Source organism: Trichoderma citrinoviride, assembly GCF_003025115.1.
Source record: "Trichoderma citrinoviride strain TUCIM 6016 unplaced genomic scaffold BBK36scaffold_21, whole genome shotgun sequence".
Taxonomy (NCBI): Eukaryota; Fungi; Ascomycota; class Sordariomycetes; order Hypocreales; family Hypocreaceae; genus Trichoderma; species Trichoderma citrinoviride.
In genome coordinates, this window is record NW_020194729.1 from 11,855 (window position 1) to 251,241 (window position 239,387).

The 239,387-nt window shown below is 50.4% G+C and overlaps 78 protein-coding genes and 1 non-coding gene across 79 annotated transcripts; 38 read left to right on the top strand and 41 right to left on the bottom strand.

Moving 5' to 3' along the window:
- Nucleotides 1-3,852: 3,852 nt before the first annotated feature.
- On the top strand, nucleotides 3,853-6,434 carry BBK36DRAFT_1136694 (Creatinase/aminopeptidase). The gene is made up of 6 exons (XM_024893072.1): nucleotides 3,853-4,050; nucleotides 4,116-5,214; nucleotides 5,300-5,561; nucleotides 5,617-6,048; nucleotides 6,131-6,287; nucleotides 6,356-6,434. Exons 1-4 carry the CDS (start codon nucleotides 3,879-3,881, stop codon nucleotides 6,043-6,045), a joined length of 1,962 nt encoding a protein of 653 aa, XP_024745139.1. The 5' UTR covers nucleotides 3,853-3,878; the 3' UTR covers nucleotides 6,046-6,048; nucleotides 6,131-6,287; nucleotides 6,356-6,434.
- BBK36DRAFT_1173060 (hypothetical protein) lies at nucleotides 6,133-6,724 on the bottom strand (the record flags this gene model as incomplete). Its single annotated transcript, XM_024895822.1, has 3 exons — nucleotides 6,133-6,288; nucleotides 6,357-6,436; nucleotides 6,508-6,724. 3 exons carry the CDS (start codon nucleotides 6,722-6,724, stop codon nucleotides 6,133-6,135), a joined length of 453 nt encoding a protein of 150 aa, XP_024745140.1.
- A 1,043-nt stretch (nucleotides 6,725-7,767) lies between these two features.
- Nucleotides 7,768-8,489, top strand: BBK36DRAFT_1145290 (Acireductone dioxygenase; the record flags this gene model as incomplete). Its single annotated transcript, XM_024893744.1, has 3 exons — nucleotides 7,768-7,797; nucleotides 7,878-8,249; nucleotides 8,373-8,489. The coding sequence occupies 3 exons, from the start codon at nucleotides 7,768-7,770 to the stop codon at nucleotides 8,487-8,489; spliced, it is 519 nt and encodes a 172-aa protein (XP_024745141.1).
- A 588-nt stretch (nucleotides 8,490-9,077) lies between these two features.
- On the top strand, nucleotides 9,078-10,150 carry BBK36DRAFT_1163538 (NAD(P)-binding protein; the record flags this gene model as incomplete). The annotated part of the gene is made up of 2 exons (XM_024894548.1): nucleotides 9,078-9,188; nucleotides 9,254-10,150. The coding sequence occupies 2 exons, from the start codon at nucleotides 9,078-9,080 to the stop codon at nucleotides 10,148-10,150; spliced, it is 1,008 nt and encodes a 335-aa protein (XP_024745142.1).
- A 487-nt stretch (nucleotides 10,151-10,637) lies between these two features.
- On the top strand, nucleotides 10,638-12,066 carry BBK36DRAFT_1163539 (tryptophanyl-tRNA synthetase; the record flags this gene model as incomplete). Its single annotated transcript, XM_024894549.1, has 5 exons — nucleotides 10,638-10,940; nucleotides 11,029-11,109; nucleotides 11,190-11,305; nucleotides 11,419-11,537; nucleotides 11,615-12,066. 5 exons carry the CDS (start codon nucleotides 10,638-10,640, stop codon nucleotides 12,064-12,066), a joined length of 1,071 nt encoding a protein of 356 aa, XP_024745143.1.
- A 231-nt stretch (nucleotides 12,067-12,297) lies between these two features.
- BBK36DRAFT_1130653 (ARM repeat-containing protein) lies at nucleotides 12,298-15,710 on the bottom strand (the record flags this gene model as incomplete). Its single annotated transcript, XM_024891862.1, has 8 exons — nucleotides 12,298-12,382; nucleotides 12,434-12,714; nucleotides 12,784-12,968; nucleotides 13,036-14,782; nucleotides 14,849-14,969; nucleotides 15,026-15,367; nucleotides 15,417-15,598; nucleotides 15,666-15,710. 8 exons carry the CDS (start codon nucleotides 15,708-15,710, stop codon nucleotides 12,298-12,300), a joined length of 2,988 nt encoding a protein of 995 aa, XP_024745144.1.
- A 612-nt stretch (nucleotides 15,711-16,322) lies between these two features.
- Nucleotides 16,323-17,121, bottom strand: BBK36DRAFT_1189971 (ER membrane protein; the record flags this gene model as incomplete). The annotated part of the gene is made up of 2 exons (XM_024896646.1): nucleotides 16,323-16,883; nucleotides 16,945-17,121. The coding sequence occupies 2 exons, from the start codon at nucleotides 17,119-17,121 to the stop codon at nucleotides 16,323-16,325; spliced, it is 738 nt and encodes a 245-aa protein (XP_024745145.1).
- Nucleotides 17,122-17,904: 783 nt separating this feature from the next.
- On the top strand, nucleotides 17,905-20,421 carry BBK36DRAFT_1189974 (hypothetical protein; the record flags this gene model as incomplete). The annotated part of the gene is made up of 2 exons (XM_024896647.1): nucleotides 17,905-19,113; nucleotides 19,324-20,421. Exons 1-2 carry the CDS (start codon nucleotides 17,920-17,922, stop codon nucleotides 20,419-20,421), a joined length of 2,292 nt encoding a protein of 763 aa, XP_024745146.1. The 5' UTR covers nucleotides 17,905-17,919.
- A 400-nt stretch (nucleotides 20,422-20,821) lies between these two features.
- BBK36DRAFT_1189984 (hypothetical protein) lies at nucleotides 20,822-23,477 on the bottom strand (the record flags this gene model as incomplete). Its single annotated transcript, XM_024896648.1, has 12 exons — nucleotides 23,025-23,477; nucleotides 22,750-22,960; nucleotides 22,456-22,694; nucleotides 21,876-22,394; nucleotides 21,694-21,815; nucleotides 21,603-21,633; nucleotides 21,531-21,548; nucleotides 21,441-21,469; nucleotides 21,337-21,380; nucleotides 21,201-21,280; nucleotides 21,023-21,137; nucleotides 20,822-20,967 (listed from the first exon to the last, which is right to left on the bottom strand). Exons 1-12 carry the CDS (start codon nucleotides 23,454-23,456, stop codon nucleotides 20,822-20,824), a joined length of 1,986 nt encoding a protein of 661 aa, XP_024745147.1. The 5' UTR covers nucleotides 23,457-23,477.
- A 1,022-nt stretch (nucleotides 23,478-24,499) lies between these two features.
- BBK36DRAFT_1130746 (hypothetical protein) lies at nucleotides 24,500-26,164 on the bottom strand (the record flags this gene model as incomplete). The annotated part of the gene is made up of 2 exons (XM_024891872.1): nucleotides 24,500-24,614; nucleotides 24,765-26,164. The coding sequence occupies 2 exons, from the start codon at nucleotides 26,162-26,164 to the stop codon at nucleotides 24,500-24,502; spliced, it is 1,515 nt and encodes a 504-aa protein (XP_024745148.1).
- A 2,395-nt stretch (nucleotides 26,165-28,559) lies between these two features.
- Nucleotides 28,560-29,606, top strand: BBK36DRAFT_1130688 (mitochondrial carrier; the record flags this gene model as incomplete). The annotated part of the gene is made up of 3 exons (XM_024891869.1): nucleotides 28,560-28,657; nucleotides 28,732-29,297; nucleotides 29,365-29,606. 3 exons carry the CDS (start codon nucleotides 28,560-28,562, stop codon nucleotides 29,604-29,606), a joined length of 906 nt encoding a protein of 301 aa, XP_024745149.1.
- A 428-nt stretch (nucleotides 29,607-30,034) lies between these two features.
- On the bottom strand, nucleotides 30,035-32,632 carry BBK36DRAFT_1130795 (cysteine proteinase; the record flags this gene model as incomplete). The annotated part of the gene is made up of 4 exons (XM_024891881.1): nucleotides 30,035-31,667; nucleotides 31,726-32,039; nucleotides 32,100-32,313; nucleotides 32,385-32,632. 4 exons carry the CDS (start codon nucleotides 32,630-32,632, stop codon nucleotides 30,035-30,037), a joined length of 2,409 nt encoding a protein of 802 aa, XP_024745150.1.
- A 1,122-nt stretch (nucleotides 32,633-33,754) lies between these two features.
- On the bottom strand, nucleotides 33,755-34,804 carry BBK36DRAFT_1084307 (hypothetical protein; the record flags this gene model as incomplete). The annotated part of the gene is made up of 1 exon (XM_024888944.1): nucleotides 33,755-34,804. A coding segment is annotated over one exon (1,050 nt), but the record flags the coding sequence as incomplete, so codon positions are not given.
- A 1,151-nt stretch (nucleotides 34,805-35,955) lies between these two features.
- BBK36DRAFT_1190019 (hypothetical protein) lies at nucleotides 35,956-40,017 on the top strand (the record flags this gene model as incomplete). Its single annotated transcript, XM_024896649.1, has 3 exons — nucleotides 35,956-36,010; nucleotides 36,242-36,300; nucleotides 36,361-40,017. 3 exons carry the CDS (start codon nucleotides 35,956-35,958, stop codon nucleotides 40,015-40,017), a joined length of 3,771 nt encoding a protein of 1,256 aa, XP_024745152.1.
- A 768-nt stretch (nucleotides 40,018-40,785) lies between these two features.
- Nucleotides 40,786-42,922, bottom strand: BBK36DRAFT_62232 (hypothetical protein; the record flags this gene model as incomplete). Its single annotated transcript, XM_024898381.1, has 4 exons — nucleotides 40,786-40,867; nucleotides 40,962-41,761; nucleotides 41,831-42,694; nucleotides 42,737-42,922. 4 exons carry the CDS (start codon nucleotides 42,920-42,922, stop codon nucleotides 40,786-40,788), a joined length of 1,932 nt encoding a protein of 643 aa, XP_024745153.1.
- Nucleotides 42,923-44,175: 1,253 nt separating this feature from the next.
- BBK36DRAFT_1136698 (Poly(A) polymerase) lies at nucleotides 44,176-47,072 on the top strand. The gene is given in 9 exon segments (XM_024893073.1): nucleotides 44,176-44,287; nucleotides 44,380-44,609; nucleotides 44,696-45,412; nucleotides 45,497-46,202; nucleotides 46,305-46,425; nucleotides 46,490-46,589; nucleotides 46,686-46,892; nucleotides 46,909-46,932; nucleotides 46,985-47,072. The coding sequence occupies 6 exon segments, from the start codon at nucleotides 44,463-44,465 to the stop codon at nucleotides 46,737-46,739; spliced, it is 1,845 nt and encodes a 614-aa protein (XP_024745154.1). The 5' UTR covers nucleotides 44,176-44,287; nucleotides 44,380-44,462; the 3' UTR covers nucleotides 46,740-46,892; nucleotides 46,909-46,932; nucleotides 46,985-47,072.
- A 496-nt stretch (nucleotides 47,073-47,568) lies between these two features.
- On the bottom strand, nucleotides 47,569-49,374 carry BBK36DRAFT_1130763 (tubulin nucleotide-binding domain-like protein; the record flags this gene model as incomplete). The annotated part of the gene is made up of 3 exons (XM_024891874.1): nucleotides 47,569-47,836; nucleotides 47,949-48,917; nucleotides 49,097-49,374. 3 exons carry the CDS (start codon nucleotides 49,372-49,374, stop codon nucleotides 47,569-47,571), a joined length of 1,515 nt encoding a protein of 504 aa, XP_024745155.1.
- A 668-nt stretch (nucleotides 49,375-50,042) lies between these two features.
- On the bottom strand, nucleotides 50,043-52,022 carry BBK36DRAFT_1136700 (hypothetical protein; the record flags this gene model as incomplete). Its single annotated transcript, XM_024893074.1, has 3 exons — nucleotides 51,398-52,022; nucleotides 50,944-51,333; nucleotides 50,043-50,875 (listed from the first exon to the last, which is right to left on the bottom strand). The coding sequence occupies exons 1-3, from the start codon at nucleotides 51,912-51,914 to the stop codon at nucleotides 50,046-50,048; spliced, it is 1,737 nt and encodes a 578-aa protein (XP_024745156.1). The 5' UTR covers nucleotides 51,915-52,022.
- Nucleotides 52,023-52,832: 810 nt separating this feature from the next.
- Nucleotides 52,833-53,889, top strand: BBK36DRAFT_1163551 (Pkinase-domain-containing protein; the record flags this gene model as incomplete). The annotated part of the gene is made up of 2 exons (XM_024894550.1): nucleotides 52,833-52,901; nucleotides 52,963-53,889. The coding sequence occupies 2 exons, from the start codon at nucleotides 52,833-52,835 to the stop codon at nucleotides 53,887-53,889; spliced, it is 996 nt and encodes a 331-aa protein (XP_024745157.1).
- A 459-nt stretch (nucleotides 53,890-54,348) lies between these two features.
- On the bottom strand, nucleotides 54,349-55,452 carry BBK36DRAFT_1173077 (hypothetical protein; the record flags this gene model as incomplete). Its single annotated transcript, XM_024895823.1, has 2 exons — nucleotides 54,349-55,168; nucleotides 55,238-55,452. The coding sequence occupies 2 exons, from the start codon at nucleotides 55,450-55,452 to the stop codon at nucleotides 54,349-54,351; spliced, it is 1,035 nt and encodes a 344-aa protein (XP_024745158.1).
- A 669-nt stretch (nucleotides 55,453-56,121) lies between these two features.
- On the top strand, nucleotides 56,122-57,305 carry BBK36DRAFT_1173078 (hypothetical protein; the record flags this gene model as incomplete). The annotated part of the gene is made up of 2 exons (XM_024895824.1): nucleotides 56,122-56,131; nucleotides 56,203-57,305. 2 exons carry the CDS (start codon nucleotides 56,122-56,124, stop codon nucleotides 57,303-57,305), a joined length of 1,113 nt encoding a protein of 370 aa, XP_024745159.1.
- Nucleotides 57,306-58,542: 1,237 nt separating this feature from the next.
- On the bottom strand, nucleotides 58,543-60,055 carry BBK36DRAFT_1190057 (SCA7-domain-containing protein; the record flags this gene model as incomplete). The annotated part of the gene is made up of 5 exons (XM_024896650.1): nucleotides 58,543-58,950; nucleotides 59,014-59,190; nucleotides 59,268-59,759; nucleotides 59,845-59,967; nucleotides 60,028-60,055. The coding sequence occupies 5 exons, from the start codon at nucleotides 60,053-60,055 to the stop codon at nucleotides 58,544-58,546; spliced, it is 1,227 nt and encodes a 408-aa protein (XP_024745160.1).
- An 826-nt stretch (nucleotides 60,056-60,881) lies between these two features.
- Nucleotides 60,882-62,821, bottom strand: BBK36DRAFT_1190066 (SGNH hydrolase; the record flags this gene model as incomplete). The annotated part of the gene is made up of 4 exons (XM_024896651.1): nucleotides 62,726-62,821; nucleotides 62,210-62,343; nucleotides 61,048-62,150; nucleotides 60,882-60,956 (listed from the first exon to the last, which is right to left on the bottom strand). The coding sequence occupies exons 1-4, from the start codon at nucleotides 62,785-62,787 to the stop codon at nucleotides 60,882-60,884; spliced, it is 1,374 nt and encodes a 457-aa protein (XP_024745161.1). The 5' UTR covers nucleotides 62,788-62,821.
- A 1,376-nt stretch (nucleotides 62,822-64,197) lies between these two features.
- On the top strand, nucleotides 64,198-65,290 carry BBK36DRAFT_1145311 (hypothetical protein; the record flags this gene model as incomplete). The annotated part of the gene is made up of 3 exons (XM_024893745.1): nucleotides 64,198-64,348; nucleotides 64,426-65,031; nucleotides 65,142-65,290. The coding sequence occupies 3 exons, from the start codon at nucleotides 64,198-64,200 to the stop codon at nucleotides 65,288-65,290; spliced, it is 906 nt and encodes a 301-aa protein (XP_024745162.1).
- Nucleotides 65,291-66,716: 1,426 nt separating this feature from the next.
- BBK36DRAFT_1130636 (RasGEF protein) lies at nucleotides 66,717-70,473 on the bottom strand (the record flags this gene model as incomplete). Its single annotated transcript, XM_024891860.1, has 5 exons — nucleotides 66,717-66,744; nucleotides 66,842-67,112; nucleotides 67,172-67,388; nucleotides 67,453-69,738; nucleotides 69,820-70,473. 5 exons carry the CDS (start codon nucleotides 70,471-70,473, stop codon nucleotides 66,717-66,719), a joined length of 3,456 nt encoding a protein of 1,151 aa, XP_024745163.1.
- A 9,459-nt stretch (nucleotides 70,474-79,932) lies between these two features.
- On the top strand, nucleotides 79,933-82,563 carry BBK36DRAFT_1130829 (hypothetical protein; the record flags this gene model as incomplete). Its single annotated transcript, XM_024891887.1, has 3 exons — nucleotides 79,933-80,086; nucleotides 80,261-82,361; nucleotides 82,428-82,563. The coding sequence occupies 3 exons, from the start codon at nucleotides 79,933-79,935 to the stop codon at nucleotides 82,561-82,563; spliced, it is 2,391 nt and encodes a 796-aa protein (XP_024745164.1).
- A 2,521-nt stretch (nucleotides 82,564-85,084) lies between these two features.
- BBK36DRAFT_1130768 (glycoside hydrolase family 16 protein) lies at nucleotides 85,085-86,326 on the top strand (the record flags this gene model as incomplete). Its single annotated transcript, XM_024891876.1, has 2 exons — nucleotides 85,085-85,588; nucleotides 85,655-86,326. 2 exons carry the CDS (start codon nucleotides 85,085-85,087, stop codon nucleotides 86,324-86,326), a joined length of 1,176 nt encoding a protein of 391 aa, XP_024745165.1.
- Nucleotides 86,327-87,122: 796 nt separating this feature from the next.
- BBK36DRAFT_1130833 (glycoside hydrolase family 64 protein) lies at nucleotides 87,123-88,271 on the top strand (the record flags this gene model as incomplete). The annotated part of the gene is made up of 1 exon (XM_024891888.1): nucleotides 87,123-88,271. One exon carries the CDS (start codon nucleotides 87,123-87,125, stop codon nucleotides 88,269-88,271), a length of 1,149 nt encoding a protein of 382 aa, XP_024745166.1.
- A 2,294-nt stretch (nucleotides 88,272-90,565) lies between these two features.
- BBK36DRAFT_1190090 (hypothetical protein) lies at nucleotides 90,566-92,895 on the top strand (the record flags this gene model as incomplete). The annotated part of the gene is made up of 3 exons (XM_024896652.1): nucleotides 90,566-90,652; nucleotides 90,829-91,181; nucleotides 91,347-92,895. The coding sequence occupies exons 1-3, from the start codon at nucleotides 90,593-90,595 to the stop codon at nucleotides 92,893-92,895; spliced, it is 1,962 nt and encodes a 653-aa protein (XP_024745167.1). The 5' UTR covers nucleotides 90,566-90,592.
- A 603-nt stretch (nucleotides 92,896-93,498) lies between these two features.
- BBK36DRAFT_1136706 (cyclophilin-like protein) lies at nucleotides 93,499-95,164 on the bottom strand (the record flags this gene model as incomplete). The annotated part of the gene is made up of 3 exons (XM_024893075.1): nucleotides 95,135-95,164; nucleotides 93,911-94,811; nucleotides 93,499-93,836 (listed from the first exon to the last, which is right to left on the bottom strand). A coding segment is annotated over exon 2 (901 nt), but the record flags the coding sequence as incomplete, so codon positions are not given.
- Nucleotides 95,165-96,085: 921 nt separating this feature from the next.
- BBK36DRAFT_1190095 (hypothetical protein) lies at nucleotides 96,086-98,127 on the top strand (the record flags this gene model as incomplete). The annotated part of the gene is made up of 7 exons (XM_024896653.1): nucleotides 96,086-96,157; nucleotides 96,231-96,264; nucleotides 96,321-96,487; nucleotides 96,561-96,924; nucleotides 97,006-97,056; nucleotides 97,114-97,359; nucleotides 97,421-98,127. The coding sequence occupies 7 exons, from the start codon at nucleotides 96,086-96,088 to the stop codon at nucleotides 98,125-98,127; spliced, it is 1,641 nt and encodes a 546-aa protein (XP_024745169.1).
- A 416-nt stretch (nucleotides 98,128-98,543) lies between these two features.
- Nucleotides 98,544-100,386, bottom strand: BBK36DRAFT_1173089 (DUF185-domain-containing protein; the record flags this gene model as incomplete). The annotated part of the gene is made up of 5 exons (XM_024895825.1): nucleotides 98,544-99,433; nucleotides 99,519-99,723; nucleotides 99,786-100,055; nucleotides 100,150-100,215; nucleotides 100,321-100,386. 5 exons carry the CDS (start codon nucleotides 100,384-100,386, stop codon nucleotides 98,544-98,546), a joined length of 1,497 nt encoding a protein of 498 aa, XP_024745170.1.
- A 2,688-nt stretch (nucleotides 100,387-103,074) lies between these two features.
- On the top strand, nucleotides 103,075-103,999 carry BBK36DRAFT_1173090 (hypothetical protein; the record flags this gene model as incomplete). Its single annotated transcript, XM_024895826.1, has 2 exons — nucleotides 103,075-103,195; nucleotides 103,266-103,999. The coding sequence occupies 2 exons, from the start codon at nucleotides 103,075-103,077 to the stop codon at nucleotides 103,997-103,999; spliced, it is 855 nt and encodes a 284-aa protein (XP_024745171.1).
- A 610-nt stretch (nucleotides 104,000-104,609) lies between these two features.
- Nucleotides 104,610-106,163, bottom strand: BBK36DRAFT_1190108 (protein kinase; the record flags this gene model as incomplete). Its single annotated transcript, XM_024896654.1, has 3 exons — nucleotides 105,943-106,163; nucleotides 105,539-105,885; nucleotides 104,610-105,462 (listed from the first exon to the last, which is right to left on the bottom strand). The coding sequence occupies exons 1-3, from the start codon at nucleotides 106,150-106,152 to the stop codon at nucleotides 104,610-104,612; spliced, it is 1,410 nt and encodes a 469-aa protein (XP_024745172.1). The 5' UTR covers nucleotides 106,153-106,163.
- Nucleotides 106,164-106,595: 432 nt separating this feature from the next.
- On the bottom strand, nucleotides 106,596-107,390 carry BBK36DRAFT_1130772 (hypothetical protein; the record flags this gene model as incomplete). Its single annotated transcript, XM_024891877.1, has 1 exon — nucleotides 106,596-107,390. One exon carries the CDS (start codon nucleotides 107,388-107,390, stop codon nucleotides 106,596-106,598), a length of 795 nt encoding a protein of 264 aa, XP_024745173.1.
- A 789-nt stretch (nucleotides 107,391-108,179) lies between these two features.
- BBK36DRAFT_1173093 (hypothetical protein) lies at nucleotides 108,180-108,875 on the bottom strand (the record flags this gene model as incomplete). The annotated part of the gene is made up of 2 exons (XM_024895827.1): nucleotides 108,180-108,445; nucleotides 108,476-108,875. 2 exons carry the CDS (start codon nucleotides 108,873-108,875, stop codon nucleotides 108,180-108,182), a joined length of 666 nt encoding a protein of 221 aa, XP_024745174.1.
- Nucleotides 108,876-110,886: 2,011 nt separating this feature from the next.
- On the top strand, nucleotides 110,887-112,999 carry BBK36DRAFT_1173095 (hypothetical protein; the record flags this gene model as incomplete). The annotated part of the gene is made up of 6 exons (XM_024895828.1): nucleotides 110,887-110,997; nucleotides 111,086-111,436; nucleotides 111,527-111,630; nucleotides 111,703-111,818; nucleotides 111,933-111,946; nucleotides 112,067-112,999. 6 exons carry the CDS (start codon nucleotides 110,887-110,889, stop codon nucleotides 112,997-112,999), a joined length of 1,629 nt encoding a protein of 542 aa, XP_024745175.1.
- Nucleotides 113,000-113,232: 233 nt separating this feature from the next.
- On the bottom strand, nucleotides 113,233-115,068 carry BBK36DRAFT_1130663 (hypothetical protein; the record flags this gene model as incomplete). The annotated part of the gene is made up of 5 exons (XM_024891864.1): nucleotides 113,233-113,965; nucleotides 114,036-114,157; nucleotides 114,217-114,464; nucleotides 114,540-114,678; nucleotides 114,874-115,068. The coding sequence occupies 5 exons, from the start codon at nucleotides 115,066-115,068 to the stop codon at nucleotides 113,233-113,235; spliced, it is 1,437 nt and encodes a 478-aa protein (XP_024745176.1).
- Nucleotides 115,069-116,248: 1,180 nt separating this feature from the next.
- On the top strand, nucleotides 116,249-117,102 carry BBK36DRAFT_1130851 (NAD(P)-binding protein; the record flags this gene model as incomplete). The annotated part of the gene is made up of 2 exons (XM_024891889.1): nucleotides 116,249-116,353; nucleotides 116,443-117,102. 2 exons carry the CDS (start codon nucleotides 116,249-116,251, stop codon nucleotides 117,100-117,102), a joined length of 765 nt encoding a protein of 254 aa, XP_024745177.1.
- Nucleotides 117,103-118,136: 1,034 nt separating this feature from the next.
- BBK36DRAFT_1173098 (lysophospholipase) lies at nucleotides 118,137-120,221 on the top strand (the record flags this gene model as incomplete). Its single annotated transcript, XM_024895829.1, has 4 exons — nucleotides 118,137-118,200; nucleotides 118,257-118,805; nucleotides 118,864-119,013; nucleotides 119,071-120,221. The coding sequence occupies 4 exons, from the start codon at nucleotides 118,137-118,139 to the stop codon at nucleotides 120,219-120,221; spliced, it is 1,914 nt and encodes a 637-aa protein (XP_024745178.1).
- Nucleotides 120,222-121,097: 876 nt separating this feature from the next.
- On the top strand, nucleotides 121,098-121,559 carry BBK36DRAFT_1133818 (hypothetical protein; the record flags this gene model as incomplete). The annotated part of the gene is made up of 1 exon (XM_024892118.1): nucleotides 121,098-121,559. The coding sequence occupies one exon, from the start codon at nucleotides 121,098-121,100 to the stop codon at nucleotides 121,557-121,559; it is 462 nt and encodes a 153-aa protein (XP_024745179.1).
- Nucleotides 121,560-123,839: 2,280 nt separating this feature from the next.
- Nucleotides 123,840-126,074, top strand: BBK36DRAFT_62205 (hypothetical protein; the record flags this gene model as incomplete). Its single annotated transcript, XM_024898380.1, has 4 exons — nucleotides 123,840-124,450; nucleotides 124,607-124,768; nucleotides 124,824-124,868; nucleotides 124,937-126,074. 4 exons carry the CDS (start codon nucleotides 123,840-123,842, stop codon nucleotides 126,072-126,074), a joined length of 1,956 nt encoding a protein of 651 aa, XP_024745180.1.
- Nucleotides 126,075-126,233: 159 nt separating this feature from the next.
- Nucleotides 126,234-127,564, bottom strand: BBK36DRAFT_1130787 (putative 7 alpha-cephem-methoxylase; the record flags this gene model as incomplete). The annotated part of the gene is made up of 5 exons (XM_024891879.1): nucleotides 126,234-126,331; nucleotides 126,425-126,663; nucleotides 126,777-126,867; nucleotides 126,971-127,073; nucleotides 127,169-127,564. 5 exons carry the CDS (start codon nucleotides 127,562-127,564, stop codon nucleotides 126,234-126,236), a joined length of 927 nt encoding a protein of 308 aa, XP_024745181.1.
- Nucleotides 127,565-129,850: 2,286 nt separating this feature from the next.
- Nucleotides 129,851-133,172, bottom strand: BBK36DRAFT_62238 (hypothetical protein; the record flags this gene model as incomplete). The annotated part of the gene is made up of 6 exons (XM_024898382.1): nucleotides 129,851-130,172; nucleotides 130,299-131,934; nucleotides 132,002-132,430; nucleotides 132,624-132,822; nucleotides 132,914-132,943; nucleotides 133,032-133,172. The coding sequence occupies 6 exons, from the start codon at nucleotides 133,170-133,172 to the stop codon at nucleotides 129,851-129,853; spliced, it is 2,757 nt and encodes a 918-aa protein (XP_024745182.1).
- A 1,795-nt stretch (nucleotides 133,173-134,967) lies between these two features.
- BBK36DRAFT_42380 (beta-lactamase/transpeptidase-like protein) lies at nucleotides 134,968-136,485 on the top strand (the record flags this gene model as incomplete). Its single annotated transcript, XM_024898069.1, has 1 exon — nucleotides 134,968-136,485. A coding segment is annotated over one exon (1,518 nt), but the record flags the coding sequence as incomplete, so codon positions are not given.
- An 887-nt stretch (nucleotides 136,486-137,372) lies between these two features.
- BBK36DRAFT_1130801 (NAD(P)-binding protein) lies at nucleotides 137,373-138,290 on the top strand (the record flags this gene model as incomplete). Its single annotated transcript, XM_024891882.1, has 1 exon — nucleotides 137,373-138,290. One exon carries the CDS (start codon nucleotides 137,373-137,375, stop codon nucleotides 138,288-138,290), a length of 918 nt encoding a protein of 305 aa, XP_024745184.1.
- A 3,034-nt stretch (nucleotides 138,291-141,324) lies between these two features.
- Nucleotides 141,325-142,179, bottom strand: BBK36DRAFT_1173102 (S-adenosyl-L-methionine-dependent methyltransferase; the record flags this gene model as incomplete). The annotated part of the gene is made up of 1 exon (XM_024895830.1): nucleotides 141,325-142,179. One exon carries the CDS (start codon nucleotides 142,177-142,179, stop codon nucleotides 141,325-141,327), a length of 855 nt encoding a protein of 284 aa, XP_024745185.1.
- A 357-nt stretch (nucleotides 142,180-142,536) lies between these two features.
- BBK36DRAFT_1190142 (hypothetical protein) lies at nucleotides 142,537-144,671 on the bottom strand (the record flags this gene model as incomplete). The annotated part of the gene is made up of 3 exons (XM_024896655.1): nucleotides 144,336-144,671; nucleotides 143,692-144,036; nucleotides 142,537-143,628 (listed from the first exon to the last, which is right to left on the bottom strand). The coding sequence occupies exons 1-3, from the start codon at nucleotides 144,657-144,659 to the stop codon at nucleotides 142,537-142,539; spliced, it is 1,761 nt and encodes a 586-aa protein (XP_024745186.1). The 5' UTR covers nucleotides 144,660-144,671.
- Nucleotides 144,672-145,044: 373 nt separating this feature from the next.
- BBK36DRAFT_1130661 (hypothetical protein) lies at nucleotides 145,045-146,419 on the bottom strand (the record flags this gene model as incomplete). The annotated part of the gene is made up of 4 exons (XM_024891863.1): nucleotides 145,045-145,512; nucleotides 145,572-145,758; nucleotides 145,835-146,044; nucleotides 146,205-146,419. The coding sequence occupies 4 exons, from the start codon at nucleotides 146,417-146,419 to the stop codon at nucleotides 145,045-145,047; spliced, it is 1,080 nt and encodes a 359-aa protein (XP_024745187.1).
- Nucleotides 146,420-148,653: 2,234 nt separating this feature from the next.
- BBK36DRAFT_1173105 (hypothetical protein) lies at nucleotides 148,654-150,933 on the bottom strand (the record flags this gene model as incomplete). Its single annotated transcript, XM_024895831.1, has 3 exons — nucleotides 148,654-149,322; nucleotides 149,497-150,801; nucleotides 150,865-150,933. 3 exons carry the CDS (start codon nucleotides 150,931-150,933, stop codon nucleotides 148,654-148,656), a joined length of 2,043 nt encoding a protein of 680 aa, XP_024745188.1.
- Nucleotides 150,934-154,177: 3,244 nt separating this feature from the next.
- On the top strand, nucleotides 154,178-155,306 carry BBK36DRAFT_1190157 (hypothetical protein; the record flags this gene model as incomplete). The annotated part of the gene is made up of 3 exons (XM_024896656.1): nucleotides 154,178-154,195; nucleotides 154,262-154,393; nucleotides 154,467-155,306. 3 exons carry the CDS (start codon nucleotides 154,178-154,180, stop codon nucleotides 155,304-155,306), a joined length of 990 nt encoding a protein of 329 aa, XP_024745189.1.
- A 164-nt stretch (nucleotides 155,307-155,470) lies between these two features.
- On the bottom strand, nucleotides 155,471-159,330 carry BBK36DRAFT_24120 (acetyl-CoA synthetase-like protein; the record flags this gene model as incomplete). Its single annotated transcript, XM_024897978.1, has 4 exons — nucleotides 155,471-157,111; nucleotides 157,176-158,163; nucleotides 158,222-158,618; nucleotides 158,673-159,330. 4 exons carry the CDS (start codon nucleotides 159,328-159,330, stop codon nucleotides 155,471-155,473), a joined length of 3,684 nt encoding a protein of 1,227 aa, XP_024745190.1.
- A 576-nt stretch (nucleotides 159,331-159,906) lies between these two features.
- Nucleotides 159,907-161,546, top strand: BBK36DRAFT_1145341 (MFS general substrate transporter; the record flags this gene model as incomplete). The annotated part of the gene is made up of 3 exons (XM_024893746.1): nucleotides 159,907-160,107; nucleotides 160,187-161,207; nucleotides 161,254-161,546. The coding sequence occupies 3 exons, from the start codon at nucleotides 159,907-159,909 to the stop codon at nucleotides 161,544-161,546; spliced, it is 1,515 nt and encodes a 504-aa protein (XP_024745191.1).
- Nucleotides 161,547-162,171: 625 nt separating this feature from the next.
- Nucleotides 162,172-164,468, top strand: BBK36DRAFT_1130765 (hypothetical protein; the record flags this gene model as incomplete). The annotated part of the gene is made up of 3 exons (XM_024891875.1): nucleotides 162,172-163,499; nucleotides 163,562-164,333; nucleotides 164,385-164,468. The coding sequence occupies 3 exons, from the start codon at nucleotides 162,172-162,174 to the stop codon at nucleotides 164,466-164,468; spliced, it is 2,184 nt and encodes a 727-aa protein (XP_024745192.1).
- A 719-nt stretch (nucleotides 164,469-165,187) lies between these two features.
- Nucleotides 165,188-166,340, bottom strand: BBK36DRAFT_1130676 (Calcium/calmodulin dependent protein kinase; the record flags this gene model as incomplete). Its single annotated transcript, XM_024891866.1, has 4 exons — nucleotides 165,188-165,597; nucleotides 165,650-165,806; nucleotides 165,859-166,069; nucleotides 166,132-166,340. The coding sequence occupies 4 exons, from the start codon at nucleotides 166,338-166,340 to the stop codon at nucleotides 165,188-165,190; spliced, it is 987 nt and encodes a 328-aa protein (XP_024745193.1).
- A 4,194-nt stretch (nucleotides 166,341-170,534) lies between these two features.
- On the top strand, nucleotides 170,535-171,828 carry BBK36DRAFT_1130686 (subtilisin-like protein; the record flags this gene model as incomplete). The annotated part of the gene is made up of 3 exons (XM_024891868.1): nucleotides 170,535-170,743; nucleotides 170,810-171,179; nucleotides 171,250-171,828. The coding sequence occupies 3 exons, from the start codon at nucleotides 170,535-170,537 to the stop codon at nucleotides 171,826-171,828; spliced, it is 1,158 nt and encodes a 385-aa protein (XP_024745194.1).
- Nucleotides 171,829-172,091: 263 nt separating this feature from the next.
- BBK36DRAFT_1130706 (general substrate transporter) lies at nucleotides 172,092-173,781 on the bottom strand (the record flags this gene model as incomplete). Its single annotated transcript, XM_024891870.1, has 3 exons — nucleotides 172,092-172,386; nucleotides 172,444-173,443; nucleotides 173,517-173,781. The coding sequence occupies 3 exons, from the start codon at nucleotides 173,779-173,781 to the stop codon at nucleotides 172,092-172,094; spliced, it is 1,560 nt and encodes a 519-aa protein (XP_024745195.1).
- A 932-nt stretch (nucleotides 173,782-174,713) lies between these two features.
- Nucleotides 174,714-176,380, top strand: BBK36DRAFT_1130651 (hypothetical protein; the record flags this gene model as incomplete). Its single annotated transcript, XM_024891861.1, has 3 exons — nucleotides 174,714-175,492; nucleotides 175,569-176,004; nucleotides 176,075-176,380. The coding sequence occupies 3 exons, from the start codon at nucleotides 174,714-174,716 to the stop codon at nucleotides 176,378-176,380; spliced, it is 1,521 nt and encodes a 506-aa protein (XP_024745196.1).
- A 12-nt stretch (nucleotides 176,381-176,392) lies between these two features.
- BBK36DRAFT_1130803 (alkaline phosphatase-like protein) lies at nucleotides 176,393-177,823 on the bottom strand (the record flags this gene model as incomplete). Its single annotated transcript, XM_024891883.1, has 1 exon — nucleotides 176,393-177,823. The coding sequence occupies one exon, from the start codon at nucleotides 177,821-177,823 to the stop codon at nucleotides 176,393-176,395; it is 1,431 nt and encodes a 476-aa protein (XP_024745197.1).
- Nucleotides 177,824-178,543: 720 nt separating this feature from the next.
- BBK36DRAFT_t192 lies at nucleotides 178,544-178,623 on the top strand. Its single transcript has one exon. It is a non-coding gene; the product is annotated as a tRNA-Gly (tRNA).
- A 179-nt stretch (nucleotides 178,624-178,802) lies between these two features.
- BBK36DRAFT_1130754 (Cloroperoxidase) lies at nucleotides 178,803-179,675 on the bottom strand (the record flags this gene model as incomplete). The annotated part of the gene is made up of 2 exons (XM_024891873.1): nucleotides 178,803-179,469; nucleotides 179,536-179,675. The coding sequence occupies 2 exons, from the start codon at nucleotides 179,673-179,675 to the stop codon at nucleotides 178,803-178,805; spliced, it is 807 nt and encodes a 268-aa protein (XP_024745198.1).
- Nucleotides 179,676-180,536: 861 nt separating this feature from the next.
- On the bottom strand, nucleotides 180,537-182,115 carry BBK36DRAFT_1130852 (hypothetical protein; the record flags this gene model as incomplete). The annotated part of the gene is made up of 4 exons (XM_024891890.1): nucleotides 180,537-180,623; nucleotides 180,689-181,041; nucleotides 181,104-181,215; nucleotides 181,273-182,115. 4 exons carry the CDS (start codon nucleotides 182,113-182,115, stop codon nucleotides 180,537-180,539), a joined length of 1,395 nt encoding a protein of 464 aa, XP_024745199.1.
- Nucleotides 182,116-182,756: 641 nt separating this feature from the next.
- Nucleotides 182,757-184,538, bottom strand: BBK36DRAFT_1163591 (MFS general substrate transporter; the record flags this gene model as incomplete). Its single annotated transcript, XM_024894551.1, has 6 exons — nucleotides 182,757-183,626; nucleotides 183,696-184,013; nucleotides 184,067-184,181; nucleotides 184,234-184,296; nucleotides 184,358-184,446; nucleotides 184,503-184,538. 6 exons carry the CDS (start codon nucleotides 184,536-184,538, stop codon nucleotides 182,757-182,759), a joined length of 1,491 nt encoding a protein of 496 aa, XP_024745200.1.
- A 157-nt stretch (nucleotides 184,539-184,695) lies between these two features.
- BBK36DRAFT_1130788 (hypothetical protein) lies at nucleotides 184,696-188,033 on the top strand (the record flags this gene model as incomplete). The annotated part of the gene is made up of 6 exons (XM_024891880.1): nucleotides 184,696-184,933; nucleotides 185,224-185,499; nucleotides 185,560-186,238; nucleotides 186,299-186,908; nucleotides 186,985-187,370; nucleotides 187,430-188,033. 6 exons carry the CDS (start codon nucleotides 184,696-184,698, stop codon nucleotides 188,031-188,033), a joined length of 2,793 nt encoding a protein of 930 aa, XP_024745201.1.
- Nucleotides 188,034-188,757: 724 nt separating this feature from the next.
- On the top strand, nucleotides 188,758-189,387 carry BBK36DRAFT_1145351 (glycoside hydrolase family 16 protein; the record flags this gene model as incomplete). Its single annotated transcript, XM_024893747.1, has 1 exon — nucleotides 188,758-189,387. The coding sequence occupies one exon, from the start codon at nucleotides 188,758-188,760 to the stop codon at nucleotides 189,385-189,387; it is 630 nt and encodes a 209-aa protein (XP_024745202.1).
- Nucleotides 189,388-190,225: 838 nt separating this feature from the next.
- Nucleotides 190,226-191,760, top strand: BBK36DRAFT_1173120 (glycoside hydrolase family 39 protein; the record flags this gene model as incomplete). Its single annotated transcript, XM_024895832.1, has 4 exons — nucleotides 190,226-190,501; nucleotides 190,595-190,857; nucleotides 190,917-191,169; nucleotides 191,224-191,760. The coding sequence occupies 4 exons, from the start codon at nucleotides 190,226-190,228 to the stop codon at nucleotides 191,758-191,760; spliced, it is 1,329 nt and encodes a 442-aa protein (XP_024745203.1).
- Nucleotides 191,761-192,059: 299 nt separating this feature from the next.
- On the bottom strand, nucleotides 192,060-193,413 carry BBK36DRAFT_1130785 (alpha/beta-hydrolase; the record flags this gene model as incomplete). The annotated part of the gene is made up of 4 exons (XM_024891878.1): nucleotides 192,060-192,266; nucleotides 192,321-192,951; nucleotides 193,007-193,162; nucleotides 193,229-193,413. The coding sequence occupies 4 exons, from the start codon at nucleotides 193,411-193,413 to the stop codon at nucleotides 192,060-192,062; spliced, it is 1,179 nt and encodes a 392-aa protein (XP_024745204.1).
- Nucleotides 193,414-194,221: 808 nt separating this feature from the next.
- Nucleotides 194,222-195,525, bottom strand: BBK36DRAFT_1130679 (GPCR, PTH11-type; the record flags this gene model as incomplete). Its single annotated transcript, XM_024891867.1, has 3 exons — nucleotides 194,222-194,598; nucleotides 194,637-195,189; nucleotides 195,277-195,525. The coding sequence occupies 3 exons, from the start codon at nucleotides 195,523-195,525 to the stop codon at nucleotides 194,222-194,224; spliced, it is 1,179 nt and encodes a 392-aa protein (XP_024745205.1).
- A 3,088-nt stretch (nucleotides 195,526-198,613) lies between these two features.
- On the top strand, nucleotides 198,614-200,812 carry BBK36DRAFT_1173123 (hypothetical protein; the record flags this gene model as incomplete). The annotated part of the gene is made up of 3 exons (XM_024895833.1): nucleotides 198,614-198,625; nucleotides 199,347-199,547; nucleotides 199,598-200,812. The coding sequence occupies 3 exons, from the start codon at nucleotides 198,614-198,616 to the stop codon at nucleotides 200,810-200,812; spliced, it is 1,428 nt and encodes a 475-aa protein (XP_024745206.1).
- Nucleotides 200,813-201,111: 299 nt separating this feature from the next.
- On the bottom strand, nucleotides 201,112-201,865 carry BBK36DRAFT_152833 (glycoside hydrolase family 11 protein; the record flags this gene model as incomplete). Its single annotated transcript, XM_024897604.1, has 2 exons — nucleotides 201,112-201,521; nucleotides 201,576-201,865. The coding sequence occupies 2 exons, from the start codon at nucleotides 201,863-201,865 to the stop codon at nucleotides 201,122-201,124; spliced, it is 690 nt and encodes a 229-aa protein (XP_024745207.1). The 3' UTR covers nucleotides 201,112-201,121.
- A 4,409-nt stretch (nucleotides 201,866-206,274) lies between these two features.
- Nucleotides 206,275-207,656, top strand: BBK36DRAFT_1130809 (glycoside hydrolase family 28 protein; the record flags this gene model as incomplete). Its single annotated transcript, XM_024891885.1, has 5 exons — nucleotides 206,275-206,526; nucleotides 206,591-207,013; nucleotides 207,074-207,203; nucleotides 207,264-207,348; nucleotides 207,407-207,656. 5 exons carry the CDS (start codon nucleotides 206,275-206,277, stop codon nucleotides 207,654-207,656), a joined length of 1,140 nt encoding a protein of 379 aa, XP_024745208.1.
- A 2,741-nt stretch (nucleotides 207,657-210,397) lies between these two features.
- BBK36DRAFT_152836 (hypothetical protein) lies at nucleotides 210,398-211,080 on the top strand (the record flags this gene model as incomplete). Its single annotated transcript, XM_024897605.1, has 2 exons — nucleotides 210,398-210,784; nucleotides 210,862-211,080. The coding sequence occupies 2 exons, from the start codon at nucleotides 210,398-210,400 to the stop codon at nucleotides 211,078-211,080; spliced, it is 606 nt and encodes a 201-aa protein (XP_024745209.1).
- A 1,649-nt stretch (nucleotides 211,081-212,729) lies between these two features.
- On the bottom strand, nucleotides 212,730-214,799 carry BBK36DRAFT_1130722 (general substrate transporter; the record flags this gene model as incomplete). Its single annotated transcript, XM_024891871.1, has 8 exons — nucleotides 212,730-213,042; nucleotides 213,103-213,204; nucleotides 213,273-213,582; nucleotides 213,637-213,825; nucleotides 213,880-214,239; nucleotides 214,312-214,416; nucleotides 214,478-214,635; nucleotides 214,699-214,799. The coding sequence occupies 8 exons, from the start codon at nucleotides 214,797-214,799 to the stop codon at nucleotides 212,730-212,732; spliced, it is 1,638 nt and encodes a 545-aa protein (XP_024745210.1).
- A 956-nt stretch (nucleotides 214,800-215,755) lies between these two features.
- On the bottom strand, nucleotides 215,756-216,935 carry BBK36DRAFT_1130665 (aldolase; the record flags this gene model as incomplete). Its single annotated transcript, XM_024891865.1, has 4 exons — nucleotides 215,756-216,031; nucleotides 216,111-216,389; nucleotides 216,458-216,723; nucleotides 216,785-216,935. The coding sequence occupies 4 exons, from the start codon at nucleotides 216,933-216,935 to the stop codon at nucleotides 215,756-215,758; spliced, it is 972 nt and encodes a 323-aa protein (XP_024745211.1).
- Nucleotides 216,936-217,300: 365 nt separating this feature from the next.
- On the bottom strand, nucleotides 217,301-219,277 carry BBK36DRAFT_1173130 (hypothetical protein; the record flags this gene model as incomplete). The annotated part of the gene is made up of 3 exons (XM_024895834.1): nucleotides 217,301-218,593; nucleotides 218,790-219,117; nucleotides 219,201-219,277. 3 exons carry the CDS (start codon nucleotides 219,275-219,277, stop codon nucleotides 217,301-217,303), a joined length of 1,698 nt encoding a protein of 565 aa, XP_024745212.1.
- A 1,232-nt stretch (nucleotides 219,278-220,509) lies between these two features.
- BBK36DRAFT_1145362 (cyanamide hydratase) lies at nucleotides 220,510-221,297 on the top strand (the record flags this gene model as incomplete). The annotated part of the gene is made up of 2 exons (XM_024893748.1): nucleotides 220,510-220,729; nucleotides 220,780-221,297. 2 exons carry the CDS (start codon nucleotides 220,510-220,512, stop codon nucleotides 221,295-221,297), a joined length of 738 nt encoding a protein of 245 aa, XP_024745213.1.
- A 1,271-nt stretch (nucleotides 221,298-222,568) lies between these two features.
- Nucleotides 222,569-223,279, top strand: BBK36DRAFT_1145363 (hypothetical protein; the record flags this gene model as incomplete). The annotated part of the gene is made up of 3 exons (XM_024893749.1): nucleotides 222,569-222,713; nucleotides 222,791-222,927; nucleotides 222,986-223,279. 3 exons carry the CDS (start codon nucleotides 222,569-222,571, stop codon nucleotides 223,277-223,279), a joined length of 576 nt encoding a protein of 191 aa, XP_024745214.1.
- Nucleotides 223,280-229,346: 6,067 nt separating this feature from the next.
- Nucleotides 229,347-230,496, bottom strand: BBK36DRAFT_1130804 (Dehydroquinate synthase-like protein; the record flags this gene model as incomplete). The annotated part of the gene is made up of 2 exons (XM_024891884.1): nucleotides 229,347-229,894; nucleotides 229,971-230,496. 2 exons carry the CDS (start codon nucleotides 230,494-230,496, stop codon nucleotides 229,347-229,349), a joined length of 1,074 nt encoding a protein of 357 aa, XP_024745215.1.
- Nucleotides 230,497-232,190: 1,694 nt separating this feature from the next.
- On the bottom strand, nucleotides 232,191-233,649 carry BBK36DRAFT_1130822 (hypothetical protein; the record flags this gene model as incomplete). Its single annotated transcript, XM_024891886.1, has 4 exons — nucleotides 232,191-232,365; nucleotides 232,421-232,589; nucleotides 232,736-233,514; nucleotides 233,600-233,649. 4 exons carry the CDS (start codon nucleotides 233,647-233,649, stop codon nucleotides 232,191-232,193), a joined length of 1,173 nt encoding a protein of 390 aa, XP_024745216.1.
- Between the last annotated feature and the right edge of the window lie 5,738 nt (nucleotides 233,650-239,387).

A 239,387-nucleotide genomic window follows, 5' to 3' on the forward strand; every position in this document is an offset into this window, starting at 1 on the left:
AGTATTATTAATATAATAAATAAGTAAGTAATAAAAGATATTTTATTATATTTTATAAACTTTTAAAAAATTAAAGCTTTTTAAACTTTAGTTTAAAATCTTTATAAATATTATAATAAATAGCTATATATTATTAATAATTAAAAAATAAAAAAGAAATTTAAAATAAGTTTTATAATTATAAATATATATAAAGATATTATTTTAAAATCTTTATAAATAAAAGAATAAAAAGCTTTTATATTTATAATATAAAGTATTTTATTTTATAATATTATAACTATTTTAATATTATAAATAATAAAGCTATAATAAAACTTACTTTTTTTTAATAATCTTACTTATATAATAAATCTTAAATTAAATTAGATTTTTATAAAGACTTATTTACTTTTTTATAATAAAAAAACTATAAATACTTTATAAATATATTAATTATATATTATAAGATAAATATATTATTAAATTTATTAGCTTATATAAAGCTTTAGTTTTATTTATATTAAAAAAAAAAGTAAACTTAAACTTTATATTAATTATTAAGAATTTAACTAAATTATTAAGAAAAATATTATATTATTATTATTAATATATAAAATTCTAAATTAATTAAAAGATATTAAAATTTTTATAAAACTAAATCTTAAAAATATATATTATTATATTTAAATTTAATAAAGTAATAAAAAAAACTATATTTTAATATTACTATAAGCTTTTTTAATATTAAGTATTATTATTTAATTTTATTAATACTCTTATAATATAATAAACTTATATTAACTTTATTTTAAATAAATTAATTAATAATTTTTATATTATTTATTTAAATAATATCCTTATTTATAATTAAAATAAAGAAAAATATAAAAACTATATTTATTAAGTTTTTTAATAATTAAAATAATATAAGCTATATATTAATTTATAAAAGTATAAGTTTTATATAATTATTATATTATATTTAGGATTTATTATAAGTCTTAAAAGTATTTAAATAAAATAAAATTAAATTAAAGTTATTATAATATAACTTAAATTAATAAATATTAAAGTAATTCTTTATTTTTTTAAGTTTTATAATTATTATTATTATTTTATTAAAAATTATAATAAGATTATTATATTACTTATTAATTTAATTATAAAAAAAAATTATTTACCTTAATAAAAAAAGTAAAAAGTATTTTAATTATTTAAAAATAAATTTTAAAAATAACTTATCTTTATTTACTTTAATATTATAATACTTATTTATATTAAACTAAATACTTTTAAATATATTATTAAAGTAATTCTTTTAATACTTTTTTAAAGCTAATAGTATTTAATTATATTTTTTTTAAAAAAAACTAAACTTATTTAAGTAATCTTTTATTATTTTAAATATAAAAATACTTATTATTATTAAGGTATTTTATATATAATAATATTACTTTATTTTTTTTTTTTTTATTTTTTTTAAGTTATTATTAATTATTTAAATTATATTTATTTTATAAATAAGAAAAAACTTATAATAAAATAAGTATTTTAATTTTAAAAACTTACTTTATATAACTTTATAATTAAGTTTTATTTTAAAAAGCTTAATCTTATTAATATATTTATATATTAAGATAATATTTATATAAAAAAAGACTTAAAAAAGGTTATATATAGTTATTTTATCTTATTTCTTTTTTAATTTATTATTAATATTTTTAAAAGTAAAGGTTTAAAAAGAATTTATAACTTAAAGTTACTTTTAAAAATTAATTACTTAAATTTTAAGTTATTATTAAAGTTAGTTTTTTAAGCTAAAAGAGTTATATTAATAATATAAAGCTAATTTTAAAAAGAGTTAATAGCTAAATAGCTATTTTTATTATAATAATTTTATAATAATAAAAAAATATACTAAAAGACTTATTAAAGTATTAGTATAGCTATATAAAGGTATAAGTAGCTTTATATACTTTTATAATCTTATTAAAAAGGTAATTTATATAATATATAAGATATTATTTTTAAAGAATTTTATTTTAATTACTATATTTTAAAAATTAAAACTTTATTTAACTTATTATTAGTTTATTCTTTAAGTATAATATAATAAGGTATATTTTACTTTTATTATTATTAAATACTATTAAGGCTATATTAAAGTAGTTATTAAGGTTTTAAAAGTATACTTAATATTTACTTTAACTCTTTTTTATAAAAAAGGGTTTTATAAGTAAAATCTTTATAAAAATAAAATTATTAATTTATTTTTTTATTAAATATTTATTACTTTTTTTTTAATATAGTAAAGTTTAATTATAAGTTCTTTTTATATTTAGATTTTTTTATAAAGTTAGCTAGTTATTACTTTTTTTATACTTTAATTAATCCTTTTACTTACTTTTATAGCTTTTTTATTAATAACCTTAAAAGTTTTAAGATTATATTACTTATACTTTATTATAAAATTACTTTTATTTTAAGCTTATTTTAAGTTCTTTTTAAAAAGATATAAAGTTAGCTATAATAAAAAACTATAGCTTATAAAGTTTATTTAAGAATTATAAGTTATTATAAACTTATATTATTTTTTTTAATTAGTAAATTAAAGCTATAAGATTATAGTATTTATATTTTATTATATTTATTATTTTTTATATTTATTATTTTTTTTTAATAGTTTTTATTTTTTATAAAAAAGAAAGATAAACTTATTAAAGATATTTATAAGTAATATTAAAAAATAAAGAGAATTTAAATTATAAAAAGGTCTTAATAAAGTATAACTTTAATTATACTAACTAGGATAAGACTTTATATTAAATATAAAGGGAATTTTAAATATAAGAGTTAAAGGTTAATTATATTTATTTTTAAACTTTTTATAAAGGTATAGGTTATTTACTTTTTTATATTTATAAATATATTATAAAGCTATAATCCTTTTAGGCTAAAGCTATAAGCCCTTATTAATAATATTATATTAAGCTTATTTAATATTTATATCCTCTTTATACTAAGGTCTATAATAAAATATTATATTAATAAAAATTTATAATAATAAATTATAATACTTAATAAAATTAATTAATATAAGTAAATAATTATTATAGCTAAGAGTTATTATATTAAGTTATATAAGAAAGTATTATTAATTTATAAAAAGAAAAGTATTATTAAGTTATAAAAGAAGGTATTATTAAGTTATAAAGGAAAGTATTATTAAGTTATAAAAGAAGGTACTATTAAGTTATAAAAGAAGGTACTGTTAAGTTACGAAGGAAGGTACTGTTAAGTTGCGAAGGAAGGTGCTGTCTAGTTAAGGCGCCTGTTCACGTGCAAGTAAAATTTGCGCTCTGTACTATATAAGTGACATTAAACGGCTGTCTATCGCCTTCGGGCATTTGGTCAATTTATAACGATACAGGTATGTTTCGGCTCATCTTCGGAACCCCGAGAGGTCGTCTGTTCGAATCCGCTAATAGTTTAATAGAGAAGATTAGCATGGCCCCTGCACTAAGGATGACACGCTCAATCAAAGAGAAGCTAAACATTTTTTTTTGCGACCTCTTGATGCAATCCTTTTTTGTGTTTTGTCTCTTTATGAAGGATGTTTTGTAATGGAGTCATCTTCTACGTGTTGCGACAAATTCCCCCACCAGACGCTCGTAGAATTTCCCGTGAATGATGCATCGTCACAACCGTCCATATAGATTGTAATATCTTGCACGGTCATACACCAGGTTGGGTGTCTCTTGTAGTGTAGAAACCTCCTTCGCAAAGGTGGAACAATTCCCCAGTGGGCAGGTATTTGGCGGGGTCAAGAAGCCAACCCCTCTCGGCAGTCAGTCGTCGTCTCCGAAGCGTGAGGATCGACGCCGCCCTCACAACCGATGTATAGGCCTCTCGTAGCAGCTGCTCCAAGCCTTGCCTTCAGATTCCCGCGGAAGTTACCTGGTCAATTCATCAGCCGCCTCGCAACCGTAGCCATGGGGAGGGCAAACACAACGCAGAAGCTTGCTAAGCTCAGGGCGCTGATGAAGGAGCACAACGTCCAAGTATACGGTATAGGAGCTCGCCGTTCTACCTTATCCCTTCGCAACGCGCGACTAACGTTTGTGCCTCCACAGTCGTGCCCTCGGAAGACAGCCATAGCTCCGAGTACATTGCCGCATGCGACGCTCGGCGAGAGTTTATCAGCGGCTTCACGGGCTCTGCTGGTTGCGCAGTCATCACGGAAACTGCTGCGGCGCTTGCGACGGACGGCCGCTACTTCAACCAGGCTACTCAGCAGCTGGACGAGAACTGGACGCTGCTCAAGCAAGGGCTTCAGGACGTCCCGACATGGCAAGAGTGGGCAGCTGAGCAGTCGGCCGGGGGCAAGAAGGTTGCCGTGGACTCGACGTTGATCACGGCCTCCATAGCGAAAAAGCTCGCGGAGAAGATCCGCAAAAGCGGCGGCTCCGACTTGGTGCCCCTCGACGTCAACCTGGTAGACGCCGTCTGGGCCGAGGACAGGCCTGCGCGACCTCAGCAGCGTATCACTGTGCTGTCCGAGAAGTTCGCCGGCAAGTCCGTTCAGGCCAAGTTATCCGACGTCTTCTCCGAGCTTGAGAAGAAACGCTCGCCCGGGCTGTTCATTTCGATGCTTGATGAGGTGGCGTGGCTATTCAACCTGCGCGGCAACGACATTCCTTACAACCCAGTCTTCTTCTCTTACGCCGTGATCACGCCAAAGGGAGCGGCTCTGTACGTGGACGAGTCAAAGCTGGACGAGGAGTGCAGAGAGCACTTGAACAAGTGCAATGTGGCCATCAAACCATACGACAGCTTCTTTCGCGATGCGGAACTTCTTCACCAGCAGTTCGTTGCCTCCACCCAGAGTGCGGAGGGAGCAGCGAGCGCAGCAGGCAGCTTCCTCATGTCTAACAGGGGCTCCTGGGCGTTGAAGAGGGCACTGGGAGGAGAGGGCGCAGTCGAGGAGGTCCGCAGCCCTATTGGAGATGCCAAAGCAATCAAAAACGAGACGGAAATGGAGGGAATGCGGGCGTGCCATATCAGAGATGGCGCTGCCCTGATTGAGTACTTTGCCTGGCTTGAGGACCAGCTCATCAACAAAAAGACTGTGCTGGACGAAGTACAGGCTGCCGACAAACTGGAAGAACTGCGATCCAAGCATGAGCACTTTGTTGGATTGTCATTCCCTACCATTTCATCAACTGGTGCAAAGTTCGTTTTGACTACCTAAATCTCCCCCATGCCCCCCTTTCAGCCTGTCTTGGCCGCGTATGGTGTTACTGACGAGCGTTCACAGCGCGGCTGTCATCCACTACGGCCCCGAGCGCGGAAATTGCGCTACTATCGACCCCAAGGCCATATACTTGTGCGATTCAGGAGCACAGTATTTGGACGGCACCACGGATACGACACGGACGTTGCATTTCGGAGAGCCCTCGGAGGCCGAGAGAGAAGCTTATACGCTTGTTCTGAAAGGAAACATAGCCCTAGACGTGGCCGTTTTCCCAAAGGGGACGACTGGCTTTGCTCTCGATTCCCTGGCCAGGCAACATCTTTGGGTGAGTTTATGATAAAAGACTCTTGAGGCTTGTGCGCCCGGCTAAACCGCAGCAGCAAAACGGCTTGGACTACCGACATGGCACTGGCCACGGCGTTGGATCTTTCCTGAACGTCCATGAGGGCCCGATCGGCATCGGCACCCGAATCCAGTACACCGAGGTCCCCTTGGCGCCCGGCAACGTCATCTCGAATGAGCCGGGTTACTATGAAGATGGCCGCTTCGGCATTCGAATCGAGAACATCATCATGGTTAAGGAGGTGAAGACGAAATATGCCTTTGGGGACAAGCCATTCTTAGGATTTGAGCATGTGACCATGGTCCCCTATTGCAGGAACTTGATCAACGAGAGCATGCTTTCGGAGGCTGAAAAGGCTTGGCTGAACGCGTCGAACGCAGAGATACTGGAGAAGACCAAGGGATTCTTCGAGGGTGATGCTCTCACGATGGCATGGCTGACACGGGAGACTCGGCCCATTGAATGAGAGAGTAGTCACCTGGGAAAAAAAAAAGCAGCCAAACAAACAAACAAACAAACAAACAAACAAGGCAAAAAAGATGCATTTCCTGTCTTAGAGGCGGGCAAACGCTGCTAAGATGAAGGTCAAGCTGAAAGATGCTACAAACCAGCCATTGCCTGTGCCAACTTTTAGAAAAGGGAAATTGTCCGTGAGAAACTTGTGAGAAGAAACAATGCTCGGCAGGCCTGGCCCGTACGAGGAGGCGAGCTTGGTTTGAGTCGAGAAACGTCAGAAGAAGGGACAATTTGTAAGAACTGACAGGCGTATGCGCATACCTGGTAACAAGCCGCCAACACTCCGCCGATGAAGACAAGAGTGCGTGAGAAGATGGAAACGACAAGTCCGGTGCCGAATCCTAGAGGAGGGATCATGGTTAACTGGGAATTGCAAACACGTTTGAGTAGATGAATGTCCTGCTTGACTGACCGATGATGCTGCCTGCAGATACTTGCCGGATGATGCGAGGAGAGAGTCGTGGTTCCCGCGATGTGTCTGCAAGTTGCGCCGGCGTTGAAGGCGACTTTTGGCGCGAGTCGAATCGAACGGGATTAGAACTGGCCACAAAGGCCCCGTAACAGACGCCGGTTCCAATGCCCCCAAGGAGGAGCCTCCTGGAGTAGCGGATGACGGGGATATGCCTCATTGCTGCGTTGAGCGACTGCCGTGCCGTGTTAATTGAAGGTTTGGGGACTCTGTAGGTGAGAGGCATGAAGTAGGTCCTGCTGGTGGATCTATGATGTAGTGCGACAGGGAGCTGTTGACAGGGCTGGCGTGGGGTAATATTAGTTGGAGAAGATGCAGCGCCTATTGTATGTACAGTAGAACTGGCGGATTAGACAGACATTGCTCGTTCAAGGCACAGCATTGGCATATGTACGAGCTACTACTCAATTAAAACAACAGAGACGACGCAATTGATGCATCGCAGAAAAGCACATGCCGCTTGCACCGTTGCCACGTTATCAGATACAAGAGAAGACAAGGCAAGCCAAGGTACACAAGGTCGACCAGCAGCAGCAGAACCAATGGTAGGAAGCTCTTTGGTCATGCCCCTCCATGATGTACTCGTATGCACACACTCAAATGAAACGGAGAGGCACGCACACCCTGCCTTCTATTGTATCCGCCCCCCTGTCTGACCTTGAGCATGTAAATGATTAGTTGTTCAATTGTCCGAATCTGCTCCGGTGACGCTCGCCGGCCTGTGAAATGCATCAGCAGCGTGAATCGTGCAGCTCCCTAGGGCTTATTCTCGTCGCTCTCACAGCGTGAGCTGGTGGGGTCAAGAGTTGATGCCGGTCACATCAGGGAACGGGATGGCAAACCGGGCATTTTGTACGAAGCAAGATGGATGGCAGAAAACCACGGCCATTTCGCCGACAAGTGGCGGGACGGGAGGTGTGCGAATTACATGTAAGCCACCTCGTGCCGAAGCCAAAGCTCCAATCACGGCGTACAGTAAGCTCTCACTCATACTTCTAGCTAGTAGTCGAGGGGCGTTTGGCGGGGTGGGGCGCTGGGATTTCCATCTCACTTGATTGATCCCCGTCTTTGTTTAAGTTGTCCCTCCAGGACCACTATAAGTAGCAAGGCTCGCCATCACGTCTTCGCCATGGCGCCGCTCCCTCACCTCCCGCAGCCCCTCACAGCGTCCTGCAGACGACGAAGCAGCAGCAGCCGCTCAAGATGAAGGCATACATGTACGACAACCTGCCGGTAAGCCCCCCTACCAGCCGGCATGCCGACGGCACCAGCGTCAGAGTCGAATTGAGAAGTCCTAACGTGCAAACCGTCAGGGCGACCAGCGTCTGCCTCACGACTCGGGCCGCCAGGTGACGGCAGAGGACCTGGCCGGCCTGGGCGTACTGTACTACCGCTTCCCCGAGACGAGCGACGTCGATGCCCTGGCCGCCGAGCGCGGGTACCGGAACCGCGACGAAATTGTCGTGTCGCCCGAGAAGATGGGCGACGTCTACGAGGACAAGGTCAAGATGTTCTTCCACGAGCACCTGCACGAGGACGAGGAGATTCGCTACATCCGCGGCGGCCAGGGCTACTTTGACGTGCGCAACAAGGGCGACGAGTGGGTGCGCATCCAGCTGGAGAAGGACGATCTCATCATCCTGCCCGCGGGCATCTTCCACCGCTTCACCACGGACGAGTCCAACGTGAGTTTTCTTTCCTGTTGTGGCCTTGTTGCTCAAGGAGCTGTTCACTGCTTGATTTGATAAGTGATTTTGGAACTGAACAAAAGTCAACGACTGCGTGAACTGACTCATTTGGAAATCCAGTACGTGCATGCCATGAGACTCTTCAAGGATGAGCCAAAGTGGACGCCCTTGAACCGCGCTCCGGAGCTGGACAGCAACAACTTCCGCAAGGAATATGTCAGCCAGTACCTCAACTAAGAACCGCTCGGCATCGCGGAGTCGCAACAAAAAAAATAGTAAAATGGAAAGTCGTCCCAATAATCGTTCTCCTGTTTTCCCAGCTTAGAATAGCAATTATCTTAGATATTGGATATGAGGAACTTGTTAGCAATTGCTTGATTGTCCTGTCTTGCCTGTGCACTGAGATGCAGCTGCTATAAAACCCCCAACACGTGAACCTCTTCCCCCCATCAACCATCACCACCATGTCGCCAGTGGCAATAATGTCCAAAAAAGTCACCACCTGCATAAAGAGCAACAGAAAAAGCCGGGCAAAAAAGATGACAACGAACTCTGCAGCTAATCCGACAGTCTAGCCCACGGTCCTCTTCCTATTCAGGCGAGATGGCTGCATCTTCGCATCTCAGCCCGACCGCCTCGATCAATTCCACCGGCACTGGCATTGGACGCCTCATTCTCTTGGGAGGCGATATGGCAGAATAATTCACACGGTATTCCTGGAATCGTTTCACGCCCTTACCGATCGTCTGGCCTCGCGAGAGGCATACAGACTTCAACTCGCTCCGGCATCTCAACTCTGGTTTGTCGACGAATAATTGTAATCCAATGGAGACTCGCAGCGAGTCGAGCGAAGGGCCGCCGAGGCCGCGGTTGCATCTGCCCGCAAGCTGCGATCCGCCTGCGCCCAACGGGCCGACGAAGCAGCTGGTCTGGATTGTTCGTCTTGCCCTTGATCAACGTCCTTGACAGAGATGAGAATCCACACTGACGGCGCCCGGTAGATCTTTGGCGGCACCGGCCACATGGGCCGATCCCTCGTCAAGAGCGCCCTTTCCCACGGCGACCTCGTCGCCTCCGTCGGCCGCGTCTTCGAGACGCGGCTCGAGGACATGCAGGGCATCCACGACAACTGCCTGGGCCTGCTGTGCGACGTGCGCTCGCGCGACTCGGTCATCCGCGTCTTCCAGCAGGCCATGGACCGCTTCGGCCGCGTCGACGTGGTGGCCAACTGCTCGGGCTACGGCGTCATCGGCGCCTGCGAGGACCAGGACGAGCACGACATACGCAACCAGTTCGAGACCAACTTCATGGGCACGCTGCACATCATCCACGCCACGCTGCCCTACTTCCGCCGCCAGCAGGCCGGCCGCTACCTCATCTTCAGCTCGACCTCGGGCGCCCTGGGCGTCCCCGGCCTGGGCCCCTACTGCGCCTCCAAGTACGCCGTCGAGGGCCTCATCGAGGCGATGCTCTACGAGACGGACGCCTTCCACGTCAAGGCGACGCTCATCGAGCCCGGGCTGGTGCGCCGCGATGAGCCCGACTCGGACACCAACCCGCTGCCCACCTGGGGCCACTTCTTCATCAAGCCGCCCAGCGAGCACTACTCGACGGCAACGTCGCCGGCCCTCCACGCGAAGCGCATGGTGCAGTGGCTGGGCGACCGCCAGCCCACCAGCGCCGTCAAGTGCGCCGAGCTGGTCTGGCAGCTGGGCCACTGCTCGTACCCGCCGCTGCGGCTGCTGCTGGGCAGCTACGCCATTGAGAGCATCAGGGACCGCATGCGATCCGTCACGGAGGAGCTGGAGGATTGGAAGCATCTCAACTTTGCGTCGCTGCCCGATTCAGAGCAGGGCAACGACGAAATGGAAGTGAATGCCGATTCTGCGGCCGTGTAATCGTGGATCCATCCCTGATTTCTTGTCTCTGGTCCCTGGTCCTTGAGCTTTGCTTGATTGCATATTCGCTTTTGTCTTTGCCTCTTTCTGTCTTTGCCTCTATATGTAAAGATACCAGTCTGTCTATCTTGTGTATTTACTCCCCAAACGTTTGGACGAGCAGCGCCTACGTATGATGACGTGCCGCTTGTAATAGCAGGTGTAAATGGAAGCCAAAGAAAGAGGTCTCCAATTTTCCCAATCTTGGTACCTACCAGCTGTAAATAAACCACTAGCGCCAATAGCTGCTCCAAATCATGCGACGATGCCTCCAAACCAACTGTTCATCTCATCAATTTTCCCTTCCCAGTCACTCACTGCTAGAACAAAGATATAGAGCACCACTAACAGAGCAACAAAAAGCAGAGAGAAGAGGAGGAAGAGAGAGCTTCATCTTAAGGCAGGAAATTAGAGGAAGCTGAATTGAAAGCTTCTCGCTGAGCATAGAATGCAGCGCCTGGCCGCCGCCGTAGCAAAGCAGGCCGCCGTGCAGCCTCGCGTCGTCTTCTCCGGCATCCAGCCCACCGGCGTGCCGCACCTGGGCAACTACGTCGGCGCCCTGCGGCAGTGGGTGAGCCTCCAGCGCGACGAGCCGCCGTCGACGAGGCTCATCTACTCCATCGTGGACCTCCATGCCATCACCGTGCCGCAGCCGCCCGAGACGCTGAGGCAGCGCAAGAGGGAGGTCCTGGCTGCCCTGCTCGCCATTGGCCTCGATCCCGAGAGATGCACCATCTTCTACCAGTCCTCTGTGTGTTAACGCCCTTCCCCCCCCTGAGCTCTTGTTCTTCTTCCCTGCACAGCAAGTTTTCATGACTTTTTAACGCCTCCGCCTGTAGGTACCGGCTCACTCCGAGCTCATGTGGATTCTTGCCTGTACGGCCTCCGTAGGATATCTGTCGAGGATGACACAGTGGAAGGTTAGATTAGGCCGCTTTTGCAATCTCCAGCTGCTGGCACAGCAGACCGAGTTCGTTCCCATGTTGACATGCGCCCTCAGAGCAAGCTTAGTCTGGCCTCGTCCTCGTCGCTCGAGAACAAGTCTGTCGGCTCCAGGCTGAAGCTGGGCTTGTTCTCATACCCAGTGCTCCAAGCTGCTGATATCCTTGTCCACCGGTAAGCCTGGCCAAGGGTCCCTTTCTCTTAATATTGCAGCTGCTGCTATTCAACGAGCAGGCAAACAAACGAACAAGCAAGCGGATAGTGTGACTGATGATGTGTATTGCAAGGGCAACTCATGTACCTGTTGGACATGACCAGCAGCAGCATCTGGAGTTTGCGCGCGAATGCGTCACAAACTTCAACCATGCGTACGGGAGTCACCTCGTCCATCCCGAAACCATAGTCTGTATGCTTGCCATGTTGTTCCAACAACAAACCCCCTCACTTCTTCTAGCATCCGCAGTCAGCTCACTCATAGAACAGCCCCCGTCCAGCGCATCATGTCCCTGACGGAACCCACAAGTAAAATGTCCAAGTCTCACCCAGCGCCGCGGTCGAGGATTCTCATCACCGACACCCCGCAAGAGATCCGCTCCAAGATTGCCAGCGCCCTGACGGACTCAACGCCAGGCATCTCATATGATCCCGCCACGCGCCCAGGCATCTCCAACTTGTTGGAAATCTTCTCCGTCTTTGACTCAGAAAGACGCACCCCAGCCCAGCTAGCTCAAGAATATGCTGAAGCTTCGCCCAAGATCTTCAAGGAAGCCGTTGCGGACGCGCTGGTGACCGGGCTAGACGGCATCCGAGATCGGTATCTCGAGCTCAGTGCAAATGACTCGTACCTTGATACAATAGAGCAGCAGGGCGCACGAAAAGCTCAGCAGAGCGCAAAGGAAACCATGGATATCGTGAAGGCGGCGGTTGGTCTGTAGCGAGTATTTTGCGGAATTAGCGTCTTCAATTTTGACCTTGCGTGTAAGATCCTGGTAGAGGAGGCATATGTATGTTATGTGTATGAGTATGTGTATGATAGGAATTGCCAGCATTGGCCAGCCACTCTTCGGCAGACAACATTACTTGGGCAGCGTGCGGCTGCAGATCTATGCTATGGTGTATCTCCGTTTCCCTTCCGCTTCTTCTGATGGTATGCCAGGCATCGTTGACTATGAAGCGTATGCAAAGTTGGCACCTCTGGCGGATAGCCAGAATTCTCTGACTACCTGGTTTGTCGTTCGGGAACCCCTGAGACTGGGATGAATTAGTGTGGCTCTCGTGAAACAGCCTCATGATGGAGCGTACCTGATAATCTTCTTCACAAAGAGCGATTTCTGCTCTGCATCGACCTTCTGGCTTGGGAAGGAAGGATGGTCCAGCCCGGACTGGAGCCATTCCTTCGCCATTGGATATCTGCTCACGAGCTTCCTCAGCGGTTCGCATAACCGATCAAGCTCGCTACGTAGGGCATTGCCTCCAATGTTCCGGGCAAGGGACTGGGCCAGCAGCGGTCCGAGCATGTCCATGGCCCTCTTGAAGGTTTCTTGCAGCTCCGGCTCATCTGCCCGGGTTCCGACAAACGCAGTCTATCAGGCATGTTAGCTTAACTGCACAGATACCATCGTGATGCAAGGTAAGAGGCCACTATTCCGCACCCAGAATTCTGCAGCGGCCGCCTTGGGCAAAGGCTCCTTTCCATCCAGCACTTGGAGTGTGAAGAGGAAGAAGAACTCGATCGCGTCTGATGGCTCCAGCCCAATAAAGGTGCCCGGGCTTCTAGTCACCAGCCGGCTGACGAGATCGATACCGTTTTGCACGAGTTCCGGATCTGCTGCCGGTTCTGTTCTCACGTGTTAATGAGGGTTCCTGACATTCCAATCTCGACAGAGGGATATATAGTGCCTTACCAGGAAGCTGCTTCAACAACCCAATCAACCAGCCCAGTACATCAGAGAGTATCTTTCGATACTGTCCTAGCCTGTGAGGAGACAGGGAACTAACAAAGGAGCACGCCATGCTAACAATAACACCAATCCGGGGCGTGTCTTTTGAGTGTCCCACCAAAAAGCCTACTATATCCTCAGGAGTCAGGACAAACGGCCCCGGTTCGCTTTCAGAAAAGCCGCTGCGGAGCACGCTGCATATCAATTCCGTGACTTCCGAGCTGCCATTGAACGCGTTCTGAATCTCAATGATGATGCCTATCACTTGTTTCTGAAGCTCGACCAACTTGGGCGTTTGCTCCTTTGGGGGAGACGAAGCTTCGAGGTCAATGGCCAAGTCTGGAGGGGACTGCAGACCCTTTCCCATGCTTGCTAGACACCTCAATGCCCTGAGGCCCACGTGCAATCCAGCATGCTCTTCCGGTGTGATATCTGGGCAGGGATTATCCATCTGCTGTGGCAGTACTCCGTCGTTTGGAACATTGGCCAGCTCCAAAGATTTCCGCACGTCGTCTTGGATAAAAGCAAGCAATCCTGAGCACGCGTCATACCGCTCATCATCCCCTGGAATAGCTTGTGCAATGGCCGCAAGAGCGCCTATAATCTTCTCGCGAGATATGCAATCTAATGTCGCTGTAGCTACCAACTTTCGATACTCGGCGAGGAGGTTGTCCATCTCAGGATAGAGATGTGAGCGACAAGATGAGCAGAGTCGATGAATGGATTTCGATGCTGGTATGGCCATGGAGTGATCCGGAACCTCGTTGAACAAGAGACCAAGTGCGGTAGGAAGAAGGTGGGTATTCCTTTCAAAGTATTCTGTGTATTGTTCGATAAGGGTGAGGCAAGTCTGTCTTACTCGAGCCGGGACATGTTCCTGGCCGCTCTGAAGCACCGAGAACAGTGGCGACGAGAAAACAGCGGCAAGGGAGCCATCGCAGCGCGCGTCTTCCCGGCTGCAGTCAGCCAAGCCTCCCAGACAGAATATAGCTGCCTCCAGCTCGAGCCAGGCTGAGTTACTCAATGTGGTCAATATCAGTGAAGAAAAAGTCTCGACGAGCTTTGGTCCGATCAAGACATAGACGGCTTGTAGGAAATCCACTACATCTTTCCGTGCGTCGTTGAACCCAATGCGATCGCCAGAGTCCCAGGAGTGAAATTCCTCTGCCGGAGGGTAGATTATCTTCTTCCATGCGTGTGACGTAGCTTCAAAGATGAACTGAATCGTGAGCGCAGATTCCACATCCATATCCGAGACAGATTCGGTGAACGTCGACCAGAATTCGATGGCCGGGACGAATATCTTGTTCTCAGCAACGGGGTAGCCATCCGCCGCAAGGAGACCACATAGCCTTGATAGTATGCTCCGGTTTTGGTCGTTCTCATCTTGTATCAGGGCTTGCATCTTGGCTTCGCCGTATGCGAGAAGCACATACCCGAGCTGCGTCGATTCGAAATCAACGTCACCTTGAACCAGCAGGTCGTATCGATTCTGAAACCACGGCGTATCAAACAGGTTAGAAAGCATCATGTAGTGCTGCTCGGTTAACAAAGAAGGCCAGTTGAAGAGCACATCGATGAGTAGTTCCGCGGCTGCGTTGTACAGTTCTTCGACCATCAAGGCATTGATAGAGCCTCCGATAAGGGGCCGCAGCGAGTCTGCAATGTAGCTGTTTCGCGCGGATGTTTTTTGAGCAAAGGTGACCCAGGACTTGAGCGCACCCGTCAGCTTTTCTGCGCCGTCTGGAATGTCTGAGGTCACACGAAAGTCACTCACCTGAAGGCACCTCAGTGCATCTTGCTTGACCTCTGGAGAAGCGTCATCTCGGCTCATGCACATGGCTATGAGAGTGACTGAATCTGAAGTGTTGGCAAGAACTGAATCGTAGAGCCCAACGCTTGTTCGAGTTAGTGACACTGCAACATAGCTGCCATGGGAGAGGGCATCTCATACTTGCTTGCTGCGTTCAAGTCAATGCGAGTAACGTCTTCGAGAATGTTGCTGATAACCAGGATAGCCGCGTGTAGATGAACCCCAGAAAGTCTCTCAGAAATGGCGTTGAAGTCCACCGAGTCGTCGATTGCACCAGGCTGCCAGGCCCGGTTCGATGCGAGACAAACTAGGAGATGGAAGATGATGCGGCTACAAAGCCTGTGGAAGTAGACAAAGTACGTGGATAAGGCAGATGAAAGCTTCCGTACAACGAGCAACCCGGTCTTTTGCTGGAGAGAGCCCATGTACCACTCCAACAGCGAGACAAGGAGCTCTATGGCGTCGGCGTCGGAAAGAGATGCACTGGCCAATGTCAGAGCTCGGCGCATAGGCACGGTGATGGGGAACATACTTTTCGGTGTTGAGCTTCACGATGATGGTAAGGGCGCCGAAAAACTTGACCTTGTCATCTGGGCGCCCAAGCAGGTGGTGAGCAAGCGTCCATGCTTGTGGTGAGCTCTGGAGCCGTGACAGCGTTGACTGTGTTTTGGCGATTTGGCTAGGAGAGGCTGGTTCATAGAGAGAAAGAATCAGCTTCGTCACAATTAGCAGTGATGCTTTCAAGGGCCGTTGAGTCCCGTCGACTCTCGTGAGCACTAACCGATTCAACTTGCTCAACCTCCGAGGGAAGAAGCTCATCTTGCATCGTGGCGGCTTCTAACGGAGATTAGTTGCACGCGGTTCATCCGGTCAGAATTGGTCGTTAGTAGCATGGAGATATCATGGCAGCAGTGATGTGTTGGCCATGAATGTGAGAGAATCGACAGTATATCAGCTGGTGCGAGACCTGAACATGGTGTTTCGGCAAGAAACGAACTTGCTCGCTATCAGGAGCTCACTCCATCCATGAGCTCGTCGTCACATGTAGCCCAGTCAATATTTAGGTACCCATCTTCTCCACACAATCGATAAGGAACGATTACATAACTTCAAAGGTGGTATAGTAAGCTTGCTTCTTTGGCCCGAACACCTTAGTGTTGACAGTGACGATATTAGTCTTGACAGTACTATTTCTGCATCATTATAAATAAGTCGGTAGAACCCATAAATAGTTTCTTAAAACTCTAGTGTCTTTCGATCAGTTGTTATTTGTATTCATTTCTCATATGGATAGCTGCCGTATCCGTCATATATACCTCACTGCCTCAGTAGAGTACACCTTGTTATTCCTATATACATACAGGTAGGCTGCATTGCAACCCAGTGAGTTGCCTTGATAGACATGAGAGAAGGGAAAAAACACTCTTGTTATCGAATGCTACCACGCGTTGACTGCAGCGATGTCCCTTCCTGCTGCACCCACGATGTCGTTGACATCCGTGACGGAATCGTCCTCCGACCTGCGACCTTCGAACAATCGCCTCCACCAGCCTGGGGGGTCCAACGGCCTAGAGTTGTTGTGCAAGGGTGGATAGACGTCGTTGAAAAAGTACCAGATGTGGCCGATAACGACGCCCATGATCTCGTCCCTCGGTACGGTGCCGTGCATGAACAGACTGAAGGCCATCAGCACCCACGGCAGGTAGGGCGCCGTGAAGACCAGCAAACCAAGGAAGCTAAGCCTGGTGTCGGGGTTGCGGCGAGACCAAATGTAGACGAGGGTGGAAGACAGCGGATGGCCGAGGAATGGCATGGAAACCAGCGGCGACAGTACAATCAGACTGGCCATCGCATAGACGAGAAGCCAGGAAAAATATGCGGCCGATCTCCCCGAGGATTCCTCCAGTAGTCGTGCATAGCGTTGTAGGAAGTATATGTGAAAGAGGAGGTCGAGTGAGAAGGGGCCGAAGTAGAGAAACGTCGTCAACAGTCGCCAATACTAACCGAGCTCAGCTGTTAGCAATACCTTTCGAAGAAGCAATGGCGGAGGCTCAACCAACCTGTGACTTGATAAAGACGGCTCTGAAGCTATAGAATAGCTGGAATGGAGTCACCATGTGGCATTGGACGAGGGCGCTCGTCAGAACCGTCGCCGCCGTCCACCACCGCGTGCATGTGGGCATCTCCCAGAACCATGTTTCCAGCGGGAGGCGATCGCCGCCTATGACTTGATCCATCTAGGCAAGGCAACGGCTGCAAGGGATCATGCGCGTATGGGGAGAGGAAAAGACGGCCTCGATGGGTGCGGGAAGAATCGTTGGCGATGGGAAGACGTTTGGGTCGCAAAGTTGATAATCGCTGAGGTGGCCTTTCGCAGGCGACATAACATGTAAGCCGCCGGCAGGTGAATCGGAGTCGGGCTACCTTGCCTTACGTTTAATGTGTTACCTGTGCGCCGTATTTGGTACCTGCAATGCGATGTCATGCCATGCTGCACCATTGCCACTTCCGCATCGACCGCGCATTACTAAGACACGGGATCCATAATGATTTATTGCTTAGTTCGGTATCTGCGCAAGGCACGCTCCTGCCGAGCAACTCAAGGTCAACGCTGCTGTAACTGAATTCAGGTCGTCTGGAGGTTCCAGCTTAATATCACAAGTACCTAAACATCCTTCTAGGTATAATTGGCATGTGAATCCAGGCGCATAGCTTCGTGGAAAATAGGTAAAGGTAGTCAAAGGATTCCTAAATACCTGCTTCCCTACCAGTACTACCTACCTTCGTAAAAGGCTCCAGGGCTCCCTTGTCGCGAATGCACAGTACATAAGGTAGGTAGTGAATCAAGGACCAGCGTTGGCATGCCCCCAATAATGCGGAGAAGGCGCTTGTTCGTCAAAAGTACCGAAAATAGTACTTCGCAGGCCATAAAGTGCCCTATCATGTCCATTATTCTCTTCTAGTGACATGGCCACCTCTTTGCCTTGGACAACCGCCAAGGGCCCTTTTATCAATGACTTGCCATACAACTTACCATGATCCTCCCCTCGTGTATCTGGCACGGCGGTCTCCTTCTCCTTCTCCTGTCAAGCGACCTTGTGCAGGCTGACGTGAAGCCCTCCGCCCAGAGTGCGCCTGGCCAATGCGACGTACGCACCATCAACTACATTACACACTCGCTGCCGTCGCTCTGCTTCAAGAGCTCATGGACGGACTCAGTACCGACATCGACCGCGTCGTCGGCCACGAGAAGCGATGATGATGCTACACAGCATGTCACGCGATCCGCCGCAGAGGAGGAGCAGGCTTCCCCATCCGCTACAACACCCACGGACACGTTGGCAAAGACGCCCGCAAGCGATGCCTCGGCGACGCCGTTCATGTCATTCGAGGACTGGAAGGAGATGATGCTCAAGGAAACCGGGCAGGATCCCCAAGACCTGCATCTTCGGAACTCGAGCGGGCGCCAGAAAGGCGACAGGCCTTCTCCCGACGTGGAAGAGGCCTTGGGAGAGGAAGGGGAAATATCTCTGACGTTTGATTACGGCGAGGGCGACGGCGTTCGAACCGGAACCTATGCGGACTCTGCGAATTCGAACAGCGCCGACGATGCTGACGAGGCTTTGGTGCCCAAGGACGGCAAAGCACCCATCCACCGCAGCAAAGACGCAGGCAAGACCTGCAAGGAACGCTTCTCGTACTCCTCGTTCGACGCAGGCGCTACCATTCTCAAGGCAGGGCCGCAAGCCAAGAACGCGAAAGCGATTTTGGTGGAAAACAAGGATTCTTATATGCTCCTCGAATGTGCTGCGCAAAACAAGTATGTCATCGTCGAGCTGAGCGACGACATCCTCATCGACACCATCGTCATTGCCAACTTTGAGTTCTTCTCAAGTATGATTCGTCATTTCCGCGTCAGTGTCAGTGATCGATACCCCGTCAAGATAGACAAATGGAGAGAAATTGGGATATTTGAAGCTGCGAACTCGCGCGACATCCAGGCCTTTCTTGTACAGAACCCTCAGATCTGGGCCAAATATGTCAGGATTGAGTTCCTGACACACTACGGGAATGAGTACTACTGTCCCGTGTCTCTGCTCCGGGTCCATGGTTCGAGGATGCTTGATTCCTGGAAAGACAGTGAGACGGGCCGAGAAGATGAGGCCCTCGAGGAGGAAGAGGAGCAGCAGGAGGAGGCAGAGGAGATTGTTCCTATTCCTACGACCACTGTGACTCCACCACTCGCAGTAGTCGAAACCAACGCCTCACAGACAAGAGACGATGATGAGATTCCTCCAGCTCAGGCGCCTACCTCTCTACCGCCTCTAGACGAAGGTCCTTTTTACCATCTGTCAGCGACATGTGCTGCGTCCCCGGGCTCTGGTGTTGACGGCAGACCGGGGGATCCCAGCTCCAGCCCGACTGGCGAAGCAGTCCAGCGACAGAGTAAAGACGGTGCCTTGGGTCCAGATCCTGCGCCGTCAGAGCATCTGAGGTCAAACGTGACGCAAGCTCGCGATGCCTCTACTGCCCCGCCGGTGAAGCAGACGAACTCTACCAAACCCGCCGCTGATACTGCGCAAACCGCGGCAGACGCCTCAGACGCCTCAGGTACAGCCGCAGGGACAGGAAAGCCCCGAAGCAGCGGGACCGCAAGCGCCTCCGCCGCCACGCCAACCGTCCAAGCAAGCTTCTTCAACTCCATCACCAAGCGCCTGCAGCAGGTCGAAACCAATCTCACCTTGTCGCTCAAGTACGTCGAGGACCAGTCGCGGTTCATGCAGGATGCCCTGCAGAAGACGGAGCAGAAGCAAGTATCCAAGCTGACCCGCTTCTTGGGAGACCTCAATCATACCGTACTCGCCGAGATGCGCAATGTGCGCGAGCAGTATGAGCAGATATGGCAGTCGACCGTGCTCGCCCTCGAAAGTCAGCGAGAGCAGTCCGAGCGCGACATCGTAGCCTTGAGCACAAGGCTCAACCTGCTGGCCGACGAAGTTGTCTTCCAGAAGCGCATGGCCATCGTCCAGGCCATCCTTCTGCTCTCCTGCCTCTTTCTCGTCATCTTCTCCCGCGGAGTCCCCATCCCTTACCTCGCGGCCCTGCAGGAACAAGCTGCCGGGTTCTCCTATACCTCGCCGTCGCCGTATTCCGGCCATGGATCGCATGGCCTTTATAAACCGGATCCTGTCGTTCGACCAGATGAGCAACCGTTGCCAAACAATGTGCCAAGGGTCAATGTCTCCTCCTTTGAAGCCGGGCCAAACGTACCAAGTAGACGAATGGCGCACTCTTCACCAGGAACGACAGACTCCCACCAGACAATCCATGAAACAGGCTCAACGGAGCCTCCACGACGCCACTCCTCGCTTACCACATCAAGCTCCTACAGTGACGGCAAGCTCTCAGATATTCACTACCTAGACCAAGAGTCACGATTTCATTCCCTTCACCAACCGACTGCCGCCCATCTCACCTCGCCGCGAAAGCCTCTCCCTTCTCTTCCCGAACATTCGGCGGCAACACAGGACTCTTAGAATTCAGAATAGGCTCCAGTAGCAAGTACGAGCTGCCAAGCATGCAGTTAATTCTCCCATGAGCTCTTTGCTGCCGCTGCGGGAATACTAGATTGCAGCCTCATGGCATTGATACAAAAGCGTGTTTAGGAGTTTTGATTGAATGAAATGTATATTAAAGTGCAAACGGACGTGTCTGCTCCAGTTCAACTGTGCGTTTCTCATCTGACGTGTGAAAAATCATGGCTTTTCGAGCGGTATATAGCAAAGTGAGTTGACCATGATGAGGAAAAAAGAGAAAAAAGGAGAAAAGAAAAAGAAAAACAATCATCACAAATCAAATCAGTAACTTCAAGGATTTCGCAAAATAATCATGTCCTTTTGCCGACCAAGGGCAAGTTAGTCAAACCCTCACTCACTACTAAGCCGTGCTGCCGTAAAGGTGCTGTATGGCTGTCTCATAGTCGTACTCCTCAAGGGCCGCAAGGCGAGTGCCTCGGTCATATTGAGATCGTCGGCGTCGCTGCTCATCGCGAAAGTGCTGTCCGGCGTTGGGCGTGAAGAGTCCTGGAAAAGGTCAGCTCGACGCCATCTAGAAAGCAAGCGCACGTGTCTGACTCACCGACATGCTCGGCATTCTCGCAGCTTCGCTTCATCTTTGACTGATTGTCGGGCTCGGGAAACGGCTCTTCTTGTCCGGCAAGGTCTGGCATCGGGCCATTCGAAGTATAATACAGCTATTCAGTGTTAGTCACTGCCTCAAATAGATATGCAAAAGGTGAGATTCGGCAGATGCCTACCTTTGGGCGATAATGAGGTGCCTCTAGCATCACAGAGCTATTTCGAAACTTTTGCACTAGGCAGTCTTTTCCCTGAATGGCTGTATAGCTTCGTCAGCAGATGGGCGGCATAAAAGAAACGCCCAGCTCAACTTACTGGCATACGAAATCTCTGCCACCTTGTCGCTTTTGAAGCAGTTCCTAGATAAAAATGTTAGCATGTTGAACAATGAATGGGGGCAGCCGAATGACAGGGCATACCAGCGTTGGTTTCCGCGGGCGTTGACAAACTTGTGTGTTTGAGTCAGTATATGTTATTCCAAAGATTAAAGTGACCAGACTTGTACTGACATCGATTATATCCAGAGGCTGTATATAAAGTTAGTAATAGGGAATGTTGTATCTGGGAGAAGGGGGACTCACGTCTACAAAGTTGATGAATGCATATCCAACGCTGCCATGACCGTTAGTTGCTTGCGTGACGCTGAATGAACGACTAGCTGAATTCACTTACTTGCAGTCGTTGGCAAAATCGATGCGAAGGTACATGAAATCGTACTTTCCCCAACTGGACTCGTCAATAATTCTTTTGAGCATGGCTTGGTCTACTTTGTTGGGGATGTTTCGAAGCATAATCTGAATGAGAGAGAGAAGGGAGTCAGCAAGCACACAAGAATACATCGGGGCTGACCTCACCGTAGTGCGAACGTCGATGCCATCACGAATGCGGTTGATGTCAACATGATTATGATGAGTCGTGGTGCTGTGATAGGTGGATCGGCTGACCCGCATCGCATTCTGTCGACGGGCATCTGCTCTCTCAGCACCCGAAAAGTTCCTAGAGGGACTGTAGTTGTTCTGAGCTGTGAGAGCTGGGGAGGGTGGCGTCTGATACACAGTTCCAAAGATGGGGTACTGAGGAGTGAACGGCGTCAATGGGCTGCTAGAGCCTGTCTGGGCTGCCGGAAGGAAGGAATCCAGCATGTAGGGCACGGCAGGAGTGAACGGCGTCTGAAACATCAGCGGGTACATGGCAACAGGCGCGTTGTAGTGCTGGTCATTTTGTCCAGCCTGAGACGAGTTGGGGCTCACAGAGCCAAGACGCTGGTCGGCATCATCTGCTCTCTTGTTGACACTCAAGTCCTCCATTGCTTCGGTGATCCCCGAGGCAGAGAGACTGTCCAAGTGGTATGCTGATGCAAAGATTTGGACGCCCTAAGCAGATGAAAATGTTAACGTGAATACTGCTTGCGTAAGGTAGATGAGAACGACAAACCTCTGTGGAGACACCGCCGCTACAAGCTTGTATGACAGGAAAGGCAGCGGTAGTGTCACAAAACTCAGCAACAGCCCTGAAGGAGCCGTTGGGGAAGGTGGACAGCCGGACAAAGGCAAACAAGCGGCCGTGTGACTGCAAAAACCGATGAGCCACTCCCATAGTTTGGACTGGGTCGATGACAGCTCCTGGCGGGACCGCGGCAAAGATTTGGATTTGACCTGTGTGAGAAAGACCGACTACAGAAATCATGATCAGCGTCCGGTTCCATTCGACGGCGGAAATCAGGCTTACCTGCGCTGTGGCCCATGTCCAGGTGAGTGCCTTGAGTTTGGCCCACGCGTGTCGGGTTGGCAAAGGCAATCTTCCAGTCTTTGTCAACTTGGTGAAGCTTCGTCTGTGTGGCACAAGCGTCTCTGATGTCTGTAAAATACACAAACACACCGGCACTGTGAGTCTTGAGGCTCCTGGCGCCATAAGTAGGACTGCCATCTTGTCCCAGCTCCTGAAGCGCAACACATCATTCGTCAGTAATCGCCAAGTGAGTGAGGGATCTCGGGCATACATACCGTCAGAAGAGCCTCCACCTCGCGCGCGGAAACCTGAGCGGGCGAGGATATGAAGAGGATCCTCGACAAACCCATATCGGTGCTCAGGGCAGCGGAGATGGGACCGTCTCCCGTGGGCAAGCGTACGTAAGTGTTGCCGCCAAAAGGGCTGAACGCCGAGGCCGTGGGGGACAACCTCGTGCCGACGCCCTGGATGGAGGTGATGAAGGGGTCCTTGTCCAGGTGCGATACCGCATTGCGAAAGCTGCTGGTAGGAAGCCTCGCCGGCGACGTGGTGGCAGCAGCTGAGCGGGCAAAGCTTTTGAGCAGGCTAGACTTTGAGCCTTCGTCTGGGGTCAGCGAGGTCAGTCGAGTGTCGGGCGTTCCCTTGAAGGAATCGGCTCCTCCGCTCGACGACCGAGGGGACGACGGGTTGTCAGCTTGATGCGCCATCGCAGGGGATACTGAACCTGTGTGTGGTAGTGGTGGACGAAGTGCAGATGAGCTTGTGCGGCCTGGAAGTGAAGTAAGCCTCTCTGTGTCTGGAGTCGCAGAAGGGGGAAATCAGGTTAGTAGCTGTGCTTCTTCTTCGACTGATGGAAGTGCAGCGGTGAAGAGGGAGAACTTGAAGCAGCGTGCGCTGGCTACAGAAGAGAAGATGTATGGACTCAATAAGTTGCTCAGTGAGGGCGAGAGTCGCTCGGAAGGGAGCGTCTGAGAATGGGCTCACTTTCATGCACCTGGATAGTTACTGCCGTGCATGTTCAGAAGAAAAACCTGCGCATTGTTGCTCCTGCCTTCTCGTGCACTTGCCCTCTGCCTGGCCATCTGTTAGGCCTTAAAGGGAAGGGGCAGGCCGTCAAGGTTGAAAGTCGCCTGTTGCCATCTGGTGGCACTGCCGCTCCTCTCGCTCCTGCCTCCGGCTGGCGCTGGAGACGCTCGTCATTCTATCCACTCAAGGGCAGTTCCGTGCTCGTGTGATCGGCTGGGAAGCGATGCCGAGACGATGCAGCAGCGCGACTGCCCCCTTTTGACGAACGAAAGATGGCCTGCCAGCCGCGGTTTCCCTGAACCGAAGAGATACCAAATTGCCTATTAGGAGCTTCAGCTTGAGATTGGAGCTGATGATCAATCGAAGTTGAAGAGAACTTGGAAGAGAACATAACGAGAGAATACTTGTACCTCCCAGCAGATTCAGATACCGAACGCTTGTAGTGAATTCTTGGCTCATTGTCTGGAACCCGGTGTGCCATAGCCCGCGATTAATGTAGGTGATATTATCCCAAGAACTTCAATACTCATAACCACTACAGGACTCCATGCTTGCTTTCCTGTGACCCAAACTATAGGTATAACCAGTTCCATTCCTTTCCTGTATGCGCCAGTGATATCTCATGCAACGTATTCTTTTTGAAATCGGTTCAGTAACATCTGTCGAGTGAATTCCGTTACTCGGACGGTGCCGCAAGTTGGCATTGACCAGAGAGGCCTTGAGCCTAGACTTGCGCTCTCCTTCGTCGGCCTCTGCTTGGGCCGTCGGGCCGTTGTGCTAGGACGTCCCTCAATAAGGGGTCGTCTTTACTCTTGTCCACGTGGTGAACTCGGACGTGTCTGCAATGAACGGAGAGTCAATATCGGCCGCTCCATCTGACGCCATATCCCGCATGGTAGGTCTAGACGCAGGACGAAACGAATGACGCCCGCCCTGCCTATAAACCGGTATGGATACTTGCGACGCAAAGAAATGTGCGGGAGGCTTACCTTTGTAAGTTGTCCGGCCGGGGGTATTTGTGTTCTCTGTCCGCACAGAAAGGACAGACATATCCGGGAGAATCGTGGACCAAGCCATGCCGAATCATCTCATTCTTCCGTTTAAACCCCTTTCCCCCCTCAGCTCGAGGGCATCCTGGCACGGGGCAGTAGTGCGGACGGGCTGAAGAATGCACATTGGCGTGAGAATTGAGCAGGTACTGGGTTTGGAACGGCGGGGCGGTACACCCCTCGAAGGTGCAACTATAGCTGCCGACCTGAGGATTGGTAATTCCGTCGATGCTCATGCGATCCGCTACGGACGCTCCGGTAGCAGGAGAAGGTATGGTGTAGCCGGGCTGGAGGGCCTTGCTGGGGGCTTTGCTGTTTGCATAATCGACGGAGGAGCGATGTATGGAACCATTGGCGGCGAAATTGTCAGGACTGGAGGCAGGGAGGGAGTTGGGAGATGGAAAGCCGCGCTGATACGACTCGCTGGGAGAGATTGGGTGCGACGCATGGCTGCCGGCAGACATTGACGAGAAGCGCGGGACGCCTACGGTGGGAGACCGAGAAAACGTCCGCGCATCGCCGGTGTGACGTCTCGGCAGGTCTCGGTTGTCGCTGGGCGTCGGGATCTCGGTCGCGACATGGTGGTGGTTCCTATCGTTGAGAGTGTCGCCCAGGGTGGTTTGTATTGAGGGTAGGCTTGGCCCATTGGCGCCGTCGTGCTTGGGCGAGTCCAGCAAAGGGGGCAGCTCGCTGAAGCTGGGCGACAGCAAGGATCGCGATGCGCTGTCTGCCGCGCCGAGACGGCTGCCCAAGAGGGGTGGGGTTTTGACGTGGCGATTGGGGCTGGACACGACGTCGTCATGAATGGAAAGCTGGTAGGTAGAGGCTGACAGATCAACGCTGGGCTTATCCTCCCCGTGGAAGAGTCCGACGTCCCCGCCCGCGGCTAAGGCGTCGGCGGCAACGGCCCGCAGACTATTGTGATCGCCCGTAACAGCGGCAGCGACGGCCTGCGGGCGCTGGAGGATGTCGGCGCCGGCTGAGGGGTCGGCGGTGGCGTCTCGCGGCGGGCTCTTTTGCGGATAGACATCATCGTCAGAGAGTTCAAAGTTGTCGTCGCCGCCGGGCAATGCCACCCGGCCGGCAATCCGGGCTACGTCTTGGTGACGGCCGCCGCCAAGGTAAGTGACGAGGACTTCATCACCACCCACGGGCACGATCTTTGACCGATTAGACTTGGGCAATCCGTCGACGGGAGGAGGGCTGAAACTGACTTGAGCGCGTGGTATTTCCGGAGGAGGGCTCTCTGTGAGTTGGAGTCTGGGACGCACTGCTTTCATCTGAGGAGTGCCTGGTGAAGGAGCCTCATCTGGATCATAGGGGACGGAATCTAGCTGCATCGAGCGTTCCTGGCATTGACCTTGGTACGGGTTTTGTCGGTGCGGCGCCGTGTTCATAGTTTGGTTGTCCAAGCGGTCATCAGTCAGCTCTCCATGGCACCCTTGGACATGCGGGGGGCTGTGGTAACGCTGTGGTGTGGTCGAGAGAGAGAGAGACGCTCCTTTTTTCCTGTTGCTGCTCGGGAATTGAGCTGACGGCGTTGGAGCACACGAAGTCTGCCGCCCTCTCCTCTTCTCCCTCTCCTGCTCTCTGGTCCGACCTTTCTCCTTTCGTCTTGTCGTCTGCTCCTTTATCTCTTCCTCTCTTCCTCTTCTTTCGATTAATTCCTGGAAAAGGCCGCTTGGCTGGAACGATCGCGGGTCCGGGAGGCGGGCGGGCGGATTGAAGGGGGATCGCAACGATCCTCTAAAGTGTGTCTCTACGGATCCTTGGTCCCTTGGATTCCTTCCAGCCTTTCCCACTTGTGTCGTGTCGGGGACCTGCTACCCCCCCGGCGAGCAGCTTATGCGCGTTTTGTTCTTTGCGCAGAGGCACGTGAACCTGGCCGGGTATATCTCTTAACAGACACCAAGCTTGCCTCTTGTAGACAGGGTAGGTATTCAAGGCTATAGGTAGACTGGTTGACAAGACCACGGCAGATTGGGGGCGAGAGGACTCCAAAAAGGCGGATGGGGGACAATGCGGTGCAATAACCCAATATCAGACAGCCTCAGTAACATGCGACCGACGACACGCGAATGGGGGCTTCGCTCGAGCTGGATCGGTTCAAGCAAAAGGAGAGCAGCGAGCTGGTACTGTTGATGGGCAAAGTCTCAGCCGAGAGGGTTGGATGATGGCGGGGGATGGACAATTAGGCGGCAAGTGGGTTGTTAGCGCATACCGGCAGAGCAGAGAGAACTGCGAGGTCGCATTCGAGCAGGGCCTGGCGGATGGATACCCGTGACTGTCGTCGTCTGTGATCGATGGCTTGTGTGATGGCGAGACTGCGAGATGGCCCCCGCTGGCAGCCCGTGAGCTTGTCCAAAGGAGACGACTTTGATAGAGGAGAGGCAGAAGACGGAAGGGGGTTTGCTGTCAAAGTCAATTGAGAGCGAGCGCGTTGCTGGATGCAGTCAGAACGGCCATGTTCAGGTAGCAAAGGCACGGGATTCGCGAGGAGGGGGGAAAAGAACTTGTCGGACTTCTGCAGACAGCACAGCACTGGACTGGACAGCTGAGATGCCACTGACAGGACTGACAAGGACAGACAAGTCGATAAGCCGTGAGACCTGCTTGCTGCTGCTGCGCCATTGGTGCTGGTGCGACTCCGGGCCCCAGCACGGCTTCGACAGCTACCAGTCAGGTACACAGGTTTTTTGACAGAGAGGATGCCGGCGAGCTTCCGTCAGCTCATGGGTAGGTTAACAGGTAGAGGCGCGAATGTACAGCCACGACGAGAGCCGTGCCGCATAGACGACCAGGCCCAATCAGTCGTTAGTGCAAATCGACGCATCGAATGGCCGTGATAAGGTGTGGTGCCAAGGTGCCATGGTGCTTGTGCTATGTGAGGTAGAATATCCTCGACGATGCTGAGGACAGCTTCGGGGCCTGATGTAAGGCGTGGACGATGTGTGTACCTATACTACCAATGCCTGTGCCTGGGCCTGGGGTATTGCCCTGCTGAGCGAGAGCGGGCTTGAGATTGTGTGTTGATATTGTATGTATGTACAAGGCAAGGGAAGATGCTGGGGTCGATCGGTATGTATGTACATGGATGGAACAAGCGGCAAGACGCGGCGGGATCACGGGTGGGCTTTTGACGTTGATGTCAAAGAGTGGAAGACCAGGGGCTGGTTGGGTTGTTGTACCTTATGCGAAGTAGCGTGAACAGACACCATACGAGTACAAAAGGCACTTCTAAGCAATGGCAACCAGACACATGAAATCCGACTTCTAGTACTAATAGTAACCGATCTGAATGAACCGATAACCTGGATACAATTCATCAAAGTCGTATAGTATAATAAGAGACGCAGCCTCATACTACGACATGACTTCTGGAATTCCTCGTTAACCGTCTGCTGACCTCGGTTAGCAGCCCACGGATCCACGCCGGCGCGGTTCCGCATCGACGACTCGCGAGAAGATCCAGCAGCCGAGGTCTATCTAATCGTGGCATCCTGAACCGGAGTGACATAACCAAAAAACTTGGACTTGGCTTTTGCATAATCCTAGATTCCATTATCTCAGGAATAGCAACTCTTGCTGCTGGATTGCTTCATCTCTTTCTTGCCTCATTGCATGTCCAACTGAAGCTGTGGAACGATATCTGATCTCAGCACTCTGCTTCGCACGTGAAGGCAGGGAACAAGCACATGCTGCATCGAAATCTAATCTAATCGCCGCTCCTCGACAATGGCTCAGTCCAAGCCTGCCATTTCGCCCTGGGGAGGCGCCGTCGCCGGCGCAACGGGAGCCGTCATCGCAAACGCCCTGGTATATCCTCTCGACATGTAAGTCCCTCGAACCCGCAGCTCTTCACATGGAACCGCTTAATTGACGTGTGTGTGTGTGTTGTGCGAAACAGCGTAAAGACTCGCCTGCAAGTCCAGGTGCGCTCCTCCAGCGACAGCAAGACCGAGAGCCCAGGCGGCGGCGGCGGCGGCGCCGAACACTACACCTCGACATGGAACGCCATCTCGCGCATCGTGGCCGAGGAAGGCATCCAGGGCCTCTACGCCGGCATGAACGGCTCCCTCGTGGGCGTCGCGTCCACCAACTTTGCCTACTTCTACTGGTACACCGTCGCCAGGACCCTCTACACAAAGTCCGCCGGCCCCTCCGCGCCGCCGCCCTCGACGGCCGTCGAGCTCTCGCTGGGCGCCGCCGCCGGCGCGCTGGCGCAGCTCTTCACCATCCCCGTCGCCGTCGTCACGACGCGCCAGCAGACCGCCTCCAAGGCGGATAGGAAGGGCCTCCTCGCGACGGCCCAGGAAGTCATCGAGGGCCCGGACGGCGTCAGCGGACTTTGGAGGGGCCTCAAGGCCAGTCTTGTTCTCGTCGTGAACCCGGCCATCACATACGGTGCCTACGAGCGACTAAAGACCATCTTCTTCCCTGGAAAGTCGAAGCTGCAGCCCTGGGAGGCGTTCCGTAAGTCGCTATATGATCCGGCCACAGCCTCTAACTGCCGAACTGCATCTAACAATCCATTTTCCAGTTCTGGGCGCCATGTCCAAGGCCCTAGCAACCATAGCCACACAGCCCCTGATTGTTGCCAAAGTCGGCCTGCAGTCAAAGCCGCCTCCGGCACGGAACGGAAAGCCATTCAGCAGCTTCATCGAGGTGATGCGATTCATCATCCAGCATGAAGGTGTCCGTGGCCTCTTCAAGGGGATGGGACCTCAGATCTTGAAGGGTTTGCTCGTCCAGGGCATCTTAATGATGACAAAAGAAAAGTAAGACCCCCCTTTGATACTACTCTGCCCGTGATTTCACTCTCCTAACCTCTGCTCATTAGGGTCGAATTGCTATTTGTATTACTACTGCGTTACTTGAAGTCACTCAGCGTATCGAGGGCGCGAAGTGCCATCGCTGCATCATCAGCCGCAGGCCTGGCAACTAATGCAGCAAAGATAACGCCCCTCGTCAAAAGCTAAGAAAGGGCGTTGACACATGTGTAATCTTGTATAATGTAATATAACGAAACGCTCTTTTTGTTTATGCGGCTAGCTATATAGTACTGTATTTACATGGATTGCATGTACATTCACGGCTTGCCTTGTTAGCGAAAACTCATCATACAAGACATCCTCTCGTCTTCGCTGTCAGGGGACATCGCTGACCACGCTCCAACGGCGTCCAAATAGGACGGATCCAAGGCATTTGCTCTAGGCTTCCCAGTCGCCAATCTGGATGGGAGAGTCGCTAAAGACATCTCCAGAGAGCTCTTGAATCGTCCGATGCTCCCGCAAACTCTCTATAACAAGGTATCTGGGGCCGCCACCCGTACTGGAGGGCTCAATGTCAAATTCGGCAGTTCGAATGACTGGTCCGGAATCTCCCAAGCCCGCTCTCGACTCGGCTAGGATCCGGGACTCCGAACCCGAACCATCCGACATCGAGATTCGAACCATCACGCCCGGCGGCGAGCGCGTGTCGTGGTAAGAGGTCTCTGGCGGAGGTGCCACACTTCGGACGGAAACGAAAGCTCGGGTTACCCAGGACGCCCCGATGGAGGCCCTCCAACGCTGGCCTTCTCCGCCTAAAGTAAGAGGTGGCAGAGGTGTTCGTAATTTCCCCGCCGTATCGGCCGGTATAGGCTCCAGTGTAATTGGGGTCATGGAGCCAATTCGTAATGTGAACTCGGCCATTTGCTGCGCTTCAAAGGTCGAACAGACCAAGGTATAGTCTCCAGCCTCGAGCATAGCGAGTTCTGCAATGGCACAGCCACGGCGATACTCTCCCGAGGACACGACCAAGTCTTTCGCCTTGACGGTATTTACACGTTTGCCCCGCGCCCAAATCAGATCAACGTGTACATGAACGTCGCGGTTGCCTGTAGCCAGCAAGATGGACACGGGAGTGGCGCGAGGGACCGACAGCTTGTACTGGGGATTCAGAAAGTAAGTTGTGCATGACGGGTTTCCCCCGGCCGTCCGTCTGTTCCAAGCGCCTCGTTGTTCCGTAAAGTATGCCATCTTCTCTTCAGCCTCCTTGACGTGCACTAAGCCGTTTGAAAAAACGTAAAGCGAGAAGGTGTAGCTGGGTAAAGGCAGCGCCTGCTGGTCAACCACGACGGTGTATGCTTTACCAGGTCTGCTCTCGATTCGCGCGAGCGTCTGTGGAGAGTCGACGTATGGCCCGCGGTATGTCGATCCATCACCGAGCTGGACTCTTTGGCCCTGACGGTCAAAGACAAGAATACTCATGAAGCCTAGTTGACTGGACACGGCAGCCAAAGGACCAGCTGCGTTGCGGGCAATTTCGAGCTCGGCATCTTTGAAGTGACGGCTCAGCAAGATCCAAATCACTCCTCCTGTTGGCGAGGTGATTGAGAATTGCGGATTCCGCACCAATGACGCCGCAAAATCTGTCGTGGGGATCTCCCATGCAAAATGACGCTCTTGGCGATGAGTGAACAGCGCCGGATTCCAGTTGAGGTACATGGATTCGAAATGCTGAGCTATATCCTCACTGTCCAGCCAAAGTGTACCCCGGCAGGGTGATTCATCATCACAATCACTTGCCTCGGGTGACGAGCCCAGTTTGGCCCTGCCGGAGCCGTGAACAGCAGACCACTCTTGTCCTGTCCACGATTGGCCGCCCGACCAAGGATTCTTAACGAGGAACCTGCGATTCGAGGGATCCAGCTTCTGCACAGCATAATCATGCTCTCCTACGAGTCCCATGATAGTCTCCTCTTCTGTAGAGACAGGGCCTGTGCCAAGCGTGATAATGACATCCCCATTGCCGTAAGCTGTCTTGATCCTGTTCCAAGTCTCGTCCATGTCAAAGTCCTCCCTGTCTCATACCATGTGAGTAGATGGCCCTCTCCATTTCCAGAGGGGTAAAGCCATACCTTTGGAGGAATAATTGCTCGGGTATCCAGCCAGTGAGGACCCAGAGATCGGTTCCCGAGTTGCTGCCAGGAAAGTCATAACCACCACGTACTTTGAGGTAGGCCTTCTCGAGCAAAGCCGGCCATATCAACCGAGGATTATGTCGATCTGTGACAAAGAGAGCTCTATCGGTTCCCGAGGCGGGAAGCCTGTCGTCTATGGTAACTAGACGAGCACAACCGTTGAAGTTCAGCCGAAAGATGTACTTCCCGGAAGGAGAGAGCTTAGGCTGCCCTCTTGCGTGGTCGAACGGGTGCATTATTTTCGAAAGGACCTTTTGGCAATGTGTTAATTCTACAACGGATTGTTCCAGTACAATGCACGCTTGACCTACCGCATGTTTTCCAGTCCAGATCCTCGCGGCAGCAGAAAGACTAGCGACGACCGAACAGTCAGTAGTTATATCTTGCGCCAAGTCGAAGCGCGTGCCTTGGTTCATTAGAGCATCATCTTGGCCGGCGGCGAAGGGGCCGAACAGCTCGTGTGGTCTTTGCCATGCCGAAAAGTTGGCCAGTTGGGTCTCGGAAAGCGGGAATAGAGTGTCGTCGCTGGCCCTCGCGTTAGAATCTGATCGCCCATAACCGTCTCCATCTGTCTATGTAGGATCGTAGGAGCTCACACGTATGGCGCTAGATCGGGTCCCAGCTGGAACTGCGCGTCGGGAGGATCGTCACTCCAAGGGGGATAGTAGCTTCCGTGGAGCCGTGAAGCGCCACGCAGAATACTGAGGCCGTCGGTCGGTGGCGAGGCCGGCGAGGCTGTCAGCTGCACCTTGAGCTGTTCGGCGAATGCAATGAGCTGTTGGCATCTGCGGCGAAGGCGGGCTGCATCGTCTTTGCCAATCCCCCTCTCCGCAGCCGCTCGCATGTACAGCTCGGCCGCTTGTATGGCATAGTCCAAGGCTTTCTGGCCGGTTGATGTCGCGAGCAGAGACTCAACGTCCTGGAGACAAATCTATTGTCAGCCGACAACTGAACTCTTGTTACCTTGGGAGTCCTAGAAGGGAGCTTACCTTTGCTCTCCTCTCCATGCCTTAGGAAAGTGGCATCATGGCATCAATGACGAAGCCCGTTGACTGGTAGCAGTGACAACAAGCGGGACAGAGACGACAAGGCTCTGAGGGGGCTCGAGAGGGCATGCACCTAACGAATATGGCTGCTACCCTTGCACCACCAGTGTACTGTAGGCAAGTATGCAGCTGAGAGGTATAGATCCAAAGCTGAAATGAAGACCCGTCGATAATACGAAGTTACGAAATTCCTACCTAGTAGAGGCGCATCAACTCAGCTGTCTGTGCCCCATAGTATTAGACGGCCCATGACTAATAGTGCTCAGGACCCGACAGGACAAAACATCAATCGGGGCTTCTGTATTCCTACACAAATAGCGATGCGTCCTATTCTAAACCAGCTCGTCTATCTCGTCTCTATATTCCGCGTGAAGCTGAGATAAAATGTAGAAAGGCTTCATGGCCTTTGGCCGTCGCGCTGAGCTCTTGGAGAGCTCCAAACATCCAAGCGTGGCCTCGCAGCTAGTATCGGCACTGCTTATTGCCAATCTGCCTCGTCGGAAGCTCGCCATTTTGCTTTGCTTCTTCTCCATAGCAAAGGTTCCTACTTCTCGCCTTGTACGATGCGATATGATCCGGCCCGAGCCCCTTCTCTGAGAAATCAAGCTCACTTCGTCACTGGTCTCCGAGCAAGTCTCGTCTTCCGCATCGCTCTGCTTTGCGGGCGTGACCAATATCCCTTCACTTCGGTCAATCCTTTGCTTGGGACTGGGCAGCACCCATTCGCTGATTCCCTCCTCCCATCGCCATCCTGAGAAGATGGTGCTAAACTTTGCATTGCCCGGTGTGGTGCCAGAGAGACTCTCCGCAAAGGTCAGGTCCCGGAGATCCTCGGTTTTCTGAGCAAGCATAAAGGCGACATCTTTCTGCAGCCCGTGGCCGAACCACTCAGGCAGCTTTCGGCGATCCAGGTTCGAACAGACGTCGGAGAGTATTTCCTGACTCGAGGCTGCGCTGCTGCGCCGGCGGCATTGTATGACGGCACACAGCAGGATGGTTGTCTGTTGGTATTGGACGCCTTTGTTGGCAGCGGTGTCGATCCTATGAGCCATGATTTCAAACTCCTCTGAAACCCGTCTCTTGAAAGCCGGACTCGCCAGAGCGGAGTGCGCCACCGCAAGGTAGCGTGCAAAGACGAGCAGAAAGGAGGCAGTATCGGGTGGGCTTTTACGGCTCCTATACCGTGCAATAAGTGAGATACTGCGTTCAAGCACATGGACCAACCGCCTCCACGCTCCCTTTCTCTGCTCCCGCTCTTCGAGAATGATTTGGGCCTCCAAAGTCAACGCTGCGACTGCCAAACCAGCCGCAACGCGGATGAGAGTCTGCTCAATAGCACGGCAGTCACTGGCTTTGGGTCGGTTGCCCCGGGCAAGCGTCCATATAGCTATGCACATGAATTCCACCACGTGTGGCTTCGCGTTTCCGGAGGTTAAGCCTTCGAGGCTGGAGATCCAGAAACCAGAGAAAGCCCGTGTGGAAATCCAAGATGACGAGAGAAGTCCCTTGTTGATCAAGCCAGAGACGCATTCAAAAATGGGACCAGGTATCTTCTTCCCTTTGAGAGACTCCAACAGCACCCACAGCGTGGAGAGTTCCCTGCTCTCGCTGAGGTGAGTCGTCCTAAGTCGGAGCTCGGTAGATCGGCGTCTACTGATCGACGCCACCAGCAAAGCAGCCTCCTGATTGCCGTTCAAATGAACGCAGAGCCGCACGAGGAGATTGCAAAACTCTGGTCGGAAGAGTCCATCAGAAACGGCATTGGAGAGCAGGTGCACAGCTTGAGAACGAACCACAAGCCGTAATGGGCGCCATCCAGAACTCGGCGACCCCAGAGCTTCCAGCTGGTCAAACAGATCCGAAGCTGCATCAGAGATGCCCCATATCGATTTGACTCCGCTATCTTTTAACTGTTGCCGATCCCACGCGTCTATATCCGCGATGCATTCCGGAATCTTGCGCAAGCACATGGCAAGTAATGACTTGCCGCGAGCACGCTTCCCCGGGAGGGCCGTGGAGTGTAACAATCGGTTCAGCCAGTGGAATATTGCTTCGTATATGCGATATAAGTCGCTAGGGACATATCGACGGATGGAATTCAGCTCATCAACCAGCTCGGGAGGGACAGAGTCCAGAAACCCGTAGTCGATCTCGAGGTTCTTCGCCGGCGTGTCGATTTGGTCTCGGATCTTGCGCCAAACAGGCGTACGGAAGTCGATTGGATCGGATGTCGGAGACTGGTTTCCCAGCTTCATGGCTCCCAGGGTACGGACTGGCCGCGGGGGAGTTGTCGCCAGTTCCTCCTGCGCAGGAGCCGCTCTCTTCGTCCTCTGGCCGTACGTGCAGCGGACGCGCTTCACCGTCGAGTCTCGGCCATGGTCCGAAGCTCGTTTGGAACCGGTCGGCAGCGTGGCATCATCGTCTGATATCAGTCGTCGAAGGCTAGCCAAGCGAGACTGAAGCTGGCGAAGCAGTCGTTGGCATCGAGCGGCGGTCCATGGCTGTGAGCCGTCCAGATCCGTGCCTCTCGGGCCTAAGGATGATCGCGACTTGGTGCCGGGGCGTTGAGTTGAAGGCACAGCTTTCGCCACTTGCGCCGCCGGATCCATAAGGAAAAAAGATAAGCAGCACAATCCAAAAATGCTAATAGCTGCCAAATAAAATAAAGAAAAGAAAAGAAAAGAACCGCAAAGCAATCGGCTATCGCAGCATCTTGGACGTGTTCGTGCACCAGTGACGCTGACGATGCTGCGCAGAAGCGGATAACAAGCACAAGCCCTCTGTTTACTTTGTTCCCGTTTCGCTCTAGAGCCGAGCCGGGGCCAATGCTCGGGTCCATAACTTGTGGGGTACGAGCCCAAGCAGCCGCACCGCCTGTGAAAACCGTAGCCGAAGCATGTACTGCCCATGTACCCCGCAGCTCCGAATTGCCGGACCGGTGCCAAATTTTTTTCTTTTTTGTGCCGGCCGTCCTGGAGCGACTGACTCTTCCGCAAACCAATTCCTCAGGACGTCCCAGTCATTCCCGCTCAATTCTTAAATGACTGGTTTCTCTCTTCTCTCTCGAGTACCTCGTCGTTAACCGTGCCCGCTCTCTCGACCCCCTCCCTTTTGTATGACAATGGCGGCCGAAGCACAAGCAGCTGCGTCTCCCTCTCCAGGTAAAGAGGCCCCGAGTCTTACAGGGTCATGTCGACAAACCAACTGACGATGCACCGGCACATCCCTGTAGCTCAAGCTGTCGACGAGACTCACGACAACGCCATGTCTGCTCCCGAGAAGGCCGTGACCGAAGGGGAGGCCGAGGCCGAGGCAGATGCCGACGCTGCAGCTGAAGGTATAGGTTCTCTGCTGTCGAGGTGTCGGTTGGGTTGTGCTTTTTATCTGACATTGAGGTGCTGCTATAGCTATCTTGAACCTCACGATCGTCCTTCCCGATCCCGAGGCCGAAAAGCTGCATATCATGGTGGGCATTGGACCGTTTTGGCCGTCTCCAATCTGCACTTCCTATTAATACGGCTTGTAGGTATCGTCTCAAGAACAAGTTCACGAGGTTCGACAGTCCATCATCGACCTGCCGGCGGCCTTCCAGTACACGTGCTTCCACCTCGAGTTCCAAGGCCAGAAGATCAATGACTACATACCCTTGGCCGAGATCCCGGATCTTGGCACCGAGCCGGAATTTCGCTTGGTGCCGGACCCGTACACCGAGAAGGAGGCCCGTATCCATCTGGTCAGAATTCGTGAGCTCATCGGTGCCGCTGGCAACCGCGTCGATTCCGCACACGGCGTCCTGCCCGGACTGTCGCTGTACGAATCCGTGACCAAGAAGCTGTCGGTTGAAACCGAGGGCAGCGAGGAACAGTCCCCTGCCAAGGACTATGACTTCCAAGCTACTCCTTCGATTACCGGCCTCGTCCCTGAGCCCCTTGAGCCGGCTCCCAAGACTGTCAAGATGGTGGCTCTCTCATCATGGAACCCTCCGCCATGCCATTTGCAGCAGCGCGGGCACTTGCTCTACCTTGTCGTCACCACCAACGAAGGAGAGCAGTTCCAGATCACTGCGCACGTGTCTGGCTTCTTCGTCAACAAATCCTCCAACGCCAAGTTCGACCCCTTCCCGCGTCCCGCTCCCAAGGGACAGTCGTCTCATTCCCTGCTGAAGCTCATTGAGCTGCTCTCCCCCTCCTTCTCCAGCTCTTTCGAGAGCCTCCAGGAATACAACAGCAAAAGGGACCCGCTGGCGACGTTCCAGATCACTAACGCAATCCCCAACTCACCTTGGGCTGTGCCGCCCCCTACTTCGTCTCTTTGCACACACACTCCCGACGTCACGAGGCCGCAAGAGACCTACCTCCTTGCGGGCGTAGACAACACAGACACTCTGCGAGATTGGAATGAGGAGTTCCAGTCGGCAAAGGAGCTGCCGAAAGAGAGCGTACAAGACCGAGTCTTCCGTGAGCGCCTGACATCGAAGCTCTTTGCGGACTACAACGACGCTGCCGTCAAGGGCGCGGTGTTGATTGCCCACGGAGACATTGCGCCGCTCAACCCAACAGAGACTAGAGATGCGCAGATCTTCGTCTACAACAACATCTTCTACTCTTTTGGAGCCGACGGCGTCGGCACCTTCACCTCCGAAGGCGGCGACGAGGCCGCGCGGGTTGCTACCGGAAAGGATGTCGCGGGTGTGCAGCTGGTCAACCAACTGGACATTGACGGCCTCTTCACGCCAGCCACTGTGGTTGTTGACTACCTGGGCAAGCGTATTGTTGGCCAGAGCATCGTTCCAGGCATCTTCAAGCAGCGCGAGCCAGGAGAGCATCAGATCGACTATGGCGCGGTGGATGGAAAGGACGTTGTTGCGATTGACGACCGATTCACTTCTCCCTTCTCTCAGCTTTCCAAGGCTCTCAAGGTGAAGGCGCATCCTGTTTGGGACAAGGATGGCAAGAGATTCGACCTCGAGGCGAGCGTGGAAACGAAGGGCTTGATGGGCACAGACGGACGCAAATACGTCCTCGACCTCTACCGGATCACCCCCTTCGATATTGCTTGGCGGGAAGAGACTGCGGCTGCAGATGATCAGGCCGAAGCGGCCGAGTATCCTCACAGGATGACGGTGCTGCGACCGGAACTGGTCGAGTCTTTCGGTCGCTACCGGATGAAGCAGTGGATTGACGCCGAGCTGGCTCGCCGTGCCCCGCCCAAGTCAGGAGACGCTTCGGCCGAGACGTCCACCGAGGCCAAGGACGAGGCCCCCAAGGAGGAAGCCAAGGAGGAGGCCAAGGAGGAGGCCAAGGAAGAGGCCAAGGATGAATCCAAGGACGAGAAGACTGAGGCCGAAAAGACTGAGGCTGGCGAGGTCGAGAAGTCTCAGCCCAACCTCTCCGACTTCAAGTTCGCCCTCAACCCCGACGCATTCAGCGGCCAGGTTCCCATCACCGACGAGGAAAAGGCCGAGCTCGAAGCCGATGAGAAGGAGGTCAGGGCGGCAGGAGAATACCTGCGCGACCGAGTGATTCCGGAGTTCCTGCGCGAGCTCGTCGATTCGGACATCAGCTTCCCCATGGATGGCCAGTCCCTCGGCCGCATCCTGCACAAACGGGGTATCAACATCAGGTACCTTGGAAAGATTACCACGCTCGCTACCAACGACCGACTTCGCTGCCTGCGGGAGATTTGCATCCAGGACATGGTTGCCCGTGCGTTCAAGCACGTTGCCGCCAACTACCTGCGATCTCTCCCCATGCCATTTGCGCCTTCTTGCCTGTCTCATCTCCTGAACTGCCTGCTGGGCCATCGGTTCAACTCAAAGCCCACGGCCGATGTTGACCAGACCTTCCGGGAGCTGTACCCAGAGGCCGACCTCTCGTTCGAATCCGTCACACCCGAGACGCTTCGGGAGCAGATTGAGCAGCAGGTCTTGAAACGCTTCCGTTACCAGCTTGGCGCGGAGTGGTTCAACGAGGTTCGTCCTGTGCAGCTGCTCCGTGACATCTGCATCCGAGTGGGCGTTCAGGTCGTAGCCAAGGACTACGCCTTCGAGAGTGGTGCCGCTGCCGCCGCCCCTGCCAGCGCTGCCCAGCCAGAGCAGGTGAATGGCCAGGCGAACAGCGAGACCAAGAGCAAGAAGAAGAAGAACAAGGCGGCAAGAGAGAGCGCACCAACAACACCGCCGGTGTCCGCGCCTCCTACCACCTTCACTCCCGATGATGTGATCAACGTTGTGCCGGTGGTCAAGCATTCGTGCCCTCGAAGCTCGCTTGCGGAAGAAGCGCTCGAGGCTGGACGAATCTCCATCCTGCAGAACCAGAAGAAGCTCGGACAGGAGCTGTTGCTGGAATCCCTCTCTCTCCACGAGCAGATCTACGGCATCCTCCACCCAGAGGTCGCAAAGGTCTACAACAGCCTCTCGATGCTGTACTACCAGCTGGATGATAAGGAAGTCGCCGTTGAGCTGGCTCGAAAGGCCATCATCGTTTCCGAGCGCACGGGCGGCGTCGACTCGGCCGAGACGCTGCTCAACTACCTGAACCTCAGTCTCTTCCTGCACCAGATTGGTGACAGCAAGTCAGCCCTGGGTTACTCCATCCACGCGCTCAAGCTGTGGAAGATCATCTACGGACCCGGACACCCCGACTCCATCACGACCCTCAACAACGCGGCTGTGATGCTGCAGGGTGTCAAGGCTTACCACGAGTCTCGCCTCTGGTTCGAGGAGTCCCTGCGCGTGTGCGACTCCGTGTTTGGCCGGCAGTCCATCAACTCGGCCACTCTGCTGTTCCAGCTGGCGCAGGCCCTCGCGCTCGACCACGACTCCAAGGCGGCCGTCAACAGGATGCGCGAATCATACAACATCTTCCTTGCCGAGCTGGGCCCCGAGGACAAGAACACCAAGGAGGCCGAGAACTGGCTGGAGCAGCTGACCCAGAACGCCGTCTCGATCGCCAAGCACGCCAAAGATGTACAGGCCAGACGCCTGCGTTCAGGCATCCGATTCCCCGTGGCCACAGCCGCGCAATCCGCAGGCGCGGCACCGCAGCGCGGAGCGGCGTCCCAGATCGACTCCCGTAGCATTGACGAGCTCCTCAAGTTCATCGAGGGCAACGACGCGTCCAAGGCGGGATCGAAGAAGCGACCCGGGCGCGGAAACCCCAAGAGGCGAGGAGCGGCCAAATAAACGCTCCCAATGGAGCGAGCAGACATGAAAATAAAAGGAGTATTTTCCGCTCAAAATTGACGCGAAAATTATGTATCTAACGAGACGCCCATGGTTTTTCATGACCCGAGGGGGAATATCTTGATGAATGTATTATATAGTGTTCAGGAGCATCAAAAAAAGAAAGCGGAAAAAAGCAAGGGCCAAATGTACATTTACCACCATATATAGGTTGGCTTTCCGATCAGTGGGAAGCAGACGATGAAAGAATACCTCACTCATTCACGTATATGAAACTTGTTGGTCTCTCATGAGAGTTGCGATGATGTGGTGACTACGATATCAAGGGAGGTAGTGTCCAGCAACAGAAGGAATGAGAAAAGCCAAATAAAAACTCAATTCATCAGAGATTGGCCGCCTATGAACCAGGTATCACACACACAGACACCCCTTGACCCTTACCTTACCTTTGCCAGCCAGAACACCAAAAAAAGAAGAAGAAAACAGAAAAAAAGACAAGGCCATCAGGAACACAAAGAGCGGTTCCCCCCTTTTCGAGATTTTTTGCCCACCTTCATACGCCGCCACCCACTTTCCCGTTGTCCCAACCCCCTTTAGAAAAGCCATTCCTCGTAAAAGTACAGAGAGAATACAGAGATAGGAAAGATGATGGTAAAAGAAAACAAAAAAGGAGAAAAGAAAAGAATGGAATGGAATGACGGAATGACCAGACCAGCAGACCACACGCCAAAGGAGAGGACCTCGATGGGAAGACACCTCTCGAGTCTCTCATGAGCCGCCTTTCAAGGCTGCGCCGATAGGGACGCCTCGCTCCACTGGAGCGTGGTACGCGCCTATACTCTGAAAGCCCCTATAGAACGAGGAGAGGATCCTGTTAGCATGAATCCAGAAGGGGGGAGGGAAAAAAAAAAGGAGAAAGGGGGAGGCTAGTCTGGTAAGCATACTTCATCAAGTCAAATCCTTCCTCCTCAGGCTCGTCCGCAGCATCTGCAGACTCACGAAGGCCCGACTTTTGCGGCCGAGACGGGCTGCTTGGCGGCGACTTGCCGAGCGCAGGCGGGCTGCTGCTCCGGGGCGGCGCCTCTCCGGCGACCCTCGAAGGGCTGACTTCGTACGGCCCCAGCGGCTTCAGCGGCGTGCTGCCAATGTCGGCATACTTCCAGAACGGCGCCGGCGAGCTGGTCGGCATATGCTGGCTGGGCCGCTGGGCGGTGCTCGGAGGCGCAAGCTTGGGATGTACTCTCGGCGGCGCCGGCGTGACGAAGGACGCATTGTCGTCTTGCATGTACGACGACGTCAGGGTGGGCGACTGAGGCTGGAAGCCGGAAAAGGATGCGTCGGCCGCCGTGGATTTCCGCGCTCGGGGCAGCGGGCTGCCGTCCGCGGTCAGGCCCGAGCTTCGGTCCGCCTTCCGGCCGTATGCGCGATCCGGCGTCGACTGGAGGCCGCGCATGGCCGACTGAGGGGGCGGCGATACAAGCGGCGATCCTCGCCTCTTTTGCGCAGACGAGGGATCCCTGGCTAGGACGTCTTTAGGGCCGTGGGTAATGTAATTCAAGTGACTCGGTGACGACGGGACAGACGATCCCCTGTGGCCGCCGCGCCCGATTTTGTACGCATTCCGAACCATCTCATCGCGGGCCTCGGGCACGATGTGCCACTTCATGCCTTTGCCGGGTTCGTCGGTAGTGCGGGCGACCTTGTCGAACGACTTGTTGAGGGAGAGATTGTGGCGAATGGAATTCTAAGGCCCAAAGGTCAGCCGGCGTCATCGAAGCAAAGTAACGGTGCCCATGCGACTGAAGCTACTCACCTGCCAACCGGCTGCGTGCTGGTGGCGATAATACGAATACGTGCTCATGATGAAGTTATAGATGCCATTCAGGTTCAGCTTGCCGTCGGGCGCATTGAGGATGGCCTGCGTGATCATCTGGGCGTAGCTGTACTGGGGCTTTATATGCTGATTCTCGTCGAGGCTGAGGTCTACGCCGCTGGCACCAAGAAGACCCCCAGGAGTGCTGGCCGCAACAGGCGACTTGGCGACCGTCGCCGCGCTGTGGTCCTGAGACGACGTCGGCGTGCCCGGTCGCTTCACACCCGCCTTGGCCGGTGTGTCCAGAGCGTACTGGCGAGGCTGCGCAGCCTTTGGCGTATCGATGCTGCGTCCGCAGCGCTGCAGAAACATGGGATGGATGTGAAGCGCGCTGAGTTCCGAAGGGAGGACAAACATCATCTCGACGTTGCCAATCTCAATGACCTCGCCGCTCGTCAGCGGATGCGAGGTCTGGGGCTTGATGGGCTGGCCGTCGACCTTGGCGCCGTTGCGACCCTTGATGTAGAGCATCCAGATCTCGTCCTTGGAGTTGAAGGAGATGGTGGCATGCTCGCGCGACACCATCTTGCTGGGGCCGAGGTCAATGTGCACGGCGGGCTGGCCGCTGTCGCTACTGGCGGGCGCGCCATGGGAGGGTTCGGGCGAGCGGCCGATGTTGACGTTGAGCTTGGTGATGTAGTAGGTCCAGTCCTGCGCCGCCACCTTTGCGTATGCCTTGACGCCGTTGCCGTTGGCCTCGTGGATGGAGTTGGAGTGGTCCCTGCTGGCCTGGACGGGCTGGGAGCGCAGCTGCTGGGTGACCTGGGCCACGAGCAGGTCGTCCTGGGCCCTGGGCGAGTGCGACTGCGACTGCGACTGCGACTGCGACGACTCGGGCGCCTGCGAGTGCGAGGGAGCGCCGGGCGGGAGGCTGTCGGGGTGGTCGGGCGAGAGGGCCCTCTTGCGACGCTTTGCGGGCCGGCTGGGCGACGAGCTCTCGAGGTCTGCGGCGGCGACGTCCTTGTCCTTGTCGTCCTTGTCCTTGCGCAGGTCGCGCCGGCCGCGCTGGGCTCTCTTGGCCGATGCCGGCATCGTGGGTGGTGACGTTGCGTAGGGGAGTTGGTGTTTAGTATGACCTGGAGTTACCTTGGGTGAGGTTGCGGTATTCGATGCTGCGGAGATGCTTCTTAGCCGGCGCCGTGGAGGTAAGAAAACAAATATTTTTTTCCGTTGCCTAGTAGTACTACACTTTTTTTTTTCTCTCTCTCACAGCGTCACTTGATGCTGCTCCTCGCTTTGCACAACCACGCCCACAATCACAGCCAGCGTGTATCTGCACGGCAGTGTTATAACGAGGACAAGTGGCAGTCTTTTTTTCTTCCCTTGGGCGGCGCATCAGAGGCCACAGACTCGGAGCCTGCGGTCAGAGGTCGAGCGCCGCGGGCTGGCATTTAAAGAGTGAACCAGATCCATCCAGCGTTGCCGTAGTTTTCGGATGGCTTGCTCAAACACAATCGCGTTCGCGTCGGCGACCCACCACTTTAGATGTGGAAACCTTATTGTGGAGGGGGGGAGGGACCTGGGCAACCGGTACAGGGTACGCGCAGGGGTGGTATTTTTCGTTAGCCTGCGGCCCCCTCCAATGCAGGGCGCCCAGCGCGGAATGCCCCTCTGCCGTTACCGGAGATACCAGCCACGCGCTGTACCCGTCCAGCAAGAGTGACACCTTACACCAAGCCCAGCGCCATCAGATGATTCTTCCAGTCTTTTCTTTTGCATATTCTCTTCTGCATTTTCTTACGAGAGAGGGTGAATTTTGCTCATGGTCAGAGAAGGCTGGAGAACTGTTACATGTAATGTGTTTGCCCTCCCGTGAACCCTGTCGTATTATCGTTTCTCCCTCGAGAGCAAAGTACTCGGTACGTCTTTATCGACAAGACCCTGTGCCTCACACACGTACTAACTGGTAAAACACAAGGGCAGCACTGCGTCACACTCCAACCGGCAAACTCCTGCTCCTGTATGTATATCCAGGGATCTGCTTCTCGTCGACACCCTCGACAGGACTGGTGCTGTACTTGTGCTGTACTTGTACTTTCTTCATATGTTGTACTACGCACTCGTAAATACTGTAGGCAATGCCCTGCAGCCGGGCTGCTCGACATCTCACGTCGTAACACCTTGTCCTGGTCCTGCTTGTCTCAGCAACCTCGAGCATGTGCGCAGAACTTACATGCATATCATCCCTGCTGCTTTAGCGCCATGGCAAGGTCTGGGCCGGAAAATATATTCTTCCAGCCAGCCTCAAGCCGACCGGGTTAATCCACTTGCGGACTAGCCTCTGCCGTGCACGCACCCTGGCCGGCCTGAAGCCAAAGAGGTGGAATTTCGAATCTCAAACCCGCAAGCCAGTTCCGTAAATACCATCTTGACCGTGATTTCTGAGCGTCAGCAGAACAGCGAAAAGGAGACGAACTCGCATAGCACCACTACACGAATAGCCGCTACCCGACGCGATACAGAACACATTCATCAGCAGCACCGAGCGACGACGGCGCTCAAACGCCACCCCAGAGGCTCTCCTCGCGCTTGGGGATGCCCTTGAGCCCAACAGCTTCGACCGCGACAAACCATGGCTAGCGAGCAGAACTACGGCGTGACGCCGCCAATCTCAGTCACTCTGCCCACCGAGGCGGAGAATCGCGCCAGCGATGCCCTCCTCGAGGAGCTCCGGCGCCAGAAGACGTTCGAGAGCCCGTCAGATACCGAAAAGCGGCATGTCCCAACACCCTGCGCTGCACGCCTCGTGCTCGTCTTCACTAACCTGTTGAGTTGTACAGAATGGAAGTTCTCAGGTCGCTGCAGGAAATCTGCAACGAATTCGTCCGAAAAGTCGCCAGAGAAAGAGAACCCAAAAACGAGATCCTCATCAAGAACGCCAGGGGCAAAGTCTTCACCTACGGTAGTTTCCGCCTTGGTGTGTTCGGGCCGGGCTCGGATATCGACACGCTCATCGTCGCGCCGAAATACGTTACTCGCGAGGACTACTTCAACTACTTCCCCGACCTGCTCGTCTCAATGGCCCCTCCCGGCGCCATCACCGATCTGACGGTCGTCAAGGACGCCTTTGTGCCCATCATCAAGTTCGAATATTCCGGCATCAGCATTGATCTAATCTTTTCTAGAATCATACAGAAGCAGATAGCCCCCGATTTCCATAGTCTCAAAGACTCTAGCCTGTTGCGCGGTCTGGACGAGGCAGAGCTGCGATCCCTGAACGGCACCCGAGTGACAGACGAGATTCTCGAATTAGTACCCGAGAAGAGCACGTTCAAGCTTGCGCTGCGAGCCATCAAGCTATGGGCACAGCGCCGAGCCGTATACGCGAACATCATGGGCTTTCCCGGCGGTGTCGCCTGGGCGATGCTGGTGGCCCGCGTCTGCCAACTGTATCCCAAGGCTACCATGTCGGTTATCGTCAACAAGTTCTTCTTGGTCATCGGCCAATGGCGCTGGCCACAGCCCGTGCTGCTGAAGCCCATCGAGGGCGGGCCTCTCCCTGTTCGCGTCTGGAACCCCAAGGTACGTACGGGGAAGACTGTCACTGTCACCTTGGCGATCCTCCGTCATGTATTTCTGCTGACCCGATTGCTACTCGTCACCTAGGTCTACAAAGGCGATTCATTCCATCTCATGCCCGTCATTACCCCCGCCTACCCTTCAATGTGTGCGACATTCAACATCACTCGATCCTCGATGACCATTATCCAGCGCGAGCTCCGCCGCGGTCTGGAGATTTCCGAACAGATCATGGTGGGCAAGCGGCCGTGGAGCGACCTGTTTGTCAAGCACACCTTTTTCACCTCAGGCTACAGATACTACATCTCCGTAGTGTCTGCAAGCAAAGACAAGGAAGCGCACAAAGTGTGGTCGGGATACGTCGAGTCCAAGATCCGGATGCTCGTGCAGAAGCTGGAACAGCACCCCTCGATCGCACTTGCGCACGCCTTCAACAAAGGATACGATCGACGACACCTGTGCAGAAACGAACAGGAAATTGGGCAAGTGCAAGAGGGTAGTCTCGAGTTCATGATCAAGGACTGGGACGACAACAAGCTCAACGGGGCAGCCATCAAGCCAGAGAAAGTCGAGGGTGACAGCAAGCCTAATGGGGCAGACATCATCCAGCCGGAGAAAGTCGAGGGCGAAAGCAAGCTCAGCGACATACCCGTTAAACCAGAGATGGACGAGGCCGAGAGCAAGCTCAGCGAAGTAGCCATCAAGACAGAGACCAAGGACGGTTCTACAGAATCTGTTTTCCCAGTCGAGGTCTACACCACTACTCACTACATCGGCCTCGAGCTGGAAGAAGGTATGTTCTTTCCACCCCCCTCCCCCTCCTTTTTCCCCGTTTCCACTGTCTCTACTTTCGAGAACTTGGAGCCACCCGTGTTGTGTGATGCTGATTTTGCAGGCGCCAAATCTCTCGACCTATCGTATCAAGTAGATGAGTTCAAGGTACTGTGCACGTCGTGGAAAAAGTATCAGGAAGACTTAGAACACTTGGTGTCTTTGGGCGTGCAGCACGTTCGAAAGTAAGTCCTCGCGGGACCTCTCTCTCTGTCTACCACCAAGGATATGCACTGATGTTGTCCAAAGCTTCAACCTCCCAGACGACGTCTTCGAGCCCGGAGAACAGAAGCCTCAGAAGAAGTCGAGCGCTAAGAGCCTTGCAAACAAGAAACGAGGCGCGCCAGAGGTAATACTATCGCATCGACTCTGTTCCCCGCGCTGGGGGATGCGATACACAGCCCCAGCCCCCTGCGACCCGGACAGCGTACTGACCAGTTGACAGGACAATACTCCTCCGGCAAAGAGACAGCAAGCATCGGTTGCAGCCGCCGGCTGAGGAGAACAGATGCCATCCGTGTCGTATGATTCGAGCCTTGAAATCGTTTGGACACATGCTTTCCTGGATCTCAAGCTGACGTTAAGGAAGTGGGCGCCTCCGCTGCCCCCTACCCATGAAGTCGTAATCCTGGCTGGCTATCGACCGGCAGCTCAAGCGTTGCGATCTCGCCATACGATCTCGCCAGCATGATTTGCCTTTCCGGCTCTCTTGAGATATTCTAACCCTACCCCCTTGATCTTTCTTTTGCATTGTTCGTTCTTTCTTCTACCTTGTTCTTTTCTTATCTCTTTACGTATATCGCCATCTTCGAGGCAGACATTCGAGGTACATAAAAAACAAATGGCGCCTAATCTGATATTAGCAGGACGATGAGAGCTGTAACTCGCGACAGTACCGCCTCACACCGCATACTCTTTTACGATTCCGTAGCGATTTTCCTTCGGTCGTATGTACATTGACACAGAAGTCCTCTGGGATGATTCTTCGTTTATTCAGTCGCGTCTTCTAGTCATAATTTGCATTTAAATCCATCTGAGGGGGGTTACAATTTAGATAGATTTGGCTTGCTACGAATGCAATAAACTCGAGACATTAAGTCCTAGTCTTTGAACAATCCGTGAAGATGTGTGAGACAGTAGTGAGCTCCCGGCCTTTTCTCCCTTGATCACCATCAAGTAGTAATAGAGCACCGCTTCGAATTCGTACGCCCCAACGCCGGCTACTCCAGCCAATGACGAAGATGAAATGCCTCTTTTCTCGGTCCACGAGACAAAAGTCTCACACAGAGATCACGTCAGGTCAACATCAGATCAGACTCTTCCCCCCATCACAGGTCGTCATCCCCCGAATCACTCCCACTCGACCACTCATCCTCATACGCAGCCCCCAGCTCCGCCAGCCCGTTGACCAAGTTCTCCCGCTCCTCGAGCGAAATGGACGGCGCGACCTGGGTGCGCAGGTTCTTCATCTTGTGCACGATGGAGCCGTCCGAGGCCAGGGACGTGTGCACGGGGATGCTCTCGCGGCCGTGGAGGTCGTAGTTGTATATTGAGGGGAAGCTGTCGAGGAGGGGGTATAGAAGGGGGGTTTGGTGGCTGAAACGAGTGTTGCGAAGTTTTGTGTGTTAGCCAGTAGTGGACAAAAAGGTTATGCTGTTTTCTCTGTGGAAGTGAGTTGGTACATAAGGGGAGGGGAGGGTGGGCTTACTTTCGAATGATGGAGCTTCCTATGATGGGACGCTGGTCCGTCGTCGTCACATCCATGGACCCGTCTTCAACGCCCTCGGGCCTGCGAACAGACGACAGCCGGCCAAACGCCCGCTCACTGCCGTCGCCGCTCCTCCCCAGCCTACCGCCGTCCTTCAAGCTCCCAATCTGCGACAAGTCCAGCTCCGGCCGCTCCCCCGAGGAGGAGCAGTCCACGGCGTGCGGTCCGACGCCCATCCTCATGTTGGCAAGGGTCTGGCGGCCCGACACGTTCAGGCACTGCGCCATGTCAGCCAGCCCCAGCGGCCGCGACGAGGAGCCCCCGCCGAGCCGCAGCCGGGACTGCAGCGAGGCGCTCTCCGCCGCCGTGGCCAGCAGCGCGGAGACGTGCCACGCCGACGTGCTGTCCAGGGAAATGCTCGCGGGGACCCGCGCGTCAGGGACCCCCAGCGGCACCACCATGGACGCCTGCGCGCACGCCGAGTTGAGGCTCAGCGCCGTGTTGGCCAGCCTCATCCTCCGCTTCTCCCGCGCGACGCCCGCCACGGGGCTCTGCACGCCCCAGACCCAGATGGTCGTCTTCGGATGCTCGTCCCGCAGCCGTTCAATGTAGGAGCTCGCGAAGCCGCCCCAGGCGTCGTCCAGCGAGGCATACACCTGCACGCCCTGCATCTGGTCGCACTCCTCCACAAACGGCCGCCAGTCCCGGTCGACAATCTCGTCTTCCTTGTCCAGCGACTCAAACAACTCCGCGCCCGTCTCGAAGCGCTCAAACGGCATGATGCTCGAGTTGAGCTCAAAGTCGTACAGCTGCACGAGCGACTTGGGGTGGTAGTAGACGCGCGAGTAGTCGGACCAGTAGCGCACGTCCGAGGGCTGGAGGCGCCTTGGCTTGATGCCCGCGTCGAGGTCTCTCTGGTAGGTGTTTTGAGAGAGGGGCGTCTGCTTGTGAACCGCCGGTTTTCCTGGCCTATTCTCATCACTCAACATTAGCCGTGAGAAAGAACAAAGGTGGGTGAGCACCTTGACGGGCTTATACCAAAGAATTCAGCAAATTAAGCAAGCAAATTCTCCCTATGAAACCCCCCCATTTCTTCAGGAGACTCTTCTTTCAACTCTCATCCGACAAGGAAGAACTTGGAAACTCACCACAGAGCAGCCAGAGCAGGATCCTGCCCCGGCGCAGCCTCATACATGGGATTGACCTTTCTCAGCGGCCCAAACCCGCCCTTCAGATCATACACGACCGCCCGCGGCAGGAACGTCTCCGATCCATCCTCGCCGATGCCCGGCCGCCAGTGGATATTGTGGTCGACGAGCGAGGTCTCGTCCTCGGCGTATGTGAAGTAGGATTCTTGAGCGTTCCAGAAGTGCGTGGCGACGTAGTTGCTCAGATTGCCCAGCTGGAGGGTGACAATTTCCCGCATTGCGTTGAGCCTCTTTAGAATAGAGTATTCGAAGAAGAGATATATTAACGAACTGATAAAGATTTGAGGCAAAATGTCGTGAGGATCGATGTCGTCTTTTCCTTCTCACCTGAGCGTTACAGGGTATAAAGACCATATGAAAGTCATTTTATATGGGCATCAGTTTGGTGGTGAATATTAGTCAGCACTCTACGTTGAGCGGATATTGAACCAGTTTAGGTAGAGATGCTGTCTCTTGCAAGCTACTGTACCTTATGTAAACAACTACTTACTTCGAAATTTGTGATGAGAGAATGTTAAATCCCCCTTGTACCTATTCAATAGCCCTTCTGCTTTTAGGTATGCATATTGCTACGGCGGGATCAAACGCCTGGTGGGGAGAAACAACTTGGAATACTACTACTAGTATGGAGAGTTAATTACAATGTATATACGGTAGACACATATACCGTCCGCCTCTTTGACATTTCATGCAGAGTCATGACAATCGTCGAGGCATCTTTACAGCTCACATCATACCGCCTGCAACAAGTGAGCAAGGAATGTCCCTTTTGACAAGAGAAGGGAGTAAAAGGGGGTTGGGGACACACAGACTTGGACGTGAGCATGCTAAAGGAAAAGGAGCAAGGAAGTAATGAAGGAAAAGCCCCCGACATACAGCAACAGATTCATCACCTTGCAACCAGCCCGTCCGGTCGAACGAGCCATGATGTGAAATACCCAATCACGCCGATACTGCTGACAAGCTCGAGCGTAAGCCTGCTGTTGCACCTGATTTGACCAGCCAGCCCCAAAAGCCCCAGCGGGTCCTGGTGTTGAGACACTACTTCTTCACGCTTCGACTTCTTGTGCTTCTGGCGTCTGGACTTTTGGTTGACCCTGGCCAGTGGCATGTTCATCGCTATGCCGGGCCCGAACAGTTGCATCGGCGTCTCGTTCAGGCGTTCGGCCTCGAGGCTCAACCGCAAGCTCTCAGCCCAACTTGCCATCTCCAGGGGTCGATGGTACTGCTCGGGGAGGAACGGACGGCCCCAGGAAGGGGCGGAAAACGAGTACATCTCCATCGGCTGGCGGCAGATGAGAGCCGATTGCGATGAGGAGCTGATGGCCTTTTGTCGCCGCCACCGCACGCACTTGAGCGACGCCGAATGCCGGAGCCTTGCGCTTCCATCTGGTGACATGAGCTGCTCCACCAGCTTCTTGAGATCTGTGGAGACGAGCGGGCGCACATATTCCGAATTCATCAACACGCTGGCATCCATCACATCGTAGTCAGAGTCGGAGATGCTCGAGACGGCATAGACGTCAGAAGCTTCGGAGGGTACTCCGGGGGCACTAAACGAAAAGTAGGCAATGTTCTTGTCACGCAGGCTGTCATCGATGCTTTGCTTGGAAGCGAGAGCCTCGCGACTGTCAATCTCATCGGCGCGCGCCAACAGGGGGATCACGTTAGTTGTGTTTTGCAGCACTCTGATGGTCTCTATATCTGCAGGTTCAGGTCCTATATGCAAAGTGTTAGAGATGAATGTGATTTTGTTTTTGTGAGTATGGAGTAAGCGGCAGCCGTACCTGTATGGGGCAGCAGATACAGGACTGCGTCGACGATGGGCTCTGTCCCGTTGCTCAGAAGATTCCACAGGTCGCCGTCACTGATTGGCCGGTGCAGCAGTGGGAATAGCTGTGATTCGATATACCGGACAGCCGGATGCACGCCGTCGGAGTCTCGCTGCGGAGGGCAGTCCACGAAACAGAGGTTACGGTCAAGCATCTCGTCCATTGCCGAGCTCCTTCTCCTCGGGGCGAGGGAAGGGTCCAGCTCTGCTCTCCACCATGGGTAAGGGCGGGTGCTGGCATATACTTCGGACACCTGGCCCTTGTTCTGGTTGGTAACGGGGTCAACATGGACAATGTGCTCGCTGCTTTGCGCTATGGCTGTGATGAGAGTTGATTTCCCGATCCCTTTTCGTGTCTGGTTAGCATAGACAATTCCCCCCTCATCCCATCGCCACAATGGGAAACATACCCTCTGCGCCGGTCACCAAGACCTTGAGCTTCCCCAGCGACTTTCCCGTATCCGAAAAGGGCCGGCGCCGCGGAACCGTCAGGCTGGGCATGATGAGCTGTGGCGTGTGGCTCTCTGCAGCGCCATCCGTGGCATGTTGATAGAGCCCGATGCCGCCCTGGTGAGGGCTGACGAGGCTCAGCGACGAGCTGATGCGGCTGGCAGACATGGAGGCGACGGGCGAGCTCATGGGCGAGTCGGTCGAGCTGATGACGGACTCGGGACCGGAGTTGTTCAGGTTCACGGGGGTCATGGGCCGGGAGAGGTCGTGAGGCGTTTCGCCGCCGGGCTGGGACGAGAGAGACGGTGAGGGCCACGAGATGGACGTCGAGGCGGACATGGTCGACCGGTGGCTGCTCCGGCCGCCGCGGAGGCTCGACTCGTGCTCGCTCTTGTAGGGGAACCGCTGCGTCTGGAAGCTCATATTCATGTCGCCCAGGTCGCTGATGGAATCCTCGGTGCCGACAAAGTACGTCATTGCTGGCATCGTCGCATTTGGCGTCAAGCTGTCGGGCCGCCCGTGATGGGCTGAGGCGCCGCCGCTGTTCGGAACCGGTCGCATGCTGTGCGCGAGTGTCCGGCAGGGGGCAGTTCCGGGCGAAATCGAGGGACGAGGGCGTTTCCTGGAGATGGAAGTTGAAGAAGGCGACGATGAGCTGACGTGTGATTTGGAGTTTGAATCGTTGGGGATGGCCTTTGGCAGGTCTGGTCCTTAACGCGACAGCGCAGCGTTGGCACCAGATAAGTATGGATACCGTCTCACCGAGTACTGGCCTTGTAGATGTGGCGGGCGGCCTGGTGGAGAGGCGCGACCGCGGAGAGCGGGGAACGACCTTCAGGTACCTTCCGCGCCGTACTCCATACTTGGCCGTTAGTCGAGAATGGCGCCTTTGACAGCGGATGTAAGTCGTTGAATTGTTATAGTAGTGCTGATCATGCTATAGGAGGACTGATAGACATTCAGATAATCTCTCATGTCTCTTTGTTATTAACAGGACCTAAATATTTGCTTCTCTTCATGATTTCACAGAGGACCAACCAGACCGCTTTCCAACACATACATACGGAGTACATATTCCCGTAATCCTGCTCCACGCCTTGCGCCCAGAAGACAGACCCAAGAAGCGTCCCTGGAATGCAGCGCGACAAGCTCAAGCGATACGGCTTATCGGGCTATCTAATCTAAGCGCATAGTCTCTATTTGGGGCCCACTGTAGCGGGACAGCCTGATCCTCAAACTCTAGTCCAGGATTCCCTTCTTGTGCTACCAGCTGCCAGCCTTTTCGGAGCGACATCATTTCCAGTATTGACTCATCGCTAGGCAAGCAGACGAGCTGTTTGTTTTCTTCATCTATTTGTTTGCGAGGAGTAAAGAGAAGACACAGAACCCGCCGAGATGGACGGCAAACGGCACCCTAGTTCGTTCCAGCAGCTGGAGAAGCTCGGAGAGGGCACATACGCAACTGTGAGTTGGAACCCGGCATCGCCCTGCGGCCGAGAAGTGCTTGTCGACTGATTCTATCCAGGTGTTCAAAGGCAGGAATCGCCAGACCGGAGAGCTCGTCGCTCTCAAGGAGATTCATCTCGATTCGGAAGAAGGAACGCCGTCGACTGCCATCCGCGAAATCTCACTTATGAAAGAGCTCAAACACGAAAACATTGTCGGGCTTCACGATGTTATTCACACCGAGAACAAGCTGATGCTCGTCTTCGAATACATGGACGGCGACCTCAAGCGATACATGGATACGCATGGCGAACGTGGCGCGCTCAAGCCGGCGACCATCAAGTCCTTCATGTACCAACTGCTCAAGGGCATCGACTTCTGCCACCAGAATAGAGTGCTGCACCGAGACCTCAAACCCCAGAACCTGCTTATCAACAGTAAAGGGTGTCTGAAGCTCGGCGACTTTGGCCTTGCCCGAGCCTTTGGTATCCCCGTCAATACATTCTCCAATGAGGTTGTCACCCTGTGGTATCGTGCGCCGGACGTCCTGCTCGGTAGCAGGACATACAACACAAGCATCGACATCTGGTCAGCTGGGTGCATCATGGCCGAGATGTACACTGGCCGGCCCTTATTTCCCGGCACGACAAACGAAGACCAGATTGTCAGGATATTCCGTATCATGGGCACGCCTACTGAGCGTACATGGCCGGGCATCACGCAGCTGCCAGAGTACAAGCCGACGTTCCAGATGTACGCGACGCAGGATTTGCGCAACATTCTACACGCCATCGACCCTACCGGAATCGACCTGCTTCAACGGATGCTTCAGCTTCGGCCAGAACTCCGCATCAGTGCTCATGACGCCCTGCAGCACCCGTGGTTCAACGACATCGTCCTACAGCAACAGCAGCAGCAACAGCAGCAACAGCAAGCTGCTCTGCAAGCTCAGGCGCGGAGCTTCCAGCAGGCGGTTCCATCACAGCCCTTTGACAACAACTACTAGCGGCAGCACTGGTGATTCGCGGAGTGTCCTTCACCCCAAAATTCGGCAGGGCTGGCCATCCGCAGTGTAATTTCCGGTCAAATTCGGCCACCTTCGTTTATATAAAAAGATAAAAAAAGAACATCGACTCGTTGATTATCTTTGCTGGCGATCAAAATCAACACCATTGGCGGCATACTTTCAGATGTCCTGCATTTGACCTGGAGTGTGGTACGTCATGGGTCAGACTAGACTTCGATGTTGCGGCGACTCTGGGCGTTCGGCGGTGGTTGGATGATATTGCTGATACGAAAAGCTCATCGGCCATTAATCAAGGGGAGGGCAAGACGAGATATCCATCCTTTTTAATAAGAAGCAAAGAAAGACAAAAACAGAAGCTACAAGCAAGTTTGGACTTTGCATTGCATCACAGACGCGAGGGGGCCCTTTACCATTGACTCTGTAGCGCTTGCTTAAGATTCAGTGCCTATTGACCAGACTACCATCTACGGGGCTCTTGAATTTACGCTTGTTCGGCTCCTTGGACCACGTCTCGGCGAGGGCGGCCGTTTCATCTTCCTCGGGAGCGAATCCCATGCTCAACCTAAGCTTCTGAATCTCGTCACGAACCGCCTTGGCCACATCGACCCTGAGCTGCACTGCCTCAGGATCGTCCCTCAGCGAATCAGGGTCGCCGCTCTTCTCGACCAGCCGCTTCCATGCGCTGCGGTAGTGACCGAACAAGCTGTCAGCGTCGGTTGGTTTCCCAATCATGACGCGTACCCGCTGTCCGATGCGTGGCAAGAATCGCGGGAAGCCCCTGTCCTCAGGCATGATGTCTTGCGTGCCGTGGATGAACATGGGGAGAAACTCGGGCGCCGGGTCGCTTTCGAGAATCAGGCGGGAGACACCCCATTTAAAGTATCGCAGGCCATTGTCGGGGCTCTGGTGGCAGCAGGCTTCGGGGAATATATGGACCCAAGCGTAGTGGTTGGCCGCGAATGCAGACGGCGAGACGAAGGAGTCGGAGCCGGTGGTGGTAAAGGTCATGTCGGACGGTTTGACGACGGACGAGGGGCTGGAGAGAAGCTTGATTGCCTGGGTAATGGTGGGCTGGTACAAGCCGCCCTGGGGCGAGTGCCACAGTCGGTGCGTCGGTAGCACCTGGCCGTAGCTAAAGAAGGCGGAGAAGAAGCGGTTCTTGAAGCAGATGTCGTGGGCGCCGAGGCCCCAGCGCAGGTTCTCGGGGTCGACTGCGTAGCGCAGCGGCAGAATGCCCCAGATCAGAGGATCGTCGAGCCTGGCCAGTTAGCAGAGAGTCGAGCAGATGGGGTTTGAATTGACGGCGCTTCAAATTGAGGTGGCATACACGGAGACGTGGTTGCACACAGTCAGCAGGCCGCGGTCTCGCTTCCCGCTCCTGCGGCGGTCGAGCACGCCCAGCAGGTTGTCGAGGCCGGTGACCTCGACCTTGTTGAGGCCGTAGAGAAAGGCGCGGGATGCGGCGCCCACGGAGCTCATGACGGCCACAGAGGCCAGCCTCCAGGGCGCGCCGGGGCGCGATGCGGGAGTTGGATTCGACATCGACATGGGCCGCGGCTATGCTCTGCTGCTTTCAGCTGCTGCTGCTGGGGGGAGACGAGGGCCAGCTCCGAGGTCCATGCCAGGCACTTGACGGAGGAGGCCCATGGTGGTGAGGACGTCTTGAGGTATGGAGCAGATGGAGCCTCTATTTTTTTTTTTTTTCTCGACCTGTTCCTTCCTTATTTTCCCGCCTTGGGGCCCCAACAAGCGCGGAATGTCTGCGCACTAAGTCTAGAAGAAATCCCTACAGGCACTGCTGCCCTGGACGGTTTATAGCAGCCGCGTCCACTAAAACTGCCCTGATGCAATTGATGGCGGTCCGCTAAACGCGCCCCGGGCCCCTTATCCGGTCCCCGCTGCGAGCGCTGGAGCGCCCAATTGCTGAACCACAAGCGCTGCAGAGTGGGCGTGATTGGGCGAGCACAGCGGTCTCTCTGCTTGTCTTGTTTCTTCGTACTACTACTAGTAGCCGTGCGCAAGAGGCTAGCCCCAGACGGGCAATATTTACGTAGGCGCTTTTACATGTGCTTTCTAGTATTACCTACCTTACTATAATTCCGTTGGATGTTCTTTGCTGCTGCTTCATTGCTTCATACTTCGTACTTGGTAACCCGACAAAGCACACACAGCCATTGCTTGTATACATGCTGCGGGACAGAAACAATCACAATGTCTCATAGTACGTGGTTTTCTTCTCTCCCCATTGACCTACAGCAGAAACCAGAAAACCTAACAAATCGTCCGCTACAGGCAAGCGAAACACGACCCGCCCCGTCTTCACCTCCTACGAGCGCGAGCAGGCCAAGTCCAACTGGAGCTCCAAGTCCGCCCAGCTCAGCCGCGACTCCTTCCTGCCCTTTGGCTTCTGCAGCCTCTGCCTCGAGGACGCCCGCGAGCCCGTCGCCTGCCCGCGCGGGGACATCTTCTGCCGCGAGTGCGCCCTGGAGAACCTCGTGGCGCAGAAGAAGGAGCTGAAGCGGGCGGACAAGGCGCGCCAGAACGCCGAGCGGGAGGCGGCCAGGATACGGGCCATTGAGGACGAGGAGGAGCGGGCGCGGGCGGTTCGCGACTTTGAGCTGACGCAGGCCGGGTTGACGGATGGCGTTGGCAACAAGAACGGCGCCGACAGCAGCAACGGCAACGGCAACAAGGCGATCAAGATAAGTCCGAGTGCTGCGACGACGATGGAGAGTGAAAAGAAGGAAACGGCCGTCGTCGTCCACGCAGGGTCCAAGAGAAAGTTTTCCCTCGACGCGGATGAGCTCGACCGGATAGCCGAAAACGACAAGGCAAAGGCCAGGAAAGCCATCGAGGATGAAAAAGCCGCCAAACCCTCACTGCCCTCATTCTGGACACCCTCACTCACCCCCGACGTGCAAAACAGCGGCCTGGCCCCCGTCCCAAAAAGGACCAAGACGGCGCCCACGTGTCCTGCTTCTGCGGAACACGACCCTCACACCTTTTCTCTCCAGAAGCTATTAACCATTGCCTTCAACGAAACCACAGACTCCTCCACCAAGCAGTCCGTCCGGACGTGTCCCTCGTGCCTCAAGACGCTCACCAACGCCTCCAGCCCCGTCATGGCGGAGAAGTGCGGCCACGTCCTGTGCTTCAGCTGCGTCAAGCAGTTTTTGCTCCCCTCGGAAAAGGCACATGCCCAAGAGGAGAATGGATCGCATATTGCGTGCTTCGTCTGCAGCGCACCTGTTGCCGTCACCAGCAAGCCCGTCAAGATCGCGAGCCCAAAGGACCCTCTGCCGACGGGGTTGATCAGGCTAAAGTCGGAAGGGACGGGCTTTTCTGCGCGCGGTTCGCGGACCGTGGAGAAGTCGAGCGTTGCTTTTCAGTGCTGAGCGTTGTTGCAATCACACATTATCCGATCTGCAGTACCACGGTGATTGAGCTGCGCGCTTCGTGGGACTTATCATGCCATGATACGCTGGGAACACTCCCCAACTAGTTGATTGGAGGCCAGGCGTTGTTCGGCCAATAACTTGTCGAGATCTCGCATCAGAGAAAGAGACTCTCGTCAGCATGCTCAGTAGGAGAGAACAGCTCAAGAAGGGCAAACAGGCCTTTTACCCGCGCAGCTAGTTCCAACCAGAAACCGGACAGCCAAACGAGCCGCGTTGCCCCTAATCACTTTGACCACATACAAGGGTGGGGGGGCTTTACATGCTTTCTCCCATCTTCACTCCAGACCTAGAAGTGTAATTCTAGGTAGATGGAATAGGAGAAGCCAGTTGCAAGCAAGAGGGTCCATGCTGGCCATCTTGTTGCGACGCCCCTCAGAGTCGGACTTGAACTCTCCTGTAGTGAGCTTCCACTGGGGCGTAAGGGGAGATGGAGGTTGCCTCAATAAGCTTGACTCGACAACAATCAAGAAGAGACAGCTCTTTGTATCATTGACCATCCAGAATAGGGGACTCAGGTCTATTGTACATTGTTCCTGTCTTGGAAACTCGCAGACAATAGATACCCATCATGAAACAATTAATACCATTCACGACAATGGCTTCCAATCGCACTGCTCCTCTCAAACAGAACATGAAAGACTCATGTGCATTTGATCTTCATCTCTATTTCTCTGAGCTCCCCATCTGAACCCATCTCGTAGTATACCATATACGTATGTATGCTCACCCCCCGAATAAACAATCTATGCAGAGAAAGTGTATAAACAATATAACGTATGACAGTCCCCCAAAACAAGATGTGAATAGCACAACGAAATACTCCAATACCCACCGGAACCAAAAACGCCGGCACCCTTTTGCACAGGGTGAAGAAGGATGTTTGAAAAGGGCACAACAAACCCTGTCATTTCACTCATGAAAAACCCTTTGCCTGACCTGTTCCCTCTGCGCAGAGTGGTATATACCCAAAACAATAAAAGCAAACAAAAAGCTGATGAATAAACCAAATTGAAACAAAAGGAAAGCAGAAGAAGTGGGAAACAAAGACTCGCCTCACGCCCCTCATCCATGCCACCCAACCACTGGAATAGCGAGGTCCAGGAGAAAAAAAAGGAGGAGAAGGAATAGAAACAGTGTAAAGTCTCTCTGTATCAGAAGGAAGGAAAGCATCGTCTCTACGCCCGGCTCGCCACCGAGGCTTGCCTCTGTGGCGGCGCAGGCATGCCGAAACTCGCCTGTCGCGCCGACCCCGGCATGGACATGGACTCCACGTCGGGCTCGCCGGGAGCGTCTTCGTTATCCAACAGCCCCGGGTGGCCCGTCCGCAGTCTCTGGGCGCCGAAGCCCGTGACCTTGAAGATGTTTGTGCGGCCGCCGTTAGTGGCCATCTGCAGTTGCTCGTGGAGCCTCGCCAGTTGATACTGCCGCTTAATGGGGTTGAAGACGGGCTGGGGTATCAGGGGCTGGGGGTTCCAGTTGGCCAGGGCATTCATGACGGCGCCCGTCTCTTCATCAGAATCTACTGGGCCATTGTTGGCGTCGTCGTCGTCTTCGAGGGGTGCGTTTGCATCCAATGCGGCCTCTGTGATACATGGTTAGCCCCTTGTACACTCCTAAACGTCGTCATGCATCGGAGGCAACATACTCTGCTGCTTGGCCTGGTTCTTTTTCTGGTACGCAGCCAGAAGCATATCGTAAGGTAAAGACCTGCCCGAGACGGCACGTTTGGCTCCCATTGAGTGGCTCTTGCACGTCAAAGAACGAGCGCACGGCTGTCCATTGGGTAGCATCACGCCACACTGACGCTCTACATCAACAGGTCCTATAGTAAGAAAATAGGAGTCAGCAGACCATCCAGGACAGGGAGCAAGTAGAAGCAGGTCTCTTCCAGCAACACACCTTTTGGTTTGGGCAGCTTGGCTTTCGGCTCATCCTTCTTCTTCTTCGCCTTGGGGCCCTTGTCGACGTCGACATCTGCTTTGCGTTTCTTGCTGGCCTTGTCGTCCGGCTTCTTGCTGGCGGCCTTCTTCCCGGCCTTCTTTTCGTCCTCGGCCTCGCTGTCTTCGTCCTTGCCGTCGGCGTTGTCGTCGTCGTTCTTCTTGGCCTCTTCCTCCCTGGCTGCCTCCTTGGCCCGTTCCCTCGCCTCCCGGGCCTCCTTCTTCCGCTGCGCCTTCTCCTTCTTGACCTTGAGGCACTGCGCAACGTGCGCCTTGGCGGCCGTCTTCAATATGCTCTTCTTGCAATGCTTGCACTGCTGGAGCTCGGGGTTGTCCTCCAGGGGTCGTCCGGTGGTAAACGTCTCGCGGGATAGGTCATCTAGCTGGTTAACGACGGGCCCCGGAGACACGGGTACTGAAGGGGTTGTTGCACTGCTAGACTTTTTTTTCTCTTCTTGCAAAGCATCAGCATCGGCATAACCATAAAGGGTTCAGGTCTGTCTGCGGGAAGGTGAAGCAAAAGGATCATGGTGACATACCATCGACCACGCTGCCCTCCATCCAGTTGCCCGGCTTGTTGTGCTTCGGAACCGACTTCTTCAGCTTGATGGTTGCATTCTTCGAGTCCTTTTTGGAGGCGACCTTGATGGTCTGGTCTGCGCCTAGAAGCACAAGTCAGCACAAGCTCTCTTTCTGTCGCATTCAAAGGCCAGGCAGCCCACCTTTGCGCGATTCTGCGTCTGGCGCCATGATTGTCGCGGCGCCCCCGAGACGGTATCAGTGGAGGAGCTTTGAGTCGCGCAGTTTGTACGAGTTTGGGTAACGATCGGAACGAGTATGGCGAGGCGCGACGGCGGTCAAGAGTGGGCGGTTGATGCTGGGTATAAGTTGGAGATGGACAGTGACGCTGTCCCTCGATCGCGAGGCTGATGTCCAAGCAACCCAACTTCACGTGTCTTGGTGCAATCGGTATGGCGACGGGGGCGGCAACAACAATGTTCCGGGAGCTCCAGTGCAAGTACCCACTGGCCTTGCTGGGCCTTTGACTCTAGCGCTGGCCAGCTTCAGTGTCCACTCATTGATTGATGCTCTCAATAGATACTGAGTTTGATGTCAACTGGACGTTATTGTTCTAGGTTAATCGAGTTCAATATTTTTCATCAAGGCGTCTTTGCTACAATGATGTGAAGAAAAGGTGAAGCACCAGATGCAGTCAAATCGTATGCATAATCAAGGGAGCATCTGCCGCCACTTTACAGCACTACTTTAGCTGGAGGGTACTCGTACCTGGGCTACGGGGTATTACTGGGTAGACCCTGGCTGCAGATATGGAGCCTCCCCATGGGGTGTCTGTCAATGGAGTCTTTCATCGATTCATTTATTCTCCGCTACCTTGCGCAAGCCCAAGTCAAATTCTATGTAGTAAAAGGTATATAAATTTATACAAGGCATCTTTCAGAGGCGTCAAATCAATAGGTATAATCCAACGATGCATCGAGATCATCAGAAGTGGAGAGGAGGGCGATTAGGGTATGGATATGCCCCCAAACTCAAAGACCGGCTGTCATCGTCAACCTCAAATCGTCGGGACGCGCATTTCGCGCCATGCCTTGTAGATCCGGTCTCTCATTGCCATGTGGCCGCGACTCCGCTGCAACCAAAAGTCAGCATACCTCTGCAATAAATCATCATTCGGAACACTCAACACGAAGAGCAGTAAATAATGGTAAAAGGCAGCTCACCGGATGAAAAGTCTTGCCGTAGTATGTAGGCACATACCACATCGAGTTCTCCGCCACAACCCGCCCGTCCGCCATTCGCAGCATGGGTTCTTTCTCAGCGGCCATGGCCATCATGCACAAGGCCAGCATTCCCCAGTCCCCGGACTTCTGCGCCGGCTCGAGGCAGGTTTCCGGGTCGATCAGTGGAGAGTCCGGGGGCAGCAGGGCGCCGTCTGCCCCGAGCACCGGCTTCTCCGTCTCGGGGTAGTTGTCCAGGCCGCCGACAAGGAAGAACCAGGTCTCATTCCTCGCGTAGTCGGGCTCGACAACGCCTGGTTCGCAGAAGCGATGCCCCTCAAAGGCGTCGTCGTAGTCGACAAAGAGAACCCTGGGCTCAGCAAAGGCGGCGTTGATGGCATCGACTGAGTGCCGAATCTTGTTGTTGACATCGACAACCATGTCGTTCATGCGCTGGCGAAGCTCGCGACTCAGCTTCGGGCCGCGCCACCACATGCCAAACGAGTAGTCGTCGCACTCGTCCGTATCGGCGTTGAAGAAGCGCGCATATCCGGTCACGGTGATGGTGAACCAAGGCCTCTTCTCCCAGCGGACGCGATCGAGAACCTCCATGATGACGAGTCGAAGACGGTGCTCAAAGTTCGAGCCAGCCATTTGCTCGTCGGCGCGGCGGAGAGCAGCCTCACAGGTGCCGGAGTAGAAGCTGTAGAAGCGGAATATGCAGCTGTTCATGATGTCGAAGAAGCCCAGGTCGTTGCCGCCGATGGAGAGAAGGGCAAAGTCGGCCGTCGAAGTTGTGTTGAACTCATCAATCTGGCTATGCTCGGCGCCAGCAAGCATATCACCGACGGTAGACCCCGTGCAGGAGAGGAACTGAAAGGTAGGGCCCTCGCCTCCGTCCTGGCTGCGCTTGAGGTCGTCGTGCACCAGCATCGGGTAGGCGTGGATCCCATGGCGACAGTCATCTTCGGTGCCGTTGAAGAGGCCCGTGCCAATGCCGGCCGAGTACGAGTCGCCGAGGGCGATGAAGCCGGACGGACGGTTGCCTGGTCGGCTGGGGAAGGGCGGTGCGTACGGAGCTTGGGGTCGAGAGGCTGCGGATGATTCTGTGGTGAATTTGGAAGCTTAGCAACCGACTACATACTAAAGAGAGACGCCGTGTTACCTATAGGACGCTGCCCTAATACCAGCTGTTCATCGTCCAAGCGATGCTCGTACGGCTGCCATCCACGGCCCTGCGCAACCAGGCAAAGGCCGCGGATCGGAGCCAACGCCAACAGCAGCAACCAGCCGCGATTTCTGGATACCGCGTCATGCTCGGACAAGAAAGATGAAGAGAAGCTAGATTTCAGGCCACAAGCAGCAATAATGACCAGCGGCGAGCAGCCCAGAGCATTTGGCGGCGAGACGAGATTCACACGATAGGACTGCCCCGGCGTTGGGGGCCGGGGTGCGCAACTTGTTGGGCCAACGCTGGCGATGAGGCTGTCTGAGATTCCGGGTCTGATTGAGAGCGTCTGGCGCCTACACGGCCCGGAACATCACACGAAGATATATATATACTATGCCTTACTTCTCTGACGCAGTAGTAAAGCGCATATGATAGATGCGATGCTGCCATGCGTGCTAATGGAGTGACCGACCATACGGCCTCGGCCCTGCCTGCCTGGGCGCGACTAACAAGATGGATGTCCGCCTCTTTTTGTTAGGCTCGCACAAGCTCATAGGCTGCCGCTGCTGCATGTGCCGCGTCGGCGACCTCCTACTTGCTGCAGCGACAGCAGCCGTGCCGGGCCTGGAGCTTGTCGTGCTAGCAATGCTCCGATGCTGGACGGGCGGGTTTCCGAGCAGCAGTTCTTTTAAGGGCTGGCTATACCCGTTTCGATGTTCACGAGACGTTGTTGAGGAGTTCACGCGGGTTGATGTTCACTGTGAATAGTCTGGTTGACGGACATGGTTCCCCCTCTTTAGTCTTGCGCGTGATGAAGGACGATATGGCTTCGGCGATGCCTTCATCTAATATCAGCATGAGATGTCAGTGAGAGAAGGGTCCATCATCAATCAATAGTCGCACGAGATAACGCAAGCAGCGAAACTCGGTCCAAGCACATCCACAGCTTGGAACCCTGCAGCTCTGTCCCGTAGCTTCAGCCGCCTCCATCACTTTTGCTGTCCAGAGTCTCCATCAAAGAAACATGCCCGTGCTTCCGGTCCAGACTCCACATGGCGATTCCACAACAGCGTGGGGCAGCAGGTCGGATCTTCAATGCAGACCAAGATCAGGATCAGGGCCGTGGAAAAGGCTGGAAGACAGAGACAAAGAGCAAACACAGTGGGAAGCTGAAGCGAGACAAGGGTACGGAGTATGTACAATGGCGCCAGTTTCTCGACGTACGTCATTCACGTGTTGCTGCACAATCCCTCGTCTCTCGTCTCCACCCTGCCGTCAATCTCGATTCAAGCATGAAAAGGCCTTTTGCGTCATCGCCTCAAACGGGCCCCTTTTCAGCTTCCAAGCCAACGACGAGCTGCGCGCATCTAATTCGTGCCTCCAGAATAGCATAGCAGTACGAGCAGTAAGCATAAGTTGCAATACGAGTATGTAAGGTAGTGGCCGAGAGCATCTATTACAAGTACCTATAGATACCACACGCGTGCAACAGTCCCACCATCACTACCAGAGGGTACCTCCACCACTTACACAAAACACAAAACGCCCCCCCCTTTGGCGTCATCGCCGTCATCAAAAATGTCCGTGTCTTCCCCCAGCCTCGCCTGCCAAGGGCCAACCGGCGAGTTGCCAATCCGGAATCTGGTTGCGTTAGCCGAACATGAGGCGATTGTCCTCCACGGCTGGGCTTTGCAACGCAACACCCTTGTTGTGCGTCTAACAGGCAATCGACGTCAGAGGCGGCTCCATTACATGCTGCCAACCTGAACTGCCCGGTTCTATAAAGGCGGTGCATCCTCTTGACTCGGCCCTTGGGACTCCAAAGTGAATTTCTGCCAGTCCAACGTACTTCTATCGATACCCATCTCGTTTCAATTGCTCTCAATCTCTCATCTTCTGACTTCAACTCTCCACTGATTCCCGGTGTTTTTTTCCATCTCTGTGAACCATATCCAATACCCACCGTAACTATACACAACGCAATGGCGTCTACCATGGAAACCATCAACCAACTCGCCTCTTCCGCCGCCAAGGCCGTCTGGGGCGACTCCAACCCCGAGACTCACGAGGAGCCCATCTCGGGAGCCACAGGCGACGTCTCCAAGGGCGAGCCCTACGATGCTGGCAACCTGGGTATGTCATGGCCGACTACGCCAATACCTGGTTTCACATGCATCAGTCATCCATCAACTACTAACACAAGAGTTCAGACCCCGAAGCCCAACACAAAGTCGAATCCAGCCTAAACGCCAAAACCAACACAACTGACAAGGACGACACACCTTCAGACCTCGCCGAGGGCGAATACTACGCCCTCTCCTCTTCCGCAAAATACAAGCCGCTCCCCGAAACCCCAGACACCCAGGAACGACCCAACGACATGACCACCACCACCGCCACCAAGCCCCAGAACACCACTCTGCCCCAGGACACCTCTAAGCCCAGAGACACCGCAACAGACACATCCCTAGACAAGCCCGCGGGCAAGTCCACGGCCGAACCAGCAGACGCCCCCGTAAATCCCGAAGAAGGCAAGCCCCTCGACCAGCTCTCCGGCAAGGGCCCCCGCCCCGTCGAGGAAGTTGCCAGAGAGCACGGCGGAAACGCTGCCGCCGCCGCCTCTGACGACTCCGTCTCTTCTCCCCAGGACAAGGACAGCAAGCCTCAGCCCAGCGTCGAGGCAAAGCAGGAACACCAGAACGCGCACGAGGGAGATAAAGCTGCCGAGGAGACAGAGTACGTCAAGACGACAGGACTTGCCGCTGATGGAGGCAATTTCGATGCCTCGAAGCCTGGTGCTGGGCTAGAAGCTGATCGTAAGTTTCACTCCCCCTCATTTCTACCAAAGGAATTCTCCCTCCACTGGGCTCGGGTAGGACAGAATATAAAGGTCGAATAGCTTGCTGACCAACGATTTTAACGATAGGATTGATGGAGCAAAAGGGCCTCAAGTCGGCAGAGGACGACAGCAAGGGCACCAGCGGTGGCCGCAAGAGCTCCGATTCGGGACACCATCACCACAAGGACAAGCCCAGTGTTAAGGAGCGAATCAAGAATAAGCTGCACCGGCACTAGGCTATTCTCGAGGACTCATTTCTTTTCATCTATACCTCTGTTGCTTTTGCTTGTTTAGCAAACTGTATCTCGGAATGCTGTATTAGTAGTCGTTGAACATGAGGCAGAATGTTAAATGATAATGCTTACCCTGTATTTCATCGAATATCCGCTCGAAGCACACCCATATCCATCTATTTCAAGATGCTTTGTATGTCCTGAGAGCCATATGCGGAAAGGTCGTAGTCTAATTGATAAGCCATTCTGTTATACTTTGGCTTCCCATTTCATGCAACCTGAGGCAGCCCATGCAAAAGGCTGAAAGTGTCAAGGTGACACCCACTTCATCAAAGTACCTAGTCAACCATCACAACCTGAACCTGAATAGTAGACACACTCGCATAACCTATATACTCACGCACCAGATATATACGCAACTATATAAAAAGCCTATCCTATTCTGGTATTTACAAACAGAGAAAATAGTATATGGCAAATATATAGAAATCCCCTTCCATGATCTTCAACACCACAACTCACCGCTCTCGTCAAACAACCTCGATCCCCTATTCCAACCCTTGAGGTAGAAATACCCAAGAGCCCAGGGAAATCAAGGCCTCAAAAGACCTCCATCCCCAACACAACCATCCTCACAAGCAAACATTCTTCTCTTTTTTCGTCTTCTTCTTCTTCGTCTTCTTCTTTTTCTTCCCGCATGCTGAGGACCCAGGGAATCAGAGTCCCCGTTTCAAACCCCCCAAAAGCAAATTCAACCCAGAATGAAAGCCAAAAGCCCATCAGAAGCGCCACCCTCCCCAACGCTGCGTCCATAAAAAAAAAAAAAATCACACAAATTCTCCTCAGAGTAATATTCATATTGCGTATCTTCAAACCCCGATCGCCGACTTGCGGTTCCCAACAGTTCTCGGTGAAAACCCCCAAAGCCAAATGTTTGCATCTTTGGCTCAGGGGCCAACTTTGCATGCCCCAATGAAGAATATAGGAAACCCGGGCCGCAATCGCCTGTGATGCTTGCTATTCATGCTGCATTGTCCCCAGGCTGGGCAGCCAATGCTCGGTCCCACGCTTCCTTCTTTTTGGACTTCTTTTTTCCTTCGTGGAATTCTCATCTTCGTTCTAATCCTCTCGTCCGAGACAAAACACCCCCTCTTGGAGCCCTCTCGAAAGAGGAGAATATAATTCAAGCTGGCGCGATAAAGCAGAGCCGTTGCGGCATGACCTCTTTCCTCATGGTTGGGTGCTTCCCTATCCTAGATTTCCCTTGGTATATGATATTCTGTTTTCATCCCTGACATGCTGTGTGCTCTTCCAATATACGCCGCTTGTTTCATTGTACAACACGCAGAGCATGTCTCATGACATGGTCCAGTATCCAGTATAGACATCGCCGCAAAACCCAGGGTCCGGGTGCTCGGAGGCGAGTATTTTACAAAAAGCCAGACTCGGCAAGTACCCTGAAGCAAATGGTTAACAAAGTTTCTATAAAATTGAACAAGCGAGGAGAGACGGCCAGGAGAGCCATCTTCGTCCCTTTGCGTGTGTTATACATACCTCACAATCTTCTCGTCTTCGCGCTCACGCGGTTCAATCTGCAAACTCTTGTCGTACATTTCATGCACGTCTCCGGCGGCTTGCATGTTGCTCAAGATGTAATCCTGCAGCTCGGGAACTGGCTGAAGAGAGTAGCCCACATTCTGGTACTGTTGAATGTCGCGGATGACTTCGGCTGTCTTTGCCCTCTTGGCAAAGTTGATCAAGTTTGTCTTCTTAATCACCGAAGGGATACCGTCCTCGATAAATGTAAGGTCGGTCAAGTAAACGCCTGGGGCAATCTGGTTAGCTCTTCGTTATTTGAAGCTCTGCGGAAAAGCTCCAACTCACCAAAAAAGGGAATGCAAGGCGGGTTGGCGACATGAAGCGCCTCACGATACTCGCCAAAATTCTTGGTGCTGGCCATGAGTTTCCGCATCGTTTCCAACACGACGCTGGTGCGCTGAGGGATCTGGTCCCAAGTTCGCTTCAGACGGGCGATGGGCGCCGTGCCCAATGCTGAGATAATGGACGTCAAAGTAGAAAAGTTGTTGAGGCTTCGACATTTCTATCCGAAACAGTTAGCACACGGCCTTTTTCTCACACAAAACACAGAAACGGGCAAGACATACGTCGGCAACGGCGACAAAGTGCTTAATCACCACCACTCGCTTTTTGACATCCACCTGGTTCAAGATCATCTCCGCCACCCAGTTGGTCATCTGGTTGGAGTGCAGAATCAGGGCCTTGACATTGGGAGATGCGTCAGGGTCGCCCTCCGCCACCTTCTTCTGCCACGTCTTGTTCAAGCACTCGGTGGCCTTGATCTTGGAGTACAGCCGAGACTCAATGACTGTCAGCTGGCGAGCAAACTCGGTCACGTCAATGTCCAGGAACTTGAGCTTCTTCATGTTCTTGGGAACAATGGGCGTCGGGGTGCTCTGGTTGAGCGTCTGGATCATGCGCCTGGCCCCGGCTTCCTTGCCGCTGAGCCTCTGGTCCAGGATGGCCATCAGCGGCCCCGAGCCTGGGGTCTCGGTCGACTTGACCGTGTCTCTCGCAAACGTGTACACGTCGCGGATCAGCTGCTTGGACTCGTCGTTGAAGTCCTCCATCCAGAAGCTGTCAAACCAACTCTTGAGAATGTTGACGACTCTGAACCGGATGAGCTTCTGCTTGCGGTCCCGCCACAGCTCATAGTCCGACTGCGAGAGCCCCTCGGGGGGTTGGATCCCGAACCGCTGCACCAGCAGCTCAAACAGTTCGCGCGCCGTTGTGAAGGATCGATAAGTCAAGAGGAAGGTGTTGTTAAAACTCGAGTCAAGCTTATCGTGGCGCGTGAGCTGCTCCACGAGCGCGAGGAGGGATCCTCCCTTTACCGTGGGCGTGGTTGCCTTTGCATCCCATGAGAGATCGTGTTCGTGGTCCAGGAGCAGGAACTCGGGCGTATCCTCATCGGGCTGAAGCTGTGGCGACGGGTCTTCTCCAAAGATCTTCTTGACCTTGGAATAGTCGCCCTTTCTGGAGAATCCGGGAGGGGCATCGCCTTCGGAGTACGATTGCGTGGTGATGAGCGGAGGCCGAACCGGTGCCGTCCTCGAGTCTGACCGTTGGTGCGGCCTCTCGTACGGCATCGTCTCGCCTCGCTGCAGCGGGCCCCTTTGCGGTCGGCGACCTGCCTGCTGTTGCTGCTGCTGCATGTTGATGAGGACCTGCTCCGAGAGCAGCTGCAATGAGAAGCCGGTGTGTGACGAGTTTGTCTCGAGCGCTCTCGCGCATTGGCGCACATAGTCGAGCCGGCTCTCGAGGGGCTCCCCTCGCACCTCTGACCACTCGTCCGCCAAGGGTCCAGCAACAGCCTGGCAGCTGAGAATGAGGTCCGCAATGTTGTCGTAGAGCGATTGCTTGTTGATGCTAAAGTCCTCCAGCTGCGGCGTCTGGAAGGTGTTGCCCAGAGAGGACAGGTCGACAGACTCAATCATGGCGATCCACGGCCTGAACATCTCGACCACCTTTCCGCCGGCAAAGCAAATGTTGTTGGCAATGGCCTCATGGCGCTGGGGCGTGATGATCTTCTCGGGGGTCGTCAGGTTCTTCTCTAGCTCGCGAATGCTCGACACCAGCATTCTCTTGTGCTCGTCCAGCCTCTCAAGCAGGTTGCCATCAAGGATTGCCGTGGGCTCGGACGCGCCCTCTTCGTCGTCGAGGAAGTTGGGAGACATCAGGTCGTGGTAATCCAGCCCGTTGCTCTGCCAGCTTCCACCAGAGGTGCTACCAATGACGAAGCCGGGGAACAATCGTGGGATGTCCTCCCCTCTCTGCTGCCTGGCAACCTCGACATAGCTGAAGACGCCAAGCAGGACGCCGTCGGCCTCTTGAAGACACTTTTGCACGGATTCGGCGTTGGGCCAGTCGGCGGCCGCAATGTGGGAAGAAATCACCAGCTTCGAGAACTTGGACATCATGTCCCGGAAATGCGGGTAGAGCGCCTTGTTGGTGGAGATGATGGAAGGCTGGCCAGAGTGGTTATCCGTTGTCCCTGAGCCAGCGGCAAGAAGCAGTCTGAGGTGGTCGGAGATGTCTTCGGCTCTGGCGACGTACTCGGAGCGGGCGTTGTTGGTGACGGCTTCGCGATATCGGTCGATGGCGCGCTTCATGTTGGTGACGAGGAGACTCCAGGTGAGGGGCGGCGTCGAGCCGTCGTCGAAGAAGGATTTGGGCACGCTGGTGGTAGGCGGGACGTTGTACGTGGTGCTCGTGAAGGATGTCGCCGATGCGATGTTTGGCGGCTGTGAGCTGTTGGCGAATCCGAGGGCGTACGCATCGCTCCTCTTCCGCCGGCCGGGAGAGGTGCCGTTCATCGAGTCCATTGACGTTGATGGCGAGAGGACGGCACTGAAGGAACCCCGAGTGCGAGGCTTGAGATGTGGTTAGTACTATTACTCAATCAACGGGTGTGAAACCGCGCATCTGGTTTCTTGTCATGTATGTTTCCTTACCATGGAGCCTCTGGACGCGTGCATCAGGGATTCGCCTTCGGCCTCGGAGGCGGAAGTGGCCGAGTCGTCGTCTTCGTCCTGGGTCAGCCCGCGGGCCATCATTTCCGGCGGCGGTCGCGTCTTTTCGGGCATGGCAACGTTCATGCGGTCCCTGGGGCCCGTCTCGGCTGAGGAACCGGGAGACTCGAGCGGCAGCTCCATGCTGCGGTCGCCCGTCATCATGTTGTAGTAGAAGAGGCGGCCGTCGGGGGTGGCCTGCGGGATCCAGAAGTCGGCGCGAGACTTGTCGCCCATGTCGGTGCCCTCGAGGGGCAGGCTGCCAAAGGCTTCGCTTTCGGAATCCTCATCCTGGTCGGCGCTGTCGTCGTAGATGTCGTGTTCGTCGGCGTCGTCGTCGATGTGATGGGTGATGAGGCCGTTCTGGCCAGCCTCGGGAAACTCGTCGGGGCTGGTGATGGCCTGGCAGTAATTGCTGGGAAACCAGCCGCGCACCCCATTGATCACGCCGTCCCACCAGCCGCTCTCGAGCTGGGTGATGACCTGGATGACATCGCCCTCGTGGAAGCTCAGGCTGGTCCTGTCGTCGGCCTCGTAGTCGTAGAGGGCACGGACATACATGCTGCCGGGCGGCGCAGTTCCCACGACGCCGTCCATGGCTTCGGCGCGCGCGTGGTGTGGGGGAATAGAAGGAGGGGCGGCGAAAGGAGAAGTTTGGGGTCAGAGAGACGGTAGAGAGAAAAAGGATAGAGAAGCAAAGGATAGGTAGAGACGGAGATGGAGAGAGAGGGGCCGGTCGACAAAGGGCCTGGACGCAAGTGTCCCGGGACGGGAAAGTCGTCGATCGAGGCTCGTGGGAGGGCGATTGCGCTCGAGGCCGAGGAGGATCTGTGCCAGCGGCGGTGGTTCGAAGGGTCGGATTTCGGTTCAGGGTGAGATGGCGATAGAGTCAGAGTCGAAATCAGCGCAGGGCATGGTCCGCGAGTCAGCCTTGGTGCAAGCCGAGGACGGCGCGCGCTGGGCGGATAGCAGTCTCAATGAGCATGCCACCAATGCGCAAGGCGTGAAGCGCTGCAGGATGTTGGTCGAGCGCAGAGGCAGAGAAAGGACAGAGGCAGAGTTGGAGACTGGAGTGAGGGCAGGAAAGGGGAGGCTATCGTCGACTGGAGTTTCGGGTGGCGGGCAATTGGGGGGCGTGGCCTCGCTGCAGAAAGGGCACCCAGACGCTTGCTGCTAGGCCCGTTCCAGGCTATTGGCTGCTGGCGGTTGGGGGAGTGGAGGGGGGGCTCCAGGCGAGACGCAGCGCGCTGGACCGCTGTATCTGGCGCCCCATCTCGAATCCATGTGCTGGGCTGGGCTGCTAGTGGGCGGGCATTGATCCTTTCAATCTCCACCTCGACAATGAATCCATTCCGGCAGCGGCTGCTATTATTGTTGCATTATTTCAGTTTCTGCCAAGGTGACCTGCGCAGGGTCCAGTCTCGAGGTAGTAGAGGTACTTGCTTGCTTGACGTGAGAACTCAACCGCCTTGACACTTGAACATCGTGTCGCTGTTTGCGTCTGCAGTACCTTACCTAAACACCAGTGAAATCGAACAGCAACAAATCCATCTCATGCCATGCACCACAGCAGCAGCAGCAGGACCCCGAGGCGCTGCTGGGTCCGCTGGATGCACCTGAAGCATGCCGTCGATCGCCCGTCAGCCAAACATGAACATGCCCGCACATGGAAGCGCTGCTCCTCCAGGACAGGCCAAACGCGAGGCAACGCGCGACATCAGGCCCTTGATTGGGTACCTGTACGTACAAGCCGAAATGAGACGAAACGCCCCATCCGCCATGCCTCCTTTGGCGCCATATCCACGCGGCCAGGTACAGCCTACTCGGTGCAGCCACGGGCGGCAGGCCATATAGGAGCGTACCCGGTACCTGTGGCTCGGAAACTGCTGGTCTGTCCGCTAACAGGTTGAAGCGATGCCTTCAATTGACAGAACGCCTGCTGGCACCTCCTGAGCCCTTCAAGCCGTCCCGGCACCTTGCGCGTGGTTAGCACGCATCTCCAACTGTCTGAGAAGAACCGCATCCGTCAACTTGAATCGACCCCACGGCGCTCGTTACCAGGGCAAACGGAGCCTGTCCATGGCCGGGGACTGGAAGTGGTCTACAGCGGATCGAACAAGCGACGATACTACTAGTACCTATGGAGTATCTACTAGATAGTATCTCGAATCTAGGGGGGGAAACAGCGAGACGAGACTGACTGGCCTACCAAGGACACAAGACACTTGAAAGCGTCTGCAGGCATCCAGACAAGCATCCCAACGTCCAAACATGGTTACAGGATCAACTCCGAGGACGCACAGGCAGTTGCCTGCCTGTGCCTGTGCCTCATCCCCATCCTGCGTCCTCCATATACAACTACAACATGAGGCACTTCCAGGGCTGTCAAAGCAAGTCAATTGACTCCATTGGCAAGTACCTTATGGAAGAACGCTTGATTGGTATGTATTCCCTGATCCTCATCTCATCATCTCTCTCTTCATCCCGTCTTTCAGTCATCATCTCTTGAAATACGAATAATATGAGGGCTCTCGTCTCGTCCTCCTCCAATCTCCCCAGCTCGTGCCGTCATTTGCTTTCTTTCCATGATACGATGATGATTCCTTGTCCGGCAACACCCCACGTCTGGCCCCCCTTCAAGAAAAATCCACGTACCCGGATACAGAACACTGGACGATTCTGTTGCAACGCAAAGCTTTGTGCAATACGTGCACCTCTGGATGACTTGACAAGTCAGTCGTTGGCCCTCTCAGCAAACCATATAGACCGTCTCATACAAATCTGACGTCTAGCTACTATTGTACCTTGCGAGTTAAAAAGGTCCTCAACCCTCCAATCTCGGAGCGACGGCATACGAGCGGTACAGCCACGAAACTCGGTAGCCATACAACGACTGCTAATCTCCCTCAGCATACTGGAGGAAGAAGATCACCGCAAACCGTCCAACTAGCTGAGTTGGAAACCTACTTTACAAGCACATATGCCGAGAGCTCGGCATCAACACGTTTACCTCCGTATACCAAGTCTCCCAAACACCCGCCTCTTGCTGCAAAATGCTTCCCAAGGCTCTTCCCCTCGTCAGTCTTGACATACCCATACCGCCTCTTTAGACCTTGGCAGAAGCCGTCTTTCCCCAGCGCATGAATACAAAATCAACACTAAAAGCCGGCTTCATCCACAAGGCAACGAGCCGCCAACACAGCACAGCAACCAACTCATCAAGAGCCGATAATGACGACGGGGGGCAGCGAACTAACAGACATGCACTACTATAGACAACCACGGAGGAGTCCGCCGAACGCCAAGAGGGCTGACGAGCCTTGAACACAGGATATCCTCTTAGATTCACGAATGTGGAAAGGTGCCTTGTTCCAGATAGAATGCCCCTTGTACTATCCCAAGGCACATGGAGGAAACCAGTAACAACAACGCACCAGAACAAAGAAGGTGGATTTTCCAAAACCAAAAACAAAAAAAGAAAAGAAAAAAAAAAAGGGAAGAAGAAGAGAAAAGAAAAGAGATCCCGCGGCCAACAAAAAGGTTCACGAATTCTAGAAAGTGGATGTTGCCAATCTATTTCCAGGGGGGAAGGAAGAAAAGCAACCGGAGGGCCAGCCCTCGCCCTCGGAACCGAAGAAAAGGTACTTCTTTTCACTCGTCCACCTCGTCCATCAACGGTCTTCCTGAGAGAGAAGTACGAGTACCAACCCCCCCCTGTCAGCGAGTCCGTGGAGCTGGTGCCCGGAGCGGCCAGCCTCCCAAGCCTCGACGTCCCGGAAGCCTCCCCCGGACCCGCCTCGCGAACCAGGGACATTTTCTTTTCTCGTCCGGCTAACCAACACAGGCTACAGTATTCGCTGGCCGTCTGCATACCGTACGCGAGGGGCGTCTCACGATCTCTTCCAAGGGAGAGCTGGTCCTGGCACTGTGCGGCATGCAGTAAGGTACGTACGTGTAATTTGCAAAGTGCTAGCTCGAACGCGGGCTTGTCGCGCTTCCACACATTCCCGCGCACCCAACGCGGTACGTATCTTTGAAACGGTGAGGCCGCTGGCCCGAGACGGAGCACGACAACGTGTGCGGGTTCGTGCCCGTTTCCTGTGCTTCTCTCACTCTCCGTTTCACGGTACTTGAGCGACTGAGGGGGGGCGTGTGCCTGTGGGAGGATAAGCGCGCATCCTGCCACGCCGCCCACCGACCTCATACTGTGCCGCCAGCGCTGCTGTTGGCATCGTGTACTTGGCGTCCAGAGATGCTGCCGCTGACTCTGCTAGCACATGTGCGAGTCTGGAAGAACGGCACTTGTCCGGTCGACCTTGGTGCACCAGAGCGATGCGAAAAGGGGGTGAATCGTTCGGCCCCTTTCTCGCCCTGCGGAAGTCTGTAGCTGCTTGCATGTGCTGTTGATGATGCGCTGCTTGAGGCTCCAAGTGATGGACGGTCGATCAGGTACCAAGACACGCAAGAAGACGTGCACGTACAACGAGTCTGCATGATGTCAGGACAGGACAAGCACACCAAGGAGAGAGACCACTTTGCCATGTCTCAAGGCAATATCACGATGCACCATACAAACAGCTTCAGATGGGGATTGAACCCCAGAGTATGGGGTAACATCTGTCTGGACACTATCAGCGTTTGGGCTGTATCCTCACGGGTACCAACTTCATTGTATGTAAATACGGAGCAGCCGCCAGACCCATTCGCTAGCCGTACCCGGTCTTGTGCCACTCCAAGGACTGGACGACCAACATGAAATACTAGAGAAGCTTTCTACCGAGGTGGCGGTTCTGTTGCTTTTTTTGGTTGCAATAGCGCAAGCCAGCTTCTTGGCCCTTCAGGTAGTCGTAGACGAAGCATTTCTGTCGCTCACTCTGAGAGGCGTGAGCCGGCGATTTGGTTTGGCGATAGCCTCTCCAAAGTTCGAGGTCGTAACTCGTACAAAGTTATACTGCTCTCAGCCAAACGAACTTGCAGGTGGCCTTTGTCAGCTTCCCGGTTGATCCATCCCACGCTTCCTGAGAGCTGACTAGAGCCGCTGTGGGTTGACGGAGCGGGAGCTGCAGCCACAGGAGAACAGCAGTTGTAAAAAGCGACAGTAAGACGGCGATCTTACCTTGCAGGCACGCAAAGGTCCGGTACCAAGTAGAGTGCAGACAACATGGCCAAGGCATGCTTACTCGTACCCGACACTTGGACCTGCAAGCTAACATCAGCAACGCTCAATATGGTGCCGGCTCCAGTCTTCGAATCATCATTGCGCAGAGACGCCACGACTCGCCGTCCCGGAGGAAGCAACATTCGCCACCAGAAGCGTCAACATCGACCTGTATCCCAACTTGCACGTCAGGCGTTCGGGCACCTGAAACCGCTCTTCATCGTAGCGAAGGCTTCGGCGATTCTTTATACGAGAGCCATGCTGAGTGGCGGTCTGCTGCAGCTGCCGTGAGGGTTCAACCTTCGGACGACCCTCATCACCGCCAGTCTGGCTGAATGGCCGCCATGAGATGACCGACCCCTGGATAGACGGAGCACATGTAACGATACTTCGTACTTCAACCAGGCACGCCTGCGCGCATCTGCACGGACCCCTGTCCGGTTTCCTGATAGCTAATTAACCCGTACGTGTACAAGCACGGAACACGGAGAGAAGAGCCCTGGTGGACACAGAATGGAAGAAGGGGGTCAAGTTTCAATGCGCCCCTGTCTCCTTCATGCACGAGAGCATCCATCTGCCTTTTAGCACTGCCCAGAGTACAGTAGCTGCGTGCAAAGCAGGTTCTTATACCTAGTACTTGTAGTACGTGTAAGAGAAGGGTCCCCTACTCGTGCGTCGACAGTCATTCTTAGAATGTATCCATCTCCGTCATAGAGTACAGGAAAAGGTACTTTCTGGAGTGACCGACACCGACTGTTTTTTGGCGGCACTTGTCAGGCAGGATTGCATTGCTCTGCTGTCTTATTCGGAGCTCGCTGGCTCTGGCCAGCGTGGGCAGGCTACACGCCGTTTGTCCTTGGCTTGCCAGCAAGGTCTCTCAGTCGCCTTCCAAGTACCACTTGCGTAGCCATGGGAGCATCATTTGTAAGTAGGTACGAGTACCTAATGGCCGCTGACAGAGCAATGTACTGTAGCACTACCCCGTAAAGGTGTTTGATACGGAGACGTGCAGGCCTGCAGGCCTTGCCAGCGTGCCTTGCTGCAGTTTTCCATAAGTTGTTTCGTGGTCTGGTTGGCCTGGGCTTCTAGAAGATGATGTGCGAGAGATCTCGATAGAGCTGCCCGTCCTCGACACTTGTACAGCGAGTCATCGGTACAGCGTACAGCATGCAACAGGCATAGGCAGTACCTTGGAGGAAAGGATCATTTCCCAGGCCAGGAGCCGGCTGGAGGAGACGAGAGAGCAATTGAGGCTTGATTAGGCTCCGTATGTGTCTCATACCTTTGTCGATGCGGGCAGTGACGATATCCGCGGCCAGACTGTGTTCAATGAGCGGTGTGCGACGGTCGATACAGTGCGACGCGTCGTTACCAACGTGGAAGCTGGCTAAATACTCCCAAGACCGCCAGACTCTCAAGGGTCGGCGAGGTCGTGGCCCGGGACGAAGTACAGTCGTAGTGCGTTCTCAGCTCCCAAGTTCGGACATGGCGTCCGCGGTGGGTTGGGTGGATCGCCAGATGCAAGACGGGCCTCGTGTGATGATGAGAACCCAGCCCCGATGCTATGGAGGCGGAATCGCGGAGACCAGGTGCTCATTGCCCTCTTCGCTACACATCATGACGCGCGCGGGATGTTGCTCATCTTGGGCGCATTACCAGCAAGGTATGGTACCTGCGTCCACGTCGACGTCTCGAGGGGGGACAGGGCTTCAAACAATCGCTTCTCCTGCTCTGCCGGCGCTTGGACTTTCCAGAAGGTCAAGTGCTGCAAGTACATGTAATCCGAGGCATTGGCGTCGCCCAGGGAGACGTTGAGAAGTGGGCACCCGGTATGACTAGCACAAGCACCTGGAGCATGGCTGTCTTATATCCACCTCACAGAGTGGTAATGCCAGCATCAGGCCTGGCGGAGACTTGCCATATTGGGCGCTTTGAGGCGTGGCGGTCGTCCCGGGCGACAGCGATGGATTCCTACAGCGTCCGATCCAGCTTATAGGCGAGCCTGCCAACCAGGTACAAGTACGAGCACCGTACTTGTACGCGTACTATTGCTGCGGGACTTGGCAGTAATAGAGCAGCACTGGCGGCGACATTCCACGTTTCTCGTCTGCGAACCGGACACCCAGCATCCCTGCCGTGCCGTCTTGCGTGTGACTGCTCAACCGCTTCTTCTTGTCCATAGCCGTGGAAGGGAGAGGAGAATCAGGGAGGGAGTGGGTCGCTCAGCCAGAAGCCAACAGAAGATGGGCAATGGCTGTTCTCGTGATGCATCCAGGTCGTACGGAGCAAAAAGGACAGCACATCGCGTCCAAGGCTCTCCGTCCTTGTTTGGTGCCGCCAGCATCGAGACGCATAGAAGCTGCGTTGACCGACTGTCGGCAGACTTCGATGGTGGGGGTCTATTGTAAAAGCACGGTATTCGTACAGGACAGGCGGCAAGCTGCGCGCTCCAGGTACAGGGTGTTGGCATTGAGGACTCCGTCCAGGCGGACTTGCAGCGCCCATCATTCATGCCCCAGCATGCGTGGACAGCGAATCAAGGGGTGCTAGAACACGCGGGACATGATTTGAGGCCGCCTGGCGTGGGAGCTGAGCTGAGGGCGAGGCGGGAAGAAGCGAGCAAATAGGACGATGCAGATGATGAATCCTGGAATCACACGAGGGTGAATGATAGAGAAGAAAGAGAAAAGCAAGCATGAAAAGGAAAGCAAAAACGCTGGATGCCGTCAAAAGACAAAAGAGGGAACATGAAGTTCGAAAACGCAGCAGCGGGGCAGCAGCGAGCGGACGGACAGGCGGAGGATGGAGGATGCAGGTCCAACCTGAAGTCGCTGACATTGACTTGAGGGAAGAGCCAAAGTTCCGGTACCTGGTGGGTACCCTGTGCGAGACTCATCGGGGACTGAAGTGGTCGGCATGGCGTCGGGTGTGCCTGACGTCCACTTGTGCAGTTCTCTCCCTTGCTTGTTGCTTGTCCCGCGATTCAGGCATGTCCTTTATTTCCTTTTTTCCTCTTCTCATTTTTCGTTTTTTCGTTTTCCTTCTTACGCACGGGGGCCATTCGGGCCAGTGTCTTATAGTGCCGTTGATTGGATGGTGGCACTGCAGTTGTGTGCTGTTTTATGTCCCTTGTTTTCTTTTTTCTGCTCTGCTCCAAGGTGCGTGGCGTGGGCGTTTTCAGGTCAACGGGTACTACTGGTGCAGCTACACTGAGGTACCATCGAAGATCTCCATGCCATAAGGTACGAGTACATCTCGTCTAGGCCATCTTGGGGACACTGGTCGAGCTGGACAGAACATCAACTCCCTATAGCAGACCTCGATTGACAAGCACATCATCATGTTGCGTCAAGGTGGACTGCATCACTCCGCCATACCTGGGCTTTATTAGTCCATACTGCTAACACAAGCAGTTTCGTGTGGGTTCGGCGAAGGAAATGGCACCCGTGGACGGCAAAGCTGGTGGTGTCAGTCCGGTCCTAGCGCAGGTCTGTACGAGTACTGTACATTCTCAGTCCCTGTGCGGATTCTGCAGAGGCGTGGGAATCGAAGCGTGTGACTCCGGCAACCAGAGCCTTGAGCCCAGACAGCGCAAAAGCTCCAGCTGCGAGCTACGGCGGGCCAATGGCGGGGCAGGGCCTGCCAGTCCGCGCCCAGGTACCGGTACGTTGCCCAAGGCCCAACCGCCCCCCTGCGCTCCCCCTGCCTGCCACCTTAGCCGGTGCTCCCACAGCGCGAGTGTCAGTGGCCTTGGAGGGGCGCTCCAGCACATCGAATCGCTGGAGGGGCCGAGCTTCGCCCCTCTTGCGCTGACGGGACCCCCGCTGGAGGCACCTCACTCAATTCGAAGCCCGCGGTACCTACCCAGTACCTTAGTAGCGTCGGTGGCCAGCGCAGCACCAGGTTGCCGTTGTCGCGCTTGAGCCTGCAGTTGAGGTGATGTGGGCTCCACGGTGGTCGCTTGACCGTGACCAGGCCGAGCTTGACGACTTGCAAGTGCAGTGGTGGCTGTACCGTCGCTGCGTGCGATGGCGGCAGAGGTACGGCCCTTGATGCGTACCTGTACCGGTACCTGCCGGCCGCAGCCCCTCGCACCGGTCGCCAGCTGCTAACGCACACCCAGAGCCGGGTGCTAACCAAGCCCGACCCGCGCCCAAGAGTCGAGCGCTGCGGCTTTAGAGACAAGCAGCGCCTTTTGCCTCCCCCTCCCCCTCCATCCATCCCTCTTTTTTTTCCCGACTTTTTTTTCCCTTCCCTCTCAGGTACTTTGCGGTGCCCTCACTCCCCTCTCTCCCCTCCGTACCTCGACTGCTTGTTTTCCCCCCTCCTTCTGCGCACCCACCCCTCCCAAGATTCTTACCCCCCCCCGTCGTGGCTTGCTGTCCGCGTTCCCCGAATAGAACCGGTTCCCCTCCCCCCCTCCCGCCGTCTTCCTTCATTTACTCGTACTGCCGCCTCTCTCCCTCTTAACCCGCCTCTCCCCTCTCCATCTGCCACCACCCTCGTTGCGCCCCCCAAGACACAGACACTGCATCAACTCGCAGCATCGTCAGCCCCCCGACATCCCATCCCACCGAGGCCGCCCAGGAGCCTCCGCCCTCGCCAGACCCCATCATTAGAAGCTTTCCATGACCAGAATACCGTATTTTCCAATGAGCAGCATCACCATCGACGCCACCGCAGTCACACTTTAAACCCCACGGGCGCGCGCGCGAGCGAGGAGCCAGGAGTCGAGAGCGAGAGCACGAGAGAACGAGAGAACCCGCAACCCACCACACGAGCACGATATTCAACCATCGGAGCGTTCGCCCCAGCCGGCAGAGCCGAGCGTCGCGTCAGCGCAAACCCATTCAACCACCGCCTTCACCACACAACACACAGCACGCGACTCGCCCACAATGCCCGGCGCCAGCGTCGCAGTTCTCCCGCCTCCAGCGGCCTCGACACCCTCCTCGCGGAAGGCGTCTCTCGCACCGGAACGCAAATACAAGTGCCAGTTCTGCAACAGAGCCTTCAGCCGAAGCGAACATCGAAGCCGCCATGAGCGATCACGTATGTTTTTTTTTTCTTGTTCCATCAGAATTTTCCCCCTCCGCCGGGGTGCCTCTCGGGAGTTGCAAAGGAAAAGATGAAAGAAACATCGACACGAGACCTGGGAACTCTCGAGAGCATTCCTTTCCCCCTTCTTCTCTTCAATGGCGCCCGTCTTGCTAACCTCCCTCTCAGACACAAAGGAGCGCCCCTTCAAGTGCATGAAGTGCAGAAGCACCTTTGTGCGCCGCGACCTCCTGCTTAGACATGATCGCACAGTCCACGCCAAGGATGGCGGCGTCCCCCTTCACAGCGACGGTAAGCGTCGCGCTGGACTAAAGACTCGAGCCATCGGCGGGCCCGCCAAGTCGTCAATCGCCCTCGACACGTCCACCCTGGAGCAGATGGAGGCCGGCGGCGACGGCATTTTCGACGTGGAAGCCGCCGCCATGCTCGTTGCGGACTTGCACAACAAGGCCACTGCTGCCATGCGCGGAGACGATGGATCCTATGAGGACGGCGCATCCATGGCCTTCTCTCCGCGAAGCTCCACCGTCATGGAGCCCGCCGTCACGTACCCGTCCGGCGCCATCGCCCTCCCCCAGGTCCAGTGGGACAATTTCATGGCAGAGCCCAAGCCGCACTCCATCACCTCGAGCGCCTCTGGCTCTTTCGAGTCGTCGAGACTGCAGCACCATGCAGGCCAGCTGCCTCCCTTCACCAGTCGAAACACCAATGGCCTCGTGCCCGCTCTCCAGTCCATGATGAACTCCCTTCCAGCCCCTGGCTCAGAGGTTCCGGGCCCTCAGTCGCCCGCCGCAGTCGACTCTCAACAGGCCGGCTTCCGGGCTCCTCAGGTTTCGGGCGACGACGAGCGCAACGCCATTCTGGACAACATCCGCAACTCTGACCGCGAGCACGCCATTCCCGAGAGCTTTCGCCTGCCCGGCCTGGGTTCTCTGAATCGCTATCTGGCCACGTACTTTGGGCTATTCCACCACCACCTGCCCTTCCTGCACCCGGCCTCCTTCAGCCCGTCTCAGGTGTCGCCGCCGCTGCTGTTGGCCGTCCTGAGCATTGGCGCTCTCTACGCCTTTGACCAGGACCAGGCGTACATGCTCCACATTGGATCCAAGGTGCTCGTCAACCAGTTCCTCCAGAACAAGGAGAACTTCAGCTCCCGCAAGTGTCCCCTGTGGACCATGCAAAGCTCGCTGCTCAACATGATCTTTGCCAGCTGGAGCGGCGACCCCAAGGGCCTGGAGTGGGCATGCTCCATCAAGAGTCTGCTCGCCAACATGGTGGCCGGAAACCGCTACGAACTCAAGCTCCGCCAGGAGGCCCGCGGCACGGCCAAGCCTACTCGTGCCGAGTGGGTTGAGGACGAGGGCTGCCGCCGCACCTATTATGCCGTTTACATCTTCTTTGGCTTGCTGACCCTGACGTTCAACCACACGCCCGCCATTGGCTTCAATGAGTTCGAGGACCTGCAGCTTCCTTCGACGGAGGCCATGTGGAACATGCAGGTTGCCGACGAGGCCGCGTGGGCCGAGCAGCTCGACAAGTCGCCCGCCGTCATCTTCATGGAAGCCCATGACAAGCTGTTCCAGGGCGAGACGCTCAAGTACAGCGCCTTCTCCACCCGTGTCATGATCAATGCTTTGTTCCTCGAAGTATGGTACCACAAACGTAGCCCTGAGGCCCTGCAGGATGTCGTGACAGAGTACAAGCTTAGACTCGCGCTGGAGACGTGGGAGAAGTCGCTGGAATTGTGCGAGCGAGAATCTGTCGTGGTGCCCCTCAACGCCCCCCACAAGGGCCACCCCCTGATCTTCAATGCCCGCGCCATGTACCGTAACGCACGCGCCCGTCTCGAGGTCGACCTGAAGACTGTGCAGGAGGCTCTGCGCTACCATGAGCCGTACGAAGTGGCCGCGGCCATGTCCCACGCCCGGGATCGCGTCAAGCGCTCGAGCGAGATGATCAAGGTGATTGAGGAGTGCTACAACTGCCTCGAGACGGCCGTGGTCCAGGGCGTCCGCTGGGTGGCGCGCACCTCGTCGACCAACTGGAGCGTCGAGCATCCTCTGTGCGGCCTGGACCTGATGATCATCCTTACGCTGTGGCTCTATCGCCTGGAACATGACGAAGAGCCCGCGACGGAGGAGGAGGTGGCCATGTATTACAAGGTTCGCCAGCTCTTCATCAAGGACTTTGACGAGAGCATCATCGCCAACCTGAGCTCGGTCGTTGCCCGTCTGTGGGGTTCCATGTTGGACGAAGTTGTTGTGTGGGGGTATGTTTCCCTCTCTCCCATCTTTCCTCGATTGCCTGATGCAGACTGCTAACGAAGCTTTGACAGGATTACGCGCCTCATGGGCGAATCATTCAAGTTGCACTCAGAAGCCCTTGTTGGCTATGTCGGCGACGAAGCTTCCTCTAATGTGTCGACTCCCTCGATGACATCGCAGGGAGCGGACGAGGACAGCGTGTACTAACAATATCTGCGACGACGAAACGAAACTTTTTCTTCTTCTCTCTGTTCATCTTTTACCAGGGGAGCGCTCAGACACGCGCCGGCTTTTTCCTAACGCACAACTTGATACTCATGGCTTTCCTTGTTGCTTCTTCAACTCTCTCTTTCTTCTCTTCGTCTTCTCAACTTGATTGTCAAACTTTTTTAACTTGTGGCGCGTGCGGTTCGGAAGGAGTCAGGTTAATACTGGGAAAGTACTGTTTTTTTTCTCTCTTGTTGCTTTCCTCTCTGTTTCTCTCGAAGCTTCATCTTTTCTCTTTCCTTGGTTTCTCTTGTTGTTTCCTTGACGACACCTGAGGCAGAGCAGGTGCTCGTGTGTCTTGTTAGTTGTCTGTTACTGATCTTAATCTTTGGCCTTGGCTTGCATTTGCTCTTTTATTCTGCATGGGTCTGATCGAAAAGATCATGGGGGAATAATATTGGAGAGGCGGCGAAAGCAGGAAATTACCGGCGGGATAAAGGACTTTGGACGTTTCGCATGATTTCGGGGCCCCGAGAAGGATTATTTTGGATCTCGACATATCGGCAGCGCAAGCTAATGAACAGTGAGGGCAGGTTGATTGGCTGGTCCATGATGGTGATGCCGCCTTTTTCGCAATCCCTGCCTTTTCTTTTTTTGGTTTCTAATGGTCCTTTGTGGCCTCCTTTACTCTACTTTGATAATCCTTCCCCCCTCTTCTTTTTTTTATCTTTCATTTCCTTGTTATACTCTTATGTTGTGCGTTTGCTTGCTTGTCGGCTGTCGCTTTTTATTTGGGATCGCAGTCTGATTTACCATTGGCAACTTTCCAAATTCTCAGATACCTTGTTCGATATACAGATTGCTATTCTTCATTGGACTTTTCTTTTTCCCTCTCCTATCACCCTCGAGTCTCCTTTTTCTCTCTCCTCTTCTCCTGGCATTTCTGGGTGCTCTTACCTGGTATTGTCGTCAACGCTTTGTTCTTGTGCCGTGTCTTGCTTTCGTCTTGGTCGAGGTATGCTACGAAGGGATGTTACGGTATGACAGGCCTCGTCGTCGGCGGGGTGCTGCGTGTGCCGCTCTTCGATGTGTATAGATATCCTAGTACTACAATGCAAAAATAATCTTGTCTCTGTCAAATGAGGAGTCGATGCTTGTGATGTGGTGGCCGGTGAAGCCACGTAGTCTCTAAAGGCGTGTGCTGTCTGTTCAGGTAGGTAGTATCTGGTATGCCGTATGAAGAAGTGTAGATGCAAGGTGAAGCAGCGCGTAAAGGTGTGTGCGGATGCAATGCAATGTGACTGCGCTAGATCAAGCAGTGACATCTACCACACGGGGCCAATGGGAGAGAGATGCTCCATGGTAAAGGAGAAGAAGGAGACGAATGGCGACGAAGAGAAAAGCTTGGCTCCTCGGAAACGGGCCATGCATGGATTTTAATCAAAACTCTGCTCGTGGGAAACCGACGGCGAACGAACGAGAAAGAGAAGGACAAAGATTTGTGTCGCCATCCCACATGTCTTGTCCGACCCCTGTCGTGGTATGTAAGGTAAGGTAGTAAGGTGAGGTAAGGTAGCAGTAGGACTGCTTTTTTTGTGTGGGTTTGGGTATCATCCGACGGGGAGAAGAAGCTGGGTGAGAGCAGGAGGAGGAGGAGAGAAGAAAGAGGGTGAGCGATGATGTGGTGACACTTGACTGTTGTGGCTTTTTCTCCTATTGTTTGAATGTGCTGTGACTCTTTGTGACGGGTGTATATATGAGTGAGATGACTATGGTGAGGAGGTTGGAGGGTTGGAGGTGGTGGATGAGGCTGGTTTTGGAGATGGTTTACTTGATGTTTGAACTACTGATTCACGAGCTGAGCAAACGACATTCAGAAGACAACTAGGAGAATGACTTTCTCGTATTGAGTATCAAGAGATGCAGTTGGAAAAGAGGAGAAAAGCATGCAAGGGAGGGAGGAGGAAAACGCGCGAGCCTCCAGTAGGACCGTGTGTACCTTGTGGTAGGGCAAGGCAAGGCATTCTTTGCATCTCAATTTTCTGGTACATCCCGAGTAACCTCGCCTTACATCTTGTACCTTACCTGTCTGCTTCGCTCCTGGCCTTGTCTGACGGACATTTGAATTTCTCTCGTGTTGCTGCAGCAGCTGCATGTCGCGTGGCTGCTTGAGACGTGGCCGGCAGATACCACTGGACCTCGCTTTTTGCATTGAGGTGCCTGCATTGCATTGCAGCCGGTTGCTCATGCTCGCCTTGCTCAATCATTCTTTCTTTTGAGAGTCGTTGCGGCTGCTGAGCTACGACTGACTGACTGACTGCTCTGGCTGCGGAATGGCTTCTTGCTTTCCTCGTCTGCTTCTTCTTCTGCTTCCGCTTCTTCTGTTCTGCTTCTCCTCTTCCGTGGCTCTGTTCCATCTCCGACTCTTCTTTATTCTTTGTGCTTCTCATCATAATTTTGCTCTCAACTCCAATTGCTCACGACCAAAGGTTGCTTTCTGATGTATAACAACGCACCTCCCATGTTTCGTCTACCAGGCTTGGGCCCGTGGCTGGCCCTCTTACTGGCCTTGATGGCGAGCCTGGTGGTGGCGGACTGTGAGTGCGGCTTTGTCCAAGACTTTCCCGCAGAGCAGGCTGGAGACGGAGATGGAACCGCAGATGGCCGTCTGCTGTTTACCCATATGATGGAGAGCAAGTTCACTGAGCTGAGGAACATCTCGCGGGACGGCAACTGGAAGCGGCAGCAGTACAACGTCTCGGCCAGGGCTGGGCGGGGAGAGTACGGCAAGGCGTTTGCCCTCAAGAACGTGTACACGATTGCCCCCGACGGCAACGGCGAGAAGGTGGACGCTGATGACGCCGGCCCCAGCGACGGCATCGCGCTGGTGGTGGGCAGCACGCTTGTGGACGAGGCGATTCCGGTGGCGGAGCTGACGTCGGCGAGGGCGGACATGTACTTTGGCTCGTATCGTGCGGGCATGAAGCTGACGCCCGTCAACGGCACCTGTGCCGCCTTTTTCTGGGTATGTTGGAGTTGGCTGGCCGTGACCCCTTTGTCGAGCTCATGCTGATTCGCTTGCGCCGCCCAGTACTTCAATGACACCCAAGAGATTGACATGGAGTTTCTGTCGCGGGAGTTTGACGCCAGCAAGGACTTGTATCCCGTCAACCTCGTGATCCAGTCGGAGGCGTCGCGCCAGGCGGGCTACGACGCGGCCAAGACGGGCACCTTCAAGGTGGTCAACCTCACGTTTGATCCGACGGCGGGCTTCCACGAGTATCGCTTCGACTACCTGCCCAACCGGGTCCTTTTCTACGCCGACAGTAAGCTGCTGGCCGAGATGAACGGGACGTCGGTGCCGTCTGGCCCCGGCCACATCATTCTGCAGCACTGGAGCAACGGCAACCCCAAGTGGTCGGGAGGTCCTCCCAAGCAAGATGCCGTCATGACGGTGAGCTACGTCAAGGCCTACTTCAACTCGTCCGACGCGCACATGCAATCGAGCTTCGCCGAGACCTGTCAAAAGGCGCGCGATGACGATTCGAACAGCGGCGCCGATGGGAGGGTGTGTTCGATTCCGGGCGTGACGGCGTCAAATGCAAGCACAGGCGGCACCTTTTTCAACACGACGGATCCGAACCAGCCAAGCAGCAGCGGAGGAGGGACGGAGGACAGCGATAGCGGTGCGGCGCACCTGAGCAGCACGCCGTCGACGGCGGCCATGTTGCTGTTGATGGTGGCCTTGCTGGCGTACTCGTGAATGCTTTTGCTTGCAAGCTGCGCTGAACGAGGCCGCTTGTGACGGGCGCTGGAATGCACTGACGAGGCTGTCTTGCTTTTGTCTTGGAATTGGAGTTGAAGAATTGGAGTTTGGGAGTCTGATGAGGGACGAGCTGCGGTGGATGTGCGCATGTGATGTGGGCTTATTGTGACTGGGCCTAATACTTGTTGCCTAATGGTAATGGGAGATGACGAGTCGAGAAGCAAGCAAAGGAGACGACGGGCCGACAGTTAATAAATCAGTTTATGCATGATTGCATGCGTATCGGCCATTGCCTGTGCTCATCTGATGGGTTGCGGCCTGGAAGACGTTGGCCTTCGATCGAGTTACCTGTTTGGTCAAGGTGAGGCAGGGCTGGCGATGGTCAGATGCACGATGCGGTCATGCGGCCCACCAGACACCGAGCAGCTGGATCTGATGGGGCGGATTTTGTCTGAGGAATGCCGCTGGAATGGAGGTGCGGCTGAAGGAGGCGGGTGATGGGGGCTGGTGAGGATGATGATGCTGGGCGATGATGCTGATGATGATGATGGTTGTTTATGCAGCTGCGTGTAGTCGTCGAAGTTTCAAAGTATAAGTTGGAGCTTGTTTCTGCTGGACCTGGCTTGGGATTATTAGTTTGACCTCAGTTACAAACAACTACAACACTGCCTCGTATCTTAAACTGATGCCAACTACAACTTTTCCTCGTCTACAACTACTGCTGCCACGAGGTTGATACTTATATACTACTACAACACCACGAGAAGAAGAAAGACATCCAGCCACCATCAAGATGACGCCCACTTCGCTCAGCATCGTCGTCAAGAACAACTCCAACGCGGCCCAGCTGTACGCCTACGTGACGGGCACCGCGGACCAGGGCGCCTTCTTCCTCAGCGCGGACGGCGTGACGCCCTACTACCCGGCCTCGCCGTCGGCGACGCTGCAGCCGCTGGGCAAGGACTGCGCCGTGGCGGTGGGCGGGCCGGGCCAGAGCCGGACGCTGACGATACCGCGGCTGGCGGGCGCGCGGGTGTGGTTCAGCCTGGACGCGCCGCTGACGTTCCTGCTGAACCCGGGCCCGTCGGGGCCGGCGGTGGTGGAGCCGTCGGCGACGAACCCGGCGGACAAGAACTACGACGTGCGGTGGGCGTTTGCGGAGCTGACGCTCAACGAGGCGGAGCTGTACGTCAACGTGTCGTACGTCGACTTCTTCAGCGTGCCGGTGTCGCTGAAGCTGGAGAACGGGAAAGGGGAGGTGAAGAGCGTGGAGGGGATGCCGGCGGGGGCGCTGGACGACGTGTGCGGGCAGCTGGCTGCGCAGGGGGCCAAGGACGGCAAGGGGTGGGAGAAGCTGGTTGTGAAGACGGCGGACGGGAAGAGCAACTTGCGGGCGCTGAGCCCCAACGCCGGCGGCGTCATGTTCCAGGGGCTGTTTGACGGGTATTACGACGGGTACGTGGATGCGGCGTGGGCCAAGTACAAGAGCGAGGACCTGGTGGTGAACATGCAGTTCGGGGACTGGGGCGATGCGGTCGGGCGCGTCGACTCCACGGGAGAGAAGCTCGTCTTCAGCAACGGCGGCGGGACGTTTGCCAAGCCCTCGGCGGCGGACATCTTCTCGTGCAGCTCGGGCCCGTTTGCGGGCGGCGAGGGCGTCTCGGACAAGCAGCTCAACGTCGGGGCGCGGCTGGCGGCGGCGCTGAACCGGAGCACGCTGCTGCTGGCGGGGCCGCACCCGGAGGGGGACGCGGTGAGCGAGTACTACCAGGACCCGACGACGAACCACTACGCGCGGATCTGCCACGCGGTGAGCATCGGCGGGCGGGGGTACGCGTTTCCGTACGACGACGTTGGCGCGACGGGGGGGGAGGACCAGAGCGGGTTCCTGAACGATGGGGATCCGAAGGTGTTGACGATTGGGGTTGGGGGACCTCTGTGAGGTGGGTTGGATATGTACTTGTGGATGCCTGATACTACTACCTTACCAATGGGAGATGATGGGGAATTGTGCATATATGGAGGAGGATGATTTGTGTATAGTATATGTATGGTTGACTTGAGGATATCTTTGATACAACGTGGAGGAGGCTGGAACTACTGGATATATACGGCATGGGAACGGTATAGAACACGAAGTATTATGTCTTTCGTTTACTTGTCAGGATATAAATTGGATACAACTCTCTCTCTCTCTCTCTCTCTCTCTCTTTCTCTTTCTCGGTTTACCCTCGCTATGCCGCCTCACAAACTACAGTGTATGTGAAACCTATTTATAGCAGGCATCGATTGCATGAATGGGCCCCGCTGAATTAGCTAGAAGAAAAGGTTTGTTGGCGATGATCCCATTCGCCCGGTTCCGACCATTTGTTGTTAATTATAGCATCAGGTCCTTGGCGGAATTCTTCTTGACAAAAGAGCCAGTAAGAGGAACGGAGAAGAGCGAGCAGAGGATGAGAGAGGGAGAGTAAGACGGAGGACAAAGATGTCTCCGAAGACAATGCTCCGTACAACTACATGTACTTTGATCTTCTCTCTGTGTGAGGCCAGATGGGTATTACTGTTACATCAAACACACGGCAGGGTCTGTATGTATGACAAGCAACCTGCATGCACGCGTGTTCCACGGACGGTGTTGTTGTTGTTGTCTCTCACGCATCTCACCAGTTTAATTACCCGGGCCTGTTGGCGCTGTATGTAACACTCCTTTGGTTGCGGGATGCCGGAATGGCACTGCATTCTCGGGCACGGGCTTGTGCAAGTCCACCAACCAGGGCCTGGTTCTCTTGATGTTTATTTCTAAGCACGATAGTACAAGTAGCTGACTGCTTCTTTTTCTCCTTTCTTCCCGCTCCTCTATTTGCTTTGTCTTGTTAGCTGTACGACTACCTTGTGGCTTCCTGCAATGTCAAACATGACTGGAGCCGTTCCTTGCAACTAGTACTGGCCTTGATGGGACTGCTGCCGTGGTCAATCCAAGTCTGGCTTGTAGAGTATCAGGAACGGATTTCCAGGTAGTAACCCCTTGCTTTGTTGTACGGCCGGATATACAGCGTTGAGCGGATCCTTGTGAGGTAGCAAGCATGCCTGCCAAGCCGGAAGCCGAACGAGAACAAGACACGTCTGTGGCCATCAGATCAATTTGTTTGTACGGCCAGTGGTAGCACAGCGAGAGGAGGGGGGTGTGCAGTCGCATTGCATCTTGATGCTACGCTGGCTGGCTCTTGTGTGGTTGGTGCTACCAGTAATACCCTACCAATTTACTTACTACTAGATTGCTACCTGGTACTGCTACGCACATAACTGTCTCAACAGCAGTGACACCGTGTCTGTAAAGTACTTGTACATCTGCTGATATCCTCCGTATACCTACCTACCTTGGTACTTTTTGTAATATTGTACATGCATGACTGCAGTTGAAGTTATCGAGGCCGTCGCCGGCAAGGCCCAATCGGCGGGACTCTTGCTAAGGCGGTACCGCGATCAGACATGTGCTTCTCGGGCTACCGGCTTGTACCTGCCTAGCCGTGCCCCACCGGGGTCCTTCGGCGCAGATTGATTGATTGCTTGATTACTTGCTTGACAAGCAAAGAGGATCTGGATGAAGGATGCACAATCTCCACCTTCTCCTACTATCTACTAGGTAGGTAGTACTATCACTACTCTCTTACTACGACGGCATTAACACTACAGCTTGACAGCTTTGTGCCATTACTGCTGCTGCTGTTGCCAACGGACATCTGATCTCGCTCCTTTGCTGGCCTCTGCTTCTTCGTCTCAAGCCGCGGGTTCCCCCGCCTTTTGGTCGCCACTGGAACTTTGGATCTGCTGGATGCACGAGGCGCTGACGAAAAGAGGCGACACAGCACTGAGAGTGCCTGGCCGGGGGCTCCTTGGCGTTGCAGCAGCCGGAGACGAAAAAGAGAAGAAGAAGAGAAGAAGAGAAGAAGAGAAGAAGAAGATAGAGAGTCCAAAGGAAGCGAATGAACAGCCGGGCGACGCAGCTTGCGGGAGGCATTCTACATTTCATCATCATCATCATCATCTCAGTCCGGCGCGGTGCCATCGCGACGCCGAGCCACAGGAGAGGAGCCTTGACTTGCCCTTTTGGCTTCGCCAGCGTTGCCGGAGACGAGGCTTGAGAGAGGGCGAGAGTCAGCGTGTGAGAGGAGAGGCTGAGAACTTCTCACGCAGCCAGAAACCGACGACGACATCATCATCTCAGTCCCAATTCACCGTCATCCGCAGACTCCGTATCGAACAATGGTCTACTGCGGCAAGCCCTCCAAGGGCTGCTCCAACTGCCGCGAGCGCAAGATCCGGGTAGGTTTGCCCTGCCCACAGCCTTGACCCTCGTCCACTTCGTCATCGGCTTCCTCTTCCATCCTCATCCCTTTTCCTTTCCCTTTCCCCAAGCACTGAGGGCGCTTCACACCGTGCAAGCCCGTTGTGGCGTTTTCCCATCTGCTTACGCTCTCTGCTTCTCCGCGAGTCTGTAGTGCGATCAGAAGGACCCCGGCTGCGGCCAGTGCACCAAGCGCCAGATCGAATGCCCGGGCTATCGCAACATCGTCGATCTCATGTTCCGGGACGAGAGCAACCATGTGATCAAAAAGGCCACCGCCGCGAAGCCGCGCATCAAGAAGCTGAAACATGGCGTCCGGGCCGCCCCGAAGCTAGACGCGGCGCCTTCTGATCCGCCGCCACTGCCGCTGTCGCCGCCATCGCCGTCGCCGTCGCCCTCTTCGCCGCTGTCGTCCGGCGTCCTGGTGCTGCGCGACAGCCCGCGGCCGTCGTCAAAGACGAAGCTGAGCTCGTTCAAGCCCCGGCCCAACAAGTCGTCGCCGCTGCTGTCGGTGCTGCTGGCCGGAGACCGGGGAGGAGGCGAGGACGGCGGTCGGTATGGCTACGAGTCCTGGCAGGCCAACGCCTATCCCTGCAATTACGACGACGACGAGGGCAACTACAACGCCAACGACGACTACGACGGCGCCTTTGGGTTTGGTGACGAGGACAGCGATGATGCCCTGGTGCACATCCCGTATGCGCCGTCCATCTCCCTCCAGGAGCGCGGCACTGCCTTCTTCTTCTCGCGCTATGTTGCCACGGACCATGGCTGCTATCAGAACTACGACTTCATCTACGACATCTGGAAGCCGCCCAGCATGAGGCGGCCCAAGGGACGGGGCGCCGCTCCGCTCAAGAGGACAGATGCCCTCATCTCCGCCGGCATGACCGCCGTCGGGCTGGTTGGCCTCTCCAAGATCACGGGCGATCGGGAGACGATGGTGCGAGCCCAGCAGAGCTACGGCGCCGCTCTGCAGCTGGCCAACGCGGCCCTCCGGAACCCGGGCGAGGCCGTCGAGGACAGCACCATGCTCGGCGTCCTCATCCTCGGCACATACGAGTTCATCTCGGGACACACCCCGCAGACGTTGCACGCTTGGCAGGAACACATCAACGGCGCCGCCACGCTGGCCACCATGCGGGGGCAAGCTCAGTTCAAGACAAAGGCCGGCGTCCGGATGTTCCTCATGCTATGCCACTCGGTCCTCATCAGCTGCGTCCAGAGCGGCCTGCCCATGCCCAAATCCATTGTCGACTTGCGCAACGAGCTGCGCCATGTGACGGACAGCAAGCGGCCGGCGTGGCGCGTCATCGATCCTCTGTACAGAGCCCTTCAGATTCGGCACGACATCAAGCACAGGCGCATCACCGGCGTCGATGAAATCGTCGGCAGCCTAGTCGAGATTGAGGACGACTTTGAAAAGCTCATCAACGAGCTGCCGCCGTCGTGGCGCTACCAGAACGTCAAGCTGACCAAGTCGAATCCCGCCATCATGGGCCGTACGTGCCACGTCTATCCCGGCCTGACCCAGGCCACGGCTTGGAACGCCGTGCGCACCATGCGGATGCTCGTCCAGGAGACGATCCTCGAGCAGCTGTGCCACAGCGTTGACGACCCGACGACTCTCCCCATGCACCACCAGCTGCTCCTGGTCAAGGCCATGAGAATGCTGCGCATGCTCGGCGAGGCTGTCGTTGGGAGCGTCCCCCAGCACTTTGGCATCGTGAGCTCGCGAGATATCAAGTACAACAAGGCCAAGGGGGAGCAGCAGCCAACCGTGACCGCTCGGAACCAATCGTCGACCATTCTGCTGACGCCGCCGCTCTTGCCGCAAGCCTCTGACCGAGACGAAAGCAAGTCCCCCGTGCCCGCCTGGCCGCGGGAGAGCGTCGCCACGCGGCCGACGCTGCTCGATCCCACGCAGTCGGAGCTGGGCAACGGGCGAGGCTGCGACTCGGAGCGCTTCCTGACGCTGGCGACGGCGAGCAACACCATCATCTGGCCGCTGTACACGCTGGGCCTGTCGTCGTCGTGCACGCACGAGATGAGCGCCTACATCGTCGACAGGCTCATGACCATCTACCGCGAGACAGGACTGGAGCAGGCCCGGGTGGTGGCGGGCATGATGCAGAACAAGGTCGAGACGCTGACGTGGGCCAGCATCCCGACGACTCGGCTGCCGTCCTTGCCGGATGATGCTTTGCCTCTTGTTGTGTAGGGTATGCTTTTCTTTTCTTGGGATCTGCATGGAAACATTTGATGCTCTCAAATATGTTGACAAGACCCTCTTCCTTCTCTTCTTCTTTGCCTTTTTCTTCATCCCTTTTTTTTTTTTTTTAGATATAAAGAATGCTGACATGAGGATTATTATTTTGGATACGTTTTCTCCTTTTTTTATCCCCCCTGATGAGCGACGGCATGATAGATTTCATCTCCTCCCACTTTCCCTTTCCTTGATTCTGAGCTTCAGCTGTTCTTTTTTTCGCCTTCCATGTCAGCAGCCTTCCTTGAGATAGCCAGAAGTTGTATTACATTATCGTCATCTATTCAAACCCAGAGAGACTAATAGTTCCGCCGTAGCTGTAGTAGTTAAAGGAAATTCGTTCCCAGTGCTTCCATCCTTTACCAACCGTCAAAGTTCCCAAACCCGCCTGCTTTCATCTTCTTGCGCGGCTGCGCCTCCCACGTGTCCACCTCCTCCGCATCGTCTGCTCCTCCTCCTCTGCCATTGCCATTTGATGACCCCTGATCCAAGGCGCTCGCATCGAGATACTTGCCCACACTGCTCTTCGCATCCTCCTTGCTGCCCAACGTGCCGTCCCCGCGGAGCCTCTTGCCCGTCCACGTCGTCCTGTCGTCCTCGGTGCCGCCCTGCCGCTGGATCTCCTCGCGCCGCCGATCGAGGCGCTCCTGCTCCTGCTTCTGGGCCTGGAACTCGGCAAAGGGGTCGACGAAGACGACGACGTCCTTGATGACGATTTTGTTGAGCGGCCGGTTGGAGCCGTCGGTGGGGACGGCCTCCATCTTGGCGAGGACGTCGAGGCCGGAGGTGACGCGGCCGAAGATTGTGTGCTTGCGGTCGAGGTGGGGGGTTGGCTTGTAGGTGATGAAAAATTGGGACGAGTTTGTGTTTTTGCCCTTGTTGGCCATGGATACTGCACAATGGGGTTAGATTCGAAGCCCCCAACCAACGAGCGGTGTATGGGGAACGAAAGGGAGAGGGAGGAGGATAAACATACCAACACCACGAGCATCATGCGTCAGAGGCCCGTCAAACTCGTCGTTAAAGTTCTTCCCCCAAATGCTCGTGCCCCCTTTGCCGGTGCCGGTGGGATCGCCGCCCTGGATCATAAAGTTGGGAATGTTCCGGTGAAAGGCCACGCCCCTGTAGTAGCCCGTCTGCGCGAGCCGGATAAAGTTCCAGACCGCCTTGGGGGCCGTCTCGGTGTGCAGCTCAATGGTCAGGTTGCCCAGGTTGGTCTCCAGCCTGGCGTAGCCCTTGGTCTTGACGCGCTTCGGCTTCAGCATGAACTCTTCGTCCGTCAGGAGGGCCCTTTCGCCGCTCGTTTCCGGCGTCAGGCCCGTGCTGGTGAAACTGGCGGCGGCCTTGCCGGTGGTGTACGCCGCGGCGTTGGCGGCGAGCTTCTTGTCCTGTATCGGGGCTTGTCGGACCGCGGTCGAGGCGGACTGCTTGGATTTCTCGAGCGCCCCGGAGCTCTTGTTGACGTCGCCGCCGGCTTCTCTCGCCTTGCGCGCCTTTTCCACGGCGGCCTTGGCCTTGAGCACCTTGTCGCCCATGCTGCCCAGCGCGCCGGCGTTGATGTTGCCCGCCTTGCGCTCCTCCTGCTGCTCCTTTGTGAGCTGCGCCTGCCCGCCCTCTTGTAGGTATTTGAACGTGTCGAGGTTCCGGCTCGCAACGTTCTGGGGATCTTGGATGGTGATGATGTCGGCGCGCGTAAAGGGCTGGTCGTCGACGAGGTCCTGCCACATCTTGGCCTTAATGTTCATGCGCTCGACCGTGTCCCAGGCGAAGACGTTGGCATAGCTGCCGTGGCGGATGGCGACGATGTGCGTGTTGTCGGTGAAGACCTTGTACGTGACGGGGTCGATGAGGTCGCCCTTGCCGTCGCTCATGCCGACGCCCAGCGAGTCGGCGTCGGCATTGCGGGCGAAGTTGAGGCGGATCAGGTCCTTCTTGTGCAGGGGCTCGGCGTTGACGGGGTTCTGGCCCGGGTGCTTGTCGAGCCAGGCGTCAATGACCTCGACGTCGAAGACGGTGCCGTCGGGGGTGCAGACCGGGTTCTTGAAGGGCTGGAGGCTGGCGGCGCAGAAGTTGAAGGGGAGGCGGCGGAAGGGGATCTCGGATTTGGAGGCGCGCGAGCCGGCTCCGGCGCCGACGCTGGCGGAGTAGGCGTCTGACGAGGACCATTCGGAGTGGGTGATCTGTAAAAAGTCAGGTCAATCTGTGAGTTGAGCGCACCGCGTGGAGAGGACGGAGTTGGACTCACGTAGAGCTTGTCGGTTCCTTTTCCCATTGTTTCTGGAGGAGAGTCGGTAGTCTGACAGAAAAGAGTGAAGAATTGAAAAGAAGAATGAGATGATAATCCTAAATAACCACAATGTGTCTGTGATTATCAGCAGTGCTCTATGCAAAGGGGTATCTATCGGATCATGGTCTCGTACAAAGCAAAAGTATGGATGAATCTTGCAGCAGAAATGACGATGCTCTGGAAATGATATCAATTCCTTATCGCTATCAGCTGGAGCCACCGAGACACCGAGCGCAACCCCTGCCAATAGCTACTTCGGCGGGCAACGTAATTGGCCTTACGTACCACCGGATGGCGTGCAGCTCCAGGTACTCCGTGCGCGCGCCAATGCCGGAAGCTGCCACCTGTATCCCGTCCGCTGCCATTTGATCCATTGATTGAGCCTGCGCCAACTGAACTTGGACCTCTGAGGCGTCACCACCAGCTGCTCCTCTTCTGCCAACTCCATTTGGAACCTTGTGCTCCTCTGCCTGGTCGCTCGACACCGACGGGCTTTTTCTCATCTTACGCTCTATTCTTTTGCCCTCTCTGCGATTAGGAACTCAGATACATAGGAACATCTCCGTGGCCGTCTTCTGGCTCTCTCAAAGCCGACAGCTGCAGACCCCCCCCCCGACCAGCAGCAGCATCTGCCTCCAAGTTGCGCGCTTCGCTCTGCTCTGCTCGCTACGGTGCCGCGCAGTTCAATCGCCGGATGAACAGTCAATCAGTCCGACATACCAACGACAGCCGCTGATCCGAGTCGATCCGATCCCCCGCCATCGTCAAGCAGCTTCTGCTCCCTTGGATCCTCAGGACCCTCTGTCCACAGCCACCGACCCCGGATAGCTCCTGCGCCTACCTCGACTCCTCGCCAACATGAGGGCTCTTCTCGGGCTTCTCGCCCTGGGCATGTCGCTCTTTGGCGCCCAGGCACTCGAAGTTCCCATGGTATGCGCCCATGCTGCACAGCTTTGGAAGGGATGGAGGAACGGCAGTGACTGACTAATTCTTTGTGCTGCAGAACGAAAAAGAAGACTCTCGCCAGTATTGCACAGGTGCGTGTGCCTCATGCTCGCCTGGTTCTCAGTCAGAGAACTGACAACAATTATAGGAATGTACAGCCGCACGTCTTGGGGCGGCCCGGTCGACCCGTTTATCCTCGTCAAGTTTCTCAACGATACTGCCGCTCAGGGCGACGACCCCATTGCGAGTCTGGTGATTTTCGAGTGGAGAGACAGCGAGTTCATCGGTATCCCAGACCCCGATATCCAAGCCACGGTAAGACTGCCCTCGGCAATCGCTTCAACTGCACAACCACCACCTGGCTTGTCCTCATTCTAACGATGCTTAGCGACTTGCGCTCTGCGACGATGGCATGATCAAACAAGGCATTTGCAACTCGACCGACAAGGGCGAGTTCGTCCTGGCCCCGAATGCGACTGAGAAATCCAACACGTTGATCCTGAGCAAGGCGGTCCACCTGAACAACCCGACCCCGATCAACTACCCCATCAAGAAGACCGGCTACTACTGCGTCATTACCGAGGGCTTCAACATTGAAAAGTACAACGCCGTTGTTGAGTTCCGAAACGCCTATGGAGAGCTGCCGGCGACCCAGATCCCAAAGCTCCCGTTCTACGGCGGAATGTCCATTCTATACGCCTTGGTAACCGTTTTTTGGAGCTTCCTTTACTATCAACATCGACACGACATCCGTGAGTCCTTGACACATGCCCTGAAATGGGAGTTCCTACTAATCGACTCTGTTCCAGTTGCGGTGCAAAATTACATAACAGCTATTCTCATCTTCTTGGCTATTGAAATGATCCTGACATGGGGCTTCTACGGTATGCGCAGATCTGTAACGGATGCTCTACATGTGCCTGTACTAAACTGCTGCACAGATTACCAGAATCATCACGGAACGGCGAACATCGGGAGCAAGGTCTATCTAATTGTCGTTGCTGTTCTCAATGCTGCCCGAAACTCCTTTTCCTTCTTTCTATTGCTCATCGTCTGCATGGGCTACGGTGTGGTCAAGCCCACCCTTGGCCGCACGATGATCTATGTCAGATGGCTTGCCGCTGCGCATTTTGTGTTTGGTATTGTTTACGCAGTCACGAGCTTGCTGGTGTCGCCAGAGAGTGCTGGTACGTTGAGAATTCCCGCTTCTCGATCAATCGTCCTTGATGTACTAAGAGAGATCAACAGGGCCATTTGTTCTTTTGATTGTCCTTCCGCTAGCCGGCACGCTGACGGCCTTTTATGTCTGGACGCTTAACTCGCTCAGCTTCACGCTCAAGGACTTGCGTGAACGAAAGCAGCATGTCAAAGAAGGCATGTACAAGAAGCTGTGGTGGGCCATCCTCATCAGTGTCCTGGTCATCTTTGCCTTCTTCTTCTTCAACAGCATCACCTTTGCGTCGGTCAACGATCCCGACTTCGTCCCCTTTCACTGGAAGACGAGATGGTTCATCTTGGACGGCTGGCTCAACATTGTCTATTTTGCAGACGTTGCCTGGGTCGCCTACATCTGGCGCCCAACGGCCAACAACCGCCGCTTCGCCATGAGCGACGAGATTGCGCAGGATGACGACGGCAACTTTGAGATTGGAGACATTGGCATGCCCGACGACTCGGATGACGAAGAGGCGCAGATTGGTAACAAGCCCGCGGCCAACTTTGGACAGGAGAGCGGCTTGACAGGCGCTGGGCTGTCACAGGCGGGTTCTAGCAGGGCCGCTCCCCCCAGTGGCGCGCAGTCACAAGCAACCGCTCGTGGTGTCCCGCGAGAGTCTCTGGATGGAGAGACGATCTTTGCGGTAGGCGAAGACGGTGACAAGGCATCAGACAGCGAGGGCGAGAGCGAGGCCGATAGCAATGACGAGGATGCTAAGCTTGTGCACAAGAAACGGTAACTGGGTTGGGGATGAGCTGTTTGATGGAAACGCTTGACTGTAGAATGGAACGGAATAGGCCGCTCGGCGTTTATGAACTGGGTTTCTTCCCTTTTTTTCTGTAACACGGTGTTTTTGTGTACAATAGAAGAATCATGGAGCAGTATGCAAAGTCCTTGCCAGACACGGGCCATTGAAATTTGGACTGAACCTTTCTGATAAGTTTAATTTGACAAAAGAAGACCTGGGTGTTGCTGCAGAAATTGGGGTACAGAAATCCGGAGCATAAGTGAGTGAGGACGGCCCGAAGTAGTTGTCTTCTGAGCCAGTAGGTATTAGTATGATATCATACAATTTTGATCTTCAAATACATCATGATTGACTCTCCCTTTTTATCTACTTATACAAGCTGTTGCTCTCGAGTCCGCATCAGCCCCTTAAGCCTCTGTCACATCGCCGCCGAAACCAACCGGTCGTCGACGGCCATCATTCTCGGGCAAGATAGCGAGCACCTTGTACACCTTGCCCATCCCATTGACCCCCCGATCAACGAGGCGCTTCCAGGCCTTCTCAATGTCCCTAGCCTTTTCGGGGGTGACGCCAGGCGCCTTGGCCAGCGCCTCTGCGCGCTCGCGGATGCCCATGAGCTCGAGGAAGTCGGCCTGGGCGACGGGCCCGTGGACCTCGACGCCGTCGCTGGCGAGGGTGGCGGCCTCGGCAATGGCGTGGAAGTCGACGTCGGCGCTGAGGTCGACGAGGCCCGGGGCGGAAAAGGGGCTGACGAGGCGGTGCTGGCGGATGCCGCGGAGGGAGTTGACGGGGACGGTGTCGGCGGTGCCGTAGTCGAGGATGAGGGCGGCGCCGCGGGGCTGGTGCTTGGGGTGGGCGGGGGAGCCGCCGATGCGGGCGGCGAAGTCGGCGGCGTAGAGGGAGGCGTCGGGGCAGATCTCGATGAGGGCGCCGGGGGTGTCCTTGAGGCGGCGGTAGCGGGGGGAGGATTCGGGGAGGTAGCGGGAGTGGCGGGTGGTGGAGGAGGAGAGGACGAGCTGGAACTCGGGAGGGGGCTCGTCGTGGGATTTGGGCGCGTGGGAGGATGATGATGGGCTAGGGGGAGCGATGGAGACCATCATTTCGCGCCATTCCATGGGAGGTGGTGTTGAGGACTCGTCGGGGGTTTGAGGTGCTGTGCTGTCTGGCTGGGGAGAGGGGGGGGTAGGGGGGGTTGATGATGAGGGTTTGGGAGAAGAAGCAGGGGCGGATTGGAAGGCGTGGATGGGGAGAGCGTCGAAGAATTCGTGAGCCACGATGAAGGGGGTCTTGTCTGACTCTGTGATCACATGATAAGCTTTTGTTGATCATATAGTTTCAACCAACGACGAAATGGGGGGAGTAAAACTGGAAACTGCACACACCTATGGGTATGGACTTGATGGTCTCCGTCCAGACGATTGGAATCGAGCCGTACTTGCTGGGGCTGTGGCATCCAACATTGGACTCGGTGGAGGGAGCGTCAGGGCCGCACAAGAGGTTCTTTTGCGTCTCGCGCAGCTCGCGGCTGGCCTCGACCATGAAGACATTTTCAATGCTACTGGCCATGGCCGGGAAGCGCTGGATAGTCTATCAAGGAGGCGTTAGTTTACAGGGCAGTCAGGTAACACAAGGATGAGAAAGGGGCTTACCCGAAGCATGTCGTCCATGAGCGTTCCTCGACCCGGGCCCACCTCGATGAGCTGGACGCCCTTGCTGGGCCTGCCCTGGCTGATCCATTCGGCGATGAACCAGATGCCGAGCAGCTCGCCGAAGATTTGGGAGATCTCGGGCGAGGTGACAAAGTCTCCCTTGGTGCCGAACTGGTCACGGCCCTGGCCGACGGCGCCGGTGTAGTAGCCTCCCAGGTCGCCGGTCAGGCACATGCGCATGTAGCTTGCCAGGGGGACGGAGCCGGTGGTCTTTGGAGGAGGCGGAGAGTTAGCTAGTGCTTTTTTGAGATCCTGATGGTTGTTCAGGTATAACAGTGGTTTTGAGGTTAGTGGTTGTGCTTACGGAGATGGCTTCATAGAGCTGCTTGGCCAGCGGCGTGGACCATTTTCTCTCTTCGACGCGACGAGGCTGGGTTGAGGAGAAGTACCTTGAGACTGTCCGTGGTAGCCTTGATACTCGGTGTGATGGACTCGAGTGTGAGTGGTGTGATGGTGTTTGCAGGAGAGAGGCCACCAGCCGTCGTCTTGCCAGGTGGGCGGCTCTGGGGAGGGAAGCCGAGGGGGCAACGACGGGCCTCATTGCGGCGTCTGGCAGGGCCTGTTGGACCTCTTTTTCACTCTGTTGCCCGAAAACAAGTAAACGAATGTGTCAACTGTGTACGTGATACAATGTCGAGTTATGCAGCAACAGACAGTGAGACAGTCTGAGAAGCCGTCTTCAATGTCTAGACGTTGGCTTTGAGTTCCAGAACCGGAGCCAATTTTTTCTCCCGGGTGCGCCGTCTCTGTTAGGCCCTGTGTGTGCTATGCTAGGCGGTGCTAACAGCTGCTGCAGGTCCAGTGCTGAAGCTCACTGGACTGACAGCTACAGCTGCCTGTATGTAGTACTTCTTTTTGGGTGCGACTACGCCTGGGTTGGTTAGAGGCGACGATAAGATAAAGCTCTCGTTGTGCTGGACGAGTTGATACAAGCAGGAGAGTGAAATGATGCCGCACTGTTCTTCACAGTTGGGATAATCTCATTGTAAACGTAGACTTCAGTTGGGATAAGGCGTGTTAAAGGAAATGGTTATCAGTGCGGCTGTTGTAGTATATCGAATGGTGAAGAGAAGCCATGCCTTGGCGAGCCCATACTACCAAGGCACCTTTGTCCTTACAGTGGACAAGGCGCAAGACTCTCACAACTCACAACAGGGCCAACAATTGGTAGGATTCAATGTCTACAAAACACATGTAAAGGTAACAAACAATTGTCCATGAGAAAGGACCATTTAAGCAAGAAAAACAAAAAAAAAAAAAAAACAACAACTGAATTTCGGCCGAAAGAGAAGAAGAGAGAGACGGTTGACCCCTATTTGAAGCTGCCGGCCGGACTCACATGTCTTGCCGTGCTGCGGCCGCAACGCCACTGAAAGCAAGGGAGAGCAACCCAATTCCAGCGGCGCAAATTGAACAACAAAGACGCGGATCAAGTTGATGACGGCCGGCAATATGTAATCTCTATTGCTACAGATAATAGTACCTAAATGTACAATAAAGATCTGACGTGGGTGAGACGCGGCGCAACGATGAATTGGGTGACTTCTCACGACGGCGATGCAGTCATTCTTACTGTGCGGACAAGGCCAGGCATGGATTGACATGGAGTTGCAGACGATGAGTCGCAGCTTTTCCTGCGCGAGGTGTCATGATGCTCAGAGATATACTAGTACTAGTACCTATTTATATAGAGGACAGAACCGGACAACTCCTTGCCGTCCTCCAGTGGCACGCCCAGCACAGCATCATCGGCATCTTGCCCGCGTGAGACTAAGAGCAACCCGGTCCAAGTGCGTACGAGCACTCTCAGGTACATACGAAGCAGCTCCGAGTCGTCAGCGCCATCGCATCGATCCACTGCATCGCCACGGTGCCACCTGAAGCGCTGCTCGTACAGCATGGAGGTGCGGGTATGGCTTGCTGATGGCGCCTGTACCCTCTGTTACGGTCAGCCACACAAACAGCCGCTGAGGAGCTAACGCGATCTACTCTTGGCCAGCTCGGATACGGGTGTGGCATGCACACCATTAGTGACCTCGGAGGGGGAGCAGAGATCCTAATACGAAGACCGGACCTGACACGAGGACGCTGGCGAAAAGGCAAAGAATCATTCGTCGAATCAAATGCTCCGGGCCATGCAGAGGACTATTTTTACTTTGTGTGATGCTCTCTTACAGGTACCACGCAGTAACCGTTGGTGGTTAAAGAAATCGTCTTTCATCTGGTCATCTTTCCATCACAGCCTTGCCATTCGGTTCCATCCGTGTCTCTCCCTCTCTTTCCCGTCTCCTCTCTGCTTCTGATGGACCATGTCAATCCGTAAAAAAGCAAGTACCTTCAAGTACCCCGGTCCTCCCATATGCAGGCTCTCAACGGATCGAACGGTACATGCAGCTTGACCGTAAGCTCCCTACAGTTGGCAAGTACCCATCCGCTCTTCCTCCCTGCTGGCTCCGGCCACGGGCGAGATTCCAGTGTTATTTTTACCTACGCCACGCCCGATCAGGCAAGGGCTCACCAACATTACCCCTGTCTAGAGCCTCTTCCGCTACGCCTCTTCAGGCCATGGCGCGGTGCGTGGCACTATTCTGGGCCCCGGGAACGACCAAGGTACCTCGTCCAGGTCACTCCGTACACGCTTGTACACGGACTCGAGTGAAGAGGAAATCTCGGGATTTCTGCACCTCCTCGTATGTCCCCTTTTCTCGCTGCTTCTTTTTTTTACCCTTCCTTCTCGAGCCTTGACAGCAGCTTCTTTCTCCGTTTTCCATCTCCGTCGCCCCTCCACCCGCAGCCGCCCTGTTCGTTGCTTCGTTCATCGTCCCTCGCTTTTTCATCGTTCCGTCTCTCCTCTCTTGACGGCTCCGACACTCGCTTTCCTCTGCTGCTGCTGCTGCTGCTGCTGCTGCTGCTGTGGTTTTCCCGTCCATCTGCCAACGATCCGACCCGCTTGTGGTACAGCCACAAGGCCATCTTGACTCGTTCCGCCGAGGGGGCGCTTGCCATTGTCTTGTCCAACCACCGAGCATTTTTGTTGCGAGCAAACACCAGTCTTTTGCTATCAAGATCCTCTGTTGAACCGGAAGTGGGTGGCTTCAATACCCGGGCTTGCTTCCTGGTTCCTGGGACTGTTTACATCCGCATCATCTTGCGTGTTGCGTTATCGCCTGTGTTTCGTTATCATCATTTCTTTTCTGGTTAGAATCAACAGTCATATCACTTCGGCAAGATGCGTCCCACGGCGACATTGATGCACCTGGCTCTGTGCCTTTCCTCCGCTGCGCCTCTGGTGTCAGCCTGGCCCGGCTGGCTTCCCGAGCTCGACGCGCTGGTTGTTCGTGCTGACAAGGGTATGTCGTGATGCGCTGATGCGGCATACGCCCTGCGCTTTGGATGAGCCTGTATTGACCGATTTGACAGAGGGAAACACTGCAGAGCCCACGCTGCCGGGCAACACTGCTAAACCGACCCAGAGCGGCGATGCGGCGGACGCGACCCAAACCGGCGACAGCTCCGACGACAAGTCGAGCACGAAGAAGGGGGCTAGCAAGACGACGGACAAGGACGACAAGAAGACGACGAGCACTAAGAAGGGATCAAAGTCGACGGATCACAAGCAATACCCCCCCGAGTCCCCCCCGGGAAGCGTCGTGATGCAGACGCCCAACGTTTTCGCCGCGAGCGCCGCCCTGTACAAGATTGGCGACTACATCACCTGGGGATGGAACTACACTAACATTTTGGGGACGCCCACCGCCATTGACGTCCTCATCAGCTGCTCGACGGCCTCGGAGACCTGGACACTGACCTCCAACATGACTTTCAAGCCGTCTGCCGCATACACCTGGGACAGCAGCGTCCAGGAGAGCTCGGTGGAATCGCCCCTCCCCGTTGCCATGTACACGCTCATCATCAAGGACTCGGACGCGGCCATTAGCGACGTCCCGGACGCTGGCTACCTCGGCACCTTTAGCAGCTTCACCTTTGGCCTCTACACTCCTCAGCCCTACGTTCCCTTTCCCGAGTGGAGGTGCGACGCCTGCAATGCTGCCTTGTCCAAGTTTGACCACCAGGTTCTGGGCTTTGCCATCACCATGGGCCTGGTGACGGTGCTCAGCTTCACCTGGTTTGTCTCTGGCCTGGACCTCCAATAATCAGGCCTTTCCTGCTGCTGCAACAATCCTCTTGGTGTAGCCTTTTGCATATGAAGCTTTTGGAGAGGGGGGGAAATTCATCACAGGCGATAATTACGGGTCATTTCCAAAGGCGTTTTGTTCTTTGAGCTGGTGTTTTTTTAGTCTATTTTATTGCGCGCGTGCATGCTTGGATAAACAAAGGGGGTGCATTAAAGTTACTCGGACGACTCTTTTCACGATGGAACCACTCAGATGAAGAAGAAGACGAAAAAGATAGTTACAAGTTTTAATGACGTATACATTTAATGGGCTGATGGCCTTGACCAGATGTTGAACAATTTGCACTTCTTCGTATTGGAAAAGGTGGCTGGCTTGTCAGTGATAGGAGTGCACATGGGAAGATGTGAATCGCCTTTTTGTAGATGGATGGATGTCTTGTGCCTCGCCTGTGCAAGGCTGTGTGTACTCTTTGGTATAGTATAAACAAAACTGGCTGCTCTAATGTGTATCTAAAATCTCGAGAGATGGGACAAATGGGCATGCTTCAATGAGTAGCAGAGGGCATAACGAGATGGGAGGCTTGAAATAGTAAGCAATGTGATGGGAATAAAATGGTGCAGCCCCCCGTTCAGACCATGCGCAGACTGAAGCCGGCGCCTCTCTCCTCCTTGTCCCTCCCCTGAAAGATGCCGCTAAAGTCGACGTCGCCCAGCGCGACGGCCTGCCCGCGCACGGGGGCGTCGGGCTCGTGCCGGCGCCGCCGCTCCTGGCCGGCCTTGCTGGGGAACGTGGGGAAGAGGCTCTCGGGCTTGGGCTTGGGGTCCTGGCGGAAGTACTCGTGGTCGAGCATCTCTGCGGCGGAGGGCCGCCTGTCCGGGTCGAGGGACAGCAGGCTGCTGAGGAGGGAGGCGCCGGCGGCGGTGAGGCTCGGGAAGCGGGCGCGGATGACGGAGCCCGAGGCCTGCGGGGGCGTCTGCTTGGGGAGGCGGAGGGAGCGGGCGTTGGGGAGGCGGCGGAACGAGGGCCAGGAGTCGTCGGTGGGGACGCCGCAGAGCTCAAAGACCTTTGAGATCTGGTCGACCTCGTTGGAGCCCTGGAGGAGGGGCTCGCGGGTGATGAGCTCGCCCATGATGCAGCCGACGGACCACATGTCGACGGCGGCGGCGTAGTCGCGGGCGCCGAGGAGGAGCTCCGGGGCGCGGTACCAGAGGGTGACGACGAGCTGGGTGAGTTTTGGGCGGGGGTCGCCGACGTGGCGGGCCATGCCGAAGTCGGCGATCTTGAGGAGGCCGCGGTTGCTGAGGAGGAGGTTGGACGTCTTGAGGTCGCGGTGCAGGATGTAGTTTTGGTGCAGGTAGGCGACGCCCGCGGTGAGCTGGAGGAGGAGGCGCTTGACCTCGGAGGAGAGGAAGGGCTCGGGCATGTCCTGGAGGATGCTCTTGAGGTCGTGTTCGACGAATTCGAGGACGAGGAAGATGGAGCTGTGGCGATTTGTAACAACGGTTAGTTTACTAATAAGAGTATGTTGTATTTGTTTGTCCGTGTTGGGGTTCTTACTTGTCTGGCCTAGAAAGGTCGTTGCCGACGACAACCTCCTCCATGGTCACAATGTTGCGGTGCCGGCACTTCTTGAGAATCTGGATCTCGCGCAGGCCCGTCACGGGCAGGCCGTTGGGGTCGCCGGGCTCGAGCTTGAGGCGCTTGAGGGCGACGACCCTGCCCGAGGCGATTTCGGTTGCGCGCGCGACGAAGCCGTACGTGCCCTCCTCGATGTCGTTGAGCTTGTCGTAGTTGTCGACGCTGCGACAGGGCCTCCAGGTGCCGACGTCGAAGCGGAGCAGGGAAGAAGAAGAAGAAGAAGAACTGGTGTTGTTGTCGTTGTTGGTGGTGGTGCTGGAGGAGGGCTCAGGGGTGAGTTTTCGGCGCTTGGAGGGCCGTGATGATGATGATGATGGTGGTACTGAAGCATCTTGGTTATCTTCCCCGTCGTTGGCGTCGGGTTGTGATGTCGTTGACGCGGCAGAAGCTAGGAGCGCTTGTTTCTTCTTTTCCTCCTCTTGGAGCTTCTGCGCCTTCTTGCGCCGCTTCTCCTCCTTTTCTCTCTTGAGCCGGGCTTCAAACTCGGCGTCTTCTGCGGTGTTGGCCCATCTGGACTTTGGCTTGCTAGACATGTTTTGCGGTTCGGAGCGGATCTATAGGGGCCGTCTGTCGCTTATTTCGTGTTCGACCTGGTTGTGAGGTTGGTGATCTTGGCCAATTGAGCCAAGCGGAGCGTTGGTGAAGCTCTGGTTTGTGTAAGGTAGTTGAAGCAACTGGGATTGAATGGACTGACTGAACTCGTCCGCGCTCTGAAGAGCTGCGTCGGTTCCCTGCAAAATAGAGCGGGTCTGCTTTATCGGGCTGCTTATCTGGTACAGAGTACATGTGCGAGCGTCCGGGGTTGCGGGGCGTCAGAGGTATCTTGAGCATTCTCCTTCAATCTTGATATTGACCATCAGCATCACAGTTTACAATATCACAGCCATTTCCTCTGTCCAAACCTCTAATTAGGCATCTTGAGGGGCATTGCTTCATTCATCTCTACGCCGGTTCCGTTTGATAGCCAAGAGATACATCACTCGCCCGCCTTGCTCGCCTTCTTCTGCTTCTTCAGCTCCCTCCGCTCCTCTACCAAGCTCGCCATCTTTGTCCCAATCTCAGTCCCCAACTCACTGAATCCTGTAATCACTCCATCAGCGTCTCCATCGCCCACCTCCTGATCCATCTTGAACTTGCCCTCCATCCTCTCAATCTTGACCTCGAACCCAATGATGGCCTTCTTCTTCATGTTGATATACGCCGCTGGCGCATCAGACACCTGCCACGGCTTGGGCCTGGACCCTTCTCCCGTGTAGCCCATGGTGACCCTCTCGTTGAAGCTGGACAGATCGTCAATCTGCGAATCGAGGAAATCTGCCGTCTCCTCTGCGTTTGCGTCGACGTAAAAGGTGGCCTTGCCGTACACCTGGACGGCGGCATAGTTCCAGGTGCCGACAACTTTGCCCGTCGCCGGCTTGGTGGCCGTGTAGAACTTGGGCGTGACATAGTGCTGGACAGACGAGGTGAACATGATGAGGACGTCTTGCCGCAGAGTCGTCGGGTTGCTGTCGCCTGCGGCCTGGCGCTGCTTGATCTCGTCGATGATGGCCTTGCTCTGGGGGTTGGCGCGGGCCATGTGCGCCCTCAGCCGGCCGAGCTCCGTCTCGCTGGATTCGTCTTCAATATCGAGGACGAAGGGGATGTGGCTGGACTGGAGAAAGGGGTAAGATGACGAGGCGATGGCGGTGGTGAAGAGGCCCAATGGGTTCTCGCGGATCAGCTGCCGCAGGACGCGGAGGTCTGTCTCGACGTGGTCGCTACGGAGATACATCTTTCGGAGATGCCTGTTTGTTGATGTTCCGAGCTGTTGCTCTATCCTGCTTTCTTGGCCTTTTTTCGTCCTGTTCCTCGACGTTAACTGATGCTCGCTGTTTTACAGGACGAGGCTCTAGAGTCTCTGAAAGTGTGACTCTTATGCTGCGTACGGTGCCTCTATCACTGACACCTACACTGACTGGTACTGGCAAGATGCCTTATATACTCCATCGATCAAGAACTATCATAAACAATCATCCGATCAGTCTTCCCATCCGGGGTATTTCATTATTCACAGGCAAGCCTCGCATCCCCTCCGAGGTGGAGCTCGCTCGTGTATACTCGACGCAGTTAGTCGACATTGGTGCATCTCCGTAAACGGAATTGCCCTGCACTTGATTGGACAACGATGACTCTGACGGGCAACATTGCCGTTGAGAGCTTCAACTTCCTGATGCTCACGCAATACTTGTTACTCCCATTAATACCTGTATTGGTAGCTTCATTACCCCAAAATCGTCAAAGGAGTTGGGAATAGGGTCAAATATTAACCGAAGTACTGAATGCACCTTGGTGCTAGCTATGATACTCGGCATTATTGTGAGCACCGCCATGAACGATCACTAATACGGAGTTACGGGACAGCTTGACTGCCAATGGACTTGGGCAACCTGAGGCCTTATTCCATCCCATCAACCCCATGCCTCTGGACATCAACATCGTCGCCGCCCGTCAACAGTTGCCTGGTTGAAGAATATCTCAGGCTCCAGCATAACCATCCCAGCCACCTCTCATACCCGATCCATCACAGAAACCTCCAACAAGGAGGCCCCAAATCCTTGGTATTTCTCGCCTCGAGATAAAACGGCGACTGCGAGAGATCGACCCTTTCCGCCGAAGCCTCCACCACCCTGCTCTTCCACATCATGGTCATCTTGCCGTCGTAGCATGCCCACAGGCGAGGCAACGTGTCCAGATCCCGCGCGAGATAGCCCTGCACCTCTTCTGTCAGGGGCCGATTCGCGAGCACAGTCGAGATCCTGCCCTCCCCGGCGAGCCTCTTCCGAATCTCTTCCGTTACCACCTAGGGCTTCGTATCACTCTCGGAAGCAGCAGAAAACCCCGCGTCCTTTTGGATGCACGTCTTCCAGTCCTTGACGAATCGCCTCGACGCGTTGTAGCACGTTGCGAGCTCCATGAGCTGCAGGTCGAGGACGAATTGGAGGCTGATGGAGAAGCGGCGGAACAGGATGTGCGAGTGGTCGCGGACGTCGAAGAAGACCTTGGGGATGCGGAAGGACTCGAGGATGTCTCTGAGCGTGTTGCCGCTTTTGCCTGGCGCTGAGAAGCACTCTTCGTCGAGGACCTGGGCGTCGATCAAGTGTATCTCTTGCGTGGGGTGGATGTAGAGCCTCAGGATGGACAGGGAGCATTCGCCGCCGGGCTGTATGACGCCTGTGATGGCCATGTATATCGACGGTGGTTCGGTGGGCAATTCCATGAGGGAGTCGATTACTGTGGCGAGAGCCGAGATGGTGTCGATAAGAGTGTGTGCAGGGGTGAAAGGGCCATTGGCAGCTGAGTTGTTCGCAATGCCAGTATCCATGCTGGTTGCTATGTGTATCTTTTGTTTATTTGTGTTGACTTGGGCCATTACCATGTAGAAATGCTGCCTGTGTGCAGAAGGAAGGAAGAGACAAGGGACGATATTATATGGCTGGACTCGGTGTATGCTTTAGAAACTCATAGCTTCCCCTAGGTAGCTCATGCTAGGCTTTGGCCGCCGGAAGTATACCCCTCGAGTGAAACCATGTGCAAGTGAAATATATCGAGAGATCGGTGGCATCGCATCACATATGAAGATGTGACTGTGTGTATTTCGGTGGTGGTGGCAGCTGCCCGAGATGCACAGGTAAGCGTACATGTATATGGCCCAAGCCCTTGATATCAAAGCACCAGTGAAGACAGCATAATCAGCAGTTACCGTACTCAATGTGAAGGGTAAAGTAGGTTTGCGTGCTGAATAGGCTTTTTGATAAGGTTAACCTTTATGATCTAACCTACCTTGCTCATGTTGGTGAATTTTGCAGCGACGGCTGGCGATCAAACATGGAGCGGACATTGAGTGTTGTTCGAGAACCTACCCTGATGAATATACAGTGTTTTGGCGTGAATTCCCGGACTTCTACCTCTCATTTTCTCATTTATTCTACACCCACCAAGATTCTAGTAGTATCATGGATAGCTACCAGCAGAGGTTGTCACGATGAATCCCTCATCATGCGAGCTACTAAGCGAGCCAGCTAGCCATGAGGATTCCGTCAATGTTATCTGCCTGGGTGAGCCGGGGCACTTCCCACGACAAGCCTGGATGATTGGCGGACGTGTTTCGAGATGCATGAGGCAGCGGGTGCTCGTGATGTGCCGATGCATCACACTGCATCTCCTGATGGGTGCGATGGACATCCGGCAGTCATCAGCGGGAGTAATTGGCCGTCGTCTTGAGCGCAACGGCCGAGTTGTTGGCCTCGAGTCAGAATGCCGACTCGGGTAGAGTTAAGCTCTTAGTTAGACTTAAGACTACTATCTCCACCATCAACGCCTATGTGGACATCTCAAGCTCGCTATGAGATGAGAAACTGTTGTGTCAGGTAGTATGTACATACATAGACAGGAGCTGCCTCTCCTCTGCACCACATGAAGCCTTCAATGTTCTTTTCTTGTTCCATTCCATCTGCCGCTCGCTTCTCCCCTGCCTGCATATGTCTCACATGCCGGTCCAGACAACGAGGCTTTTCCTAGGGCCCTCTCTCCCCTTTCCGCTTCCCCTTCCACCGTCGACATGAGTACTAACAAAAAAGCCACAGGCAAGCCATCCGTCGCTGCGGGGTCACTGCAATTTAATCTAGCCGCGATGCCCTCATAGAGCGAGAGAGAAAAAACAAAAAGCTCCGTTTCAGCCTCGCTCTGTTCTGGCCCACGGCCGTAGCCCGAAAAAGCGCCATAGCGCGCTGCACGTCGAGTTCAGCTGTCAAGGGTCTCGTCAAATGGCGAAGCTGCAAAAGTTCAGCCCCAGCTCCTTTTGCCGGTGCGCTGCTGCCAAGGCGCCGTTTGTTTAATCGCTGGCGCTGGGCAGGGGTTCCCCGTGATGGGTTGACGAGGTTGAAGAGAGGAAGCAGAAGAAGAAGCGGAGGAAGCTGAGGAGAGAGGGAGAGAGAAGAAAAGATGGAGGAGACAGGGGGAGAAAAAAGAAAGAAAAACTGTTTGATCCGTCATTTTATCTTTTGTATCTCTTCTTGTGGTGATATTTGACTTGGTGCAAGGCAACGCTCTTTGGTGTTGTTGCCGTTGCTGTTGTCGTGCTTCTGTGCTACTGCTGAGACTCAGCCCTGAGAGTCGCTCTCGTCTCGAACAGCAGCTGAAAGCAACATCTTCTCCTCGTCTTCTACCTCCCCCCATCTTCTCTGCTGGTTTACATTTAGCACCGTCGCCTCGGCCAGCCACAGCCCGCCATGCGCCGATCAACGCGGACGCGGCTGTCTCTCGCTCCAGCCATCTTGTTGGCAGCTCTCGTCGAGGCTGACCTCAACTACGTGACGGACCTGGATATCTACTCTCTCCTGGTAGGTTGATGTGCCGTAGATGTAGATGTATCAGTGTCCATTATCAGAGAGAGAGAGACATGGCTAACATAGAGCTCGACACTCACAGGCCCCTTGTGTCTCCGACGCCATCTCTTACAACATCGCGACTCTCACATACGGCACAATATGCGGCGACTCGGAGACGGAGCTGCAGTCGTGCGCCTGTTCCAACACGGACCGCTTCAACAGCATCACGTCGTCCATCTCGCGCGACGTCAAGGTCAGCTGCGGCAGCACCGCGACCGAGGACCAGCAGAGCGCATCGAGCGTCCTGGCCAAGTACTGCAACCAGGACCTGCCGATCACCTTCTCGACGCCGACCAAGAACGTGGTCGAGGCCTACATCACCGACCTGAGCCAGATCAACTATCTTCCGCAATGCGCCCAGTCGGCGCTGTCGGAAGCCGTGATGGGGGATGTACGTTGTTTCCAGTCTCTTACACGGCCGCTGGCAGGATGATGGAGGTGGGAGGAGGATATGACTGACACTCTGACCACAACCGCTTAGAACGCGTCCAGGTGCCCCGAGGCCGCCAATCTCTTTGCGCCCTGCGTTTGTGGAAAGGGCGGGATCCCCTCACAAGTCAGCGACGTGATCAGCAAGTCTGTTCGGTAGGTCGAGCTTCATCTTTGGACGGGGTGTGAGGCTTGAGCTAATGGACGATGTGTGTGCGTGTGTTGAAGATACTCGTGCTCCAACGGAGGCGACATCACCGCTGCTCAGGACTTTTACAACGAATACTGCGCCATGAACAACGGAACGACGACGTTTACGCAGCCGCCGGGGCCGCCAGGAGACAGTACGTCGAGCCAGGCTTGATTGCCGCTGACTACCGAGAAACAAATAAGCTGTACGGGCAACTGACATCCGGTTCCATTACGCAGTGACATATCACATCACGGCCCTGCCCCAGTTCAAGGCGTTGCGGTCATGCGCCCAAAGCGGCGTTGCGTCTGCCATTCTCGATGCAAGTTTGCTTTATATCCCCCTTACGCGACAGTCCTGGCCGCAGTCGTGTTCGCTACTAACCCTTTAACTTCAATGTAGCAAACGGAAATATACTGCGCCACCGGTCCCCAGGCCCTCGCCTCGTGCGTCTGCATCAAGTCCGGCATGAGCGGCCGGATCCTGAGCACCCTCACGTCCAACGTCAAGTGGAACTGCGACAACACGGCCACGGCAGACGTCACCTCGGCCCTCGACGTCTTCGCCGTGTACTGCAGCGCGGCGGAAAAGGAGACTGTCCTGTCCGTCACCGAGACCGCCACGGAAACGTATCCGCATCCTACCAACCGCGTCTCTTCGTTTTCCGCCAGCCCTTCCGAGACGGGGAGCAGCGGCGGCGGCGGTGGCGGTGGCAGCAGCGATGGAGGAAACAGCGGCTCCGATAATGGTGGAAAAGACGGAGGATCATCATCATCTCCTGACGGTAATTCGGGCGCGGACTCGAGCTCAAAGACAAACTCGATCAACAAGACGGCCGTCATTGCGGCCTGTGTCCTCGCAGGCGTCGTTCTCATCGCCGCCATTGCCGCCGTGGCATTCTTCGTCCGCCGGAAACGCAACAAGAACAAGGGAGAGCAGCTCCCGATAGCCGACGGCCCTCCTCATCTCGAAGGCCCCCCCGAGCTCGAAAACACGTCCAAGATGGGGCCAAACGTCGCCGTCGTGCCCGAGCTTCACAGCACCGAGAGACAGGAGCTCCAGGGACATACCGGGACGCCCTTGAGCGAGTTGCCGCCCGGTTACGCCTCTCCTCGGCCGGAGCTCCAGGGGAGCGGCGAGTACAAGCCGCCGGTTTCGCCGGTGCACGGAGGAGGAGGCTATCAGCAGCCGCCCCATTCGCCGTATTACGGGCATCAGCAGCAAGGGGCTGCGACGGTCTCTCCTGCGACGCCAAACACGTACGGGGCTGGATGGCAGTCTGGGCCGGTTGCGGAGACGTATGAGTTGGATTCGGCTACGTGGAAGGCTTCATAGTTTTGAGATATCCTAGCTTTTTTTTTTCTGTTTCCATGACATGGCATCGTGTTGAATTCGTATTGCTGTCATTTGATCGTCTGTGTTTGTCTGGTGTTTCTGGTGTTACGGCTCGTGGGAAAAGCAGCAAAGGATCATATATCCTCGTAACTTCATTCCATCGTTATTACAGTCGGAATCTCTCCTTAGAGATGCCCGGCTGCTCATACCTACTCTTTTCTTTGTAAAATTCTTCATACCGTGCGTCGTAACAGCTCGACCTCGCTGGACAGAGAAGGGACACGAGCCTCGAACCCGCTTATCCATGGGAGCTGCTTTACGTTTGCCATGACCTGCTCCCACGCCCAGTCATACTCACTCATCATATTCGCAACCATTTCGAGGGAAGAGATCCTTTCAGAGGCGAGTTCCGACATGGTTGCGCAGAGAAGCAGGAGCCAGAGCTGGAAGGGGATAAAGTAGGGTGTTGTGGAGATGAGGTTCTTGACGCTCTGGCTTCGCAGGAGGTGCAGCAGACGGTTGACGTACAAGGCCGGCGATCCCGGAAAAGCCTGCGCCTTCTGCTTAACGCCGAGGATCCAGAGGAGCACACCCAGACGAAGAGCCTCGGTGAAGCAGCAGGGCAGGTCCGTGCTGTCCGCGTGCGGATGGGGCGGCGAGTCGAGCAGGCGGTAGGCGATGGGGTTGAGGCGGGTGCCGAGGAAGACTTCCTCCTTCCAGAGGTCGTCGCCCCAGGCGTCGAGATTGGACTGGATGACTTCCGTGAGGCTGCCGATGTCGCGGAGGGCGGAGACGACGCCGAGGTGGTGGGCCTCGTGGCTGGGGCAGAGGCTGATGAGGTGGTAGGGTAACGGGGTGAGGATTTCGTGGGAGTGGTGGTGATGGGGGGTGATGGGGGGGAGGAGCGTGGATGGCATTGGGAAGCGGGGCTTTTGGTCGAAGAGGAGGGAGGATATGGTGTCGATCCTGGAGGCATGATGGGGGTTAGAGAGGGTTTGGTAGGGGATATGGTTGGGGGCGGGTTGTGTTGGCGTACCAGAATAGCATCAAGATGGTTTCTTGGTTGTCGGAGAGACTCTCGATGCCGCCCCTCATGGAGATCAAGAGCTTGAGGCCATCGAGATGGACACGAGCTTGAGCCAAGTCGCCAATGATGTACTAAGGGGAAGGGAAGATGATCAGTATACCAGCTTCGGAGGTGGCATCAGGTATCATACATTGTAGCAAATACAGCCCACCACGGCGCGAATCACATTGTCTGCCGTGGCAATGTTGATGTCGGGATCCCGCAGCTTCATCTCGATGCACGACACGTTCTCGGTGGAGCGGGCCAGGGCAAAGATCATGTTCCGCTCCGTGGGCTGGGCGTGGATGGCGGTGCGGACTTCGGGCCCGGTGAGGTAGCTGCGGCAGAAGTTGGAGGCTTTGAAGGCGAAGGGGAACCAGAAGTGGGATTTGCACGAATCTGTTTTGGAAATGAAAAATATGTCAATGTGAGAATACTGGATGTGATGGGGAAGGGTTGGGGGGAGTTGCTTACTCTTGGCGGACAGGTTCCAAGAGACGGCCAGGGCCAGACCATAGGCCGCAAAGGCGTCCATTGCCCAGGTCGCCTCTAGGATGGCGAGAGGGTGTTGGTCCCAGAAGGGACGGGTGAGAGGGGGGAGAGGGTGAAGGGGCTTTCCGCATGTGTATTGAGGCGGTGGTTGTATCTGTAGCTGCAGATGGGTCTGAGACTGGGACCGAGTCTCACTCTGTGCCTTTGATGAAGATGATTTAGAGGTAGGAGATGATGGGGATGAGGCTGATGCAGCCGACTTTGCTGATTCGGCTGATACTGCGTCTGCCGCTGCCTCTACTGCCGCGGACCGGACGCGCAGCTTGACCTGCGGGTTCCGCGGCGGCTTCCGGCGCGCCTTGCCGATGTCCCGCATGACGTGCTGCCGGATCTGGCGCTTTGTCTTTGCGTCCCGGGGCCGGCCGCGTGCTGAGCCGGTGGTATTGATGAAGAGCAGATGCGGGCCGTCGGACGGGGGATCGGCCGCCTCGTCCTGCTGCTTGGGGGTCATCCTGTGCCAGGGGAAAGTAACTCCTCCGTATAAGTGATTTATAATGCAGGGAGTGGGGGGACTTCCTCCGAGTATCTGGTCTATCTGGTTGAGACGATGTATCGCGTTGAATAAGCCAAATGCTCCTCAGGGCGTGTGTGTCGGCTGTCCCAACAGAGAGTCCGTAACTCCGGAGTACTGGTATGGTTCTCAAGGTCTCTGTGTGGCGGGATCGGTAGTAAGAAGCTCAGTCCAGTTCAAGCGGGTTTCAAGAAGCTTCTTGCGAGCCTTGCTTGCTCTTTGGTATGCGAGATGAGGAGGACTATATGCCTAAAGAGGTTACAGGAGCAGAAGCTAGAGCTTTAAGTAGAGACGACTAAGAGGGAGACTTTGATCTAACAAGAATCGGGATGGGAGCCTCGGACGTCACCGAAACCAACTCGATCCTCCCCTCCTGCGTCTCTAGTCCTTTAGTCCTGCACATGTCAGAAGGTTAGAACCCAAGTTGTTGGACTCGATTATTCAGCCCTTCCCCCCTGAGAGCCAATCGGGGCGTCTAGCTCAACCCCCTCGTCCGTCTAGTTCGTACGACTCCAACTGCCAGGGCGTAGCAAGAATCTCACTCAAAGAACCGACTATTCCGGATGCGGTCTCTGGTATCCCTGCTCATGCGTGTCTAGCGTCGATCCAGTGGCTGACTAGAGCTGGCGGAAGCATTAAGAAATAAGTGCCAGAATAGGCAGTGCCTGAAGGGAGCGAGATTCAAGTGCCTGCTGTGGGCTTGTGGGGGAAGAAACTTGTGGTTTCGAGGGCTGGTTCTACTATTAGATCTAGCTAAACTCGCATTTGTCATAAGTGTGCTTTCTCATCACGATCAATGATTTCTGGATTTCTAATGGTGTTGCATTTTTGTTGAGGGTTATCGCGAGAATCTGGAGATGTCAATGACAAGGCTAGGAGAGTGAGTTGTTTCGGGGCCGCTGCAGGAAAAGATGGAGATGGTTTCGCTTGACGTCTGGATAACATAAAAGGGGAGCCGAGAGCTGTAGACTTGAATCGAAAAGTGTCTCAATCACAACTCATCAACAGCTTGGATCATCAACGGCTCTGCAGTCTCCCCTGGACAAGATCAATCAATCCGAAGTCGTCAACAACTCTGCAGTCTCCCTGGAACAAATATCAATCAAACAACACAATCACAATGTCTACCGACTTCAGCGGGAAACTTGCCATCGTCACCGGAGCCTCCAAGCTCAACGGCATTGGCTATGCTACTGCATATGCCCTCGCCAAGGCTGGCGCTGATGTATGTCTCTCTCCCTCTATCCCTCCCCCCCTTTCCCCGAGTTGTGACAGCTTCTTCTCTGAGCCTTGACTAACACGAATATGCGATAGATTGTCATCCACTACAACTCCAACAAGACTGCCGCCGAAGAGGTCTTGGCCAAGATCAAGTCTACCGGCGTAAAGGCCATTGCCGTGCAGGCCAATGCCTCCTCCGTCACCTTTGGCACCGACATCGTCAACGCCACCGTCGCCGCATTCCCAGGCCGCAAGATTGACATCCTCATCAACAACGCGGGCTGGTTCGCAGGCTCAGACAGCCCTCAAACGACGACCATTGAGGACTTTGACGCCTTGTTCCATCCCAACGTCCGCGGCCCTCACCTGTTGACCATTGCTGCTCTGCCCCATCTCGCTTCGCCCGGCGGCCGCATCGTCAACATTGGCAGCGTCGTTGCCCGCACCGGCAGCAAGTACGCAGCGTTTTACTCTGCCACCAAGGGCGCGCTCAACTCGCTGACCATCGCCTGGTCGGAGGAGCTCTCCCCCAAGGGCATCACCGTCAATGTCGTTGCCCCCGGGCCGATTGACACTGATTACGTGCCGCCGGAGGATAACCCGCTGACGCAAAAGTTCCGCGTCCAGCAGCATGTGAAGAGGAATGGAACGACGGACGAGGTTGCCAGTGTTATTCTGTTTGCGGCGAGTCCCGGGGCGAGCTTCGTGACGGGACAGGTCCTCGGCGTGGACGGCGGTATGAGCTACGTTTGAAGAGGAGCTGGGACAGCGGTTGAAAAGCCCTGTAGACTGTTTTAGATGTTGAGCGTTGTTTGTCTAGAGATATATAGATACTAGTTGGCTCGTCTGCTAGAAGGAATAGAGAATCTCATCAACCCCTGTAAATGACAAGACATAAGCATTGTATCTCTCTTTTTTTCTATTGTATCAAAGAGCTGTCAAGCTTAGCCAATTGAAATACCCGATAATCATCTTCCCCAGAGGAGCTGAGTTTGAACGGCGCCGGTCTCCTATAACTCATAACCCACTCCGGACTTCGTCCCGTTCGCCCAATCACCGAAGATGAAGGACGAGATCTGGCGCTCCGCTAATGAAAAGCTTAAAAGTGAGATGCATTTTCACGACCAGATTGTCCCGTTGACTAAGACTGCTGCTGCTCGAGCACAAAGTCCGCGGAATGCGGCAGCCCCGGAAGATCCGAGAGAGAGAGAGCAGACATGTGCCACATTTCTTGTTCACTCATGGGTATTATACCAATGCCTTGGAGAAAAAGGAACAGATAGAAATAGAGGCCATGATAATTCTCAACATGTTTATGTCAACGCCTCGTTATGGTCGTCTTCGGGCGTAATCTGACACACAACTGGCTGTCAAGTGAGCGGGCAGTGAATGGCCGCGTCGAGTCGTCGTAAGCGCCGAGACACGGAATGACGAGATCCTTACACTATCGCAGTCAATGAACGCTTTTGTATATCGGAGCTGAAAACCGTGGCTGGTGAGCTAGCTGTTTGTTTTCTTTCTCCAGAAGCTCTTTATAATGCTTGTTGCTTCTTCCATCATCTTGGAAAGGTTTGGAGCTCGCTACTCGCTGACACTGATCGGTTATCGAGCAACTCGAGGACCATCTCTCGATTTGACTTCCCATTGTGATGGTGACGATCCTGTATAGCTTAATTCAGTGAGAAGAGAAAGCAGATTCGTCAATAGCACTCACTCTGGCATTGCTGACACCGGAGCACCTCTTCGTCTTGGATCAGCCTTGAATGCTTCCTTGCCGGCTGCTCATCATGGAGAGAATGATTCACATCTCGCGCATCCTCTCCAGCCTTCTTGTGTATTTGATGATTTCAGGTAGGCCACATCTGTAACAGAAACAACCATCACCCTCACTGATATAAGGCGCGTAGCCTCATTCCCACCAAGCACCCAAGCATCGTCCCTCATCCAAAGAGCCGCACCCGTTGCCCCCGACGGCTACACCCCAGCGCGCGTCTCATGCCCAGCAAACCGGCCCTCCATCCGCGCAGCAACGGGCCTCTCGCGCAACGAAACAGACTGGCTCCCCCTCCGCACAAACAACACCGTCCAGGCCCTCAAAGACGTCCTCAGCCGGGCCAACATCAGCGGCCTCGACACGGGGCGCTACATTGACAATCTCACCAATGTCGGGACCGGCCTTCCAAGGGTCGCCATCGCCATCTCGGGAGGAGGATACCGGGCGTTGATGACGGGGGCGGGCGCTCTGGCGGCGTTTGACAACAGATCGACGAATGCGACGGAGACGGGACACCTCGGGGGACTTTTGCAGTCGGCAACGTATCTCGCAGGGTTGTCGGGGGGGAGCTGGCTTGTGGGGAGTCTTTATGTGCAGAACTTCACGTCGGTCGAGTCCATCATCCGCTCTACGCACGGCTTCTTGAGCACTCTCTGGCAGTTTGACAACTCCATCCTCCATGGTAAGAACGGGCTGCTTGTCCTTGTATGAGTGAGTCGCCCAGCTAATACTTCGTGTAGGGCCCTCTGATCTGTCCATTACCAGTTACTTCGAAGAGGTGTTTGACGCCGTCGAGGGCAAAAGCAATGCTGGCTTCAACATCTCCATTACAGACTATTGGGGCAGAGCCCTGTCTTATCAGCTCGTCGACCCGCGTAACGGAGGACCTGGTAAGCCACTCCGTTCAGGACCTCGTGTATCTGCAGCGTGCTAACATCTCACGAAAGCATTTACCTTCTCATCGATATCGAATGATACAGACTTTGTGAATGCTTCGGCTCCCATGCCACTCATCGTATCCATTGAGAGGACATCGGGACAGCTTCAGATTGCCAGCAACTCAACAATATTCGAGTTCAACCCCTGGGAAATGGGCTCGTACGATCCAGGCCTGGAAGCCTTTGCGCCGCTCCAATTTGTCGGCTCCAACTTCACCAATGGCTCCATCCCCCGTGAGGGAGAGTGCATCGCCGGTGTTGACAACGCCGGCTTCGTAATGGGCAGCTCGTCTTCTCTGTTTAACCAGGCATTCTTACAGATTGGACGCGTCGAGGGCATCCCGGAGTTTGTGATCCAGACCATCAACAGATCGCTGGCAGACGTGAGCTCGGAAAACAGAGACATTGCAAGCTGGCCGAATCCCTTCTTTGGGTACAACGCCAGCGTGAATTCGAACGCAAACTCCACCGTTCTGGCTCTCGTGGATGGTGGCGAGGATCTGCAGAACATTCCTCTGCACCCACTGCTTCTGGCCGAGAGAGAGGTCGACGTTGTCTTCGCCATCGACGCCTCTGCGGATACGGAAACGCTGTGGCCAAACGGCACCTCCTTGGTGGCCACGTTCAACCGGTCAGAGGCCAGGGTGTCGGCAAATGACAGCAGGTTCCCAGATGTTCCCGATCAAAACACGTTTGTCAATCTCGGCCTGAACCAGCGCCCGACCTTTTTCGGCTGCAGCAACGGAAGCGACACTCCCTCGGGGCCGCTCATCGTGTACATGCCCAACGCCCCCTATTCGTTCCACTCCAACGTGTCGACCTTTGACCTGGAATACAGCGACGCGCAGCGCAACGATATGATACAGAACGGATACAACACGGCGACCATGGGCAACGGCACCGTGGACTCGAACTGGCCGGCGTGCGTTGCCTGCGCGATCCTCTCACGGAGCCTCGTCCGGACGAGGACGGCTGTTCCCGCAAAGTGCAGGGACTGCTTTGCGAGGTATTGCTGGAATGGGACGACGAATTCCAGCTTGCCGCATACGTATGAGCCTGCGCAGATTCTGGAGGGCACGGCGGAGGAGGCGGCTTCTTCGGCGGGGAGGATAGGGGGGACGTTGCTGTTGGTTGTCGTTGCGTTGATGGTGGCTCTTTGAGGTGGGAGAAGGAGGGAAATGTGTTGATGTAATTCTAGGAGTCGTTGGATTTGACAAGATTGTATGAAAAGGTCAGAATGGTTGCAGATCGAGTTATGGCAATATTCTGCCACTCAGCCAACACTTGGACAAGGTTCACATTCATGATGCTGTATCTAAGACAAAGAAACAACATGAATAAGCTTCAGTTTAGGAAGACAGGGTTATAGACAACCCTTTCTCACCACCGGTCAGCCCACGCTCGTATGCAATGCCTGCTGCTCAGCATGCGGCCCACTCCCCATCTCTATTCCAATCGACGGAAAAATTATTTCGCTTCGTATTGACAGCGAGCCTTGACATTCAAGCCTTGCCTTTGGAATTATTCATGCTTGAAATAAGCAGCTTCTGGATGGCCTGTGCAGGAGGGTTAAAGAGGAAGCTAGCTGGGGGGTTTATTCCGACCTGCCTTGTTGGTCAAAAAGCTCGGACACTATTCGTGGAAATGGGAGCGACAGTGGAGTGAGGCTATCGTAAATCGAGAAGCTCTTGAGGGTCAGGTTGGCACCGTATATAGCTTGTATTGTCTGTCAGGGATTCGGTCGAGCCAGGTGAGGCAGGGATCAAAGAAGGTTCCTGAGCGAAGGCCGCGTACTCGAGGATCATACTGCCCTTCGGGAAAATTGTCATCAGATGTTTGTGAGATTTTAGGCCGTGCATGTTCGATGCTGAACGAGAATGAAGCTGTCGTAGCCCATAAGGCCATGAGGGAACGAGGGAGGCCGTGGTGTATATAAGTCAAGGCTGCATCTCCCGTGTAAGTCCCCCGGACGAACATCAACAACAAGAATCCCAAGAAGCACTCCACGTTTCATCCCCCCTCCCGATACCGCCAAAATGAAGTTCTCCCTCTCCATCACCACCCTCGCCCTGGCCCTCACAGCCTCCGCCTCCCCCATCAGCGAGACGCAGGAGCCCGCCGCCGCCGCCATCTCCGGCTCCGGCACCAACGGCTCCATCTTCATGTTCGGCTCCGCCGCCAACTGCCGCCAGATCTTCTACGACTTTGGCGCCTGCGGCCTCAGCACCTTCTTCGCCGACCAGGTCCCCGCCAGCATGTCCCTCGTCGCCATCCCCTCGGGCATCTTTGACCAGTTTGGCGAGGCGCAGGACAACAGCCTCTGCGCAAAGGTCATTACCATGACGCACAACGGCGTGACGAGGCAGGCGATTGTTGCGGATGAGAATACGAGCGGCGAGCAGTCTATTGACATGTGTCTGGATCTGTGGGAGGCGTTTGGCGGGCATGATAACGATGGCTCTTTGATTACCAACTTTAGCTGGTCGATTGCAGCGTAAAACGCATCTTTGAGGGAAGGATAGAGGTTATGGCTCACGAAGCTCTGTATATATTCACACAAACTGTCTGTTATGAGTAAGATGGCAAGATGGCCCGTACATAGCAACACATAAAGGAGGGCGTAAATACATAGATGCTCCTGTTTCAACGTGCTGGAGGTCTCGTCTCTGTCCTAGGTATAATCTGGTTTGTCACCAAACCAAGCACATACGACCATAGGTAGAGGAGAACTCGGGGTCCCGTCTGCTCCCCCATAGATAAGCCTCTAACCGGCAGATTAGTAGTTGGGTGGGTGACCACCAGCGAACACCGGCTGTTGTATGTTTTTTTCTTTTTGTCTTATTATCTTTTAATATGTTAAGAGCTTTATGAAGCTACTACAGCGGCCTGTTAAGTATATATAACTATATTTATTAGAAAATATAGGATTCTATGAAATACTTCTCTTAAGTATATTATTTTTTTTTTAAAAAAAAAAACTTTATATTTAAAGTTAAATAATTAGTTAATAAATCTTATATTAAGAGATTTAAACTTATAATAAACCTAAGCTATAATGATTTTAAATTATATAATAAACTTTTATAAATTTAATAATAAGTTATTTTTTTTTACTAAGTTAAGCTTTATAAAAGTTAAATATTAATTTATAAGTAATAAATTAAAATTATATTAAGTATATATAAATATATATATATATTTATATATACTTAATATAATAAAAAATATTATTATTTAGCTTAATTTTAATTTATAAATATTTAATAAAAAAGCTAATTACTATTTTATAAATAATTAAAGTTATATCTTATTAAGATCTCTTTATAATTTAAATTCTCTTTACTTTTTAATATTACTTTTAAATGCCTTTAATAATATTATAACTAGCTAGTTTTTAATTAATTAGTTTTATTATACTTTTATTTATTATTTTATTAAAGCTTATATACTTTTTATTTTAAATTATTAATAAAGTAATTAATAAAGAAAAAGTTTATTATTTTTTATTATTTTTTAAAAAAAACTAATAACTTTTATAAATATATTAAATAGGTTTATTATTAAAATAATAAATAAAAGTAATTAATTTAAATTATTAAAGTTAAAATAAATAAATATAAATATAAAGTTAAAGAGATACTAGATTTATATTAGAATTAAGGAATAATTAAGTACTTAGTAAAGTGGGAAGGATGCTCACACGCAGAAAAACACTTGGGAGCCCAGGACGCACTTGCAGAATGTTAGGCGGATGGTAGGCTGCCCAATGCTGTCAGTTCACCAAGACTGTGGCCAATTACTGCGTCTACTTGCAATCTACCGTGCCGTCTAGCCAACACATGGCACAGGCCTATTGCACCGCAAACGTGCCCGCATGCAGGGCGACCACGTCAATCACAGCCTCCACTTGTGAGAGGGAAGACATGATGTCTGAGTAGCCCAGTTTTCGAAGGATGGCGTTGCATTGCTCCAGACGTTCCATCGCCGACATCCTGACCGACCAAAGCCAAAAGGGCGGGGTCGACCCCGCCGAGGGTTAATACGCGTAAATACTGCCTAGGTAGTGTGTGTGTGTTGGGTTGGGGGAGGGGGGACAGTGTTAGAATTGATTGGATGGGTTAATTTGGATGGACATACCTCCAGGAGAGCAAGACGCGCTCCTACAACAAGACAACCCAATATACTGTACTCCCTCACTTGGCTGGCGGCCTAGTCTGATAGCATTTATCACAAAGACAGTGTATTGGGCTCCCATCTGTTAGAAATAAGGGGTGGACATTGGGCTTATCTTCAGCCAATTGAACAGAACGACACAGAGGACACACATAACTATTGGGCTCGCTTCTATCTAATACCATCCTCTTCCTGCAAGACCACCTCCCATTTCACTAGCACTGCCCTTATCCATCCCTCTTAGCGCTGGTCCGGGCCGTGCCGTTGGTCAGAGAACGTTGGCGGGGGGGGGGGGGGGGAGGGGAACGGCAAACGGTTTTCTTTTCCACCCCCCGCGAAGTGAGTTAGACCCCTCATTCTCCTGCCTTTGCCTTGACACCAGGACACATGGATTACGTTAGTGATGGCGAGGTTTCCACCACATGTCCACATGTCCATCTGGAAGGATATAGGTACCTCTATATGTCAACGGCGGTTGCTCCAACATCGGACCTGAGGGTGCGCGAATGAGGCAAAGGTGAGGTGTGTCTTCGGAACTTGTCACCATCCCAACACGTTTGCAACGCAACACGCTCAACTGATCTGCTTTGGCTTCTCTCGTCGATATGGATCTGCCATCTGTGTCCACCCTCCGCGCCAAGCTCGCAAAGCGCATCGTCCAAACTCAGCTGGAGCTGTCTTGCGCGAAGCTCCTTGAGAGATATCTCGGCTCACCAGAACACTTTCGTGGTCCCTTCATCACGCCCATCACAGATCCCTATGATTCCCTGGATCCAAAGAAGGCCGCGGCCCCCGGCTTCATAGACGTCAACTTCGACGAGCTCGACGAGCACACCAGGCGGCGGGATCCGCTGGCCGATCCGACCATCGAGTGGAAGGTCGGCGTCATCGGAGGCGGGATTGGGGGCTTGTATGCCTCGTTGATCCTCGAGGACCTTGGCATCACAAATGAAGTCTCCGAGGCAACCGGGAGGACCGGTGGCCGGATGTGGTCCTATCGCTTCAGTTCAAAGCCCGGTGATTACTACGAGGTTGGCGCCATGCTATTCCCCGACATCCCCATCATGAGGCGGACCTTTCGGCTGCTTGCGCTTCTCAACATCACAAGAGACAATAATCCCCATCCTGCCGAGGGCTGCCTGATCCCTTACTACTTCGAGGGCCCAAATAACCCTTGGCTCTATAACAACATACTGAAGACGAATGTTACCGCCGGGTCCGAGGAAGACCACTTCCGCGTCAGCGTCGAGAACGGTGGCATAGTCCCCAAAAAGTGAGCACCAGCCGCCCCCCGCTTTGACAATCAATGTCATGATCTAACCAAAGGGGCTGCATTGCGCTCTGTCGGCAGGTTCGTGACCATTGGCTACAGAGAGATTCTGAAAAGGGTCTTTCAAGAATGGAGGGATGGCTTGGCTTCTGACTTTGAAAACACCATGGCGAAGCTTATAGCTATCGATCGCAGGGCCATCTCGCTGCGATCATACATGATGGAGAAGTTTGGGCGCGAGACGGAGGGCTTGGACATAGACGGGTAAGCTGAATGTACCATCTCCCTACCCTTTAGCGCCTACTTATGTACCTGCCAGTCCGGAGCTCTATTACATGACCAATTGGTGCGAGGTAATGGACGCGTACGTACCTCTCCTTCCTACCTGTTGACGACACCGTCGCCTAGCTGACCTGCTCAACTCCCGAATAGGAGAACAAGACACTTCGACGCGGCTTTCATATCGTGGGTTGTGCTCTCGCTGGAGTTTGAGTATCCCCCAGGACCCGCCCCGACCTACGACCCAAAACCCATCAGGGATCCCATCGGGGATGAACCACCTGTACACAAACACGATTACTCGTGGTGGATCCTGAACGGCGGCACCGACATCGTTGCCCAGCGAACAGCTGCCAAACTCGCAAACAAGCCCTTTAATCACCTGCGGGTGACGGGGATCTCGCATGCTCAGGGAGAGGAGCAGGGCATGCCGATGAAGGTGACCATGCTGCAGAGCCACCCCCACAATCCGGACAGGCCGCCCACGCCCATCACCAAGGAGTATACGCACGTCATCACCACAACGACGATGCCCTGCCTCGACATCATGGACCTGCGCAACGTCGGGCTCACATACGGGCAGCGTGAGGCCATCCGAGTCCTCAGCTATGACAACGCCGTCAAGGTAGGCATCAAGTTCCGGACTCGCTGGTGGGCTGAAGAGAAGGGCATCACCCAGAGCGGCGTCGGCATGACGGATCGCCCGACGCGGGTCGTCGTGTACCCTTCGCACGCGCTCGACACCCCGGCCGGCGAGTCGGGCGTGCTCATAGCCTGCTACAGCGCCGCCCAGGACGCCTCCCGCCTCGGCGGCAACGAGAGCTGGATCTTCGATACCGTCATGGCTGATTTGGCGGCGATGCACGAGTACGACGAAGGGGCGCTACGGAAGCTGGTCGTAAGCTACCACGTGCACGACTGGAACCACGACCCCTACGTGAACGGACACTTTTGCATGCCCGGGCCGGGCCAGTTTTCGTCCCTGTTCGGATACATCCGGCGACCCGCTTCCCAAGGCCGCCTGTTCGTCGCCGGCGAGGGCACAAGCGTCTTCCCCGGCTGGATCGTCGGCGCGCTGAACAGCTCGTATAGGGCCATCCACCAGATGCTTTGGTGCGAACTTTATCGCAGGTTGGGCCGCTGGGAGGATATGGGCTACATCTGGTGTCTGATTATGCGTCTGAGACAGAATTGGGGCAATGGCATGGAGCCTGAAGAGGAGTACGATTCGGATCCTATGAAGGCAGCGGGCTGGGAGACCTTTTTGGCCATGAGTGGCATTGACGTCTGAATTTGTAACCCGTAGCCTATCTTTTACTGCTTTGCCAATCTAGGCAGATATCCAGATATGTGTAGTAGCTTATGTATGCCTCAAGCATACACCGAACCCCCCTCTTTTATGTACCCCTGGTTCAGCGCCGCTGGGTTAATTAGGTAGGCACCAGGTGCCTTATTCATCGGTAAAGACCAATGCTCTGACTTCAATGGTTTCTCGTGGGTTTCCATCCGTCCTGGCCCCGGATTGTGCGAAAGAGGTATGAGGACAACCTGGCAGAGGATGCCGCGAGAAAACGCGTACGTGTCAGCGATTCACCTCGCCGAAACACCCCCTCATATCTACCTTCTGTCTGAACAACTCACATTTTGCTCGGGCATTCATGTCCGAGTCGTAGGTCTTGAACAACAACACTTCCTCTTTTTCCTGGCGGTTCAAGTAGTACCATTTGTACCTCTCTGGGCATGCAAGCGGATACATGCTCTCCCCGATATACGTCTTCCGAACATGGTCCACCGTCAGGAGCTTCTCTTTGAGGAGGGTACCTCCGTCACAAACTGCGAGCGGGAAGTTGTTGATAGTGTGGCGCATCGGTCGCCAGAGACTAGAATCATCATCATCATATTTAACCTCGAGTCAGCAAGCGCCAGGCACTGTAACCAAGGTCAAGGTGCCGTGGGTAAGTGATAGATAGGTAGGTAATGTTGAGTTGCTTACTTGATAATCCTACATCTCTTCTTCAATAGATCATCGGCACGCTCGCCCATGTGGTATCTCACTCGGTTGACTGCACCAAGAGGGCTTTGGTCTTTGCGAACCCTATATCAGCTTGGTTCCCCAGAAAGACTCCATGTCAAATGTAGAACTGGCAATAAAACAAAACAAAAAAACCCCACCCCCTGATAACATACCGACATGTACAGTCTGAACAGGCGGCAGGCACAAAAGAGGATCATCAAGGTCTACAATCGCTCCAGGCGTCACCGAGGATTTTGACCGGTCACTGGACCGAATCTATCTCGCCATAAGGCAGGCGGCGTGGGTTAGCGTGTACCCCTTGCTTCGTACCCAGATACCAAACCTAAGGTAGTAGAAAAGACGTTTCGTACTCGCCAGTCGAAAAAGTACGTCTCGGTGCCCGGCCCAAAAACCTCCTTCAAGAGCATGTCCAGTGATGGGAGGTAATTTTGTTCGACCGACGCTTTGTCAAAGGTGTCGACCGTGTGGTGGTGCATCCGGATTTCAAACCCGTGGTCTTGGAGATTGAACAGCTTCTCCCGGCCCCGAATATCGTGGATGATTTCAGGCGCGGCTAGGGAACAGGAGAAGTTGGCCCGTGGAAATCCGGCAGGGGCTTTGGATATGACCTCATACGGCTTCTCGGTTGCGAATCTGTCCTGCCATTCGATGTAGTTCAGTTGGACCGTTTCATCCTTGGCATGGTAGGGTCCTTTTGAGTCTGTACAGACATGGATCCTTGCGCTGTTATTCTGCTGGAGAGACATGATGTTGCGTGAGGGACTCAACGCGGCGATGGGGTTGGAATGTTTCAGTAGAAGAGAACACAGATCTCACCACAAACGGTCTACGGCCCTGCCAAGTGCCTATATACCCTTTCGTTGCTGAGACAGACAGCAATGAACCGGAGATCCGATACAGCCTAGAACAGGTACATGTAGTCTACGCACAACGTATCGTTTGTGCTGGTGGGTGTATGGGGTTAATATAAAGACGGAGTCTACTCTATAGAATGATCGTACTATAAATGGTTGCTATTAGGGTCTAGGCTGGTTTAGGTTTAAACGCCGAACGTAGCTCTTGGGAGACTGAGCTCCTTGAAATAAGCTTGGGGGAGAAAAGTAATAACACGAGACTAGCCCCTCCTTAAGTAGATACTTATATATTTAATTACTTATATATATAAGAATAGGTTTTAAATAGTATAATAATTAAATTTTCTTATATTAATATATATTAAACTTTTTAATAAAATTGTAATATTATTAATATTTATTAAAAGCTTATATATAATATTATAATATAAAATTATATTATTTAAAAAATATATATTAATTAAACTATATTTTTAATAACTTATATAACTTTTTTATATAAAAATATATTTTAATATATAAAAATACTTTATATATTTTTTATTAATATATATAATAATTAATATTTTTTAAATATATATAATATATTTAACTTTTATAATATTTAACTTTTAATTATTTTAAAATAAATAAATAAAAGTTTTAAAATTAAATATATTTATTAATATAAAAATAAATATAATTTAAAATTCTAGCTAGTATATTAATAAATATATTTAAAATAAAACTAATATAAAAAGTTACTTTTTAATTACTTTAAAATATATTATAAATAGTTTTTATTAATATATTAATATATTAATATATAATATTTTATTTAGCTATAAGTATTAAGTAAATTATTTTTAAAAGTAACTTTAATTAAAAAATATAAACTTATTTAGTTAAATAATAATTTTTATTTACTTAAATAAAAATAATTTATATTATATTTTTTTAAACTATATTAGTAAGGTAGTTAAATAATATTAGCTCTATATAGTAATATATATTAAATAGTTATTATTATTAGAGACGAGGAAGATAAAAGAATAAGGCTGCAGCATAATAGCAGTATATAAGGCTCTGTGGCGTTAGGCACCCATTTCCCAAGTTCTCATACTTTCATCCTCCTGCAAACTAGATAATAGGTGTAGTGCCTCTTTTCCTTTTCTACTATACAAGGTAGTCACACATACTTTTATTTTTAGAGAACTAAATCAGAACCTGTAATTCTCATACTAAATAAACATAAAAAGGCAGGATAACAAGATTAAATTATTGCCAGAACGAATCCGTTCCTAGATAACTCATTATATCTAACCAGCTCTATTCTGATACCACTATAACTGCTTACGCAGCTAAGAACGCAGGCTTGCATGCACAAGCGGAAGTGGATTTACCGCACTCTGAACAAGTCTCACCGCTGCTCTCAGGTATCTTGACCACGTCTTCCGTTCCATCCTCAGGCTTGGACTGCTCGAAGACTTCCTTCCATGGCTGCTTCCGCTCGGAGCCGAGGTCAACGCTTTCAGCCCCAGTGCTCGCTGAGAGTGGCGCCCTGCTGCTACTGTCGCTGCTGCTATCCATAGCTGCCATAGTGACCAGCTAGTGCTTTCGCGTGTCAGGATTGAACCTCGCGATTTTGCTGTAGCGGGCTATTAGCATGGATACATAAGCTTTATTTGCGCTGCTAGAAGGATACAAGGGATATAAATAGTAAATAAGGGAGTAGGTAGGTAGGTTAGGAAGACAGGTGCCTACTCTGGAAAAAAAAATGGGTTTGCTCGTAGTCTAACACTATACCGATGGTAGATCAGGTATAAGTTATGCAGAGATACCAATTCGACACTCGATCCAGAAGGGAAGGCTCTTATATACCTTAGAATGAGTAGGCAGATGGGGTCCTATAGAAACTGCACCTCCAGCAGAACCTCAATGTAACGTTGTCACCCACTCCCTGAACAGTGCGTGCCAAGGGCGTGGTGAGGGAAGTGCGTTCTGTTCTCCTCTGTCGTGCAACACCGCAACAGCTTGGCCAAATACTACCGGGCAATCATGTGGTGCGATGGGATTCGGTATCCTCTGTAATGTGCTATCTGGGACGAAGTTAGCTCTTGCGGCAATTTGGTTCGGCAGTTTGGTTCAGGACTTCAGGACGCGCTCGGGCAGCAACGACTGCGCGTAAGGTATCTTAAGTCAGGACCCCGCAGCTCGTGGAGGGGGGGAAATCCGGTGGGCCATGACGAATCGGCCCGCATCGAGGGGCACGAGTAGGTCGAACAGGAATGTCAGGTCCAGCTCAGAAAGGTTGACCACATGGTGCCCGCTTAAGACAGCGGGGGAATGCTGAGCAAAAATGGCATGAAGCTGAGTGAGCAAGGGCTCCCGCAGAGCAGCGGCCTGTTCTTGATGACCCTCGGCGCTTGTAATCAAGCAGAGCAGGAAGTCTGCCCGCAGAGCGCATTCAGAAGGCCAAATCGCGTCCTTTGCGTTATATCGGCACTTCTCAACCGCGTCCCTGTTAACGCGTGAGAAGGAGTCCTCACAGTTAGCCACGGTTATCATCACACCTTCAAGGCCTTGGACGAGTGAGGGGGATACTATACACTTGTAGTACTTGGGAACCTATTTGGGAGAGACATACCTGGCTTCCGAGTAAAGACCAAGCCGGTATTGGGTGTAGGCGATGGCATAGAGGTTGTGCAGCGTGGGTGTGCCGTGAATTCCGAAGGCAGTAACCCGCACCTTGTAAGTCTTCGTGAATACAGCCAGTGCACCTGAAAAATCCCCAGCGTTGGCAAGGCATATCCCGTGAACGAAGAGAAAGATGGTGTGCACGCCATCTTCCTCCTCATTTGGAACAACCTTGACCGCTTCCTGGCTTAAGTCCACGGCCTCCTCGGTTCGCCCCTGGCCTGCCTGGATGAGCGCCATGTTCTTGTTCTGCTCAGCAAACTGGTAGGGGGGCATTATGCGCTCGCTTTGGAGTTCTTGCTTCATCCGGACCGATATGTCGACGTGGCTGGCGGCCGCGTCGTATTCTCCGTTGTCGATGAGCTGCACTGTCATGTCGTTATGCGCGTTGGCGAGAAGGACTCTGCCAACGTAGTTGTCATGACTGCGGTCCGCTGCGGCATAGGCTTTTCGGAGTTCCAGAACCTTGGCCATGTTTTCGGTACACTTTTGCCGCCGGGTAATCCCCGTGGAGGCTCCCATGATGGCCCACGAGATCTGCAGTGCCGTTGCCCAGAGCTTGATCCATGTTGCCGATTCTGTACCGGTGGCGGCCCTGGCGGCGCAGATACCCTCGGCCGTGTTGAGAAAGGTGAGACCAGGTGTCCCGAGGCGAACCTCGTAGAGGTAGAAGCCAGCGCCGATCAAAAGTTGAACAAAGGCCATGTCGCCCACCAGGGTCCTCGAAGATTTGTTGTAGATCTGAAAAACCTCCTCTAGCCGTGTAACGTGCGCGATGGACGCTTTGTACAACATCATGTCCTTGTGTATAGGAACCATGAAGTCGGTGACGGGGGGGAAGACATTTCTCACCAAGGCGACAGCTCGATTGAAGGCCAGTTGGCGACTGATTTCGTCCGCATCCATGTCACTGAGGACCTTTCTTTGAAGCACGCGATGGATGGAATACGAGTCTGGAATGCCAGGTGTTGTGCACGGGTGAAAATTGATCAAGTGCCGGGTCCTCAGCGGAGCGCGAATCACTCGACAGAACTCTCCCTTGTCCGAGTACCCGCCAAATTCCAGGGCAGAATCTAGCTTTGCGAAAAAAAGACTCTCCGGGATCGAGTCTGGTGAAAGCATGCTGAGAGCTTGCAAGACGGACAGAGCAGGTGGAGAGAGGCTTTTGAGCGACATGTCAAATGCCGAATTGGCCGGCCTCCCATACTGGAACGTGGCCGAGTCCCATTCTTGACCAACATGGTTCTGGAGATCGCTGAGTGTGTCGGAAAGAGGAGTGCACGAGTCGGCCATGAAACCCGCCAGTCCAACCAAGTATAGGGGAAGGCCATCCACCTCCTTGGATATGGCTCTTGCCAGCGCCGCCGACCTTTGAGCATTGGAGAGCTGATCGGGGAGATATTGCAGCAGGAGACGGGAACCCTCCTCGTCCTGAAGGGCTTCGAGGCACACTTCCGACTGAGCTCGATGGACGAGCTTCCGGTCCTGTGTCGTGATCAGAATCGACCCGTGTTCGCATGCAGGCCAGTACCGGCTCAGCATATCGGGGTCGTCCACGTTGTCGAAAACCAGTAGCCATCCTGAGTCTACGGTTGACGGGTCAGTAGCAAATCCAAAGTGCAATCATCAGATGAGGACGAAAATGACGCCTACTTTGACACAGCCATTGGCGCGATGCGTCCACATCAGCTGATGGATCGATCGATGGATTCTTTTCAACCAGCGACCCCTTTATGAGCCGTATAATATTGGAAAAGGCCTCAGCCAAGACTGCCTGGGTCTCGGATGGGAGCCAGATTATGTACGGAAACGTGGACTTCTGTGCATAGCAGAGTTCCAGGGCGGTCTGCGTCTTCCCAATTCCCGCCATACCGTGCAGCACGCAGGACCGCTGCTTGGCGCTTTCGGGCTTGAGGCATTGGGCGAGTTTTGCGAGCTCTTGTTCTCGCCCAAGGAACTTGCCGTTCCGAGCCCATGTAACTGAGAAAATGGACGCAGCATATCTCTGGGGCTTGGCAACATCTAGCACCTCCCGGATACCCGTGAGTTGGGTTTTCGTGTTGACCACGTGGGCGAGCTTCGCTTCTTCGCCGAAATCCCGAGAGGCAATTTCAATTTTCTCTACCAGGTCTTTGAACTTGGCAGTGAGAGAACCGGAGAAGATGATACTTCTCGATATGTGGACTGGAAGATGTAGTTAGTTCGACATGGATGTCGGCGATTGTGGGTGGTCAGCCCAATCAGTCACGGCCAGAAAGATGTGCATATAACGTACCGATGATGTTGACTGAAAAGAACTTGGCCGCACCAAGGCAAAAATCAAGGTAGCCGCAGTACATCCTCAGCAATGCTTCCTGGAGTCGTTGCCGCTGTGGGAACAGCTGCATGTATTCTTCGAATCTGGGCATCGCACCGGCAATCGAGGTCAGCATGTCGATGATGGTCTGAAGAGTACGTGCAAAAGCGCTGGCTGCCTGTTGTGAAGAGAGCATGTTGTTAGTAGGCAGCAAGAGCTAAAGAAAAGATACACAGAAACTTGGAGGGGATTCTTGGCATTCTACTCACATCCAGTATCATCTTAACGCTTCCCCATACCTATTTAAAAGGAGTCGCAGTTTTATGTTACCAGTTGAATCCGTGGGCTGCTTCGTGGGGGGTAGGTAGGTAGGTATTGAGAGCTTACCAACGACGTAACGACAGGATTAGACGAGGTAAAAATGGTGACCGCCTGGTTGAATGTTTCCATGTGGGCGAGCACTGGAGACAACTTTGCAAACCACTTTGTAGTTCGCTTGGCCGAGTATTTCTGCTGGAGTTCCTGCATCCATTCTTCGACGAGCCCCCGAGTGCACTGGCTGGGCATGGGCCGTTTGCCTACCATCCGGGCAAGAGTATCGGCTCGCTGTGCGGCGGCGTTGGCCCAAGTTTTCTGGCTCACCTCCATTGTTAGGGCGCCTTGGTCTTGGAGGGTTTTGATGATGATGTTACACCTGTAACATACAGACCTACCTACCTGTCTGTGCCCAATGGGCTATACCTACCCAGTCTGTACCTAAGGTAGTTTATTTAGGCCGTGTGGCACAGGTATATAAGGTACTTGGCGGGCAAGGCGGGTTGACTAGTAAGCGGCCCTGACTAGGCCCCCGCCTCTCCTTACTGGAGAGGCAGGGACCTAACCCGTATCTTTCGTTAAACTGTATCTTTATATCTAGGGTTTAGCACTTAATTACTTGATAAATTAAGCGCTATAAGCTTATTAACGCTATATTAAGTATAAAATAAGACCCTTCTAAAATCTTAATAAAGTTATTATTCTTATAAAAAATATTATATAGATTTTATTTAATATATCTCTTAATTTATTATATAAAGTATTTATAATTTAATAATAAACTACTCTTAGTACTTTAACTTTTATATTAAGTACTTTTAACTAGTTAATATATACTTAAAAATAATAGTTTTTATTTAATTTAATAAGTTTAAATAAACTTAAATATACTTTATAATAAAAGAATTTAAACTTATAGCCTTTTATAAGTAAAAGTTATAAATTATAAGTAATACTTTAGCTATTTAAACTTCTTAAACTTATAAATATTTAATAAGAAAAAAGACTTTATAAATATTTTAATAAAGTTATTATTATTATAAAAAATACTATATAAATATTATTTATTAAAATATATATAATAAGCTTAAATTTTTTTTTTTAATTTTTATAAGAATTATTATTATTTTATTTATTTCTTAAATTTTTTAAATAAATAAATAATAGTTTTTTACTAAATTTCTTATTATAAACTTATATTCCCTTAATAAAAATTATTATATAAAAGTAAAGATTTTAATTTTAAAAATTAATAACTTTATTAATAATAACTTTTATTAATTATAAATTTTTATATTTACTTATTAAAAGAATTAATTTAAAAATTATTACTTAATAAAATATTAATAAAATTTATATATTAATAATAATTAATAATATTAGATTTATTAAAATAAAATTATATTTATTAAATAAAAATTTAAATTAAATAATATTATATTAATTATTATTTTTTAAAATTACTTTAAGAATATTAAAATTAATATTAAAATTAATAAATATTTATACTTTTAATTATATTATATCTTATTTAAAAAACTATTTATAACTTTATATTATAAATTTTATATAATTTTATTTAAGTATTTTATTTTATTTTAATTAGATATTAATTAATATTTAATATATAAAATATTAAGAAAATACTATAATTACTTATACTTATTATCTTATAAACTAAATAGTTACTACACCCCTGTCTAAATAATACCTATGCCTAGTAATAAAGGGGTAGATGCTTTATAAGTGGTCCTTATATTCATCGGCTTATATATACTGTCAAAGAAGTCCATTTACTTTATTTTTCTCACGGCTACACACGCGCCGACGCGAGTGAGCTCGATCAATTCAGTGCCTACAACGGCCCCCTCAATTGCTGTTGGAAACCACTGGCATAATCCCTCTCACCGACCTGACGGTAACCGTCCGGCTAACTATGCTGTTCTTCTGCGGCCTGCCGTGCGGGAAATGGCCATGGCCATGGCCCTGGCCGTGGAAGCAACACGAGAGTGTTGTTGAGCGACTACACCAGACCTCAATCCGCTCCGCCCGTCCTATTTGCGAAATATCTGGTGTGGCCGGAATGTCAGTCGGAGTCCTGCATCATGGAGAAGTCATCTTCAAGGACAATTTCGGGCTCCGTGCCACCGGCGGAAAACTGGCTCCGGACTCGACAACCATGTATGGCATCGGATCCCTGACCAAGGCATTCACGGCAGTCGCCATCACCAACCTTCTCGACCAGCATCCCGGCATCACCCTTGATACGCCTGTGGATCAAATCCTGCCAGACTTCGTACCCCTCGATGAACGCTTGCGGGGTCAGGTTTCCCTTGGCGACTTTTTATCCCATCGCTCCGGGCTACTCGGCGACCTGTCCCTTGCCCTGCAAGGTCCATTCGAGTGCCTCCTGCCCAAGGAGCAGCTTCTGCCAACCGTCTCCCGCTTGAAGACCATAGCTCCAAATCGCCGGCTGTGGTCATACAATAACTGGGGCTATGGAATTGCCGGCGCTGTGATCGAGAAATGGTCGGGGAAAAGCTTCGCTAGGTACCTCAAGGAAGCAGTTTTGGACCCGCTTGGTCTCCAACACACCACTAGTCAGCCCGATTTCCAACCAGGAGACAACTTTGCTACTCCTCACATTGCCCTGGAAAATGCCACGGCACTGCCGGTCAACGGGATATACTTCTTTAAGGACACCTTCTTTGAGGCGGCCGGTGGTCTGTACTCCAACGTTGGCGACATGTTGAAATGGGCCAAGGCCATCTTACTCGCCAGGACCAGTCCGTCAAATGGTCCGCTCCGAAATGTCCCCGTCATTATCAGCAATCAGGTGCCGCTCCACGAACCTTCTCACGACTCCCATTTCTACGGCTTGGGCTGGATCCGGACTCAGCTGCCTAGCGTTGTGGGACTTCAGGGCGACAACCCGGAGCTTCTCCCACCCAAGGACCTCCCAATACTCGGAGCCGGCGGTTCTCCTATGATGATGTACTATCACCAAGGCTCAGCGATGGGTTATTACTCTGCACTCTTCCTGTTTCCAGAAACCAAATCGGCCATTGTTGTCCTAACAAACAGCATTCCCTTGAACGATGCAGCAGACTGGATCGCTCAGGCATATGCCTCCGCCCTGTTCAATTTCCCAGAGCCTGCCAGTTATGTTGATTTGGCAAAGAAGAGTTGCAGAAACAAGGTCACAGCATTGAACAGCATCAAGTCCAAATTCGACGAGATGCGACGGGAGCATCCGGGAAATAGGCCCCAGCTTCCACTACAATCCTATTGCGGAATTTACGACAACGACGCCGGCAACTTCTTCATCGACATTGGCCGGCACCCAGAAAACAAGAGCTCCCTGCTGCTCAAGTTTCAGGGAAAGGAATCTCAAGCCTACGAGCTCCGTCACCTTCTTGACGACACATTTGAGTGGGCTCTTACCTATGATGAATCGGCCCGACAAGAGAGAAGTCCAATCTTGGATCCCATGTACTTCAAGGTACGCTTTCATGTTGAATCTGATGTCGAAAACCCAGCGAAACACGTCACATCATTGCAGTGGGCAGGCATCACTGGTGTAGCACCGGATGGAATTCAGATGGATCGCCGTAGCGGTCCCAGGGCACACGCATCCTCGGGGGAATGGTGGTAATGATCATGTCCAGGCGGCATTTATCGGCAGCCAGTGAATGAGACAAGTCCTACAAAACTTGGAATCTGTTGCAACTCGTGGATACCAGTTGGCACTTTACAACCTGTACTATATACCCCACCTTTTTATAGCCTATAGCCTGCTTTTCTATTTTAATAATTATGAAACATATTACTATTTACTATACTATGTACTCTGACTAAACCTCTTCAGTGAATCCTATTTGTTAGCACTGAACTGCTATAGCCTTATTAATATGGCTTTGGCTCGGTTAGATAATAAGTCCTCCTGTTTAAACCGTAGCGAATTCCTATTGGAACTGTAGTAGTCCGTGCCACCAGCTAGGCCCACGCCCCAAGTACGATTCTCCATACACCCACACTGAAATATAGTGTAGAGCTCTAGCAGTTATTACTATTAAGATGATATTATAACAGAGGGCGCAAGACATCACAACTATATAAGGTAAGGAATCAAGTTAGCTTTATTGCTCTGTAGGCTGGCTGCTGCGGCTTCTACTAGCTTCTTCTGACTCGCTGTCGACAAAGAATTCTACGGGTTATATCCCTAACCGAGGGTGTATTTGTTATTACTGATTGTTGCATAGGATGGCCTGAGCCCCCTCAAGGTTTCTGTATACTCTGATGCTTACACCGCTTCAGTACCTAAAGCTCCCCGCGCGAGTGATATCACGATCTGGAGGGCGTTCCCAGCCTCTTCTCCTGACATTCCGCACTGTCTGTCATATATGTACAGCGATGCAAAACCCAACTCACGATACACTTGACCGGCAGATTCCCCCTTGTCCCACCTCCCGTCTCAGAGGCCAGGTTGCCCTTGTCACTGGTGCCGGGCGTGGCATCGGTCGTGCAATCGCCCTCGCTTTTGGATTCGAGGGCGCCTCCGTAGCATGCATCGCACGGACCGAAGCCGAGATCCAATCGGCCGTCGACGAGATCAACTTGAATCAAACATCCAGTCGTGCAGCAATAGCTCTGGTCTACGACCTTACCAACATCCCCGGCATACCCGCTCTCCTCTCCTCCATCGAAGCGCAGCTCGGCCCCATCACCATCCTGGTCAACAATGCCGGCATCGCCTTAATCAACGCCCTCAGCCAACACAATCCAGACCTGCGCGCATGGGAAAAAGTCATTACTACAAACCTGACAAGCCCAGCAGCAATCATGTCCTGCGTCTTGCCTTCGATGCTCTGCCGAAGCAGCGGCACCATCATCAGCATCGGCAGCCGCAACGTCACGCATGACATCCCGTACACGAGCGCATATTCGGTGGCGAAGACGGGACTGCTGAAAATGCATCAGAGCGTCGAAGCGGAAGTGGGTGGACGGGGGGTGTGCAACTATTATCTCCAGCCAGGGAATGTGGACACGGGCATCTTGGAGAGGCAAGGTGCAGTAGATAGGATGAGTTTGAGGGGGCATGAAGGGGTGAGCAGGGTGGTGCAGAGGGTGAAGGAAGCGAGCAAGATATCGGCGGAGACGGTTGCGGAGGCTTGTGTGATGCTTGTCACAGATGAGGCATCACGGTTGTTGAGTGGGAAGTATGTGGACTTGGAGCATGACATTGTTGGGATGCTGGAGGATTTGAGAAGAGGTAAGGATTCGGAATGTGTGAGGAGAGATCTGTATCGGTTGAAGGTTGAGTCGCTTTAATAAACTTAGCATGCATGGGGACAGGACCGTACCTGGATCTACCTGACCTGACCTGGCCTGCAGGGAAGGCATCGGTTAGGGAAAACCACATGCGATATAGAAAGCGTCACGCTAGGGAAACTAGACCTAAGATTCCTAGAAGTAGGTATTTTGTGGTAGAAAGCACACGGGCCTTAGGCTGGGCGACAGGTAAGGGCGCGATAAGGCTGACTAATTAAGACCGGCCGGCTGTAGTGTGTATAAGAAGGAAGATATTCCTAATCCTAGATAGAAAAAAAAGCAAGTTGGTCTTTAAGAAATAAGCCCTAGATTGCCGGACCAAGCTGGAACAATTTGGTCTCTGCAAGATCGAATGGTATCTTGACTTGTTCGCGCGTAGCGGTCCTGACAGTTTAGAGGCAAATGGATTTCCTATAAGACAGTTCAGTTGTAGAGAGGTGGTGTTTAAAGGTATACTCGGCGGGTTGACTAGTAAGCGGCCCTGACTAGGCCCCCGCCTCTCCTACTGGAGAGGCGGGGACCTAACCCGTATCTGTCGTTAAATCGTATCCTTATTTTTTAACTTTAATCTAGTGCATCTTAATAAATATTACCTATCTAAGTATAGTAAGCTTATAAATATAATTTTACTATACTTATTTAAGTAATTCTAAAGTTAAAGCTATTTTTAATAAGTAGTTATTTTTAAATTAATTCTTAAAATAAATAAGTATAAAAATTCCCTTTTATATACCTTATATAATTTTTAAGAAATTATAATATAAAAACTTAATATTTAAAATTACTAAGTATAAGCTAAGTAAAGCCTTAAGTAATTAATATTTTTATAAAGTTAATTTTATAAAGAATTTTTATATATTTTTTATTTTAGAATAGCTATTTTACTTTTATTAATATTATTAATTTTTATATATTTATATAATAAATAAAACTTTATAAGCCTTTTATAAAAATTAAAATAAAAAATATAAATAAATAAAAAAATAAATCTAGTTTATAAAAATATATAATATTTATAATATATATATAAATATATAAGAATAATATTAAGCTTTAAAAGCTTTATATTTTATAAATTATTTATATTAATAATTATATAATTATATTTTATAAACTTATTTTTTATATAATATATAACATATAAGCTATTTATATTTAAATTTATAATTAATAATATTAAGTACTTATATAATTATAAATTTTTAAAATTAAAATCCTTACTTTTATATAGTAATCTCTATTAAGGAAATTATAATTTATAGTAAAGAATTTAGTAAAAAATATAAATCTATTTATTTAAAATATTATTTAAAAATTAACTAATAAGGCTAGAATAATAATTTAAATTTTAAAAAATAATATATTATTAAGTTTATTTTATATATATTTATTTAACCTAAAGCATCTAGCCTAATTAAGTAATAATATATATAATCTTAGATATAAGGATATGATTTAATAATAGATATAGGTTAGGTTCCTGCCTCTCTAGTAAGAGAGGCGGGGGCCTTGTAGCCGGGCTATTAGTTAACCCGCTGAGTATATTCTAACTGTTAAAAAACTAGTAGTAGCTATAGTAGTAGTAGAAGCTAGTAATAGTAGTTATAAAAGCTAGTAATAATAAGTAGCTTTACTTATTATATAAATAACTTAGTAAGTATTAAGCTTATAAATATATATATATATTATTAAAATTTTTAAATTTTATAAAAATTATATATATAAAAGTAAATAAAAATATACTAAAATTTACTTAATTATAAACTTTATTAAAGAGTATTGCTATTCGGGCTGTATAAAATTGCTATTCGGGCTATACTAACCTTTTTAAGCCTAGTGGGGGTTTATGTGTTACTTCTCCCTAAAACTACCTTAAAGTTTAAAAATCTATAAAAAATTCTAGAAAGATAGTAGAAGAAAAATACGACTATATTTAGATTATTTATAAACTTAATTTATATATTTTTTATTTAAATACTTATTTTCTTTTTAATTAGAAGCTTAAAAATCTAATTTAAACTAAAGCTTAATTTTCTAGCTAAGTAATGCTTATATAAGTATGCATATAGTAGAATAGGATTATTTAAGTTATAAGCTATATAAAGATATAAAAAGTTACCTAGTTTTATAAAATCTTTAGCTTTAAAATGTAGCTTAAAGTTTAGTAAAGTTTTTTAATGCTTTTTACAGCTTAATAAAATACTATAAAATAAAATAAAAATATTCTCTAGTACTTTAAGCATTAAATAGCCTATAAAGATTTTTTAAACATTTTATATATTTTTTTCTAATAGTAAAACTATAAAGTAAAAAAGTAGTGTTATAAGTGAAATTTTTCAAGTACTTATATTACAGCCTAAATAGCAATTTTATACAGCCCGAATAGTAATACTCTTATTAAGTTATATATTTTTAAAAAGTATATATAATTATAAATTAAAAAATTTACTAAGTATTTACTAGTAAACTTATTAAGAAAATATTATAATAGTCTTTATATAATAATACTTAAGAGCTGTTAAATAGTATTATAATAACTAAGGTTTACTATACTAATAGTAGTAGAGTAGACAGAACTCCATCTACTCCGTGGGAAACGGCAGCCGGGCCCCACTAGACAACGGAGGCCGAGACGGTAAGACTTCAAGTATATTCAATAACTAGAGCAGGTTCCCCGTCACGCTCTCCCAGAGTCAAGCCAATGAGAGGCAGTCAGGTGGGTGACCACTGGCGAACACCGGCTGTTGTATGTTTTTTTTTTACCCTGTTTTCTTTTTATCGTGATGACTTGGTTGTTCCTGAAGATAGGTATTGTAAGCTTTTGCTTTTTGGTCTAGAAAAGCAAAGAGGTCATGTGCTGGTTTATGACCTGCTGAGTGCGGGGTCCTTCACTTCAACTGCAATGGAATAAACGAATCAGTCTTATACTCAGTGTAATCAGATGAACAGTTCTGTTGTGATATATTAACTTTCTCCTGATGGGAATATTCGAAGGCCTTTCAGCACCTGTTGTACTTTTTCGATGGCTCATGGGCTACTTCCATGCGAGCATCTCGGACTGGAGAATCACCAGCCAGGCGTCCTCCGTCTCGGCCCACTTCCTGATAGCGTCTAGAGTTTGCTGAATCTCCTCCTCCGAAATGCCAGCATCCACCCAAGTCTGGTAAAAAGGATCTCCCTTTTGCAGCTGGCCATCGGCGCGCCATGCCAGCCGTTGACGAGCCTCCGGCTCCGAGAACACCGAGGCCGAAGCCCCAACGCGGACCTTTCCCCCATCAGCGTCGAACCCGGCACGACGAAGCAGCGCTGGCATCATCGTTGCGGTAGGATCCGTCTCGGGTGCCCCTCGGCGAGACGCCCGGAGCTGGTTCTCACCCCACAGTCGATCAAGGTCCAGGCTCTGCGGATAAAAGTGGTGACCCATGCCGTCGCGGGTGGCGAGGATCCCGCCCGGCTTCAGGACCCGCCGCATCTCGGCCAGGGCCCGGAGTGGCATGTCCGGCGGCGGGAGATGGCCAATGACCTGAGAGCTGAAGACGACGTCAAACGTGTTGTCGGGATAGGGAAGCCCGTCCACGACGTTACCCTCCTCGAAGGAGACGGATCCTGGTCCTTGACTGGGGACGCCGGATTCGTCTGCCAGCGTCTTTGCCTTTTGCAGCACGTCTGGCGAAATGTCGACACCAATCGTCGTGCCTTGAGGGGCATACTTGGCCAGGCTTGTCGTTATGGTCCCCGGCCCGCAGCCTACATCGAGAATGTGGTCCGTCAACTTGATGTAGGGCAGCAGAAAGGCGGCATCTGTCTCCGCCTTGCGTCGAAGATGTGTTGCGATGGTGTAGTCGGAGTGGCCTCGCGCATAGTAGCTGGGCAGGTTGGTTTGCGCCATGTTTGCAGTTTCTTTGTGTTGAACCAGAATACCTCATGCTCTCGAAGGCATCTTGTGCCGTACTTATATATGAGACACCCATCTAGAGACTCGGGCGAGACGGGCGTGTTTGTCTCGATCCGGCGGCAGAGCTCCGGACATCAGTAGGCAGCTTCCCCTATCACAACTCCGGAACCCCGCGAGAGCTGCGGCCTCTGGTCCCACCTCGGGCCCGTACTTCCTAATCTGGACCAGCCAGCCCGAAAGCCCGCGGCGGCCCGGTGCAGCCGCTTGGAGGGATTGTTTGTAAAGAAACAGGTGAAGAGGAGGTGGTCGCGGCGAGTTCTGCGACTATGACGATATTCGACGTCTATCGTCTTATGGCTGGAACAAGTCATTCCAGTATGTCCAGTCCAGAGGCGCGTCTTGAATAAAGTCAGCCATGCGCCCAGTCTGAAGTTCTTCCACATCCGCCGCTGAACCTTCCATAGTCTCTGCCCCCTTCTTCGATGCCTGTAACGTCGTAATGAACCTGGGCACAGGCCCTACTCTACTGAGCGCCTTCCAGCGCGCTTCCCAAGCTTGTAGAACCAGATCGGCCAGTGCAGCGAAGAACTCTGCATTACATGGCGGCATCAAGGATTGGTGTCCGTATACCTCCTCGACAAGAGTCCAGGCAGTCTCAACTAGGGCGCCGCTCGTCCTCTGCCGAAGCTCACTAACCATGTACACCAGGGCATCCGCTTGCGTCCGACATACCATGTGGTCCACTAGATTGGTCGAGAAGTTTGTGTTGTGCACTCCACAGTTCAACTCCATCAGCTTGACACTGCTCTCGAAGACGAGATCTTGATCGGCTTGGGACATGCATCGACCTCCTTTAGGCTGGTGGCGGGGGTGGAACATCAAGAACCGTTGATTATGGACGGTAAGGCCTGCCAGAGCTGCCGAGAGCTGATGCAAAGGTATGCTCGGGTCGAGGTGGGCAAGATACTTCTCTTGGAGCATACGGTCCACTTCAGCGACCACCTGTTTCTTCTTTGCCATGCTCTCGGCGCTCGTCGATGTGATCAATTGCGCTGCTTTTTCTCTAGGATCGATGCCATCGGTAAAGCTGGACGATTTCCGCACAAAGTTCCACAGGTCGTATTTCATGAGGCAATAAACCATCTCCGTGGCCGCTGTGTGTTGGACCGCGGGTGGCTTCTCCATGAGCGGATGCAAATCCGCATCGTTGATATTCATGGGAAGACGCACATCACCTAGATCGTCAATCGTCGATAGCAGGCCCATGCCCCGACGGACGCGCGAGTTGAGGCCGCGGATGTACCACCACAAGCGGACCTGCATCTCCTGGTCGAAGAAGGGTATACGAGGGTCTTCAGCGGCACGGTGTAGACCCAGTTTGTGAGCGATACGCATAGCCACCGCGACTGCCGTGGTGGTAAAGTCGGACTGAAGATCAATCATCTTTGAGTGCACGGCGGTTAGTTGCATCTTCGTCTGCTGCTATTCGACGTAGATCTAACCTACCATGACAAGAGTCAAAGCTTGCAAGACCGCTATGTCCCGGGTTGAGAACAGATTGGTGTCGGATAGGGCTCGCAGCGCTCCCGTGCGATACCGGTTCACAAGCACCGACTTCGTTTCCCCAAACAAGTCAATGCAGATGGCTGGTTTCATTGAGATAATGGCCAGCGCGTACACGGCGAACATGGTAGCCTCGAGTGGTTTTGCTACCGATTCCACTGTCCAAGCTTCCTCAAGAATCTTCTGCTGAAGAGTAGGTGCGTGGATGACTTTAGCCAATGGGTTGACGTTGTCTGCAAAAGCCTGCCAGAGCTTGAAAACGTGCTTGGGATTGGGGTGTGACTCGAGCTGCTCTGGAGAAGTGGAGAGGATAGGAAGAGAGTAGCAGAGGCGTAGTAACAGCCGCCTCTGTGTGTGTCAATGTCTCGTCTTCTTTTCTCTCGTAATGGTGTCCGAATTGCGAGATTGGCGGGATTTTCAACTTTCAGCTTTCTTAGCAAAGGCGCAAAGACGAGCAAGGAAGAACGCACAACGTCAGATAGGCCAGCCCAAAGCCATGCTGCGCCATCCTGCTCGCCAGACGCAAACGGCATGTTTTGGCCCAGATTCTCTCCATCCTGTGCTGCTGCATGGGGCTGAGCTGCTACTATGGTGGTATCGATGGAAGCCGTGGGTTCAGGGATTGCCTGCGTCTGGCGACCTTCGACGAGCTTCTCCTCCCAGTGAGAGCGGACCCACGAGTTGCCCAGAGCTTCAAACGGAATCCCATGGCTGTCGAGAATCGATTCCAACTCCTGGATCTTAGATAGAAAATCGCCTTGCGTCAATCGCCTTCGGTGCCTCTGCGAAGGCACGGGGGCTCGATAGATGCAAGCAGCTCGCGATCTGGAGCAGCTCGAGCACGGCTTCAGCTTGTCGCACTTGACCTTGCGCCTGGCACAGGCTACGCATGAGTAGGAGCGTTCCGACATCGCGAATTCATGATGAAGCGTCAAAGAGGCTGGAGAATCCAAGGCTCGTCATACTTCTGTGGCGCTGAGGCTGCGTGAGATGACGGGTTGTCGCTGAATCTTGGTAGATCGGAGGTTGCTGATGGACACGATGCCGCTTGACTGTGAGCAAGTGATACTGTGTTATATGCTATCCACACTGTCAGTATGCACAGTATCAGGTCTACACAGATGTCTTGTCCAGACGCTCAACTCAAACCACGCCTTCAATGCCTGCTTATACTGTCATGTTGCCGAAGGAATTATTCATGTTCATTTCTGGGTATCTCTAAGCTATGCTTGGAAGGCACATTAACTTCATTATAACCACACCACAATCACTCTTTTCCTGTATCTTCTCCCATCGTCACCTCACAGGATACGACAGAGGCAGCTCATCATCTGAGCCTCGATTCATACCCATTCCTCCACCGTTAGCAATCCTCGAATTGCGGGATGTCCGCGAAGATATGACCGTTTCCACTTGGATACCTCCATCCAAAATGCCGCGAGTACTGGCAGCCTTTGAATCGTCAAACTGGCCCATGTCGTCTTCGATGGACGAAGAATCTTCGGCAGAGGGCTTGCTTCTGTGAATAGACTGCATCCTGTAATGGTGAGGAACCTGACTTCGCTCTTCTTCTTCTTCTTCATTGGCTTGCGTCCGGTGGCCAGACGTAGATGGTAGTTTCATGTCGGAATTCTCTCCCTTCGCCAGCTTGGTAATGAGTTCCGCCATTTCCATCTCAATGTTCAACTTGACCATGTAGGTGACAGGATGAAACTGGATATAGACGACTTGATTTGGCAGGGACATGAGACCGATGAGCATTGCCTGCATGGTCCCATGTTAGTTACGGCTGCTTCAATTTGAACTCTGGAAACCAAACTTACATCCATCAAGATAGATACTATCATGAGCTTGGCGTTGAAGCTGACGAGAGGAGCATACTTGCTCAGTCCGTGCTGCAGGACGAGGCGCTGCTTGACCGTGCGTAGAAAGTAGTAGTTGAGGCCGGCGTCGACAAATAAGATGAGAATCTTGGAAATGCGATCCCAGATCTCGTTGATACGAACATAGCTGCCATTGAGAGAATTCGGTCAGTCGTCAAAGTCACTGACCTGTATTGATGCTTCAAGGAGAACTTGGTACTTACAGTTCGCTGGCTGGGGGTGCGGTATGGGCCGGGATCCAGATGCAGAAGACTGCAATGTTGATGCAGGTAATAATGGCTGCAGTTCCCCATTTCAACCTCCATACTGTATTTTCATTCTCGGCAATGATCGCAATTCGGTTGACGATAATTTGCATGAGAAGCTGGATTTCGAATACCCATAAGAACAAGAAGAAGAATAGAACGGGTAGCCTATGATGTCGTGTTAGCAGCTTGCAGCTTCCCAACCAAACACATTGCAACGATATCGAACGAGAGCATTGACAGTGAAAGGTGACAGGCCCGACTGTAAGAGTATCTTTCTTCCTTTTTTCTCCATCATATCTCGTTAAAAAGCTCGCTCAATACTTACGAGGGTCCTATTATGCCGTCGAGAAACACCCATCCGATAATGCCGATGCTCAGGTTGGCCGCGATTTCTCCCCAAATCATGTAGATGTACAGGCTCTTCCATGGTCTTCGGTTTCTCACGGTATGTTGGATCGCTTTCCAGACTGTCAAGAACCCAAACCCGAGGGTAAACCCAGCAGCCACAGAGGCCAGTTGAATATCCGACGTCGAAGCCATCTCTGCTGTTGTATCAAGACAAGAAAATCTTATAGCCAAAGAAAGAGGCGGAATAAGAGTCAGAATACAATATCTGAAAAGTTGAGACCATCAAGGTCAACGACTTTGGGGGGAAACAACCAGCCGCATTCACCGAGTGGCGGCCACTGACTATTAATGTGGGCTTTCCAGGGAAACAAGAAACAACCCCTTGGCCATTGCCATATCCATTACGCGAGATCGAGTAGTGTGGGGGTTTCGTATCACTCTTGCTGCGGAACCATTTACGCGAGATGCCACAGGATCATCCTGTCGACGATCGTGAAGATGTCTGGCCGAGTGCATAGAGTAGTGAGTGCTGCTGTAGGAGAGCCCCTGGCACCCTTACTGACACATGACAACCGACAGAAGCTCGCCCCTCTGAGGCCTTGAACCTCCTCACTTGGCAATTGGAACTGAGTCAATTGGTCAACGCTAGACGTTAACTCCACAAGTGTCTATCTGGCACTACAAGTCCATACCTTGCCCCTAAGGGAATACTTGCCCGGAGACTAAGGTCTTGGTGCTGTTGGGATTCCTTTCAGCTCTGAATTGCCGAGTCCTCTATTCCCAGACTGGTGGGAGAAGATGCCACATGGATACAGGGATCGAGCTCAGCTGGATGGCACTAGGAGGCTTAGCTAGCTGGAAGAGGGTTGAGATTGTTACAATTTGGTTGCGAGGTGGATACGGCCTCGGTATTGCAAAGCATCTCGATCTCTTCAACGGCTTTGTAATATCATACCAGTAGACGTCTTTATATGACCAAAGACTTTCTCGCCGTTTTGTTGTGTAGAAGTGCATTAGCAGTGAGAGCTACATGTGCTGTCTGGGTGATCCCATCCTGGTGCTGGTTCTGAAGTCGGACACTAAGGGCAATTAGCCTCAATATGCCATGCATGAAATGCAACTTCTCGAGCTCATTGCTGTAGATCAAGAGTCCAGACGCGATATCTTGGCTGTCGAAGAGTCTATGCTAGCCGCGCGGTAGTTGTAACCAACACAAGGAAAGTTACTGCCATGGTCATGATTATTAGTATATCCTGGAGTCGGCCGTACTCTTGATACCAATTCCATCGGGACGTCAAACCAAGTGGGCTCCCGTGGTAGGAAGCCGTATGGACCGGGCCAGACAGCCGGGAGCTGGCGGTATGCCGTATCCAGCTGCACCTCCGAGCTGGCCCCGTCGCCTACCGTTGACTTGGCCCCGACTCATCCTCCGTTTGTCCGTATCTATATACGCTTGCATACGATGCATGATTGAAAACAGTAGGCGTCTCTCCACTCTGTCAAGGGGTCGCTTGCGTCGGTCGAAACATGACACACGCCAGAAGAGATAGTCTTAACACCGCCGCAGCGCCACCCGATGTCAATGGCGAAACTTTTTTTCCACCCCAATGGTCTTTTTTTCCCATAGCCCTAGAGATCTAAGATGCAAAGCTTTGTAGATTTCGAGAGCTTCAGGGAATAGTCTCTTACCTACCCAGGGAGGAGGGGAACATGAGAGCTGCTACTGACATGGTGTATTGCGCGAGTCAGGAGACACAAACTGACACTCTGAAGAAACTTGGTTTTTGGCTCCCGGTAGTCACTAGCAAAGTGACCCCCGCAGACTATTGATTCACTCTTTCAAAGGTTTCTCGGCTGCTACTTGGCTCTGAAAATATTCTTTTGCATCGTCGAGACGCTTTGAGGTGAGCGATAAGGTGAGATCGCACCACCTTGATGGGAATGACTATTCGACTTCAGCGGAAAAAGAGACTGATTGATTGATCGATTGATCATTGGATCTCTTTCATGTTCTTTATCCAATGATGTTCATCTGTCTCGTGTTAGTCTCGGTAGTTGAATAGCGAGTCAAGTCAAGGAGCTGAACCTGGAGTTTCCTGTTCCAGAACGAAACTGAGCCGACGCATCATCTGGGCGAGAATATGTTATTCAAAATTTGTTAGATCGTATATTCATCGTGATACTATGAATGAATTCTATACAGATATATAGACCAAATAACTTCTGACGAAGTCAACCGTTTACACCGAAGAGGGCAAATACCAGTAACCAAATAGAAAGCGCCATCGCTAGACAGACCCAGACGTCCATATGCTACCGAAGCCAGACATAAACCAGCGTCCCATTGACCATCGTGTGCCCAGAGCCAGACTTTTCCCAGTGTCCCATTGACCATCGCGTACCCAGAGCCAGACTTGACCAGTCCCCTAGTGAAAGTGTATCCCCCTATGGACTCGCTGCAGATGATTGTAGCATTCTGCACTCGTGTCGAAGAATGAGAGACACACCCAGCAGACGTGGGCTCCACAGCTACATGCCATGTGGTCGCACCCGTCGGACTTTTCCATCAGCCGCGAGCATCTCGGACAGTCTTTGATGCCAAGCCGCTCCTTTGTCTTCTTGTCGAGGACGCTGTTGGCATCGCGTTCAAGACCGGGACAAGGCCCTTCCGGGTGCGGACGCTGGCAGCAGATCGTGCAGACAGGTCTCAGACACTTGCTGCATGTGAAGATGCCGGGATGGTCAGAGTCAGGGGGCGTAATCCGATACACCTGGTCACAGTCGGGGGTGGCACAGTACGCAAGCTCGGCTGGACGACGACCGACAAAGGACTCGAACGACTTCTTGAGGACTTTCTCGAAGACTTCCGACGGGAGAGACTCCTGGAGCTCTGTAAGGGAGAAGGCCTTTCCACAGAGACCCCCACGGGGATTACCCGTCGGGCAGCGAATCTGGAATTCCCTCGATGCCCTCATCTCAGCCTCACAGCAGCGGACAAAGCAAGAGCCACAGTAGATGTGACCACAGGACATGCGAACGGGCTCTTCAGGCTCGCAGAAGCACGCCGGACAGTCCATGCCAGAGCTGGGATCTTTCTGACGGGACGCAGTCATCTTGCGGCCGATGATGGCCATGGCCCTGTTGTAGTCCGCTTTGGGTCCCATGATGAAGAGCTGCGGACCCTCTGCTGAGACTCTCAACACTGCGTCCTGCATCAGCTGCGAGTTGAGATATTTGAACCCGCCCGTTGATGCCCACTTGTAATCGACGCCCTTGAGGTCGATGGTGTGGCTTTCAGGGATCCTCTCCTGGAGTACCGTCGTGATGGTCTCTACCGTCTTCTGGTCCAGTTCGTCGTCTCCGTAGACGCGGAACAGCGACTTGCGCAAGTCGGGCACAATGAGCACATTGCAAGCCCATTCGAGACTTACGACGACGCTGGGAGACTCGCCTTGAGCAAGAAGCTTGCAAGACTGGAGGTCCTTTGCCTGCATTCTCACAATGTCTCCGCTCATGGCTTTCTCGACGAACTGTCTCGCTCGAGCCACAGACGCGTGGTCCTCGCCTTCCAGCCTCAGACATCGGAAATCCCCTTCCGGACGACCTTCGTGGAAGTAGGTCTGCTCGCGCTCCCAGGCTGGCTTCTGCGCAACGATCCTCTTCTGTATCCAGGCGTAGACTTCGTTCGGGACCTTGAACCTGACCGATGCTACAATGGAAACAGAAAGCGTCGTTGCCTTGCCAAACGGTAGCAGCTTCTCATGCAAGGCGGCGGCGGCGGTTATTGCCATTGACTCTTCTTGGAAGAGGCCGTACGCATGGAATCGCTGGCTATCGTTGCTCGGAGGGAGCAGCACCCAGCGCGTGACGGGACCAACCCGATGCAGCATGGACTTGACGACGGAGGCGCTGTATTCCAACTCGCAAGCGTAGTTGGCAGACCTGACCTGGACCTGGAGAGGACGATCAGACACTGGAATGTCCGCCACGACGTCTGGCACTTCCGTGGCCTTGCTGAGTCCGAGGATCCGCACTATCCAGCTGTCTTCGGACTTCTCAACGCTTGCCTGTACTCTGCATCCGAGCACCATGTACGTTCCGTCCATGGCCCTCTTCTGCAGCTTTTCAGCAGCGTCCTCGGTCCTGAAGAGCAGGCTGGCACTGCGTGTCGGCCGGTCCCAGGAGCAGTGTACCACACGGCAGTCGACCTGGGGTGTCTGGCTTTCCGGCAAAGAAGGGGGGATGGGGAACGCCTGGAGGTCCCGGTAAGTGATGTATGTGGCCAGCTTGCTGCTGGCCGTCTTGGCGAACACGGGATCCTCGGCTTTCACGATGGCATTGTACCGGTTGCCCGCCGTATGCTCGAAGAGGCCTATGTCAAGCCCCGACGTAGGCATGCCTACGTTCTCCAGCAGCTCCTTGACAAAGTCGACGGTGCTGCGCCGTGGAAGGTTTCGGATTTCGACGGCAGAGAAATCGGAGGCAAAGGAGACTTTAGCAACCAATGCTCCGTCGTCGAACTTGACCCAGGCCCCTCCGAGTTCATAGAGGCCACTGACGTTGAAGAGATCGTCCTATATCACAATTATATGTTAGCTAGAGTCTCTCAACAAAAAGATCACAGTGATGGAACATACAGTAGTAGCCTCCTGGATGTCTCCTGGCGTTGCATTCTTCTTATGGGAAAGGCTACAGTCCTTTCCCATGTCACAGCACCCGAGTGCCCAAGCCCAGCATGGTCCTCCCGTTGACTCTTTGGGACGTGGAAGCGGATATGCTGGTGGTTGTGGGAAGAGCTGTCCTTCCACGTCCCGGGGAATCAGCCGTCGTCGAGGTTCGACCACTCCCGGCGCCCGCGCACCTACGTCGCGGTAACGCTGGGGGTTGGTCCGACGTTGCTCGTCCTGGGGCTGAGACCAGAGCGATGGAAGGCGTGGATTGTTGCGCGCCGGACGCACTGGCAACGGGGGCTCCACGACGACTGCCTCGTTCTCGCTGCCGTGTATCAGCGGGCAAAGACGTCCTCTGGGACAGACTTCTCGGGCGTGGTACCGGCATACCCTGCCGGCTTGGGGCTGGATTGGTTGAGGGCGTGCAGCTACGCCCTGGTGACCAGGCTCTTGGTGTCCTGGAGGTTGTCTGCTTGGAGCACGGCGGTGCTCCTCTACGCCTCGCGGCTGGCCGTCCCGGCCCACGGCTCTTCGGTGGGAATGTATATTGCCCATGGTGAAGACGTGGCCGTAGACTCGAGAGGGAGGAAGGAGAGGATGGTGAGGATGCTCTGCTCTAGTGTATAGACTTGGTAGAGCGAGCAATATCTGTGAAACAAACTGGATGAAGTTCAGTTGTTGGCAGATATGAGTGCGTTGAACAATGGAGTAAGAGAAATGGATGATGGACGACAGGGGAATCTGCCTCCTTTATGTACGCAGAGGAACACGTAGAGGATGCTGTAGACTCTTTCGAGGCGTTTCAAAGTTCCAACCACCGAATTCTATTTGCTCGTCTAAGTCATGGAGCCATATCAGAAGGGAAACGAGGCGTTCTTAGAGCCTGTTATGCTTTTAACTATACCATTAAGCTTATCCATAGCCTTAACTTAATCTGGGTGAACCTTGCCATTGTAGGTAGTTACATGTGTCGATTGGAAAATCAAGGTAGCTATTAATACCCCTTTTAGACAAGATGCTAATCTTCGGCGTTCGTTGGTAAAGACAAAGTGGAAAGTCTGCATTATTTGTCTCAACAGAGAGGATGCATTGAGCGAGTATCTCAAGCTTCGGAGCAAATGCCACGGCGTCACGCTGAGATGTCAGACCAGAAGCCCTTGGAACTCAACTCCGAGATTGTTGTTCAGAGCAGTGCTATCTTCATTTCTGCGTTCCATCCAGATGATACCTTCAACAGAAGCATTGACAGACCATAATCTCTCTGTTTGTCTACGGCATACTATGTTGGGGCTCGCTCTTACCATCTGTTCAAGAAGGATACCCAGCGGCCGTTATTTGCAGACGTGGCTGCAATTTCTCTCCGAATTACTTGCTGTTATTGTCTAATATTGCCCTTTGAAGACAAGTAATGTTTCCGGCACCAACGCCATGTTCGTCTACTTTTTACTTACTCACCGGTTCGTGATCACCGCTCCACATCGGCTGCATATTAGGTATGGTGTAAAGTTTCAACAATGGCACGATTCCTCCCTTAAGTGAGGTGGCCTTCAGCCCCCTGGTTGAGGATTCTTGGGTCTACGAATCACCAGGCGGTAACGGAAGACTCGGAATAGCGGGAGAAGCATACGAAGAGACGACTTCATTGAGAGCCGAGATTGCCAGTATGCAATATGTCTTCACTATATGCGATATAACTTGATGTTGGGCAAGATCGTGAACTCCGTAGACAAGTAGAGTTCCCGGAAGAAGCTCGAATCTGTCAAACTCGGCGAACGCATCATGAAGTCAAGACTTCACTTCGCTGGTCTCGCTTACTTCCAGTCTACTCTCCGGATTGCTGGCAAATTTGACATCACAGCCTGGTTGATAAACTGTAGGCGGCAAGAGCGCCATGCCGTCATGAGGAACTCTCCGGGACAACGCCGTGGCTTAACGTGGAGGAACATACTTACCCAGATTAAGATGCTTTATCTCGATTATTTGTTGTTCAACTAAACGTTTCCCAGTGTAGCTTGTGTTGAGTGGCTGTTTCTTGCAACAAACTGCATCATCGAAGCCATAAATTAATACTTGACTGCATATAGGTATTGGGTGGTTGGTGGCTGTCGAAGTAGAAATTGGAGCTATGGACTCCTCGATGCACCTCGGTCATCCGGAGTTGACATACTGTACAGTATCGCAGGCAGGTTGATGCAATCTTGAGCACGCCGTTTGTACGAACCCTGGATAGGATGGCTTGGGTTCGTGGGGAAAAAGGACACTGGACATAGTACGAGCAAGTATGCAACGAGAAAGGCAAGATACATATGCCAACCCACAAATGAAAGGAAGCGAATGGTCCTCAGCCATACCATGGCATCTGATACCCTCTCGTCTCGTAGACATTCTCTTACGCTGCCATAGCTACTGCTACCATAACTTTCATTCAGTAAACTTGGTTACATAGTGATAAAAACAGCTCCGAACTTCATACGATAACCGCTGGCCTCCATTCACATGTGAGATTGTGCTGTAATTTTAATGGACAGGATTCCAGAACGGCCGAAGATGTCAGCGCTCTCTCTGATGTCCAACCGTCTCAATAGATCTATGTAGCTGTTGGCCAGACTTACCCTGTCGCTGCTCTACGGGGAACATATATTGCAGAAAGCGATCGCCTAACGATTGCCTAAATACACAGTCTTATTCATTGATACACATTTTTATTTCGCCAAGCAGGCGATTGATTTTATTGAGATCAGATGCTTCAATTCAAAGCATGATCCAGTATATTCTCTTCTCCAAAGTTTGTAAAGGGTAGGGCTTCAGGATCTTGATTGCCCTTTCATGTCACAGTTCCATCTTCCCCCGCATTTTCAAGTTACGGCAGAGTATGAGCCAGTTGTCACTACAATTGATTCTCATGTTCTTGTGTTAGGATGAAGTTGCGAGGATTTCCAATAAGTGATTATCCTTGATCGCAAGGTTAGATCCTAGTCTATACGATTAGATGCACAGATCCAACGGCTCCAGCTCTGATTGATAAAGGCTTGGAAATCCATCCCCGCGTTGGGGCTTTAGATTTGTAAGCTTATTCATCACGTCAGGATTGCTTCGATTGACGAGGAGATCCCTGACTGGAATATAGTATAGGACACATTCGCCGGTTAACTTTTCAACGGAATAGATGCAAAGACTTGGCTTCAACGAAGGCAACATAATTATAAACTTCGCTGCATATTTTGCCGGAAAACAATCCGCACGGTAACAGTAACCTGGATCATTGTATCAGCCACGGAAGATGGCGCCAGCTCAACAGGTGTGGATAGCATCAGCCCTTCGATTAGACAATGTCGTCCTGCAGTTACTTACGTTCTTCATTTAGATCTATCACGACAAAGGCAAATTTACTCGCCCCGACAGCACCTTTCGAAATTTCATCTCCAAGGATCCCAAGTCTCAGTTTCCAGCTGAAAAGGGCCGTTATGCCCTCTATCTCTCGCCTGGCTGCCCATGGGTAAGTGGCTTTAGACAAACACACTTCGTCTTCCTCCCGTTTCATCTGCTAACCGATAGCACGCCTTGTATAGGCCCATAGAACAATGATAGTGAGGCTTCTCAAAGGACTGGACTCCATCATCGATCTCTACCAAGTTCACTTCCACATGGGACCCGAAGGATGGTACTTTAGCGGCGAAGGAGGTTCACTTCCAGAAGATCCCCTGCACGGATTCAAAAAGCTCAAAGAGCTCTATCTCAAGGCCGATCCCAACTACAGCGGTCGATACACGGTTCCGGTATTGTGGGATAAAAAGGCCGATGTGCTCGTCAACAACGAATCTTCCGAGATAATCCGCATGCTTTACTCTGAGTTTGACGACTTTCTGCCCGAGAACCTTCGCGAAGAAAATCGCCCCGGAGGGGGTCTCTACCCGCCACACCTCAGAGCCGAGATTGATGCAATGAACGAGTGGGTGTACGACACAGTAAATAACGGTGTTTACAAAGTCGGCTTCTCCAAGTCCCAAGAGTCCTACGATGAAAATATCCGCCCGCTCTTCGCGTCACTGGACCGACTGGAAGAGCATCTCGGCCACGGCAAACCCTTTCTGTTCGGCGACTCCATCACCGAGGCAGATGTACGCTTGTACACGACCTTGGCACGCTTCGACGTGGCATATCACAGTGTCTTCCTGTGCAATCTCAAGTCGATTCGCCATGACTATCCTCGACTTCACAGCTGGCTGCGGAGGTTGTATTGGGATCAGGATGAAGAGGGGCCGCTTCGAGCGGCGTTCTATCGCACGACTGAACCCAATATTGGACGCTATGCGCTGGGATATGCGGACTCCAAGTGGAGGGTTGTATATGAGGGACAGGGGCCTTTGATTGTGCCCGCTGGACCATTGGTGCTGATGGAACCTCTGTAATGAGAGATCCAGGAGTGATTTGCACCAAGTGGATGGAGTCTCTTGGATTCAGTATTGCAGATGATTCTCATAGGGAAGATCAAATCTCAGGTTATTCATTGGGGCAGTGTCTGTGCAGTGTTTATTCTTCATCATAGGTACTTGGGATGTGTGAGAGTACGCCCTCACAGCCAAGCAACAGCGTCATCCAAGATCCATCGAACCGTCTCCAGTACCGTCTTCTCATCCCTTCTCACATCGACGGGCACGACATCATATTCTTTGCTGCTAGGCTTCTCATATGAATCTAGCTGGCTTTCCACCAAATCCGCACTCATACAGTGCCCCTGGCGCTCCTGCACTCTCTTCAAGAGAGCCTCTTTGTCCGCTTGCAGGTCAATGAAGATGGCCTTGGCCTTGTGTGCAGACAAATGGTGACGGATCTTGTCACGATACATTTTTCTCAGTGCGGAGCAGCTGATTACCACTGAATCATGAGCAAGATCGTAAAGCGTATCTGTCGCGCGCTGATTGATTCGATCAAGCCATGAAATGCGATCACCGTCGGCGAGGATCACACCAGATTGCATAGTCTCAATGGCCAGACGAGAATGCAATTCGTCACCTTCAATGAAAGGAACGTCGAGTAATTGTGAGAGTGCTCTTCCGATGGTGGATTTGCCAGTTCCACATGGCCCGATGATGATAACGGCCCTTTTCTCAATCCCAGCTGGAGATGGGGAGATGTTCCATGCTCTCTTGGTGAGATAGCCGACGAACTTTGCTACGTGTTCTTCCTGAAGTCTCGGGACTTTGCTCAGCGCCGGTGATAGGGATCGTGCCACTTCAGTAGCAAACAGCTTGGATAGGCTGAACGAGTCTTTATCATACTTGGACGCAAAGAAGTCTACCAGTTTGATTGGCGGATTCGCGGCTGGATCGGGGTTCGATGCTCGCAATCTCTTGATCCATTCGTATGGCTCGACTTCGTCAAAGACAAGCCCGCATTTACGCAGAGCTGGCAAAAGATCGTCAGTCCAGCTGAAGACTTGCGGATTCGTGACATTCGCAAAGACACTGCCTGCGCCGGAGAGTGAAATGTCTGTGACAGCATCTGCCACCACATCAACCGGCAACCACGACGGCGTCTCTTGGAGCCTCGGCAGAGCCCCGATTGTGATTGCAGTCTGGATCATCATAGGCACCGCTTCTTGAGCGTTCCAGACACCGTGCTCCGTATCGCCAATGATCTGCCCAATGCGCAAAACACGAGTCGTAATGCCTTGAGAGGCAGCTTTCGCGCATATGTGCTCAGCAACAGACTTGGACTGGGCATATCCCATGTTCTGAGCCCATGACAAGTCAGGAACTCGCTCAGGCACTGGCATCTCTGTCGCCTGCGAGCATGTACTGACGGACGAGCAAAAGTTCATTGTTGCTAGCGGCTGCGCGGATTGACAGAGGGCAATGAGATTGCATACGCCCGTGATGTTTGTCTTCTCGAAGCTCAGAAGGTGCATGTTGAAGTTGACTGACCATGCACAGTGTATAACGGCAGTAAGATTCTCAGTGATTGCGTCGTAGGCTTCTCGAGAGAGACCCAGCTTTGGTTCCGACAGGTCTGATGGCAAGGCTATGATTTTGCGTCGCAAAGACAGTGATAGCGAATGATAGACTCTTCTCTGTAGCATTGAGCTTACGACCCGTTGATGGCCATGAGACGAGTCGTGAGAGCGAACCAGACAGTATATTTGGTCAATATCTGGCCGAGACGCCAATTTGGCTACGACATGAGCTCCCAGGGAGCCGGTGGCGCCTGTCACGACCTAGTGAATTAGAAGATTAGCTAAAGGGAAGCTTTTCACACTTTCTGAAGAGAAGTAATCTCACAATGGATGACCTTGTAGGCTTTGGAAGGATCTTGGCCGAATACTTATTCACCAAGCTCTCCATCTGCTGTAAGATGGATGGCTCCTCATCCATGTCCCCGCCATTCCGAAGATTCAGTAAGAAACTGCTCAGTTTATTGACCGACGGTTGCTCAAAGACGATTTGTTGGCTCAGCTTATTTCCCCTAATATCGATTCTCCGCAGAATCTCACTTCTCATCTGGATGGCTTGCAGGGAATCCAGGCCTAAGACGAAAAAGTCGTCATCGTCTGTAGCCGGGGTGCCCATGCGGAGAGTTCTATGAAGAAGATCGCGTAAGAATTGTCGAAGTTCTGAGAGATCGAATCGAGCAAGCTCTCCAGACACCGTATCCGCAAGATCGTACGTCTCGTCAATTTCTCGCTGGAACTGTTTATAAAAGGCCTGGCGAATGATGCTCCCCTTATCTGTCCGAGGATATGCACAATCGTGCGGCAATATCCGGATCATGTTCCTCGAGATTCGAGCAAATGTATCCGCAGACCGGTTTGCCGCATCAACGACCGGCCAAACGATATCTATTATCTCTTCTTCGGTGCGGCTGGCCAATGCCGCAGCTGGAACAAGCAGCATCCCCAGATGCGCCCGTCCAGCGCCAAAGACAACTGCTTCGGTCACGTTCTTGTTGGATCGAATCTTTCCCTCCATCATCACTGGGTTGAACTTTTCGCCATTGACGAGAACAATTGTGTCGTCGAGTCGAGCAATGTACTTCCATGCTTTGGGAATGCTTGGGTGAGGTTGAAACAAGTCTTTTGTCGCGTAAGAGCCGTCAGGTTGGTTGGATTGCACTTTAGATGGCCAGCCATCCAAGACGACGCATTCGTACAGATCTGGGCCACGTTGAACCCATCGTAGAAATGGAGATACATTGTCACTCTCTCGTACGTAGTTCCATGCCTTGTCGCCTTCAGGTCGGAAAGAGGTCATTAACTGTCCAACCTCCGTCCTATCATGGCGGTTAACATTATATTTTGATTAGCGGAAGCGTATTTCATCTCACTTACGCCCCATAATGGCCGATCAGATTGACCCCATTATCGACAAGCAGATTGCCGAGATCATCTGGACAAGCCGACCCGCCATACATGACAACTTTGAGCTCTTGAAGCAAGCTAATGCCTTTCTGCGACTCTGAGAGTAGCTTGAGCGCATAAGGAACGCCATAGAAAATCTCAAAGTGGTGCTCTTGCATGATCTTGAGCAGATATTCTTGAGTCAAAGGAAGCTCGGCGTTGTAAAGATGGATAGACTTTCGGCTATGGACTGCTCGAAAGAAGTTGCAGATCCCATGATTATGGAATAGAGGCAACGTGATGAACGCTTTCATCTTCATACTCACAGCGCAGTTTGCGAGACATGATTTGTGAGGCTGATATATGGGCTTTGGGTGACCAGTTGATCCTTCTCATGGTTAGTGTTTAGTTGAACCAAGTATGATACACTTTGACGACTTACCACTTGAGTGTATTATAAAGGCAATATTATGAGTCTCAACCTCGGGATCGAAGTGGGAACTAAGCTGAGTATCACCATGGGCCTCAATTGGATAATCAAAGACCCCGCGATCAACGATATCAAGAAGCTGCAATGACGGTACCAATTGCTGAACTTTCTTGGCAGTTTTCAAATGCCTCATGTCGGCAATGATGGTCGCTGCCGACGTAGCATTTACAAGAGACTCAACAGCCTCAACCGTGATTCTCGTAGACAAAAGCAAGACAGTATGCCCAAGCTTTGTCAAAGCCAGCAACGTGATGAGATACTCAAAATTTGACAGCCCCAGGAGAGCTACAACGCGCGGCTTCTCCTTTGAAGACTTCCGCGTTGGAATGGACTGCGCATAGCGATTTGCCGCCCTCCAAGCGAAGACGTCAAGCTGCTGAAGATTGTAGTCTACAAAGCCGATGCCCGATTTTGGGTACGAAACAATGTGATCTTGGGGGTAGTTGATAGCCCGTTGGCGTACCAGTTCATCGACTGTTCGCAATGCCGAATCATGCTTGAGTGTAGTGGTAGGAGCTGTGGTAGTTGCCGTGGACGGTGTCAGACCAAGTTCAGTCGGGGCCTCTGGTGGCTCTGGCCGAGATGAAGGAATGTATACCGTAGCAGGCATGATGATTATGACTATAAGTCTATCGGCTCATACGTTGCACAAGAGATTGCCTCCAATAGTCGTGGTCATAAGCGGCGTATCCCACCAACAAGCAACGTTAACCGTTAGGTATCTGCAGAACATTAATTACATTCCCAGGGACACATCGACGATGGCGAGACAATGAACACAGCATCTTCTTAATGCTTTAGCGGAACTCCAACACTTCGCTCGGATCTTTATCCGCCATTTCCGACGATCATCGTTCTAGCTTTCGGATAAGAATCCGTCACACCCACCACCTCTTCAGCAAGGTGTGAGTGGAACTGTACCCCAGATCACCAGACGCGGGGCCAGTTGGATGTAAATCCTGAGTTTTGGCAGAAGTGTTTTTTTATGCGATAGATGTAGAAGAGCAGATGAGGAGTTGGTCGATGATAAAATGTTGGTTCTGTCCAGTTGACCTAATAGCACCAGAGAGGAGGAGACACTCATGTGTCTCCCCAGCCATTGTAGAACCTTCTTGCGTTCTGGTCTGGGATAAGCCGGCTATTATCAAAACTTCTGCCCTGTTGTCGTCCTTCAACAATATCCAAGATGGCTGCGGGCTCTGCAAAAGGTGAAAAGCCAGACATCGTCTTGGTAGACGACAGAGAAGCCGCCGCTGCGAATTATGACTTGGAAAAGTCGCCTCAGGTCAGAATTATCGACAACTTCACAGTCCTAGGTCTTAGCGAAGAGGATGCAAGGTTTTACAATAGCTTCACTGAGAAGCAAAGAAACCATATTATAAAAAAGGTAAGCAATTTCATCACATTGACATCTCGAAAATATATATATACTAGATACATGATGCTGACTGCCTGATGTGATGCAGGTTGATTTGCGGTTAGTACCGATGTTGGCGATTCTCTACCTGATATCCCAACTCGATCGCGCAAACATCGGCAACGCAAAGATTGAAGGCCTTTCCGAAGACCTTCACCTCGTCGGGAACCAGTATAACATCGTCTTGGCTCTCTTTTTCACCCCTTACATCCTACTTGAAGTCCCCAGCAATATCCTCTTGAGGAAATCCAGACCCTCTGTCTATCTTGGCTCTCTCGTCACTGCCTGGGGCATCATCATGACCTTGCACGGAGTTGTCAGCAATTTTGGCGGCTTGCTTGCTGTTCGACTACTCCTGGGCGTGTTTGAAGCGGGATTCTACCCTGGTGCCATTTATCTGTGCGCCTTTTGGTATATGCCCAAAGAACTCGCCGTCCGAATTGCATACTTCTACTGCACCAGTGCTCTGTCTGGGGCATTTTCCGGCCTTTTGGCTGCTGCAATTGCTCTAATGGACGGCGTCGGGGGTTACGAAGGATGGCGGTGGATTTTCCTCCTCGAGGGCATCGCTACCACTGCTCTGGGCATCCTCTGTTTCTTCTTCCTAGTGGACTCTCCCTCGCTGTCTTGTAACTGGCTATGTCCAGAGGAAATCAGATTCCTCGAGCTTCAGTCCTTCGTGAAGCAAGGTGGACGCTTCTCAGTGCAGAACGCTGATAAGAAGTTCCACTGGTTCGAGTTCAAGATGGTTCTCACCAACTGGAGGCTTTATCTGCAAGCGTACATCCTGTTGTGTATTTCCGCCTGCTCATATGGAACGAAGTTCACTCTCCCTTCCATCGTCAAGGCCATGGGCTTTACGGACAACACTATCGCGCAGCTCATGACGGTACCAGCATACGTGGCAGGCGCCATCTCTTCCATCTTCTTTGCTTACTTGTCGGACCGATTTCTCTGGCGGATGCCCTTTATTGTTGTCCCCATGTCGCTCATTACCATCGGATACGCCGTGGTGATGGGCTTCAACGGCGACCTTGGCGGAAGCCATACTGGGCCGGGATATCTATCCTGTACATCCGTCAGCTACAAGCTGGGCTGCCAACAATCTGGCTCCAGCCGGCCGTCGTGCGATTGGCCTTGCATTTTGTATCTGCATGGGCAATATCGGAGGTATCATCGGCAGTTTCATGTACCTTGACAACGAAGCACCTGCATACCCCACTGGCTTTGGGCTCTCTCTTGCCTTTGGTGCTTCTGGCGTCATCGCGGCTATCGTTCTTGAGTTGAGCTATATCTGGGCGAACAAGGAAAAGTCCAAGATTCCAGAGGAAGTGGTGAGGGCTCAGTATACGGAAGATGAGCTGTTGAGGCTGGGCGATAAGAGTTTGCTGTTTAAGTACCTACTCTGAGAGACTATGCTTTGGTTGGCCTTGAAGTTCTTGTCGCGTTTGTCACAAGGCCACACTCATGAAGCCACTCTCGTCTGTGTTATGGCTTGTTTTCGAACTTGCGTCAACACCATTCATTGAAGGTTAACGTCTGCTGATCTGTTGTGTTGAAGTTATTGCCCTCCTTGTCCTCGTTTAACAACCAATGAGAGTAAAGCTTGAAAATTGTGAAAGTTTTCAAACTGAGTCGCCATCGTACCCCTTAATGTTGTTAACGATCAACTACTTCTAGAGCATGATCCTTGACATCTAACTCCTTCAAAGTTCTAGACTCTGCATTATACCCAAATGATCTGCATTGAAGATGAGACCTTCCCAGAGCGGGACATGCAGTCCGTTTGTAAGCCTCTTCTAACACCCCCGCAGTCATGACACTATCATAACCCCTGTCTTTCCTTTCACACAACTATTCTTAGAACTACTCTGCTGTCTTGCCCCGGTATTAATACTTCATCCTTCGGCTTCTTTTCCGCCTTCTCTCTGCCTCATTTGCAGTGACAGTCAGCAGATACACAGACGCTCATTTCGGAAACTAAGGCCTTGTGCCAGTTCTCGTATCCACCGCGCCTCCTCTTCGACCAACCAAATGGCACCCGAACTCCCACGCCAGAAGCGAAGGGCTGAAAGTATCGACAACCTCTCACGGGATTCTCCTGACGCTGCCTCCCGAAAGGCGCGCAAGGTTAGCCGCGCTTGTGACTTTTGCAAGTCCCGGAAGGCCAAGTGCACCGGCGACCAGCCATGCGCAAAGTGCATATCCAGGCGCCGAGTATGTCTGTATGAAGCAAAGTACACTCGCGGCTTGCCGCCCACGCCTCCTCCGTCGTTGGATGTTAGCCACCGGTGGTCTGCAGGAAGCAGCAGAGCTTCTCTGACCGAGACTTTTGCTATACCTGACGCCACGGGCTTTATATCAAGCACTGGCGCAACTCCAAGCGACGATGTGCCGTTGGATCGGCCTTCACAATCGTCAGGAGGACCTGTTGCTCTCTCCCGGGCCTCCCCAGAGCTGGGAATGGCGGAGATACAGGGACAGGTGTTTGATCCAACATCGAGTCTCGCGTTTCTTCATCGGGCCTCACATCGTCTCTCGGCTCATGGAAGCAGTCAAGGCATTGATGACTCGCGGTCAATGGCAGAGAAACAACTGGTATTCATGGCCGGAGACAAGCCGTTGGCGACTGAAGACGGTGGACCTGAACGGCAGCCCACCCTACCAGATCCAGAGGACGCCAGAGCTCTCTTGACACTGTACTTTGACGTCTGTATTGCGACTTACCGTATCTTGCACCGTCCATCCACGGAGTTATGGTTAAGCACTATGGAGAGCAATTTGAGAAACGGCATGCCGGTATGGCAGACAGTTGGCCCTGCTAAGGCAGCCATCATATACGCAGTACTCGCAAGTGCTAGGTTTCACCGGGAGAAGTCCAAGGGGTATCCTATCAAGGATTGTCAGGCCCTCCGGCTAGGTGATCATCTGTTTCGCTTCTCGATGCGACTCACAGAGCTGGAGAAGGGATACCCCAGATTGGAGTCAGCTCAAGCCCGCATAGTCCAAGTATTGTACTTGTTGACAACCTCACGCTTCAATTACAGCTGGTACATATTTGGCAACGCGCTGCAGCTTATATCGGCGCTCGGCTTGCAGCGTCGCGCAGATTGGAGGAGGAGGCACAAGTCGGCGGCCGATTACATTGAGAAGCAGTGTTCTCTCAGAACATTTTGGACTGCGTACATTCTCGACAACTACCTCGGAGTAGTATTTGGACGGCCGCGCCACTTTCACGACGACAACATCGATCAGGACCTGCCTGACCGGATCAACGACGAAAACATGTCAGCAGATGGTCCTATAAGCGATTCCGATGATCGCCGCGGATGCAATACTGACGCCTTGGTCTTTCACACGCGGTAAGGCAGTGAACCATTTCTCAGAGGAGCCTCTTCTCATCTTACTAACATACTTGACATAGAATTGCCAAGATAATCGGGACTATATCACAAGAAATCTACACAGCCAAGCATTCTTCTGAAGTGGAGAGAATAGCCGCAGCCAAAGGCTTGACACAGCAGATTCGCGACTGGCGTCAAAGTCTCCCGACTCATCTAGGCTCAGTCAATCCCATGATGTTGATCCCTAGCTACCGGAGACCGGCCCTGGCTCTTGGACTCGCTCACTCGCACGCCATCATGCACGCCAATCGTCTGTTTCTCATGCGCTCCCCCGCATCAGCCTACGTGACGCAAGTCAGCGACTGTATCAGGGCTGCCAAAGACGTGCTCGAGGCGGTGGACGGTATGGCTCGTGGATGTCCCATGTTTCACGCCTTTTGGTGGACTCACTACGTGACATTCTGCGCACTTGTGGTCACTTACGTATGGGCGATGCAGCAACACCGCATGGGCGCTACGGACGATCCGGGTTATCGAACGCGGTTGATGCAGCTGGCAGAGAGTTGTCATGGCCATCTTGCTCAAGCGACTGCTTCAAACTCCCCTAGTCGACGGTACGCAGTCATACTAGAAGGGTTCAGGGCGGCTGCTATGGCGCAGTCGACTCCGCAGCATTCAAGGTCACATTACACGGCATCAAACGAGCATCAAGTGGACCAAAGTATGTGCACTCCAATGATAGACTCTGATGACGGCGCCGGCTTCCCTTCATTGGCTCAGAGCAACTTGGCTGCAGATATGCCCACGTTTCTTGACTGGCAACTGACAGACTGGCTGGATCTAGACTCATCTGTAGGTATACCCGTCTTATGCGCAACTATCTGCATTGCTGACATCTTGTAGGCCTTTTGGTTAAGCTTCAACCCAGATGAAGTCGTCATATCACCGGAAGGAGGGCAGACTAGGTACCAGCAAAGCTATACATAGGAGTGGTAGAGTTGGATATCATATTGAGAGTGAAGTGTGCTTATAGTGACATGGTATGGCTGCAAAGAGACGGAAAGGGAGGAGGTAAGCCTGTTTAAGCGCATGGTTGGCGGATGGGGAGCCATGTCTCGTGTTCAATGTGGGCTATATGCAATCCATTACGAAGTATGTCTTTCGAACTCTGTTGTATGCCTTGGCTGAGACGGATCCTATCACTATTCAGAGGCTAGTTCACTATCGCTCGAGACCGCTACCTTGTAATAGTCAAGGAATAGCGTACATCGAGCAAACGTCTTTCTCTTGTCCTATGCAGAGTACGAGCAAGTTGTATGAGGTAGCACATCTCTATCTTGTCCTCATCTTAACGTATGAGCGCTAAAGGCCAAATCCTCTCCGCCACAAGCAAGAGCGCGTCTTTCTCTTTTTGCTTCTCCATCGCGGCCCATACGGTAGCACGTAACTTCCTAACACCAGCAGCCTCAGAGTCAGGATCAGAATCGGTTAGTATCGGTGACGAATGGCGAATATCTTCAATCTTGTTTATCAACATGACCGTTCGGATAACGCCACGGAGCCTGCTCCTAGTCGCATAGCTAGAATATTCCGCTATTCTAAGGGCTTCTTCTGGATCAGATACCAGCACCTGACGACGGATCCAGATATGTCTCAAGGCGTCCTATCAAGCGTGTCGCGCTGTTGTCAGCATTTGTCACTTAAGACTAACAGTTCTTGGTCGGACATACCTGGCATGTGAATCGACTTTGAACATCTGGAATGAGTAACTGGGAGATGAAGTCTTTAGCATCGCTACTGACATCATTCCAATATCCTTGGTGAAAAACGACACCCGTCTGAGTACACTCTTTGTAAAGATCCTTCATATTTGTACTCCTAAAAGGAAAGTAGCCGCAGAGGAGGACATAAGCAACAACTCCAATCGACCAGACATCGGCCGGCAGCCCGTGTCCCTCTTTCGTCATTACTTCCGGAGCTGCATATCCAAATGTCCCAAGAAGATCTGTGCAGACTTCTTCTGGCGAGGAGAGTATGGTCGATTGATCGAAGCAGGCCAAAACGACAGGTGAATCAACATCTGGACTAATACAGTATATGTGTTCGGGCGTTATGTCTGTCAATAGTTAATAGAGAGCTTTGCGTAAAGGAAACCCGGGTTGGCTGACTATGGTGGATGATGAGATTCTCGTGCAAATATAAAACAGCTCGGAGGATTTGTAACATCATCGATGCTGCATCTCTCTCTGTAAATTTCCCTCGATCACAGACACGTTTCAATAGATAGCCCCCAGTGATATGTTGCATGACAATGTAGTATTCAGCCTAGGTCTGGATGTTAATGTGCATAACTCGTAAGAAGCATGAGTAGACTAACTCTTGATTCAAACCAATCAATGAGGTGGATTATGTTGGGGTGTTCAATCCGCCGTAGGATATTGATCTCGTTAACTGCTGCTTTTGCTGCTCCGGCAAACGCTTTTTTCCCAACGATTTTGACCGAGACTTTGCCTATGGGACCATCTGCATCACGAACAGTTCCGTAGATGCTCCTCGAGGATATGGTTGCTCCGAAGCGGTATCTGGATCTAAGGTTCTAGGTTAGGATAGCCGTTCGGAAGCAGGGCCAGGGATATGTCAGTAAGCTCACTTCTTCTCAGAACTCTCAACTTGTGTCCAGGAACTGTCAAAGATGTCTGCGGAAGGGATTGATGTCGAGGTATTAAATCTCATGTCATCATACGTCCCTGTAGCAGCCGATGATGATGCTGTAGCCCGGTCCTTTGTTTCGTGTTGAGACCGTGATGAATGAATGGCCTGGTCTTCGCTATTGGCCGCTTCCGATGCCTTTCGCGACATATGAGGACTAGGATTACGAAACCTCGAGCTGGGTTTGATATATTCATCAGGACTTATGTCCGATAGCTTGCCACTGGCAGCAGCAGTCGACATCTCATCAACCTGCGCCGTACCGATGTTGCTCGGCGATACTGCCTCTTCCAAGATTGGCTCGCTATCTCGCCCTCTAGACGGATCTGACCCTGAAGGCATATTTGACTGATTCTGAGACAGATGGCTAAGAATCGGGTCCTGGTCTTTTTCTGTAATCGGCCTTTGAGCATATTTGTAGTTGTTGAAACCGATATCGGTCCATATTGTCTCGCTTGTATCTGCGTACGTCTCCGCAGGGTGCAATGTGGTTTCTTTGGAATCAAAGTATAAATTGAAATATGAATCACCATCAAGGTCATTCAGCTTTCTGAGACGAAGATCATTCCGATCTGAGGGGTAAGATGCCTGGGAATTCGTACCCCTTAGGCGCCGTTTCCCGTCATCGCCAGCAGAGGCCATAGATGCCCGCTCATCATCGTCTTCATCTGTAAATATGGGAATTGACGTAAAGGTCAATGATTTCACATGCTGGGCGATATGGTTGCCCAATAAGCGTTTGATGTCTTGATGCTGGCCTGCGTGTATCATGGGTATTATTGAGGCCGGAACGCAGTCGCAGAAAGGACACGCATATTGGTCCTCTCGGGTAAGCATCTTTTGCTTCTTCCTTGATAGTGAGTCAATTTGGGTATCAGTAGGGGGTCGTCGACCCGGGTGACTCTTTTCGTCTTTCATATGGGCGACAAAGTCGGCATGATCGTTGAATTGGTGAGCTTGATCACCATGACCAACGTCACAGTACCATGTCCCCATGTGGATTTTTTGATTCCAACCTTCTGAATGTACGGTATCCATGTGCTCGAGCCACTGGGTCATACTGGAAAAGAACAGAAACGGAGCTGTGCAGTCCTCGGACAAGCACACGTATGGCTGTATGTCGGCGTCCAGATGGATCCTATCAAGGCATCAGCGCAATCGTATTGTTTCATTCGTAAGAGATTGACCTACTCCCAGTACGTTTCGTCTTGACGAAGTCTTTCCGGATCTAGAGGGTTTGCACAATATGGGCAAGTACAATACCTGTCGCCTTGCGAGGGCTTTGGTCTCGGAGGGTATCCAACAGTTGCAGCATGAATAGAAGACCCGCTGCTGATGGCAGAAAGCCTCGAACCACGTCTTTTGGTCCTTCGAACTACCATACTCTGCAGTTCGCTTCTCGACTCGTGAGGGCCTGAAGGAATGTTATGCTTCTTTTCTGATGGGCGAAGAACAAGAGGCTGAACTGCTGATTGAGCCTGGGAGTGTGAGTGCTGCGGCTTCGGCATACGAGGCGGCTCATTTGGTGCCGGCCTCGGCGTTGACACTGCTTCTTCTCGCCGCCTGCCGAGTTTCTCTTCATGCATCTTCCTGCGCAATATCCTTTGGCGACGAATAGCAATCGAAGCACCCAAATGCTCGCAAAGCGAACGTCTGGCACGGGGGAAATCGCGCCTCGCAAGAATAATGGCGTAGTTTTCGAAGTAGATCTCCTCATTTCGCTCAAATTGTAATGACAGGGAGTATTTCTGACTCTGTGTTGATGCCCTGCGAATCGCCGCAGACATGAAGTGCAAATCGTCGATGGACTTTTCAGTTGCTCTCCATGCCTCCTCATCCAGGTCCTGTTGCTCAGTTGAGGACTCGTTGATGGAAATGTTGCATACTAGGCGACGCGATGGCAGCATTAATATTGAAACTGAAACGTGAAGGACGCCTAGCTGGCAGCTCTTACTGTGACGAAGATTCCTACAAAGCATCTCGAGGAGATCCATCACCATTGCTTTAATGCCTGCGTGGTCTTTCAGCCGGTTGTCCAGCGATCTGTCTATCGACGCCAGGGCACCCGTATAGTTTATCCATAAATCAAACTTTCTCCCCAGCTGTGCTAATTTGGCCCGTCTTGCTGCGTCATGACCAGGCCGGACGTGAGCTGTTTCCATGTGCCTTGGCTGGTCGTTCGCATCGTCATTATCTTGCAGACTGAGGGCCTCCAACAGGCTAGAGCACTCGATGGCAATGGTATAAATGTCACTGTCGTCTGGCAAGCAATCTTTACTCTGCCTTGAATCATACATCTCGTCTTGGCCAAAAGGATGCATGAAGTTTTGGTGAAGAAAGATGCGGGATGCTTCTCGTTCAGGCGGGGATATTTCTCTGACACCTGACCCATACCGATATGGTAACATCTGAATGTATGGCATCATCCATGTAGCCGAATGTATTCTAGTGATGCCCAACCCTACTCTGCCCACTACCATTGGCCCCCAGGCTGCTTAACCCGCTGACTTCGCGAGGAGGAATACAAGCATATACCGCACCCAGCTTACTTGTAGGTTGCGCCCATATGTTGCAATGGCGACGCCTCAGCTTCTTGCCAAGTTCCCCGCATCAACATACGAGCATAAAGGCGCTCTGTGAAGCAGAAACGTCGACATTCCAGTCACCAGTGTGCTTTTCTCGCGGCAACGGATATGCGCGTCTTTGTTGATGCTCAGAATCAGTGGCAGCTCTTAACTGCTGTGTACCCGCTCTTTAAAGAAGCGCTTCCACGCACCGAGCATCTCTCTGAGGAGCAGCGCAACGACCTGAGAGTGCTCAATGCCGTGACGAACATTCGCCACAACATACTCTCCATTCCACTGCAGATTCAGCATGGCCAGCTTCAGCAAGTCCTCACGGAGGCAGAGTTCGACAGGTTCTGCCTAGCTTTGCATTCACTTCTTTCTGTATTAGAACGTCTAGTCGCACACCCTGTGCAACGTGATAATAGAAGCGAGGTCGTCCATGATGGATGCCTGGCTCCTCAGCACAAATGGGCATGTCCTATCCCTTGGTGATTCGTCATATATGTATACTGGATGAGCTAATCGTTGACGTCTAATCAGCTTACCTCGTTATATCCTAAGTTATGGGCTCTTAGGTGTTTTCTTCGAGAGTCATGCTCGAATGACACTGACGCAGGGCAGTCTGCAAATAATAGCTGGTTTACATCCGCCGAATATTCCATCGATGTCATTTCTGAACTTGCTCGCTGCATCAGCTTTCACGGCTCACGTACTGTATTGGACTACCAGTACCTATCAAAACAACTTCAGCATTTCCACACAGAAGTCCAGGAAGTTTTCAAGGATTCCCTGAGCTTCGCCGATGGCAACATCAGCAACGCAGCCCTGCTAAGAGACGACGAAATCAACTTCATCCGCCGCGCTCATTATATGAATCTGTCATCAAACTCTCTCTTTAATTTTTTGAGTGACAGTTTCGTCTGCTCTAGACCGCATGGTGCAAGAGTACATCTATCCGGTTTTCTAGATCCTGACCTCAGCCTGGACCTGCTTGTGGCTAGTTGCGACGAAAAATCATGGGTTTGCGCCAAATGCAATTGGTATATATCCAGCTTCATCTTCCATCTCGCCGTTTATGATGGCTAATACTCATCGCAGGGCTCTGCGTCCCAAAGCATTTGACACTTTCAAGCATGACAAATTTGCGAACTCTGGATTCGGAACTCATGTGTCCAAGATGCTCAACCTCGCCTTTGACAATCGCGGGATATGGCATGACAGGGTCCAAGCGGTGATGATGGATCAATTCGAAGTCCCAGAATCTCTGCCTACTCTCGAGGAGTTGGTGATTTGCCCTCCAAGCGCTAGAGACAAGACGGCCGAAACGGGCGAGTTCGAGCCAGAGGACGAGAAAATTGTCGAACTGCTCCTCGCATCATCTCTATTCCATCTCAACGCTAGCTATTGGCTTCGCGGCGGCTTAGACATGGATCGCGTCCTGATATTCGGCACTCCGCGTAACCGTGACCTTCTCAGACGCTGGCGACCTTATGTCGCTTGCTCGCTCAAAGACGCCTCGGAGACGGAAGAAGCAGAAGACGAAGATATACTATCGCTCGGCCTATTGATCATGGAGATGGAAGCCAAGCGACGACTCCGGCCGAAAGCCGCAGATATCGATTGGATAACTGGGCTGCCTTCCAAAGACAGCATGCTCAAACGCGCTCTTGTCGAGTGGAAGAGGAGGCTCGAGGACAGCTACCAGCAAATTGGCAAGTCTTGCCTAAACTTCCGAGAACTAGTCGAGAAGTTTTATCATCCCGCATTGCCTGATAGCATGAAGCGGACCGCGGCGATCTACAGGTACATCCTGGCTCCATTGCATCAACTTATCACCCAGAGATACTGCAGCACGTCTCTTCTCTTCAAAGGGTTTCCCCAATCGACAAAGGACTCCCGGCTCCCGTCAACAAACCTCTCCCAGCCCGAGTGGGGATCACCATTGAAGTGGTTTGATGACTCCGAGTCGAGCTTGCACGACCCGATGTAGGTATAACCCTATGTTTGCAAGTACTTGTCGAGGATACAACTTGATACTGACACTGCATGTAGCAAAATATCGTATGCGACAGAGTTTATGCGGAGCATCCGACCTTTTGTCGAAATGATTCGAAATCTTCCCGATTCGTGCGCGGCGCCGCCTCCCTGGGAATCATGGAGGACGCGGAAAATCCGAATTGCAATCATTGACACGGGCATCGATGCAGAGAACGACATCATGATGGAAATGGCTCTTGCGTATGGCTCTATTAAGGCCTGTCGCGGCTTCGCAGGTGACGAAGAAGACTTCCAAGATTCTCACGGCCACGGGACGCACATTGCTCGACTTATGCTTACTGTTGCTCCTGCAGCGGAACTATATGTTGCAAAAGTTGCCAACGAGAAGACTCTTGATGCATCAGCTCTGTCTCGCATAGCTGAGGTACCTGCTCCCGATGCCTACCTAGAGCCCGGTAGACATCGTTTTCATTTTGCTGACCTCAAATTGATAGGCCATCAAGTGGGCTCACAAGTCAATGAAAGTCGACATCATATCACTTTCGTTCGGCTTGGACCACAACAATCGAAATGTCGAGATTGACAAGGCAATCTTCAATGCCATCTCAGACAACACAATCATCTTCGCTGCAGCCGCCAACAGCGGTGGCAATAGACCCAGGGCATATCCCGCCAACAGGCGCACAGGCGTGATATGTGTCCACGCAAGCGACGGCCGAGGCAACGACGGCGGAATAAGCCCTTCTCCCGAGGCAAGAAAGTCGAATTTTTCTACGCTGGGCATCTCCATTGAGTCCAAATGGAAGGGGAAGAAGGTGCTGAAGTCGGGGACATCGTTTGCAACTCCCATTGCCGCCGCTCTTGCTGCGAATATGCTTGAGTTTGCTCGATACAAATGCTCGCTCGACGAGTACGAGCAGAGGCGGCTGCACAGTTACGATAGCATCGAGGAGGTACTTCATCTGATGTCGGAAGAGCGGCAGGGGTACCACTATATCATGCCGCTGCGCCTGTGGGATGGCGCGGATGAGAAGGACGTGGTCAGAAAACTGGTCGAAATTGCTCGATCATGAGGAGGTCAGTAATTTGGCCAGATCTCATATTGGCCGACATGGTTAGAATAACCACATGAAAAGTTAGATGATAGATAGGTGGAATGGCTCACGAGTCGCCTTACAGGACGATGGGAGGCAGACAGACGGTGACCAACGCTGGGGCGCTGCTCTATCTGTATAGAAGCAGGTTTGACGAGGATGTGGCAATAAATGATCGGTTGCCGATGTTTTCAACCTCATAGCGGTAAAGCCGAGGATCAGTGAATCTATCGTTTCGTCCGCTAAATCTTATATATACTACTAGGTCTGCCAATAGGCACCGTCTCCATCTCAATGGCCTCTGCCCTATCCCCACCCTTGTGTTCCAATACGTAGCTGCCAAACTGTCTAGTCGGAATGTTTTTGTCAAACATTTCGTTGATCTCTTCCAAACTCCGTCCCTTCATTTCTGGAACACAGAAATAGGCAAAGAAGAAAGAGCAGATAGCCAATGCCCCGAATATGAAGCCGACTTTCGACTGCAAATTTGCATACGGCTTATTGAGCAAGTATGGGGTGAAGAATGAGAATAGGAAGCTAGAGACGCCAGTGTCAGCAACGTACTTTCGTAGACACATTTACTGTAAAACTTACTTGGTCACAATATTCACAATGGAAGCAACTCTCTGAGTCTTGTCTCGAAGTCGTGAGGCCGGAAGCTCAGTCGTCACGATGTAGTTGAGCGGATCCCAACTAAAACATAGACTCGCCGACGACAGCGCCGTAGCGGCAATGATGACTTGTTTCTGCACGAGACTGGGATGCGCCGACGTTCCGATGCCTCCCATGGTGAACAGCCATATCACCTGAAGAACAGAACCGGTCATGAGGATCGGACGACGGCCGATCTTGTCCGTGATGGTGATTCCAACCAAGCAGGAGAGGAAGTTGATGGAAGAGCTCATGATAGAATAGTTGAAGGGATTTATCGAGCCAATGGACTGTACAAACAGCGTCCCATATGCGGCAGTGAACGGCGATCCTGTGGCTTGGATGAAAAAGTTCATGCCCATGGCGACAAGAGTGCGCCTTCGGTTGGTGCCTCGGAAAAGGTCTGAATAGCGTCCTTTATTGTGCTCCTCCGCCAGAGAGAGGCGCAGTATCGCCAGATCTTCGAGAGCATTGTAAGAGGGATCAGAGCCACGGAGTGTCTGCAGAGACCGGAGTGCTTCCTCCTCTCTGTCCTGCAGCAGCAGCCACCTGGGCGACTCGGGGATGAACCAGATGCATGATGCCACCGTCAACGGCACGATATAGAAGAGGCCCATGGGGATTCTCCATGCCGCGTTGCTGGAAAGACCGCTTGTGCCCCGGCAGACGCTGTTGATGATGACGCCGCCGAGCAACAAGCTCGTTTGATACGTTCCAACAGCAAAGCCTCGAATGGGGGCTGGGACAATCTCGGCCTGGAAAGGAGGACACGTGGAAAGTTCCATGCCGATGTATGTATAGTTGAGGATGCGGCCTGCAAGGACTTGCCCTCGTTTTGTGGCGGAGATGAGCACTGTCGCAGACATCATAGCCCAGAGGGACATGCAGAACATGGACATTCTGCGGCCATAGCGAGCACTGATGATGCTGCCAACATAGAGACCTGAGGTGATTGTGTTAGTTGGATTTATACTCTTCTGATGAAAAGCTATGCCATCGATAGGTCATCGACTTACCAACAGCGAACCCAATGAAATTGAGGCTGTTCAGAAGAGACAGATAGTACGTAGGTATGGCATAGCTGTTGGTCTCCGGGTTGTAGTCTCCAAACTGCTTTTTATAAGCAAGCATGGCTTGGCTGGTAGCAATCCCCTGGTTGTCGAAGCCATAGTTGAACGTCGACAAGGCAATCAGCGCCACGGACAGGGCCAGCCGAGGAGTGAAATGCCGGGCGAAGCGGTTCTCTCGAAGGACTGAGAATGAAATGCTGTGGGAGCGCATATTTGCGAGCTGCGAGAGTCCTCAACTACTCCTTGCGGCGTTCTCTGGATGACTCGAGGTCATATACACGCCAGCCTGGCCGCCCCAGCAGTCTCGATTCGGAGCAGCAGGGAAGGAGAGAAATCATGATTGAGTGCCTCAGGGGGCCATTACAAGTTTGCCCAACCACGTTATGGTTATCCAAGTCACCGATTAGGCCATGCCTCGTCGAGACGGGAGAAGTGTCGCTCTGCCAGTATTGGTGATAGTGTCCATTCTAGAGGCAAGGTCGAAGGAGGTTTGACAGACAAAGCCTTAGCTGGATGCAAAAGATCATGTGTTTCTTGGGAGGCTATAAAATCTCCCCGCGCCTATGCAAAATCTTTCCGCGCGTAAGCAGAGGTTGAGGCTAGTTTAGAACGAGGCGGTCATCCTCTAGATGCTCGGTAGCGAAGCTAACTCGTCTTCTTACGGTCGTCTAACAGTCGTCTAAGGCTCTAGTCTGATGGCTGGCGCGATGGATTGAGCACTATAGACGCACCCATGAGGAGTTGGAAGCTCAGACGGATCCATCTTCAAGTTACTCACTATGGAAAAGCCAGAATAGAGGCCGTCTTGAAGATGTTCGCCAGGGGAGCAGGATGCGGGTTGCATGACACGTTCCACGCAACCCCATCTAATGCAAGGCACAAACGGGATGCCAGGCACAAGATGCCAACCAAGCACTCAATCTCATCGTATCCCCCGCACCGAGCCCGTCTTCCATCTCCACAGTGCTCGGGTTTGACGCCCCTCCACGAGCTGTGGCAACGGACTAGCATCAAACTCAATATCATGGATGCCCAAAAGCGAAGAGATGCAGAGAAAGCTGGAGCCACCCGGATTCTTCGCATCTTGCACCTCCATTCTGACAAATACAGCCTGGGATAAGGGACCACCAACCAACCTTGGAGATGGCTCGAGATCGCGCCTGCGATGCCTGTGCAGCTCGAAAGGTGAAGTGTGATCGAGGCCTGCCGTGTAAACGATGCAAGAGCCTCTCGATCCAATGCGTGGCTGAACGAAGGCGGCTCAAGGCCGGGCCAAAGGGGCCATGGGCGCAGAGGAAGCGCGAGGCCCTGTTGAATAATAAGTCGGCAATGGAGGCGGCCATGATCAATAGAAAGTCGCCAATCCCCGTATCTGACGGCGATGCGACTTATCCGCAGCGGTCGCCACAACAATCTCATGCCTATCCTGGCATGAATCGCATTCCGTCGTCGGCGTTTGAGCATTATCTCGGTCTCTATCAGCAAGCTCTGTATCCCGTGTGGCCGGTGGTGAAGATAGAGACCCTGCTCGATCGGCTGCGGGACTCCACTGACATCGAGGCATATGCACTTGCTGCAGCTGTCAGTGCAGTCACTATTGCACAACTCAAGCCCATGTCTCACGAGGCTTTGGGTCGTTTCGGGGGCGATGATGGCGCCTTTATGGCTGCTGAGTCCTCGCGAGCAAGGCATGAGATGGACTATCTAGAGCACCCTTCCACCAGTGTCTTGCTATCTTCATTCTTCTTACACGTCTCGTATGCAAACCGTGGCCATATTCGAAAGGGGGCCATGTTGCTACGTGAAGCCATCACGTTTGCCCAGATGCTGGGCCTCGATAAGGCGATGCATTATGCGAGTCTCTCTAAACTGGAGGCTCAGCGGCATCTACGCATCATATGGTTGCTTTTTGTGACGGAAAGGTGAGTATGAGTCGGTCGTCCTGGTCAGGCTGGCTGAGAACCACCTACTAATGAATCAATCATGAAAATATTAAAGAGGACACACTACTCGATTTGACTTTCCAAGGATACTGCAGCTTGATCCTGATCTACCCGAGTTGGAGGTAGACGAGAATCCCCCAATCCTATTCGCCTTCATCAGCTTGAGCAAGCTCTTCCAGGGCTTTGCCAACGCAATGGATGGCGATGGATCACCACAGACGTACGAGTATTTTGCTTCCATGCATGCTCGGTTACGGGGCATCAGCCAGGCCTCGCCAAACTGCACAGACTTACAGAGAGCCGACTTTCTCTTGACGCAGCAGTGGATGAGGATTGTATTGTGGAAAACGTCCATGTACTACATCAATCTCTTACCCAACTCGACAGATGAAGGTCTAGGACTCTGTTTCCCGGATCATATTGCGCGAAACGTAGTCAAGAACATAGACGTATTTCCCAGATCCGTGATTGAAGCACACGGACTCGGAATGGTAAGCAATAACTTGCAAGCCTGGTTGATGGCTACCCAGTTCAATAGTATTAACACTTTGCTGCTTGTAGGAAATGAAGCTATTTGAGGTGGCAATGTCCCTAGCTGACATCCTACTTTGTCTCCCGACGACATTCGAGGGCAAGCAGCTGATGAATGTTGGCCCGCGGGATGTGTTGAATCGCCTTTCCGAGTTTCTGACGTATTTTCGAGGTGGTGGAGACAATGTCAAGCTCCAGATTTTGCATGACAAGATGCAGGAGATTTCGAGGAGCATTGCCCAGCAGCCTCGTCTATTGGAGGAAGACCAAGAGCCAGATGCTGAACCGCTCGAATGGACTCGGCCTTGCGGAAATGAGTCTTCGATTGTGTTGTAGATCCGACAACGGTCACTTGTTGCCTGGTGCCGCAAGTTCAAAGTCGAACCGATCTGGAATCTTCAATCCGGCATCAATATGCCCTTGCATCTCTGACAACGAAACGCCATCTCGTACCAACCATGGATCCTTCGTCAATCTTTGCCAATCCTCGAGTTCCTCCCGAAACCCCAGCAAAAGTTCTTTATACTCTGGACGATCCGCCAGATTCACTACTTCTCTAGGGTCTTGATCCATATCATACAGCTCCTCCGGAGGTCGGCGGATGTATGACTCCAAAGAGCGCTCTCCAACTTTGACCGGAAATTGAGAGTTGCGAATGCCTTCCCATGAGAGAGAGGCGTAGAGATCTGTCGAAAAGGGAAAGTCAAGCTTCCAGGCTATGTTGCGGTGGTATTTGTAGCGCGATGTGCGCAGGAATCGTGTCGGGTAGTAGTTTGTGACTTCGTGAAAAGTATGGGATCCAACTACTCTTGTCCAGTCATTATGTGTCTTTGGAGTATCAAGAATTGGTAAAATGGAGCGGCCTAGCCGAGGGGGAGAGGTCGATGAAGACGGTGTTGGGCTATCGTATCCTGCCCAGTCGAGAAATGTGGGCAAGATGTCGATAAAAGAAATGAAATTTGGGTTCTTCAGCCCTGATTTCCCCTGAGGGTGTCTTATGATGAATGGTAATCTCACACCCGCGTCGTAGAGTGTTGTCTTGGAATTGAGAAATGGCGGTCCGTTGTCGCTCGTCAAGAGAACGAGGGTGTCATCGCCAAATCCAGCCTTCTCCAAGGCATCCATGATGCGGCCAAATCCCCGATCAACTCTTCCAACGGAGCGATAGTACTCTGCGACTTCCTGGCGAACTTCGGGGATGTCGTTGAGAAATTCAGGAACAGTGATTCTTGCAGGGTCATACACAGGATCGGGACCCGACACGCTCTCATCACCGTTGCCGAATCCCCCACGAGTGGAATCCCGATGAGGATCCATGAAGCCCACCGTTAGGAAGAATGGTCGCTCATCATCCTTTGCCGACTGAAAGAACAAATCAGCCTGTTTGGCCACCCAAGACACATCCCGCGTTGGGCTTTCTTTTCGCACTTCCCACGGATACACATGCTCTGGCCCAACGTGTATCTTCCCAATAATACCGGTCAGATACCCAAGATCGCGGAACAGTTTAGGCGCAGTATCAATGTGATCAAACGTCATGAAATGGTGATTGGTATGCTGCAGTCCGTACTGCCCGTTTTGATGCGTATGAAGGCCAGTGTAAATGACCGATCGGCTGCCGCTGCACGATGCCGTGCTGGCAAAGGCATTGTCAAAGAGCGTGCCCTGAGCGGTGAAGCGGTCGATGCTGGGCGTTGATATTGTAGAGTCGCCGTAGCAGCCGAGGGACTTGCCCATGTCGTCTGCAATGACGAGGAGGATGTTTTTCTTTGGCGCCATGATGATGCCGTCGCCAGTTCGTTGACATGTAGGAGGTTGAACTTAGAGTCGTCTAATGAAACCCGGGAACGGAAGAGTTTTCAACCTCTTGCACGCAAATACAGCAAGAGGCCGAATATCCGATTCATTTATGTTGTTTTCACGGGAATACCGATCCATCTACCGATCCATCTATCCTTTCGTCATTGAGGCATCTATTACTCGACGCGGTGGTGCTGGGGAGCTAGCAATTGGTGGATAGATTTGCGGCAAGATTTTTGGGGCGTCGGGATGACATTCCTCTTCAGCTACTTACATGCTTGCTGTATCTCTGACTTCGGAATGCATCCGAGCATTCAGATGACGTTGGACGTATATTGAGCCAATTCCTAAAATATCGCATCGTTTATCTTGGCCGAGTAGAAACGAGGCTCTCCAGTGGTCATCTGAGAGAGGAACAGTTGCAGAGTAGAAAGCTCATCTGTACACAAAAGAATCTGGTTGGCAGAGGCGGCAGTACTGCACGACTGTTGGATGCTGATTTTTTTGTTGCAGCAAAGATGAGGTGAATGTCTGCATCATATTGATAGCATAATCATTTTACATCAAGAGTCGCCAATTTACATGATTCAAGGGTAGCAATGTTGCATTGTCATTCGAATGCACCGACCCTACTGTTACTCTTCCCCAAACCATGCTGGTCTTGCTTGACCTGGAATAAGTCGCCAATCAGACATCGAAGCGTAATTGGTTTAGTGGTAAAATTCTCCGTTGCCATCCGCAACGTCGGGGAGCCCTGGGTTCGATTCCCAGATTACGCATTGGAATTTCATCTCTTTTTGTCCTTTTCCTCCATTTTTTTTTTCTTTTTTTTTTTTTTTTTTTTTTTTTTTTTTTTTTTTTTTCAACGCCTGCTGACACGCGAACAATTGTAATGTGACAATAAGATTTTACATGTAGATGATGTACATACAATCTACCATTCGACTAGAATCGTCCCTCAAAGCTCGCTACGAGTCTCCTGCTTCTGCAGAAACGAGGGCACAAACATCTTCCACAGCGGCCCCTTTCCAGCCAGCAGCCTCGTCTCCGCAAACACGCCCTTCATAGCCGGCAGAAAGTCCATGATGCCCAGCTTCCGCTCAGATCTCTTCCATCCCAGCTCGACCGGGAATCGTTCCTCCGTCAACCACGTCTCGACCTTCTTCTTGGGCGCGCAATACGAGTCCGCCGAGGGGAAGCTCCATCCCGATGGAAGCGGCCCGTCGTTCATCATCCCCAAAAGAAGACTTGCCTCCAAATACGCGAAAACAGTGTCCATCAGCGTCATTTCCTGAGGCGCTGAGAGGTTCTCGACGCGCAGACGAGTCTTTGCAAGCGAAGAAACTGTGAGGCAGTCGGTAGAGCTGTCCTCTAGAAGAAGCTTGATGCGCTCAGGGGAGGCAGCACAGTCTAGGCTATCCACGTCGGTGACATCGTCTCGCGTGAGGGACGCAATGTGCTGTAGGATGCCGGGACGGTTAAGTTCGGGCAGATCGAAGGCGGATTTGTGCACAGCCTTCAAGAAGTCGTTTCCGACCTTTGAAGCTACCCAACCATCGAAATTGATGGCTTCGGTAACTGCATCGGACAATAGCTGTGCTGTAATATTGCGGCCGTTGTGAGGTCTTGACACATCAATTAGCCACCCATAACCATCATCAATTGGCATCCAGTTGGAGAGAAATCAGTACAGGTAGTTGTGGTTTGCCAGTGTATTCAGCATTGGGCAAGGACCCCGCAAGTCATCCGGGCCAGGAGCTTCATATGGTCGAAGGCCCTCTGTGGCAGCCGACACGGCGATGAGAGAAGCAAGCACAATCTTTGAGGCCATTGTGTGCTGGATTCGGCGATGGAGATGTAACAAGACAAATGGCACACGCGTAGATTTGACCGAAAAGACACGAATCTCCGCATTGACTGTCAGACCGGAGAGTCTACGTCTTTACTGGGATCGGGCTTCACGCACAGCTATCTTGACAGCAAATAGCATCATCACGTGGCGGTGAGCTGACAGGGTCTCTAACCTCACGTTTTCTCCTCTTGAGATAAGCGAGCATTCTCATTAGGTATAGGCACCGTCTTGATGACTGGGCGGCAGCTGTCAGCAAAGCTCCGACTATATTCTCCGGCGATTACGGGGATTGAAGATTGTGGAAGATGACGATGGTGGGGGGGAAATAGGTAAATAAGCACAAGCTGAGAGGTCGGAACTTGACAAGGTGGTGTAAGCCTGCCGGTGGCCGGCAATCCGGATCTGGATTCCTAGATCCCTGGCCATTTAGGAGTGACTTGCGCGTGTACTCCGCATTGAAGCATCTTTACATCCTCCATGGAGATTTGCCCAAGGCTGTTCCAAATACAAGGTAGTGTGGTAAAGTCCCTGAAAGCGAGTGTAAATCTCACTTGCAGTCTCCTCCACCTCGGTGCCGTATGAGAATCCAGAAGCGCGGAATAAAAACATGACTGAAGCGGGTCCTGGATGCGGCACGTCTGGGCCACCAAGGGATGGGATCTGGTCACTGGGTCGGCGACATCTGATTACCCAAACTGCTCGAATTGTTCCCGAGCCTGTCTTAGAACATCTTGGGTTCTGCACGGATGACACTTTATGCAAGATTTCGAAAGAACAGCAGTGTCTAGACCGTAATAGAGACATGGACACACTTGACAACCTCTGTGGAACACCACCGGATCATGCGTAGGAGTACTTCCTCCTTTCGGCAGCAGAAAACGTCGTAATGTCAAACTGATTACCTCCTCGGTTGCCATAAGCCGCAAGCTAAAAAGATACCATGGTCAGCTTTGCATCAACAAAAAGGTGGCAAAAGCGCATATGCAACGTACCTTGCTGGGAAACGTCCCCTTGGACCACTTGGCCTGCGACGCAGCAGTCTTCCCTGCACCCAACTCATTGATGCCTTCCAGAGTCTCGTCAAACTTCTTCGGTCCAGCCAGCGTGATCTTTGCGATGGTGGCTTGCTTGACGACGTAAGGGGTCCAGCCGATCTGGTCTTCCCAGCCGTAATCAGCGCCCATTGAGTGGGCGTAGCTCAGGACAAGGGCGAGCATGATGCCGATGTTGGGGATAGAAGAGTCCTGGACAAAGAGATCGTTCTTCTGAAGGGAGGCGATGACGGTGATGGTCATGTAGCCGACGAGCTCGAGAATCTTGCCACAGCGGTCGGCATCGTCGCACACTTTGGAGGCATCAGTAAAGGAACCACAGATGTGGTGATTTGTCAAGGAGACAAGGACTTACTCTGGAATTCGACACAACCGCTGTTGAGGACCAAGGCGAGCCCTTCAAGCTCAAACCACAGCTCCATCGGGGTATGAGTCTTGCGCTTGAGCACCTTTTCAAAGTTGACAAACTATAACCGCGGGTTAGCCACTGGTAGTTGGTCAAATATCGCCATTGGGATACTCACAAGGTTCTCCAACACTTCGATGGTGCCATACCAGGTAAAGTCATTGTAAACATGCATGGCAAAGTCATCCTGGTCTCTCTTGAGCAACTCCGAGATCCACCACTTGTGTCGCTCATTGCCACGCATCGTCGAAACCCATTTATGCTCGGGATGCAAGGAAGCAAGCTTGCCCACAACCTTGTGCATGGCAGCATGCTCTTCCCTGGCCTTTTCCTTTCTGGCTTTGGCTCCCTCCTTTTGCTCGTCATCATCATCCTCGTCATCCTCCTCATCTTCGTCCTCGTCCTCGTCATCGTCATCATATTCGTCTTCTTCCGAGTCCCGGGCTTCCAACGCAGGCGGATGAATGCAAACAAAATCGTCAGGCGCATCGCCCTCGTCGTCTGCGCGAGGCTCGCCCTTGGCAAAAGCCTCTTCTCTCATCTTCCAGTGCTTGGCAGTCAAGCCAATGGACTTTTTGTTTGCTTCAAGCCAGGGCCCATTGAGCTCCCACCAGCGGCGGTTCATCAGAGTAAACCCGTGGTCGGGGTCGCCATCAATGGACGACCACCGCTTTGACAGGACCATCTTATCGAGGGCCTTGATGCTCTCCTGGGGGAACACCTGCGGGATGAAAAACTCGCCATTGGGTCCGACTGGCACTCTGCGAGTGTTGGGAATACGCGAATTGCCCGAAGGGGACTCTGCAGGCGGCGCAGGTCCTGCAGTTACTGCGGGCTCTGCTGTCTCTGTCGGCTTTGCGGCCGTCTTCTTACTCGCAGGAGCAGCTCTTTTAGTGGTGGCGGCCCTTTTGGCGGGGGGCTTCTGGGCACCACCGTCTGTGTCTCTGATTGAGCGCTTCATGGCTGCGAAATTGACGACCAAAGGGCTCAATTGGCAATGAGAATGGAAGAAACAAGACGAACAAAGACGAAGACGCGAGATGCAGAGCAAACGCTTTGTTGATATCAAAAGTGGTGGCCCGTCTGGTGTTTTTGCACCGCGTTAATTGGTTGACGTCAGTTGGCCATCAAAATGGTGCGAGAAAAAGGGGAAACAAAGTGACCTGTCAGTTTGAGACGCGATTTTCTGGGGACCTGGAGAGACGCGTTTGTTTAACTGGAGCTGAATGTCCGCTTGGGCAGTTATTGGCTGGGGTTGACATGGATGTCAGAGCGTGGGAATACTAATGGGCTTGTGTCACGCTAGAAGTTCTACATAGTTTCAGTTGATGATCCGCTGTGAGAAGTCATCATGTTGCTGGTCTTAGTATTCATCAGAGTGAAGCCATCGAACAGGGGACATGAGTAATTCACAGATGTCCTATGGGAGAGGTGAGAAGTTGGCAATTGACGGAGAGTCTTCGATGAAAGAAGCATTCAATCTATTGTCTATATTGGTTTCGTAAGTACCAGGTTCTCTGCCTCTGCGTATCACAGCCGGAGTCCGCAGAGGAGGCATGACGGTGAGGGCCTAACCCGCAATCATGCACATCTATCAATGTCTCATTTCGAGGCATCCTCTTGGAAAGGCGACCTCTTTCTCAGCTTTGCCCCCACGCGATTAAATAAGATTGGCATCAAGACCAGGGCCAAGGTGACGAAGCCTAGCAACGAATTACCCCAGCCATATCCCAGGGCATCGTACATGGGCGGGCCAGCAAGAGGCAGAAGCGCACCACAAAGCGATCGAGTCACCGTGATGGCTGCAATCCCCGAAGCCGCATAAAGTGGGAAACAGTCGATAATGTACGTTTGCAGCGTCCCGAAAATGCCAATCAAGCCAAATGCAAACGGGAACAAGCCGATGATGGGTACAATCCAGTGCGTGTGCGCCTGGACGGACCAGCCGTACCAGAAGAACGAGATCGGGACGAAGAGTGAAAAGGGAACCGTGAGGGGAAGACGCATTTCCGGCTCGAACACGTTATTGTTGCGGGCCTTGAGCTTGACAAGCACTCTGTCGCTGAAAAAACCAAATACCACTTGGCCGGCAACGAAGCCCAATCCCAAGCCGATGTATGCCAGCCCGCTGATCTGTTCACTCCAGTGATAATCGCTCTGAAAGACCTCCGTCACAGTCGTGAAGAGGAGATATAGACAGCCGTATACGACTGCGATGTATAGTGCCACAATGGCGACAATGGGTGATCCGAAGAGCAGTTGGAAGGGCGTCGTCAGTCGGTGGATGAAGTGTGCTGTTGTGCTCTCCTCCTTGCGAGTATCGTCGTAGTAGCTGCGAAGATCAGGACGGTTGAGTTCTTTTCGCAAGCGGTTCGTCTTGCGCTGAATGATGATGACGGGGTTTGTTTCGCGGTTGAAGATCATGACAAACAGCGTAAATGTGCCGCCGACGATGACCAGGACCCAAAAGACCTACATTATCCGACGAGTTAATATACGTAGGAGACTAAACTGAGATTGCGTAGAAACATCATGACTTACCCATCTCCATCCGGCACCTTCAGCAATAAATCCACCGCAAATAGGCCCCAAGACGGGTCCAAAAAGCGGCCCAGACGAGTAGATGGCCATGGCGAGTCCACGCTGCTCCGGCTCGAACAGGTCAGACACGACTCCGCCGCCAATTGTAAGACATCCAGAGCCTCCCAGCCCAGTGAGCAGTCGGAAGACGATAATCGAGGAGAAGTTGGGTGCAAGAGCGCACCCTATCTGGAAGAGGACAAAGGCTGATGTTGCCAAGCTGAGGATTATTCGACGTCCGTAGATTTCACTGAGTGGTGATAGGAATAATGGACCAAACTATTGCCTTGTTAGCTGTGTTTTGAAAACCATGAAAGTGAGCTGATACTCACGCCATAGCCGAATAGGTAGGCTGTCACACCCAGAGATTTGAGAACCGTTCCCTTTGTGCGAAATTCTTCTGCTGCGTTTGCTACTGCTGGAGCAAAGATGGATGAAGCTAATGGACTGTGAAAGTTTAGTCGCCATGATTTCATACGTTGAAGGGATCCTGACCTACCTGATCAATGTGATGATACTGACCAGCGAGAGGAGAAACCACTTTCTGAGAAAAGGATAGTTTCTGTTGCAACAATGTTAGGTTGTTGATGCCAGACTTGGAGAAAGGGGGACGTCTATCTTACCTTGGATTCAATGGATCATCCTGGCTTTCCCATGCTATGATGCCCTTTTCCATGTCTGTCACAGGATAAACCTCCCCTCTTGTCTCTTGCTGTCATTGTTTTCAGTAATAGTCTTCTCATGGCGTGTGCAGTAGGTTTGGCGTACCTTTTCAGTATCATCTTGCTGGGATTTCTCGGACATATTGAATGAGAGCCAAAGACGCCTTCTACCAATATCTAGCGACTTTATTCTGGAAACAGCACAAGACGATCGAAGATGCAGTGGAATGATAGTTCCAATCCAGCCATGACCGCCGCTGCAACAGGAGGTTATATATCAACGTAACGGAATTGCAACTATGATGTCTGGGCAAGGTTTTGTTGCCACAATATCCGGTCAATGCTACCAAATCTCCGTGTATATCGTTAGCACCTCACACTTCATCCTACATGATCTCTGCATTGATTGGCAAACAAAGTATCGCCATACGCAGGATCTCGGTCGGTGCCGATTCGGCAGACCCATTAAGCGGGCATGTGGAGGCGAGACTTTCCATCCTAGTAAGGAGAACGTCGCATCGAAGTATCTGATTGGATGTTATCCTCCGTGACTGAGGCTAGTCCTCGATTTGAGAGCTCCGAAAGTCCGCATTTTCAGTTAGCAGTTCGCTCATCATCGGATCGGTCGACTCTTACACTGACGAAGAGGTTGAGCGTGTTGTGTTGACATGACGGCATCTGGATCATTCATCTCTTGTTCAGTGCCTTATTCGATTATACTTTATAGTCCGTCGTATCTGTGCCCGGCCGTCAATACTGGCGATCAGATTATTCCGCGCGTTTACGACGAAATCTACCACAGCCACACTGCTTGCTCAGCACGGAAGTTACTATAATGTCTCCTCAGAATAACCCTTATACGCCCTCGCCGCACAGCGACCAGCCCCCTGCGTCTCAAGATACTCCAACACAGCAGGTAAACAATACACAACACGACAACGGAGACAAATATTTCTTTCAGCCACCCATAACCCATGAGCGACCTCGCCAGACCGGAGAGTTTGGTGGTATACCAAAGAGGCTGTCATGTAACTTCTGTCGCAGACGCAAGGTCAAGTGCGACAAAAGAGATCCATGCGGCCAGTGCAGCATCTCATTTCAAGGTACATACGGACAAGCCATTCTGAGTGTCACGTATAATAACAAAATGATATTATGTGTAGATTGCATCTATACAGAACGATCAAAACGCGCCACTAAGAAGATAAAATCTTCATCTGCATTACATGCGGCAAAGAAGCTCAAGGTGAAAGAAGGCGATCAATCCTGTCCTTCGTCTGCAGTTGGTACAACAGCAGCATCAGCATCAGCCTCCAGCCCACCACGGATCGAATCCTCACAAGAGCACATACAGTCCTCGGCCAACAACCCCGCCACCGCCAAGACAGACTCTGAAGAAATCGGAAAATGTGCAACAGCGCACCACTTCATCGAGCAGGGCGAGATCGAGTTCCACGGCACCTCCGCAGAGAGAACGTTCATGGAGGAGCTGATGGAGAAAATCGGGGACAGCTCCGTGACCCACCCAAGACTCCCCATCCATGCATCTGTCCCAGGGCTCTTTCACAGCGATGCACGACTCTCTGACGACGTTCCTCTTCCGGCAAGGGATCAGGCGATGAGACTTGTCGAAGCTGCTCTTGATGCACAGGTTTTGTTGCACATCATCCATCGGCCGAGTTTCGACTTTTCCTTCCACATGATTTACTCGCTTGAGCCATCCGAGTATAGCTTGAAGGAGCGGAGATTCCTACCCCTTCTCTATGCGGTTATTGCCTTTGGGAGCTTGTTTATCGATCCGTATGGGCACCAGCTAGGATACGATGAGCTGGTTACAAGAGCGTAAATGCCCTCCCCGAAAAGCCTGCCTAATAGTCTCAGCATGTAATAACTTGCTTATAGGTCACGATATTTCATCAAAAGCAAACAGCTACAAGACATTGCAAGCTGCAACGACCTCGTCTCCCTACAGGCTATTGTTTTCAAGAACCTCTTCCTTCTTTACACCACCCGCGCTCCTATGTGTTACACCTATCTGTGTACGTCCATGTCGGTTGCCTTGCGCATGGGGCTTCATCGATCTTTCCACAACACGCAAGACATCTTGTCTCGGGAAACTAGCAAAAGAGTGTTTTTGGCGTTGAAGCTCCTCTGCTTGGAAGTGTCTACTTGTGTCGGACTCCCGATTCTGGTCAATGACGAAGATTCGGATCAAGAACTGCCCTTGGAGGTGAATGACGCTTACATCCAATGGGGACGAGCGGCCAAACAGCCACCAAACGAGATATGCTATGCATCGGGGTCGATCTGTTATTTCCGTCTGCAAAATATTCTCTACCGAGTCTTGAAAGACGTGTATCCTCGCAAAGGTCGAGCAAGCGTTGAGACCTGTGGATCGATGAACTACGTGGTCAAGGTCGACACCATCCGGGGGATCGAGCAAGATCTGGAGAAATGGGTCAAGGAGATACCCCTGGGTTACCGACTAGGTACATATTACCAGGATCGCGCTGTTCAGAGGCAAGTAATATTTTGTCTCGAACTAAAGCATTACTTACTGACCTACATGAACTTGTCTCAGAGCCCAGTTTGTTCTCGCAATGACTCACTCCTACATCAACCTTCGTCTTTACAGACCATTCTTACACTATGACGTCGATCAAACAAAACGCCAGAAAAATAGCGGGCGATCCCCGTGTGTCTCGGCTTGTATCCAAGCGTGCCAGAACATTATCGATCTGTGCCAGGATGTTTGCAGATGGGGGTTGATGACAGAAGCTGCGTGGCCTACCATTCGGACCTTGACCAGCTGCATGCTGACACTCTTCTACATCGCCATCATGCATCAAGACCCAGACGAGGAAGATGTGGTATATAGAACGTTGACCACTGGACGGAAGCTTCTTCATATCATGGAAAAGCGCAGCCACCAAGCTCGTCGCAACGGGACGCTCTTCAAGGCAAGCAAGCAACAGTTACCAATATGATTTATTATTCTGCTAATCGGTTATTATTGTAGATTATTATTTCGAGCCTCTCCATCAGATTCGACCATGTTCGAGAGAAGTTGATGAAGTACGAGTTGGAAGCGCCTCATGTCCGTCAATGCGACCTGTCTTCTGTCAGCGAAGAGTACACCACGCTATTAGGGGAGAGAGTTTTCACGTTATCATCGAAGAGATACCAGAGGAATCGTAGCTACAACCCGCTTTTAAACGAGGGAAATCAGCCATCACAATCCAATAGCGTTCATGGAGGGCTGAGAGAAGCAAATTTGCAGCCGCTCAGTGCAGAACACACACAACAGGGCAACATGCCTCTTATTCCAACACCCGCCTCCACAACGTTCGATACCTCGCTCAAGGCCGAAGACTCGCCAGTTTCTGGCCCTGTGGCGGCCTCCAATGCACCAGGATCTTTCATTGCTTCTGCCTCGAGGCCAATGCAAGGGCACTTTTCCACGGGTGGGCCGACGACGAATCTACCACAAGACGGGCCTAATGGATCCTGGATGAATGCCTTCGACCCGATGACTTCATCGGGCACGATGTACAGCCCTATGAAGGATTTGCTAGGAAACATTAGTCCGCCTTTCGACGACATCAATGACCTCTCTGATTTATGGGATTGGTTTTAGTGGTGGTGGCAACCAAATACACTTCTAGATTGCATGATATGTAATGCGATCTAAAGGTCGGAGATCAGCTGTCAACAGCGTCTGGTCATGGCGATGCGGGCAGGACAAGCGCCTCAATGCGCAACCTCCCAGAGGATTAATCAACACATATTCTTGGATAATACATGGCCCAGTCAAAGCTGGTGGTTTCACATCAACCAATGAGGAGCTACCAATGCCATCTGACTGTCTCGTTCAGCTGTCATGTTTTTCCTCGGTTGAGACTTCAGCTGTCATCACTCATCCCAATACGGTGACGCTATTCGTAAACGGAAAACATGTGCGCACACATGAACAAATTCCAACCAATACTTTAATAACACGCCAGAGAGACTATCCAAGGAATAATTGACGCGACAAAGAGTTGGAGAAAGTCGCCTTTGTAGGCTCCTATAAGTACTCTGGCCAGTAGCTTCGTTCATGAAAAGAGCCATCAGAGATATTTAATACACTATTTCAACAACTCCCCCATTATCTTCAGGATCGGCCAAATAGGAGCATTCGACTAGGAGTACGCTACTAATTCTTCTCTGGCAAGATAAGGCCATTGAGTAAACAGTAGCTTCTGCATCAGGTCAACCACCAGGTATAGCGTTTTTAGTGAGTGGCTTATTCATCGGCTTTGATCTTGAACTGTGAAGCAATCCTCGATAACGTGGCAAGGCTTCTGAAAGTGCTGACAATCATGTCCACAGTCATGGAGGCTCAGTCTCTCAACTTCGTCGACGACTGCACCACATTCAACTCCGACCTATGGAAAAAGGCCAACTGGCGCATGGGCCTAGGATCAGTCCTGGCCGCCAACGTAAACCCAAGCGGCGGCGGCGTGCTCAACTTTGAGATCCCAGTGGGAACCCACGACGGCGGCGAGATCGTCTCCAAGGCACAATACCCTTTCGGCCAAGTCGCAGCCCAGTTCAAAGTCCCGGACCTGCCTGGTATCATCTCCAGCATCTTCATGTACCAGGGGACTTCCACCAGCGACGAGATTGACATCGAAGTATATCTCAACAAGGGCAGATGGGAGGTCGCTTTTACTGTGTATCGCCTGGGCGTCAAGTCGTGGTCGAAGGGATACTTTCCAACGTGGGATCCCAGCTCGGGCTATTTCGATTATATGATTGACTATCAGGAGGACGCCATCTCGTTCTATGCAAATGGTGAGATGGTAGCCAAATATGCCACGCCGGAGAAGCAACCGATTCATCCGATGAATATTCAGCTCAACGCTTGGTTCCCGGCATGGCTCCAAGGCAAACCGGCATCGGCTACTCGCTACTTGCAAGTCAATCAGATATCCTACACGCAATCCTAGAGAGAAATCGCGTTGGACATGTTGGCGTCGGTATAAACGTCAGCTTTGATTTCTGTGATCCAGATGATCGGTGACGAAGAGGATTATAAAGGGCTCCGTACGAGGAGATGGGCACGGAAACGGGGAACTTCCTAATGTCCTCTAAGTCCGACTTGGCAACTTCACCGTCACCTTCTATCTTTCATTTCGCTATGCTCCTACATATCCTGTACTCTTGATGACCTCAGCCAACTATGACTGGTGGAAGTAAGAACGAGTTACAGAAGTAGTCAAATATGATATAATCAGATCCTCGGGAGTGATAACACGGAATGGAGAGTATTCTTAGCCCTATAGGCCTTATGACCCCATATCCTAAGATGCTACATTCCTAAACTGGTAATAAGCGACGGCTTATACGAAGTGCTACAAAATTATCCATGCCTGCCGTCCATCAACCCCGCCATCGCCGGCTCTCGCCCGCCTTGTTCGCCTTATACCATTACCACCGACTGGAGAGGTGGCTGCAACATGAGCGAAGTCCGCGGGTCAAGATCATCAAGCCTAGCAAACAGCCTAAATCGTCTTGAGATATGCATACGTCCAGTCTCTATTAGGCCAAGGCTTCGCTCGTCAAGAGAAAGCGTCAGTTAATACGTCTCACTCCTCTCTGGCGCCTTGGACGAGGCCTGTAAGAGTCTGTAATAAACTCCGTGCCCCGTGGGGTTACTGGCCCCGGCAGTTCTTACTCCATCATCTTACCATTGTAAGCCCTGTTTATAAATCGAGCTGTCTTCCTCATGGGAGAGCCAGCCTTACCCAGTGCCCGTTATCTCGTCACAGGGTGCCTCGTGCCACAATGACAATTTTCAGCCAACTGTTGGTTGTTACCTCCGCAGCAGGTCTCGGCCTGGCTTCAAGCGTTGTAAAGCGCCAGTCTCAAACAGCTACAGTGAACCTAAGTCATATGCAAGGAGCACCGCAACACTTTGCGTCTGGCTTCTTGTACGGCATTCCGGATACTCCAAATCAGATTCCCGCGCATTTTTACTCCGAGATCGCATTCAACTATGGAAGGGCTGGCGGTGCGCAGCTTCCAGCCAAGGGCTATATGGATGGCATAGATCAGTACGAGGTGGGCATATGATTCTTGTACGCCTTGAGTTATGGTTAATGTGTGTAGCCTCGCTTCGCCTCTATGCTGTCAAACTATCACACTTGCCGCCAGTTCGGTGCCGAGTTCATCGTCCTTCTCCATGATCTATGGGGTGCCGACGGATCAGAGTCTGAGTCTGACTTGTTCCCCGGAGACAATGGAGATTGGAGTACTTGGGACAATTTCCTGAACCAGGTCGTTTCCGATATGCGAGTCAATAACATGACGGATGGTGTCAAGTTTGACTTATGGAATGAGGCGGACGGCGGCGGCTTTTGGCTCAGAGATCGAAGCCAGTTCATGACCATGTATGCCAGGACGCACAACACGCTACGGTAAGCCGCGAAATCACAATTATTCTGGCAAAGAAATTTCTTGGTAACAGCAAAAACAGGAGCCTTTTTCCCGAAGCGCAGATATTCGGACCAACTTTCACTGGACAGCCAGATCCAGGCAACGTCTGGTGGACAGATTGGTTGAGCATGATTGCGTCGAATAATGTGATACCCGACGTGTATTGCTGGCACCTGATCCGCCAACCAGGAGGATCTGGCGGCGATGATATTACTTACTCGAGGGGCGTCTTTGAGCAGATGCTGCAGCAGTTTGGCCTTCCATCCCGTCCGATCAACATTGACGAATATGGCGTACGATCCCACTATCATTACACGCGGTATTACAGTCAGCTGACGAGAGGACAGTCCCCCGAAGAGCAGGTCCCTGCCAGTTCCGCTTGGTTCATGGCTCGTTTTGAGCGCGAAAACATCCACGGCCTCCGATCAGTCTGGACAGGCGGCCCCTCTCTGCACGACTTCATGACCGACCTTTTGGGTAAGACTGGCGATGGCGTCTACTTTCCCGCAGGCGAATGGCAAGTGTACCGATACTACGGCACGAACATGACGGGCAATCGGGTCGAGACGAACGCATCTGCGGACGGCTTCTTCGACGTATATGCAACCGCGAGCGACCGAGTCAGGATCCTCGGCTCAGCCCATACGCAAACTGGATCTTACACACTCAATGTCGCTGGCATGGCTGATTTTGGCTTTGACACCCATGGAACGGTCAACGTGCAGACGCGGGAGTTCCCGTATGCGGGCCTTCGCGGAGAGGTGGATGCGCCCATTGATCACGGCGTAAGCCAGATTTCGTTCGACAACAACCTGCTGGTCATTCCGGCGACAATTTCAGTGAACACGAGTGCCTATGCTTGGGAGGTATATCGGATAGAGTGAGGTGTCGTGAAGGAAGTCTGGTTAAATATTGGTATCTACCTCTCACTGCCACTTATAGGATGCCATCAACCGGCCATTCGTTCAAGCGCCTGCCTTGACGCAAATTAGAAAGCGGCACATTACACTTTTGACTAGCATCGACTTAATCTTTAGTGTATACCATATGCAATCAGTCCGACCAATGAGTATTCAGTCAATTGATGGATCGGGTAGCTGTCAAAGATGGTCAGATTGATCCATCACTGCGCCTTGTGATCTCCCAGCGACGTCGATTACGATCAGCGAGAACGCCAACGCCCTTATAGCCCATTCTTATCCAAGAAGCCAAACAACACTTGGTATCCAGCCGTCGCATTGAGAGACAATTGGACGACATGTCCAGTGTTGGGCTGGAGGTAGACGTCCAGATCCTTCACGTTGGGATATATACCGTGAAGCTGCGTCATATTAAAGGTCCCAGCGCATTGGCCGGCGCAATAGGCGAAATCGTTTTCACCAACAAAGATCTACATCACATATCAATATCATGGACAGCCCTCTGATTTGTATGAGAAACTTACCTGAAGAGGCCCGGTAAAATCCTCCACAAGATCTCCAACTCCAGTACCAAGCGTCAAGACCTCCCCCACTCCAAGAGTCGACTGGATGGTGTCATTCCAAAGGGTGAGCACATTTGGGTCCAAAGTTTCCTTCTTGAAACTGTCGGCCTGCAGAGCGGTAAGACTGCCGAATGCCAAATAGCCGCTCGTCCGGTTTGCGAAAAGGGCAGGGTTATGCTCGGGAGCATAGGACAAGTCGGCAATCTCGACCTTGAGGCCGGCAAACTGGTTGTCAATCAAGAACCCGGTAAGGATTGCGCCTGCACTGAGGGAGCCGTATCGAGCGAGGAACCAGTTGGTGACGATTGATCCGTAAGAATGGCCCACGTGCACGACCTTGTCTGCTGTATACTCTGTTATGCTGCTGCTTCCTCCTGTCTTCTCCGAGGCTGTGACGATTGTGCCGTCTAAAGCCATTTCGGTGAGAGCGCGAAGAACTTCGCCTTGTAGAGGAACTTGAAGGTCATCGTATGCATCGGGAAGAGACGATTGACCAGCACCGAGGCGATCATAGGCCAGAACAGCGTAACCCTGGGCCAATGCAGCATCGACGAACGAAAATTCGTCCGGACGGTAAGCGGAATCCCAAACCCTACAGCCAGTCGGTGAGCTGTTCACAAAATGGTAGACTACGTAGAGATACTGACCCTTTTGAGAAGCCAACGCCGTGAGATGCAATCATGAGAATATTCTCGCCATTCCGAGGAGTTGGTGGAACACAAAAGTGACCGCTGATCTCAAAGTTTCCGCCGACCGCAATGTTGCCCGCGGAAATCTCGTCAATTGTAAGAGCATCCCATCGGCTAGATAAATTGTACGTCAAGTCAGCAATTTGACAGCACAAAGACGCTTAATGATATATCACAAACTCTCGACTTAGAGTAAACTCAACCGCATCGACATTGCTGTCAACTCTGACGGTATTTAACTTTGTATTATTGGCATGCGCAGTGACAGGGATATTGAGCTCCACGCAGTTAGAAGAAGCGGCAAGGACAAAGCTACTTGTGGCAATGAGAGCCAACGTCACAATAGACCTGGATGTAGGCACCATGATGCGAGGTTTACAGTTCGAAAGAACTGAAGTGAGATTATATCGAGAGAAAACGCTCTCCAGGATATATAAATGGAACAATAGTTTTATACTGTTGCTTTAGATATTGAGTATGTTGCACAGCATACGGCGAGGGCTTGGTAATCGGCATCATTCATCCAGTATGGCAATATCATACACTATCCCCGATCATATCGCCGTACTGAGCCACGCAATAAGCAAACGTACATATGGCCTTGCCTATTGCAGTGCGCACTTCTTCCAATAAGTATACAAGTGCTTACCTGCTAATCGTATATGCGGCTATATGCAAGGATAAAGAGGTGTCTTCATATCGAAGATGCCCTTCGCGCATGGGTTTCTTAAACATCAAGAGGCTTATGAAGTGCTGATTGTTCATGTCAAATACTCGCCTGACATATCGAACCCCAGCAAATGACGTAGACTCTATCATAGCCTCCTTCATAAGTGCCTGCTTTACTTCTTCGCTAACGTATCTGGCAGTATTCTTAAAGTAGCAAAGGGAGTTGGGTGTCTCCAGGTACACACTTCTTGTCCCTTGCCAATATATATACAATCGCTGTATCTTTGAATCGTGTCTCTCAGACGGATTTTACACGCTCAGACTAGAAGATGGAGCCGTCCAAGCACGGTCAGTAAGCTCTTGGGGCGATTGTGCAAATGTAGATGGCTTCATTCAGTCAAGTACCCTGTGTAACATTTGGCCCTTCCTGTCAATCCAGATGTATTCCCTTCCGGTCTCGCTGATTGTGTGTATTATGTAGGTAGTAAGCTCCATTTTCTTCCCTTACGCCTTCAAAGAATGCCTGTCGAGATCACTCATGCTATCCGTCTCGACATATATGGTGGTCTTCTGCATAATCTTCCTAGAGCTAGAGTTGTCGTCCTCCAATCGCTCCCATTGGCCACCAACAGCCGTCGCCTTTCCACTGGTAGTGAGTGTGTCCAGCTGTGTTGACGGAGCGCGGTTATGGCTCCTAACAGCCCCAGAGCCGGTACCATAACCGTGACTTTTGCCAGACGAACCATTCTTGGATGCATCGACGTACTTGCGGACCAAGATGCGAAGCGCTGGGAGACAGGCAGCGATGAGTGCGATTCCACTCTCAAGCAGACACCATAGAGTGATGTAGCCGTTCCAGTCTGTGTACTCAGTATGGTAAGCTTAGCAAATGACGCTGGGCCGTTTGTATGAAACTCACATAGTCGATCCTCCGTAACGAGGTAGTACTTGAGATACGGCGCTCTAACAATGGTAGCCGTGCTCGCAACAGCTCCAAGCCCCAGAATGAGCATCACAATCAACTTCTGTCGGGACGCCATTTGAAGATTGCGCACGATAAAGTACGGCAGAATCGCGCATGTCCAGTCCGTCACAATACCAATCGCCGTCCAAGCATAACCAATGCGAACAACCACCATGAAGTCGCCACAGGTGCCAAGAAGAGGGTTCCAGTATGCTGGGACGGGATGACAATAAAGAAGAGTAGCGAGTATGCCGACGATGGCCATGATGGTGGCCATGAAAAGCATTCCGTAGAGTCCCCAACAATGCCACGGGGTGGTGGTGATGCGGTTAAGTGTAAACACAATCGAGGCCTTAATGAGAGGCATGGAGAAGCCGTATATAACGTTGGAGTACATCATATACTCGGCGCATCGGATCATGAGCAATGGGTTCAATTTCGAGTCGTGCGACCCCAGTCCGTAGAAGCATGCCTTGATGGCAAATATCGCACTCGACAAAAAGGTGCCCTAACGGTCGATTCTCTGGTGAGTAAACACTATCGAGAGCAAAGGAAGCAACGGCTCCATCATGTATGGTCTTGGAGAGATACTGACATAGCCCAGGACGATAAATGTGTCTTCCCATCCCCAGGTTTTCAACGTCTTCTCCATCCATGCTCGAACATATATCCTCAACGCAATGACAATCGTAGACAAAACCGTAAAGATCAAAATGACAATGACAATAGACAAGGCAAGGCCAGTCGGTACAATAGGAGGCTCGGCATATGCTTGCTTCGAAAGCAGTTGTCCCTGCTCCAAAGGCGTGAGAGAAGACGAAGCATCAGCTGCCTGCGGAGCCATGGCGACTGCGGAACCGTAAAGAACAAGCAGAAGAGCACCTGCCTCTGGGGTCAGACATAAGTTACTACAGTAAACCTTGGTTATAACGATGCTGGTCAGCAGCCTTACCGTATCGGTATAGTCAGACTATCATAACAACCAGGTTTAACAGGGGTCAGGTACCAGTCTATTAAAAATAGGTTAAAAATGCATATTAATACGCGCCTAATACAGTAATAAGGTACTAATCTATAGTCTGTTATTATCTAGCCTGATCTTAGTCTATATGCGTTTAGTAAAGAAAAGCGCGGTGTTACTGGTAAAGCGATTAGAGAAGTAGGAAATCTGGTATTTCCTGCTGCTCTTAAAAGTTAATAAGCTTAATAAATACATTAGACGCTGCTGCTATAGAGATAATAAGTAGAAGAAGTCTATTTAAATTATTATCCACATTATCTGCTAAGGCTAATAAAAATTATGCTGCTATTTAATCTAGATTATTATTATCTATATTAAAAATGCGCTCTTTATTAAGGTTAATAAGGGCATCTAGGGTAGCCTTATTAAAGTTAGTAATATAGTTAATTTATATAAGCTCTTAGATATGTATTTAGGTCAGAAGTTTGCAAAAAGCCTTATAAGATTTATTCTAATCTGGCGGCTGTTTAGCAGGTCTGCTAAAGCTGCTAAATAGCTAGGATTTAACCTAGCATGCGTTAATTATATCCTCCTTAATGCCATTACGCTATGCATTAACCAGCCAGCCTACAGCGCATAATAGGGTAACTTCCTTTATTAGATTGCGATTATAAAAGAAGGCATTAGTAATAAACTCTAGCCAGTGCCTTTTATAGTAGACCTTTAGGTTATTAATAATGCCTTAGTCTATTAGCTAATATAAAGAGGTTATATTTACTAGTAAAAAAATAATGTATATATAGTAAAGGATGCCTTTTTTATTAGCTTCCACCTAGGCTTTAATATAGGCACTAAAGTTATTTAACAGCAGCAGCACCTTTTAGCCAGTTATCTAGTTATTAAACTAATATAGCTACTTAAGAAATATCTTATTAGTTATCTAGGCCATTTTATTACTTTAATATTATATTAAGTATATAGAAATTTATATGTTATTTCTACTAAACATGCATAGGTTAGCTGTAGTGCTAATTAGCTAAAGATTAAGTTAGTAAGTGCTATTAGCATTACTATAAGGTAGGATTATTATTTATAACTTGCTGCTTTTACTACTAGATTAAGGCTTAGTAGCTAATGTAATATTAGGCAAAAAACGCTAAAAGAGGCCGGTCTTATTAGCATTATAAATATTATTAGAATTATATTTATTAACAATAACTTAGATAGCTTTAAGGTCTTCTATACAGTTAATCTATAAGGCAGCGCAGGCCTTGCTATGTTAATAGAAGCGTTAGAAGGAATAATATAACTTAAAGCCATCTAGCTAGCTAGTTAAAAACAGCAGTAAAGGCTAGCTGGCATAGTTATTAAGATAAACCTAGAGCTTAGCTGTAATTAATTTAATAATATCTCTAGTCATAAAGGCGCCTTTTCTATTTAGCTAAAGCAGGGCCTTATTAAGAGCTTCTTCTAGTATAAGGTAGTTGCTGCTATAGGCCTTTTTAATATCTTAAAGCTTAGTATTATTATTAAGGTGTTAGTAATAGCTGCTTAGCGACTTAGAAATTATTAACTAGGATAGCCTATACTTAAATTCAGTCTTAGCCTAATAACTAAGCTAGGCTTAGGTCTAGGTTAGATTTTTATTACGTTTTTTCCTTAATAACTAACGTTATTTTTAAAAGATTGAAAATCTGGCTTGCTTTAGCACCAGCAGCATAATTAAATGCATAAAAAAACAGCAAAAAGATATAATTTTAGTGATGTTATTATATATTAAAGGAGGAAGGTTAGGCTGCATTAGCTGAAATTAGCTGCCTAGCTAGGCCTAGGCTAAGGACTAATAATAATATTTATATAGGTTAGTCAGTAAATTCTGGCCGATATCGTTATTATTAAGGTTTTAGGCTTTTTAGTGTAGAAAATAGCTAATCTGGGCCTTCCTATTGGTATAGGCAGATTATCGTTACGGCTGGGGTTCGTTATAACCAAGGTTTACTGTACTAACATGCAGGGCGAACGCAATACAAGCACGTATGTATGGCCTTGAACAGGAAGAGGACAGGACGATATAACCTACATTACCGCCCCCTGAATCTAGCCACGAATTCCCGAAACGGAGGACGACAGGGTATTCAATCCTTCTCCGTAGCGTCACAGGGAGGGCCAAGGTGTCCTGCTGGTTACCTGCCATACTCGTAATTCGAAAAATCCTAACAGACTACATATACCGCTAGCAAGAAAATCTCGTTACTCCTTGGTAGTCCAAATTCATCTCATTACATCGTAGCGGCATGGAGTTGGTTGGAATTGTGCCTGATTGAGGGTTATGTGCGTACAAGTTACTGGATGTTCAAAGCATAATGTACTCTCTTGATGTATTTTTGCTCAATCGTGGACAGCAAGATTACTTCGTTAATCTTCGTTCTGGTCATATTGACTAATGTCCTCCTTTACTCTTACAATATGTATTCGAGAATTTTTGTCTGGGTCGGAGCATATATTAAGCTCACATTTGGCCTAGAGATCGACAGACAATATGGAGTAATCAGAAACTTCAAGCTGTTGGCAATATCTTCACGGGCTCTGCGGGAGGCGGAAGTCCGCTATCTACAGGGGTCATTTTGCTAACCTATGAGCAAGCACACGAAAGGCAATTTATCTCTTACTCGTTGGTAAACCTGCAAAACAAAGAAGAACTACCGTGACTTAGCAGTGATGCATCCTTATTTGGCTTTGGTTGACCCTTACTCTACTTCTGCTCCGAGACAAGGATCTTTTTTGGATGACAGAAATATGGGCAGTATACTGGGATCTTCTGGGCTTAACCGAGTTGTGGAGCAATGCGAGCTGCTCCAATGCTGGGGTCAACTGGCTTCATGATGATTGGTTCTAAATACGATTAAGCATACGTATATGTATAGTGTCTGTAGGAGCATGTTCGTCGAGAATCGCATGATATCTTGCAAGGATGACGCGTCTAGTACAAGGAGTTCGCTTATACTATTCTCTAGGCCAAGTTCGACTTAAGCAGACGAGCTGAAGCACTAGAAGGACATTTGGATAAGATCTTCGGCACTCTGTTGCGTCAATTCTAATTGATTCCTGTTAAACCATGCACGGAGTGTTTTGGCGAAAAAGGAGATGGCGTTCAACTGCCGGAATTGCTGCACTCGACGCTCGCACTAGGCTCTCGCAATCGGCTCCCGCACTATCATCTACAGAGTAGTTATATATCGTCCATTGGTAGAGACTTTTTTTTCTTCTTATCCTGCAGCTGAGCCGCGAACAAATTCCCTATCTGACGTGTCGGCACAAGGTAACGGTACGACACCGCGGGGCTGGCGTTCCGGGTCCCCGTCCCTGGTGATACTACCAACCAACACCAACAAGAGAAATTGACGAATGCTACTCTACGCGGATATAGCTTGTCTCTTTCAAGGATGTCGTGGCATTTAAGTAGTAGTATCCCCGGCACTCCGTTTTTAGTAAGGGGCAAACAACACCAGGATGTCCGCGCCGTTGAAAGTTGTCCCAGGTAGCTGGGATTCCTCCCAACACAATCACATGAAGTAGACCGCCTTTCCTATGTATTCTCCGGCCTTCCGTAATTCTTTATTCTTAGAGAACGCGAGTTATTTTGGATTCTTCTAAAGAGCCTCCGAGTGGTCAAGAGTGTAGAACCGTCCAAAATGTTCGGCAAGCCGGTTACGCCAGCTACGGTCCCTACGGATACTGTTATCCCCTTTCGCTTCTTCGACGATACACCACTATGGACAGCATTTATTCTGTATTCTATGTTTGTATTTGACGATGTGTTGGACTGTGGAAAGCTCCGAGGTAGCCTTGAGAGTTTAGCTATGCGCGATGGCTGGAGCAGACTCGGAGCCCGTCTACGCAAGAATGTCAGTGACAAGAAAATCTCTGGGACGGAGCAAACTAACGCCGCTTGCAGGCTCAAGGACATCTTGAATATCATGTCCCGGCTGAGTTCACAAAGCAGCGCCGAGCTCTCACATACACCCATACAACCCATGATATGAATGCTGCAGATCACCCGATTGCGTCAAAAATTCCCACTCCGAGCTCAAAGCCAGCCGTCGTATGCGACCCTGACGATTTCCGAGAATTATTTCGCCCCGAAGGCGGCCCAGTCAGCCTAGAAGACTATCTGAACCGAGACATTCCTCAACTGGGTCTTCACATCGTTTCCTTCCGGGACAAGACATTAGTTGCCATATACTGGCCCCATACTCTTATGGATGCCCTAGGCAAAAGGGCCTTGCTAGACGCGTGGACCTTGATGCTCCAAGGTCGAGAGGACGAGATAATCTCTCCCCAAGGCGGCGACGGCGATCCGTTGGCAGAGCTGGGCAAAAGTCCCACAGAGCCTCACAAGCTGGCGTCTCAGCGTTTGTCCATGTTCGGACTGGGCTACTATGGGATCAGCAATGCCCTCGACTTCTTTCGCGCGCAAGAGCATCGCATGGTTTGTGTTCCTGGATCTTTCGTGGAGAAGCTTCGCAAGGAGGCAATGAGTGAGCTCGCGTCCGAAGCTGCTGAAAACACTTTCCTGACTGAAGGCGATGTTCTCTGCGCCTGGTGGACTAAAATGGCTACCTCACATCTGCCATCGAATAGTCAGAGGACGGTTTCGATCAACAACGCATTCTCTCTAAGAAAGTCACTGGAGACAGATCTGCTCCCCAAGGGAGCTCCATATGTGTCCAACGCCATCGGCTTCATCAACGTGCTGCTACCTGTACAGTCCATATTCGAGAAGCCACTGAGCTACATTGCCGCCGCTACTCGAAGCGCAATTCAAGAACTCGGTTCCCGTTCCCAGGTTGAGGCCTTTGCCGCTCTGTGGCGAGAATCCGGTGCCAGAATCCCACCTTTCTTCGGCAACGGCAGCATGTACATGATCACATACTCAAACTGGTGCAAGGCAAAGCTTTTTGATGTGGACCTTTCTGCAGCCGTTGTTAAGCCAGGCAGGGAGGGTGGGAGATCAGGTACACCGACCTATATACAAAATAACCAGTTCGGTTTGGTGCTGCCGAATGGCTTTCCGATCATTGGCCAGGACAAGGATGGGAATTTTTGGCTTTCGGGATACATGAATAAGGGGCTTTGGGGGCGGATAGAAGAACAGCTTGCGCAGATTTAGAGGTGGTGTTGGTTTATTGGGTACTAATTCATATGTAAGGACTACTGCTGGCAAAGGTGGTATGAAACCCAGGAAGCACAATTTAATAATAATTGACAGATTGCACCTTAGCATACGGCACAGTCATATATATTAGGAGTATGCAACTGCTAATGAACTGCTGACTTCAAGGCCAAGAGACAATTTCTGTCAAAGCAGCTTGCCACCCTTTCATCGCATACCGCATTTCCACCCAGTGACCCTTTTTCGCCATTCCACCGAGCCAAGTTGAACCAGCCAGTCGATAAATGCTGAGCAATCAATCTCAACTTAGTTGCTGACACTCTGCGAGGCCGAACCACTGCCACCCCAGCCCTCAACAGCCACAACCTGATAGTTCATCTGGCCCAAGTTCAGGCCAAGCGAGGCCCAAGCATTGAAGTGGTTCTGCACAGTAACAGTTCCGCTGGTCCTGGGCGAGTTCCGCACGGAAATGTACTGGTTGAAGGTCGCCGTGCCGACGATTGAAGGCTCGTTGACGCGAGTGTTCTCCCAGATGGTGTAAGTGCCTCCGTCGCTAGTGACGGTTCCCTTGACGGTACCCTGTGCTGGGTAATTGTGGTTGTCCTCCATGATGTAGTATTCAACCAGGGGGTTGGTGCTCCAGCCATAGACGGAGAGCAGGCCAGTTCCGCTGTTGACACTGAAGGAGCCGCCAAAGTTGATGGGGCTGCAACAGAATTCTATTAGCAGGTGCCATCACAATGCACAATGGTGTTCTTACGCAGAGGATCCAACCGTCCAGCCGACTCCCACAACAAAGTCATTCTGAGTGTTCCAGTTCACTGAGAATCCAGTGCCGGAAGGCGAATAGCTGACTTGCCCGCCAGTTTGGTAGTTCTGGTCATAGTTGATGGCGGCACGACGGCGGTGATCGTTGTGGGCTCCGAGGACAAAGTCGTACATGCCACGCTCCGTGACGTTGACACTGCTCTCAGGCTCGAGGCCTGTGGGCATCGCCAGAGTACCGGCAATGCCGGCGAAAGCCGCTACGAGGCTGGTAAAAGCGACCATGATGGTTTCTTGTGCGTTTGTTCCTTGGAGTGAATGCTGTGCAGATGAGCTTGTCGCCTCACCATCATCATGTCTTCTCCCATGGCTTTATATATGCGGATTCTTCCCCATTGACGACTTTTTCCATCACGATCAAGCCTTCGACTCCCATTCTCTCGATGAAACTCGGACATCTTCAACTGAGGTTGAAAGCGGCTTGTACGGTATCCTCGAAGCTTGGCATTTTGCCTAAAGCACTCTCTTCAGGTATCGGATCAAACGGCATCGGAGTGCCGAGAGTAGATTAAACGCCACCCGCAATGTCGTCGCATATCGATCTCCATTGACTACTGGAGTATCCCAGTAATGCATCAAATCCGGCGCTTCGGGCCTCAAGCGGCTCGTTTCCCCAGATCTGGGGTGCATCCGGCTAAGATGCCGTATTTAGCCTGCCAATCAGGTCGACACACTACATGACGGACTTGCGGAGGACGTAGTATTCCAGTGGACCGCATTTGCATTCTCGTGGAGTTTTTACGTAGTCTCTTGAGGGGCTTTGCTTCAGAATGATGAACAAATCGGCAGGAGAATGCCTTGGAATGGAATGACTGGTCACAAGGAAGAAATCATGGCCTTCTATTTCTGCATGCCTGAAACCAGCTGCTCTCGAGTTATCGGCTGCGAATACCCAGTGGGTGCCAAGCGTCATGAGCAATGCGGGAGTGCTTCGGTAGTTGTAGCTGTTTTCACGGTATTGCGAACCGGGCCCGCAGGGGGGAGACGCCCACAGTTTCTGTAACTCCGTCTTGGTGTTTCTTCTCATGCACAGGACCTGAAAATCTTCACTTAGCATCTTCTAAACTGGACTACAGCTAGCATCCTCTCACCATAACAGAATACACAACGGCTACTCATGATGATCTGTCTTATCAAGGCCGATGTGTCCCTGGTATTCGAAACTTGGACACAGAAGCGGGCAGATCAAGTATTGCAAGGCGAGCTATTAATGGCGTAATTTTGGTGCATACAATTGCTTTGCAGAAATCTACAGCATTCTTTCCATCCCCATGACGTGACTTGCTCTACTCCGGCTACTCGGAAGCCATCACAACGCGTAGTAAGGCAATTCATCCGCTCTCTCCGTATGCGCAGACTGGATATCCCTTGGTCCGAGGGATAAATCGCCATTGTTTGGGAACATTTTCCTGATCATGGAAGAAGGGCAAGGAATGATTCTGAGTATTTCTCGTAACTTGGATAGATGAGGTTGTCGATGGAGTTGTAGATGGCGTCAGCTTGTCTGGCAAATCGGCAAGCTATATCCGATCAGCGTTGGACTCTTTTTCTCATTGGATCAATTAACTCTAGTACACGTGTAGTTTTAACCCTCTGCAGCAGAGTAGATCCGGTTGGGCAGCCAAGGCAGAGCTCGATGGAGTCCTGTCACAAGCCTGAGGAGCGGACAGAAAAGGTAAGGATTTGCCATCACAAGAAAAGCTTCAATCTGCCAGCCAACGAGATATTGCTAAAATTAAGTCTTCAATTAGGCATAATCTTAGTGAAGTAGAAAAGCAGATTTAGCCTAATTGTCAAAGGAGAATCTGATAACTCATCATAACAGGACATCCAAGGGAGACTGGAAGTACGTCTGGCTCAGAAGCAAGATATAAGCACTGCAGAAGTACGTTCTTCAAATCCGGTATCTCTGGGATTCATCAACACTCATTGCACCTTACAATTATCAGTGCTTGAGTACCTACTCGCTGGCCAGACTCATTCATCAACACATTGCCCAAATTCTTAAGCCTTCAGATCTCTCTGGCTCATCGGCCTTGGGGCTTGATTTCTCTTCCATTTGACGCCATGGATCACTAATGAAAAGAGTTTGAGATTCAAGGAAGCTTATGATGGTATCGCCAACAGATATGAGTATCTCTTCTCTGAATCTATTCCACCAAAGCTGCCAGTGCACACCTCTCACTCTCAAGGTCAATGCACCCTTTCAGCGCGATTATTGATGTTTGAGGACAACTTCCTTACTCCGCAGACGATCTTCCGACAATGACAATTACCACCATCTCGTGCCTTGAGGAGTACAATTACAGATCCAACTGCAATACCTAGTGACCCGAGAAACCGATTGTACACGGGACCGATGTGTCAGTACGGCCAGCATAAATTTCCCCCTCGAGACACAACATAAGAGATACTTTCGGCTCAACTCAAAACAGCCCGTTCACGTGGAAGATAGCAACGGAGGCCTGTCGCAATGGTACAAGCCCTGGTACAATCTGGAGAATCCTCGCTTGAGTGCAGTTATACAGATACGATACAAATGAATCACGAAAGTGCTTGACGGCGACAACAGCTAGACAAAAAGTCAGGTTTGAGGTATGCAGGACCAACATCCCCCTTCGGTCCAGTAACATGCACGTGTGCGTATGCATTACTAGCATGGCCTTCTGAGCGTAAATTGTACCCTGTGGCCACCGGACAATACATACGCGTAGGTACTCCGTACTCTAAATTGTTTTTGCAACCTGTCACTGGAGAACCAGGGTTTCAGGTTAGACAGGGTATGTATCCCTGCTTCGTTTCGAGTGTCGTACGTCACCCGGAGGATTGTGGTCTGACAGCAAGGTTGGTAAGTTTCATGGGCGATGTTTGGGGCAAACAGCACCATCATCTGCAATCGTGTTCAGGGACTATAAGGTTAGCCATTTAGGTGAAGAGAGCCATACTCGGGTACCGAGGCTTCGGAGAGTGAGTCTATGTCCATGGGATGACCTATGAAGTAAGCGATGTATATCAGTAGCATCATCGTTCTATTTTGCTTCACAGTCAGCACAATACCTGGTGATTTGGAATGCTCTTGAAACACTCGTATAAGCTGCTCCGATCGATGTCGCCGACCATATGGAAGGATACTTGAAGTAGCATCGATCACTGGCCATTCTCCATGTTCCATACTACCGACGGGTATTCCGGAACAAAGATGGTATCCGATGGAACGCTCTCATAAAAGCTGAAGATTGATGACATGTGTTTGGATAACCGATGCACCTTCAACTATAAGTGAATTGGCGGTCGTCGATGATCGTTTCTTTGCATCGCCATGCTTCTCCACTCCTAGGCCGTCGAAAAATATTGCAAGGACCACAATAATCTCGCATCTCTAACCAGTACGAATGTATGTTTCTAGTCCGACGGTACATAGAATTACATGATGGACGGCCTGACATTGGATGCGTTCAAATGCTGCCCTCAGACAAGAGTCTCTCGGAGTAGATATACTGGTTCACATGCGAAGTGCACAATGGTTCAGCTTTGGTGGCGATTCAACTCTACCCTGTATTTCCGTATCTTACTACTAAAGATGTTCTCTGTGCATCAACGGGGAGCGGCCCGATACGCAGTTCACGTGCACCAGTTGAGGTTACATTGAGGAGAGCGGAATACCGAAAGCCACCCGAAGACTGGAAGATCGATCGACGCGGGGTGCATGTAATCTATTCGATAGACTATTCTCGCCAACAGGATAAGACTTGAGTCAAAGTTGTCAAATAGTCTCAAAGAAGACAACTTTCTCTGCTGTACGGGACAGACTATTCTGGGGCAATATCACGCTCTGCCTTATTCACTGCAAAGAGGTTCAGTCCTGACCCCAGCAAATTCCAGCAAAGATCGGGCTTACACAATACTGCTCCGATCTCCGAGTTATGGCAAAATGAGCCTTACTCGTACCTTCTATGATCCTCTTCGCGGATAGGTTAGGATTCATCGCGTCAACTCAATCTAATCAACGTATACGACTAGAAGCAGCAGCTAAAAACATGCTGCAACTCGGAAGACTGGACCGAGGTTCCGGCCTATGGAAACACCGAAACACCGACATAATGTGGACGGCCCGGGAAAATGCCAAGGCATCGGATTGGCGCGCTTTTGACCTTCAATTTACGGCTGCAACTCTAAATAACACCTTGTATAATAGAAACTGGCCCTCGCCATTTAAAGTATCAACTAGAATACACTGGAGAAAGAAATGGTTGGTGGAAAGACGACAGCTGAACGGACTTCAACCCCGGAATATAGGAGAAACCGTCTGCAAAACATCATAACTCCATCATATGTTGCCTCTACACTGTGGTATTTCATTACGCAAAGGCCTCAACACCGCATACCCGTCGTCAATTTGGGGTTGCGCTCGTGGAGTTCGACCTCAAACTGGCAGCAGAGGCGAGGCCCAGAGCTCCTGCACGAGATTACAGCCTGTTCTTCTGAAACAGCCTGAGATGAAAACTCGCGGCCCAGAATACAGGGGTTGGGGTCTATAAAAGGGGGTCTTCGGTTCTCAACGAAATATCAACAAGTCGAGAAGCCATCGACTCTGCAAAGACATATATCAAGAAGCATCACAGTTATTGAACAACATGGTCAAGTTATCACTTCTTCTCGGCGCTGCCGCAGCTTCAGTCTGCGTGCAAGCTCATGTTGTGCCTCCTCCTACCGTTACCCAGCCACCCAAGCTCGAGGATCGTGCCACCACTTGCACCTTTTCCGGTTCCAATGGTGCATCTTCGGCGAGCAAGTCGCAGAAGTCGTGTGCCACCATCGTGCTCTCGAACGTTGCCGTCCCTTCTGGGGTGACGCTCGATCTCAGTGACTTGAATGATGGCACTACCGTAAGTATCATAAAGCAAGGCGTACTTTCCATAAGAAGTTGCTGACTAGAATGGACATCTACAGGTCATCTTTGAGGGCACCACGACTTGGGGCTACAAGGAATGGTCCGGCCCTCTCCTGCAAATCGAGGGCGACGACATCACCATTCAAGGAGCCAGCGGTGCCGTTTTGGACGCTGGTGGATCCCGCTGGTGGGATGGTGAAGGAAGCAATGGCGGCAAGACGAAGCCCAAGTTCTTTGCTGCCCATGACCTCACCTCCTCGTCCATCACCAACTTGTACATTAAGAACACGCCCGTGCAGGCCGTCAGCGTCAACGGCGTGAATGGACTGACCATTACTGGCATGACCATCGACAACAGCGCCGGTGACAGTGGAGGCGGACACAACACCGACGGCTTTGACATTGGCTCTAGCTCGAATGTCGTTATTAGTGGAGCAAAGGTGTATAACCAGGATGACTGCGTTGCTGTCAACTCTGGCACGGTAAGAGGGATCTCAAAGATTGAATAAACCTGGCAGACAAATGTGGCTGACATAATTTAGAACATTACCTTTACTGGAGGTCTTTGCTCCGGAGGCCATGGCTTGTCAATCGGCAGTGTTGGCGGTCGAGACGACAACACAGTCCAAACAGTCACCTTTTCAAACTCCCAAGTCACCAAATCAGCCAATGGTAAGTTATCGTAGAGTATAAATGCTCTGAGAGCGGTATTGTTGACTAACAAAACTGCAGGCATCCGTATCAAGGCCACCGCCGGTGATACTGGCACCATTAAGGGAGTCACCTACTCTGGCATTACGCTGTCCGGAATTACCGGGTGAGTCAAATCTAGGAAAAGAAGCAAACGTGTTTTTTCTTCTGACATCTTATGACAGCTACGGAATTCTGATTGAGCAAAACTACGATGGTGGCGACCTCCATGGAAGCCCAACGAGCGGCATCCCCATCACCAACCTCGTGCTGCAGAACATCTCTGGAAGCGGCGGTGTCGTTTCCAGTGGAAACAACATTGCCATTGTCTGTGGCAGCGGAGCGTGTTCCAACTGGACTTGGAGCAATGTAGTTGTCACCGGCGGAAAGAAGTACGGCAGCTGCCAAAATGTGCCGAGTGTTGCTACTTGTTAAGTAGTACAACAACTGTTGTATCGCTTTGACTGAAAGGGCCATGGCCATGGCCTCCGATTTAAGTCGACACTTGCTTCTGGTTAAAAGTAGTCGGCATACGTATGCCACCTTTGGCCATATGCCATGACAATATACGGGTTTATGTTGATTATCGTGGAGTGAGACGTCCGCAGGTATATGTTTGACCAACCAAAAGGCACGAGTAGAGGTGTAGTCGTACGCATTTGAAGGTCAACCCTAACCCTGAAGGTATCTGGAGCGTAAAGTTAGTCATGTCGCTTACCTAGTATTGCTATCAAAATGTCTCTTAAACAACTTCTCATAGTCCGCTAGGTCGTAAAAGTAACCTTCATGTGTGAGGTTGTAAAGTGACAATGCAGGAATGCGCCGGCTGCATCACCGGGTGCCTCGAGGACTTAATATGTCTGCTTCTGCCGGTGTGACTCAAGCAACAAGATCTCTAAGCCCACCGCAGCATCAGTATTGGTGGAATAAAGAGGAGAATAAACAGCGAGCACTGAACGCGCGCAGAGGGAATTGAGCGCTTGAGTCAGATCTTTAATCGAGAGAGGGCGCGCGAATATATCACACATGTGATAACAAGGCGGTGAAATATATTTGGATCACTCCATCAAGTGCTGCAAATGCATACCGATAGTCGTACATCTCGCGACTGAATTCTTTCTTAGAATGCAAGGAAATCATTCAGTGGTAGCATGAGAGAGCTTCGTGGTTCTTTATACTGAGCAGCGCTTGAAAGATATGCCCGTTTTCGTAGAGTGAGATACACTCTTCGTACGAGCCGGGTAACCAATCAATAGGAATCCATAACGACAAGGAAATACCGGCGCTATTTACTTCACCTTTCATTCTGCCGAGTTGATTACTTACAACCATTGGTGGGAGCCTTTCTAACGCAAGTTTTGACGAAGAGTTGCACGATAAAATGATTTCTCTCTGTCAGCCTGCATAGTGATTACCAGGCACCAGCGAGCCATTTTCTCTTACAAAAAACGATGCGTTAATTCCATTGCTGATATGTAATAGTTCTGAGTGTATTTGGAAGCTGCCAGCCTATGATACCCTCACTCGGGACATCGGCGTGAGGTAAAAAGAAGTCATGATAATTCCGTCCAGTCTTTTCTTCGAGTCGTACACACAAGTAAACTACCGAGAATGGCAAGTGGACTCAAGAGAGTTAGCCCGGCGGCTCTAGTCATTTCATTGCGAAGCCCAACATGGCAGGTGGATCAAGAGCAATATAATGCATGTCAGCTCTAAGAATATCGAAGCAACGTGGGCAGATTCACCATAGACCCCAAGGTCGCAAGGCTGAAGAGAAGATATTCCCGAGTAAAAATCCGTAGCAAATCAGGCAGCCAAGAGGCGATGTAACAATGGGGTTGCTATTCAATTTTGCATACCTAACTGTGCGGGCGTCGCCCTTCCACGCGTGATGCATCTTGTTTATGTTATCGCGAGTCACATTTGCCTCTATCTCCAATAGAGGCCGTGATTAGTGTTATCCAGTGGGGAAGACTAGAACGAAGCAATCTATGGGACTCTCAACAGTAGGGTAGCTCGTGGGACGATAGAGAATGTGTGAGTGGTTGATGACCCGAGGAAAAGGCTCTCATTTGCTATCTCCTGCCTCTCTTGGGATATACAAGGCTAAAAGGACGAGCGGAAACAAGTTTTTTTCACGAGATATCACTTGCACGAGAGCCATTTACTCAACATCAAGAATCTGCTTTCCTGATTAGACGATAGTTGCCCCAGCCCACGAGCCGCTTAGCCCATGGGTCGGTACCGGCAACTAAAAATCGACGTCCAACCCTTGTCGATTTCTCGCAGACTGCCTTTGGCCAAGAGTCTTCGGAGACTCGCCCAGGAATACTAGTTCCGGCCGAGTAATACTGTACTACTGGAACGACAGAATAGTAGTACTATTCGCTCCGTGCTCCGTCTATCCCCCACGAAGCATCTCTACGTTAGCCTCGACCATGGAATAGCTACCACTCTAAGCCTCAAGATGAAACATGGGTTGTGAATATGCCTGCAACAGGCTAGCTAGCACGTTTTCCTTCTCCACAAGCAAGCCGACGCCGTTGCTAAATGCGGCAACTCCAGGCACAAGCTTATGGCTCGGGTCCGGCCATTGGTCCTACACCAGCCAGAGTCTCACGATACTGCGGCATAGTCCGTCCACAACGCCCAATTTGTTTCAAGGGTATGATTCTAATCCAGAAGATGCCTGTCCTGCCATGCCTCGAACCCGCCAATGAGGAACCTCAGACGCGCGGCTGAAGCCCGATTTGGCCGCCAGTCTCTCCGCGTCTGCTCGGTAGGTTACATTGCCCGGCCAGTCTGTAGATACTACCATGATTTCGTCCGGCAATCAGCCCTAGATGTCCTGTTAGACGCTCGCCGTGATGCCGGTTTGCCGACTCACGTCAGAAAGCTTTCTTGCATGGGACGGTCTATCAGGGTGTTTTGAGCAGACGCCCTCCGGGAGCCTTGTAGGTGAGAGGCCGAATAGTATTGATGGTTGCACTATTTCGAGCTTCCCTTTTGAGCAGAGGTGAAAACACCATCGTGAGGAAAGAGGTATAAAGAGGCCAAGTCCGTTCATGATCGACACTTCTTCTTCACCAGTTCAACTCAGACAACTCAGTTCAGAACCAGGACCAACCAAAGCAGCCCTCACCAATCCAACCATCCAACCTCCTCCATCAAACACAATGGCTTTCAAGACGATGCTGGTCGCCGCTCTGGCCGCTCTCCCCTCCGCCCTGGCCTTCCCTCTCGAGTCCCGCGCCGGCTGCACCTACAACGGTCCTTGGCAGAACTTCCCCTCCATGAGCCAGTGGCTTCCCTGGACCACTGTCTTTGGCGACTACGAGCAGTCCATGGTCAACGCCGGTTCCACCTGGGACGATGTCGGCCGTATCAACGTCGCCATCAGCAACGCCGCCGCCACCATCGGTGTTGACGAGCGTGTCATCCTCGCCATCATCCTCCAGGAGTCCAGCGGTTACGTCGGTGTCCAGTGCACCGGTGGCGACGACTGCGGTCTCATGCAGTGCGAGGGCTGCCCCTCTTTCCAGGGCCAGAACGGCCTGCCCCAGGTATGTAGCCACTTTGATATACGCAACTCTGTTAAAACTGTTCTGCGATGGCGATATCTCTCTAACACGCCCTATAGGAGGACACCTCTGCCATGATCAACGGCGGTACCCAGCACTTCAAGGGCAACTTGGAGGACTGGGGCAACCAGTGGAGCGAGTCTTCCATCTACCCTGCTCTGCGCGAGTACAACTCCGGCAGCGTCGACCAGAACGACCTCAGTACTGCTGCCGGTGGCTTCGGCGTTCCCTGCTACGTCAGCGACATCGCTCGCCGCATGATGGGTGAGGTCTTCTAAGCTCTTTCTCTTGATGAGAGAGATCTGGAGGAGCTCCAAATACAAAAAGGAGGAACATGTTGAGATGTGAGGAATGAAGGTGAAGCATGATGAATCTGCTTCTCCGGTTTCGATTCACTTGTCTATATTTGCCCTTGTGGCTCTTTGAAATCCTTACCTAGAGGGTCATGTCTATATCTAGGACAAACGTAAATACATTACTTTCTACGAAACTTTTGAGATCTCATTGTGAATTGATTGATACACACAGCATCGAAGTCGGATGTCTGTAGTGTAGATGGGCTGTGAAACATTCTTGCTGCAACCAGCTGCCTCTTTTGATCATCTAATCTCATGGCAAGACTCAAAACCTGAGTCGTGAGCCGTAAAAGGACTTACACTACACGAGTAGCTAAACGTGTATTCAACCCCTGCCAAGTCCCTGCAATGTCCTGCCAGTGTGAACGAAATCCGTGGGGCAAACGTAGCGTACTCGAATAATAATCAAGAAGCGCGGCTAACTGGGCGTCCATACTGGCCAATCCAGGTACAAAACACTCACACACTGTCGTCGTGAGCATGAATCGTTTCGTCCACTGGTAACTTCCTATTTGATGTTGGGTAAGCTGACGGTGTGGAGCAGCCTCCCCCCTTGTTCGATTGATAGTGCAGTGTCGGGAATCTTATCTACGCAATAGGGCCGAACGGCAGCAGAGGATTGTTTCTTCTTCTTTTTTGGCACCGAGATGAATGAACTTCACGGGCTATGCGGGTTCATGCAGCTTCCCTGTATGGCTCTCGGCAATGCATCCTCGCTTGCGATTGCGATGATGGGCATGTTCTTCCGGGCTGCGTTGCTTCATCCCCAACCGTCACAACGACTGCCCGGTTTCTAATATGCACCCTGTCACAGTGGAACAGTTGCATGTGATTGTGCTGTAGCCTAATCGACAGACCAATGTGCTCCAATATTCCAGGTCCAAAATTTTCGGGACGATCTTCCGGATTTTCACGTCCAAACTCATCCTTCTATGCAAACTCCACTGATCATCCTTGGTGGAATCTGCACAGCTTCGGTACCTGACGATCACTGGCATCCGACAAGATGAGCTGAAACAAGTTGAATCCTTTGCAAAACGAGCGTCACTTCATGCGGTCTAATAACTCCATCATGCATGCCGTTTGAACAGAGCACCGTAGGAGTAAGAGTCACGAATTTGCAACTCTCTTTCGACTAATCGGCGTGCGGAGGGGTGATGTGGTTAGTACATGCCCGTCACTCGTCTACCTTCAGGGAATCGTTTCACTCTCCGAAGAATTTTTGTATTAGCAAATGTGCTCATCCCAATACAATACCTTAGACTGTGTTGATCCCTCACAGGACTAAGAGCGGGCCGTACCGACTGGATATTCGTATGTCATTCATCTCACCCGATCGGCGGATTCACACAGCTGGGCGTTCTAGCTCTCAATAAACTATCGTCATCTGGGCAGAAGTAAGATGCATCTTGATGTTCAAGAGTGCAACTTAGCTCAGCCACCGAATGGCTACAGCCTGCATCAGGATGAGAGGTCTCGTCAGTCTTCGACAGGCGTACATACGACGAGAGCAACGAGATTATATTCTACAAATTAGAGCAGAATAAAAGATACAGTGAAACAAATCAACATTAGTCCTTGGTGAATACCTCCGCATCCTCTTTGACAACTTCGCCGTGGGATTGGCCCGGGAAGAATTCCCTTCTGTCCTCGGTGTATCCACTGTGGTAAACAATTAGCAGCCATAGACACAGATTCATCACGACGAGTTGTACGTACAAGATAACGTCAATCTCATCCAAAGTCTTGCCCTTTGTTTCAGGAAGAAAGAAAAAGGCCCAAACAGTGGCTAGGAGCATCCAGGAAGCAAAGAAGAACCAGGTGCCGTAGCCAAGAGAGCTGAAAATGTACGGCAGAGCCTTGGTAATGACAAACTGGGTGAGCCTGCATTTTGTGATCATAGGTTAGCTGCGGCCATGTACGGTGAGTCAAAAGTATGCTCACCATTGGCAGAGAGCTGCCCATGTTCCGGAAAAATTACGCAGAGCCCCCGGAAAGATTTCGGCCGCGACGATCCATGGAATGCCGTTCAGGCCAAATGACCAGCTACATAGAAACGAGTTGGGTTAGCAGGGGTCTGGAAGGCATCGGGCTTTTTGCTTGGGTTGGCTTACAAGACGGAGTATATCATAATCATGCCGGTTGCGGCTTTGCCCCCCGCCGCGGTGGACGGCGAAAGCTCCTGTCCGGCTTTAATAATGTCCGCCGGATGTCCGATCTTGACGTATGCGCCAATGATCCAAAGACAAATGGAGCAGGCAATAGAGGAGAGGATAGTGGGATGCCGACGACCCCATATATCGATCAAGAACACGTAGAAAATAATCGAGGCAACCGCCTTGACAAGACCGTAGATGCCAGTGTATAGGGAGACATCCTGGATTCCAAGGGAGGCAAAGAGTGTGGGCGAATAGTAGTTGATGGCTGTATTCGGTATTGGTAAGCTAGAGAGCATCTTTCACGAGTTTCATGCCTTACCTGCAGCCCCAGACATGTTTTGCAGGGCAAAGGAGCAAAAGACCAAGATGATGCGATTCCGCATGCCCTTTCGCGACAGCTCATATAGAGCTCCACGAAACAGTGCCCACGACCCTGTGCCGTATCTGCTCGCAATGTTGTTTTCTTCCAAAATTCGACCTCGAATCATCTCTACGTCCTGTTGCAGGTCTGCGCCCTCCTCGAGTTAGCTGGCTTCTTCCCATTTATGTCAAGGCCACTTACACTCGTGATCTCGAGGGATGCGTCGAATTTCCTCCAGCGCCTTGGTTCCGTCTTCAACCCTATCTTTCCTAAAAAGCCATAGCGGACTTTCATGAAGCATGACACCTCCAATAAGTAGCATGCCGCATGGCACAATTTGGATAGCCATGGGGATACGCCACGAGGCTGTGGAATTTACATCCATGGTCTGATTGATGCCGTAGTTGATCCAGAAGCCAATCACCGAGCCGAGCTGGTAGGCGATTTCGAAAAGGCCGGTGAGGATTCCGCGAATCGAAGGAATGGAGAGCTCTGCGATGTAACTCGGAACAGTCGCAGTAATGCCGCCACAAGCAAGGCCGGTAAGGACTCGACCAGCATCTTTACATCCAAAGTCAGCCTGGAATGGACATACAAAGGCATAGAACTTGGATGAAATATGACCAGACTTACAGATGTTAGACAGAGAATGGGTCGCTGCTGTCATTATGACTGCGCCAACGAGGAAGACGACGTTGGAGATGAAGAGCGCCCACTTTCGGCCGACCTTTTCCGTGACTGTTTTTCCAAAGTCAGCATTCTACGCCCATGTATGGTTCAAAGTCTTCTTGAGACCTACTGAAGAAGCAGAAAATGGCACCGAAAAAGGCACCGGCCTGGAACGCAGAGGTGATATTGCTCGAGATGCTGTTGGCATCCGCTGGCGAAATGTGAAAGTCTCTCTTGAAGCTGGCACGAGCAATCGTCGTCCCGATGAAGGCTCCATCATAGCCAAAGCTGATTTACTCGAGCATTAGAACAAGATCTCATTTGACTTTCAACAAGAGGCAGAGGACTCACAGCAGAGAACCGGTAGCGATGATGGCGGTTTCGAGGTATAGGCGCCAGTTGTACACCTCCTTCGGCGTCGGTCTATCTTCAACCGCGCGAAATCCGCCCATGGTGAATAATGATGGCAGGCCTTTCGTTCCGCAGTTGATATGAAATCTGTGCAATAGTAGATCTCGAGGCCATCTAGAAGCCAGCAGAGACAAACGACAACTGGAAACCGCCTATGATATATGAAAGTCTTGCGGTCTGTCTCTCATGCTGTTCACCTTCGTACCATCGGATCTGGCGAGAAAGATGGTGGGGTCTTCGCCAACTAGCAGAGAATATCCGGGGGATTGTCCCTGTCGAACCGTTTACGCGATACCCCAGCTTTTGGCGAGTGGCGTCGTGCGGGGGAAATGCGGAGGCACACGAAGAACGGAAGATCAGCCCTTCGAAGGAAACGAGAACATCGTCTCTCCGTCGAGTCACGAGTGCCTTTACAAATTCTGTCGGCAAAGGCTGGGGTTATTCAAGCCTTCTTTGTCTTAGAACAAGAGGCCTACGTGGTTTGCCGACGGTTTATGGCTGGTGGCGCAGCGCTATGGAAAGAGAAGTGGCGAAGATGAGGCCAATGTGGGTGGAAAGTGGGTGATGGAAATAGTAGCTAAGCGACGTACCCGACATCCGAGCCGATCGGCTTCCTCCGTGAGTCGACATGACCTTGGGGTTTGTTCATGGAATCGTTGGCCACATAGAGTGAGAGTGAGTCTATGACTATTGAGATCAGCTGTGCTCCAAGTTCGGTAGCGAGATGTCATTAACCAGTCCAAGTAACATACCTGACAAGGTAGGCTATGGGTCGTGGGAAAGGTAAGGTAAGGTAGCCTGCCATATCATGTTTGCATTGGCTCACAAGGGAGAACAGAGCAAGAGTGAGACCAAAGCCAGTATCATCAACAATTACTGCGGTGACCTAGGTAGTTCAATAGTGCCAGCGTACGGTCAAAGTTGCGAATGCCTTCTCTCTTTATGAACACGCCTTCTACAAGACCTTTCTACAAACCTTGTCCGCGCCTGTTCGCCATCATAAAGTCTCCAGCGGAATGCTCTTCTCCGTCTCTTTCAGGACTCCGACCACTCCAACGATCCATTCCTGCTGCGCAACGTTGTCAAACCTGGGATACGGCCGACGGCAGTGACAGCTCTCCTCTGGATAGCCTCGCAGCTTCGCCACTACCCATTTCGTCCCGTTAATGCCGCCTTTGGCGAAGCCCCATTCTGTCTTTGCGAGCTCAAGCTGCAGTGCTGTAGCCTCCTTCACCTTTCCTGCAACAAAGAGTTTGTAGATTTGTATACATGTCTTTCGTAAGCGCAGGAAATCGTTAGCCTCAGTACCTTCTGACAAGCTCAAACAACCAACGAATCTTCACCAGTCTCACCTTGGGATAGAGGTTCGCTACACCAGTAATGGTACCAGTACCTCCGACAGATAAAGCCGGCACCAGCCAGTCGCTCTGACCAGCAAGGGCACTAAATTTGTCTGGAGTATATGAGGCAGCAATCCGGGAAACCTTGGCAATGCCGCCACATGTGAGCTTCACACCGACAATGTTCGGATGCTTGGCCAAGCGATCGAGCATTTCCGAGTCGACATCGAGTCCGGCGACAACAGTAGGATAGTTGTATATCACGACAGGAACCGGGCTCGCATCGGCTGCCTGTCGCGAACTTTGCCGTTAGCATTTGCCTCCCATGTCAGTTGGTTTAGATGAAGACTGTTTCATACTTCTTCGAAGAATGCGACGATACTGTCCTTGGTCATTGCAAAATGAAAATAGCTAGGCACAAGCATCAGCACGAAATCTGCGCCCGCTTCTTTGGCCAGTTTCGTTTCTGCAATGACATCTCGTGTGCACTGCCCAGAGCATCCAACAGTGATGGGGATGTCCGGTCTTCCAGCTCGAGTAGCAACGCGGCGTGTCATGGTGATGAGCTTAAGCTTTTCATCTTGAGTCAACGTCACGGCTTCGCCGTTGGTGCCCGCGATGACAACTGGACGTCGTCCGCATTAGCTGCTAACATTTGATCGTTAGATGTATGGGTATGCCCTTACTGCCATGAAGACCGGAGCCAATGAGGAAGGTCAAGTGTCTCTCTTGTAACTCCCAGTCTACTTCTTGAGAGGCGCCGTTGGTGAACCAGGTGAGACTGGGCACATGGATGCCAGGCGGAAATGCCCTGGCTGCTTGCTGTGACGAGCCCATGGTTGTATAAGAGCGGGCCAAAGAAGAATGAAGGTATTAATTGGAAGGGAATAGAACCGTGAAGCCTGAATGAGCTGTCTTTTAATGCTGGAGATGCTATTCAATGCCTTATATACCGCTTCATGAAAGACGATATGAGAGGAATGTATACACGCATCAATTGAGGAACCCGAGAGTCCATTCTGTCCCCAGATGGAGTCAGATTGGATCTCCTTTGCTCAGCATCCAATAAATCGTCCATCGAAGCGCCTCACACCAATCCAACTCGAAGCGATGGGCGTGGAGAAGCCGTTGCCGACGAGAGGCTATTCCCGACATTGCCGACCCGACGAGCCACCACCATTGCCAACTTGGTAGCGATGAAATCACAAGATGGCAAAGCAGGAATTAAAGACCGCATGCATCACAGATCGAATATCCGCCCGAGCCTTGGACGCCTCCTGACGAGCCTGCACCTCCTCCAAGACCCGCGCCGTGATCCTCGCATTCCCAGCAACACCCTCCATCCGCACAATCTGGGCTCGAATCCACGCCCTCTCCTCCGGATCCTGCTCCTCCACGCCTAGCATCAGCAGCGGCCAGAGCATGTTCACCGGTAGCGAATCCTCAGGAGCCAGGTCCGATGAAATCTGATGCGCCAGCTTGCGAATCTGCCCAAGCGCATCGGTCGCCTCCTTGGTCAGGGGGAGGTGTTTGTACGCGACGCGATGGAGATGCACTTTGCTGGCGTAATAATTGGACAAGTACGTGCGGAATGCTCTGGTGATGGTGAATGCCAAGTTTGCTGATATGTGAGGCTCCGACAGCTTGCCCGCAACGGCGTAGTCCATCAGCGGCGGCCGCTGGTCATACAACGTTCGCAGATCCGTGGCAATGGAGGCGCCAATATTCATGACTTCGATCTCGTCTTCCACGGTGCCTCTTGACCGATGCCAAGGATCAATCTTAGAGATGCGACCCATGAAGCTCTGCACCTTTTGGAAAAAGACGATGCCGGGTTGATAGAGGACTTGAAACAGGACGTCCTCGACATCATCGCTGGCAGCGTCGGGGCTCCTCGAAGTCTCATCCGTCTCGGCGTCGAAACTCGCAGGCGAGGCCTCTACGAGTTCAATTCCATCGTCTTGAGATAGGAACAGCCCCTCGCCCCCGGCCGACACCGCGCGAGCATCCAACAGCCGAATCCAAAGAAGGACTTGCTTCTCGACATGGGAGAACGAGGCTTTATCCCCCTTTTGAAGAATATTGTACGCTTGTTTCAGGTATCGATGAGCCGTATCGAGCCTGGATTCAATGATTTCAACATAGCTCAAGAAGAATAAGGCGGCGAGCAGGCATTCGCGTGCTAGACTATGTCCAGTGAGAGAGTCGTGGCCCTGGGCTTCCACTTCCATGGTCGCTTCGTGGTAATGGCTTTGGTCGTCAAAGGTCGACGACGGGTTACTCCGACATATCAGAGTATTTGAGAATGCCAATATGGCGCAGCGCAGGACGCGAGAACTCTTTGACATTGCGACGAGGCCTTGACGAATGGAGAACCATTTCCTCTGGGACTCAACCCCAGCAAGGATTGGCGGAGTGGCAGATTTAGCAAAGAACTCCATGAGTCTCTCGCTTGAAGTAGAGTTAGTTTGATCTAAATTTTGGTCTCCGTTGTTCTGAATCGCCTCAGCGTCTTGGAACGGAGTCATGATGAGATGATCCGCATGATTGTGTGCATACGAACTGAATTCCTAAGAGGCCGTCAACAACTTTCCCTCTCTTCAGCCTTGCTTCCTGAGGAGACGAGAAATGGATAAATCGTCTTGAATAGCAGATGCACCAGCGTTAGCAGCCGAACTGAAGGACACTTACCACCTCATTCGCGGGCATTGCAAGGCTGGTCGCCATGTCAGGGCTCTCTTGCTGCCAAAGACTACTGCTGGGATCCCACATGAAGCTCGCATAGTCAAACACCTCGTCCATAGCCTGCAGCGTCCGCAGCCCCGATGCGGTTGGTGATGGGTCAGTAGACGGCGATAGAGCCAGCTGATGACTCGACGATGTGGCGCTCTCGCCATTGGTGTCCTGTCGCGGCTTTGCTAACGCAGCAGCGTGATGCGGTCGCCATTTGCACTCTAGATTCAGACGCTCGCAATGGGAGCACCTTGGCCGCTGTTCATCGCACTTTACTTTGCGGCGCCTGGTTCGTTCGCAAAGATAGGTGTGTTAGCAGTGCACTGAGTGTTATAAAGATCGTAGAAGTTGCCCTAAGACAGGACTCACTTGCAGGTCAAGCATCCGCATCGCGACCTGTTGTAGCGCCTAGTTGGCCCAGAGCGTCGTGGAGAGACTGCGTTCATATCGTCATCCCGGAGAGAGAGCAGGCCTGACAAATTGATGAATCATATATCGCTTTAGCTAATCATGAAGCACCCTAGAATGCATCTTTTCGAGTGGTAAAAGGGAGGAATATGGCGTGAAGTGATGACACGGCTAGTACACGAAAGCTGGGGAAACAGATGGGGAAATCATGCACCCCAGGCTGGAGTCTAGGCAAATGGAGTTAGTAACACCGCGAGTTGAACCCATTTACTTCATCATGTGACGCGTTCGCAGTCAAGGTGATAACAAGCAATCTTCATGGCATTCGTTGCGTAGATTCAGTCACCGAAATACATGCTGATGAGTCGGTGTAGACGCGAATGGCGACAGAGTACAAGAAATTATCGCAGGATACCTACCTTAGGTCTCATACAGTCCTCTGCCTAGCAAGCACTCAACTGGTAGACTGCAAAGGGTTACCGTATTCCGTATTCGACACTGTGTTTTGTCCAGTGTCGGTGGGCTACATACCTATGCAACTGCTTACTACTGTACGTTTTCACACATTGAATGGCTCGTCTCATAGGCCAGTCATGCCGGTCTTTCTCAGTCAAGGCAAGTATACAAGAACAATGAGCATAACTCACGTACACCTCGTAAGTTCACAACTTTGTCTTCACACAAACCCCAATCGCTCGTACATACCAAATCCAGAAACGTGAACATCTGATCAGCCATTCAGGTCCCGATTTCGGCTTTTGCTTACCTCCCCCTTACCCTCCCCCATATCGCCGACGGCCATTATACTCAACTCTGCCCCGCCACCAGATTACCCGATTAGGAAACCTGTGATGCCGTCAGGCCGTCGTTTCAGGCATTCACTTTCAGAGCAAAGTTGTATTTAAGTCGCGACAATTCTGGCTTTCTGACAGAATCTTTCCAATCCAGAATTCATCAGCATTCTCAGCAATCTTCACCAACCCTCAATCCATTATCAGTTCCAAGAATTTCCAACCAAAAAAAAGCAGAACTCCCTTCTCTACCACCTCGTCTCCCCTCTTATACCACCTCCAAGTCTCTGCCTGATTTCTCAACCTCAACCTGAAGCCTCGCCGCCTCGAGGTGAGCCTCTGCTTACGTCATCCCGTCCAACCCTCATCACCACTACAACGCCGACATGAATTTCCTCCTATACCTTTCATCAGCATTTTATCTGATATTTCTAAATCAATACGCTGTCGCTAACATATCGACTCGTCAGCCCATCAATATGTCGGCAAATGAAATCAAACAGAACGGCTGGACCTCTGTCCCCCTGGATCCAAGCAAGCTGTTCGGTGGTGAACCCTTCAAGAACCGCCCGGGGCCACTCCTCGTCGCCGACATCAAGTTCCCGGATGACGATCCTATCGTTGCCAAGGTCCAGAACTATGCCAAAGAAAAACTGCCTGTCCAAACTTTCAATCACAGCATGAGGGTCTTTTATTTCTGTATGCATCTTCCAACAACTTGAGCACAGTATATAACTAACATTGTACAGCAAGCGCTATCATCAAACAACAATTCCCTGAGCATGCAGAGACCTTCTCGCCCTCCACTCTCGCCCTGACCTCCCTCCTTCACGACATCGGCACCGCCGAGGAAAACTTGGCTGCCACACACATGTCGTTCGAGTTCTACGGAGGCTTCAAGGCCCTCAACCTCCTCCTGGAGCTGGGAGCCTCCAAGGACCAGGCCGAAGCCATCGCTGAGACCATTATCCGTCATCAGGACCTCGGCACGGTCGGAAACATCACGTTTCTCGGTCAAGTCATCCAGTTGGCCACAATTTATGACAACGTTAGCGACCACCCGTACCTGAAGAACATTACGGAAATCATTCACACCGACACTCTCATGGATGTGATGAAGGCTTACCCTCGTCTGGGGTGGCTCGGGTGCTTTGCGGACACCATTGATCGCGAAGAGAAGCTCAAGCCGTGGTGCCACAGCACTCACATTCCCGACTTTGCTCAGGCCATTCGCAACAACACCTTTATGCAGCCATATGAGACTTAAAGTACTTCAATTATGCTGAGCCATGCTGCAAGCCTGTCATAAGCAAAGGTCAATAGGTATCGTCAAGAGATGGAGAAATGTAAAATGTCATTCGTTTATTATCAGCTAGCAAATCAATGCAATCCCTCATCGACCACATTCCTCGTCGCATATTACTAATTCTATCTTCAGCACCTTCGCGTGCGCTGAGTGATGGGCTACCTGCGCTCGTGTACTAGCTTCTCATGTCGATCAAGACTTTTATATGAACGTCTTGTGACCCTGAATTGACTGAAGTAAGCCGTCATTGGCAGAGCGCAACAAGACAATTGAAGAGGATTGATCACGTCAAGAGAAGTACATTGCTTCTCAGGCACAAGTACGCTCATGAAATAGTATTGGAGACTGTATTTTCATCTCAGAGCTCCCTAAAGAGGATAGGGTAGAAGTCTGCCTCTAATACAACTCTCACCAAACTGTATAAGAATGGTTGCATTTATCTACTGAACTGCATGGAAAGGAATTGCAAGGAGCGCCCGAGGAGCGTAAGAGAGGCCGGCCTAAGACGTTAAGATAGATGATTGATAGAATGTTGAGGGTATTCACCTTCGAGTCCGCTTCCGAGCTCCAAACAGCCATGTTATCATTATAAGTCAAACAGCACTAAAACCTAGCACATACGACCATAGGTAGAGGAGAACTCGGGGTCCCGTCTGCTCCCCCATAGATAAGCCTCTAACCGGCAGATTAGTAGTTGGGTGGGTGACCACCAGCGAACACCGGCTGTTGTATGTTTTTGCCCTTTTTTATGTCTTTCTTTTCTTTTTTTTGCTTGCCTTGTTGCTGTCCTCTCAAGTGGGTGACTTGCTAACATCTTCCGGTGGGTTTCGGGGGCATTGTATGGAGATATCTCCTTCAACTGATTGTAACTCATGATCGATCTTCTCCAACGACGTCTCTTATGCAGGGTGTACTATCGACTGTGTTAGAATTCGCAACATGCCGGCTTGGCATCGAATAGCGGTGTAGTGGTCTCACTTTACCGTAACACATGAAGCCTATGCTGCCGGTGGCCAAGAGTGAACAGGACCATGGCTGGTTACCCAAGAGATCGTGTGCTATCCGCCACGATTTCTGAGTTGCACACATGCAAATAGGTTATATATGCTACCAGCAGACAGTGAGACTAGCATTATGGATCCTACTCGAGCTTACCACACACTTCTTATACCCCGGAGTTCTCGATCCTGATACAGAGAGTAGATACGACGCTTTTGCAACGGCCGTCAACAATGACTTCCTCTATCCAGGAGATCATTCTGGCTCCTTATCTCTCCGATCCTTCCTCTCCGGAGGGCCGCGAGGTCGTTCAAGGCGTGTACAACGCAGCCTCAACATGGGGCTTCTTCCTACTGACCAACCCACCTATGACGCAAAGTCAGCAAACAGTCCTCCTAGACCCAGCCAAGCAATTCTTCAACCTCCCCCTAGTCGAAAACAAGGCCCTCAAATAGTCTTGTTCCGCTGCTTCAAGTACACTCCGTCAAATGAAGCTATGGAAGCGGATCACCCAAAGCAAACCTTTGGAAAAGGCGAATACACGGACTTTGGCTATCTGATTATTCTACAGGTCGACTCGCCTGGTCTTCAGGTACATGTTTGACCAAACCACACACGGTCGCTTCCGCTCACGCCCACACCGCGTGTAGCGCCCAGCTCCCGGCTCGCCTCCCCGCTACTCGTTCCCCCTGCTCTTCGACTTCGCCTGGAACGCAAAGATGCAGTGCATCTCTCTCAACCATCTGCCGCCGCTCACCGGGGACGAAGAGAAACTCGCTCACAAGCACTGGGCGAGCACGACTTTCCGACAGGTCGAGGGCACACGGGCGCAGGATCTTGCCAGGAAAGTGCAGAAAGTGTTTCCAGATCAGAATCTGCCTGATTTTGAGCCCAATTCCGCCTTCGACGAGGTTCAAGAGGGTGACCAAAGTATAGAACTGTGACGCTGTGCTGATAGTGTTTGTTCATGTCACACGTGCCCTAGCACGTGATCTAGATATCAGGACTAATAGCCTATAACGCCAGCAGGAAGTCTATTTATTTATTTTCCTTTTTTCTAAATAGCCTTAGTAGCTCTAGCTATTTTATAATACTAGAGTTTTCCCTAGTTTAAGGTTTAATAAGTTATAAGCCCTTAGCTTTTATTACTAAATTACTTAATTTTATTATTATTTTATAACTTTTTTAATAATTATTATTACCTTATTTTAAATGCATTTATTAATGCTATTTATTATTATTTTTTTATTATTATTTTATAACCTTTTTTTATTAACTTTTTTTAACCTTTTAAACCTTAATAGTCTCTTTATTTTTTATAACTTTTATTATAAATAATAACTAGATTATTAAGATCTTTATTCTTTAATCCTTTATAAGATAACTCTTTATAAGATAACTCTTTATAAGATAATCCTTCTTTAAGAAATACTATAATAGTATAATTTAATAGCACTATTATAAATATATAGAATATATAAAGTTTAATAGCTAATAATATATTTAATAAGGCCCTTAGTAGTCTTAAAGCTAACTTCTTCTTTTTTATAACTCCTTTAAAAGGTCTTAATAACTAGAATATATAGTATTAAAAGCTTAAGATTAATATATTATTAATAAGAATTTAAAATATTATTAAAGGTATTAAAGTTAACTTAGCTAATTTTAAAAACCTTATTATTATTATTATTAAGAGGATTATAATATAAAAATAAAAAAATATAATAGCTATAGGATTTATTATTAATAGCTTATTTACTTAGATTTAAATAAAGCTAAATTATAAAGGCTTTAATAATAATAACTTTATAATAAAAGATTTACTTATTATAATAAAGACTATTATTTTTAAAGCTTTAGCTAAAGAAGCCTTTATAATAATCTAGGAATTTAATAAACTAGATTAAAGCTAATTTATAATACTTAAAGCTTATATATTAGCTTTAATAAAAGCTTAAATAAAAATTTAATATAAGTATTTTAATATACTTAAAGCTTAGTTTATAACTATAGCTTTAATTAGCCTTAAATATATAAATAAAAGCTAATATAAGCTTTAGATTATTAACTTTTATTAAGGTAAGGAGATTAATAAAAATAAACTTATTAAGTTCTTATACTTATAAGCTAATAAAAAAGCCTATAATAAAAAGAACTTTAATACTTTTAAGTAGACTTTATTATTTAATAATAATAATAAAAATAAGGCTTTTATTAAAAATAACTTAAAGACTAAAAAGCTAAAATATAATTATATTATTAAAGACTATTATAAACCTTATAAGCTAAAGTAATATTAATAACTTTATTTTAAACTTTATTTTAAAAACTTTAAGGACTTTTAATAAGGCTTTTATCTTAGCTTTAGCTAAGGCTATTAAGGCTTTTTTTAATAAGAAAATACTTAAAAAAAGAATAAGTTTATTAAAAAATAATAACCTTTTAAAAAAAATGCTAATATTATAAAAGCTAGTTAATTATTTTTAAGTATAACTATTATATTTAATACCCTAGCTATTATAAAGTTAATTAAAGATAATAATAATAATATTATTAAGATTATATATTATAAAGGATTAAGCTATAACTTTAATTTTATTTTTATAAACTATAGTATTAGTTATAATAATATTATAATTAACTTAAGCTATAACCTTTACTACTTTAATAACCTAAAGTAGTTTATTTTTATTTAAATAATTAATAATACTAATATAATATTTACCTTTAATAGCAGTATTTTAAAAACTAAAAGTATAAGTATAATAATAATCCTACTACTTAATAATAAAGACTTAATATTAAAAAATATTATATACTTACTTTTAATAATAGTAAATATATTTAGTTTAAGGACTTTTAAATATAAAAATATCTTTTATAACTTTATTAATAATTAACTAGTTTTTTAAAAAGATAATTAAGTTATTTTTATTATTAAAGTTTTTTAAAAGTATAATATTATTATTTTTAAAACTCTTTTACTATTAATTAATAAATACTATAACTTTATTATATTATTTAATAAAGCCTTTATTAAAAATATAAAATTTAGCCTTATATATAAAAGACTAGGCTATATTAATAAAGACTAAGTGCTAAAAGCTTACTATTACTTAAGGATTTAAGTAAATATAATAATATTAGTAGATTTTTATTATAAGGCTTATTATTTAGCTAAATTTAAGGCTATTATTAGCTATATATTATTAATAAAGCTTATAAAGTTCTTTTAGTATATTTTTTAAAATACTATTTTTTATATACTTATTAGCTATAAAAGATTTAAAATCTTACTTTATAATATTAATACTTATATTAAGTATTAATAGCTAATTCTTATTACTTTTTATAAAAATACTATAAAAAAGCTATATAACTAGAAAAAATAAATAAAAATCTTTAATAATAGCTATAAAATATAAGTTATAGCCTTTAATAATATAGCTAAATTTTTAAGTAATAATATTTAAAATTAATTTTATAAAAATAGCTTTATTTTAAAAACCTTAATAGCTTATACTTTTAAATAAAATAGTATAATTAAATATATTAATAAAACCTTTATAAACTTAGCTAAAGTAACTTACCTTAAAGTTAAATTATTAAAAATACTATAGCTATTATATATAAAAGCTGCTATTTATACTTATAATATACTTTTAACCTTATTAAATAAAAAAAAAATCTTTTTATTAAAAAAGATATTTAATATTATTTAAGTTAATTATAATTATAATATTAAATATATTAAAATTTAAGAATATATAGTATATATTAAAAAGAATAATAATTAAAAAGTTAAAAGTATAAAAATATAGCCTAAAGCTACTAAAGGATTTTTTATTAAACTAGAAGGTCTTTATAATTATTATATAAAGTTTATTTAAAAAATAAAAATAAAGTTATTAAATTATAAAATATATAATTTTAAAAAACTAATAATAAAGCTACTGCTAATAAACTTATTATAAAATATAAAGTAGTTTTTATTAACTTTAAGATTAAAAAAGGTAGCTAGATAATAATTAGCTAAGTAGCTAAATAATAATAATATATTATAAATCTAAGACTTATTACTATTTAAAAAATCTTAAAAGCTAATTAAAAAGCTAATATTAATAATTTTATATATTTTAAGGCTAATAATAATATTAATAATATTCTTTAATAATAACTTTAAGACTAATTTAATAAAAGAAGGTATTTTTAAACTTTAAAACTTACCTTTTAATATAAGATATAAAAAAATATACCTTTAGCTAATTAAGAATACTATAACTTATATAACTATTATTTAATTAAGCCTAAAGTTATTTATATAGCTATAGCTGCCTTTAAACTTTAAGCTATTAATATTATTATCCTTACCTTTTAAAGTCTTATACTATTAACTAAGATTATAATTAATTCTGCTTAATAAGTTAAAATAAGCTAGTTAATTAATATAAATATAAAGTAATAAAAGCACCTTTTATAAAGACTTCTTTATATTAATTATAAAGTATTATATAAAAGTAAAGGAAAAAAAGCTATAATAATAATTAAAATTATTAAATTATATAAATAAGATTAAGTTATTAAAAAATAGCTAAACCTTATAATTTTTATTACTTTAAAAGTTTAATAATAGTTAAATAAAAGTATAAATATCTTAAAGAATTAGTATAATATTAAAAAAAAAGCCTAATTATAAAATTAAATAGTTTTTAATTATAAAAAAATAATATAATAATCTTTTAAAAAAAAAGACCTAGTTATTAATTAATTTATTAAAAAATATTATTATTCTTAATAATAAATAAATATATAATAAAAAGTATTTTATTAATAAAGACCTTATAGTAAAGGCATGCTTTATAATATAAAAAAACTAGCTATAAAGAATAAACTATATAATAAAAAATATTTATATTATTATAGCTTATTTAGCCTTAATTAAAGTCTTTTACTTTATTATTACTATTAATAATCTTAAATAGTAATAATTTAATATTATTATTATATTTCTTAATATTAATATTTAAGATAAAGTATATATATATTAGCCTTAAGAGTTTAATAATAAATTTAATTATATTTATTATTTATAAAAAGCCTTATATAATTACCTTAAAGTACTATTATAATAGTTTAAAAAAGTTATATAGCTACTAGTTATTATAGGCTTTAAGCTACTAGAATTAAAACTTTATATTTTTAAATATAAAGATAGTATTATTTTAATTTTATATATTAATAATATAATAATTATAGTATTAAAGATATTAACTATTTATAATATAATAATATAACTTAAAAGTCTTTTTAAAATTAAAAAACTAAAGGATATAAAGGTCTTTTTAAGCCTAAAGGTTTATAAAGACTAAAAGAATAAAATAATTACCTTTATATAAAAGTCTTATATTAAGAAAGTTATTATTAAATTTATATTAATAATTTAAAATATTAATAAAACCTTATAGCTATTTAAAAAGTAGCTTTTTTATAACTAAAAGATAATAAAAGCTATTATACTTATAAAAAAATAATTTAAATATATTAAAAGCCTTAACTTTATCTTAATAAGTACTAGACTTAATATAACCTATATAACTTAAAAGATATATAAAGCTAATACTAATTTTATAATATATTATAAAAAAATAATATAATATCTTTTTTATTATTTAAAAAGTATTATTAACTTAAGTATTAAACTAAGTAATAAATATTAAATTAATAACCTTAACTTAAAGGTTTATATAAATACTGCTTTTATAAATAACCTAGCTAAATAATTTAATATAGTAAGCTATATTATAATAATTAAAAATAAACTAGTTTTTTAAAAAAGTAAAAAGTAAATTATTATTATTATAAGCTTTATTAAAGTAAAGTTTATAAACTTAACTTTAGCTAAAATATTAGCTATTTAAATTAAAAAGATTTTTAATAACCTTAATATTAATAACTAAAAGCTAATAATCTTTTATATTAATTCTTAAAATATAAGAATTATTATTTTAAGTAAATATAATATAACTTAAACTAAATATATAAATATATAATATAAGTAAATAATTAACTATATAAAAAGAGGTAATTTTAAAATATAATAAATTATTACTTAAGAAATAATAGCTAATAGCCTTATAAAGCCACTTACTAAAATTAAGTATACTAAATTTATAAAGCTCTTAAAGATAGTTATTCTTACTTAAAAAGCTTATAACTTATATAAAGGTTCTTGCTTTTTTATATTATTATAAGAAGTTTTTCTTACTTTCCTACCTTATAATATAAAAGGACTTATAATAGCTTTACTTTTAAAGCCTAAGAGCCTTAAGCTTCCTCTTATTTTATCTTTTCTTATATTTTTATTATTTTTTATTCTTCTTTCTTTATTTAGTAAAATAGATTTATAATAAAGAAACTTATAAAATAAAAGGCATACTGCTTATAGCACTAACTTTATAGCTTAACCAGCCCTTAAGTAACACTTTATCTTAAAGAAGAGGTTATCTAGACTTAGTAAAGTGCATTAACTATACTAAAGTTATTAATTTTATAAATAGTAAGACTACTAAAGGTTAAATATACTCTAAGCTAGCCTGCTATAAGGCTTTTATAATATATATCCTATTATTTATTAAGGCAAAGATGCCTTATTTACTAATAAGCTTTATACTACTAAATGTTATTTTTATTAAGTTTAATTATAGCCTTTATAGTCTTAAGGGGGATGTATTATATATGCTTTAGTATATAATCTAGATATTAAGACTAATAGCCTATAATGCTAGCAGGAAGTCTATTTATTTATTTTCCTTTCTTCTAGATAGCCTTAGTAGCTCTAGCTATCTTATAATACTAGAGTTTTCCCTAGTTTAGGGTTTAACAGTTTATACAAGCGATTGGTTCGGGGTGCACAGATTGTACGCTCTTAGAACTCTGGAGGTATCATAAAGTACAGTTATATGCCTTTCAAGTTATGAGTTCAGCACAGATCAAGTATTTGCAGCAGCAACTCTACTCCGCTATTTGCGCTGGCTTTCCCTCCCACGCTCGTCTCAGCAACTCACGAATTAAATCACCCTCAATAGGCCTGGGACTCCAAAATGGCTTCTTGAGCAGAGTTGTCACCGCCAAGTCAATGTCTTCCTCCTTCAAGCCGAGGTCTCCCAAACTGTACGTGATGCCTAGCTTGGACAATAACCTGTTCAGGCCATTGACAGCGTTCCCTTCGCTGTCAGGAATATTCTCAGCCAATACCTTCATCGTCTCCGGAATGCTCGGAGCCAGATATGCCACCGCATGAGGCAAAATGATAGCATGCGTCTCTGCGTGAGGTAGGTTGAATGTGCCTCCGAGGACGTGGCACAGCTTGTGATGCAGGGAAACGCCCACTCCAGCAAGACATTTGCCGCAGAACCAGGCGCCGAGCAGGGCATCTGAGCGAGCATCGACATCCTGCGGGTTCTGCATGATTCGAGGCAGAGATGTGGCCAACGTTTGGATACCCTTGACGGCAAACATGCTTGCGATTGGGTTGCCATCTTGTGCGTACAAAGCCTCCACTAGCATGAGTTACTTGTGTGAGTGACTCTGGCTTGCTTGTTGTGCATGAATCAGAAGGACTTCTTTATAACATACCAGCATGCGCCATGGCGTTCAGGCCGCTCGTCGCACTTATCTTGGCAGGCAATGTCAGGGTCAGATTCACATCATAAATGACGACCGCCGGTATCGCCTTTCGATCAACATGCGTCGTCTTGACCCTGTTTTCCGTCTGGCCCACGATGGGTGTCATCTCGCTGCCCGCATACGTAGTCGGAACAGTGATATGAGGCAGCCCCGTGCGAACAAACAATGCTTTCCCCAGGCCTACGGCACTCCCGCCGCCGATTGACACGAGACAGTCAGCGTTGACGGATTTGCAGTGCTTCAAGGCGTCTTCGGTGACGTCGGTCGGGGTGTGCATTGTGACTCGCGTGAATGAGCCGGCGATCCGGCCATCTAGAAGAGATGCGATGTCGTCGACATAAGAGGTCTTGGTTGGTGTTGTTAGAATGAGCGGCTTCGAACAGCCAAGTTTGGCGAGCTCAGATGGGAGCTTTGCGAGGCTGTCTTGGCCAAAAAGGACCCTCTGGGTGTTCTCATTGTACTCGAATGATGCCATTTTATAAATGTTCCAGTGTATGTCAGAACCGTTCGTGTGGTGTTCGGGTTGAGCAATAGCAGTTTGTAGCAGCCAGTAGAGCAATTGCCATTGATGATGAACGGCTTGTTTTCTGTGAGAGAGTTATCGCGACATATAAGAGCTACCTAGTAGGTGAGTATTAATAATCTCTTATATGCCGGATCGCCAGGCGCTCGAACCGTATGCACGGGGTGACCAAATGCTGACGCAGTTTCTGTCGTCCTACCGAACACATTCAATTAGCATGTTCCTTATGTTGTGAATCAGCTATGAGTAAGGTCTGGTAAGCCTCTTCAACGCCGGAAAGGATGCCGGTAAACGGCGTTCATTACCGTCGACTTTCATTAATTGGTCTTAGAAACTCCTTGTAAGTTGTCAAGCAAACAGCCATTTCCGACATTTGCTGTCATTACAGGTCTCCTGGTCGCATTTCCCCCGCTTGATCTGAGACATGGGACTCTCGCGATAGGCAGCTTAGAGGAAACGCACCGCGACAAGTTCAAGCGACATGATCGTTCTCCAATTCCTCCTCCACCACCCCGCAAAGCTTCTAGGGCTATATCAAGTTGTCCCTGCAAGGGCCGCATGTCCAGTATGAAGAATACATCCTAGAGCACTGGAAGATGGAGAGACATCATAGGCATCATTATAGTACAAGAATGCAATTACTAATTATATTAGCTTTTGAGATTCGGTATAGATTTTGACTGACCAATCCCAGCAGACAGCAGCAACTTCTACTCACGATTTTGTTCATATGTAGGTTTGGCAACCGGGGTTTTCTCATTCTCCCTTTTCCCATGCTGGATATATCCTCGCCTCTATATTGCTTTCTAGCTCATCAAACATGTTATCACGTCAACTAATCGCCTTACGGCCTATCCAGGACCCCTCCCAAGCTGCCACATGCCACCGAGGCCGGGACGCCACCCACTGCTCTTTCCGTGGCGACATATTCCTCAACAACGGACTTTGTCTCGGCTTGGGTTCCGATGGAGATAGGGGATAGGCGCACAACTCCTGTTGGCTGCAGCCATGCAGCGTGGCCGCCGCCATGTCTGTAGATAGTCAACCGACTCTTTCGCTCTGATCTTGTATTCCTTGCGCGGCCGTGCAGTTTGGGCTATGCATGCGGTCGTGACTTACTCCATTTTTTCACCAGAAGCCCTCTTGTGAACTGGTAGTTGCAGATTGATGCTGGTCCTTTGTCCAGACAAGGACCTGCTGTGTGACCCCGATACCTCAAACTTATCAGATTTCAATTACTCTTGACATAGTACAAAGACTTCTGGAAAGCGTAATACATGCATGTTCAATCGTAAATGAATCACCGCTGGGAAATCGCACCTTAACAACAACCGTCGTAGAATTTCTCCCAGGGCACCTCGTCTGCCCCTCACTCACATCGCGCATTCAGCCTTCATACACCACTTCATTCATCTTCATCCATGCAATTTGATCGATAGAGTCAAGTCTATTGTCATCCCCCCTCTCTATTTTTTCCATGTCCTCGTATAGTCAACATAGTCTATCGTCAATGAACCAAAACCGCAAAACAAAGATCTTTACCCGGGGTCCATCTCATCACGAGAACGAACGCACACAAGAGTCTATCCAGTATCCTTTTTACCCAACCCAATGCGATCCAATAAACCATGACCTCATTCATTCAATTACTGCGCCCAATGCAGAGCTCCGGGGGTCTTTTCATCGGCCACGACGTACTTGCACTTGGTGAAGTTGCTCCAGAGCTGGCCCAGGAAGGATCGCTCATCGCGGTAGTACAGGTCGCCAAGCACGGGCTTGATGGCTTCGGTGGCCTCTCCAGCATAGTAGAAGGGAATGCGACTGAGAAACGTCAGTGAATTGCAAGTAGCAGATGAAAGTTCAGTTGAAGACCTACGGGAAGAGGTGGTGAACAACGTGGTGCTCAATAATGCAGTGGAACAGGTGGCGGCCGACAAAGCCAAATTCGCGGTCAACGGTCGCCAGGGCGCCCTTGACAAAGGTCCAGTTCTCGGCATCATAGTGAGGCACCTCCATGTGGGTGTGGTGCAGGTAAGTGATGGCAACTAAACGTGGCATCTCGTCAGCAATCCTGATCCTGTTTGGCATTGACACGCCATGCTTGCGCCTGTGCCTGCGTTTGCATCTACATGCTTGCAATCGCCCGTGCGTTTGCTTTGCATGTGCGTTTGTTCGGGGAATGAAAACTTACTCAGCCAGTGGTGAACCCAGAAGTAAGGCTGCGCATAGACGAGCAGCATGGTGCCCGTTCCGACAGCTCCCGCGAGCTTGTACAGCGCAAACGCCGTCATGGCGAGGCCGACGTCAGACAGGAAGATGAAAGGAGCCTCGCTGCGGCGGAACACGGCGCTGTTGGGCCCAAAGTGGCTCTTGCCGAACATGGTCGTAGCGGACTTCTGCAGGCTGTTGCGGCCGGCGGAGATGTTGAAGAGCAGGTAGATCTGCCACGCGAAGAGCTGGTGGAACATGAGCGTGACGAACTGGTAGGCGGGGGTGTCCTCGAGCATCTCCAGGGCGGCGAGCGTTCGCTTGGCGTAGTCGGGCTGGGTCCGGGGAACAAAGGCCATGTCCTTCTCCATGTGGCCGGTGTACTTGTGGTGGCGGTGGTGGGAGAACTTCCAGGAGTAGTACGGCACCAGCAGGACGGAGTGGGAGAAGAAGCCGACGACGTGGTTCAGCAGAGAGTGCTGGGAAAAGGCGCCGTGTCCAGCCTCGTGGCCCAGGATCCAGAGTCCGGTGCAGACCAGGCCCTGGACGAAGCCATAGACGATCCAGGCAATGGTCCGGATGGTGGCGTCAGGAATGGTGGGAATGTAAGTAAGGGCAGCCCAGCCAAGGGCTCCAATCATGACCACATCGCGCACCAGGTAGCCCATGGAGATGGCGACAGACGGCTCAAAGCAGTGCTTGGGGATGGCCGCCCGAATCGTGTTGATATCGGGAAACCGGCTCTCCTCCTCAGGCAGCTTGCTGTATCTGGCGTCAGCAAAACCGAGCAACGGTGAGAAATTTTCGGGGGGGAAAAAGTCTTCATGAGACTGGCAAGACTACTGACATTGAGGCCACGGCGCCTGCTCTCTTGGTGACCGTCGTGGTAGTAGCCATCGTGAAGGGGCAAAAGGCCAGCACAACTCAATGGATAGAGAAAGTTGGGAGTATGAACTGAGGACTCTTTCCAAGAGCGAACAGCCGTCCTGATACCTTTTTAAACCCACACCAGCAGCCCAACTTTAAGGCAGAAAGAATGCGAAAAAGGAGCTCCATAGTCAGGCACGGCATCAAATTTTCCACTTCCACTTCCCCTTTCGCCCTCTAGCTTGCTCTTTCAGATCCATTTTTCGTGTCGTGTCCCTTATCTGGCAGCATCTGGTTGGTGGCGTTAACAGGCGTGACCCGCGCGTTGGTGGCGGCATTGCTGGCGTTGGGAGGTACCCTCTGCTAACGGCATGTGCAAACGGGCCTTGCTGCCAACGGGCCTGTGGTGAGGAAAGCCCCCTCGCCTCGCCCAGACCGCTTGGAGGCGATCCCCGAGTGAGCTAATATTAACCTGAAATGAGATCTCTGACGGCGCGAGCGTTGCTGACCCTTTACCGCCCCAAGTCGCGCGGCCTGTGGTTGGCCAGCGGCGAGCCTCAACCGCCCAGATCAACAATCCAGAGCCCGCTAAGGCTGCACGTGTCGGCCGGCCCAGAGCCGTTCGGGGGCTGGGCTCAAGGGTCCTTTGGGTGGTGATTGTTCCCCTTGGGGGGGCGAGATACAGTATGGGGGCGCAAGGTCAACAAAGGAGGGCAAGGGGCGCGCTAGATACGAGATACACGTACTTGCAGTGGCACTTGTTGAGCCCAAAACCCTCGTTTGTGGGGGTTCCTGTCCGAGGACCCCTGGATTTAGTCCCCTTTCGGCCTGGACCCCTTTAGGGCTTGTTTCCGAATTGGCCAATCGCTGCGTCTCGGCCCAGTTATCCCGCCCTTCTTCGAAAACTTCCAGAATTATCATGTGAAACTGCCCGCTCTCCCATCACATACGACCATAGGTAGTGGAAAATTCGGGGTCCCGTCTGCTCCCCCATAGACAAGCCACTAACCGGCAGATTAGTAGTTGGGTGGGTGACCACCAGCGAACACCGGCTGTTGTATGTTTTTTGGTTCTTTTTGCTGTGTTAACCTTGGTCTATCTTTTAATGCCGTCTCTCTGGCCCCGTCCCATATAGGGCAACCTTGTCCTATTGTCAGACATATATGACCATATCTATTAGAAAATACAGGATCCTGTTAAGCACTTCTCTTAAGTGCAGGGACTTTTATTTTTTATAGCCTAACACTTTAAATCTAGAGTTACATAATTCTGTTTTTAAGGGCTAACTAACCCTACGCTAAAATATTCACTACCTATTTTAGTGAAATTAAATAGGCTAATAGTACTAGTAAAACTAGGCCGCCTCTATTTCTTATAAGACCCTATTACCTTTTTTTTAGCCTTTAATATACCCCCCTTTTCTTTAACTGCCGTCCTTTCCTTTAATCTGCCTCTCTTAAAGGAAAAATAAGCGCGCGCATTCTGTTTAATTCTAATATATTTAGATAATTTTTACAGTCTTTATGTTCTTGTTCTTTATAGGCTATAGAGTAGATAGATAATAGTATGCTTTTTTAATACTTTATGCCTTTTTATAGCTGCTTTAGGTATATATACCTCTTATATATTATACTTACCTATCTTTTTTCCTCTTTACCTTTATATCTGCTATTATAAGTTACTATTCTAATTCTTATTATAGCTACTGCTATTACTACTCTTTTAAGCAGCCCTCTAAATCCTCCTATAAGACCTTGTCCTTTTAAATAACCTTACTAATAGGCTTTTAATAAAGATGCTGCTTTAGCTTCTCTTATATAATACTAGGCAAGCTTATTTAATAAAGCTTTATATATAGACCTATATATATAAAAGCATTATAATAGAATCTAGGAGAATTAGTAATAGTATAACACTACTCCCTCTTATTAAAGCTCTTGCTGCTTTTTAGCAGGTGCTAACTGCTAAGATTATCTAGCTTTACTTTAGATCTAGATTTAGACCTTAATAGCCTTTAGATTAACCTCTATATTAAGGTAGAGCAAGTCTAATTAATCTTTTAAATATTCTTTAAGATATATGTTAAAGGCTTGGTTATAAAATAACTATGCCTAGGCCTAGAGGAGTATATAAAAGTGTAAACTATTTAAAGCGCTTTAGTGGTTAAAGATATATAGACTCTCCTTATTAATAAAGCTAATAGTAAGGTATTAAAAGTAAAGTAAAGTAAGGATCTAGCTAAAGTATTAGTCTAGTATCTCCTTCTTTTATCTTAAAATATTAGTTATAGTTACAGTCTAGTGTATAAGATTACTTAAGTAAGTATTTATCTTACACTCCCTTTTAGTCACTTAAAATAATTAATAAAGCACTAATAGGTTATAATAAGCTTAATAGATTCTGCATCTAGCTTATAAACTTAGTCTTTCCTTTAAGCAGAGTTTTAAGAAATCTAAGATAATAGCAGAAGATATAATCTTCTGCCTTAACATAGTCTAAATAAGCGCTAGATATATATCTTGCAGGCTATATATACGCTTTATATTTTACTATACTATGCTTCTAAGCAGTATTAGTGGCTAAAGGCTAAGCAGTCTTATTAATATTCTTTATAATAATATTAAGCTTGCTTAAGTTAGAGATTTAAACATTTTAACTAAGACCTAGCTAGTGGCATTTATTACTATTTACTATATTAAGTAAAAGAAGGATTACATTTAAAGAGATTAGCGCTTTAAGTAATATTACTTATAATGCCCTCCTTTACCTAAGTATTAGTTAAGCTAATATCTTCTTACTTATATAGACTGCGCTTTCTTATAACACTTATTTTATATAAACTGCTCTATCTTATTACTCTTCTTATAGCCTAGGCTATTGCTAATAATGCTTTTAAAGCTTAATATTATTTATATAAATAGGTCCTGCAGCCTAGGCCTTTTAAAAATAGCATAAATTATATCTAGCTTAAATAAAGTAATAAAGTTCTTAAAGAGAAAAAAGCAATTATCTTAATATCTTATAATAAGTTTCTAGACATTTAGAACTATATATAGTTTATTATAAAGTCCTATAAAAGAAAATAACCTTATATATTAAGAGTTAGCACTAAAGGCTAGCTTAATAGTAAGTAATACTAATAGTAATTTATTAATTCTTTCTATTACTAACACTCTTTTCTTTATAATAAGAAGCTTAACTTTAGCTATTTAAAACTATATCCTTTTATATATAATAAAGGTCTTTAAGAGATTCTACTAGCTAGTCTAAATATAAGATAAGCTATTGCAGATTACTTTTAGTAAACTTAGATAATAAGATAATGCCTTATAAAGTGTTATATCTTAAGCATTCTTATAATAAGACCTTTATACCCCTCTTTATATTACTAAGCATAAACAGAATATGTTTAAGAAATAGGAAGATATAAGAGCTTTAAGATAAAAGTTAACTGCTATATATAGTAAATACAGTTTAAAATTTAAAAAGGAAGGGAAGATTTAGGGGCGACTTTAATAGATTAATAACTGCCTAGAAAAACTTTTATTAACTTAAAAACGCTAAACCTATTTTACTAAGGTTAATTAATTATAAGTATAAGGAAAACTAATAATACACTTATATAATCCTCTTACTACTAGCCTATAATAAGTCCTTTTCTAGTAAAGTAATAGTAATGCTAAGAAACTTTCCTTACTGCTTATAAACTAACTGCCTTTTATAACACTCCTTAATAAGCTTATAGCATATTTAAGAGGACAGCTGCTAAAGGGTAATAAGGATATTACTGCTATTACTTAACCTTTATAACCTTAAGTATTTAAGCAGCTATAATGCCTTTTTAGCTATAGTATATTTACTAACAGGTCTTTACTAATAAGATATATTTATAATATTTATAATTTTAAGACCTCTTTCTTTTACTTAGCCTATAAGCACTTTAGATTAGGCAAGTTTAAGATTAAGGCTAATCTATATGCCTAAAGTAATTATATTAAGTAAACCTATAGCAAGATATATATACTAAATATTTAATCTTAGATAAGAAAACTAGTATACTGCCCTCTTTATAAGAATTTCTTTTTAATAAGAGGATTTATATAGCATATTAATAAGAAATATTTTAATAAATTTTCTTAGTCTTTTCTTTATCTAAAATGCTTTTAGCAGGTGTATATAAAGGCATATATAATTAAAGGTTAAGAATGCTAAGTAAAACACTTAAGGAAGATATATAAAGGAGGGGAAGTATTTAAAGTAATACTTTATTAAGAGGGGGGTATATATATAATTATAAAGATAAAAGGGGAGTGCTTAAGTGGTTTTAAGCAGCAGAAAATTATAAGGAAAAGGAAAAGGCTAATAAAAAAGCAGGAGAATAGAATTCTAGTAGATGTCTTTATAAAAAAGAGGCAGCGCCTTTTTTATAGTTAACTAACAGAAGGCACTAATTAACTTAAAGATTAAGACTAGAAATTAAAGGGATTGCCTAATCCTTATACTAGAGAAAAGTTTTAGGTAAAAGGCTAGGATTAGGTATATCTTTAATAATATAAGCGCAGCTGGCTTTTTTAGGCTATAAACTAGAAAAAAAAAAAAAAAAGATTTACTTATTATTTTTTATCTATATAACCCTTAATATTTAAGAGGCTCTTAGTAAATGTAAAGATGCATAGACCTAGCTATATTATACTATTAACAGTAGTTAAACCTAAAACCTCTTATAACTCTTAAGACACTTATGCTATTTAGCCTAATAGGCTTTATTAAGTTTAAGATATCTTAATATAAGACAAGTCTAGTTAGTTTAGTGCCTTTATTTTATATAAATAAAAATGCATAATATTAAGAATAATAATAAAAGTAATAAATTATAATATAAAACACCTATGCTTCTTCTTTAAAGCTAGTGCCTATTCCTAGAAAATATAATTAGTAATAGTCTTTTATACCTTATAAGCCTGCGCATAGCTTACTTTATTATTAATATTATTATTATTTATTACTAGCGCTAGATTATTATTATTAAGTATATTAAATATAAGATGCAGGGCTGTATAGTATTACTTTATTACCTAGTCTATAATTAGCATAAAGTATAAGAAGCTAAAATAAAAGAAATACCTTTTTATAGTTCTTATTAAGGGCATGATCTAACTGTTAAATAAAGGGCATAAGCTTATAATAGCTATGCATTTAATTAATATAAAAGGAGTAAAGGGGAAGGAAAATAAGCCTACTAGGGGTTATATTTATAGCTGCCCTTATAGTAGAGCTTATATTACTAGGAGGCGCTAGGTAAAATAATATATTCTTTAAAAGAAGTTGCCTTATTACCTGTAATAATACTCCTGCTAGCGATAATGCTCTTAATGTAATTCTTATATAGCAGATCTTATAAGGCTGCTGCTGCTGCTGCTACTACTGCTGCTGCTAATAAGCTAGTGCTGTTTTTATTAACCTAAGACTGTATTATCTTTTAATTCTTTTTATACTAAAAGCAAGTTAGCGCTCTAGAATGTAAAAAAGTGCTCTTAAAGGTGTAAGAAGATAAACTATACTGCTAGCAGGGGCCTTGCCCTTGCCCCTAGGGTTAGCTTTTTTAAGAGGCATAATAAGGGTGATAATAATAATAATAGTAAAAGGAAGAAGAAGAAAAAGAAGAAGAAGAAAAAGAAGAAGAAGAAGAAGAAGAAGAAGAAGAAGAAGAAGAAGAAGAAGAAGAAGAAGAAGAAGAAGAAGAAGAAGAAGAAGAAGAAGAAGAAGAA

Excerpts from the sequence above, each read along its gene's own strand:
- BBK36DRAFT_1136694 (XM_024893072.1), top strand. The coding sequence starts at position 3,879 with ATGTATAGGCCTCTCGTAGCAGCTGCTCCAAGCCTTGCCTTCAGATTC. Across the intron at positions 4,051-4,115 it reads GCACAACGTCCAAGTATACG|TCGTGCCCTCGGAAGACAGC; the intron begins GTATAGGAGCTC and ends GTGCCTCCACAG. Across the intron at positions 5,215-5,299 it reads ATTTCATCAACTGGTGCAAA|CGCGGCTGTCATCCACTACG; the intron begins GTTCGTTTTGAC and ends GAGCGTTCACAG.
- BBK36DRAFT_1136698 (XM_024893073.1), top strand. The coding sequence starts at position 44,463 with ATGGCTAGCGAGCAGAACTACGGCGTGACGCCGCCAATCTCAGTCACT. Across the intron at positions 44,610-44,695 it reads CAGATACCGAAAAGCGGCAT|GAAATCTGCAACGAATTCGT; the intron begins GTCCCAACACCC and ends AGGTCGCTGCAG. Across the intron at positions 45,413-45,496 it reads TTCGCGTCTGGAACCCCAAG|GTCTACAAAGGCGATTCATT; the intron begins GTACGTACGGGG and ends CTCGTCACCTAG.